The sequence below is a fragment of the Atractosteus spatula genome, chromosome 11, assembly GCF_055471065.1.
Source record: "Atractosteus spatula isolate fAtrSpa1 chromosome 11, fAtrSpa1.hap1, whole genome shotgun sequence".
In the NCBI taxonomy this organism is placed as follows: domain Eukaryota; kingdom Metazoa; phylum Chordata; class Actinopteri; order Semionotiformes; family Lepisosteidae; genus Atractosteus; species Atractosteus spatula.
In genome coordinates this window covers 25,422,971-25,710,385 of record NC_142716.1, presented here as the reverse complement: position 1 = coordinate 25,710,385, position 287,415 = coordinate 25,422,971, and the positions used below count along the sequence as shown (strand labels likewise).

Sequence of the window (287,415 nt, the reverse complement as noted above, 5' to 3'; positions counted from 1 at the left end):
GTGTGTTTAGGATCATTGTCATGCTGGGAGGTCCACCAGAGACCAAATCATGCTGTAGCTTTTTGGCATAGGCAGCCAGATTTTTGCCCAGAATATCCTGATATTTAGTAGAGATCATGATACCTTTGTCCTTAACAAGGGCCCCAGTGGCATCACAACCACCCCACAACATCAATGTTCCACCCCCATATTTCACAGTGAATATACGTTTTTTCGTGTGAGTATGCATCCCTCTCCAACGCCAAACATACTGGTGGTGTGAGTGGCCACACACTTCAATTTTGGTCTCACCTGACCATAGCACCGGGTTCTAGTCAAAGTCCCAATGGCATTTAGCAAACTCCAGACACTTCAGTTTGTTTCTTGTTATCAATTCCTTCTGGCAACCCTTCCAAACAGCTTTTTGGCATGGATGTACCATCTAATTATTGATTTGGAGACTCAAGGACTCCAAGATGCAACCAGACTCTGCAGTTCTCCAGCTGTGACCCTTGGATTCTTTACCATTTGTGAAGATCAATACTAATTTGTCTCTTAATTTGTCACTTCTTTGCCTTTCCCCATGGTGGTGGATGGCCAAAGTTTTTATTATGAGTGTTTACCTCTTTTTATACCCTGGTGAAACAGCAAGTCCAGAAAATGTTCCTTTTGACTGAGTTATATTTAAAAAACCATAAATTCATTTCAGATTTTATTTTGTTCAGTTTTCTTAAAGAAAAGTGGGGGATCTAATAATTGTGACATTAATGTTTCTGGAAAAAACATGTATTACTCATTTTAAATATTTGTTTTGAAATAATTCCCATTGTCTGGGCATAAGATAGACTCATTATCTGTGCTGTGTATTTTATACAGCTTGTTTTGTTCAACTTTATCAAGGGTGCCAATAATTCTTGAGCCCACTATACCTGCTTAGATAAATAGAATCACTATTACACACAAAGAAAAACACTCAAAACACTAACTTCTGTTCTTGGAAGTATAGTGTTCAGTCCAATTTTAATGCATCACTGATATTTGAAGAAAGTGAAAACCGCTTTGCACTGTTTGGAGATGATTGCTAAGATCATCCAGGTGCAATATAAGTGTAAGCAATTAATTACTGAGCTTAATTTTGTGGGTCTGTATAAACAAAATTGCAAGTAGGATCAGATTTCAAATATTGGTCTGACAAAGTGTAAACCCAGAAAAAACTCCCCTTATGCAAAACTGGGTGAAGGGACTTATACCTTGATCACAACTGCTTCCTCAATGTGCGGTTTTAAACTTCCAATTTTGATAAAGTTCTAGCCCAGGAATGTTAAAAGGTTACAAGCGAGAGAAAGATATTCTGCCCATCTTTTCTGTTTGGTTGATAGTAACTATTGATAAAAGATTCTTTGTAGCAACGAGTCCACATTCTCAGTTCTTTTCAGGATTTTGAATACTCAAGTCTCCACATCTTCAATCCTCCAGCCAAAAGTGATAAAGTTGTTTTAACCTCTCAGTTTACAACACAATACTGTACCTTTCAATGTGGGAGTTATTCTGGTTTCTCTTCCTTAGACTGTTTCCAATGTCAATTATTGTAATGCTCTTTTAATATAAGGACTCCTACATTTTATCTTTAGCTTTCCAATATGCCCATTTCTAATATACAATGAAGTCATTGTTCTCTGTATTAAAAAACAATATGAATACAAGCTAATAAAGGAAGACTGAAATAGCGGTTTGAGACAAGCCAGCCTCTTCAGACCTCATTAGGCCCCAGCATATGGACAAGCCACAACAGAAAGGAAATACTGCAGAAAAAAGTTAAGTCACAAGCTGCCCCACCACCACCAACAACAACAAAATCCTCCCATAGAACTATTTATAAACTGTACCAAACCTAGGCTAATTGACACCATGTGAGAATGTGCCTCTCACCCTTAACTAATTTGCTAATTCACCCCCACGTGGGCCTATGTACACATGATTGAGGCCTGAACCCCCTCAGCTGAAACTAGTGCATCAACACTGCTGACCCACCACACTGTTGTATTTGAGAGCTTCCTTAAATAGAGGTGAAATGTGCTCTCACTGTCCTATTCAAATTCTTTGGTTCCTGAAATGAATAGTAGCACAGATGTAAAGAAAGTACAATTGGATACAGCAATCGCTCAGCAGGTCTTTTTAAGCCTATGTGAGTTGCACTGATCGGGCAAAATCACTGTCCATGCTCATATGTCCTCGTATGTTGGGAGTTAGGACACAGAATTTTTATTTTTATTGAATTAAAACCCTGTTGTGGTGAAAGAACATCAAGACTGTTATAAAATGAACACTCATTGATATGTTATTGCGTTTCACAAATGTAGCAATAGCACTTTGTGATGATATTATTTTAAACTGCTTTAATGATGTCAAAATAATCAAAGTACCTAACTGAGAAATTCTGCTCTAGGTCATAGTCTGATTTACAGTGTCCTTTCACGTATCTAATACTGGATATACCGGTAGTTCTGGACTTAAAAATTAGAAAATGACTATGGGATGGCTTTATTGGAAATCTCTCAAGAATTCACATACACTTTTACCTTTGTTTGTTGGGAATGAAAGCATAATAGAAAATGCTGAATGTCCATTTAATGACTGATCGCATAGCACTACATCCATATTGCACTACAATAAATGACACATTAATCCAAGAAAGAACTGCACTGTAACTTACAGACCATAAATAGACTTAAATAGACCATAAATGCTGTGAATGAAGTGAAGTGTGAACTGAAATGTCTTTCTTCACCAAATATTACTTTGTCTTGTGTGCCAGCCTTAAGCATGAGATACAATACAAGCTGGAAAGGTTTGACTCAACATGAATACATTTGTTACTACATGCAAATTTGTCTTGAAAGTTAAGCTTCTAGGTTTGAAAAAATGATGGGCACTTTATAATGAAGGAAAACAGTTTGGTACTGATTTATTATTGCATTTTTCTGTAAAATTCGATGGTTTGATTGTAGGCAATTGAGAAGGACAAACCAGATTTCTTGAGCCCTTGTTTCCATTAGGATGCCGTTTGGATGCTGCTGATCTGGCCGCTGATGATATTTGTACACAGTGGGCTCACTGCTGGTGCAGCCGTGTCCTGCAGGAACGAGCAGGGGGAGTCTGTGGACTGGTGAGTGGTTTTTCTGCCTTTACTAATTCCCCAGTATACATGCAACAGCAAAGAGGTGTAAATTGTAATAAACAGTAGATGGACACATTCTTTCATTGCGTGTATTAAACATTACAATTTAGAATAAATAAAAGCTGAAAAAAGAGAATCAGCTTAAAGCATGTGTGTCCAGCTATAGTTCTGGATGCCCTGATCCAGCAGATCTCGGGTTGCTTTGGCCGTGTCCCAATATGCAAGGGCTTAGGGTGTTTCATTTCTAAATTTGTCACAAGGGTGCTCACCAGCACCGCCAATGCAGACTTCTCTGAAGTCCGCATTGGAGTGGACTCCGCTGAAGGGAATTACCCCCAATTGCTCGCGGAATGGTAACGTTCCACATTCTAACATATCAAGGCGGAGAGAAGTTGCCATGGAGAATAAAATATTCACGTATTAGCAAAATGGAACTTTTTTTAAGTTTTAGAGCTCATAATATTGTAACGCATACGGCCACCATTGGTTGTGAGAGCCGGCTTACCAGCGCGGTGACGTCACCGCCCTTCCCTGTGAATAGCAGGGACCGCAGCCGCCGGGCTGATGGGAGATTTCCCTTTAGTTCAGCTGGCTGGGTCCCTGTTGAGTGACGCCGGAGGCCCGGGTTCGAGTCCCCGATGGAGGGGGTTCGACCTGAGGCGGCAGAGGAGAGGGCGCATACCCACGTGAACTCCGGAGCGCTACAATTTTTTTGAAAAAACAAACTTCATTAGGCTACTTTAGATTCAAACTGTATGTATTCTACGTACAAAGTTTTGACATAAAGCTTTTATTTCGTCACCCCCATTTCGACTGATGTATATTTATTCATTTACCTGCTTTGTATTTTGTACACAGAGTATTTATTTCGTATTTAATAGTACAAGCTTTGAGGTATAGCCAAGTTTACCTTATTTAGTTGAATGAAAGCGTTATGTTCCTCGTACTGTCATTTTTGTACTGGGACAGACGATATGAAATGTATTTAATGGTACACAGCTTGGAATAAGCAGCGATATTGCCAGTGATTCCTTAGTTTACTTCGCCTGTTATGAATCGAGGTTAAGTTTTCAACATGAATGAACACAGTGTCACTACATTTGTACAGGGATTGACGAGATAAAATTCAATTTAATCAAACTGCAAGCGGACAACGAAAAAATTAACAGCCGACTTGGATTTCGACCCTCCTGAGCCGTGTGACAAAACAGTGACATCACGCGAGGGTGCTTTTTACCTTTTTGTACTAGTGCGCCCTTTAATACTGGCGCACTTGAAGTCCACACTTGCGCTACATCACAGAAGTGTGGACTTGTAGAAATGGCTTAGGGCGCAGGTCGAGAACTGGGACATGGCTTTTATCTCTGAAGCACCCAGAGATTTGGGGAAGGACATTAAACCGTTGTGGCTAAGCAAATAATTAGATTATTGGGAGGTAAGAGCCGAGTTGGAATTGAAGATTCATTTAACTGGTGAATAATTAAATACTGGAGTCACACCTGAAGAAGGCTCCACGTTGTGTTCTCTTTCTTCTTTTTTTCAGCATGGAATAAACCTATTACTTGTTCCTTTGCAGCCTACGCATGCTGACGCAGCTACCCACCTGAACTATCAATGTAACATTACTTTTTCACAACAATTTTATTATCAGAGAACAGATTATTTGATCAGAAATAGTTCCAGTTTGCTGTTTGATTGTTGTACTGTCTTTTGATTGTTTGAATCTTAATTTATGCATTTGTACACTTACGTTTTAAGTTGCTTTAAAAATAATGAGGTAGTGAACACCCCACCTACCTTGACAGGTAACAAACTCTTTGTTTTGTTTTTCTCACATAAAAATGTAGGAGAAAAATGTTTGACACTTCCAATTTTTGTTTAACCTGTCATTAACATTGACACATTTAGCCAATTTCTGCCTGGAATTTCCTCCTCCTTAAACATTTGTTATATCTCTGCAGCAGAACACAGCAGGAGCCTGGTTCAGGTCTTAAATTGAAGGTAACCCCATTGGCTTTGAGTGTGAACAGTCAAATGTCTTATATTTCTTAATGTGTCCACTCAGCAGACAAACATATGAAAAAAAACCCCAAAAAACAGCAGGCCAAAATGTTTTTTTGGTCTTCAGAGGTCAGATTTTTCAACTATATGCATGTCAAGGGCCTGGGAATGATTTGGAAACCTTGTTCTAGGTGACTACTAGCTTGGATAAAAATCAGGGAAAAATTGATCAATTAGAAAAAATTCTACATCATGTTTTGTGAAGACTGAACCTGGAATGAAATTTCACGCCTATAATAAAAAATCATAAAAATATTGAAAATAAGAATAATAACCATTGAAATTGCTATAGAAACCATTAGACACTGCTAGAGAGCCTTTATCTGCTGTTATGCAATGGAAAAAAACCTCAGAGTTGCCTTCTGGTGTGAAAAAAAGGAGAACTGATAAGAAACTGATTGATTACCCCTTCTGAGTCAATGATTGACAGCTAAAAGGCAGGCGGAATGCAGCTCGAGGCTTCTAGAGGAAGTCTTACCCCCTAAGGGCTCTGAATGGCTGAAAATACAATGAATGACAGTGGTTTTTACCAATCAGATCGCCTTATTTCTAGCGGTCATTCTTCAAACATTTACTATGAAGTCAATAACGTTCAAGAGTCTATAGGTCTGGAGATAAACTAGTCTGGGTTATTTTGGATATATATCATGCTTCAGAATAAGGTAAAAACATGGGATATATATATATATATTTGCTGGTTTTTGCTTTTGCGGTTTTGTTGGTAAAAATGTATGATAATGACATGCTGTGCTGGCCGGGTATTTTAACTGGGATTCTGCTAGTTCATTAATTTATTGGTTTATTGCATAACAGTGTCATGTCTGTGGAAACAAACTTTATGGTTTTCTTGTGATGATATTGGAGAATACGTGGAGAATTGCACCAGCAGCCATATCACCCTGCAACTCACAACTGTGGGTCCTAATGCCCCAGTATAGCGACGGGGACACTATGCTGTAAACAGGCGCTGTCCTTCGGATGAGATGTAAAACCAAGGTCCTGACTCTCTGTGGTCACTAAAAATCCCAGGGCGTTTCTCGAAAAGACTAGGGGTGTAACCCCGGTGTCCTGGCCAAATTTCCCATTGGCCTTTACCAGTCATGGCCTCCTAATAATCCCATCTATGAATTGGCTTCATTACTCTGCTCTCCTCCCCACTGATAGCTGGTGTGTGGTGAGCGTTCTGGCGCACTATGGCTGCTGTCGCATCATCCAGGTGGGGCTGCACATTGGTGGTGGTGGAGGGGAGTCCCCATTACCTGTAAAGCGCTTTGAGTGGCGTGTCCAGAAAAGCGCTATATAAGTGTAAGCAATTATTATTATTATTAATTATTACGTGCATGTGAGAACATTTGTGGAGCGGTTTAAAAAAAACGTTCTTTATCTTGCGTTTATCTTAAAAATAAAAAGTGTCATCTGGGGGGACAGCCGTGGTCACCAGTGACCACGATCCGGGCAAACAGGTTTTTTCAATTTTTTTATTGATATCACATTACGTTATAAATTATAGAGCTTAACTTTCTGTATGCATCATATGAAAAAAAACGACAGAAAACCTCTATATGTTCATTGACATAACGATGTACTATTCAGTACTGGAATTTATTTTTTTGTTTAGATATTTTTTCTATTTATAGAACACTGCATTAAGAATTATTGAACTTAATTTTCTATGTGTGCTTCATATGAAAGAAACTGACCGAAATAACATCATATGTTCACTGACATATTGATGTACTGTACACATGTATGCATAGCCCGTGGGGTGTGATTAATGGGCATTTCGACTTATGTAAATTCCTAGTTACGTAAGGGTTTCTGGAACGGAACTATTATGTAACTCGAGGTTTGTCTGTACATTTTTGTCCTTATCCTTAAGCTCTAGAATGTTACTGTGAAATTAAGACATTAGGGTCTTCAATTCATAGACTGAAACAGACACCTGTTGCAAAAAAACTGACCTAGGACCTCAAGCACTTAACTACCACTATGTGCTCAAGTTGCCTTTTCTCACAAAAACTCTGAAATGGACAATGCGACTCAATTCTAATTGCGTCTTGTATCTAATGAGCTCTTTGAACCTCTTCAGTTGGAGTTTGGATACACAGTACAGAAACTACCATTGTTAAGTCAGTTAATGATTTTCCATATAGATACAACAGAACATTTCTGAAAGCAAACCATGACAAGACTGATATTAGCTCAACGGCTGAAAAATTAATGCTATAATATTGATATGTGCCATTATTTTTTTGTGTATTATGTTTACTACTGTAAGGAGCTTTGAGGGTTATTTAAAAACACTCATAAATTAACATTATACTATTATTATTGTCCTTCAATGCATAGTCATGAGAATTGTGAAGAGAAAATCTTGCAATACTGCACTCACCACTCTGGGCAAGATGTCAAATTTGCCAAGCATGAACTGCAACTAATAGCACCAATGGTCATAAGAGACGCTGACACATCGAGGCCACTCTGCGTGGCCTCTATGAACTGGGCTGTTAAATCTACACAAGAGCTAATGCTGAATTCAAACAATTCTAATTCCTTAATGCCATATCCTCTTCATTAAAGTCCAGGCACTACTGTTTTGTAAATCCTTTAGTCACCTCAAAATTGATACCCAAAATATAAACAAATAATTGTTCCACATAGACATGGAATACTTGTTTATTCTGAAATATAACTGTTCTATCTACATACACTTCACACTTTAAACTATAAATCCCACCATTTTCTAACTGCCTTTTCCAATACAGGGTTGCAGGGGAGCTGCAGCTTATCCTGGCATGCAGTGAGCACAAGGTGGTACAGTATACACGCTGGAGGGGACAGCAGTCTATCACAGGACACACACAGATAGACACACACAACCTCACACCAAGGCCAACTGTCCCAGAAGCCAATTAAACTACCAGCGTGTCTTTGGACTGTGGGGGGAAACCCACACAAACATGGGGAGAACATACAAACTCCACGCAGACAGCACCCCAGGTCTGGAATTGAACCCAGGGCCCCAGTGCTACATGGCAGAAGCGCTATCCACTCCACAGCCATGCTGGCCCTTTATATAGATTTTAATTTTCTTTTGATTGTGTTCCAGAGTACTTATTCTCAGTAGTCATAAAGGTAAGACAATGCATACTGAAAAATTATTTTATTTTCTTAAATGTAGCACAAAAGGGACAACAGTGAACACTAAATCCCTGATCCACCCCTCTTCATATTATACTCACTGGATATATATGGCATACAGTATATATGGGGAAACAGCCAAGTCCTGTCAGCTGCAAATGGGCAGGGATGTTTTTGGTAACATTTGGTAGAAAACAGACCTTTTGCTCTTTGAGTAAGCAAAACATGCTGCTATCTGGAACCCGATTCTGTGATTTTTTTAAGGAGCATATTTGTGATTTTTAAAGTGGGCCTTAGTTTCTGATCATTAATATTCATGTTTTGTTTAGGTAAGATGACTGTCACTATCGTTGTTGCTGTGTTGAGAGAGGTTAATGTTACAAATTACTGTCAGAATTACTTCAGTATACAAACTACCAAGAACAGAAAAATGCAAGAGAGGTTACAGACACAAGTGGGCTGCTCAAGTGACCATATTCATTAGGTTGCTAGTAGCTAGTAGTTTACTGATGAATCATGTGAAACTGTCTCTTGTACTGTAGGAATCCCAGGAACAGGTTTATCTCTAGAACAAATCTGACAGCTTGTCCCAGAGACAGTTCACCCTCTCAATGCATGACGTCATCCTGGCGCCCAAAAGCTGACACCAAACAAATAGCAGGTTTAAGTGATATTGAGTCAGAAGTCCCTACCTTCTGGCCTCCTTCTGGGTCCAGCGAATGCTCCTGCATGGCCTGTTCTTTGCTCATGTCCCCGAGCTGCTTCCAGGCCTGCCTGCAACATCACACCACAATGTGTAACCCATCAGCAGCCTTACAGAGCCCAGCTGGTAGAAACCACACTCTTAACTGCTTTTCAGTAGGGCAAATGTTTTGTTTTCTGTTTTTAATACAGTTTGGCAAGGAGACTGTCAATGCTAGAACTCAGCTTCTCAGGTATGTAATCTAGTCACAGTCTATCCCATAAATTGACTGACAGATGTTACTTGCCTAGGATGTTATTTAGCCTTTAACAACTGAAATCCTACTTACAGTCCCTGGTCTGTTGGGTTTCTTACAATCACTGTAAAAGTTCGCACATTTACCTTTCTTTTTTTCTGGACAACACTGAAACTTATATTTAGTGTGGGTTTTGTGGACTCGCACAGATTTGTCTCTTGCCTCGTGTAACTGAAAATGAGTTTGTGCACAATACTTTAGCTATCGCTTACTAAAAGCAATACATATTCAACAACTGAAAAGGTATCAATGAGAAGAAGCAAACTTTAAGAATATGATTAGCTAGTCATCATGTGAACACAGGATAACAATGGCTGTTTCAAACAGCAAATCCACTGGAATTTAACTGTATTCCTATTTTAAATTCACAGTGGCAATATGCTCACTGTGTGGAAAATGATTCAATTTATTTTTTTAAATTGCTCGATATGAAATAGATCATTTTATTACCCTCTTCATTGATGCCAACTGCTTATTTCTAAATTTTGTATATACATAATGTATGTAACTCAGTATACGTGGCCAGTAGGTTTGTCAGTAATACAAAATGTTTGGGGACTACCAGGAGAAATAATGTCACAGGTGCAATGTAGTACTACAAGGAGGTACTGTAGATGGATCATGCTTATAATCACAATGTAGTTCTACAAACAATTATCTAAGAAGACAGTTTCCAATTAAACCAGTTTAACTGTAGTTCATTCTAACTTACCATTTCCTTTGTCCTTCAAAGTCAAAGAAGCCTGGTTTTGCTGTGTTACATGTTCCAACTTTGACCTGAAAAGTCAAACCAGACAGAATTTGAAATCTGAAAAAAAGTTTTATCACATACAATTAAGTTACAGTTTCTATTGCTAGAAAGCATCATCATAAAGTGCTTAACATATTTTAGTCCAAGCGGCAAACATTGTACTGTATCAAGATTATGAAAACAATGTTTGAGGTCATTCTGCAGGAAATACAGGACTGAATTTAAAAATGGCAGTAAGAAGGTGAAAACTTTTTTTTAAAAACTTATTTTAAGCACTTTCTACAAATTTCAGGAATTAAGAGAAAGAAAAAATAAGCACTGAAGTGAACAAATATAACAATAATTATTCAAGACAAAACTGGTTAAAGAATTTATTAAGCGATGTCGATCTCATGAAGCAGAGCAAGTCCTGAACTTCTATTCTCCTGTACGTCACAAGAGCTTGCTGCCATCAGCAGCACGGAAATAGAACATTTTGAGATTATGCTCAAAATGAGAATGTGTCCTTGGAAACACAGTGTGTGGTGTCATTGCCTTTATCGTTGCTCATTTTATTCAATTTAAATAGGTCAGCATGTCTCAGATAGGCGTATTTGGCTCAAATAAGGATTAACGTTCAAATATGAATTTGCATTCACAGACTGGATTCACATCTTGTTACTGCTACTTCCAAATTCTCCAGACCAGAGCTGCTTTCCCATCTGATTCATACACATTTAGTAGCTTACAATCATAGTACTTATCCCTGTGTCGCATGTTTTTATCATGCCAGTGAAAACTCTATTATTGGTGTCCACCCAAATATCTTTTAAAATGGCTGTGTAAAGTATTTATTTCTGCACTTTTCTATATCTGATGTCACGCGAGAGTTTGTTTTCATTAACGATTTTTAAAGCACTTTCATATTCCTCACATTAAAATTGCGAATTTAAACAGGAATCATCCGAGTCTTCTGCCGATCAGATCTTGGTCCTAATAAGTCTTTGACTGACGACTTCAAGATGTCATGAGGAAACTGCTTCTTGCCAGTTGTTGTCTTGAAGATGTAAAGTGGGAACTTTCCCCCGTCACAGACTTCAAGAAAAGCAACAACAAGCCAACCCGTTGTTGCGCACAAATCGCGACTTCAGAAAAGTCGTTTTGTACACTTCTATTCAACGTTCGTCAGTTAAATCGATCCCTTGGGAAACTAGAAAATATCGCTAGTGGTTTCTACATCCAAACGTACTCAGTACTTTATAAACACGAAGGTTATCCCTCATTGTCACCAACTACATGACAGAAACTGATTATGCACATGCTGAGTGCACATTTGTAAGGTTTTAAACTAATTGATCCTGAGCCCGAAAACACATCAAACACGCCTTTGCTGCAGTTTATTAAAGAGTTGCCAAAGGTTTGGGGTTACTTTACCTGTTTATACCTGGCGTACAGGTAAAGCAGCTGTTCTCTGCTCGCTGTCTGCACCAGTCCACGGAGCCGCTCATCTGCCGCTTCAAACTCGGCTTCGAGCTCTGTCTCTTCCAGGCGATACCCCAGGTCACCAGCACCGCAACCTTCCTCCCCGAGACCCGTCTGAGTCCGAATCTGAACCACCGAGCGGCTCTCCTGTGTCCGGCCGAGCCGGGTCGGTACCTGAACCCGTAGCAGAGTCGGGGGAAAACGATGGAGAGCGAGACGCCATATTTGGAGTATGTGCTATAAATATAAATGTTATGATCGTAGTTTGTATTTCTCGAATGATCTAAATCGATCTCCAGGAACACAAATTATATTAAAATTACTCTCTCATGCAGACAGTACCAAGATGCTGGCTAATCGTTTCAGGACTTGTTGCTCACCGCGGGGAGGTCGGCAAGATGGCGACCAGTTCGCACGTGTTTTGTTAAGCGCTGAAAAATTTGGGGTCTTTTTCCCTTAAACTGTTGGTGAAAGGAGAAAATTTGCTTTGATTTGGATGTCTATGATTTTTGACTAACTTTATGTCAATTTTTGGAGAGTTTTAATTTTATTTCTAACCCAAAAAGTTAAAACTTGGATACGATTTTTTTTTCTTTCCTCTGAATTGCACTACTGGAAAAAAACCCCGTTATTTTAGGATGGATTCGATCTCTGAAAAAAGCACTGGTGGAAAAAAGCGAAAAGAGAAGGACGTTTCGAAAATGCCGCGGCCTTCAGGAGGGCAGGTGCACCCTGCAGCAGGGGCGAGCGGCGGAGCCGGGGCGCCCCCGAGGCCGAGCACTCGTCCGCCCTCGACAGCGAGAGGAGCTCCGGAGAGCCGCAGCTGGAACAGCTGCTCGACTCCGACAGAGACATTGAGCCCGACACTCCGGAAAAGCCCCTCATGAAGAGGATGAAAGACGAGCCGTCTCTGCTGGAAATGCAGAATAACATCGTGGTGCTTCTCTCCAGGAAGATTAATGAGAGAACAGATCATCTGGAGGCATTGATTCGAAACAACACGATGACAGTTGCTGCCTTACAAAAGTCAGTGGACTTCGCGTTGGAGGAGGTGAGAGACTTAAGATCAGATATGAAAGCAGTGAAGGAAGTGGTTAAAACAAATGCACACATACTGTTGTCAATCTTAGAACTAAAGAAATGTAAGAATGTGTTGCAAAGTTGTGATGAGGCAGGTAATGTGGTGGGGCAGTTTGGCTTGAGCAGTGTGTTGATGGTGGAGAAAAGATGTCTGGGATTGTTTTGGTGATTTTCAATGATGTGAGAGAAGTAGGTGGATCTAGCAGACTCTATAGTAACCTTATATTCAGATAAGTAACCTCTCCAAACCTGATAATGTACATGTAGGCCGGAAAGACGCCACCTACGCTCAAGTTTGCGAGAGGCTGCCTTCATGGATCGCAGATGGTCATTGTACCAGGGGGCAGGGCGTCAGGGGTTTTCGTGATTTGACAAAACGAAAGGCTATTTTTTTTTGTACTGCAAGAGGTTTAATGCAGATTTTTATTTTTTACAAGAGACGCACGCTTGTTCTTCGGAGTTGAATTTTTGGAAGAGTCAATGGGGGAGTGATGTCTGGTTATCATTTGGTAGTAATCATTCTGCGGGGGTTGCAATATTAAAGGGTAAATTTAAAGGTAAAATTATTAGTAGTAGAGTTCATCATTTGGGCAGATGGATAATTCTTGTAGTGGCTCTTAATGGGAAAATGTTTTTGCTGGGGAATATATATGCTTTTAATAATAAACAATATAGCAGAGACGTGTTTCTTGAAGTTGAAGAAGAAGTGAATAAGGTGAAGGACAAGTTCCAGGATATTGAAATTAATTTAGGGGGTGATTTTAACACAGTCTTTGATGTTTACTCGGATAGATATCCTGTACATGCTAGATCTCCCCCTCCTGATATGGAGTTGCACAGGTTATGTCAAGGCTTAGGAATTAGTGATATATGGAGATGTAAACATCCAGGACTAAAGGAGTTCACGTGCTGTAACAAGGACAGATCTAAACAATCAAGAATAGATTTTTGGTTAAGTTCAAATGCATTAGAAGGACAGATTAACAAGGTTTCTATTGAACCATCAGTACTATCTGACCATAAAGCAATTTATCTTTCTGTTAACTTGAGTAACAATGAGGATTCTAAAGTCCCTAAGACTTATTGGAAACTCAATAATAGGATTTTGGAAAATGACAGCTTTAAAATGGAAATGAAGGAAATTATACAAACATATTGGAGGCGAGCTCAATTAACAAATTCATATAGCCAAAACTGGGAATTTATGAAGTATAAGATAAGATAAATTGCTATAAAAAGAAGTAAAGAAGCTGCACGCTCTAATAAAATAAAGAAAGAGGAAGTTATTAAGGCAATTTGTGATCTTACTGATGACAGCAATACTAATCAAACAGATGTTTGTAAATTAATTGGATTGCAAGCTGAACTGGATGAACTATACATAGAAAAAGCAAAAGGAGCTTTTGTTAGATCCAGGAGACGATGGTTGGAGGAAGGCGAAAAAACTCAAAATACTTCTATAATTTGGGAAAAAAAGAATGGAGATTATACATCTCTCAGTAAACTTAACATAGATGGCTGTGAAACTCAAAATCCTGTAGAAATTTCAAGATATGTATCAGATTTTTATGGTAAGTTATACAGTATACTAGTAAGGCATGTTCTACAGATAAAATGTGTGATTTTCTGAACTCATTAAAAGAAGACTTTAAAACTATAGACGAAGGGTTTAAAGCCGTCTGTGATAAAGAGATATCCATCTTTGAAATTAAGAAAGTGATTAATAAGCTCAAGGTTAACGAATCTCCTGGTGATGATGGCCTTACCACTGGATTTTATAAGACCTTTCAAGATGATTTGGCTGAATTTCTTCTTCTGGTGTTTAAGGAGTCAATTGACAAGGGAGTCTTACCAACCTCGATGACTCAGGGCTTGATAACCATAACTCCAAAACCAGATAAAGATCATTTGTTGATAGATAATTGGCGGCCTATCACTTTGATTAATAATGATGGAAAGATTCTTGCTTCTGTTTTTGCAGAGAGACTGAAAACAGGCCTTGACTCAATTATTGATGAGTCACAGTCAGGTTTCGTGAAAGGAAGACATATATGTAATAATATTCGTTTGGTGTTGGACCTTGTAGACTATGGTGAACTTATTAGTCAGGATAGCTTTATTCTATTTGTGGACTTTTATAAGGCTTTTGACACAATTGAACATTCTTTTATTTTTGAAACTCAATTTTTTGGGCTTTGGTGAGTATTTTCAAAAGGTAATTAGAACTTTGTACAATCAAGGTAACAGCTCTGTTAAATTGGCTCATGGAACTTCTCATAGATTTAGAATTGGTAGGGGAATTCAACAAGGATGTCCCATAAGCCCATTCTTATTCCTGCTGGTCACACAAGTTATGGCTATTCATATAAAACAAGATGTGTTTCAGGGTATTCAAATACAGGATAGAGAGATTAAGTGTTCCCAATTAGCTGATGACACAACGCTATTTTTAAGAAACCATGCAGAGATTGAGAAGGCAATTAAGTGTATAAATGTTTTTTCCTCTGTTTCTGGTCTTTCTCTTAATTTAAAAAAATGTGAACTGATGGCTCTTGGGAACTGTGATGTTTCATCTATATGTAATATTCCTGTAAAAGATGTAGTTAAATATCTAGGTATTAAGATTTCCAAAAATCCAAAAATTAGAAATGATCTAAACTTTTCTCCAATTATGCATTCATTTGAAAAAAAACGTGACTTATGGTTGTTAAGAGACCTTTCTTTAAATGGTCGAATACTTTTGTCTAAATCTGAGGGTTTATCTAGATTAGTTTATGCTTCACTGGTTCTGGATGTACCACCTGCAACTATTAGGAAAATTGACTCCAAACTTTTCAAATTTATCTGGAGGAATAAACCCCATTATCTTAAAAGAAATTATTTGTCGTCCACAGGCAGAAGGGGGCTTAAATGCTTTAGACTTTAGGACATCTAATGCTATTTTTAAGATTAAATGGATACAAAACTATTTAAAAAATAAGCAAAGTATATGGCATATAATCCCCAATCTGATATTTCAAGAAGTAGGGGGTCTAGAGTTTTTACTAAAGTGTAACTTTGACATTGGAAAAATCCCCTTGAAACTTGCCAGTTTTCATAAAGTACTTCTGACGTGGTCACTTATGTATAAACATAACTTTTCCCCACATAGATTTACTATCTGGAAAAACAAATATATAAAAATGAGAAATAAAACCTTATTTTTTGAAAACTGGGTCAAGAATGATATAATTTGGATTAAACAATTAATCAAGGCTGATGGTAAAATATATAGTTACACCGAGTTTGTTAATAGATACAATATTTCTATTACTTTGGATCAGTATTTTACTGTAATTAATGCGATTTCTGGGGAAATATGAACTCTTTTAAGGAGTTGTAATAGTAGTCCTTTAGAAACATTGGAAGAATTTACAGCTCATATTAGACTACAAGGAAAGGATATTGTGAGTTGTGGATGTAATAACCAATTTGTGACAATAGCCCTGAAACTATTCAGCATTTGTTTTGGTTATGTCCCAGGGTAAAAATGTTCTGGACTAAGTTGCAGAATCATATTAAAAAAGAGACCAATATTGATATTTGTTTTGTTGAAAAAGATATTATGTTAAGTTTCAGCCCCAGTGAAAACAATATAAAAATTTTGTTTGTAATAAATTTAATTATTATACTGGCACGTTATCACATACATAAAATGAAGTGGTCTGGGAGGTACCCTGTGTTTGAGTATTTTAAAATGGAAGTAAAGGGGTATTTGCAGACTATTTCGAAATGCAAAAATATGAAAGCGGTGCGGACATTATTTTTATTTAATTTGTTTAATCTTTTTTCATAACTTGAATTGATGTAGTAGTATGTACCCCTGACGATATTTTTGTTTTGAATTGTTATATGTACTCTTGTTTGTATTGTAATGTTTGTTCTTTTGTTAAGCATAAATAAAATTTTTTTTTTTTTAAAAAAAGCAAAAAAAAAAACTTGTTGCTCACCGCGGTCCGTTTACCGTTTGCTCCCCTAAGCGGTCCAAAGGGAAACCAAAAACACAGAGTACATAAGTTCCTAGTTCTACAGTATATATACAGTATAGATGGAAAAATGAAATGCAACATTTTCTGGAATGAGAATACTATAGTTATAGCTTATGTACTTTCACAAAAAGTTGTCAAGTTGTTTTAAGCCCTCTGACCAGCAATACAGCTTGTGCAGTGAGGCATTGCAACTTGCCAATCACACAAAAGTTCATTAGGTGCACTTGTTGTTGCACAGTAGAACGTTGATAGTTCATCTGGCTTGCTTGGTTTTTCAGTAGCTAATTCAGTGGCTAAGTCATTCACGTAACTCGTCTAACCCTTTCTTCAAGGACATCAGGATATCGGCGTCCACATCATAGTTGGGTAGTTTGTTCCAGACCCCAAACCCTTTGAATAAAAATATGCATTTCCCTGTTTGGTAGATTATTTAAACCTCTTATATTTAAAAAAAATTCAAATAGTTTCCCCTAGTTCGTGTTTCACTACTCAATCTTATGAAGTGCACTACTGTAGGTCAGTAGCTTTGAGGATTTTGAATAGTTTGAATAGTTACTTGCTATAACTATGAATAGAATTATGAAGGCTAAGACTGTTTTATTTTTTTAATGGTGTAGTACACCAATAAGATATTTACAGACAACATTAAAACTAACAAACCATTTTGTGATTTAGTTGAAAAGTGTCTGGTCATGGATGTGGTAGTGTGCTCACCTATTTGAATAACACAACATTATACAAAAACATGAATGCAATTATTTTTATTTCAGAAACAGTAGATCAGCTAGGCAAATGAGGTTCCCATCATTAGAACTCCTTTTTTGATTCTTACAGGAAGGCTCTGGATAAAGCGGTCGACATCTTCGACAGCAAAGATGGTTTTTTTGGCATCTTCCTGGAGTTTGGAATTACAGGGATCCCTGGAAACACAGAGTGGTTTGACATGTCACTGTTCGAGTTTCTTTATTCCATGGCAGCGGGTCAGATAGACTTTGGATACAGTTCTTCCCAGCGGCATCTTAATGTCAGGTTTATTCAATAAGAAGCTATTTGATTAAAGGTGTGTGGTAATTTGGCTATTAGATTATTTCAGTCATTTCAATCACATTCATAACTATAATTCCTCTCATCTTCTATTGGACTATTCACCCCTGATCTGTACTATTACCTGTCCCTTAACCAGTTCAATACATGAATTTCCCTAAATGCCTATTGCCTTTAATTTAAGAAGAACATTATCAAAAGCATCTTTAAAATCTAATCATATCATTTTGTACGTTCTGTGTGTTTACTGCTGTGACTTGTTTGAAGAATTTTATTAAGTTGGTAAAGGAAGAATGACCTTTTCTAAAACCATACTGACTACTGCTAGGGTCTTATTTTCATATGAGCGATCCTGTTGTTTAGTTCTAAAGTGGTTTTCATAACTTTACTTGTAAAAGAAGTAAGATATATTAGCTTATATCTTGTCATAATAGTCACATTTAGTCATATTTACTATACCGAGAGATACTGTAGAAGGGAATGAGGGAGGGCACTGAAAATGGAGAAAACAGAGTACTGTTGAAGAGGACTGCCAAAGATTGATGCACTGGACAATGGACTATTTAGAAGAAGAGAGATCAGGTAAGAGTAGAGCTGCACAGTTAACCAATTGATCAGAGTGGAGTTTAGAGTTCTGCCTCACCATTCCCATGGAGGTAGCAGTGTCAATAAAAAGTGACGTTTGCAGAAGACTAAGGCCAATTTGTGTAAAAATCAGTTTGTTTTTTAAAGGATTCTAAATTTAGGATGAATTCCCCCATTCTACATAAATTCCATCCAATGTCTAATTCTGAACCACACTGGTCACTAATGTGCTACACAAAATAAAATCACAGTCACAAACTAAATACTCACCATCTGGAGTGTTCTGAGGCTTGTTCCTACTGAATCTGTCCAAACTAAAAACTTCTTTTTTGAAGAACTATGAGCACACAAAGAAAACAATTAAGGAATATTTCTTCCACAGGTATTATAATTGAACTGTTACGTACTGTATTGATCTTGATAAATTTGTAGTCATTATTCATACAGAATATTCAGCATTGGCCACCATAGCAGTTGCTATTCTTGTCGATTGCAATTAATAGAAATGTCTTCTAGAATATTATTTGATGTACAAATGAGCATTCTATTCCAATAATTTCTGTAGTGCTAATATTAAAAATACAATAATGCCCAAGTTAATTAATAATTAAAGTTTGGGTAACTAATCCATACCTTGTGTTTTTGAGGCTTGTTGTACTCATCAGGCACTTTAAAAGGTCCAAAGCTTTCACAGCTCCCGCGTCCACTGGATGTTCCCTGGGCTCTTAAGTTTTCCAAAGATGGATTTGTTTCATTCTGAATTCTGAAGTCTTTTGATCTATTACCCATGATCTTATGCTTTATCATGGAGCCAAACTTTTTCAAAGGATGTTTCTTGACTTTCTGGCTCACATTCACATCTTCATCCGGCGTATTAACTGCAAAGGGGATGTTGCTGTGCGAGAGAAGCCCTTCGCTCTCAGACGTTTTGGTCAGTTGCATTGGTGTCATGTAATGTTTTGCTATGTCAATGTGCAGACCACTCTTGCTTTGGGCTGGACTGAGATTTTTGTCCTTATTAAGGCTGGGATTGTACACATACCAAGATGAGTGTCCAGGCAACTCCTGTCACAAAAAAACAAAAAGTTACAGTTCAGTGATTGTTGTTTCATTTTTAGAAGTAAATCAAAACAAGTAACACTTCTCTTACAGAAAAGAAGATAAGGATTATGGGGTGTGTATATGATTTTAGCACTGACGTTAACACTAGAATAAAGGCAGACAATGAAATATAAAATAATAAATCAATGTGAATGTGAATGTTTACAATTGCATGTATAAAAAATAATGCATCTCAATTTTTTTTATGATGCAGACATCAGTTTGGAAATGTAGACAATACTGTGAGCAAGTCTCTCTATAGTAGCATTAACTCACCTGATTGCTTTTGTGCTAATTTAATAAGAAAGTGATAAAGCTGAAATCCACAGACAGGTGAGTTTAGTATTGTACGTACGCTATAAACTGACAATAGGGATATTTCTGAGATGTTATACAATATTAGGGAAAACAAATCTGGATTTGTAGTTTTATTGCATTGTAAAGGAAAATGCACAACATAACTATAATCATATTTACAAAATGAGTTCCATCTTCCAGTACTTTCTACACAAATGTCTGTTAATTAGGTACAGAACAGGTCCATCCTACTTTGATAAGAGAACTTTTTACAGGTTTGGAACTGTTGGTCATACCTCATCAACCACATCATGCGAAGAGGACTCCAGAAGTCGTGTTTTCATACTGTCTGGCCTCGAGGAGCTCTTCCTAGTCTTCTTAACTTTGTTCCCTGAAGCCTTACACTGCTGTACTACTTCTTGATCCTGGACTCTTTGAGCCAAATAATCTCCAGGCTTCTCTGGGGTCTCAGAAGCAGAGCAACCTTTTTTCTTATTAGAACAAGGTGTCACACCAACAGCTTCTCCTAGGGAACGCGATGAGCAGGGCTTATCCATAGTGTCTTCTGGCTGGAAACTGTTTTCAAAAACACTTTGGACTGTTGGAGAAAAGCCCTTTGGAGACTTTTTCATAGAAGACTGTAGTTTTTTACTTCTGACTGTAGTTACATTTGTGTCCACAATTTTGTCCTGTGTGGACTCACTGGTTTTCTGAGAAATGAGAGATTGTGAAGATGGAATTGAACACCCGCTTCGTAAACCATGAATTGCAATAGTTTCTTTAGCCACACAACAGGCCATTTCCTTGATCATTTCTGGATTCTGTGAGGCAATTCCTACTTGTAATACTTTCTTGCTGCCAATGGATTCCATCAGTTTGCTGTAAACAGAGCTAACAGTTTTCTTGATGGCTTGCTGTAATGGAAGATGTTCTTCAGCCTTTGGTTCACTGATGGTTAGAGTGGAAACCTTTGACAATTCCTTCAGCGCATCTTTGGTGAGTTTCAGTGCCAGGTCCCTGACCTGAGACTCGGACAGCTCTTCCACTTCCCCTGAATAATTTTCTGGGTTGGGGAAACCAGGGCGAATTTTCAAAAGCAGTTTTGCCATGATATCTTTCACTGCATCTGTTCGACACATAACAGGTGAAGGTTCTAACTGGTTCGTTTTGGTGCACATGAGCTGCTCAGTGCTCTGGGTTTCCATACCAATGGCAGCTTGAGGAGCATCTGAAGACTTGATATCTGAATGTTGGAACTTCATAATTTTTCTCACAAGAGAATTAACTATCTTTTTGGCCAGTGCCTCACTCTTGGCTGCTACTGCTTGCTGTAAGTTGTCTTTGGAACCAGCACTCTGCAGCAGTTCTCTGTAAATACAGCTGGCCACTTGTTTGACAGAAACCAGCTCACATTGGATATTGCTTCCCATTGTTGGATTACATTCTGAGGTATCTGGGGCTGTAAATAGTTTCGTCAGCACATTGTCAATAATGCCCACAGCAAATTCACTGAGCTCCCAACAAGATAAACTTTCCATAATCTGTTCTTGTTTCTCCTCCCGCTTTGGAGAAATAGGATGAATTCTTAAGAGCAGCTTAGTTACAATTTTTTTCACAATATCTGAATATGGTGGTGGAATATCAGAAGGTGGGTGAATATCAGAAGGGGGCTCTGAAGCTGACATTCCCTTTTTTTGGCAACCAAGGTTCAAGGTGTCATTTTCACTGCTGTTCACATCATTAGTGGCTTCATTTGTAATGGAGGAAGGAGAAGGACCTGAGGCTGAAGACTCAGCTGTTGAAAAGTACAGCTTTGAGAGCTCTTTAACCAAAGATACAATAATGGCATTGGACACTTCCTGATTTTTGGACATTACTGCTTTGTATAATGCAATAAGGGAGCCACTTTCTTGCAGCAAGTCATTGTACACTTTTTCAATCATTTGGTCTGCATCCGAAGGCTGAAGAAAGATGCATCTGTCATGCTCAGCTGTGCCTATAATAATTCCTGGAACAGCTGATAACTGCATGATCACAGATTCAGTAATACTTATAACCATTTCACTCAAGGTTTGCAGAGGTCTCTTCAGATCTTCAGTACTGGACTCGGGGCTGGAACAGTTTAGCTGAATTTTCTTTAGCAGATTATCTGTGACTCCATGTACTATTTCAGAAGAAACAAGAGAAATTGCAGAAGACTGAGCACTGGGTGTTGCCTCTTTGTTGTGCTCACTAGTGATTCTAATATCACTCATCAGCTCATCAACCTTCACATCATGCAAAAAGGACTCCAGAGGTTGTGTTTTCATACAGTGTGGCCTCGAGGAGCTCTTCTTAGTCTTCTTAACTGTCTTCCCTGAAGCCTTACACTGCTGTACTCCTTCTACATCCTGGACTCTTTGAACCAAATAATCTCCAGGCTTCTCTGGGGTCTCAGAAGCTAAGCAATCTTTTTTCTTATTAGAACAAGGTGTCACACCAACAGCTTCTCCTAGGGAACTTGATGAGCAGGGCTTATCCATAGTGTCTTCTGGCTGGAAACTGTTTTCAAAACCACTTGAGACTATTGGAGAAAAGCCTTTTGGAGACTTTGTCATAGAGGACTGTAGTTTTTTACTTCTGACTGTAGTTACGTTTGTATCAACAATTTTGTCCTGTGTGGACTCACTGGTTTTCTGAGAAATGAGAGTTTGTGAAGATGGAATTGAACGCCCACTTCTTAAACCTTGAATTGCAATTGTTTCTTTAGCCACACGACAGGCCATTTCCTTGATCATTTCTGGATTCTCTGAGGCAATTCCTACTTGTAACACTTTCTTGTTGCCATTGGATTCCATCAGTTTGCTGTAAACAGAGCTAACAGTTTTCTTGATGGCTTGCTGTGATGGAATATGTCCTTCAGCCTTTGGTTCACTGATGGTTAGAGTGGAAACCTTTGACAATTCCTTCAGCGCATCTTTGGTGAGTTTCAGTGCCAGGTCCCTGACCTGAGACTCAGACAGCTCTTCCAATTCCCCAGAATAATCTTCTGGTTTGGGGAATCCAGGGCGAATTTTCAAAAGCAGTTTTGCAATGATATCTTTCACTACATCTATTCGACCAATAACAGGTGAAGGTTCTAACTGGTCCGTTTTGGTGCACATGAGCTGCTCAGTGCTCCAGGTTTCCATATCAATGGCAGCTTGAGGAGTACTGGACTCAGGGCTGGAACAGTTTAGCTGAATTTCCGTTAGCAGATTATCTGTGACTCCATGTACTATTTCAGAAGAAACAAGAGAAACTTCAGAAGACTGAGCACTGGGTGTTGCCTCTTTGTTGTACTCACTAGTGATTCTAATATCACTCATCAGCTCATCAACCTTCACATCATGCGAAGAGGTCTCCAGAGGTTGTGTTTTTATACAGTCTGGCCTCGAGGAGCTCTTCTTAGTCTTCTTAACTGTCTTCCCTGATGCCTTACACTGCTGTACTCCTTCTAGATCCTGGACTCTTTGAACCAGATAATCTCCAGGCTTCTCTGGGGTCTCAGAAGCTAAGCAATCTTTTTTCTTATTAGAACAAGGTGTCACACCAACAGCTTCTCCTAGGGAACGTGATGAGCAGGGCTTATCCATAGTGTCTTCTGGCTGGAAACTGTTTTCAAAACCACTTCGTACTGTTGGAGAAAAGCCTTTTGGAGACTTTGTCATAGAAGACTGCAGTTTTTTACTTCTGACTGTTCGACCAATAACAGGTGAAGGTTCTAACTGGTCCGTTTTGGTGCACATGAGCTGCTCAGTGCTCCGGGTTTCCATATCAATGGCAGCTTGAGGAGTACTCGACTCAGGGCTGGAACAGTTTAGCTGAATTTCCTTTAGCAGATTATCTGTGACTCCATGTACTATTTCAGAAGAAACAAGAGAAACTTCAGAAGACTGAGCACTGGGTGTTGCCTCTTTGTTGTGCTCACTAGTGATTCTAATATCACCCATCACCTCATCAACGATCTCACTTGCTTCTCTGCTAATACTGGTCTCTGGTGAAAGGGATGAACATCGGGAAGCTGAATGTGTCAGCTTGGAAATGTTGGTCACCATAGAGCTGATTATGGTTTTGACCACTGTCTCATTTCTGGAGGCTACAGCTTTCTGTAGAACTTGTTGGGATCCAGTTTGACACAGCAATTCATTGTGAACAGAGCTGGCAACCTGCTGAATCTTGTGTGGTTCATGAAACACATCATTACCCTGTTTCACAACTGTTATCTCCTGGTTTTCGGACAAGTCCTGCAACACACTGTCAAAGAGGTCCACAGCTAGCTGACTCAGCAAAGACACAGACATCTTCCCTGGGATTTCTGTAGAAGTTTCCTCTTTTATCAAAGTAGGGTATATCTGCAATAGCAGCTGTGTTATGATGTTTTCCACAGTCTCAGTACACACTAAAGTCATATTAAGTGATTCTGTTGATTTAGCCATAGAAATTTCCTGGAGCCCAACTGAGGAAACCGGTTCAATATTCAACGGTTCTACAGGGACACTGAGTGGTTTGATTTCAGAACTGTTTTCAAGGTGGGAGTCTCTTTTCAGTTCCTCAGAAGAACTCTTCTCAATTTCTGATGTCACCCTGGCTGCTGGTATATTACCTATGGTAACAAAGAGCTTTTCATTTAATGATAGTAAAACAAAATATCAGAAAGTATGTACAATTGAAACAAAAACTAAATTATATTGAGAAGTAACGAATGACAGGCATCACAAAATATTTGAGTATAAAGCTTCATGTTCCTGTAAAACTATTACATCTTGGAGCTCAGGTAACTACATACAAAGAAGCAGCCACATTCACAGATACTGTATATATGACTATATTTACTCATTCTCTCATTCATAGTCATGACCTACACTATCTTAGTCTAAATACATCAAAAACTTTTAAAAGATACAACAGATAGAAAATCAAGGTACTGAATATTTACAATACAACACAAGAATTACCCCCAACTTATATTGTGTTAACATCTTACAATATACTGTAGCAATCAATACATTTGTATTTTTTTCTATCGTTCATAGTTTCAGTTCTGTTTTCACATCTTTCTATGAGAAATTGCTCAATATTACACATATCTTTGAAATAACACATATAAAATATTGGGAGCTATATTTTAATAATCTTATGTGTATAAACACAATTTTTAAGTGTCCATTTCTGTAATTGTTCCAATTTACAGTATAGAAATGCAGTATATTCAAGAAACAAGTTAAAGTGCAGTCACTACATTTTTTAACTTGTACTTCATAGCAACTAAAAGGTTAATACACTACTAAATGATTTGATTTGATTTCCTTCTTACCTTGATTTTCACTGTCTTCAGGCTCCATTGATAAATCACACACAGCAGACAAAACATCCATGACAGACTTTACAAGCAAGCTGGAAAGCTGATTAATTGCATCATGGTACATCTGTGAACTGGGCACTGATGGTTCAGTACTTTTCTGTGGTCTGTGATCCTTGGCAGTCAGAGACACTTTCTCTGAAATCCTTTGGGAAGACTTAAATTCCGGATTTGTATCACAATCTTGAAAAAGTGAAACATCTTTCTCATTTTCGTCAGAAGTTGGAGAATCGGGAAAACTGAGGCACTGCTTCAACAGCTTTTTCACCGATTTCTCAGTAAATGAATACAACAACTGCATAGAAAGCTCTGAGGACTTTGGATGGGATAAATTCTGAACAACTAGACGGCTCTTTAAAGTTGGATCTGAATTAGATTTGTGAGCTGTGCCCAATTGTACTGCAATTCCCGATTTCAAAATTAAATGGAAAACATTTTTGACAAGTTCTTCTGAAAATACACGCAGAGATCCACTCGAGACAAGTTGTTCCACTTTCCTTTCAATAGGACTCATTGTAGAACTCTCTGTGGAGGTCCTGACTTGGTCCTTAGGCTCTTCTGAAACCCTTGTCTGCAGTGGGGGGAGATTGTGCTTTGCTGTGGCTCCTGGTACTTGAGATGCACAGGATGCCTCTTCAGCTGAAAGCTTTTCAATGTTCAAGTTAACATTATTGGAGTGGGTTTGAAATGCTATATTCTCAGTGACGAGACCAGCAGCACACTCTGATTTCTTTTGGCTTGCTCTAGACTTGCTTTTTGTATCTGAGGCCTCCGTTACACCAAGTTCGCCCATAATAATGTCAACAATACTCATGGCAACAATTTCAATGTCAGACACTGCAGGCTCTGCACGGGCTATGTGTTCTGCTGAGAAGTCAAGCTTTGGTGAAATGAGAGGGCTTGGCTGGTCTCCTTCTTCAACATTGTCAAGTGTTGTTTTCTCTGAGCCTCTCTTTTGTTCTGCGGCATTTAAGCTGTTTTGATCTGTAAATGAATCTTCTATCACATTGCTTCTGCAAGGAAGTTCCATGAACTCTTGTTCACCCAGTCCCATGTCATTTGAAGTAGAGGGTTTCTTCCAAACCCGGGACCGGGGAACTCGATTGCTTTTACATGTCAATTCATTTTCTTGTTCTGCTGTAGGTGTAGGTTGATGCTGAAGCTTTGATGAAGCATCAGTCAGGGCTCTATAGGGACTGTCCCGACTCATGACTTCTGTGTCATCTGTATAAGAATCAATCACCATCCCAGGCACATTTACAGGTGGGAAACGTTGAGCAGAATATTCTCTACGGTTACTTTTAGTGTACTCTTTATGGACAGTGTCTTCTGCACTAGACATCCTGTCTTTCCCATATTGTTCACCAGAGAGGTGCATTGTTTCATAATCGGGCTTTAAGACCACATCTGAAACTTTAAGATTTTCAAATGTAGATAAAACAGAATCCACCAGTTCACTTGCTTGAAGGGTTTCTTCTGAGGGTTTTGCTCTTGCTCCTGAGCAACATCCTTTGTCATCACCCCTATTTATTTCCCTCCTGATTGTTTGCAATATCTGACTGCCAACATCCTTGGCACAGATGATTAAATTTGCCTGATTTTCCTGATTAGTCCTGCTTTGCCTTGAGAAATCAACGTTCATTAACACACCTAAAGGTTCTGAATCTTCACTAAGATGCTTACGGGGTGCCGAGTTTGGTACTGACATGCTTTTCTTAGTCAAGTGTGGTTCACTAAAGCTCAGGTGTGAAACTTGGACTGAAGGAGGAAACATCTCAAGTGAATCTGCTGATCTCTGCTCTTTAGCAGATAAAACTTTCCTTGCTTTGAACAAAGACAGGCTCTTCTGATTCCAAAAGTGTTTCAGTTTGTTCTTTACAGTTTTGAAGAGTTCCTCAGTCATTGTCCTAAGGTGCTCAGCTGTTCTAGTATCAGTTTTAATTTCTGATGTTCCTGGTAACAGGGCTGTATCACAACTTTCGAATTTATCTTTGTAGTCTGTTGAGAAAGAAATCTTCTCAAAGCATGTAGCGTAATGTAGTTTTTCTAAAACATCAACAACAATATCCGAAGCCAGTTCAGTGGTTTGCACATGAGAAGAAGAGGCTGAGGACATTGCTTCTTGAGCATGTTTTGTTGCATCCGGTGTTTTACATACATCATCAGCTGTACTGTTTGGTTGCTCTGGGAGATGGGCAAGTCCAGAAGATATACATTTTGCAGCTGCTTTTTCAATAATTTCACTTATTATCCTTGTTGCTGTACTATGGAATACAGAGCTGGAGGTCCTCGGCATCTTCTCTGATCCTTCACTTTCTGCATCTGATATGATGCTCTCTCCAGAAGAGGAAACACTTAAATTGTCCTCAACCAAGTTCATATCCATTTGCCCAATTTGCTGTTTTGAAGAAATGTTCTCAGATGACACCACCTTTGGAGGATATCTACAAATCTCCATTGTAATTTGATTAGGGACTTGTCCTGTTGCCTTATCAATATCAGATAATATGATTTCTTCAACAGGAGATATCTGGGATTTTGATTGATCTGGATTACTCTCCTCTCTTATAAATGTAGAAGCATCTCTCTCCCAGTCTTTAGGATATGGTGAAGGGCTTTTAATGGTGTCTAAAATATATTGCTCTTCAAGGTACTCCAAAACTGAAGTAACAACCTCTCTAGCCAGAAGGCTTTCATCTGAAGCCTTCTTTGCCATTGTTGTGCAATAAATCTCCTGGTCTAACTCCTTTTTCATTGCTTCACAAATGGCTCCAGCAGTTTCTACTGTATAGGTGCACAAATCTGAAATATCTGACACAGAATCAGAAAACACTGAATTTTTTGGTGAAGAGCTGACACTTGAGCTCTTTGCATTGCTTTGAGCAGGAGAACTGGAACTAGATACATCTTCTTCAGTCTGGGTGAGTAAAGATTTGAGCTTTCCAAATATAGTCCTTACAATGCCTTTTGCAACTGAACTAATGTCAAAAGTATCATCAATGGATCCTGTTTCTGTGCTGCCTCTAGAAGTTTGAAGAGCAGCAGCAACATTTTTATTGGATTCTTGCAGATATTTATTTGTTTCAATACAATTCAGTGCAAACGAAACATTTTCAAAAACAGAATTTACAATGTCCTTGGCAATAACAGTGACCCTATTGTTGGGAATCTGAGATTTTGGACTTATTTTTTCCAAAATGGAGATTTCTGCAGCTTCTGGGAGCAATAATGACTCTTTTGAGTTACTCTCATGTAAATTGTTACCCACAGGGGTGAAATCCTGCTTTGTTTTTTCAATGATCTGAGATACTATCTGATCAGCAATTTCAATGATTTTGGCTTTAGAGATCCCAAAAGCAATATCACTGTTTGCTCTTTTCATTCCCACACTTGATTCCGAGGCGTGAGACTTTAATTTGACAGATGGGGGCCTACTGCCATTTGTTCTTTTCTTAGTCACTTTTGCCTCATCTCTCTCATTCTGCTGGGCATCAGGACTCTGAAGAAGGTAGTTCTTCTCCACAGATAAGCTGGAGGAGGGTGAAATTGTTTCTAAATTTTTCAGAATTGCTGACACAAAGTCACTCATTGACTGGTTATCGCCTGAATATGTTTCCTTCACGTCACTCATCTCATTTTCAGTATTTGCTTTGCAGAATTCACTCTTGACTTCTTGTAAGACAGTACTGATTATTTCTGTTGCCGTAACCGCTAACTCCGCCTCATCATATTCTTCTGAGTGGAGTCTCTGGGATTGTCCTAAGGCATGTAGGTCACCACCATGGCCACCCAGGAGTCTACAGGTTGACCCTGACTCAACAGCGCTTGTGAAAAAAGGCTGGAGTCTTCCAGAGACAACTTGTATAATCTCACTGGCAACCTCTGAGGCTACAGATTTTGTCTGGGCTTCTAGATTAACATGCACAGTCTTTGGGGTGGGAATTCTTTGCTTATTTTCTGACAAGGCAGACTTAACACGTCCAATAACACCATCCACAAGTTCAGTGGCAAGGTTATTGGATCTGTAGTGGGTAATCAAGACACCTAACGCACAACACTGGGGTTCCATCAGCTGAGCAGGAAGCTGTGCTTCAATGAAGGCTCTGCTAAGGACATCCTGTACTATACGTTCTGCTTTTGTAATTATACTAGACTTAGTGATTCCAAAAAGGTCCTTCAAAGGTTCCGAGAGGGGCTTTCCAGCATCTTCTCCTCCATCAGCAACCACAATCTCCTTCGAGGGTGTTCTGGATTTTAATCTGCAGGGTGTATTTTTCTCCGTTTCTTCTCCTGAACTACCCGAGGACGAGAGGGGTGAAGGGAAGGGAGTGGAGATCCTGCATCTCGTTGACATGAAGCTACTGCTCCTACTCTGGGACTGCCATGTGGACCCCGACTCAGTACCAAGCAGAGAATGAGAACTCAGGGTGGCCTGTAGTGTCTCCTCACTACTGCTGAAGTAAACCGGGGACTCAAAGGAGCAGTGAGACACGCTCCTGCTCCTCTCTTCGTTGTAAAGGGAGATGGCGGGGAGCAGCACTCTGATAATGGATGCTGCCACCCACACCACTATATTCTCCGCCATGCCATTAAGTTCTTCTGTTGTTATCTGTTTTAAAGCAATAGTACAAAAGTAAGCACAGAGCACTAAAATGTTCAATATACAGTACACCTATCAATATAAGACCTACTTTTACTTACTTGTCAGGGTTCATTGTTTCCCATGTTAACATTTAGAAATTTGCAACCAAATTTTGAATGCCAGCACAGATGCAACTAATACAAATATACTGTTGTCTATACAGTATAGTAAAAATCTATTATAGATATACTGTTGTATGTATAGAAAAATATATACAGTACAGTATTTCTAATATATAAATGAAAAAAGAACAACAGAATACCAGTCTAACCAAAGAAATAGAATGGTCAGTATTGCATATTTTAAGTGGATCCCTTAATTTATAAATAATTCAATGTGCAGACCCCTGTTTCATTCCAGAGGAGGCAGTGTCAAAGGGTTCTTTTGGCATCGAGTCTATGGTAGAAAGTGAAGTCACCCCCTTGGAACCTGGACAGCTTAATATTCTCTGGCAAAGAGGCGCAGACCTTTGGCATAGTGGAATATCTCTGCTCTGAGGAGTGGCTATGTGGCTCTGATGCCAGGGCAGCCACAATCAAAACCTAGTGGGAGCTGAGCTGAACATGTCAGGGAAGGAACCACTAAGCAACAGCTAGGTGGACTAAATTTCAGGATTTACTGTACTGAAGGAACACATTAACATATTTCTTTACATTTCTTCTTTAGTTATGACACTGTGCATTTTAACCTCAAGGAGCTATCTGGAAAAATAAAATGCATCCATTACATTCAGACAAGCAGTGTACCTTACCTGTCCATATAAACTGTTCTCAATCACCTTTCTTTCACTAAAAAACATTATCATAAAAATTAATTAGTGTGACATTGCTACTACATGGACAAAATACTAACTATATTTTGCAATCTTAAAAAATGGTGACTAATTAACAATATATAGGCATCTTTTCTAGTGGCAGAACAATTAATCTATTTTAAAGCACATTTCTGTGTAAAAAAGATGGCCTCCTAACCATGATTATGTTCGTACTTTTTCAATTTACCTACTGGATGTCTAAAACTTGCTTAGGTTTTTCACTTTAATATAAGAGGCTTATAAAATAAAAATCACCACAACAAAATAGCACATTGGAAATGATAAATCTTAAACTTCAAACTGCAACTGTTCCATAACACTTTAGCAAGTATGGTACAATTGTGTTCCTATGTGAAGCAAGATCACTGGTAATTTACATCATTGTGTTTTCAACAACAACTACTTGGTCAGGCGCAATGTATCTAACCAGTTTCATACTGGGTACTTCATAATTGACACATGACAAATACAGTTAAATTCAGAAAATAAATAGTAATTCTGCATTGAAATGTGCAGAAATATGTCATGTTTATGTTTGTACCCTGCAGACATTGTGTTAACTTCGTAGAGATTAGACCTTAGAGAACTTAGAGATTCTGTGAAACATGCAGTTTGACCAGAGGTGCCCAAACTTTTGCATACAACTGTATGTTGCTGCTGCATCATTCAGGACAAAGCCCAAAATGCGTTTTCAACACATTTCATGACTTAGTGTTACTTAGTTGTTACTGCCCTCTGGTGGTTGTTGATTGAAACATAACATCCATTCAAACACGACCAGACATTTCTCCCACTGTCAATACTTCAGCAAAACTTCACATTTTATACCGGTGCCACAACATATTGTCAGTTATTATGATAGAAATTTGTTTTAATATGACTAATATATTATTGTTGTAATGCAGTATGATCAGAGTTATACATAAGTACAATACAACAGTTTATTTTTGCGAAGGTTCAGTTAGTGTATTTTGACTGCTGCTCTAGTCATCGTCAATATCAATATTCAATGTCAATGTTCTAGTCATTACTACAAAGCCAGTTTATGGTAAACTATATCTAGGATTTGGAAAAAATGCACATGAGCTAACACAAAGATGTGCACATGTACTGTACTGTTAACAGACTGATTCACGCATTCGCAAAGAGAGAAAAAGCAATTTCACAAACTCAGCTGGAGAAGTGAGCTCAAAATAGAAAACAGTTGCTCTTTAAACATTTACATATCACCATACTAAAATGATTAAAATAATAACTTTATGTACGCACTGATGCTTAACATACCACAACTGCAGAATGTAGGACTTACCCATCAGACAGCTGACTGATCAGAGAGACTTCATGAAACCATTTGGAATCAGTAGTCACCTCTTCAGTGGAGTCAGGTGAAATATGAACTGACCCAGGGGAAAAGAATTATTGTCGCATTAGAATTCTCATGACATGCATAAAAAAGTGATCAATCCAATTAACATCCAAAATGGGCAGAAAACATGTATTTATTCATAGAAGAAAATAGGATGCTGATTAGGATTTATTTCTCTGTTTACCCATATAATTTAAATCATTTTCACACCTTAGCTCACAACAATTTTACTGCACCAGACTGTGGCACAATGGCTGCCCAGAGATCCCCAGACTTAATTGGAACCTTCTTCAACCTTAACAGTAGATGTTACCAAGCTTTCAAAACCCAACACTTGTGCATTAATCATTTAATATTGATTAAATGACACAAAACAATTGACATGTTTTTATCTGAATAAGCTATACAAATAAAACTGAATTGAATTAAACGGATTTTTGGGATTATATGTTCCATTGTCTTTCACAATATCTTTCAGTATATCAGCACCCACTGAATTTCTCTGCAGCTGCATTGGAAAATTTGTCAAAACATAACTTTTTTCAAAACCTTTATTTTTTCTAGAAACAAATTAAAATACTGACCTTTGGTGATTTTAGAACTCTTCTCATTAGCAATGGTAACATCTCTATTCTCCTTGCTAATGATCTCAGTTGAAGCTGTGCCACAAAGAAAACATCATTTTAGTTGAACAGTCCTTTCAGATAGTTTAGATCAATAGATACTGTAAATGTTTTTATCACAAAATACAAAATATGGATTACAGAAATGTTGAATATAATGTATTTACATGTTGTGGCTGGAAATTAAACAATCTGAAGATAATGAAGGATTCCTTCTTAATGTATTATTTTATGATGCCTGCAACTTATTGCGCGTTTCCCTTTAAAACGTTTTGATCTCAGTACATACATATTATTCTTTTCAAACAGCCATATGATTGAAAAGCTTTGGAATTTTGTAATTGTAGGTGTTTATTAAACAAATTCTACAGTTCTGTAATCAGTAGTAAACCTGAAGATGTTGTCAACCTGCATCATTCCTTCTGGCCAACAAACTAAAACACATTAAATTGTGAACTAAATCACAGTTGTACCACTGCAAATTATTGGATCTAGAAGCTTACCCTGTTTTCCAGACTGAAGTATTTCATTAAAATATTGCCTTTTAATACTGTCTTGCATTTCTCTCTCAAAATCCTTCCTTTCCTGTAAACTCTCATTTAGCTTTTGCTGCTGGAGAGCAACCTTCCTTTCATAGAGTTCAAATGCCTGGGAATGACAGAAAACCTTTCACAAGTGGCTATTCTTTAAAGAAAAAGGAAAGCCTCTCAACAAAAGATGAAAAGGTCCATCTCATTGTTGAACATCTTGTATTAAAAAGCACATGTTTTTCCATTACTCTAGTATTTAATGACAAATGAACTAGCTTGCAACCCAACATGTTGCTAGTAGAAAACTTCCCGTCCATAAGGTCACATTTTAATTTAGTATCAGACAGAAGCTGTTGGGCACCACTGAAATTCCAGCTCAAGTAAAAACTACAGGAGACTCCAATCTCATCTCAATCTACAGCACCCTGAAGCTGGGAAGCTGGGTCTGGTCAGAGCTCAGAAGAAGAAAGGCTGGGTCCGACATTACTTGAATGAAAGACTCTGTGTGTAGTTCAGAACCTTGCAGGCTGGGTATAAGAGACTGAAGCAGCAACATCTCTCCTCTAATGCTTAGGTAATGAAGAGGAGAGATCATCAACCACCCTCTTGGATCCTCTTGGGGAGATACCCCTGAGGGATACGTTAGAACAGCCAATTATGCAAAGCAGCATGTCTCTGGGATGGTACTTGGAATTAAAACCCACTACACACAGAATAAATGCCACACAGGCAGGTGCCCAAGGCTGGAGATAAACCATGGGCTTTGGAGATGCAGTGCTATAACCATGAATTGGAGGCACCAAACACTACCAGAATATGGTGCTTTGGCACCTCTGTAGCATATCTTGGCATGACCACCCTAGAGAAGATGCACAATATAAGAGGTGCCAACATACCACGCTCATTGTGGACACTGAGGATCCAAAAAGTATTAGTTTAGGTTATTAATTTCAACCTATAGGTGGTCATCTTGGAAATACAACAAAATATAGCTGCAAGGTCAGTGTCAAGTCTGGAATTTGCAAGAAGAAAAGTAAACCTTAAGAGGATGAATCCAAACATCCATTACTCCAGTACCTTTTTGTGCCTTCTAGCTCTGATCTCTTTCTTCTGCTGGGCCTGTCGCACCTCCCTCCGGGCATCTTCCTCTATCCTCATCTGAAAAGCTCTCTCTCTGATTTTCCACATCTGTAGAGCCGTCAGTGAAAAGGCAAAGCCGATGAGAAACAGCAGAAAGCTAGATTGTGTTAAGCACAAAACAGCTACGCTACTAGACTTTTATATTTATATATGTCACCTGCTTATAGGTGGTACATTAAATATTGAGGATTCTGTTAGATCATGTGGAGCTGAATCTCTCCCCTTTTTACAATCTAGCAAATGAGGCCTTTGGGTATTTGTCAGCATATTAGGAGCATTCAGCAGCTGAACGTGGTCTGGGAAGCCCAAAGACAAAATAACTGGGAAAATAACATACCATACAGTAATGTACAGTGAGAATGTGAAAAAAAAACAAGAAACATGATTAAGCTGATGTAGAAAACCGATGAGGCTAAATACTGTATATAGATAATGCTGGTGATTTGAAAGCTGATAAATCAATGAAAGGGGTGAATAAACTATGTGTTTTAAAAGTGAGTTAAGCTACAGTGTGAAATGTAAGATTCATAAAAGCATATGAAAAGTGTCTGAAGTCTAAGTGTGACAATAAAGTAACATGATTTACTAAGGGTATCTACTCTGCAGAAATCTGTTCGGCTGGAAGAGGCATATACAGAATAAGGTGAGAGAATTTTTTTAATTAGCATTTTGCAACATTAATGCTTAATTACTTGTCAGAAAGACAACATCTTTTAAAATAGTTATGCTAGAGATCCTGTTTTCTTTTGCTTGCTCCCCAATCAAGCTGTATTTACAGAGGTGTCACAAGGTCACTTGCCAGAGTAGATATAAATGTCTCTAATCAGTTTAAGATGCAGAAGGAAACCAGCTATTAAAGATCTCCCATCCAGGTGATGACCAGGAGCAGCCCTTGGTCAAAATAAATCAAACTGTATTCTCATACCTCATCCTGTCCGGTGTACTGCAGATCTTTCATACGCTGTATTTCACCACTGCATATCTCCTCGGTTTTCGGAGCTCCTGCCTGGTGCCTTCATAAACAACAACAGCAAAGAAAGCTTAATCCACAAGGCAAGGTCAAAATGTCAGACAGCAGCAGAGGAATTTGTGAATGTGGTATTTCCGTAGAGCAAATGTTCATCTTTTGGAAAACTTTGACTCAGTCAAGACTTCCACTTGCTTGCACAATTAATTCACTTAAGGCAAACCTTTACTTACAGTTGTATTCTTGACATCCAATGTTTCCACATAACAGTAATATTTACAGCGAAACAAAAAAAAAGTGATACAAATATAACAAATCAGGGAATCTAAAAGGCAGGAACTTGCTGTTAAAGAGTGAGGAGCTTCCGTATGTTATTACCTGTCTCTGTTAGCCATAATCTGGTCTGAAATATTCTTGGATCCTTCCTCCAGGAGCCATTCCCTCACATCGGTGAAGCTGATATCCCTGGGAATCTTGTTCTGCTCCTGGAGCTCCAAGAACTTCTTCACTATTGTTTTCTGAAAGCCAGCACAGCCTTTTACTAGAGCGCCACACTCCCTTCATTGCAAAGTTCTCCTAAGCACTATTATAGCCGAGTGTGCACTTCAAAACCAACACTGACTTTTTCCATTAGATTTTTCATTTGAACTCACACCGATAGAATGTGTTTGTATATGTATAAGAGTGAAGGCTGAGCTACTGTAGTTTGTTGATCTAAACATTTCGATTTAAGATGTACATCTTGGATACAGTGGTTAACCTTGTTATCTCGCAACACTGGGGCCAGGGGCTCTATTCTGGGCCTGAGGTGTTATCTGTGTGGAGTTTGTATGGTCTCCCCATATTCACATGGGTTTTTCACAGTTTGCTCTGGTTTGCTCCCACAGTCCAAAGCCATACTATACTGGTAGAAAAAAAGGTTTCTAGGAAAATTGGTTCTAGTGTGAATTTGTGTCTGTGTGTGCCGTGCAATGGACTAAATTCTGCTCAAGGGTGTATATCGCCTTAAGCCCGTTGCTTTCTGGGATAGGCCCTGGCTCCCTGCAGCCCTTAGATGAGGCGGTTAGATTAGATGACGTGGATGGAAAGGGATGGATGGAAGTTCAAGTCGTTTTTCAGCCTTGTCTGGCAAAGAAGACTTATAAATTCTGTTTTGGACTACACACAAAAGCTGCCTGTATTAACATGTGTTTGGAAAAATACGTTTGTTTGCACTGAAAATGGATTAAACTCTACAGAGCAGTACAGATAAGCAGTGAATGCTCCGATTGGGGTGGTACAATTAGTGGTTTACCACAAAGAAAGACATCCAGATATATTGCCCAGCCTCAATGAATAAAAAAAACTCTCTTTTTTTTAACTCTGTTATCTTGAACAGAGAAGACTACAAGGAAACCTGTTTCAAATATTCAAAATCCTCACAGACAAGTCTGCTTGTTGAACGCTTACTTCTTTCAAGAAACAGCTGGATGAGACTCACAGACCAATTAGCAAGTAATTACCAAACAGGCTAAAGAGCTTCCTCTCATTCGTAACTATTCTTATGATATGAAACCCATACCCTGCATGCAGAAAGGACTATATGGGCTATAAACAACACAAAGTAGCATGAAAAGATGTACAGTATGGTTGAACTAACAAGAAGAAGCTAAAATAGGCTAGAGCAGTGACAAACATAAGCAACAACATCATCAGCGTCAAAACACTAAAACAGAAATGAGCTTTATAGCAATTAGAGAAGAAACTGAAAGAAAAAACTGAAATTGATCCTTAGAATACAAACACAGTCAAGGTAGAGACTTCCTTGAAGAAGACATGATGACAGCAGTATATTCAAAGGTGCATAATGGAGAGATCTTATGGAAGCCTTCATCCAGAAACGTTACTGATTGAGGGCTGGATAAAGGCAGAAGACTATGATGAAGAGTCAGAATCAGATGGACGGTTGTTTAAAAACATCACACTTACCTGTTTAGTCGCATAATTTTTGTCATACTGCAACTTCACATTGCTTAGGTAGTTATGATATTGATTGTATTCTTTCAAAGAGCAGAGGACCTGAAAACAGACAAAACATGTTTCAAGTACTGTCTAGGAGGTTAAAGAAAATGTTTTTATTTTTATTTTACAAATCTAGAGCACAGTCAAGTACTCTGTGTTTGAATATTTACTGAGCATAAGGACTTTAGCACAAACCATAGGCCTGCTTTGATTACATCTACTATTACATGCTTTGATTACAACCATAGGCCTGCACACCGAATACATCTATGCTGTAGTGCAGACATGAGTTAAATCACACTACTGGAAACTATTACAGCTAAATGAGCTAGAACCTGGTCTATGTTTTTTTTTTGACAACACCTCACTCCTTCACCATACCAAAAAAGCCTCATTCTTTGCACAAACTCCAAACAGCCTTACTTTCTTCTGCTCATTGATTAAGCCTCTGTTCTGCAGAGACTCCTGCATGCCCTTGCGATGGTAATAGGTGCGCAGGTGGGGGTCATGGAGGCTGTTGTACTTCGAATCCAAAAGGAAACCGTGGGGATCAGTCAGAGTGAAGTCAGGAGATGGCTGGTGCAGCTGAAATAGAAGGTAAGTATTTTATTAAAACATGATATGTATAGGTAAACACAGATATGTATCCCCCTATGTTTCTGAACATAAAAATGAGAATGTTTTTTTTCTCCCCCCTCCGAAGGCTGTCGCCAGTTTCTTGGAAGACTACTCCAGAATCACTGTTACCATTTTTCCTACGTTCTTGAACATCAAATTCCAATTTCTCAGTCATTGTAGCCAACTAAAAATGACTAAATTGCAAAAAGACAGTAAGCACAATAAGCTTTAAGGCATACAGTACAGCTGAATTTCAATAATGTGATCAATATACTGTGTCTAGAAAAATATATAACCTTACTCCTGATGTTATATGCACAAAGATGCCAAGGGAGGACAGTCTGCTTACAGTTTAATCATTGCAGCAACCACATTATACTAACACACACAGAAATGTGTTAATGTGTCCCAGGTATCATTTCATATTATAACATTTTACATGTTGGTTTACCCCTAAAAAGAAAGAAAACCATGAATAAACATGTCATTTTTTACAATTTAAATGTTTAGAATTAAATGAGAATAAATGTATTCATGCTTTTCATTTTAGGTTACACTTACTTTCTCCGAAAGAGCAGTCCTGCAAAATTGAGGTTTAGACCCTGGGATTAACGGCAGTTTAGTGCCGACGGGTCTCTCCAACAGCTGCTGCTCTCCCCGCAGTGCATACAGCATGGTGTAGCAGCCCTGAAACACAGAACATAGCTATCGTACCTCACAGAACCACAGCCAAAACGCCAGAAAAAACAAGCAGAGCTGATGGCAGAAATTATTTCATCTGTCACAGAGTGAAATAAAATGGCTGTGGGGGCAACAGCAGGTATCAAGGACAATGTTGACTTGAAGTTTGCATAGAATGACCAGTGACTTTGATGAGGGTGGTAATATGTGTCTTTCTTTGTTCTGGGGCTTCCTACTGATCAAAGATGCTTGTTAATTACCACACAGTTCAGAGAAGACACACGGAATGTCAAAACTGGCCTAGCTGAGCCTCAGACTGAGGAGGTGGGTCTAGAACATAACAATTCTAGAAAATCTAGAATGTTCTAGAGCAATGTTACACCTGGCCATCTGTATTTAGCCATTTGATCAATGAGCCCCAAGAAGTTAGCTCTGCTTACACCCAAAACTGTCAACCCCCACCTCCCCCAAGAAAGGTAGGGGGGCTTTAATAACCCCAGTGACAGAGCACACAGAAACAGAAGAAACAGGAGGGGGGGGGGGGCATATTAAAAACCAGACTCAGCCAGGACTGAGGAGGATCCCTAAGACTACACAGAGTGTCTTTGCTATGACAGAAGCAGGCACACCAGGTCTCCAACTGGGACTGGGTTTGGGAGAATATTTGCAGCTGGACTTTTCCTTTGGAACTCTGGTTTTGGTAACTGGGCTCAAATGGGGCTCTTGAGCTGGTCTGCAATGTGTTCTGTGAGTAAGTAAGTACCTCTACTGGATAAGTTGTCATATGTGTTCTGTGGATTAGGCTATAATAGATACTGGAATTGCAAAGTACTGTAATAAAAATGGAAATTATGTAGGATGACTGTCTTGTCTGGTCTGTGGATGCACTGGTGGTTCTGGAAGATAAAAAGAACTTGTTGCTGGGGGAAAAGGTCTTTAGAATTGCTAGGTGGCATAATCAGCTACAAAACTAACTTTTAAAAGCAGTCCCTGCATTTAAGGGTCACGGTTCCTGACATATCTTTTTATAGATAGGTAAGAAGAGTTACCCTAGGGTGTTTAGAGGGCTAAATCAGTTCATAACATTCTTTTTTTTCTTCTGCACAAACGAGTTGATTCTCTGCATCTGGGCTAAGGATCTAAGTCTGTTTAGAGGTTTAGATTGGGAAGGCATATTCTCACGCAAGACATTTTAAGACAACAAAAGAAAAGTACAGTACGTATATTCCCATAAAATACAGAAAGGGTTAACAATAAATTATTAACCCACGATTTCAGAAATAGAACACATAGCTGGAATTTTAAAATCACGTTCCATTTATTTTACCTTCTAGAGCTTTTAAAACAGTATTAGAAATATTACTACGTTTTTACTGTTTTACTAAACCTTACATTTTAAAGCTAAACTAATGCTGATTTTTTTTTACAATTTACCTAAAAGTTCAAATATATAAACGTATGGATAGTACACTCACAGCTCCAGATCCCGGTTTCTTTCTCTCCATTTTTATCCCTGATCTCGTTCCATTAATCCATTAATCAATTAATCTATTTTGAGAAAACAATTCCGTCGTGTTCGTGAGCGTTTAAATTTTATTTTGTATAATACGGACTTGAGCATCAACCACTGTATAACCAAAATGTTGTCTATTATTACGTCAGATCTGCAAAGCAGTTGCCTTATCTGACGTTTCCAGCTAAGTTAAGTTAAGTAAAGACGTCATTAAAAGCTGCAGCAGGGAAGCTACAGTATTCGTCCCTGTACGGACTTGTTTTTTTATATATATATATTTATAATTAGGTTTTCATTAGAAAATCCAGACAAAAGGGTGATGTCCGATTTAATGTTTAATTTGAATGTCGCCATTCTAACTCAAAGCCTTCACGGTATCAAACCTGTGTGGTCGCACGTCCCAAACAGTCTGGCTCTGCCAGTGGAGCCTGGAGACCCCAAAAATATGACACACGGTTTGCCTTTTAATAATTTACACCTCTAATAATAATAATAATAATAATAATAATAATAATAAACACCTTGTTTGAAAAGCGCGGACTGATTAGTAATTTGTACAGAGCAACATAACAAGACAGTGGCCACAGTACATACGGAAATCTCCAACTATACTATATTTAAAAACTGTATCTTTTTTCTGTATATCAAGACCTAGTTTTCAGTGACTACCGCGATGCGCCCTTCAATTCCTTACTTTGTTATAGAAAGCAAGTGGCGCTGCTGAAGAAAATATCCTAAAAATAACTACTTTTTGTAGTGTCCGTAATGTGACGAGGGGTCCGGTTCACCTTCAGACTTAATTTCTTATATTAGTATATTGTATATACAGTAGGTTTTACAGTCTGATAAAACCCTTTTTTTCAAAGCGTTTTATAACGCTACTCTTGCACTCTGCTGTCTCCTCGTTCCTTTCAGTCGGGCTTCAGCGGTGAAATAAGGATGAAAACATCCTCTCTCTGCCCAGTCTTGCTTTTTGGCGGTTGATGTGTCTTTTCTAGATATGTCTAAAACGGCACCTAATCTGCAGGAAGAAGCTGTTAAATTGGTAAACTGGTATCTGTAGCTGGGTAGCTGCAGAAAGGGATTGAAAACGCACCGACAGAAACTTTTTAAAAACAAATCTGGGCGCGACGGTAGGATGACGTCACAACGGAACGGCCATTTCACGAGGTTCCTAACTCCTCAGCCTCGAGATGTGTTCTGGTTGTTTTCGGTTCGGCTGAAGGTATTTGTACCGTAGCAATGCCGTGCTTTAAATTTCATACTTGGTTATTTAAGATCCCTGTTTATAAGAACAGGTGTGTTAACCCCTCTGTATTCTGGCTAGATTTCACTCTGGAATTCTTAATCTGGCCTTCCTAAAGTTTTTCCTTAAAACAATTGGTGAAGAAATTTCTCACTTTTCAACCACTTTTCATCTGTAGCTCTGTAGATCTGGGATGGAAAAGAAGTGTAGAAATGCAATTTTAATTATGGTCAATTATGGCATTGCAGCCATTTATAGTTATACAGGTCTTGTCCTCAATATTCTCAGTCACAGCAGCATGACACATGGAATATTATCCATCCATTGTCTAATCACTTGATCCAATTCAATGCTGTGGAGAAGGGCTCTGCAATTACCAGAGGTCAGTTTCTTCATTTCTGTTGCAGTGTGAGAGCAAAGAAAATTACAGTCATCAACAGTTATACTGCTTATCTGTTTAGTTGCAAGAGGATTATCCTTTCTTTTGGACAGAATCTGCAATCGGATTTGTGACCAAGATTACATAATAAAAATGCCAAAGCTTGGAACGTCTGAAAAAGACTCAGTGGATAACAGAGGGATCAAATTAGCTAACTGAATGTGTGTTCACTGATTGATCTGCAGAGTCGCGCCATCAGGCTGGGTGCAATAAGATGTGGATACAGTCCTTCAAATTCACATCCCTAGTAAAAAAAAAAGAGCATACAATCCATTTTATCCAGCAGCCATATCACTCTACAACTCACAACTGGCAACCCACTGAAGCTAAGCAGGGACACTATATTGTAAACAGGCGCCATCCTTCGGATGAAACGTAAAACTGAGGTCCTGACTGTCTGTGGTCATTAAAAATCCCAGGGCATTTCTCGAAAAGAGTAGGGGTGTAACCCCGGTGTCCTGGCCAAATTTCCCATTGGCCCTTACCAATCATGGCCTCCTAATAACCCCCATCTATGAATTGGCTAAATTGCTCTCCTCCCCACTAATAGCTGATGTGTGGTGAGCGTTCTGGCGCACTATGGCTGCTGTCGCATCATCCAGGTGGGGCTGCACATTGGTGGTGGTGGAGGGGAGCCCCCATTACCTGTAAAGCGCTTTGAGTGGAGTGTCCAGAAGAGCGCTATATAAGTGTAAGCAATTATTCTAATTATTATTATTATTATTATTTTAATATCCTGAATGTATGAAATGAGCACATGCTTGTTTTTAGCCTAGTCTTGCTGACAATCACATTGCTGGTCTGATCACCTGCAGGATACGAGAACTTTCTATAATATTTTGTCTTTGAAGAACTGGCATCTGATTCATTTCCAGTAGTCTCTCTCATTACTTGACTGTCTGTTGGGAACTGTTAGTCCTGCTTGTGTTTATTCTGCAGTCTGGTGAACAACAGGTCGTAAAATTAAGATCTATTTGATTAATTGTCTTTTATCCACCCTTTATCAGAAGGCTACTTATTCCTGTTTAAGGGTTTGCTGACCAGGAGTCTATCCCAGAATCCCAGAGGTGTAACTCGGCATTAGTAGTATACTTGTCCCCTTGTAGGGTACATACACAAACACACAGGGCGATGTAGACATTCCAGTGAACCGAACAAGCATGTGTTGAAGATGGAAGATGGAGGGAATCATCCAAAGGAAGATTATGTGAAAGCAGGGAGAAGACACAAACCCCCTACATAAGGTGCACACGTCTGGAATCAAATTCAATGACCCCCAAACACGTTCACTGATTTTATTTCTAAAAAGATAACTTTCTGCATTATGATAAATGATGAATGCACCCTCGTGTTTATTAAAATATAATTCTAAATGATTTTAAAAAATTGTGTTATTTTTATGTAAGAACTATTTCAATCAAACGCACTAGAAAAAGAAAAAGAATATTTTAGGAAATTCAAGATGGTTGAAAAGTCTGGAATGCAAGTGTAATCCTCACTTAAGGGGAGCCGGGTTTTAGAACTGGCTATAGTTGCTCACGGACATCGCGTTGGCTTTATGAACTACAACTCCCATAATGCAATACTCAAGTTTACGTCACAGTCCCTATTCTGCCTGGCTGTGGTGACCTCTAGCGGGGCCCTCTCAGTTCTGGCAGCTTTACCGTTGATCGTGTGCACTCACCGGCGCGCGCAAGAGGAACTCACACACGGCTCCCTTTTTTAAAGTTTATTTTCTACAAAAATAGAAAAAAACATGGGAGGGTTTCCAGAGATATGTACAAGTCAGGTTTACAGCAGGCTGGTACCGAGAGTCTGACTCCTACCCTCGTACATGTTGTTTTCCCCTGTTTAAGACGTTTACTATAACACCATTTAAACGCGACACAACATAACAACTCAACTCACTAAGAACTTAACTCACAACACACAGACAGTTTTCATCTAGCGACTTCACACAGTTAGCTAACGAAGTTCAATTTCGTCTCTGATAACCCGCAGAGCCCGAATACACTTTTTATACTCTTAAAACAAATATAAACGCGTAAACCTTAAATCGAAACTATGACATCAGTAAACATAAATTTACAGACCTTTTAAAAAAGCCTTATTACTTCAGATCTTACCTAAAAAATTAGTAAAAACGTTTCCAGAGATACGTACAAGTCAGGCGTACAGCAGGCTGGTAGCGAGGGTCTACCAGCCTGCACGAGGCGCTGTTCCCGATTCCCGGGCCCAGCTGCTCATCACCTGGTTGCACAAGCTTTGACTTTTCATTTTCATTACTATATTTTCAGGTTGTGTTTTTCATACCACTACCGAAAAAAAACACATTTTAGAGGAAGATGTCAGCTTGATTAAACAAATATTGCTCCTTAAGCCTAGTTCCTTACTGTGCTTATCCTGCCACCTTCTGGACAAGGTAATAAATACAACAAGGAGAAAATGATCATAGAACATAATGTTTCTATTAGTAACAATCACATTACAGGCCAGCCAAGTAAAGGGATATCTGAAGGACTGAAAAGAAGTGCACTGATTGTCACATTACCTAAGGTTGTCTTTTAAAATGTACTTGTATTCCATTAACAGCACCTATTGCATTGCCCGAGAAAATCAGACATTACTGTTTGTAATTTGTTCGAATTAGGTTCCTATGAAAAAGAGTTGTAAAGAAACCCAGCTGGGACTCAAAACCCTTGGTATCTTGTCAGAAGAAGAGAATGCAATGTGCCCCAAGCAGTATGATTTTCAAAACACAGATTTAGTACCAGAAACAAATAATTTGTAGCTATTTTATAAGAACCTTTCATCTTGTGTTTTAATTGTAATACAGTGTAGTAAAATGCACAATGGTTTCGTTTTGGGAGAGAGAAGGAATAGGAGGGAGAGGTAAGAAGGGAAACCAACTGAAAGAAAAGTCCAGAACAGGCTGTAGGCTGTAGAAAAAATGAGAATAGGATATGACATATTCCAGGAGAAGGAGAAGTAAAAAAAAAATAAGACCTTAAAAAGAAATCAGCCTATCACTGTTTGCTGGGAGAATGGATGAATCCTGTCTAATGCTCAGCTGACACCCTGTTAAAAGCAATAAAAGACAATGTTAGTCCTCTGTGGTTAACCTACATTTATGCTGTTGCTTTAAAACAGATAACAATGGAAGAACTAAATGACATGGCGGAGAATATAGTGGCGTGGGTGGCAGTGTCCATTATCAGAGTGCTGCTCCCAGCCATCTCCCTGTACAATGAAAAGAGGAGCCGGAGAAGAGTCTCTTAATCACCTGCTGCAGATCTAATAACCTTGCCTCTGAATTGTGGATGGTGTTCTTGAATGTGTCAACTCTCCCTTGTCAGCAAATAAGCCAATAAGAAAGAATTCCCACCCCAAAGACTGTGCGTCTTAATCAATCTGCAGACTCGGAGACTGACAGTGAGATTTTACAGGTTGTCTCTAAAAGCTTGAACCACTTTCACTGTATGTATTGAGTCAGTGTCAGTCTACGGTCTCCATATTAAATGAGATGTAAAGTCTCAAATTGCACTTAATGAGTATGTTTTCTTTCGTGTTTTAATGAAACTTTCTGGTAGAAGAATGTATGTTGTGTTTTTTGCAATGGAATGCACAGCAGCACTGTTTCAGAAGGATATACAAAAGGTAAAATGTAATATTGTGGTAAAATAGTTGATAGCTATATGGATATAATTTAAAATTACAGTGGTTTCCAGTAGTAAAATTAGTGGTAAAGGAAATAATTCTATAAAGGTTATGAAGGTTTTAATCCATCCATTTTGTAACTGCATTATCCAATACAGGGTTGCAGGGGAGCCAGAGGCAGGATTCACTCACACCAGGGACAATTTTCACAAAAGCCAATTACCTGAAGACAACCCAAGCAAACACATGTAGAACATACAAACCCCAGGTCTGAGGATGAACTCATGGCCCCAGTGCTCTGAGACAGCACCACTGCCCCACTTTTTTATGCTACTATATTCCAGTTAAATACCAGAGTTTACTGTTGCTTATTTTAGCCTGGAAGAGATACATTATGATCATTTGATACTGGCAAATATTCACAAACATTATATTTCCACTAGAGGGAACAGTAGGTTTTTGGACTAAACTGTCCTGCTTTGGCAACACTGTATATTTATGGTATATAAATTAGTTATTTCTGGATAATCACTTCAGGAACTCACTTTATCCCCTGAACAGTAGTCACTGTACTGTAAATATAATTTGTCTTTTATTTCCCAAAACAATTCAATATTTCCCACTGTACTGCATACAGTATTTAGCCTCTAGAATTTAATTTGCTCAATGGTAGTCTTGAAGCATGTAGTTAGTACTGTATAGGTACTATCATTTAACAGCATTCATGAGATACATTCAAACAGAATATTAATTCCATATATTCAATTGAATCTTTCAAAGAGAACAACCATTTCCCTGTGAAATTAGGCTTTTCTGTCACTTCTCAGGTGGCTCTGACAATCAGCTGCCGTTAAATTGTGGCTGTGGGCATCTGTTTCAATGGAGTTTCTACTCCCTCTTTAAGTGTGATATTAGAAATACATCTTTTTTTGCTCAAAAACTGCTTTTTACAAATTAAAGATACGGCTATAAACTAATATGATGTTTCGACTGTGAAGCCTTCTTAAGGTGTGTGGAGACACACCTGAAGAAGGCTTCACAGCCGAAACGTTGTGTTTTCTCTCTTCTCTTTTCAGCATGGAATAAACCTATTGTTCCTTTACAGACTATGCATGCTGACGCAGCTACCCACCTGCACTACTATAAACGAATATAGCATACAATGGCATCTAATTATAACAACTTATACTTGGGATGTTTTTAAGAATCTTTTTTTAATCCACAGCATAATATTACATTATGAAAGACAGTTTTGCGTGGAAAAAAAAGCACCTTTACATTTTCCTTTATTTATTTGAAAACTAAGAGCTTTTTTTTTTAAATGGTAAGAATGGTAAATTGTGCCATGTGAAGTTCATTTTTCAGTTTCCCCTGTCTACATTCCCAGGTACGGCTTATATGTGGGTTAATATTTACCTATCGGATTAGCAAAGGTTAAAATAACACAATTGAAACAGGATGAGGAAATGTGCACACACTCCTCTGACATACTCATGAGAGAGAGTCTTTCCCCGCTTGACATGCTTTGAGCTTATAAAAGAGAGATCACCCACTGGAGAAGAACACGACTGTGAGTGACATCACTGTGAGGTCATAGGCATTGAGGAGGTCAGAAAATCAAGACTGCAAGGGGAGACTCAATCCTACCCAACATTAGAGACATGCCTGCTTTTGCAAGTGCCAGCTTGATAATGGTTTAAGTTCCTCAGATATTTTTTAACTTCAGCTAGGCGTATGGCCTTTGACTTAAAGATCAGTAAATCATTAAGGAATGCTGGAAGGTTTAATAGACTTAAGATATTCATTTGGTAAGAAAACACCAGCACAGCACCGTAACCTTATTCTTTATAAAAATGTGAACATAAACTCTCTCTTTTAAAGTGTACAGGCCTATTACAAAGCCAGTTGAAGTGGACAGCTCAACAGAGTAAACAGTCATATAATCCAATGCTTCAAGTTGATCAATAATGTAGTAACTGTACTGTATATGAAGATGTGGTGATTGTTTTTATTTAACCTTATCCACCTGTTCTGAAAAGCATAGGTTGTCTTGTGTTTTGCAATACGTAGTCTGTGGTGTTATTGATTTAGCTAGTAAAAAAATATATATATATATTATTCATCCATTGTGTGGTTTCTGTGCAAAGTGTTGTCAGCATTACACTATTAATGTATTACAAAACTGCTGTGAAAACAAACTTAATGATTATGTTTAAAAGACACTGGAGATCACTTGCATTTGCAATATTTTGAGAAAAGTGTAGCGTTGAAAGCTAATACACACGTGTAGTTGGATATACCTATCCATGGGTGTATACTGTTAACTCCAAGGAGTCGGATTTGAGTCATAAAATCGAAATACAACATAACCATTACATTATTAAACTGCACGATGTCAGTACTCCAAACCCTTTAGCCGCATCCACAGAAACAAAAGTCACAGATATGTGCCGAACAAGAATACTACTATCAATAGAACGTCGGTGTTAGTTTTCATGCTTGATATGAACTGCCTAATGGTGCCACAGGAATAATTGAAGGCAGGTCAGATCCAGCACTTTTATTACAAACAAGCCTTTAAAGAAACAAAAACAGAATGTAATTTTACGATTTGAAATATTTGTATATCGCCTCAGCAAAAATAATTTGACTTTTTTCCCCCCTCCACTTTAGGCTTTGACTGTATAGGTTCAAAGTTGTTTCCTGACTTTTGGATCTTAGGCAACACTGAGGGTCATATATTCAGTACTTCATTCAAAAAATGTTTTTTTAGATGCATGACTTCCTCATAGGCGCTCATAGTACCGCTGGGCGAGGGCTTTACAATACATATCCTTTCCAAATACATTTTACTTTTGCTATTAAGGTCAGTACTGAATAGTTTAGGAACATGTAAAGGTTTATTCCATGCTGAAAAAAGAAGAAAAGAAACAGGAACTGACACCCGAAGAAGACTCCACAGCTGAAACATTGTGTTTCTTTTCTTCATGGAATAAACCTTTACTTGTTCCTTTGCAGCCTACGCATGTTGACGCAGCTACCTACTTGAGCTGCTGAAAAGTTGACTCACATATTACTTACCACCATTTGCTTTGACTTGGAAAAACTATGCAGTATCTTTTGAAAAGCAGCCCTTTCTTGTTCGTCTATTTCTGCCAGCCACGTGTTACTGGCAGTCCTCAAATGTGTCAACTACTGTGAGGAAGGCCTTCCACACTCCAGGCCTGCTCATGCACACAGCCCCGCCTCCTCTTCTCGTTTGACTGATCTCTCGGTTCGTGTCCGCGATGCAGGTCCAGTGCGGACCCCCGCCCTTCGTCACACACCACTTGGAGTGGTCCACCATGATGCCGAAAGGCCTGGCCTCTGGAAGCTGCATCGTCTTCACGTTGTACACCTTGTGCGCCACGGAGCAATTCGACGGCAGAGGCCGATGAAGCTTCCCCCAGCTTTTGGCAAAGAAGTCATCTCCTAAATAGTTAACCAGCAAACCCGAGTAGAGATCTGAAACGGAACAGAGTCACAGGTTCCATGTTGGAATCTGTCCCAGGCACACTTTCTACCCAACCAAAAACAGGAAGTGCACTTGCTACCAAAGCGTCAAACTGGAACCGAGAACAAGTGAATGTGTATTTCTCCCCCCCCTCTCTGAATGCTGTACTGTACTGGTTGCTACCCAGAATGTTCTTTTTTAAAATCAACACCACCAATATACAGTATATCAAGTGTGAAGTGTGACATATTGCTTTTGAAGGCCTATTTTTGAAACATTCTTACTGGATTGTTCCTTTTCTATATAACCTTTTTTTTAAATGTATTTAAGTAAAAAATGACAACCGTTTCCAATAACCTTTAAAGTAACAGCAGGATGAGATCCTTGGATCAATTAATCAATTTCTTTTCAAAACGAGTTGAGATTAATGGAACAAACTGCACATGTTATTGAAGTCCTGGTTCCTTTCAAGAAACAGCAGGATAAAATCCTTGAATTAGCTACTAAGAAATTAGCTACAGTAAATGGGCCAAATGTAACCTCTCGTGTTTTTAAGTATTAAATAGTATCTAAGGAAGCTACACAAGTTATATTTTTATCCTGTCTTCTGTTTCTATTAATCAATTTGCTCAAGAATCGGGCTTTACAGAATGTTAATAAAGCACCTACAAACTACCTCAGACACAAATCCTAGACCTAAATTACTACTGAATATAAATGAATGCTTTACTAACATCCCATAAAATCTCTGTTGAAAGAAAGCGATGCTATGAAACCTTAAATCTAAAGTGTAAACGCAGAAACATGTAGGAAAGTTCAGTTTCCAAGTGGCAGTTTGAGAAAGTTTCACCAAAACAAAGTCTTTTTTATATAAATAAATCTTCTTCAATTGGGAAAGGCTTTGACTAAAAATAAACTGGATATTGTTCCAACAAAATCTTTGTGAAAAAGTGGGTATTGCTGGCTAGAAACGGCCAACATACAATAGAGTTAGACTTTGTAAAAATTAAATAAATTCAGATTCTGAGAGGCTCAATAAGTGCTTGTTCAGAGTAAATCAGACATTGTTGTCCGGGTTTCAGCAGTGATACATCTCAATTCACTGAATACCAACACCAACAGGGTTGGGCACTTTGGGATATTCAAGCGATCTCAAACGCGTCCGATAACTGCAACCTCTATGACCAGCTGGGCACCAGTGCTCTTGTAGTGTTGTCAGTGAAAGAAACATCATTGGTACAACTTATGTCAACTCTGACACTTGGCATCACTGTGGGGCTGTTGATGTGAATACAAGTTAATGGCTCTGACAGCACATATTTTGAAGGAATAAGTACATTTTCCTCATCTCTTCCAAGCTGGTACTGGTCTGGAACTGTGATAATTAATTTGTGATTTTAAAATGTAGAGGCTTGCAAAAAATTAACTATTGATTCCAAATACCTTAAATGATAAAAAATAGCTGATGTGACATTTTCACTTCTCCTGGAACAAACTGCAATAATGAAGCACAGAGATTGTTTATGGATCATGGCAACTGTGTTGTTCACTACTGTTTCTGTATTTTGAATTGGAGAATATTTTCTAAAGAAGCGATCAGTTGGGAAAAAGCAGTGATCCATAGACTTGGATCCATTTTTTTTGCAGACTCTAGGTCTACCTTGGCTTTCTTTTTCTGAACACTGACAGTTTTTGTGCCTTCGCAATGTTGTTTCCCCCCATCTCACACATTGTATGAGCAGCTTTTGAAAGGAAATGCGAATGAAGGGGGATGTCTGAAGTAAGTTGTGGAACAGAAAAATAAGTTTTGTTTCATCTTAAAAACAATATCTGGCATTGGTATGGGTGATAGTGCCATTTGCATAAGGGAAATTTCAGATCGACTTGCATTTATCAGAAACTTCATGAAAAGGAATTGAGATTCGAGTGGGAAGAAGTGGTGCTCACCGTCGTTAAATCTAGAGTATTTTGCAAAGCTGGTGAAAGTTTCCCCTGCTAAAGATGTCAGGGGCAGCTGCTTAAACCAAGGCTCTTTCCTGGGATAGCATGTTCTCTGAGCCACACACTGAAGGTCTCTGTGGAAGGTTTGGGGGATGTGATAGTCAAAAGAGTATACATGGATATACTGGAGTTGCACAGCTGTAGAGACAAGAATGAAAAATAACCAACAGTAAGCATGGCATTTTCATACATCCAGGTCAAATGCCCCCTTTCTTTTTCCATTAGTTTGGAGAGTTTCCTTTATTTATTTTCATTTGTTAAACTATCCTCCAAGTTCTAAAATGTTGACATACGTTTTCAGCAGCCCCCATACACATCATTTAGATTTAATTAGAAAGTCTAAGGCTATTTCGGTATTTATTTTCATCCGTATACACAATGAGGTGTAAGTCTATTAGTGTCCACCTATTCTCAGGGTTATATTAAGCGTGCATATGAAATTGAACCACCAACAGAAAATAACAGAATAGACTGGTTTTTGCCCCACAGGTAAATTTAGAATAGGAAAAGAAAAGGTGCACCAAACCAGAACAAAAACTGCCAATACTTGAATCTTAAAATCTGGAAAAATTGTACCAAAGGCTTTCAGAAAGTGATAGACAGCTGCAATGTCAATGCCATGGACATACTAAAGCTCAGCAATCAAAGTTGTTCAAGAAAAGGTTCACACAGCTGTATGTACATGTGAACGCCTACCTATGTCCTTGAAGGTGCTGTATGTGTAAGTCCCGCAGAAGAAGGTCTGTGCATTTTCATGCCCACTGGAGGGCCAGAATGATGTAGAATGATTTTTCACATCTGGAAGCTCCGGGGTGCTGTGAACCAGCCACACTCCTGTCTGTCTGTCTAACATCACAATCCCTGAAAAAGGTCACACAAGATACATTCAAATCTCAAAATTTGATCGTTTTTGATCCGTCTGGTTTTTCAGTTTCAATGTTTTTAAAGGACAAGTCTTATCTTTTTGAACAGAGTCCATTATCAAGCCTGCTTCCAGCTGACGAGGTCAATTAATCAATTCAGTTCAAGAATCAAACAAGAACTGTATAATTGATCAAACTAAACAAAAAAACTTCTATTTTGGGCTAGTTTTCAATTCTCTTAATCTGACTTTTGGCTTTTTTGTATAACCAAATTTAACTGAACATACTTCATGGCCAAAAGTCAGATTAAGAGAATTGAAAACCATAGTCCAAAATAGGACTATTCTTAATCCTATTAATTATTTTCAGTTCTCTTGAACTGACAATTGGCCATGAAGTATGTAGATTTATTTCTTAATCTCAACAATTTAATTTACTGTATTCATTTAGAAATGGGCTACTGTAAATTCAATTCAATAGAAACCTAGAGCCCAAAACAAGCATCTTTAGTTTTGTTTTACCCAGCAGATGAATCTTTTATTATAAACATCAGTATTATATTGACTTACAGAAGTACAGAAAAAAAATCATGAACAAAAACAAGATGGAAATATATACTTTAAAGCTTTATGATTCAAGTTTTAAAACCAGAAAACACAGAAAGCTGGTGTTGGTATTCTTCAGACACAGTATATACTTCGGACGTGCCATCATGTCTTGACCATACACAGTAATCATAAAATAGAGGTTTTCTACTGACTCAATGATTTGGACAAAATCTGCAGAATCACACATATAAATGTTAAAATATTTTATTTTAGATATATATAAAATGAACAATTCACATCCTGCATATGTAGCAAACATTGCACTTGGCTTTAATCATAGGAATAAGCAAGCAAACCCAGCAAGTATTACGGATACAATTATATTGTTTGTTGTGCTGTCTATGATGTTTCTCCCACCCATTTTCTGTGTCCTTCTGTCTTGTACATTATAAAATGTTACTTACCTTTGCTGTGTCCAAAAGATGAAGGAGCAGGTTTAAATGACTTGGGAGGTTGATCGTTGTATAGAAGATACCCAAAGTCCACAGTCTTTTAGGAAGGAATATAAAAAATATCAATACAAAGTCTGTATTTGTATTGCACAAAAGGCTTTTGAATTATAAGAGAAACCTGTGAAAATAAACACATCGAAAAGACAATGTATATCCTGACCTCACTTTCTGGGAGATGACACAGATTATAAATAAAGGTTTCTTACCTTTTTATGAATGTAGGACAAAAAAGGCTGCAAAGTCTGCCCCACTGCACTCTTGGAGTCATTTACCAATTTCTTCCCATATACCCAGCCATTGGTATGGTCATCCATGTAGAGGTATCGCAGACCTCTTCCTTCATCGTGGTCTGGCAGCTTATACAGAATAAACCTGTATGATTCCAAAAACACATAAAAGAATATTGTGAGCACCCTTGTGACAAATTTAGAAATGAAACACCCTAAGCCCTTGCATATTGGGACACGGCCAAAGCAACCTGAGATCTGCTGGATCATGGCATCCAGAACTATAGTTGGACACACATGCTTTAAGATGGTTCTCTTTTTTCAGCTTTTATTTATTCTAAATTGTAATGTTTAATACACACAATGAAAGAATGTGTCCATCTACAGTTTATTACAATTTACACCTCTTTGCTGTTGCATGTATACTGGGGAATTAGTAAAGGCAGAAAAACCACTCGCCAGTCCACAGACTCCCCCTGCTCGTTCCTGCAGGACACGGTTGCACCAGCAGTGAGCCCACTGTGTACAAATATCATCAGCGGCCAGATCAGCAGCATCCAAACGGCATCCTAATGGAAACAAGGGCTCAAGAAATCTGGTTTGTCCTTCTCAATTGTCTACAATCAAACCATCGTATTTTACAGAAAAACGCAATAATAAATCAGTACCAAACTGTTTTCCTTCATTATAAAATGCCTATCATTTTTTCAAACCTAGAAGCTTAACTTTCAAGACAAATTTGCATGTAGTAACAAATGTATTCATGTTGAGTCAAACCTTTCCAGCTTGTACTGTATCTCATGCTTAAGGCTGGCACACAAGACAAAGTAATATTTGGTGAAGAAAGACATTTCAGTTCACACTTCACTTCATACACAGCATTTATGGTCTATTTAAGTCTATTTATGGTCTGTAAGTTACAGTGCAGTTCTTTCTTGGATTAATGTGTAATTTATTGTAGTGCAATATGGATGTAGTGCTATGCGATCAGTCATTAAATGGACATTCAGCATTTTCTATTATGCTTTCATTCCCAACAAACAAAGGTAAAAGTGTATGTGAATTCTTGAGAGATTTCCAATAAAGCCATCCCATAGTCATTTTCTAGTTTTTAAGTCCAGAACTACCACAATGGTAGAAAATGAAATGTAGGCTTGATGTTAATAGCTGCAAAAATAACAATGCAATAATGATGGAGTAATAAGGGACTCAAAGGCTACATAACTAAAGGCTAAAGTTAGGAGCCCAGATGCCAACTTAAGCAAGACAATCCCCAACTCGTACTGCTGAGGGCAAGTGAACACGGCTTGTGAACGATACTTCTTGCGTGACTAAATTCAATCACGGAACATTCTAATTCAATTTTCAAAACTAATGAAAGAAAAACTGACACTTACCATGAGTGTGGCCTTGAAGCAGCTTTTAGTCTTTCAAGACTAAGGAGAGACAATACAGGCAGCTACTTCAGTTTTCTCACTTCTCCAATTCAGGCCACGAAACCCGAAAGTGTTGCTAAACCGAAACTTACCTAAAAGAATGCACAGAATGCCAAAAAAGGCATTTTGCAATTGACCTTGAAAGACAAGGAACTATTTGCAGTTCTGATTTTCCGGTATATCCAGTATTAGATATGTGAAAGGACACAGACTATGATCTAGAGCAGAATTTCTCAATTAGGTACTTTGATTATTTTGACATTGTTAAAGCAGTTTAAAGCGTCATCAAAAACTGCTATTGCTACATTTGTGAAACAAAATAGAATATCAATGAGTCTTGATTTTATAACAGTCTTGAGGTTCTTTCACCACAACAGGGTTTTAATTCAATAAAAAAAAAAATCTGTGTCCTAACTCCCAACATACGAGGACATATGAGCATGGACAGTGATTTTGCCCGATCAGTGCAACTCACATAGGCTTAAAAAGACCTGCTGAGCGATTGCTATATCCAATTGTACTTTACATCTGTGCTACTATTCATTTCAGGAACCAAAGAATTTTAATAGGACAGTGAGAGCACATTTCACCTCTATTTAAGGAAGCTCTCAAATACAACAGTGTGGTGGGTCAGCAGTGTTGATGCACTAGTTTCAGCTGAGGGGGTTCAGGCCTCAATCATGTGTACATAGACCCACGTGGGGGTGAATTAGCAAATTAGCTAAGGGTGAGAGGCACATTCTCACATGGTGTCAATTAGCCTAGGTTTGGTACAGTTTATAAATAGTTCTATGGGAGGATTTTGTTGGTGTTGGTGGGGGCAGCTTGTGACTTAAATTTTTTCTGCAGTATTTCCTTTCTGTTGTGGCTTGTCCATATGCTGGGGCCTAATGAGGTCTGAAGAGGCTGGCTTGTCTCAAACCGCTATTTCAGTCTTCCTTTTATTAGCTTGTATTCATATTGTTCTTTAATACAGGGAACAATGATTTCATTGTATATTAGAAATGGGCATATTGGAAAGCTAAAGATAAAATGTAGGAGTCCTTATATTAAAAGAGCATTACAATAATTGACATTGGGAACAGTCTAAGGAAGAGAAACCAGAATAACTCCCACATTGAAAGGTACAGTATTGTGTTGTAAACTGAGAGGTTAAAACAACTTTATCACTTTTGGCTGGAGGATTGAAGATGTGGAGACTTGAGTATTCAAAATCCTGAAAAGAACTGAGAATTTGGACTCGGGCAGCTACAGTACTTCACATTCAACATGGGGGGAGAGAATGAAATTGAAGTCTGTGATGGAAAAGACATGCTGTGCAATCCAAATCGCAGGAGTGTTACAGAGAATCTTTTATCAATAGTTACTATCAACCAAACAGAAAAGATGGGCAGAATATCTTTCTCTCGCTTGTAACCTTTTAACATTCCTGGGCTAGAACTTTATCAAAATTGAAAGTTTAAAACCGCACATTGAGGAAGCAGCTGTGATCAAGGTATAAGTCCCTTCACCCAGTTTTGCATAAGGGGAGTTTTTTCTGGGTTTACACGTTGTCAGACCAATATTTGAAATCTGATCCTACTTGGAATTTTGTTTAGACAGACCCACAAAATTAAGCTCAATAATTAATTGCTTACACTTATATTGCACTTTACAGGTAATGGGGACTCCCCTCCGCCACCACCAATGTGCAGCATCCACCTGGATGATCTTAGCAATCATCTCCAAACAGTGCAAAGCGGTTTTCACTTTCTTCAAATATCAGTGATGCATTAAAATTGGACTGAACACTATACTTCCAAGAACAGAAGTTAGTGTTTTGAGTGTTTTTCTTGGCGTGTAATAGTGATTCTATTTATCTAAGCAAGTACAGTGGGCTCAAGAATTATTGGCACCCTTGATAAAGTTGAACAAAACAAGCTGTATAAAATACACAGCACAGATAATGAGTCTATCTTATGCCCAGACAATGGGAATTATTTCAAAACAAATGTTGAAAATGAGTAATACATGTTTTTTTCCAGAAACATTAATGTCAAAATTATTAGATCCCCCACTTTTTAAGAAAACCGAACAAGATAAAATCTGAAATGAAGTTCTGCTTTTTTAAATATAACTCAGTCAAAAGGAACATTTTCTGGACTTGCTGTTTCACCAGGGTATAAAAAGAGGTAAACGCGCATAATAAAAACTTTGGCCATCCACCACTATGGGGAAAGGCAAAGAGGTGACAAATTAAGAGACAAATTAGTATTGATCTTCACAAATGGTAAAGAATCCAAGGGTCACAGCTGGAGAACTGCAGAGTCTGGTTGCATCTTGGAGTCCTTGAGTCTCCAAATCAATAATTAGATGGTACATCCATGCCAAAAAGCTATTTGGAAGGGTTGCCAGAAGGAATTGATAACAAGAAACAAACTGAAACAAACTGGAGTTTGCCAAATGCCATTGGGACTTTGACTAGAACCCGTTGCTATGGTCAGGTGAGACCAAAATTGAAGTGTGTGGCCACTCACACCACCAGTACATTTGGCGTTAGAGAGGGATGCATACTCACAAAAAAAAAAACGTATATTCACTGTGAAATATGGGGGTGGAACATTGATGTTGTGGGGTGGTTGTGATGCCACTGGGGCCCTTGTTAAGGACAAAGGTATCATGATCTCTACTAAATATCAGGATATTCTGGGCAAAAATCTGGCTGCCTATGCCAGAAAGCTACAGCATGATTTGGTCGCTGGTGGCCGTCCAGTGTAACAATGATCCTAAACACACCTCAAAATCAACTAAGAAATGTTTGAGAGAAAAAAAGTTTTTCACTAGTTTACCCAGTTTACCCAGTTTTGGGTATATAAAACATAACTCATTAGCTGTGCTGTTTATTTTATATAGGGTTTTTTTGTTCTTCATAATGGTGACAATAATTTGTGAGTGCACTGTAAGGTGGTCAAGGAAAAATAAGACGATTGAGGAACACAGCACAAGATGCTAGTAGAAACGTTTTTTCAGAAGAAACCATGTCGTGCACATTTTTTCCCCAGGCAAATATGACCCAGCTCCACCAACAATGAAAGTCAGGAATATCTACGTACCTCAGCAAATAATATGCTGTTATCTTAACTTATTGATTATAGATTAGATGCACACAACAAAAGAGTGCTGGTAGACCAGGAATTCCACTAATCTTAATATATTCAGAGCTGCGAGCACCATCATTTATTGGCTGTAGATGGGATTCACACAACAGAAGACAAAAGCACAAAATGAGGAAAGATTTCACAGAACTGCTGGTGGTAACCCAACCAAACCTATAAAGAAAAAACATTTGCGCAACGTAATTCTGATTGACATTTACAACCAGTGTCCTCTTATTTAAATGAAGAGCTTTGCCACTACACTTCACAGGAAAAAAAGCTACTTTCTGATAATAGATGAATGGATTGATAATTGCAGTCGTTGGGTGTTTATTCTTTTGTGTTAGCCATCAACCCATGTTTAAACCTATACATTTTAGTTGTTCTGGAAAGAAGCACATTTGCATTTGAGCAACTTTTTTTCTTGCTTTTCAGCAAACATTAGCTTCAAAATATCAAGCGGCATTTGCTAAACCTGAGCGCAATTAACACTGCTCTGCATCTGCAACAGATAGATACAGAAAGAGTCAGCGTAACTGAATTGCAACAACAGGGTCAAACATTCCCCCTCTTACAGTTTAAACATGTCTCTGCACCTAACAAACCAGGACACAGCCCCCCTGAAAGCGTGGTAGATAACAGGGTTTTGTGAGCAAATAAGTCCTCCACTTTTCCACTGCTGGCAGTCCTCTCTGTTTAGATCTCCAATGCAGATCCACTGGTCTCCATACTCCTGGGATACACACCACTTGGCATGATCAAAGTGAGACCAGAACTCCACAGGTCCCGGCAGTTTAATTCTTTTGATATTTAAAACGTGTTCAGGAAGGGAGCAGTTCGAAGGCAGTTCATGCTCTTTTCGTTGCCAGGTTTCCGTCAACAGAGTAGTCTTTAAAACTTGAGCAGCCCAGCCAGTGTAGATGTCTGTAAAAGACAACCCTCAAGTATGTCAACAAAGTAGAAATATAAGGCATTTAACAGCATCTACAATGGCTCTCCAGACAGGGCTCTTTCTTGGTTTAAAGAGAAAGGAAACACTCTGTGAAAAGTTAAAAAAAAGCTCTTACCGGTCTGGAATTTAATTTTACTGCCATTTTCACATTGTATAATGAAACATTTCCCCTTACTAAATGGTTTTCAGTGCTTTGTTTTCCAGTTAAGTTTTTTCAGAACTTTTTATGTTTTAATAACAATCACAACAGAACAACATAAAAGAGCTACTGGTAGTGATTGGAAAGCCCTTGTAGCAAGACAGTTTTAGAAGCGCAACATGTGTTTCTGCCCTACAGATGTGAACTACAATGTGCAGTTTGTATGTTCTCCCCGTGTTTGCAGGGGTTTCCTCTGGGTGCTCCAGTTTTTGGTCCCACAGTCCAAAAACAACAGACTAGTTGGGTTAATTGGCTTTTGGGAAAATGGACTCTTGGGTAAGTGCTGTGTGTTTTTGTCTCTGTATGCACTGTGATGTCCTGGCATCCTGTCCAGTGTGTATCCTGCCTTTTCCCCTTTGCTTGCTGGGATAGGCTCTGGCTCCCCAGTGACTTTATAGTGGATAAAGTGGTTAGAAGACTGATGGATGATTCACTGTAGGTGGAGTGGGTTTTTCATCTCAAAACTATGCGAACTCTGTTAAATGATTATTTTGGACCTAGGTCTTGTTTTCTTGGGATGTTTTATTACACACTTTGCAGTTTATTGCTGGTGATATACTATCGAATATGATGTTTTATGTTATTGCAAGATTATGAAAACAGACACACATACTGTATGGTTTAAATATTTTTCCATTCTGATATTATTATTGCATCTAATCTGAAATTGATTTTTAACTAAGCTTAGTTAAAAATGATCAAACTAAGATTGTTTTTTGCCAAATCTGAAAAGTTTGTTTCAGTTTATGTATTATATTGGTGGCTAATATACCATTATATAAACTCATTGTACTGTGTAATGGATAGCTTTGAATAAAGTCAAGACCAAATTGTTTTCCCTTTTCGCTGTCTGCATTTTATTTTTAATGTTTGTCTGGGTTGAAAAAATGTAATTTGTCTCGTTCTTCTTTTGTCATTTTCATGTTTGGCTCTTAACAAAGTGTGGCCTTTTGCAAACCTGTACATGCAACCACTGGCCTAAATATAAGCAAAGCCTGTCATCATGCTGTAAAGAGTAAAAACTATGACCAGGAAGTTGCATGTACAGTATCTCACTGGTTCTGAAATATCTGTAGCATCTTGCAGTCGCATTGCTTTACAGGATTTGCAATCTTTACAATAACAATTGCAGCAGAGGTTGTGATGACAGTAAGGTGTGCAGGACTGAGCTATGTTTTTAATAGGACCAAAATCTGGGCAATTTTCTGGCCTGTGAAAGGTGATGTAAGTCTCTGTCATGCTTCTCAAGACAGCCAAGCCACACTTTTAATGTGAGAGCACAGGAATTCAAAGGGAATTTAGCTAGCTTGTTTTTAGGACTTAAAAGTGCATTTACTTGGGTTGCCTCCACACTTCCATAAAGAAGAGAATACGTGCTAAAAATGAATATGCATTTGGCAGTGGCCTGGCAACAGACGACTGCAAGGACAGAAGACTGTAATACATCGCTAAGACAACGCATTAAATTTGAATAAGTTCAAAGGGGCCACTTATCCACACTGGTGAATTGCAAATCACTGGAACGTAAGCAAAACTACCATGGAATATTTCAACATCTTTAAATGTGAATGTATTTCTGGACGTTTAGAGAGTCGGAGTTGACTGTTTTTATCCGACTCTTCTCCTCAGTGCAGAATGAAAATCAGTGCTGTCCAGGAAGGTTTCTGAACTTTAACCAGCTCCAGAATCAATGGGAAACCTACGTGACCAAACAAATGCTCAATTCCAGGAAAAAGATTCCAAATGCATATCCTGGTACAGAACCTTTGATAAGGACAGCTGATATGTCAGATTGTAGTGGGTGTTTCATCACAGATCTTTTTGTACAGTCTTGGTGGTTTTAAAAGAAAACCACTCTCACCATCCACAAAGAAGCGAGACTTGGCAAGGCTGAGGAAGGTTTCTCCCTGAGCTGACAGCAGTTTCCCCATCCTCCTTCCCTGCACCCAGGGCTTTACAGAGCCCTCGCAAATGCAGCTCATTCTGGGCAGTTCGTGGCGAAAGACTTCAGGCAAGGAGCAGTTGTACACGCGGGGGTTATAATACAACAGCTGCTCGGCTGAGGAAAAAGAAAGGAAAACAACTTTATTGTTGGCTAAATCGCATCCTCTCACTTGCAATGCAAACACCTTATGTTGTTACAACAGTAACCATTATACCCGGGCCGGAACACCCACAGCCCACAGAGGTGCTGGAGGGCTTCGGTTTTATTTTTTCATACCTTCATGTCATTGAACTGTGAGGAAAAATAAACTGTTCATAAACACTGTACATTTTTGTCTGATTAAAATCAATAAATACAAAACTGAGGAAGGTAACAATAAAAAACGTCTTCTGTGGAATAAGGAGGCAAAGAAGCTAGAAGGGGAAATTGTGTTCTCCATTGAGAAGAGAGACATTAAGTTTTCTGATGCAGAAGCAAGTTAATTTGGATTTCCCCAGCTTCTTAACACTGCCTGCTATATCTGAAGACCCGCCACACTCAATAATTCCATTGCAGTGCTGGGCTACAGCACAAGTCTGCAGTCCTATGAAGCAAGGACTACACATTCAATTTACCCCACACATTTCATTCTATGGCTCGGCTCACGGTTAAAAAGAAAAAAAAATCGAAGCAGGCCCAACAGGTATTGAATCTGGTAAATGGCCTCGCAGATAAAACGTCATTGTCATCTCTTTCAATTTGAACTGAGCAATACAAATAAAAATAAAATGATATTTTGCTTTTAGCTTCCCTATGTTGCGCACCTATCTGAGGGAATTGTGTAGATTTGTAAGTGATACAGAGCGCGGTCTGGCCGTTCAGTTTCCCCGAGGACGGCCAGCTGTACCCCCTTTCTGGGAATGGAGGGAAGTGGGGGACACTGTGACTGAGCCAGAAACCCTGAGTCTGGTCAAAGTGTAGGACTCCTGTGTGGACACACAAAGAGATATTACAACACACCGAGATAACAGATCACATTCTATTCATTCATACTTACAATGAACAGCAGTTATCTATTTATGAAGAGTCAGTAGATAATGGATTGCAAGTTATTACCCTTAACACAGTACTTTGAAAAGGTCAATAATAATAATAATAATAATAATAATTCCTTACACTTTTATAGCGCTTTTCTGGACACTCCACTCAAAGCTCTTTCCAGGTAATGGGGACTCCCCTCCACCACCACCAATGTAAAGCCAAAGTGTACACAGACAGCTCACCACACACCAGCTATTTAGTGGGGAGGAGTAATGAAGCCAATTCATAGATGGGGATTATTAGGAGGCCATGACTGGTAAGGGCCAATGGGAAATTTGGCCAGGATGCTGGGGTAACACCTATACTCTTTTCGAGAAACGCCCTGGGATTTTCAATGACCACAGAGAGTCAGGACCTCAGTTTTATGTCTCATCCGAAGGACAGTGCCTTTTTAAAGTATAGTGTCCCCGTCACTATACTAGGACATTAGGACTCACATAGACTGCAGGGTGAGCACCCCCTGCTGGCCCCACTTACATCTCTTCCAGCAGCAACCTTAGCTTTCCCAGGAGGTCTCCCATCCAGGTACTGACCAGGCTCAGAACTGCTGAGCTTTAGTGGGCTGCCCGGTGTGAGTTGCAGGGTGACATGGCTGCTTGCTAAATGTATAACAGGTTGATTTATACACTGTGTTTAATTTAGCAGTGGCAATGATAAAGATGATACTGATGTTTGTATCCCTGCAAGCAATGGGCACAAGGAAGGTGACACCCTGGACAAGAAGCCAATCAATCGCAGGGCAGATGCAGACACTGAAACGCACACTAGAGATGATCTTTTCTCAGAAGCCAATCAGCCAATTTTTGGACTGGGGGAGGAAACCGGAGCACCCAGAGGAAACCCACACAGACTCTGGTAGAAAATACAAATTCTTCACAGATGGTATCCTGAGTCCAAAATCAAACCCAGGGCCCCAGTGCTGTAAGGTAGCAATGCTAACCACTGTACTACTGTGCTGCCTGGTTAGTAATAGTAGTAGTAGTAGTAGCAGCAGCAGCAGCAGCAGTAATAATAATTTTATACCCACCCAAATTAGAATTGGCGATTTTATCTGTACATTTCAGCTCACAGTCATGACCTTTGACCCCAGGTTTGTCCAACCTCACTTACACAGTCATACACCTATTGACCCTACACAGTGATGTACAGGACTTTTCCAGCCCATCAAAGAACGTATATTCCCAGTGCTGAGCCACTTATACTCCACTACTTTCGAAATTCTAATTGCCATAACATGGTCTTTTATAATTAATAATTATAAGTCTTTAGCAGACATTAAATCTAATAAACAATAAACCAGTGTTAATTTTATACTGATTTTATTATAGATATATAATTGATTATGTTTTTGAAAGAATATTCGTAATATAGTGATACAAATGCATCAATTTTTATGCTATGCTGTTCTGTTCTATGAAATGCTAAGATACATTTCCAAACAAAAATAACTAGTATCTAAGTATCATGGTCCTTACTAGTGTTATCTCTCTAACTTGCTAAAATATCCTGTAGAATTCTGTAAAACATCTTTCTCACAATGATTTCATTATCCTAAAAAAAAACCCAATACCTCTTTATCAAAAGAGGGGCAAGAAGAAAGTGATCAGGCAACTTTTTTAAGTTATTTAAAAGTGAGATGATTTGATGAGTTTTACCAAAAATACTTCACAAAAAGTTCTTCTGATTGCTTTCTTACTACATAAATAGAAGCATATTACCAGGAATATATAGATACAGGCTTGCATACACTTATATGTGCAAGTAGTTCAGGTGGGTAGCTGCGTCAGCATGTGTAGTCTTCAAAGGAACAAGTAATAGGTTTATTCCATGCTGAAAAGAGAAGAGAGAAACACGTTTCGGCTGTGAAGCCTTCTTCAGGTGTGCTAAAGAAGAAGGCACACCTGCACACCTGAAGAAGGCTTCACAGCTGAAACGTTGTGTTTTCTCTCTTCTCTTTTCATCATGGAATAAACCTATTACTTGTCACTTATATGTGCATGTGTGTTTATTTGCTTGGACCTCATGATACTTCTGTAATGAAAGGACAGTGTTAACCTTAGAAACAAAGGCACAATCCTTATAAAAGAACTCTGAAAGCAATCAAATCCAGTTAAAAGATGTTATTTTTATTCTGCTATCATACAATGTATTGTAATTATGTGTTTCAAGAAAATTAGTTTGAAGGCTTACCAAACCACACGACAAGGTTATGATTTAGTGTTGCTTACTTGTAGTAAACTATGATAAGAACAGTAGACTAACTAGGGAAGCTTCTGGGAACTTATTTTAACTTGATTTATCATGTTAAATGCAGGATTGGGGCACAAAATATTCTCATGGATTTTCCTTCACAAAAGTCAAACTATTCAATACCAGTAAGGATTCCATTGTACCAGTACATGTACATGCAATAAGGTTCAAGTTCTATGTCAATCTGCAAGAACAGATAAACTATTTCAAGGAAACAAGGCTTGATTAATACAGTAAAGATAATTTCTAAAGATAGTGTTAAACAGATCGTTACAGAAATTTAGTGCTTTGTAATCTGGAGATCTGAACTCAAATAAATAATACAATTCCTGTTGTTTCATAATTAAAATAAATAGAAACTATTGCATAAAACAGCCTCTTCCTATACAATAGAAGTAAATAAAGTTTATTTGGTAGAGTTTATAACACTACGCACAACATTTACAGGCACATTTGCTTTTTACAGCATAAACTGGAACCTGTTTAACTTAATCCATTTTGTCAACATTGGTAATCTGGTGTGAGGTCCTTGTCCTCCTCCTCCCCCTAAGAATTTAACAGCATTGGCTCTTGACATGCATCATCAGAGCAGAGGGGTGGAATGTAAATTGTTTTACAAACGCTGCATGAAGCCGAAAGTGGACCCAAATGTGACGTACTGTAACAATCGAACAATCCTGTTTAGGTAGCATGAGGCTTATTCATGTCAAATTATTTCAAATTCAATACGGAGAAAGGTAAATAAACTGGCTAGAAATTTAAATTCAGTTTATATCAATGTAACATTACTTTTTCACAACAATTATTCTGTCAGAGAACAGATTATTTGATCAGAAATAGTTCCAGTTTGCTGTTTGATTGTTGTACTGTCTTTTGATTGTGTGAATCTTAACGTATGCATTTGTACACTTAAGTTTTAAGTTGCTTTAAAACTAATGAGGCATTGAACACCCCACCTACCCTGACAGGTAACAAACTCTTTGTTTTGTTTTTCTCACATAAAAATGTAGGAGAAAAAATGTTTGACACTTCCAATTTTTTTTAAGAACATGCCTCTTAATCTATGTGATTTTAATCTCATATGTTTATGAATCTTGGAATAATCCTTAAAAAGCCATCCAGACAACCCGCTTGTGAGTACATGCAGCATGTTAAGAGGTGATTCAACATGTTCATCTGCCTAGATTAATATGACAGTATAATAATTAGGAGTTCGAAAAAGTACCTTTTGTGTGTCCATAGTGCACTATATAATCCAGAGAAGGAGGGGCATCATTATACAGCATATATGCAGAGTTGTTTGACTATTGAAGGAGAACAAAAAAAATTAGATGGCTTTATTTCGTGTTTTAAACATCAAAGATTCACAAGACAATAAACTGAATGTACTCTCAGACTCGCCTTACAAGTAGTCTATAGTCTGTATTAAAAATTGATTTAAATTTGGAAAGATCTCAGTTGTTGTTTTTCTGGTGAAAAAATCAATGATTTTAGGGTGGGTTCACTATTGTGAAGAATTCAGTTCGACTTAGTTCCTTTTTATTAAGAATGCTGGCAGTACATCCATTGTGTGACTCTGGCAGTAATTATTTGACAGCTGAACCTTTGTAATGTTTGCAATGTCCAAAGATATTTTTTTTTGTAACACAACAATTATGGTAACAAAGGATGCTGTCTAGGCTACAAAAAAGAACCTAGAATTGCCTGAATTTAGGAGCTGAGAGAATGAAAGAAGTCTGGTGTCTCTCTGCTCAGCTTTCTGGAGGGCATTTGTAATAATTGTTTTCAATACCACGTTGAACTGCTCTGTCACTTTTAGCATTTCTGCAGTTAATAACATGGTAAATGAAAAACACAGCCATTTGTTATTGTGAATTGCCTGAAATTAATATTTAATTGAATTTTAAGATTACACTGCCTGGTTTTACAGGTATATAAAAGAACAAATATTGGTCCTGTGTGATCTTTGACCTCCAATAATTGTCTTTGCCCCACATTGTGATGTCTTAAACGATGTATTGAGTATTTCAATATTAAATTAAGTAAAGCTACCACATTTTATTGATTGGATTTGCAAACTTTAATTTTTGGTCTAGTCACATCCTTAACTATTTAAAAACAGAGTTTCAGGTAATTTATATGAAACACCTCATGAATTTCAAAATTTACTATGTTGCTAACAACGTACCCACCCTTGAAGGATTTAAGGGGACCTAGACTACCCCACAGAAACAATGATATCTAGCGTGGCTTGAAGTCTACCACTGGTTTAGACCTTAAATAAACAGCTGTAGATGTTATTCTCCCGAGCAGTGCTTTGTTTATCGTGCTAATGCACTAAACATCTGGAATTCAAGTTTCAAAATTTCAACCACTAACCCCTCATGCCCAGAGCCTAGCCTGGGCACCAAACCTCCATAGATGGCAGACACAGCACCACTCATTACTATTCCTAGATGGAGGAGAAAGATCGGAAAGAGATGTAGGGAATATTTCCTAGGGCTTTGCGTGAACGCCAATTTCCACTACTTTGGACAGAATAGGGGTGCTCCTTCACTGAACTGTTCCTTTACTATAATATTTTGGTAGGGTAGTATTGCTGTCAGTGTCTAACCTTACAGCACACAGACAATAATACAGTAATAATAGTGGTGTTTTGTTTTGTTAGCCATGTATGCACTGTACTCTGTGCTGTGTCTCACCTTGTGTCTGTGCTCCTGGTACAGCTGTTCCAGTGTTCTGCCAACAGCCGACTGACTTGTGTTCACCAAGAACTTACTCAGTTGCCATTCTTTAACCGTAGGGTCCAAGTACATGTACTCAAGCCCACTTCCAACACTTCCAATTTTGTACTTGGGCAACTTGTAAATGATGAACCTGGAGGCAAACACAGTCAAAGTAAACATCATCAGCTGATAAGACTGAGCACACAGCTGAAATAAAACGACAGATCATGTAGATGTACAGGTAGGTCAGGAACAGCAGGTAATGCGATACCTGCAGTTCCCAGAGACACACAAAGCTCACAGGTGCTGAAGACAAGCTCAAAAGAGAAAAAGTGTAAAACCCCCTTTTCTCTGTTTAGCTGAAAAAAGTATGCCTTTGCCACGAAGCTATTAACTAATAATTATATAATTGCATTTATATAACACTTTTCAATTAAAGGGATCCCAAAATGTTTTACACACAACTGGATACCTACTTCATCCACTACTGCACTTCTGAGGTATAAAAGTGAAAAACTGGAGCATAAACTGAATTAATGAGACATTTCAGGAAGCCAGAGTATAGGCTCATGTGGCATTTACCAAGGATATACAGGTGAACCTTTAATCTTAAGAACAACTATACTTCTAACTATATTTACAATAAAACAGGCTGAATTTTCCCATTTCGTTCCAGAGTTATTTACTGCAAATATTTGTGAAATAGTAGGCAAAACGTGTAAAATAGCATGTAGCGTATGAAAAAAGAAAATGATTGTTTTAATCAGTTTTTGAAAACTAGCTGGGTAGTGCAGAAAAAAAGTGGAGCAAATCTTGTGCTGAGGGAATTAAGTGTCTCACTGATACTGTACACATTGTGATTTACATTGGAGCAACAACTAGTTGGTGAACATGATCTTCAGTACAATCAATTTAAAACAAAGTGCACATATAATGAAGTCTCCATAAGGAAACCTGGAATGACAGAAATACAGTAGTGGTGTGATGAGTTTTTTTTACTGTGAGAAAAGAAAGGCTTGTTCATATAGCTGGCTTTGTTTAAGAACAGATCCTACCCTCTGGATACCAATGTAATTTATTTTTTGATTATTTCAGTCTATTTTTGGCTCTCCCTCTAAAGGGTACTTTTTCTGCGTTGTCACGGCAACAACATGTGAAGTTTCCAAAAGAAGCCAGTTACCATGCTTTGTTCTCCTCAGGGAAAAGCCATCATTTCTATAAAGCCTATCTGGGTCACTCAGCATTAAAGGATTCCCACATTCAAAAATACATGCAATACTGAGGTTTTTTTTTTGCTGTATTACCGTATATGTTTATCTACCAAGCAGGTTCAATAAGAATAAAAACCTAAATAATAAGAAGCCTGAAAGTCTAATGAGTGATAAGAATTTTTAACTCATAGTTACTTAATTAATAAACAAATGTGTGTTTTCAACTATGTTTTATCCTGGAATGGAAAGGTTTTATGATATATTTTTTTAAGAATATTTTGTATTATTGTAAAACTATTGAGACCAAAAACATTTACATACATATATGACATCACAAACATAACTTATTACATCATACCTCCTACCCTTACACAAACATTCAGATTCCATCTGAGGCTTGCATTACATCTCCACATATTCTTTAAAATTGTATAGTCCAATGTCTTTCCACTGCCCAACTTTTTCACTTCCTAAAAGTACAATAAATGTGCATTCTTGCAAACTTGGTACTACAGTTGATTTCCCATATTGCAACAGGAGTTTCTAATTATAGCAGAATAAATAAGAACTCAAACTAATGGGTATCTCAAAGAATATACTGTATCTTGTAATAAGCATAGTGATAAGGTTAAAACAATATTACATTTGAGAGTGAGGGATAGCCCACTCTCTAATTGTACCTACTATTTACAAACTTTCCAGCATTCCCAAATGGAATGAATCAGTAAATCACTTTTTATTTCACATTTAATACATAAATCCAATGTTTTAACATCAAATTTATTCACTTTAGCTCATTCAAATACTGTGTTGATATTTGTGTTCCAACTAAAAGAATTAAGTCATACCCCAATCAAAAACCATGGTTCAACAATAACATCAAAACCAAGCTGAAGGAGCAGTCTGTGGCCTTCAACTCTGGAGACCCTGGGCTGTACAGGAATGCCAGGTATGACCTGGAGAGGGCCATCAGACATGCAAAAAGCGACTACAGAGACAGGCTTGAATCACAATGTGGGGGCATTAACACAATCTCCGGAATGGCCTGAGGGCTATCACTAATGACAAAGGACAAATGGCTGTTATAACAACAGCTGATGATTCACTGCCTGACCACCTAAACAACTTCTATGCGAGGTTTGATGCTCACAATACGGACCCTTCACATGAAACGCCCAGTGAGCCTGGGGAATTTGTGCTGCAGTTGTCTGAACAGGAGGTACGGAGAGCTTTTGGAAAGGTGAAGCCACGCAAGGCTGCCGGCCCTGCTGGTATCCCCTCCTGTGTTCTAAAGGCATGCGGAGCACAGCTAGCCCCTGTCTTTACTGTAATATTTAACATGTCACTATCCCTGTCTATTGTCCCACTGTGCTTCAAGAGGACTACTATCGTGCCACTGCCTAAAGCAACCAAGCTGTCATGTCTGAATGAGTACCGCCCGGTGGCACTCACCTCAGTAGTCATGAAGTGCATGGAGAAACTGGTGATGGGACACATCAACAGTATTGTCCTGGACTCCCTGGCCCTTCACACCACTCTTGAGCACCTGGACAAGAGGAACACCTATGCCAGGATATGCCACACCTGAAGAAAGCTCCACGGCCGAAACGTTGTGTTCTCTTTCTTCTTTTTTTCAGCATGGAATAAACCTATTACTTGTTCCTTTGCAGCCTACGCATGCTGACGCAGCTACCCACCTGAACTACTACCACCTATGCCAGGATGTTATTTATTGACTTCAGCTCAGCCTTTAACACAATTGTACCAGGCAGGCTGGTGGTCAAGGTCAGGGGTCTGGGCCTCAGCAACTCCATCTGCAACTGGGCCCTGGACTTCCTGACAGGCAGACCCCAAGTGGTGAGGACTGGAAACAAAACCTCTTCCCCTCCGATCCTCAATACAGGGGCCCCCCCAGGACTGCTGCCTGAGCCCCCGGCTGTATTCTCTATTTACACATGACTGTGTGGCTACAGTAGATTTAACAGCAACTGCATCAAGTTTGCTGATGACACCACAGTAATCGGTCTTATCAGCAACAATGATGAAACCGCCTACAGGAGCGAGGTAGCAGAGCTGGTGGAGTGGTGCCACAACGACAACCTCACACTTAACATTGGCAAAACAAAAGAGATTATTGTGGACTTCAGGAGGCACGGAGGACGTCACACACCCATCATCATTCAAGGGGCTCCAGTCGAAACTGTCAGCACCTTCAGGTTCCTCAGCCTCCAGATCACTGAGAGGCTGAGCTGGTCAGAGAACACTGCTGCCATCCTCACTAAAGCCCACCAATGCCCTCACTTCCTGAAACAATTCCAATTTTCACCGTAATACCATTGAGAGTGTCCTGACCGGTGGTATTACGGTGTGGTATGGTGGACACAGTACAGGACAGAAAAGCCATACAGAGGGTTGTGAGGTCCGCACAGAAAATCATTGAGCTACCCTCCATCAACTGGATATATCTCGACCGCTGCCACAACTGGGCTCGAGCTATATTTCGGGACCTGATTCACCCTGGCCATGATCTGTTTTCACCCCTGGGTTCTAATAGGAGGTATCGCAGTATCAGAACACTAATAGATTCAAAAACAGTTTCTTCACCCAAGCAGTCTGCATCATAAACAGCTCAAATTAGCACCTGCACAAATTAGCACCTGCACTTTAAGGTACTGCACTGTTTGCACTATGTCCTGTCTTGGCTGTATTATAACCTCTATTGTCTAAATTTAATGTCCATGTCTGTTTGTCATTTGTGCCTATTTGTTTTCTTTTACTGGGTACGGCTGAATGAGTAAGCATTTCAATACACCTGTTGTATATGGCAAATAAAAAATCTTGAATCTTGAATGTCATTATTTCATAGTGCATTGACTGTAAATCTATGAACTCATTAATAGTAATATCTACAGTAGTCATATCCAAACACTTAATAGCATGATTCTGCTATCATTACGCCTATCCAAATCTTCATTCCATTTAATCCATCTTTTCCAGACAAGAACTTTTTGAATACAATTTTTGTAATCTGCCTGTAATTTTAGATGCAGTCTGAGAGTCAAAATGTATGTTATTTATTTGGCTAAACTTGTCAAAATAATTTAAATCAAAGTTATGATATAGAACAATTCTAATTTGAAGTGATTTAAAAGTATCTGTATTAGTTAAATTAAGTTTATTTTTCAATTCTGGGAAAAAGGTGCTGTTCTTCAATAAGGTCCTGTATGAATTGTATATCACCAAGTTCCCATTTTGGCCATGAAGTTTTTTCTGTCTGTATGGTCATCTATGGATTATTCTATAACACAGTGTTATCCAGAACTGTAATGGGCTCTTTTCATTTTAAACTATGTTTTAATACAATCTTACAAGGAAAGAAAATGTGATGAACACTTTTAAAATTCCAAAAATTCTAAACCAATCAACCCCTGACCAGCAGCATCTAGTTACTCAATCTGGTTTATCTTAAGCATTGTAAAATATCAGGGCATGACTCGAACTCTACATGCAGCTCAGAGCAAAATAACAACACAACCTACCAGTCCACAGGTTTGCCAGCTTCATTCCTGCAGGAAATCTCTCCATAAGAAAAAGGGAAACTCCAGAGGACTGCAGGAAGTAGAAACAGCCACATTTTCCCAGAGCACATTCCAAAACAGACTGGGGTTGATCAGTAGGATCGAATATACCCCAAACTGCTTTTTATTAAAATAGGGAAGTACTGCTTTTGATACAGTATCTGCTTCCTTTTTCTGGAAAAAAAGCTGACATGTGCTTTAAGTAGGTAGAGCCTGTTAGCAGTTGTCATAAAATACTTTCAGATATGTAACAGAGGAGAAGATGGGAGTTTCAAGATTGTCTTTGTTCTTTTTATTGTGTAGCACAGTAACTTTGACATTAACAGGCCACTGAAAAACTTGGATATTATCTTAAGTCTTAATGCTTGCTACAGAAATAAAACAAAAACACTGAGAAATGTTACTTTAAGCCAAGATAAAGACCTCTCTGGGAATAAAATTTCCAGCAATCAAATGCATATTCTCAATTCTTTAAGAATTCAGTCATGTAAGGCTGTCTACAAAGCTGTGTTTCTCTCAGTGCCCATGATTCCACTCAAACAGTGTTAACACACATTAATGAACAAATCAGGAGTATACATGATTTGTTTCCACTATGCGACACCTCCAAACGTTGAATCATTTAGAAACCCTTCTGTCCTGTTCCTAAAAAACCACAACCCAAACATTTAAATCCCATTGTGTAAAAGGAAGCATTAAAGAAGCATTAAACGTTTCCCTGTCTTTGTCATGGTGAGCCCTGTGTCTATGGGTTTTCATTCCTGCTGTACTCCCAGCTGCTTAATAGAAAACTTAATTGAACCAATCTAGCATTAAATAGAAATTTATCATTGTGTCTGGACACTAAAATATTGCAGAATTACTTTAAAAATGTGATCATTAACTTGACATTTCTAAAAGTTTAAGAACTAGAAATACTTAAGTTCAAATTAATCAAAATATAAATTAGATTAAATGATGAATTAAGTACCTGAAAGCTCAGCCGCAACGAAGCAACAATGAAACCCAGCGAAAACGGGGGTTCCAGGACCAAGACTGGGCAGCCCTACACACAAGGCTGAATTATATCATTGGTCAGTTTTAAATATACCATATCATATAATCTCATATAATTACATATCCTATAATATCTTTGTATCCATTATTGCTATTGCTGGTTAAAGACTAACCAATGAAAAAGGTTAATCTTATCTCACCAAACAAGTTATGGGTTTCCATGTATGCCCTGGTTCAAATCAAAGCTGACCATGAAAAAAAACAGAACACCAGTTTGTTCTGCATGGCGCAATGAGGGGTGGAGCTGCTCTTGGACCCTGGACTGGGTTCAGTTCCTCACTGGGACTCTCTCCGTGCTCATTGGAGTTTTCTCTGCATGCTGTGGTTTCTTCCACCGTTCTAAAACATGCTAGCTACATTAATCAAGGTCTGTTGATTGTCCCTGTACGTATGTATGTCTTGGCCATGGACTGTCATCCTGTCCAGGGCTTTTGTTGAGCTGTTGAGCATTAGTTTCCAGGCCTTCTTATAATGGATGTTTGGATGAATGGAAGTATCAGATTTTATCACAGCCCTCAAACCTGGATATTCTGACAAATAAGCCACCAAGTACCTTTCCCACAAAGCAGCCCTAGCATGTATTCCAAACGTAATCCTTTGACGTCATAATATATTACACTTCACTTCGAAGATCACTGAGGACTAAGGCTGTCACCCGTATAACAATACATTGAAAAGTAAAAGCCAGTAATGGCTGATGTTAAACTAAAGAACATATAGAATGGTGTGGAATGGCAGTTATGTAAGGAAACCTGTTTCTCTAGCATACATATGTAAAAACACCCAGAAGCACAAAAAAATTAAATCTGCACCTCCCATCCAGCTTAAAACCTAACTCAAGGCCATGTCACAGTTTCAGTCAAGACGGGACACGAGAGAGTCATTCTGAACTGGAGCAGATCTAGGACACACAATGGCACACAACCTCTCAAGTACTGAATACAATAAGGTAGTATTAAGGAAATTATTTTTATTTTTTATCCTTATTACTGAATGTAGACATTTATTTCCATGTTTTCACATTGTTTGTTACAAAAGCAGTATTGGCCAAACAATCTTAAAAAGTAAACGTAAAAGTAAAATGTAATGTCACTATGTAGGGTCTACATAATTAATAATGAAGACTACAGTTTATATTTTCTAAGCTATCATTATTCTAATCATTATTATCTCAGTTATCTCCACTGTGTAGCTACAAATTTATTTTGTAGACAAAGAAATAAAATACTTACATACTTTATCATGATCAGCTTAAAAATCATTTTGTGTGGTGAGACACAAAAAATTCATATCCTGCTCAGAAAGCATTCACAATTATTTTCGTATTTCAAAATTTTTAAACTGCTGTGACTTGTTGTTGCGTATCAAAGGGATAGTTTCCAAAACTAAAGGAATTAACTTTTAAGTCCAAACTTTCTGAAGAAGGATTTATACAGGACCACGACCAGCAGTGAGATATTTAAAAATCAAATGATTTTTTAATCAATCAATACCTAATCTTTTCATAGTAAGTGCAATCACAAAGTATTTTAAACAACTCACAATATAGGACATCTGGTTAACAGTGCACAGTAAATTAAATAATTATGTACTAATCAATGGCAAAAAGAAAAACACATATAAAGGTAGCAAAAACAAAATCAACTTTCACATTTAAAGATATTGAAGAAAGATCTCAGTATATTTCTGAATTCTTTGATTTCCATTTCACAAGCCACAAACCTGTGTTCCCTAAAACTGTTTGGGAAAGCTAAGAAACATTAAACTCTATACAACGAATGTGTTTCTATAATACTATATATTGCAGCATATGTGTAAAAAGTACCTTTTATCTTTCACACCATGATCCAGGTATCATATGTATTCCAAGAACACTCACTTCTAACTGGAAAAAGTATTCTCAGGGAAACAAATGTTATTAACTTACTTATTCCCTTTTTTATCCCAGATGGAATATTTGGTTTGCAAGCAGGTAAAAGAACAATACACAATACAAGTAATAGGTTTATTCCATGCTGAAAAAAAAGAAGAAAGAAAACACCCACCTGAACTAAAAAAAAACCCACCTGAACTAATACACAATACATTTAACATGATATGAACCGATTAACAAAAAGAAACATACAGTATATGCACAAGATGACAAAAACAACTTAACAGCTTAAGTAATCTTCACAATCTCAAAATAAAATTAAATTAAAATATTGGGTCAGTGAGTGAAATAGCTACATAAGATACCTTATGAAAAAAAATGTAATTTAAATAATTCAAAATTTCCACAGTGCAAAGTTAGCTCTCAATGTAAATTACAGGGCCTGATGATAAAATGTGAAAATAAACCGTCACACAAAATGTAGCTGCCCCAAAGCAGGCACTTTGAGGTTAACCATGAAGGTTCCTGTTTTAAATTAACTGTACGAGATCTTGCCAAAATTATAAAATCACATTTTATTAAATAAATGCAGTTAAAATGAATTTGAAAATTAAATTCAAAGAGCTTGGCTTCAGAAGAACAAACAAGCTCTCAGGGCTACAATATATAGCACCAGCTGTAAAATTGGAATAAACGTGTCTTTTCACCTTCCCCCTTCTCTCAACGACAGACTTGTATTCTTCTAGTTCTCTCTGTTCATTTGTGGGTTTCGTTTCACTCCTCTCCTCACCTCTCTCGACCTTGCACCACTTGATTGGCCACTCTGCCTCTCCCCTGCTCCTCTCTCCTGGCTTTTGCTTTCCCATGCTAAATCATTTTTGCTGCCTGCCCCATCTTTCTTACACGTGAAGAAGGCTCCACAGCTGAAACATTGTGTTTTCTTTCTTCTCTTTTCAACAAGGAATAAACCTTTACTTGTTCCTTTACTCTAATTAAGTATCCCTGGGGAACTGGTTTGAAAACTCTTGTCCATGAAGGAATGTGTCGCCTAGCGATTCACTACTGCAACTCACAGTATACAGTATATTTTACCATATGGGGGGTATATTACAGTAAACCAAAAAACATATACTGTACCTTTTATACTGACACTTCGATCGAGGTCTTCAATGCTGAGGTGCTTTATTCAGGTATTGGCCATTTATCCCTGACTAAGTTAATGCGGTTTTTAGCCATTTCCAAAATAGTAAAAAAACTGCACTGCATATCTTTAATGAAAACATCAGAGAAGTCTTATGCTCCATTTGATTCAGCATGCTACTGCACATGCTTACAGCACAACTGTAATATTATTCATTTTACCATTATTCCACCTTGGAGAAATATTGGTAAAAGCAGCAATTTACTGCACTTCATTTTGTCTCCTGCACTGTAGTCACAAACTAGCCCAGTTGGCACCCTTTGTTTGAACACATGGAAGCAGCAGCTCATTTAGGATAATTTAAACATATAACATAACATGCTATATTATCTTTGCTGATTGCCCTATCTTTCTTACACCCGAAGAAGGCTCCACAGCTGAAACGTTGCGTTTTCTTTCTTCCCATTTCAGCATGGAATAAACCTATTACTTGTTCCTTTGCAGCCTACACATGCTGACGCAGCTACCCACCTGAACACTTTTTTATGTTTGTTAATTTTTATAGAACCAGAATGAAAGCAAGAAAATGAAATTACCTCAGTACACGTTTAATATGATCCTTAAACTGAGCTGATTTTTAGCCTTACTCTCCCTTTCAGTGTAAGCTGAACTTTGGAGTAATGATCAGGTCAGGTCGAAGTACTTTGTCAGACTAACAGGAATGACTGACTTTTCTATTCAATAAGCATAGTGGCTTAGACAACGCCTAATGCTGTAAAGTCACCTCAAGACATAAGTAAGGCTACATGAGAGGAAGACATTCAGCACTCGTTTTGTTGCTAGCAGCAAATGAATTCCAAAACCTCATCCAGACATTTTTGGAAGGAACCTGGCATGTCAGTTTTAATAACTTGGCTCAGCAAGTTCACAAACGTGGTCTGTTTTTATTCACAAAAGAAGGAAGTCAGCTTCTGTTTTCAAAAACACATCCATAAAGCCTGCTTAAGATGCTGCTAGTATATTTGAGAAAGCGGTCCAAATATGCTTTCAGCGGATAGCACCTGCGTTCCTTTCAGTAGCTTGCTTCCTTTTAAGACCAGTATGCCTAATAAAGCTCATAGCTTCGTTTCAAGTAGTCCCAGAAATAGCGTGTTTTTTTCATAGCTCTCAATATTGCATTCTTAATATGCTGTAAAGCTGGTGAGTCATATTCCTCTCATTGCTTTATGGTATGGATTTTAAAACTTTCATTCATTTAGCAGGCAAAAATACCTCACAGAGACATCGAACAAATTGCAAGCTTGGTTCATAAAAATGAACGTGTATCGAACAAACAACAGTGGTGCAGGGGTGAAGGGGGTTCAGTGCTTTTTGCAGCAGAGTAAATTTGTTCCCTGTTTCTCAGATTAGATTATGACAGTGTGCGAATCAAATCAGCATGAAAAACAGATGTTTTTCTGCATTGGGACAAATTTATCAAGAGCTATCGATAGAGCAAAAAAAGTTGTGGAAACTGTTCTGATATTTCAGTGGGACACAGAATTCACAAACAGAGGTCCTAACAACTGCAAAGTTACAAAATCCCATTATCCAAGACCTCCTGGTCCCAGGAGCCACTAGTTCCAATTTTATTGCTCATGAAATAAATAATAATAGTCACACGGTGTAGAATGAGACTGTTCCTGTGATGTCAACACCTCAGGTCTCTCAAGTGTATAAACGACTCTCTGCTGCAAGGTCTAGTCTGATCACATTCACTATGATCCTGAGGAGACTGGATCGCTGTCTGAAGCTAGAAACCTGTTGCAGGATGTGGAGTTTGTGCGCACTGGCTATGGGAAGAATACAGTGAAGGTGATGCATGTCAGACGAGGAGGGAGGCAACACTACATTACAGAGATCAAGGCAGACGTGGAGCTGACTTTAAGGACACGCAAGGACTACCTGGCTGGGGACAACTCTGACATCATTCCCACTGACACCATGAAGAACACTGTCCACGCACTGGCAAAACTGAAAGGGGTAAGTTTCACAGAATGGCCTTCACCAATAAGGGAAAGTGGGACCACGTTTCTTGTTATATTTTCGGTGGACACACAATGGTGCAAGAAGAAAGTGGATTGAAAGAGCCAATAGATGGGTGGCATGGTGGCACAGTGGTTAGTGTTAGTGGGATCAATTCCATGCTATCTGCATGGAGTTTGTATGTTCTCCCTGTGTTCATGTGGGTTTCCTCCCACAGTCTAGAGACAAACTGTTTGGTTAATTGACTTCTGGGGAAACTGGCCCTGTTGTGAATGTGTGCATGTTTGTACCTGTGTGTGCCCTGTGATGAACTAGTATCCCATCCAGGGTGTATCGTACCTTGTGCCCGTTGCATGCTGGGAGGGGCTCCGGCTCCCCTGCGACCCAGTATTGCCTCAAGTGGTTAGAAAACAGATGGATGTTTACACTACACACCTGTAAGAGCTACACTAGAAGCCTGAGGCACAGTGCGCAGCTTGGTGGTGTGCATCAGGGTAACCCTCGTTCGCCATGTGCAGGGACAAGGGCTGCGTCAGTGAGCCAAGTCAATCATCATTTGGTGATTTCAAATTTTTAAAAAAAGCATTGTTTGGTGAGAGGTTCCAGCAAGGACAAAGGGTAAGGCAAGAGAAAGAGGTATCATCACAAATTAAGTCAGGGCCTTAGTTTATTCAGTCAAAAATAATGACCTGAAAAGCACATTCACCTAGAAATAACATGAGTTGGCATTTCCTAAATCTTCCGAAGAATGCAATGATTTCAAAGAATGATAAAATCATCATTGTCAATAGAAAATTAGTATACTCAGCCTGCTCCTATGCTCTCTTCAGAACCCACAATGAAGGGATACAGTATATGGAAGTTACATTCTCAACATTTTAAAAAGCGAAGCAGTGAACACACCCCAGCAAAACAGAATGTTATGAGGGATAATGAAACAAGAAAGCCGAAAACTAGTAAGGAGATGTGTGATTAAAGATGATCAGTGCATCAGAAGACACGCAAAACCTCTGATGTTCCTTGTTCCATATTAAATAGGTCCCTTTCCTTTCAGGCTCAGTGCATTTCTGTGTTCTATTTTGGCAGATCCGGACCATTGAAATATTTGCCATGGATATATGTGACCACTTCTTAGCAAACTTCAAGCATGTTACACGAGCCAAGGTTTACATTGAGGAGGCTCCATGGAAACGCCTGGAGAGGGTAAGGATGTGAGTGATGTCTGCTAGCTGGAGCCCTGAATGTTGTTTTCACTTGTGTTAAAATGTTTTCTCTAATAGGGCTTTAAATCAGTACACAGGAAATAAAGAGGAGAAAGAATTCTCTTTGGTCAAAAAAGAGATCATACCTCTGCCAAATCAGGTCTCCCTTGCGCAGTCACTGACAGAAAATTATCCTGTCTCACCTTCTTCCAACAATATGATAAACAAGGGCTGGTTGCTAGGTTCTTTCAGCACAAACTCATTTTTTTTATTAATCACACCTCTCCTGTTTTTACATAACGCAGCCTGCAGCATTCTGCATGGCGGTAATTTTTAATTTACATTCGATGTACTGTTCTTCCTCAAAGGCACCTAATAAAGATATTTACATGCTGGTTTAAGAGTCTGTTTTGATGTAACAGCATAAAAGAGATGTAACCAAAGCACTGTTTACTCCACAGAACGGCACTGAGCATGTCCATGCCTTCATTTACAACCAGGAATCCATTCGCTTCTGTGAAGTTGAACAGAAACAAAATGGTGAGCTTCTGTTAGCAAGTTACTGTTTCTGCAAATATCTTTGGTCCTAAAAACTACAAAATTACCACAACACGTTTATTACATTTGTGACTGCTGAATGAAATCGATTTTTCTAGAAAGTTTGAGAAATTGGTACTGTAGCTTGCATGTTACTCATCAGTACTTGTTATTATATACGCAGGCATGCTTAGCATCTTTTAAGGTTTTTAACAAAAATGCATTGCAGTAATTATTTTATATGTAGTGTATAATTAAAATTGTAAAACATTTTTTGTTTGATGCCAAGAAGGTTCGATTTAATTTAAATATCACTTTCATTTTAAAGAATGACATAAGCTGGTTTAAATTATTTCAAGGCAAGGTACCTGTAGTGTTACTAGAAGTTCTGGTGGGTAGCTGCGTCAGCATGCGTAGGCTGCAAAGGAACAAGTAAAGGTTAATTCCATGCTGAAAAGAAAAGAAAGAAAACACAGCGTTTCGGCCGTGGAGCCTTCTTCAGAAGCTACCTGCTCACACCCGAAGAAGGCTCCATGGCCAAAACGTTGTGTTTTCTTTCCTTTCTTTTCAGCATGGAATAAACCTATTACTTGTTCCTTTGTAGTGTTACTAGTTAGGGTAGGCAAATACTTTATAAAGGAGAAATAAGACTGCATTCTTCACCAGGATGACTACCTTTGCCAAGATGAATAAGCATCCCTGAATATGTCATATAACCATACTGGATTTCATAAGGAGCAGCCTTCTATATTCATGTACTTCATCACCAGGCTCTAATGGACATTATTCTTTTTTGATTATACTTCTTAATTAGGTAACTAAACCGTTTACTTATTTGGATTAATCAATGTCTCTTCCCAGACAGATAATAGCAGATAATGATTTAGACAGGCCTGTAAAGCTACCCTTTGGGTCCTGAGGCCTAGTGTGCCTTACACTTCAGTAATCCTGTGCTGCTCTTTGTTCTACAGAGAGCCCAGTGGTCCATGCAGGTCTGAAAGACATGAAAATCCTGAAGACCACCAAGTCGGGCTTTGCAGGTTTTTTGAAGGACAGGTTCACAACACTGCCTGAAACCCAGGACAGGTTCTTCTGCACGGCTGTCTATGCAAAGTGGCGCTACAACAAGTTCAGGAACTTCTCCTTCGACACAGCATGGTGATTTGCATTGATAAAAATGTCCTATACATATGGTGTCGTTGCACCCATGAAATTCAAACGGCAATTTTGAGAACAACATTTCGAGATTCAGAGATAATGTAGATCAACCTTATGATTTACTCTATACCATAAACAAAAAACACAAGACAAATACGACACCTTCACCAAGGCTACACAAATATGAAGAGATAATGTATGTCATTCATTAAAAAGGGGCCAGGGCTGGAGTCTTGTGAGAAGTAGATTTTACAGCACAACTGGTTTAATTTAGTATCAATTCGATATGTGAGTGCATGTCCTCTCGTTGTTTGTGTTAATGTGGTAAACAAAGAAGTCTTTTATGCGCTGGCATGTATTTAAAATAAATCAGGTGTAAGTTTTAAAAAAGAACTTATATTCAGTGAATAAATGTAATCATTTAGTTTGTTTTTTCAGGAAAACTGTGAAGGAGACCATTATTGAAAGGTTTGCAGGCCCCTATGACAAGGGCGAATTCTCACCTTCAGTTCAGAAGACTCTCTATGAAGCCCAGGTTCTCATCCTGCAGAGAGTACCAGAGGTCAGTTGCATACTGAAAGATCACATTGAAACATTACGTCTATGTTCTGGTCAGACCATTCATAAGAAAGGAAAGGTTATAAACAAGAGGATCACTTGAAGGCACACCTGGTACAAGCAGATGCTAGTTTTGAACATTTTTTCAGTCATTTTTATCAATGAGATTCATGGGAATCACACACTGACCTTGAAAGGGTTTTCCTGGTGATGAATGGACAGCAATTGTCCACTGTGGACAGTGAATCATGGATAGTGATATATCAATAGCTCACCCTACCCTCCCATCACAAATTTCAAACATGTTGATGAAGGAAAACGTTCTGTCAGACACTTCTTCATGTGTGCCCAATTAAAAGAAATGAAACCTAACAATTGGTAGGTGGGCCAAGTCTTTGATCGAATCTTGGATGAGAACAAATTGGCAAGACATTAAAAAATGCCAAGCTCATATACTTCTACGCACAAAATATAAATTAAATTGAAAATTTAAACAATAAATGTCAACCCACTTGAAATGTATGAGATTGCACTTTTTCAAATATGTAAAAGCCTCTAATCCTCTTATCCTGTAATATGTGAATTTAACTGCATAACATATAACACATATACATATACTGTATGTGACAGCATGGCAGACTTTGGTGCCAGATGAAGTTTTAGTTTGTAACAGTGTGTCCACTATCTCTAGAAACTGAATTGGTTGAAAACTGTAAATGATTATGATGACATGAGGCAAACTGTTAAAATATAGCAAGTTCCTTTTAGCCCTCTTACTAATTTTAGATATCTTTGAAAAAACAGTAATTTTTCGCTTTTCCAGGTTGAGGAGATTGAGATTGTTATGCCAAACCAACATTATTTCACCATAGACATGACAAAAATGGGACTTGAAAACAAAGATGAAGTGAGTATTGTTTTTCATTAACCAAGTGAAGGAAAAAATGACCCACCATACTCAAGGAGCATTGTTAACTGAATTTGTAGTTTCCAGCAATCTTGTGTCACCCACATATTACCAGAAGGGACTTTGTGAATGAAATCAGTGGTATTACCTAGAACACAAACTGCACTGGTGGCCATACTAAGACAAGTCATTTTCATTTGCTGTCCATTAAAGCATTGTAATAAGTAAACGATAAGGAAACTTGCTAGAAGTTTTCTTCTCAAATTTTAAAATGTGTTGAGCTCCTGACTATTATGAAGTATCAGACTTATATGAATTAACATAACCAATCTTGAATTCCAATGAAAACAAAATGACTTAAAAAGATGTGATGTTCCAGTATTGTGCCTCAGGCATTCATTGTTCATTATACCACTCTGGTCTTTATTTTTAGCAAAACAGTATGATGAGCAATCTTTTAACTGGCACAGGGGGTGACACAGAGCAACAGTGACTAATCATATCACTGGCAGGAATGGTGAAGCAAACAGACATCTCTGTTAATCAAAACACTCCCAAGACCTCGACTACCACAGGATAACCTTTCTATTAATGATTACCTATGTCTTAATACCAAAATAAAAAAATTGTGTTAAGTTCTTAAAGCAAAGCAGACATGAAGGATGGACTGAAACATCATTTTAACAAATTCAGCCTTGATATAAAAAATCTTACCAGTTTTCGAAACTTGCAAAGAAAAACAATTCAACTGATTATGAACCAATGTCTGACTAGATCTAATGTAATTCACTTCAATTTCAGAGACGAATAAGGTACTGCCCAGGTCCCCTGTGGATGCAACACTAATGATGACAGTCTCTGACTGACTTTTTATGTTCTATCCACAAGGTGGAGCTGATGTACAGGCATTTTAATACAAGGGAGTGCAAAGAGCAAAAAACATGACTTGTGACATTCATTCAGGGGCCCTTTCAAAGCAAACGGCAGGTTCACTAAGGAATAAAGCAGAGTTTAGTCGGAGAAACGCATGAAGGACTGTAGCCTTGAGCCCCGATTCATCTGTAAATGGGTATTGCCAAAGTCATTAACAAGATTTTGTTCTAAATTAACTCACCTAGGTAAATAAGGGGTTATTATTATCATGAAAGAAGGTCATTTGACCCCTATAGCTTGTTGGTTGTGAACAGCTAATTGATCTGATGAAAGAAACCAGGGAATCAGTTTTAACATGCCTCATGTTCCAGACTCTCCCAACCCTTTGTGTAATATACAGTAAGGGCCCTCATTACTCAGTTGTAAATGCACTTTGCCATAGTTAACACTTGTTTCCTCTTCTGCATGTTTCACTTTTGATTCTGACATATTTGTAAATACTTCTGAGAATTTCAAATCAGGCCTGGACGTAAGTCTTCCGTCTTTGAGGCAAAAAAGATTATCTTCCATGTAACAGGAATAAAGCCACTTGGTTTGTATTTATTTGGTTCAGTTTTTTTCACCGTTTTAAAGGAAAACAGCAATTGTACAGACAATGAGTAGTACCCCTATCTTCTTCAAGAGCTCTGCTGGAAAGGTTTTAAGTCTAATTTTTCCTGAAGCACAACTGGTAGAAGACCATCAGGCCCTGGAGACATTAGTATTTCTTTTACCTTTAACACTTTTGCTTCTTCTATGCTGATGCTATTTAATTTAGAACATTGTCTTTTCTGAGGTACAGAGGTGTCGGTTTTTTCCTTGGTAAACAACTGAGTGAAATATTCATTAAGTACAGTACATTAGCCATTTCCTTTTCAATTCACATTTCCCATTATCTCAGACACCTTACTTGATGTTTGACTGTTTGTATTGTAAAAATTAAGCTTGTTTACTTAAGCCTGCATTTCAATATGACCTTTTCTCTCTCTTGACCTAATAATCTTTATCAGTTAAGGTAAAAAAAAAGTTCTGTCTTAACTGAACAAGATTTGCACAATAAGAAAACTAAAAGAGGGATGCAGAAATAGCCATATAATCCACAGCAACAGTGCAATCACCCCGTTTCATTTGTGATTCAATTTATAATGGAGAGTGTCAGTCTTAAGTAGACTTTGTTTATTGAACAATCTAAAACAGCACACAACCAAAACAAATAAAAAGAAATCTAATAAAATGACATTCCGCACATTTTCATACCTGCTCCTTTGTTTCCAGAATGAAAAGGAGTGCTTTTCTAAAGCTTATCTGCACAGTTCTTCTAAGTGATACATTTCTATATGGGGCTCTCTGAACAGAGGATAAGTTGACCGGTGGTTGAGGTTTTGGCACTTGTTAAAGTACCACTAAGTTTACAGCTCAAGCCCTGGCTCCTCTGCTGACTCACTGTGCAAAACACTAAGTCACTAAACCACCTTGTTCTTAGGTGGTCAGTTACTTAGTTTGTGCTCATAATTCCAATTTCCCAGTGGTGGACAGCTAACGCGGTTGCTGGAGCTTTACAAACAAGAAGGTGCTTTGTTTTAACCACACAAACAGCATGAGCTGTCAACATTAACTGTGTTTACTGTCTCTTCAGGTACTGCTGCCACTTGACAACCCATCAGGGAATATTACGGGCACAGTGCGGAGAAAACAGTGGTCTCGACTTTGAAGAGCAAAAGAGGAGACTTTATACAGCGGGGGGAAAAGGAGGCACCTACAAACCTTTTTGGACACTTACCACATGACGGCATCTTAACCAGAAAAGGCATGTTTGGTTTTAATTCATCCCACGTGAAAAACATAACAATAGCAACAGGCTTGTTTACGGCTTGGAATAAAATGTTTATTGTTGGTTAACGCACTGTGTGCTTTACCGGTTACAGCTGATTAACTGTGCTGCCAATAAAGCTGAATTAATTACGTTTTGTGGACACGGTTCACTGTGCTAATTTATTACAGGATTATCATAGCAGCCACATAGAGCCTTCACCTGCCCCAAACCAAAATTTGGGGGCCATCAGGTGAAAAGGGTTGTCTTTGGTTCCCTGGACCAGTATATTTTTAAAAAGTCTACAAATCTAGGCTCTAATTTTTTTTTTTCAGAAAAATGTGCAGAATTGATCGTGCCACCAATGACAAAGGACATCGCTTTTTACATAGTTTTTAAGCCATGTAACAAATGCAAAGTCAACCACACAATACAAACAAGAACAACTTTTCACTGTTACAATATACAAACTTAAGAAACACAATGGTATTTGGATTTATTTACAAAGAAAAAAAAATCTCAATCGGTTTTGAAAATAAGTTTAGAATAGTTTAACAAACTAGTTTTTATTCCTTGTACAGGTTAAATTTTAAAAAACGAAACATGAATAACAAGTCTTGATTACCAGACCAATACAAATAAATAAGTCAAGAAATTGCTGAAAAGAACGTCTCAGTTTAAGTGCTGAAGAGAAGCAGCCAAGGGCCTTTGTACTGGCTCTTTGTCACAGAGAGTTCATACATTTTAGTATCAAGCTTTTAAAATTATGCTAGTATCACACTATTTTTCACACAATATAAAGGTCTTACTTTTAGAAGTCAAATTCAGTGCAAAACAGAACATACTGAATATTTCACTAATAGTACAAACGGTTAGATTAGCTGGCTTCAGCTCACTGCAGTGTTGGTAACTTTTTACTTGACTAGAATTTCTGTGGAGCCACCTGAACAATGTCAAGTTGCATATGCAGTACTAGATTTTTCATTTTATACCCACCGTAGTTGGCATTACCAAATGTTCATCAACATGGCTTCCAGCTACATCACACAAGGGGAATGAGGACCTGTGAACATCATCTCCAACGCAACCACCTGTCCAAACCTTTCTGCCGTTCGACACACTGCAACCACCACCGGCTCCTCGTAGGAGATGTGTCTTGTCTGGAAGTGGGGAGCGTCTCTCACTGATGTCAGTGTGAACTCACAGGTGGCCACCCCAGGTGCTAGTTTTTGTTGTGCAGAAACTCTGGCTGTCTCCAGACCCCACCCAATACCAACAGTGTGCTGCCACCTGGGCAATCCCTGTTAAGCTGACTAAAAGACACAGCCAAAACACGATCCAGCAAAGGCTGGGCTTCAGGGCTCAACCGCGGCTACAAGTCAGTGCCTTCACTACATGAGTCAGTTGGTAGCTTGATCACATTGCTTAGCTACAACTTCTGTGGGGAACATTGGGGCCATATCAAAATCCCACATACAAAGCACAGCATCTCAAAGGTTTAGCTCAGAGGATACAGGCCTGTATGCACTACAAAAAAACTTATCCTTTAACAGGGAAAAAATGCCGATTTGTACAAAAAGAAAAAATATAATAGCATTTTCTGAAGCAGTCATGTGGAGAAATCCACAGAAATTTAAGATGAAATCATTGCACACACAGGTTATGCCATAGATACAAACTCCCTTTGAAGAGTTTGGTTTAAAATAGCAGCACAATACAGTATAGGAGTAGGTTCTTGAGTCCAAGCATCCAATATTAATCTTTTGCTGTTTGCACAACAATTGTTAATATACAAATTTGAGTATTTTACAAGTTTTAGTCACCAGAAAAGTGCAAAAAAAATCAATTTACTTCTAATTCTGTTTAAAACTAGCCCAGGACAATATGGTTCTTAAAGAAAGGTTTGCAGATTCACAATGTAATGAAACAATCAAGGTTTGCAATACAACTGAAACAATCTCACATGTTGCATATAGAACAGGTGTCTTTCTCTCTCAGACAGAATGCATCTGCTCATTTAATTTTACTGACCAGATGTAAAACTAAACAACTTTCCTTTCACTCTATGACTAAGAAACCATGTTCAGGAACAGTGAATAGAAAGATCATATCTGTACTTGTCCTATAAGCTTCCAGTGCCTTCAGAAAATGGCAGTGAAAAAGATCGCTGTACCTGCTACCTGGACCATGAAAGGTTCTGTAAATGCTTTTTAAGCAACTGTTTTAGTTTGTTTTCTTTATAGTGACAGTAGTCTGAAGGTTTAATGTCGGGACAGTTAGGTTGCAAAATACATTATGTTGTGCACTGCCAAGCACATGGTAAGGGGTGCATCTGTAGGGTCAAAGTACTGCATTAAGAGGCAGTCCACATTGTACGTAGTTTCCAATATGATTTTTAGAACAGTTTATTTTTATTAGGCTGTTCTGCATGACATCAGTGGTCTATCCTATGGACAGTCGGAGATTAACATATGGACTTTATAGAGGAGAACTGCCATGAAACAAAACAAAAAACTTGTAAAAATGTCACCTGGGGCAACATGTTGCTATGACATCCGAAGATATTTAAATCCAAGTTTCTACACAAGATGTGGGATCAGATATTTTCATCCTTCCAATATTAATCTAATGTTGTCCATGATTAGTTCCGTTGAAGTTGAAAATGACTTAATGCAGGTTTTGACTGGCTAATGCAAAGCCAGCAGACAGTGGAAGTGGGCAAAAGGTAGCCCCACTTTCAATACAGAGGGTACACCTCTGTGGCTGAAGGTTGCTAGTGGCACAATGCTGCACTAGTTTGCAACGCAGCAACGCAGAAAAGCAATGTGGACATTTCTCGTGGGAAAGTACAAGCCAGTGCTGTGCAAAACCGCACTACAGCGTCGGTCCAGACCTTAACACTACAAAAGTCTGAGCGCTGGGATAAGCAAAGCAGTACAAGCTAGAGGGCACCTTGGCTGCTAATTCAGTTTCTGTACTGAACAAAGAAAATAAGCAACTGACTCACACATCTATCAAAACACTTTTTAAAAAAAAAATCCCTCTATCTGTGCTTGAAGAACACAGTTTCAAGATTCTTTAGTCTTTGAAGCCACGCTTAGGCCTAATAATAGAGCAATGCCTGATGTTTGTCAGAATAAGCACCATTTAAATACCTGCAGATTTCAACCAGGGAGAGCTCAGCCTTGTTTTTTTCCTGTGTTCAAAGACAAAGTCCCTACAGCCTGAGGTACATTATAGTCATTCATGTGAGGAGCAATCCTGTAGCTCAGGCAAAATACAGAATACCCCTTTAGGCCATTAAAGCACCACTAGTAATAAAAAGTAGCAGAAATGTTTACAATTTTAGCTAAAAGCCAGAATTCATGCTTTTTAACTCTGAAAGTTTTATAAGCACTACTTTCTTCTCAATGGTTAAAAACCATAACATTTGTAAAAATAAAACTCCAGATATGACAAATTCTTCCAGCAAATATTAGGTATAATGCTGCCCATGTTATATACAGTTATAACTTGCAAAGGAAGTAGGTGCACAAGTATGTTTTTGTTTGCTTTGTATTTTTAATTTGATAAATTTTGATTTTTCCATATTTTTTTCTTTTCTAAAATATAAAAAGTCCTCAGATGTCAAGTAAAAAGGTTTTGTATTCAGCATTCTCCTTTATACACTTGACTATACAGTGGCTTGCACTCCATTTCATCTCCTGAAACAGTATTAGATGGTATGTACAATGGTAGTGTGACAAACAGTCCCCAAATTAACAATCGTAATTTAATGTATTTTCTCAAGCAGGACAGCCCTTCAAACTGGAGCGTTACTCCAACGCCATTCAGAACATTCCTTGATAAAGAACATTCAGTTTTATATAGTCCATTGCTTCAGGCTGTTGAACAACTGCTTGAAATTGAGTGTTTATTAATATGTTTGCCTTAGAATATAAATGATTTGACAGATCAGAACTGATTATTTTTCTATGAATGTGACCCCCCCCCCCAACACACACACAAATGAAATTAATACACTGTTGTATTTCAATGAAATCACATGGTATTTTAGAAATCACATTTGTATGTAACAGATTCACATTAATACCTTTTAAAGAAAACAGACCCCCCCACCACCACCAACCGGACATCTTTCCAGAAGAAGTTAAGAGGCAAGCTAAACACAGGATTTTGATCCACTTTGGTCAAAACAAAAACAAATTTCACAAGGACTGTCCCCTTTCACGCTAGTCCCAAAATTCAGAGCCAACCGGTGTAGAGAAAGAACAGCTGCAAGGCAGATTCTCCAGCAGAAGCTTTCCTCTACAGTCCTTTGAATAAAATCTGGAAACCGCAGCAGGTCAGAGCCACTGACCTGCAAAATCCACCACCCGCAAGTCTTGTGAATGGCTAGAAAGCACACAAAATGCTTTTCTTTGAACTTCAAGTAAAATTGCATAAGACACACATCCACCAACAGATGAGCCTTGCTTCTTTCTTCCTCATTTGGGATTCGGGATTACCTTGTCAGCTCCTTCAATGATTGTCTTCCTCACCGGTGACCTGTGTTGCGACAGACAGCGCCGTGCCCCAGGCCCTGCGTTGCCATGCTACGACGTGCTGTTCTTCATGTGCTGCGTTTGAAGGGGCTTTACATGATACTCATAAATTTTAAGCGCGGGCCCCAGCTTTATCGAAAGCCCGGTCAAGACATCGTTCCGAGTCATTAGCAGCAGGGATTTGCCATCAATTTCCTGGAAGAAAAAAAAAACACAACAGATCTCTCTCTAAAAAATGATGTTGATGAAAAGGTTGAAGCAGCAGTGCGGGAAAAGCTCAGAGTGCATCGAACATCATTTGATAATGACGGCGTCCATGACATTGTGGTGACAGAAGGGAATGGGTGTACAAGGTAAACTACAGTATGTTGAAAAAATCAGACTTTCCCCTTCATCGGTGAAGATCTTTGGATAATTCCGTATATACTTCACCTGTTGGCTTTTGGCTCATAATAACTCCAACCCAGGAAGTTTATTTGTTCATTTAAATAGGACTAATCAACAGAGGCTACCATGTCACTTAATTGGTCAAGATCAAAGCTTCCTAAGCTAAATTACGAAATAACCAACAAGGCCTGGGTCTTCAACTTCGTTGATGTAAATTAAAAGTAACAGGGCAAAAGTACAATAAATGGGTGAAAAACATCAGTGGTTGTTTGGATTAACAAGTCATGGTGATCTGGAAAAAGGTGCACAACTGCACAAAGAGGCATCTAGTTCGGCTTGTGGTCTCAGCCCTTTTCAAGTCTTTCCCTCTGCCACACTGAAATGTGATCACATTTTTGATTTTTGATTTTATGGGTGGATAGCCTACTACAGCGAAAAGCAGAGATTTCTTTCACCTTCTTAATCATAACCCACATTTCCCTATGACGTGTTTTCCACATTCTCATTATTTTTATTATTCCCATTTGTACTCGCAGCAAAAGTAATTTGCATTAAGGTACACTACTGGACAATAACACTGGTAATGGTAACAGATTTCATTAAGTCAACAAAGAATTAGTGGTAAGCCAAGCATGGTTTGGTGGGCAGAAAATAAAATAAAAAGAATATCAAGCAGAATGCAAATATGAATGATTGAGTACTCTGCTGCTGAAAATGTAACACTCAGTACTCAAAGTCTCCGCTTCCCCATCTCCTATACACTTTTACAGTAAGAGTGAAGGGAACAAGATCTACAACATAAAAATTGTCCATATGCATCTCAAAAACTCTATAATTTGAATGAATGATATAATAAATGACCATGGACATGCACATTTTTAATTGCTTTTCAAAGTATGTTACATATTTTGTTACAGATATGTTTTATTATGTTACAGATCTACAGTATATTTAAAGCAATTTACGCTTTGAACTGGATGCATTTTAACCTACAAGGCCCCACTTCACTATTAGCTTGGCTTTTAAGTTCCTTTCAAACCTTTTGTTATTTTTTCTTTTTGTTTTCTGTACCAACTAAATAATTCAGGTACAAAAAATCTAATCTTGGCATGTACAGTAAATACATGAGCCCAAGTAAAGTACATGAATATATTTCTGCGTCTTTAGACGTGTAATCAGTTTCAATCTTCACAGTACAATGAATGTAATTTTTAGTAAACAAAGTAGCATAAATGCCTTTAGTAATGTCTATTTTTTCACATGTGCTATTTTTTCCATTAACGTCTGGAAATGCAGAAACTCTGACCTGCAGATGTATGTTGGCAATGAGTGACTGTTTTTATTTATGGTTTATGCCTCTGCTACCTGCGTGCAACACTCTAGTCTTCATTAAATATCAGCTGCTAGGCATTTGTTTAGCCTTGAATTTTCCTGCTCTATCTTGAAATAGCTGATGGTTCTCTGTACCGAAACACTTGTGAATGTCGCTAACCTCCTGTATATATGGAGAAGATATTCCAGCAGCTGAAATGACAAGAGTTTGACTTCAGAAGACAAAAAAGAGAACTTGAACTTGTATTCAAGGGGTTGCGTACACTGGGCATGATTCCAGAGAGCGCCCAGTGAGCCTATATTTCAGCACTCTCATCTCAGCAGCAACCCAAGCACAGAATCACGTTGTGGGTTTGTGGTAAGCCAGACTGCGGGCATAAAATACGAGCTGCATTAACTAAAAGGTCATTCATCTTCAGCCCTCACTCCGTCACTGCAATGTCATATGACATACAAATGGATCATTTTGGGAGGTCTCTCGGCACGTGCAGGTAGAAGAAAGCATGTTATTAAATCCCCTGTACTGTTCCCATACAAAAAGCAGTCATTCAGGACACAGCGAGGACGCGACGCAACCCCCGTTTCTAGGGAAGGCAAGTTTGTCATGGTTTTTCTCTTTACCAGTTTCATCACTTCCAATAATAGGGGAATAAATAAAAGTAAATGCTTCTCAACACTGAGCCAGGAGCATATTTTTGACTGCCCCCCTTTTTTCCTTTGTGGAAAACTCAATTACAATAGGTGTCTCAACATCTGCAAATTTAACATTTGTGAATTTGCATATACGGTTCGGTCTGGTGAGCGAGGTCTTGGATGGAAGAGGAGCAGAGTGGGATGAAACCAAGCCCAAGGCCTGTTAAGCACAACTTTCAAATGAGCAGCACAGCAGATTAGGATTGTAAAACACATCAATGTTATCAATGTTATTTTAAGTCTGCCAAATCAGTAGTACTTAATTATCATATAAGGGAGGGTTATTTATGTCTTTAACCATACATATACTGTAGTACATTATGCAATGGTATAGGGAATTTAGTTATGCCAATGAACCTTGCTAATGTAGAGACCCAGAATATGCGCATGATTTACATCTTCTTACTGGAGCCACCTTAAAGGAGGCTTGTAAGAAGGGGACTGGAGGACAATGAAACATACTGTAAATATTTTATAGTTTTGACAGTGCAGAGTAAAAGTTTGTGAACCCCCAATATTGTTATGGGAATTTCACTTTTTTCCATGATACACTATCTCTTCTTCAGTTGGTAATAATTAATAATGATTATTAATTGCTTACACTTATATAGCGCTTTTCTGAGCACTCCACTCAAAGTGCTTTACAGGTAATGGGGACTCTCCTCCACCACCACCAATGTGCAGCATCCACCTGGATGATGCGACGGCAGCCATAGTGCACCGGAATGCTCACCACACATGAGCTATCAGTGGGGAGGAGAACAGAGTGAGGAAGCCAATTCATAGATGGGGATTATTAGGCCATGAGTGGTAAAGGCCAATGGGAAATTTGGTCAGGATGCCAGGGTTACACCCCTACTCTTTTCGAGAAGATTCTGGGATTCTTAATGACCACAGAGAGTCAGGACCTTGGTTTCATTTGAAAGACAGCGCCTTTTTACAGTATAGTGTCACTATCCTGGGGCATTAGGACCCACATAGACCTCAGGGTGATAACCCCCTGCTGGCCCCACTAACACCTCTTCCAGCAGCAACCTTAGCTTTCCCAGGAGGTCTCCCATCCAGGTACTGACCAGGCTCACAGCTGCTGAGCTTCAGTGAGCTGCCAGAGTTGCAGGGTGACATGGCTGCTTGCTATAAGTCTTAAATAAACTCAAAAATGTTTAGATTTACCAATTCAATGTTTTTCTGCGAGGTAAGTGAACACGTAGTTTACTTAGCAAAATCACATGTGAAATTTGAACCAGGTGGTAAATAATAGGGGCAACAGGGAAAAAAGGAGTATGGGCAGCCCTGTCCTAAATAATGGTTAGAAACTTAATGAGCGTGGTGTTCACCATATCAGTAAGTGGAAACACATCATGCCACAATCAAAGGAAATTTACATTACAAAATTATTTTTAAACATTTGGGGCTTCATCCATTCACTGTCTACAAATGGAAAATATTCTAGACAATGCTGACTAAAGATTGGTCATCCTGTTAAGACTTCATCAAGAACAACCCTGAAAATTATCTAAGAAGTCAAAAGAAAGCCAGACGAACAGCTAAAGATCCGCAGTCCTCTCTCACTGCAGCTAAGGACATTGTGTTTGACTTCAGGAAAAAAAAACTGTATGGGAATGGTTTTCAGGCAAGGACAGCCAGGAAAAACCATGGCTCTCTAAATTGAGCACTGCATCCTGTCTGAGGTTTGCCAAAGAGCACCTGAATGATCCACAAGAACACTGAAAGAATGCTCTCTGGACAGACAAATCAAAAGTAGAACTTACTGGTCACAAAGAAAAACATTTTGTGGGCAAAAACTAAACCAAAAACTGAAGAACCTTATGTAGACCGTCAAGTACAGTATGATGGTGGGAGGATAATGACTTGAGGCTGCTTTGCTACCTCAGAACCCAGGCGGTTTGCCATCACTGACAGAAACAGAATTTGCATTGTATCAGCAGATTCTTCAGAAGAATATCAGGCCATCTATTTGTTAGCTGAAGCCGAGCTGAAACTGGGTCATGTGACAAGACAAATATACAAGCGGATATGTAACAGTGTTCCACAGAGGGGCTGAAGAGATTTTGCCTTTTGAATCGGCCAAGTTAAAGACCGGACCTAATCCCATTTGAAAGACATTTCCTGTAACTGTCCTTGCTGCTCCAAGAGGTGTTAGTGACTGAATCTAAGAGTTCAAATTCTTATTCCTTAGTGAATAGTTACTGTTGGATCATTTTGCTAATTAAGGAATTCAAATAAATCTTATGCCTTTGTGTTACATATTTATATATTTTGTGTTTCAGGGTTTATATTTATCTTTTATAAAGACTTTCTTGAAGCTCTAATTAGATTTTAGGTCTTAAAATATAAAAAATAATACATATTAGCCAAGGGGGTTAAAAAATGTTTGTTTGGCACTGAAAAGAAGCTTGTAAGTTGAACATGCAAGGCGCTAACTTGGTTACAAAGTATTTCCTTATGCTGCTGTTCCTAAATCTACCCTATTCAGAAGTGAAAATACATAGAAGTATCTATGCTGGGTAAAATGTTGCTGGCTACAATCATCTGCTCATGATAAACTAAAGCTTGACAAGGATAGAACTTAGTTGGCATGAACAGACACTGTGGTGTGGCAGTTGGCGCTTTTGCCTCAAGGGACTTGAGTCCTGGGTTTGATTCTGACCTGAGGAACAGTTTGGAGCTTGCATGTTTTCCTGCAAAGTTTTTTTCCAGGTGCTCCAGTTTCCTCTCAACTCTCAGACACCCTGGCTAAGTTAATGTGCCTCTAAACTGTTTTCTGCAATAACAGACCGATCTCCTGTCCAAGGCATAATCCCACTTGTAGTTCAGGTGGGTAACTGCATCAGCATGCGTAGGCTGCAAAGGAACAATAGGTTTATTCCATGCTGAAAAAAAGAAGAAAGAGAACACAACGTTTCGGCCGTGGAGCCTTCTTCAGGTGTGTAATCCCACTTGGTGCCATATGCTTTAAGGATGGACTCTGAGATGCTGCAACACACGCAGCTTTCCGATACTGAACGGTTATATAAGGAACACTTAAAAAGTGTCACAATTCAATCATGCTTCAGAAGTCTTGATATACTGAATAGAGGTTTTTTTATGTCTGTGTTGGAATAATTTGTCATTGAAAAGGATGTTTTTCTAATAATTTCGCCTTACATTAGTGACCGTTTAACATATTCCATGAGAAAAGATGCTGACAAAAGTACTTTCCAAATGCAGTCCTATAGGAATGACAATTTGAACAATTCCTTTTGGGAGCCTGACCCTGACGTCTGCAGCAGAATCAGCAGGGAAGAACTTCAAGTTCAGAACAAAAAGAAACCTTCTAGGAAAGCCTCAACAGACTGTTGGACCTCTTAGGAACAATTAAAAACGTTGTGCAAAAAACATTTTGTTGAATTCAAACTAAAACAGAAAGAACTGTCATTGAAGTAATGAAACCCTTTATATTGTTTTCTTACATATTTGTCTTTTAATGTGTGATGATAACATCACCTCTTTACTGTATGCAAGATGAAAGTCATGCAGCTTGGGAACAGGTGAATACCTGCAATTCTCACATTCAAAGCAGACTTTCTCTGAGCAGAACAAAAAGAACCCCTTTAAAGCTTAACCAGGAGAAACAGAAGTGACAGCAAAAGAACTTCCTGTGATAATCTAAAGTATATGGAGCTTCTAAAAGGTCAGGTCTTATTGTTTTCAAATCTTAACCACTACATATTTGACAAATATGTTTAGTATTATACATCTATTCTCCACAAAGAAAACACAAGAACAGAAAAACCTTAATTCTAATATTTAAACAGCTCTATATACCCTAATAATAGAATGACTTTGAAATGCATGGACACAACTAGAAAAACATCAAGTACTGTAGTCTACACAGCACAAATACTATAAAAACCCGTATTTAAATCTGCATAACTTTCATCACAAAGGATCTCAAAGTGCTTCATGTAACTCAGTTAAGAACTGAAGTGCAATATCCTCTTATGTGTTTCCAGCAGCTTTTATTCATCAGCATTCCCATTACATGACAGGAGGCGTGAGAAATTACTTCAGCACCTGAATTAAGAGGGGCATTTAGAGTGACCAAATCATGCAAGCTGTAAGTGGAATTTAGTCAGGAGCATGGGGTTAACACCCTTACTCCTTCAAACAGTCCCTAGGGTTCTATAATGACCAAGTAATCACGCTCTTGGTTTAATGTCTCATCTAAAGAATGTACCTACTCTAATAAAGCAGCTCAGGTGGGTAGCTGCGTCAGCATGTGTAGGCTGCAAAGGAACATCTGTAGGTTTCGTTTCACTCCTCTCCTCACCTCTCTCGACCTCGCACCACTTGATTGGCCACTCTGCCTCTCCCCTGCTCCTCTCTCCTGGCTTTTGTTTTCCCATGCTAAATCATCTTTGCTGCCTGCCCCATCTTTCTTACACATGAAGAAGGCTCCCCAGCTGAAACGCTGTGTTTTCTTTCTTCTCTTTTCAGCATGGAATAAAACTATTACTTGTTCCTTTACTCTAATAAAGTATCCATAGGGAACTGGTTTGAAAACTCTTGTCCATGAAGAAATGTGTCACCTAGTGATTTACTACCGCAACTCACAGTATACAGTACATTTTACCATATGGGGGGTATATTACAGTAAACCAAAAAACATATACTGTACCTTTTATACTGACACTTCGATCGAGGTCTTCAAAGCTGAGGTGCTTAATTCAGGTATTGGCCATTTATCCCTGACTAAGTTAATGTGGTTTTCAGCCATTTCCAAAATAGTAAAAAACTGCACTGCATATCTTTAATGAAAACATCAGAGAAGTCTTATGCTCCATTTGATTCAGCATGCTATTGCACATGCTTACAGCACAACTGTAATATTATTCATTCATTTTACCATTATTCCGCCTTGGAGAAATATTGGTAAAAGCAGCAATTTACTGCACTTCATTTTGTCTCCTGCACTGTAGTCACAAAGTAGCCCAGTTGGCACCCTTTGTTTGAACACGTGGAAGCAGCAGCTCATTTAGGATCATTTAAACAGAAATGAGTCCTGCCCAGCAATGAAAGCCATTTTATCCACTGATGTAACAATGAACTTTCACTGCACAGCTATCTGTCAGTTTCTGTCTATGCTGTGGCTATAAAGCACTACTGAGAAGGAAGGGAGACAGAAAGAGATAGGATGTTTCCCAACCTGGTCCTGGAAAGCAATGGCTTGCTCCTCAAATCCTGCGGCTTTAAAATAATCGACGACATCCGATACAGCCCACTCCTGAGGGTCAGGGAGCTGCCCATTCTCCACAGGGCTGCAAGACAAGAGAAAGGTTTGTTTTAGGAAGGAACAGCAGTGGACACAACAAATCTTCAGGCGGGTAGATGACAGAAGATGACGGTTCTTTCGGGTGTCTGCGCTGCAATGTATAAAAAGCCGTAACGCAAACAAAGCAGAGCTATTCATCATTTCTTTCTCCATCGCCATTTCCTGCAGATGTGCCTACGTACCAGCTGCTTGCTGAAGGTCTCCACACATCTATGGCTGTACTGATAAAACAGGATTTATGTGTAAACCGAGTGATAAAAGTAAAACTCAAAACAGCCAGTCACAATCGGCTTAGTATGAAAAGTGACCTTTGCGAGAGCATACACTAAATTTAGAAAGTCAAGGAAACTAGTGGGAATCTAACTGGTGTGAAAACTGCAAATAGGCTTTGGCTTAACTGCACGTGAAAACTGAGGTTCCCTTCTGTCTGCACCCTTCTCCAGTTCGTCCTCCACCAAGCAATTCCTTTCTTTCTGAAAAAGCCGTAGAGGTGAAACTGATAATAAGATCATGACAACAATTACCAATGAGGAGGACATTTAGCCCATCTAACCCCTTTGGTGGTTAACAGTTATTTGACCCAAGGATCTCATGCAGACGTCTCTTGAAAGAATCCAGGGTATCAGCTCAAACAACAGCATTGGGTAGTTTGTGCTATACTGCACAGCCCTTTTAAAACAATTTTGTCCTTTACATTTGGCCTAATTGATTTCTCAAACAATCTGGGATATTGTTTTTTTTTTTGCTTTTGAGTCAATTCAAACTCCTGCCAACTGTCAGAAGGAACCTTCAGTTTCCTCAGAGAGCTTGTTCAGTCATGTCAGTGGTAAAGACACAGCCCACTGAGTTCTACAACAGCATAAAATTAAAAGAAAGCAGTGTAGGGCACTGTTTTTCCCAGCCTAGATGCACCCAAAATCTATTGCTATGCTTAAATGTAGAGCAGAACACAAATAACTAAATGCTTAAGTTTTGGTATTACATGATAATAAATATCTCAGTGCTATTTTACAACAATTCCTCTGCAATTCTCTATATCTCAAGGCAAAAGTGTCTTGGAACGTAATTAATGTACCACAGCAAGGTGACTGGAAGAACACAGAACAAGAGGAAAAAGAGTACAATCCAACATATAAAAAAATAATTAAAAGACTTAATTCTTACATCAGCCTCTAAATAAAGACACATCAGCCCAGTAGCAACAAATGAGAACTAACCCAAGATTTCTCCCTATAAAATCCGGGCTATAAGGCTCAGTTCTAATCACGCAATAAATGATCAGAAAATGCTTCATTTGAGAGCTATTATACTGTAGTGAAGCATATTTAATGGACAAAATCAAATTGCTATGGAAGTGCCACTGAAAATTAGCTCAGTTATATATAGCCTCTGAAAACCCACCATGTGCACATATACCCTGTGGGCTGGATATATGATCTGGTTCATGTCATATTGCTAATCCAGGATGTTAGAACAACTTGGGAAGTTTAATGCCAAGTTTGACAGAAAGGACAAGCTGCTTCATCTGAATGGTTTTGAAGGGTTTAAATCTTTTATAAGACAGATTTAGATCTTTTATAAGAGAGATTTGTCTCACCTGTGCCTTCCAGTTAATTCATATCTTACAGATGTACTCAATGAAAACCCTTAATTAACTACTGGGCTTGTAACTTCCAATCCAGAAAAGTTTTGATTTAATCTAGGTCTTAGTCTATGTACAGCAACAATGTCTAAAACAATGTCTTTTGAGGTCTTTTCCGGGGTTGCTAGAAGAAATGCGGTTTCATGTAATTTAATGACCTTTAATTTCCATTTGCAAAATGACAAACTATGTAATATATGAATTCCTTAGAACCAAGCACACTGGAATTTGGGACTGCATAAGAAATGCTAACAAATGTACTAACAAAAAAAAAAAGCTATGGGATAAATATGTGAGCAATTATTTGGAAATCTGCCTAGTAGCATACATAGTTTACGTTTATGATTGAGTTTTGTAACTTATTTAAGATGAAAACATTCAGGCCAAAGTTATGTGCTTCAAAACAACACATTACCTATTTTAACCATGTTTCTAGATTGGTGTGCTTTAATATTAATGAATGCAGGAATGAAAAAAATGAATTAAGATTTTTTGTATGATATTTTCAAACTGAAAGAAGAATGTGTTAGATTTGTCTTCTACAACTTACTGTTCTCTACGACACTTGTAATTTTCCTCACTTAAATGCAGAACTGCACACATGAATAACTTCTGTATATTCATCTGGAGGCTCATTAAACATCTGTGTCGGTTTTGTTCAAATCAAAAAACGTGATACACAATACAAACAGTGCCACACTGTGAAGAGAAGACTCATTTTACCTGCAGCTGTTAGTTTTGTTATAAATATCAAATGTGCTTCAACATTTTTTGACAACATTCCAATAATTCTAAAACCGATCGTTCTTTCCAATATTTTCAACATTTTCCTTCCTGGAAACCTGTAGGGTAAAACAAACTTATGAATACTTGCTTTCGATCCAGGGCCTAACTTGTTCTGTAGCAGAAGAACAAAACAAAATCAATGTTTTAGTAGAAAAAAAAGCATTTTGATCCTTCAACATTTTTTGCCAGATCCTGACAGCAAGGATTTGCTAAAGGCTACAGCAGACAGACTGATCCAGCAGGCAAAACATCTGTCACAACCCTTGCAATGCTCACACTAATTTACCTCAAAAGGCATACCTACAATACACTGCCATTCATGCTGGTACTTTTCATATGTTCAGCTGATATCCTCACAAATGTTAGGTAGGTATTTTGTTAAAGTAAATAAATGCTATACCGATTTTATACAAAAATGAAGGTTTTGAAATCTACACAGTTCCCCAGCATTAGCTGGTATGAATATAAACATGTTATGGTCTATCCAAAGTTGTATTTCACACCTGTCCTCTTCTCGTTTGGCCTTTTCTAGAGGTGTTCCGAGTACTGTTTCTGAAAGGGGCCTGCACCTCCCTCCAGCCTCACTGGATAATAATAATTGCTTACACTTACTGTATATAGCGCTTTTCTGGACACTCCCCTCAAAGCGCTTTACAGGTAATGGGGACTCCCCTCCACCACTAGCCAATTCATAGAGGGGGATTATTAGGAGACCATGATTGGTAAGGGCCAATGGGAAATATGGCCAGGATGCCAGGGTTACACCCCTACTCTTTTCAAGAAACGCCCTGGGATGTTTAATGACCACAGAGAGTCAGGACCTCTGTTTTACATCTCATCCAAAGGTCGACACCTTTTTACAGTATAGTGTCCCCATCACTATACTGGTGCATTAGGACTCACATAGACTGCAGGGTGAGCGCCCCCTTCTGGCCCCACTTACTCCTCTTCCAGCAGCAACCTTAGCTTTTCCAGGAGGTCTCCCATCCAGATACTGACCAGGCTCACAGCTGCTGAGCTTCAGTGGGTTGCCAGTTGTGAGTTGCAGGGTGACATGGTTGTGATTTCAACTAAATAAAGAGTGCCTGTCTATAGTAATGAGCCAGTATATACTGTATAATAATATAGTCTAATGACTCATTACAGCCCTCCAGTCAGGCTGGACTGGGTCATCAGACCAATGACAGGACAAGAGCCCAGCCAGGTGGCATAGACACATTTGTGCAACTGTGTATGTCAAAAGAATTTAACAGTAACCAGAACATTTCCTTCAAAATGGTGCTGAAATTGTAGAACTCAATTTTATCCACACCAGCTTTTGCTTTCAAAGGTATGCACTTTCAGAGTTTGCCTTCCTTCTCCAAACTCAGCTGCCTCCTTTTGAAAACATGACATATTATGAGAAGTAACTTTTCACCCTGTTATTGTGCTGAAGGGGCATTTTTAAGCAAAAAAAAAAAACCTTTGACCAAGAGGAAAAGAGAGATCCTGCTTTGTTTAATATCTACATGATATTATAAAAAAACATGACATATTCTTCTGCCTCATGGAATCAACTAAGATTCATTTCTGTTCAGGACTTTCCACAGTACACAATAAAATAATGTCGAAATTAAAACCGCTTACTTTTTGATGTCCACTGAGCCATTTGCCTTGTTCTCCATGCCACCTGGAACAAAACAAAAACCCAAGACAGTTATTGTGAGTGATCATTCACGTGCCTCACAAAACATGTAAACCTCTCAGGAACATTATGAGGAAAATATTGTTTGCTCTAACATTTGTGTATTACTCTGCAATGTAAATTCAAATGCTCTAAATTTAAGGTTTTAAAGGAATAGCAATTCTGCTGCTTTTCAAAAAAGAATAAGCCAAGAAAAAAATGATTATTTTGATCCCGAAAACTGTTTATCAAATCCATTTTTTGCCCAAAAATAATTTAGTGGCACTCAGAACATCTTGCAAGGTTCAGGTGGGATGGGGAATTGTGAAGTTAGGCATGATGCATCACAGGAGGAAGCAGTCCAGGGAGTGCAGTCATTCTCTTATCTCAATTAGTTACACTGCTCACTTCCTCATTTCATCATCGACTGAAGAGAAAGTTTTGGGATTAAAAGGCTATTCTTCCTATACAAACCCTCACAATCTTTTTTTATGAAAATGTGGTGATATATTTAAAAGCCTGCTCTGGTATTACAGAGACAGAAAGAGGGAGGGAGAGAGAGGGAACATGCATAATTTGACTGGAGCGTCGTCTCATTTGTGAGCCAATCTTCTGTGCAATTTGAAAGAAAAACAAAACAAAACCCACCTATACAGATTTAATCAAGAAAATGATGTTCTCTTCATGAGAACACAAATAACTTTCTAGGTATCCCTTCAATAAGGAGGCAGATTTTTTATAGTGAGTAAAAAAACAGCTTGGATTTCTGCCATATTGACATCACAAACCACACATTGCCTGCGCCAACTGCCTTATGTCTCTATGGCTGATTTTTTAAAGAGACAGCTCATCTAGTCAAAAGATTTAAAAAAAAAACCTTACTCCCTCTGCAGAAGCAAGGCTATTGTTTCTTACAATATCTACTGATGACTGTGGATGAGCAAGTATGGTTCTGTACAGCAAAAGAACTTTGTCTCCATCTTGACTTTAGAACAGAAATATCTTCAAAAAACAAACCATATGGCTCTTCATGGCTGTGCTCAGTGCTTAGGTTGTTAAAAATCCAGTGAATGGAGATTGGAGATGGAGATTGTAAAACAGGGGTGTCGACCTGCTTAAAAAACCTTTTAAAACAAGGAATAGTGGAGCAAGATGTGTTTAATTTTTAATCTCAGCAGCTTCCAAATGAATTCTAGAACCCCTTTTCAAAACTACACTAAATTTGTTTTATTCACTTTTTCAGAAAATTAGTCATTTTCTATATTTCCACACTTTACTCTTTTAAATACACACATAAGACATACAAGCACAGTACATTAGGTGAGATCTTATGGTATAAATAATCAAACTGAAAAATTAATACACACAATAAATAGGACACAGAGGAGAAAGCAGACAGCTGTATATTGACCTTATCAGCAATAACTGTCATCAGCAATAATAATTAATACAGAGCCATTCATAAATATTACTGACCAAGCAGCACTGAAAAAAATAAACATATTCATGAGTCACAAGATACTAAGAAAGAGCAAAACACTATCCCCTGTTCTTCCTAACCAGCTGTGCTGAAATCCAAGCAGGATTCACAAACTGTGATTAAACATTCCGTGAATATATATATATATCTATAAATAACTCTACACAGTCATGAAAACATAAACCCACAAAATGTAGGATTCTTTTAGATTTACGCATTGTCTTGAAACCCTGCTGTCAGCTACCCAACAAACAAGATCTCTGGTTATGACGAACTGATGAACAGGAAACCACTCTGGCAAGAAGCACACATTGACCTCCACAGAAAATGATTTAACTCATAAAGAATCCTACTTCCTTCATCCTGTCGTCTCTGGTCCATTTTTCTTCATTGTGCAGGTTTTACAGATCTACTGAAAGGACTGTGCCCTGTGGATTGCAGGGCATGCCCCTTGTCTCATGGAATAAAACACTACCAAGCTGCTGAACCATTGCATTACAGACCAAATGAAAGGTACAAATATTGCTACTGTTGTATGGTGTTGCCCCATAAAGTAAAATAGCATTGAGGTTTAATCACCACATTCTACCCCCTGCGCAACTATGAGGTGTTCAAGCTAGGAGGTGACTAAAAATTTTATTTTAATCTGCAGGTTTGATGTAACTCAGGGTGCATTTTTGCAGGAAATGGCTTAATCTTACAGCAGGAAGCACACATCTACGCTGGGCCAATTCTACGGGCCCCTGAGAGTTTCTCCTCATCCCCATAATGGAGACCCATCTCATTCTTGGGGAGAATTCTGTGCCATGGCAGAACCAGATATCAGATGAGGGACAGTAACCACTGAATCACATGCCAATAGAAATCCAATTGATCAGAAAACACCAAAATACAGTTAAGCCAAAAATGTGAGTGGGAGGAAAGGGTATGGAGGTGTCCAAAATGAATTTGTTCTCTCTTTTGTTTTGCCTTGTTATAAAGATACTATTAGGCCACTGATGTGCCATGTGCATTTTTAGTCAATCTAATCAGCAAAAGCAAGGTGGCAGGAAAGGCAGGCAGTAAGTGCACATCAATAGGAGACTACGGATTTCGGAGAGCAGCATACCCTTGAAGCTTGAATGCTGCACTAGACATATTAAAAAAGCACATTTCATCTGCAAGACTTTAGACGCGCTTCAAAATCAAAAGGGTTTTTAACTCTTCGATTGCAGGGCCTAGAAAAAGCCCCGTTTAATATACCATACATATCCCTAGGAAAATTCTAAACGGAGAAGCCTTCTCTAAAGCTTCTAAAATTCCACAGACTGAAAATGGCTTTTTAAATTGTATTTTGATGCCTGCTTTTGATTATTGTTTAGAAAAGTAATAAAAACATTATAAAATCCCCTTGTTTTTTTTCATCACTATGTGAGATGGTTTTTCATTACAGTAAGCCTGAAAAAACTGCTAGAGAAATGTAAGAGAAATTTATGCGGGTGGCTATTTCTTTCCGTTTTATCTTGTTCTGAAATTCAAGAATTACCTTGAATAACAATCAGAAACAGCATCTTAGCATATCAAAAATAATAGCGATGGAAACACTAAATATACTTCTCTCAAAACATGAGCTGCATTCACTGTATTTTTATCTTATTCTGGAGAAGACTGTAAACTGCTTACAGGCTCCTTCTCCCTTGATCAACTCCAAACAGAAGGAATTTCCACATCTTCTTTTTCCATTGGGACTCATTTAGGAAATGCAGACTGAAAGCTTTTTCACTGTTTGTATTTGCTTGCAAGGATGTGTGTGACAGAATGTGTGCAATTGCGTGTTTTTTGCACATTTCTACAATAACACTCAAGCTTGTTGCTTAGCAACCTGGAAGAGAAGCACTTGTTGACGTACAACAGGTAATAAGAAACAATGAATATATAGTCTGCAATTGCAAAAGAACTCCCAGTGTAATTGGTGATCAATTGCTGTACCCAAAAACAGAAACAGAGCCACCAAGCAGAAGACAATGTCATGCTTCCTTGAATGGGAAATTGAACATTTCCTGGAATGAGGATGTCAGCAACTGTTTTTTAGGAGAATAATGCTGACAATTAAGCACTGCAAACACTCTAGGGTTTGCTTTTTTTCCATCACAATATATCTGCTAATTTAAGATGGTATTACACTGAGATTAACACAGTCAAGTTAGCAGCAGGCACATTAATGAAAAAACATATTAGATGCTTACAAAGAAGCAGCAATAGTAAAGATGGTAACTTTATCAATTGTGTTTTAGCCTGAAAAGAAAAAAACGTTTGGCTAGTGAAACCACTGATAATTTATGAACAGCCCTGGTTGCAGGGATCACTTTAAAAAGTGAACCTTCTCACGGAAAAAGAAATACAGACAAAAATAGACAAAAAGGTTGATGTTTTAGTGAAGGTTTATCATTAGAACAACAGATTAGACTATCTACAGCCTATATGCATGTTGACATCATGATACGTTTTAGACTAGAATATTTTGAAATACAAGTATGACGTAAACTCACTTTTCACTGAAAGTGCACGAGTTTATGAAATTCTGGATCAGAAACTGCTTGACTAACACAGGCCATTCTGGCAATACAGCTTGACTTATACAATATTACAGTACATTAGTTCAAGACACGCAAATGCGTGCTTTTGCTAATTGTGGTCTACAGTAAATCCACAAAGTAATTTACAACAATGCAGTGAATGATTTTGCATACTGTAACTGTAATGCTAAAAGAAACTGCTTTTCAGAACTTTTATAGCATAATGTAAAACACTAAGAGGTCAACATATTGGAATTTTGTTAACTCTTTCTACAAAACACATACCTAAGTCTTTAAAGTAAAAACATCATGGTTAAAAATAAATACATAATTTGTTTTAAATATCTTCCACAAAACACATTACTGACATTTAACAACAAAATTAATTTGAACAAAATGTGCAGCCAATGATAGCATATAGCAGTCAGTCAAGCACTGGTATCAAAGGACAGCATCTCTCTTATGTGCACAGACATCTTTCAAAGGGAGGGTACTTCAAGCAGTTATTTTCATGATTTAATGCCGCTTTTTAAATAAGATTCCAAACTGAAAAGCATGGAAAAGAAGAATGGCTAACATCACTGTGACCCAGCAGAGCTGCAATGTTCTTAAAAATGCACACAGACTGTTAACGATTAACAGCGCAGCCCTAGATATAGATTCCAAGAGTGGCCTTTCACGCGCACTTCTCTGCATACGCCCTGCTCTCGTTACTCAGTTCAGCTCTCCCCCCTTTAAACCTTCGACATCCACTACTATGAGTTATATAACACTAGAAACCGATTACATAAAAGAGGCCAGCAACGCTTGGAGGCATAAAATGTTATCACACTGGTGCAAAAAGCAATACAGCACTCAAGCAGACAGAAAGGTACATTTGCAGTGGAACCCCTGTCAAATTTTAAAATGGTGGCTTACACATGGCCAGGCTGACACATCAACGAGCTGCTATTATTTAGTCTCCTTCATTGTCACCTCCTTTTCCCATCCATTTCTTCTACCAGAAACAAACAGCCCGCATTCAACCCAAAACCTCACGAGCAACATTACTTTCTTAAAGCTGCTCTTCCTGACCTGCAGTTTCCAGCCCCCCATAGTTGGAAATGAAGCCACATTCCCATTGTAATATGACGGGGGCTCACAATAGGTGTGAGAATTTCACAATATTCAGATTTTCAAAGGTTCACAATAATTTTCCTTATTCTGAGCCTTATTGTTCACAATAAGGAAAATAAAACTGACATTTCATCAAAAAAGGGGAAAAAAACAGGCAAGTCTCACAAAACATTCTGTACAATATATTCTCAGTTCTGAACGATATAGACAGTCTAATAATATATATGATACATAACCAAGGTAGCAAAATCCTAACTCAGCTTTTGTGTATAAAATAAAATACAGGAGGAATGCAATAGACAACAGTATGATCCAAATGGGAAAGGAAGGCTGGAGCTTGCATAGCAATTGGGGAATAGGAAGAAATTTTTAAATCTGCATAAAACTACTAGTTCACCTTTACAGTCATGTGAAAAAGAAAGTACACTCTCTTTCAATTCTATGGTTTTATATACAGTGTAAGAGCATAACAAAAAATCATCTGGTCCTTACCAGGTCCAAAAATTAGGTAAATCTAACCTCAGGTGACAAAGAACACACAACAGATTCCACTATGTCATTATTTAACAAAAAATAAGTCAACATGCAGAAGCCATGTGTGAAAAACTAAGTACACCCCATGATTTAGTAGTTTATAGAACCACCTTTAGCAGCAATAACTTGAAGTAATCATTTCCTGTATGAGTTTATCAGTCTCTCGCATCGTTTGAGGAATTTTGGCTCACTCTTCTTTACAACATTGCTTCAGTTCATCGATGCTTGAGGGCATTCGTCCATGCACAGCTCCCTTAAGGTCCTGCCACAGCATCTCAATGGGGTTGGGGTCTAGACTTTGACTTGGCCATTCCAACACCTTGATTCTTTTCTTTTTCAGCCATTCAGTTGTAGATTTGCCGGTGTGCTTGGGTTCACTGTCCTGTTGCATGACCCAATTTCAACCAAGCTTTAGCTGTCAGACAGATGGCCTCACATTTGTCTCTAGAATACTTTGGTATAAAGAGGAGTTCATGGTCGATTCGATGACTGCAAGGTGCCCAGGTCCTGTGGCTGCAAAACATGCCCAAATCATCACCCCTCCCCCACCGTGCTTGACGGCTGGTATGAGGCGTTTGTGGCGATACGCTGCGTTTGGTTTTCACCAAACATGGCGTCGTGCATAATGACCAGACATCTCCCCTTTGGTCTCATTTGTCCAAAGGACATTGTTCCAGAAATCTTGTGGTTTGCTTAGATGCAACTTTGAAAAACTAAGCCGTGCTGTCGTGCCATGCTGCCGTGCTGTTCTTTTTAGAGAGAAAGGGCTTTCTCCTGGCTACCCTTCCATGAAAGCCATACTTGTTCCATCTTTTTCTGATCATACCATCATGAACTTTAACATTTAACATGTTAACCGAGGCCTGTAGATCCCTAGATGTAGCTCTTGGGTTCTTTGCGATTTCTCTGAGCATTATACGGTCTGACCTTGGGGTGAATTTACTGGAACGCCCACTCCTGGGAAGATTGGCAACTGTCTTGAATGTTCTCCATTTATAAATAATCCTTCGCACTGTAGAAGGATGGATTTCAAATTGTTTGGAAATGGCCTTATAACCCTCACCAGATTGATGAGCAGCAGCAATTGCTTCTCTGAGTTCATTGCTGATGTCTTTTCTCCTTGGCATGGTGTTAACACACACCTGAATGCTCCAGACCACCAAACTGCCAAAAGTTCTGCCTTTATAGAGGTGGTCACACTTCCTGATGATCAACTAAACAAGTACATTTGATTAGTAGCACCTGGCTGCTAATTACCTTCTTAATTCCTATGAAAGCAGTAAGCGTGTAGTTAATTTTCCCCCCATGGTCTCTGCATTTTGGCTTACTTTTTGTTGAATAAATAATGACATAGTGAAATCTGTTATGTGTTGTGTATTAGCTGAGGCTAGATTTGTCTAATTATGGAAGTTGGTGAGGACCAGACAAATGTCAGTTATGCCCTGTTATGTAAAACCATTAAATTGAAGGAGGGTGTACTTTCTTTTTCACATGACTGTATGTGGAGAATATGTATAGAAGTTTGTTATTTTATAACTCACCCCACACAGTTACAAACCAAATATTATAAATGTGAGACTACAAACTGTTGGAGCAATTCTAGGCAACACTTGGCAAATCATACATATTGTTAGATCAGGCAAAGTTATGTAAACACATCGGGAATAGAATCTTGAGAATATATCAAAAATGTTCTTTGTTAGATTGAAACTGCACCCTAGAATTTTGCTTCTGGGACAAACACCAGATGAACTGCCATCAGAGGCAAAGAAAGACTTGTTTAGAAAGTGCTCCAAACCAGACAGGCCTTGTGTTCAAATATGTAAGGTCTCTATGAATGAACTATATCTCATGAAGAAAGTACCCACAGAACTAGAAATCAAAAACATATATTTATAAAACATATATTTATAAAAAGTTGGCCAAAATGGGAAAGATATGGCTCTCTCTTGGTAATGTAATAGCAAAAAAATGCAGCAGAAAATTAGAACTTCTATAAAAAAAGTATTTTAACTTATTTTCATTTTCGAGTGTATACTGTATGCTCTGCCTTTTTGTACTTATTTTTAATGCTATTTGTACTACATAATAGCATATAAATATTTTATCTGATTTTTTCTTATAGACTAAATCTCGATACCACAATCGACCTGCACTACCTTGTGAAGCAGCCTTTCCATTTAGCAATTTGATCTTAACAGATCCCTGAAGCTAAGAAAACCAGGGCAGAGAGAGACCTGCAGTGAAAATCACATCTCTACTCAAGTGCTGTAGGATGTGCTGTCCTGCAGATGAGACATTCAACCGAGGTCCTGACCCTTGGTCATTAAAAGCCCCATGAAACTCTGGGAAGAGTAGAGGGCATGAAAACCAATGCTCTGGTTACATTCCACTGGGCCTGCACGATCTGATCTTTCTCATTTTCACCTTTAATGCAACTGCTGAAGTATTTCCTTCTCCATCTGATCAGCTGTGCCTGGGGCAGCTGCACATAAACTGAAGTTAACAGGTTTTAAAACGGGTCTCTTACTATATGTCTTTTGGGATGAAGAGCACTATACAAATGCAAGTTATTATTTAACCATGATGGGCTGCAGTGTAACAGCTACGGGATTTCTTACAGCCTCTGTTTTCAAAGGACCTATTTGCATACAAATTGAAATCCCAGTCTATACTACTATTCCCCTCAAGTGTGCACTACTGATGTCATACTCCAGCATGGTTTCATTTTGAGGTTTCAAAAAGAAGTAGCCTTTTATTATGTTCAACTAAGCTTTTATTTAAAGCAGTATTACTGCAATATTGTTTCAGTGTTTTTACATTGTGATTATGGGAATTCTTTAATAAATGGTCTGAAAAGGAGTTCTGGATTATTAAGCAACCAAATGAGCAAATATGTAACCTTTGAGCTGAATACAAACAGAAACTGCAGAGTAACAGAAACAACAAACTTTAGGCTGGTAAGATGATGCAATATTTTTAGACCCCCAAATGTAGCTGAGGGTGAAAAGATACAGTAATACATAATTTTTACTTTTTGGTTTTCTACTGGGTGGAAAACTGGACCTAATACCTGTAACAAACTTTTGATCCATGAAAGCTTTCTCTCAGAGCACTGGCTGAGGCCCACTGCCCTACTGTGGGTGCTCTGAGCCTGCACCTTCGGGATGGGTATTAACGGTTTCTGGTGCAACAGGTACACTTGAGACCTGCTGTCTAGTAGAGACCAGAGACCTGGCACCTAGTGATGATTAATATCTTCCAGTTCAAAGTGTTTCCAAACCGAGCAGAGACCAGTTTATTATAGCAGGACCTGCGCAGAGTGTTAAGAGAGGTTGAAATTATATACGTTAGATTACCAGAAGATGTTAAGCGGTAACCAGTTTAAACCTCTTCATGACACTACACTTTATATTGGAACTTCCGCTAGAAAGGAGAGATAAAACTCAGCATTTAACTTTGTCCTCCAGTTCTGCAAATGATTTCTAAAACTGTTTGACGATTCTACCATTTCCTCCTCAATTCAAATGATTACGGGCCATTAACATACCTTCTATTGTCCTCCAAAGCAAAAATTTCATCACAGTGCAAGCTTTTGAATAAATGTTAGACATACATTCATCATTAAATCATTAGAGCTTTTCTTTTAGTGCAATCAGCACAAATGGATACAAAGTTTAGCACACACACGAGCATTTTACTTTCAAAAAGTAAAATCCTAAGAATGTTAATGCTGCTGGATGCCTGTAAGGTCGCAGTGACACCAGCAAGAGATGCACTGCTCCTCCAACCAGCTCTCCCGCAATGCTTAATGGTGGGAGCCAGAGGCTGCTATACTTCAACTATGGCTGTAAAGCAGTTTTAGGCATCCTTCTTTCCCAAGGCCGAGACGGCTCAAGGCTGTGCAAAAGCACCACCAAATTAAAACCTGGAGTAACGCCATACTGGTTTTAGCAAACCCTGTTTCAATGAAGAAAGCTGGAATAAATTCCAGAAAGCACTCTTGTGCATCCAGATCAAGGTTACCCACCTCTGCTGTAAAGCCTAGCAGACAAACAATGATAAAAGTAAAAATGTTCTTGGTCTGGCAAACTTCTCAACCTTCCTTGTTACAGTAATGACTATGTCTGCTTGAAAGATATTACTTGACGGATAAAGACCAGTGGTTGGGTAGCGGTGGTCCCTTACCGGTCTCCTTGTTGCTCGAAGTCGATTTTTCATTTGATGTCCTCAGCCTCAACACTTCGTCGCAGGAGGCTCTTTCCACCAGAAGCATCGTTCCTTTAGTATTTCTGCCTCAGGTCCTGCATGTCACCTTGCTCCTGGTGCCATCAATCATCTTGAAACAAAGCCACTGTTAACTTCCTGTCAGATGGTTGATAAAAAACAAGAACTGTTTTAAATCACCCCACACAATAAATATATTGCAGTTGTCTCACTAGCTTCAAAAATGCCATTATGGCTTAGACACATTCCTGAAGAGACTTTAACACCAACAAGACATTTCACAACAAAAATTCAGTGCTATTCTAATAATGGCGTGTAAGATTCCTGGACTGCGGATGAAAATGGCAATGTTACAGTTATTGTAAGGCCTAATTTATAGTGCTGTACATTAGGAGTCTTTGCACTGTTCCTTGATTATACTGGATGTGAACAGCATTGGAAGGTGTCTGTTAAAATAATATTAAAAGACACTTGTTGTCTCTCCTTCCATCTGAGTAAGGATGAACTGTACGCAATTTGAAACCCAAGGCACTGGAAGATTTTGCCTAAGGTATAAATGACAGAATTACAGTCAAACCTGCTTGAACCACACCCTATAAAGGCCATCTTAAGGGTTCCTTTAATATTGTGCAATCCAGTCACACCTTACAATGGTTAACAAAAAACGATAAAGCTTTTTGTCCAATTAGCAAAGAAAAGCTGTTTACAACTAGTAGGAAACCCATTTGAAATAGCTTGACACAGAGATTCCTCTCACTCACTGATAGCTCACACGCAGGAATCTCTTCAAGGTACAGAGAATTTGCGGCAGAAAAGCATCTTAAAAAATGTACATCATCTTGGCGCACAAAAGGACAGTGTAAAGTCTACTAGGAAACTTTAAAAAAAGAACCTCACAGTGCATACAAGGAGTCCTTCACTCAGTTTTAATTATGTAGCCATAAAGAATGAAAGGGGAAAAAACAAAGCCAGAACAGACCAGAGATAAAGCCTGTGACAGGTGAAATATCGAAAGAGGAAAACGGCATAGAGATTAAATCAAAAACCGTTAACATCCTCACTTAATCCTACAACAATTTTTTTTCCCTAAGGAAAGCATAAATTAAATGGTTCAACCCAGACAGCCTGCTCGTTTAGTTTGGCATTTATGTCATTCTCAGGCCATGTGATTGAAATGTTGAAGGGCCCAGAATCTGCAACTCATTTCTTGGCTGAAAGAACGATTTCTGGAATCATTTTTGGTATAACAATCGAAAGCAAGGATTATCTTTCAAAAACGTTTAATGTAATGTACTGTATGGTTCAACCCACGCTGCATTTGCACAGCTCTGATCCTCAGGTAAGAAACATGATTAAATTAAAACTGATCAAATTAAATGAACACAATAAAGTACTCAACTTTACTTGTTGAAAAGAAATATTCTGGCGTGGGACCATACAGCAAGTACCATGGAATGCGCTATATAAAATAAAAACATATTATCAGTAATACCTAATTATTAGAGATCGACCCCTTGCCTGACACAGGCAGCACTGTCCACTGCATTGATCAATAAATCTGCAAGCCAATCCAAGCAATTTGATATGGTGATCATGACTCATCCTCATACTTTTTTTAGGGGTTTCCATGCCAGATCACCTTTAAAATGCAGCAGCACAGAGTAGTGGTTAGGGCTCTGGGCTCCAGGCTGCAAGGCTACGGGTGTGAATCCCAGTTAGGATGTCGATGTTGAGACTTTTAGAAAAGTACTCACACCACCATAGTAACTATATACTGCTGTATAAAAGGGTCTTCAGATAATTACAATAAATGAAAATGTATTCTCAATTGTCTTCCTTGTAAAATAGGACTACACAATAAAAACAGGTCCCAGAAATATTTAAGACCTAATTGATAAGTCATGCTTACATTATTAAATCGGTCTGGAAGGCCAAATCAAACGCAATCTGGTCACGTGTTTCACAGTTTTCAAGGCTAGTCTCTGCTACTCAGAACATAAACAGATGGTTCTGCGCAACAACATCTGTCTGCTCTTAAACCAAGGTATCCTGTAGGAAGAAATACAAACTTCAGAAACCTGCCAGTCGGTGCAAAATAAACTGCATAGACACAGATGCTGTCAGTTGAAAACTAGTCACAAAATCAAACTTGCATTTCAATGGCATTTTAATGAAAATGAAAACATGAGTACAAGTATTTTGAATTTCCCAGTACTTTGTACAATGTGTTCATTGCACAAAGGATCCAAGTACTGTACTTAATTATACATTAATTTATATTTCACATGAGATTTTTTTTTTTACATGCATTTTGTTCTGCTAAAAGGTTTGTGGACACAGCCGACAACTAAAAGTTATTTTCCCTCACAGAGCAACACTTTTGAGTCCCTGGCATGAACCATCACCTACTCTTCTTGCCATTTCTTCATCATCGAACTAAATAAAGGACCCTGAATCCTTTCTATAAAGAGCTTACCCTCTTTACAATACTGATATATTTCTGTCCATATTTTACAACAGGCCATGTTACTGGTACATACAACTAGTGCTATTTGATAAGAACATCTCAAAGCTCAGGGATTTTCAGCTTATACAGGAAAAAACTAAAATATTTGCATACTAGTACTTGTTTGCTGTGCTGAGCTTAATGGACTGGCAGATCACTACATTCTTTCCATCAGGCTGCTAACAGTGGTAAACGATGATACTCACAGCCTGCTTTTTTCGCCATGGCAACCAGTGTTCTTGACACAAAAACCAAATGGGCAACAATAGTTACTATATGCAGAAATAGCCCAGTATTAAGGTAGACACAGGTATTTTACTGCTGTCTACATACTCTATATCAGTTTTCAAATAAGAAACCCAGTGGAAATTTCAGTACTAAAGGTCCCATTGGTATCTAGTGGTGATTAATATCTTCCAGTATAGTGTTTCAAAATCCAGCAGAGACCAGTTTATCACAGCAGGACCTTCACCAAATGATGAGAGGTTGAAATTCTATATATTACCAGAAGATGCTAATTGGTAAACAGTTTAAAGCTCTTCATGACAATAAATGACAATTCAGATCATAAGAAACCAGACAAAACTAAGCTTATGCCCTTTTCCCCCAGTTCTGCAGATGTTGTCTTACACTGTTTGATGTTTCTACCATTTCCTCCTTAATTCAAATGATTACGGACCATTAACATATCTTCTCTACTCGTCCAAAGCATTAATGTCAGCATAGCGCAAGCTTTTGCATAAGTGTTAGGTGTACATTCATTATTAAATCATTTTAAGAGCTTTTATTACAAATCAGTTAAAACCGATACAAAGCTTAGCACATATTGGGTTATTTTACTGTCAAAAAGTAAAATCTTAATAATTATAAAGCTAGCAAGAACAAAATAGACTAATTTAGGTTTCCCATGGGAACACATTTTTCAGCGTCGTTCTTGCTACATATGATTCAGAAAGTTATAGTATCAAATCATCAAATACCGGCGGCTAGCCCTGACTGCCCTGTCAATGTTCTTATGTGACAAACTGTAAGGAGCATTTAGAAAGAACAAAGTGTGACCCAAATTCCTTAGAGATCGGTCCAGAACCTGAGGCTTTATTCTGCCAGAGCTGACATTACGCAATCTGTTGTAGCTTCATGTGCAAAATAATACAAAGGACAGGCTAAAATTTTGCCCTTCGTTGAAAATGTAGAACCAAACTCCTTTTAAAATATCGCAGTGCTCAAAGGTTCAAATGTGGCAATAAATACGCCATAAAAGTTGCTTTGTGCTCTGCCTTACTAGTTGATATTTACATATTGCTCGAACTTGCACCCATTATTACTATTCATTATTATTTTTATTTGCTTAGTAGGCGTCTCACCAAAGGGCATCTGTTATTAAAATGGTGAACAGTGCTTACCGAACTTAACAAAAAAAGTAACCGAGTGTAACTCACTGTGAGGGTAGAGTACGGTGTTGTTTAATGTATTTTAGGTTTTTTAGCAGTGAGGCGCCTGCGGAAAACAGCAGATATCTAAAAAAAAACTTACAAAGTATCTGTAGAAGCACTGTATAATTTGCGCTAAACTCATTTTCTATTTCAAATTATTCTCTATAATGTTTTAAACCCGAAGATTTCTCAAATAAAATGTGTTGTCTTTAATGATGTAACTATATTAAAAAAGACGTTTAAGCCACAATTTAAAAAAACTTGAAACGTTATCTTAGTAAAAAGGTAAGCCCTTAAGTAATTATATTAGTGTGCTGCAAAATGGATGTTTTCAAACAGACATGGTATGTGAGAAATATCAATCTTTTACAAAAGAACAAAATATGATACCTTATAATGACATTTATTGTATTGCAAATGTTTTATCTAGAGTGAATATCACCTGAACACAAATGCACTGCATATGCATGAAGCCTTATATAAAGAGCACAACATGGAAAAAGTCTAAATATGTTCATTTTAAATACTGCCATCGTCTTATTTCATTGCTAGCAGGAGCAGCATGGGTTATACCACAGCATGTGATACTAAACTGCTTTCAAATTAATGTATAAACATATATAAATATGAATAAAAAATACAATAGACTTTTGAATTCATGACTACATACGCAGCAATAATTATTTAAAACAGATCTAGTTTCCTTTCATCGGAAAAGAAATGCACTTACCTTTTTCTGATTAGTGTAGATTCTGAGAATAGCTTCCTCCCAGAACTACACTCACATGCAGCGTTCCCAACAAGATCGCCCGCTGTAGCCAATGACAATGGACCTGTGGCATACAAAGGATTCTGGATATTGAAGTTCTTCCCAAGGTTAGGGCTAGTACGCAGACTAAAATGAGAAATATGAATTATGGAGCAAACAACTGTGCAGGGCATACGAATGTATTTAGTAATTCAATCGGGTCCTTTGCTATGAGACATTATGAAAAGGGCGTTACAAATGAACACATCGTATTTTTGTGCTTTATCTACTAATTGTTGTTTGGGAAAACACTTTACATGAAGGGAACCGATACAATCAAAACCTGTTTCCGTTTCGTTTGAATATAAAGAAGACAATGCAATGATACTATAGAGTTATTTTAACTCATTGTTTAATGTGTGAAGTCAACGTGCAACTTCAGTATGAAAATTTACGAATTCTGATGAGCAGTGTAATATTCATGGGGATAATAAAGTTTCAAATGAATATTTGAACTGATACGGTGCAAATTGCACCCTCTTCCATTAAATCAGTTAATCGTGTGACAACGGGGAGAAAACCAATATGCAGGCAAACAAATGAATCTTTCTGGTTCCGTACATGCCTAAATATGCATATACTTAACACAAAACTTCACACAGAAGTAAAAATGACACCAAATTTTTAGCATGTCCGAACCTGGACAGGAATTAAAACAGTCGTTAAGTGACACCTGTATATTTCCACTCGAAGCCTTTTAGCCATCCAAATAACCGATCCAAATAATGTGCAGTGGAGACATCTGTAGGTCGCGAAAATAAAAGAGGTTATATTTTTCTCAGTCAAATCATTTAAAATCCATCAGTCAACAATAGTAGATGAATTAAAAAACATAGCCGTATGAGGTTTTATTCATTCATCAATGAAAAGCTTTCATAAAATTAATATACAGTCAAGACTTCAAAAAAGGAGAAGAAAAAAAGTTTTTTTAAAAAAAGTCCTCTTTTGTAACACTGCATAGTGACCACAAGAGGACACTCAAATCTTTTTATCTTTCTGACGTTAACAACAATTAGAGGCCTTTTACCTTCGATAAATCTTGAACCAGCCCTGATACTGTCATTAAAGGCAGATACATTCAATCTTTGCGTTCTCTTTGTCCATAATTTTTAAAAATAAACTACTGTAATTGAAAAACAAAAACAATCACCAATCTGTATTTTGAGAATTTCCTTTTTTCATGCGTTTCTTTCTGCTAAAAAGGTCACGGCCACAGTCGACAACTAAAACTTATTTTTCCTCATCATTTGAGTCCCTGGCAGCCTAAACAACTCGCACCATCCCACATCCCCACATTCCACTGAATAAATGGGCATCATGGATCTTCATCCTTATACTGCACATGATGGAATGTGGGCCAAAATAAAATATAAACTAAATTAAAGAAACAACATTAGGAGCATTATAAACAAAATGAGAATGTCCAGCCCACTGTTTACTTGTAACATATGTAGCCAAGGACCTGATCCAGTGGTTTTTGAAGCATCCAATCTGATCCAGACACCCACAAGTCTTGGTGTGGAGAAAGTCACCTATTGGTGGTCCTGAATTCATACCCACTTAATTTTCTTGGCTGTTTTTCTCACTAGAGATCCCAATGTAGTCTGCCAGATGACTCTGTCAATACTTTTGAACATTTTCTATACGCTATGTATTTCAGGTCCCCCTATAATAATAATTATGATTCTTTTAAGGGCCACACTTGATCTCATACTTCTTTAAGTGGATTTCAGTGAGGCGATTCTTTGCAATATGTCATGTCATTTTCCAAACCGCTTTTATACCATACAGTGTCGTGGGAAGCCGGAGCCTACCTGGCAAACAACGAGCGCAAGCCAGGGTACACCCTGGACGGGGCGCCAGTCCATCGCAGGGCAAGTGCAAGCCAGTCATACATGGGGACAATTTGAAGGCCACGGTAAAGGCTGAGGGGGGAAATTTGACCCAGACACTGGGATAACTCCCTACACTTATCGAGAAATGCCTGGGGATCTTTAATAACCACTGATAGTCAGGACCTCGGTTTAACATCTCATCAGAAAGACGGCTTTGCAATACGGTAACAGCAAAATGTCCCCTTCCCTCTAATTCAATGCACTTGGCCTACTTTCCCTTCCAATCATCCGCACAAGCAATATACTATACAACAACTGAGGCCTTTTCTCTAGCAAGACCTTGCCTCATTGGATGTCTTTGAGCTTTTAACACTTAGAATCGTTGTACCAAGGACATTTCTAAACCAAAAGAAGTCTTTGGGGACAAAGTCTGTGTTCCAGAGTGGGCGATTCACCTGCTTGAAGTTGAGAAACAGCAAGATTCCTCCCATCAACATCACCACTCCCTACGCCCTTCAGTTTTATATACTGACATCAAAAGATATTTACCACTTAACTGCAGCCAGTTCACAAAGCCATCAAGAACATGAGAATCATTTTTGGGCATAAGTAGTTCAGGCGGGTAGCTGTGTCAGCATGCGTAGGCTGCAAAGGAACAAGTAAAGGTTTATTCCATGCTGAAAAGAGAAGAAAGGAAACGCAACGTTTCAGCTGTGGAGCCTTCATTGGGCATAGGTACAATTACAAGCTACTAAACAGATCCATCCATCCTCTAACCAATGTATCCAATATAGGGTTGAGGGGAAACCGGAGCCTATCCTAGCAAGCAATGGGTGCAAGTGTACACAGGACACCAGTCCATCACAGAGCTTGCACAGATATGCACACACTCACACCAGGGCCAAGTTTCCCAGAAGCCCCATTCATCTACCAATATGTCTTTGGGCTATGGTAGGAAACCAGAGCACCCAGAGGAAACACAGGTAGTGCCTCAGGAATTGAACCCAGTGCCCCAGTGCTGCAAGGCAGCAATGTTAACCACTGTGCCACCCCACAAATATGATATCCAATTTCACTATAATAAATAACATTTGTCATCAGCAGGGATAATCGACACCATTACAGATAATGGCATCCACGGCCAACATTGGAAGCAGTCCAAGTTGTACACCGATGGTATATGTTCTTCACACAAGATTCCTGATGCTGTTCCATTCCTTTAAGAGAGCCAGGGGAAGCAAGTGCCTCTTCACTCGTCTCTGAGCCCAAGATGGCACACCCCAAGTTCATCTCACTCAAATGCTGATTGGAGCTCACATCTGTCAAGTAGGGATTCGACAGCATAACGGTTGGAGGTACGCAGGCAGGTGTGCTTTGCCCTGCTGGGTGAACCTGCAGGAAGGGAAGCAAGTGATGACCCAGTACTTGACCAATCTTACTGACTGCATTAAGTTGTCATGACTTATAGTGTTACAGATCATGGCCTGATATTGACAGATTGTGTTAGGCTGTAACATCTTGCCTGATTAAAAAATGCTGGCTAGAGTGCTTAGACTTAGTCCCATTTCTAACGTACCAGTGACACAAAGGCACTGTACTCTTTGCAAGGGGAGTGTATTATTTTCTTCCTGTGCTTTTTCTTCTTGATTTTCACCTGGCTTATCATTTAATAGGTTAAATCAGCACAAAACAACTCTCAGCCATGAATGATCAATTAACCAAAACAAAATTACATTTACTCAGTATCCAAAATAAGTATACTTTATTTATCTAAAAACATACATGCATAAAGAGTGACAGGTTTGGTTAGATATACAGTATACCTTGTCTATGTTTTTAATCAAAATTCATATATTGCTCCCTAATAAATGGCCCTATGTGGCCTTTATAGGCAGATTATTTTTAAATCCCAGAAAACTGTTGTCTTGATAAGTTTACTGATAGTGGAACTTCTTGAGTGATGTAGACTCCAGATGCTTCCGAATGCTGGGTTCGATCTAAGTCCCAATAGTAAATGTGTATCAACACGTTTAAAGAGACAGTCCCAATGGTTGACTGAATCATCAGTTAAGATTTCTTAAAGCTATCTCCCGATTCCTTCCATTAGCACCAATCTTGTGTGCTGAGGTGTCAGGGTATCCATTTTGTAGCGGCTTTCGGCAAGCTTAAATGTGAAGGTGATGTCTAAAATACTTCCAACAGAAATCCCAATCTCTTATCTGTCACAATGTGATGCCATTATTAAGGTTACTGGCAATCGTATTTTCTGCAATGATACCAGCAGGGTATTTGAACCCACACTCACACCTGAGTACACATTAGTAGGTCCAATCATACCCAATACTCCAACCAAAAAGAGGATATTAAAAAATATCATTATCATGTACTGTATTTACAGTACAAGACAAATATTCCAATGGCAGCTTATGTAACAGCAATTAGAATTCACTACACTGTGAACAGTACTGACATCACTTATCACCTATCCAGTTTTGAGGGTCACAAAAAAGTTGCAGCTCATGTTTTGTTTTTTTATCCAATAGATCAAAGGAGATGTACTGTAGCTGTGCAGTAAATCATGTTTTCAAATACAAGTACCTATTTCTTTAAAACGCACTAACTGAATCCAGGGCACTTTAAAACCCTGATGAAAAGATTGATACATGGAGCAGAAGATGTATTGTTTCTGATTTTCGAACTTCTCTGCATCCCTTTTCATAACACAGAGCTGGCTTCTTAATTTCTGTGACTACATACTAGAAAGAAGAACCATCTTGTTTTCCCATCTTGAAACCTTGTTCTTCATTACACTACAGGTTTTGGTTCCTGTCTTGCTCAAGCATTAGTGTAAAACTGCAGAATCTGCAAAAGAGAAGTCAGAGGTTGTCTGATTTCCGTAAAACATATCTTTACAGTCAAGGGTGAAATTAACCAAAAGTAGCAAGGCTCATCATTCCGTGTTATGGAAACTCAAACAAAAAAGCAAACATTAATGCCCTATGGCTTTGTTGTTCTGTAAACGTTTACTGTGCCCTAGTGCAACATGGGTCATTGCAGTGTGCTTTGCGACAGCACCTACCCTAGGAAACCACTCCAAAACACAGCAACCTATTGGCTGACTTCCTCTAACTGGCATGTCTGACATCGAGCACAGAGTGAAAGGAAATCAGAGCAGTACTGATGTCAGTGAGAAATTAATGAGTACTGAATCACAAGAAATAACAGCTCTTAAAGCTAATGGAGGTTCCCATTTAAAACAACTCAGTTTTGGCTTGTATTGGCTTACCTCTGAAAAATGCTGAGGATTGGTGTGGTGATAGTTTATCTCAGTAACTCAGTGAGGAATTTTGGGTTCTGACAGACAGTCCCAGGGAAAACCAGTCTTGCCAACGTGCAACCATTAGGTTGAACAAATGACAGGAAAATTCAGGTTAATGACGAACCCGGTTGGCTGTTCACCTACGCATCCAGTGGCTGTCACTGTGGGATGCAACTTGATTTCATTTTCAGGGAAAAAAGATTTTTTGCCCCAGGTGAAAAACCTTTGTTTCCAGGCCACTATTCAACAAAGGCCATCTAGCTAATTATCAAGATGTGTAAAATGAAAACATTTCAGATTTTCATCATCAAAAAATGGGTAAGCTCACAAAAAATTATCTGCTGCTTGCTATAAAACATCTAGTCGTAGCGGCAATTTCATACAATTATCTGTACATCTCAAACATTCTTGGTCGTTTTCCATATGAAGATAACTTTGCCTCAAATTAATAGTTTTTGTAATCGTCCGTTTTGTTCGTAAGAAATTCTGTGCTACAATTTGTTAGAAAATAGCTAACTTGCATAACCATGTTGAAGATCTTAATAATGAAATATATAAGGTTAAAAAAAAGTCTTGTAACAGGGATAAGTTGAAAGACACCCAGATGTAGTTTGTTTTTAGGGTGTTTCATACATTAAGTGATCAAATTTTTTTCAGCTGTAGCAACAGCTATAAAAAGTCCATTTCAATCACGTGGTTGGGTTTCGCTTTTGCAGTGCACTCCGATTGAGGTGTCTGCGAGGACACATGCAAGCGAGGCCAGCCCTGAGAACTCATCAACCTTGACCACTGACCTGAAATGAGTTTGCTTGCAAAAGAAAACCCACATAGTCTCTTTGCACACCAAGTGTTACTTCTTCTGTTCTTGGGCAAGATATTCCATTAACACTGTTTTGGAAACAAATTATTTTTAGCTCTTATAGAATAAAGCCCACAATGGTGCAAGTGTTTTGCAAATATTATATTATTTCTTAAAGGTGAGGTCTGTGGATATGAACTTGAGTGCATGTTAACGCTTGCATGAAAGAGTCTGTTCAGCAGCCCTGTAGCATCCTAATATAGAAGCAGCATCTCACTGCACTGAAAGGAAATACCAAGTTTAGGCTGTGGCTGATCACATACAGTAGATGAGGCAAATGATTTTGTTGCAGTGCATTCACCTTAAGAGAAAAAATGTTATAAAAAGAACAAGTGTACAGTACATACTAAATTTGCCATTAACTCTCTCAGCTCCTCTCCACTGACACTCTGCGTGGTTAAATCCTATTCACATTCCAAAAGGCCTCTTACAAATGTATTTCTACAGTCTGACATATGACGGGCTGAAGCCTGTTACCAAGAGCATGAATTCAGTAAGATGCAAACATAGTGACAATCTTTGGTGATCTCACTAATGCACAACAAAGATTAAACTAGGATCTTACAAAACCAAAACTAACAGAAGAAGGAAACAGGCTTTTCAGATAGTAATAATGGACAGACTCCAAAGACAGAAACATCTTCAGAGCAAACGGAAAAGGAAACTAGTGTTCATAAAGATAAGCTTTGAGAGTGCTCGTTTTAAGTATTTCAAGTTTAAAAAAAGGAAATGTTAACTATTTTTTTAGCAGCAAAAGAGAACCTGGTCTTGAAACACAGGCGTTGTACTAAAATAAAACGGAGTACATTATTTTAATCTTTTCCTGAATTAGAAAGCGGCAGAGTGGTGAAGGGGATTCCCATTAGCCACGAATATGTTACCTTCCACCTTCAGGAAGATGACACTTGAGAATAATCTTTATTCTGTATGTATGCTTACGGTGGGAACAATTCAGCAAGAGCGAAATAAATTACTTCAGTCAACCAACAACAGAAAATAAGAAGTACAGCCATTACGAAGAAATTGCCTTTTTGCTTACAGTTGGTTTCTATTTGAGCTCTTTTCCATGAAAGAGAAAAGGTCAGAATGACTTTCCTTTCACTTCTGGATTCATTTTTTTTTGTTGTTGTTGTGGCCCTTAACACATTTTAATTATGTTGGTCACAATATCTCCATTAAGGACTAATGTGCTAAACTTGTAATTACTCCTAAATCAAGAATAGATTTAGGAATAGATAAAATCAAGAACTGTGGTCTCCTTAAACTTATAATTCTATCAAGTTAGGTCAACAGTTTCCAGGGGAGACAAACACAAAAAATCCTGAACATCTAAAACCCTAAGTACTGTTTTATCACATCTTCATCATTTTGTAGTCTTACAGTCAACTGTCTTGCTGGGCATCAGACATCATATTCATAAACCATTAACAACCTCCTCCAACAGGTGCTGACAGAGTAATAATACCTTGTAACTATAAACTAGCTAATGTAGCACCCATCTATGGAAAAAAGTGAAAATGTTAACCAAATAGTCTGATTTTTTATACTGCATCTATTGTGTCTGAGGTTATAGAAGTGATAGCTCTGAACTTGAGAACAAGCTGTAAGGCATTGATATTCAAGGGTACAGTCAATGTTAAATTCAAAAATACTTAACGACTAAGATGTCTTTGAACATGCAAGAGCAGTAATACAGACCATGTGACAAGATATAACTTGATTTTCCAAAGACTTTTGACAAAGTTCTACATTAAAGATCAATTCTCAGATGGTAGGCATTCAAGGTAATGTATGTTTTTGTCTAAAAAAAGAGCACTGAAATGGGATCTCCAGTTGTAGAGATTAAGTGAAGAGTCACACAAATCTGTATTAGTACCACTGCTCTTCCTAATTTTAAACATCTAGATTTTGGTAAACTAAAGTTTGCAGATGATACAAAATGGGGAGGAGCATAAAAAATAAGACAATGGACAAAACTGCTAAATGGTATTTAACGCAGACAATGCTAAACGCAGGTAGCACAAATTATGACTAGATACAAGACAGAAAAACTGAGCTTGAAGAAGCTACATGTAAAATAGATTGTGCTGATGCAGATTTATCGCCTATCAGTTCTAGACAATGTGGGAGAATCCATAAAAAATGAGAACAGAATGTTAAGACATGTAGCTTAAAGTGCAGGATTTAACAACAGCAACATCACTTTATTAGCCATATACAATTTCTTGCATTAGGAATTCATCTTTTCACATACCCCGGCTTGCTCTCCATGAGACACAGACAGGGAGAGAGAAGCTTGGGGTTAGAGCGCAGGGTCAGCCATTGTACAGCGCCCCTGGAGCAGTTGGGGTTAAGGGCCTCGCTCAGGGGCCCAATGGAGTAGGACGACTTTGCCAGCTGCGGGATTTGAACCGGCAACCTTCCAGCCACAGGTGCAGATCCTTAGCCACAGAGCCACAGATCCACCCATATCAAGGGATGTTATGTTAAAATTGTTCAATGTACTAATGAGACTTCATTAAGAGTATTTTGTTGAAATTTGGCCACCACACACAAACATATTACTGCTCTGTAATCAATAGAGAGAAGATTGACCAGATACATTTCAGCACTCAAAGAAATGTCATACAATAGACTAAAAGACTGAGATAAGATGAAAGATATCTACCGGACATGTTCAGAATAGTGAAACATGTTTCAGGGTCATGAGAGTGAAGTGTATTTAAAAAGGAGGCATTTTCTTAGACAAAGAAATTGTTGGAGTGGGGAACAAAGAGCCCATCTATGTTATGCAGTAGATGTTGATACCCTGACAAGAGATGGCTGCATTAGACCCTTGGATTCACATATTAGCAACCGGACAAGATAGATGGGCCAAAAGCTTTTCTCTCATTTGCATCCCTTCATATGTTCTTAGATCTATTATCTGAATAGCGCATATGCAGGACATCCACCTGTTGAGTACTGGAGATAGCCATGCACCAGGTGACCTTTGTAAGTTGAGGATACAAGAACAGACTTTAACAGACATCCACCTTATCAAAGGACATAATTACTGAGGAAAGGATGAGAATGTGGCTATGGATTTTGCTGAATGGACATTCAGATACTTACCTGGCCAGTTTCAGGACGTTTCATCTCACAAAAGTGTAAAATCCCTCCAGAAGCAGTCTTGGTCCTAATCTACTCAACAGTATTATGATGTTGATGTCATGTTTTAACATATGCAGTTTGTAAGGAAGGCATGATAACAGAACCAGTTCAAATCATAAAGGTATTTTAAACTTAATCTTACATACATGATGCTGTAATTACGACAAGAATTCTGCAGCATTCATTTTGCCAGATGAGAGACATTTTAGTCACTGCATTCTTCTTTCACTACTGGTAGGAACATTACTTCATTACCTTCAGGGATGTAAAGCAGTGCACTTTAACCAGTATTTCTTTCTCAGTTTTCACTAATGCAATCTTACAATTCCATTTCTAAACCAAAAAAAATAATAACGACTTACTTTACTCGTCAAAGAAAATCTAAAATTCTAAAAACAGATAGGAAATGTGATCTCCAGCGTTTATTAAAATCTTTATGTCCATAAACGACAACAAAGTTACTGTAGAATTTATCGCATACAGCTAGCATACAACAGCATGTCCTCAGTCTAAATGAAATACAAAAGATTTTAACATTTTCATACAAAGGATTTTTTTAAAATTTATTAATGTGACGTATATATCTTTTGTTACATAAAATCTGCTACAGCAAAGTATCTTATACTTCCCTTGCACATACAAGTAAATATGGGTGGACAAAAACTGCTGTCAGTGTCAGCCTTCTAATGACATTGTTGTGCAAAATATCCAAGAAACTAAATACATAGAGAATTGATAGTAGAGCCCATACTGGTAATGTAAGATGACTACAAAGGAGATTTTTTTCCAGGAGTGTCACATAGCTTAGGAGGAAGTGCTATCAGTGATGTAACACTCACTGACACACCAACGAGTATGATGGCTAGATACTGACGTGTGTCTGTTTCATGTTTAAACCATATTATTTCACACTTACAGTATTAAAATGGATCTTCCAAAGACAGCAAGAACTATGCCATTTTTAACCGTTCAAAATTAAATTTATTAGACAGCATCTTTCTCTAATACGTGTATAAATAAAAACAAATATATATGAAAACGCAAATGTGTCTGATGAAATGAGTTTTGACAGACTGAATTAAACGTGATAGAAAGGTGCTGAAGCTTGCACACATCAGCTTTTGAAATTGTTTTAGTTGGTGTGTGAATATAACTTAAAATCAAGCAAAAATAATATACATAGCTACTAGTTGCAATTCTACATTCTGTCATAAGAATGAAATAAACCAAGACAGAAATGCAAGAGTAAAAATGGAAAACGTAGAAATATGGCAGTTTTACAGATCTCTTTTGAGAACTTTGCAAAACAACGTAAGCATTAAAAACTCATAATGGAGTGAAAACTGTTAATGCACATGCCCAGTCCAGTTTTACCAACACTGTGCCACAGGCAAAACTTGGCAGATAACCTTTTCGTACACTTTATACCAAACAATGGACCATTCACTTTAGCAATTCACTCCAAATAGAGGTTTTTTGCAAATATTATTCCTTTTAATTTGAACATACCTAATAGTGGAGCTATACAGTGATGCAGAAGAATATCAATTTCTCTTAAGGGGTCTTAATTCTTTTGCTTCCCTCAAATTTTCTCGTTTTCTTGTGTCTCATTTTCTAGCTTTAATTGCCAAAATAATTTTAATACATGGAAAACAGGAGTTTAAAGACAACTATCTAAGAGTTGACAGACTGGTAAAAACATTGCTAGAAATGATACAAAGACCTATCTAGTTTTGAGGGTCTTCTGCTTTTGTAATTAGGTTTGCCACTCTCAGCAGTACGCAGCTGTACAATGGCATGAACACCGCTTCGGAGAAGAAAGAAAAAGTGGTGGGTTTAGTGGTATTGAATTCAGGAGAAAAGGACAAAGGGCAGAGGGCAAAGGGCATTGTCCACCTGGTTCTGCCACTCATTGAATTCTAATTTTGGTCATGCTTTGAACACGCAAGGTGTTCGAAACCTTATTTGATTGATGTACAGATACACACGAAGAACAAGTACTACTTCCGAAAGATGCCGAAAAAAAGTTGTCTAGATTCTAGTCTGAGCAAAAAGATTTTTCAGCTTGCAACTCTTCTTTAAAAGTCTCAGACGTGTAACAGACAAAAACTGTTAGATGGCACACACTAGAAGCAACACCTATCTTTCAAGTTGACCTGAATCACACACCAATTCCAACATCTCCTGGTACAACTGATCACTTAATCATTACACGTCAAAATCAAAGGGTGTGTGTTACCGATTTTGTCTTTTGACTTTTTCTGTAAAATACCACTTTGTAAAAAAAGGGGGGGATACAACATTCAAGACAAAGACGACTGCTTTGAAACTCAAAAAAGAGAAAAGAAAGGATAAGAAAGTGGTCTAGTTGTGTGGCAGCACAAGGAGTGACTGCTTAAATGTGCCTGTGTATGAGAGTTAGTGCTAACTGCACACAAGGATCATGGCAATAAGGACCTCATTCAGCCTTGTGGAATGAAGGAACTAGGTATTGTTTGAACAAATATGATGGTCTCAGCTCCACCCCATCTCTTAGCAGAGTGCAAAGATCCCATATACGAGCCCTGATGCAACCTCACTCTCACACTCTAAAATTCTGAAAACTCTTTTGCACATTTTTCTGTAACAGAGACACGGATGTCCTCCTCTTCATAGTCGTCAAAGTTGCTTGTATCACCAGGGCCTCTGCATTTTGGTATGAAAGGAGCTTCCACCTGTAAGCAAAAATGTGTTTTAGACTGAAGCTATAACAGAGAGGCTACTGCTGCTATTTCTGAACTTAATACTACTAGAACCGATCTGATGAACACTGTCATCAGTGTACTACCAGATTCAGAGAGGAACCATGAAACAGAAATAAAATGCCAAAATATTTCTAATGGAATATAATTTCAATAATTAGAAATATTAAAATAGCTGAATCATCAGATTTGGAAATCAGGTGTCAGTAAAATATGGTAGTTTATGCTACCGTTAAATGTGAACCTAAACGTCTAAGCAAAATAAGTATCACGTTCTTCTTAAAGGTCATATGGAAAAAAAATCAATATGAAAAAAAAAGACATACACATGAGTTTCTTTGTGTGTTTATATCCTGTGTTATGTTAGCAAACTACTGAACTTTATGTCAACATTTATAAATATGCAGCTCTGTATCTCAGAGAGTTCCAGTCCACAGGTTTTGCATGCACTTTGGTCTTATTGACAATGAATGCCAGTGAATAGGTATTGCAAACACTGAACTATGATTGTGGCTGTAGTGATGCATCTAACCATAGGGAAGCACTTGAGAATGACGTTTACAAATTTATAAATCTTTGAAAACTGTAAATCGTAGCACTATTATGCAAATGACAAATTGGTTAAAAAAACATATGGAATACAAAATGCTACAGTTATAGCAGCTATTTAAATATGCATATACTTAACATGCGTAAAAATATAAAAGGGAACCATCTATGCTTGTTTGTTTCTAGGGAATGAACATATCACCATCCTGTTATCTACTTGACAAGTGACAGGATACTTAGCCAACTATGGAAAGAGTGGTCATCTCAATTATTCAAAAGGTGCACAATCTTAGTACAGATAAGACTTAAAGGCATTTTAATACTCCCACAAAATAATGGACTTTTTAAAAATAAACACTGTGCCACAGACTTTAACAGCTATAAGTAGACAAATTTCTGCCCAGCCAACACAAAGTTATGGGTAACTTCCATAATTAAACTTTGAATTTAGCACAACTTGATTTACTCCACTGAAGTTATACTTCATAGCTTCTACAAATTTGACAAATACTAAGCTTACCTTTCTCTCATAGATGGCAATCCAATCCGTTGTGGCAAACCACTTGTGGTTTTTAATGTCATTTACACCATTCTTCAGATTGCCATACCGTTTGGTCAGGTCTACCTGAAGCAAATTCCTCAGAAGGTCTTTCAAGTCTGAGCTGAAGTGAGACGGGAATCGTACCTAAAAGTCGAAATGTAAGTGTGCTTAATACAAAACAGAAATTGCTTTCTGACTTTAATGCTAAAAACGTGGTCATGGAACTCAATCTAGAGATAAAGGTCTACTACTGTAACTTAATGTTTTTTTTCCTTGGTGTTTTACAACCATTCAAAATGTCAACATAACTTTTCTCTCTTCAAGGGGGTAACTAATTCCACGTAATGCGTATTATGATCAGCAAATAGGCACAGGGGGATTTATTTCAAATCTGAGTGGGAGCTTCTTGGTTTTTGACAGTATTGTATAGAATGATCGGACGAGCACAGCATTTTTGTTGTACATGAGGCAACAGTACTGGCCAAAGTAAATAATGAAGAGAATCACCAAAACAGTATAGGGCCTCCTGAACAAAGGAACAATACTGGTAACAAGTCTGCACTACATATATTTTATAACTAACAAGACCTTCTTATTCTATTTTTAAGATAAAAATTTAGCATTTAAACTAAACATTTAACGAAAAAGGCTTATAATCAGTTGGAAATAACAGGACATTCAAGGCATGCAGCCGTACCTTGCCAGAGACAATTTTTTCGTATATCTGAATAGGCTGATCTGCGAAGAATGGAGGATAGCCAGCTGCCATTTCATAGATTAGAACCCCTAATGCCCACCAGTCCACAGCTTTGTTGTAGCCCTAAAACAAAATTACACTTCAGTCATACACAGCTACAAAAAGCGAATAAAAACCAACTGAAGCCCACACCACCCACCCACATGGTTTCAATAAATGATAGTACTACTAGCTAATGTATGAGGCGTAAATCAATATAAAATGTTCACAATGGCACTTAGATGACAGCCTACAGCATATTAAATAACATAATATTAAATAAGCATGATAAGAGAAGTGTTTACTACCAAGATGGTTTGAAGAAGACTAGTTTGCTTGGACAACTTTAGAGCAGTCTTTTTTAGTTTTGCATTAATAGTAGCCAAATGATTTTTTGGCTAAATGAAATACAAAACTAATACAGGTAACCGTTTTAATTACATCCATAAGCAGCAAAACATAGCACCAACCACATCTTATACATGCCAGCAATGAGTATAACCCATTAAAACCATTAAGAATGAATTTACTACTTATTATGATTTAGCCGGATACAATGTTGAAAAGTATTAACACCCACCTTGCTGAGGATAATCTCTGGTGCCAGATATTCTGGAGTTCCACACAATGTCCAAGTCCTGCCCTTTACTCTTTTGGCAAAGCCAAAATCTGTGACCTACATTAAAGAAGACTACCTGTTATTCAACATAATGGGATCGCCAACAAACAGAAAAAACTCAGAAACTGAGATTTAATGAACAATAATTCATTAGAGTCATTATTTTCCTCAAATGCATTACAGTTCTATAACTGTTATAGAAGTATAACAATCCTCAAATCGTGAGTATTTCCAATATCAACACTGGTGGTATTGGCGGTTACTTACCTGGATGTACCCATGTTGATCGATTAAAAGGTTTTCAGGTTTCAGATCTCTGTAGATGAGGTCTAGTGAATGGAGGTACTCAAATGTCAGTACTATCTGAGCTGCATAAAATCGTGCATGAGGTTCACTAAGGGAAGACAGTCACAGAAACAGTTAAGCCTCAGGGGATAATGCAATGCGTTCATCACATTTAAAATGTGCATTGACGTTTTAGTTTGTGCAGGCTGCATTTCAGGTTCAACCATCAGATTTTTAACTTTTCCCCAATTAACATATGTTAAATTATGAATAATTTTAATTTTATTTTGGATAAATATAGATAAGAAAATCTTTTTCAAATTCGATTTAAATGATTAAAAAAAGATTTTCCCGAGGGTAAAGAGGACTGGTTATTACTGGTTTATTCTTGCTTGCTATATTTGTACTTATACCACTGTTTCTATAATTAACTGCAATGTAGAGCATGCTATTCTCATTGTGTATACTTAGAAATACTGTTTTGGGGAACTACAATATAATGTTCTCTACTCTCAAGTAAACCTTTTCTTCAGGCATGATGTTAAGGAGATAGAAACGGAAGTTATGTAATGACAAATGTAGATCGTATCCTACACTGACTTATTTAACAAGTTATAAAAAAGACTTCCTACCTAAAATGAGCAAAAATGATAAAAATATATGGATTTGCTGCTATAGCTAACAAGTTTATATTTCTTGTCTCATTGCCATAATTATACCAAGAGTGGTGGGTTTTATTACCATTCCTGTACTGAAATAAACTTGAAACACCATCTTCTTATATGCTGTTTATAAATTCACAACAAGTATTTTTCTACATTTCCACCTCAAAGTTAGGATGGCATTTCAAAATTCTCTATATTAGAGTATGCAAGCAAGCAGAACTCATTCATTTCCACCCAGCTAATGTATAATACTGAGTATTTCACTTACCTAAACCTTCCAATTCTTCTAAGATGTGAAAACATTTCTCCTCCTGGAACATACTCCATCACCATATACAAATTAGAGTTATCCTACAATCAAGGAAAAAAGGGGATTTGAGTAAGACAAGCAGTTTGCACTGCATTGTCCTTTAAACTTTTATTTGATGTCTAACTCAGTCCTATAAAGAAGGCCCAGCAGCTATGAACATAGAGGTCACCTTGTTCTTTCTAACTATAATAAAGGATCTTATTAGAAGCATATTATTAGAGCATATTGTGTGAAGTAATATAACCATTACATTAATTTACAGATAAGCATATCAGGGTCTTGAAATTTTTTTTGCATATTCACATATTGTGTGAAACACTTGAGTGCTTTGAACTAACTTTGACTTCTTGCAGCACTACAGTCAAATGCATTTGCTGCTTCACAAATGATGTGACAAAAGATGAGACTGGGCTTCATCAACAGTGGATTTTTAAACTACAGAGAACTTTGGCGTGGTGCACCAGTGTCGTTATCGTAACAGAAATATACTAAAGAATAGGTATACTTGTTTGTAATTTTTATGACCAAAAACCCCTGAATTCCCCTGAATACTGAATAATTCAAAGCATTCAAACAGGAGTTAAATTTCAATGGGTCACCCACTCAGAAGATGATTTTAACAATAAGTGCTTTTTATGTGATAAGACCTGTTTTTTCAGTATACGTTGCCTCAAATGCAGAAAAACTGACTTCTACAGTTTCGTCTATAGACTTCTGTAGGTAAATAGATGAACTTTTGGTCTTCTTCAATTAAAAAATATAATTATAACTCATGACTGAACTAAAGAATCAATTAGCCTAAAATAATATAAGACCCCTTGAAAAAGCTGGAGGAGAGTATACTGTACTTGTGGTTATATTGCATATTTTCATGTGTTATTGGTTAATGCTAGTCTTCTAAACATCCATTAATATACATTTACCTTAAAGGCATACTCCAACCTTACAAGAAATGGAAAGGACACAGCCTGCAATATTCTCTTTTCATTTAATGTGTGTTCTATCTGCTTCAGCTTTACAACCTAAAAAACAAGGACACAAAAAGGTGAATACATGCAGCACCAATTAATAAGAATAAATTCCAACAAGTTAAGATTTCTATGATATGTAAATGTGTAACACGGTAATATTGCAGCAAACATAGAACATTTGGCAAAATTTGCTGAAGCTCCTCTGTGCATTATTTTCTACCTTGATATGAGACTTGCTGAATTTTATATTTAACCTCTACAAATTCTTAATGCATTCATATGTGATAGATATTATATGTACATATAAGAGAGTTAAGCACTCTCCTACAATTATTTTTAATCAATGTACATGAGGCAGACCTCACAGTTGACTATAACTGGCTGCATTTTTTTTAAGTTAACAGTTCACGACTTCTGTTTATTTAGATGGAAGAAATTGCTTTGGAATATAAGAGCAAAGATGTATTAAAAAGATTCTTTAAAGGGTATTTGTAAAAAATACAGTGTAACTTTTTAAAATGAAAGTAAATCAGATTATATATGGAAATTGCTGAAACATTAAGAGATTATTGAAAAGGTACAAGTTTTTAACATTTAAAATTTGATTCTTAAGTTTTACTTGAGAAAAAAATTAAAAACTATTACAAGTTTTAATTTATACAAAAAATGGGTTGATAACCACTGACACCTCTTTTTCCACCATTCAATACTAAGCTACATAACTTTCATTAAAAAAAATCAAAATTTTGTATTTTTAGCTCTTGTCCATTAAAGACTGAAAGAACTGGGAAGTTTTATTAATTGTGAAGCACACATCTCCTGGCCCTGATGAAATTTTGAATAGAAAAGGAACAGACAGACGTTCACCTGCACAGTCTGGGGGTATGTTACAATCTTAACATGACTAAGCTTTACGTGTAAACTGAATAAAAGTTATATGGGAATGCAGTGTGATACAGAAGGAAGAGTATACAGTACATTTTCAAGACTGCTTTTTTGTGATTAATCATTTCACCTGCTTGACTAAATGACCAATCACATTGTTCTGAGCTATGCAGGGATTCAAAAGCCACTTGAAAAGATGTCAGATATGTTTGAAGTTCTCTGGGTGTTTGACATTTTCCAGTATGACCTTTCAAAGGTTTTTGCAGAGACAACCAGCCAAAAGGTCACAAGAGGGAGAATACACCCATTAATATTACAGAAACGCTTGAGAAACAGGGATGTTAACCTATGTTATTCAATCTTTTTCTAATATGCTTCAATACAAAAATCACAATTGATGTAATTTATTAAAAATGCCCAGCAGACAGCTGCTTTATCATAATAACTAAAATACAGTACCAAAGCCAAAGGCTCAGCAAGGTTAAAAATAATAATAATGGGTACTGTCGATATAAAAAAAGCTCAGATATAAATAGCATGGGAAGAGTAAGGTGTTTGAAATTGTACATTTCCATTTTAGAATGTAAATATTTTGCAGTATTTTGTATTTTTAAGATATATTTTAAAACATTTCCCTGTAATGCTTTATAGGGAATTCTTGTTAGTTTAAAACAAGCAATGTTATTTTCAAGGATCTGTATGGTAGAATGATCAGCCGTCATTTTTTAAATAAATGATCAAACAAAAGTGATGATTCTGCCTATTACATTAATACTTAATTCAGATTAAGAGAATACTCATCTTGAACGAAAAACTGATGGAATGATTTAAGTACTTGTCATATAACTTAGCACTTTAAGTAAGGTTAAACTATATTTTCATTTTATCTTATTTGATTATGGGGGAATTATCATATTACTAGTGTTACTGTATTAATCTTGTAAGAGCAAAATGAACCCACCGTTGAGATAATACCCTACAAGTAGCCAGCCCTAATAACCCACACTCTGTTCTTAGTTTTTATCTAAGCCCTTGCAGCCCTAACTTCTACTGGGCTTGATTAGATAAAAGAAATTCAGTTTATCATTTCATAACCAAAACAACTTTAGAAATGACAGCATCATGGGTCTATATGGATCAACCAAATTCACTTAATTTTGAATCATTATGTTTCAAAATGGCTCACTTTCAGTTAATGATATTTAAATCTTAAATCTCATGTTGTGCAATAAAACGTGTTTTTTTTCATTTGTTTCAATTGTCATTAACATGCAAAAAGTCAGTTTACAACCAGACAAGAATGATTGCAGATCATACCAGAATGTATGACTGACTCTGCATGGAGAATTTGGATGTTATTTTTTCCACATGGTTTATTACAATAATCACTACACACTTCGTAGCAGTTTAGATCTCTACATCACAGGAGTAAAAATACCACAAGATGCTACCAATCACTGAGTATCATAGAGAATAGGGTTCAATGTTGACATTTGTTACAGTCAAATGTAAAAAGAAATGTAGTTCTGCAATTTTGACAATGAGGTGTCTTCAAATTTAAACTAATACTCATATAGAATGAGGACAAGATTTCATGGTGAAGCTGAAATGTCATGGTCTGTCCTCTTTTTAACAGCCATAAAATAGGTAGGGTCTTCTCTACAACCAATGAATCTTTAGAATAGGTTAGTAATCAAGTTTCACATTAGTAATAAAATGTATTAGTATATAGTGTTTGCCATTAACATTGTGGCATAGAACATACAAAATGGCAAACCTGTCTTTAGATTCACTACCTGTTTCAACTAAGTAGAGAGAGAGACAGAGAGAGATAGCAATGTTAAGACTTTTAGATGCCAAAATATGTAATTTTAGAAATAAGATTTCCTTTCTGATTTCATGGTACAAACAGATTCAGATAAATTATAATGGAGTGTTTTCTTTAAAATGCCACCACCTTTGCATTTATGAGATATCATGAAACTACAGAGTCAAAAGCAATCAATAGGTTACACAATGGCGTGTGAATAGGAATGCTCCGATTTTGATACAAAGAGTGCTGTAGTACAAGCAGCATCTAGATATGGATGCTTATTCTTCTTAAAGCAGAACAAAGTCTTAAATTCTTCTGTGCTTCAATCTCACTCGAGAGCTAATCAAGCCTTTTCCACAAGACACTGTTTTAGGTTCTCCTGTATTTACGAAGGATCTCCTCTGACCACAAAACAGTTTTTGGTTTCATGTTTTAAGAATCTTCAAAATCGAATGCAAGGTTCCAAAAAATATACTAAATTAGTTTTATGACTATGTTTAGCTTTAACTTGGCACAGCATTAAAAACATATGATTTAAATCTTCTGCAGTTAAATTATCACTTCAATCTCAGTGTGTAACTGAAGGCCGTAAATTCCATTTATGGTAGCTTTTCCTTCTCTTTTCTATACAGATATTGTAGTGAAAGTTTGTTAACTTCCTTATTTTTCTATGTCTGCCAGAAAGCAGTTACTTATTTGTACAGACAACACCCTAAGTTTGGAGCCAAAATAGAAATGTGCTTAATATTATTATAGGGGTCATTTCCCATTTCTTCGGTGTACTGGTTTAATTTTGAAGGTATCTGTTAATTGTTTCCCACAGGATTTCTGTATCGAGCACATTAATCACACTTGCGCAACAATTCTTTGTAATGTTTTTTTGGATAGTAAAAAAACCTTAGCCAAGTGACAACACTCCACAACTGCCCATTTAAATTTAAATAATAAGGTGGAAGAAATAAATCCGTTTCACTGTCTTAAGTTAATTATTGCATTTCTAAATGTAAGAGCACCTCAAAAACCAACATTACACTTACTTGACACTTGACTTAGAAAAATATGAATATATAATGTTCAAGTTATTACTGTGGAATAAATAATTTTGTCATCAAATACAAACACATAGCAAATTAGGACACTTAAAAATAGTTAATTGGTCTAAACTCAATTTAAAGATTGATAAGAAATTGAATTCCATTCAGGAACTACAAATCAGTGTCGTGTAAGCATCAAATTGTCAATATCAGCAATATGAAAAAAAATATTATCAATAAAGATTGAATTAAAGTTGACATCTCTCTAACATGCACTATCATTATGATGTTTCACTAGTATTCTGATATTCTAAGAAAATATATGACCCAGTAACTGATAAGATTAGCCACAGAACATATGCGATGCAAGTAAATTATGCAACACTTTAATCTAGATCTATTGATTATTGATCTAGGAGAAACTAAGTGAGAAAAAAAATAACTTGACAAATTAGAAAAAAATACAAATCATTCAACTGTTATGTGGAAGATGCATTCCTGAAAAATGTTGTGTAATAAAAAAAAGTGATTAAAAGTGCATGTCCATTAATAATGCATGCAAATAGGAGAGATGGTGCATTATGGGTCCATTCTAAAACTAGAGATGAAAACTCTAGTCAATTAGACTTTATTTGGGTAAGATGTCTATATAGTTCTACAAAAGTTATTTTTAAACAGAGTGGTTGTTAATGTTTGTCAATGTAATGTAAAATGTGAAGGGAAGACCGTTATAGGTGGATGGTGAATAGTGCGCACATCTGGACTAAGCTCTCTAGTCCTTTTACTCTAAGCGAGCCTTTAAAATGCCATTTAACTTAAATTCTCTAATGTCATATTACAAACATTTTTTTCCTTATTAATGAGGAAATTTCTGATTATTAATTAATAATTATAGGCTGGTTGTTTTTAAAGATTTTAAATTATTCACAGCAATATATTTTCTTAGGGTTTAGCAATTTTGCAAATATAAACATGAGGTACATCCTATTACAAAGGCATGTTACAGTTTTTTTGAGTAGGTGTGACACAATGGGCAATGGACAGTGGCTGAAAGAACACTGAAACTGCCCAGCTACCTGTCACCCAAGTGATTCTATTCATCCTGACGGGCAACTGGGTATAAGCAGCATATACTGCCTTCAACACTCCGTCAAGCTGTCTGCTGCGGACTGTGGCTGAGAGTATTAAAGTGACAACTGATTTTTCCTGAATTAAAAAATAGTATACTGTATATTTGGAGTCACATTTAAACACAAACTTGATATTAAGAGAGAGTAAATTGAGAATGTGTTTCTTACTATTTCCATTTAATTTCTGAGGGAACGTTGCACGTTTCTGCATTCTACAAATGCGTTCCTCAGGTTTACCTTTATGTTTAGGTTTAAATTGCACAGTTTCGCAAATGTGCTAGAAAAGGTTTAACAAATATCAAAATAACAGCAGCTGCTGTGCTTTTTTGTAGTAGTTTTTGAGTACAAATCAGGGTGCAGTATGGTAATAACACTGCATATTGTACTAAGTGCTATAAATGATTGTAAAACAAACATCATCTCCTCTTATCCAAAGGTTATGTCATTTCTGCATGTCCCTATAAAGCATGATGAATGTGATTATAACATTTTGTGGAGCAATTATGAAGGTATTATGAGGCCATGATTCAACAACATTCAGGTAATGTTACCGTAATTTCTAACAAGCAAGTTCGTATTTGTTATACTTCATTAAAGGGCAAAGCAAAACTCATCCCAAACACATTCGGCTTAAGCTGATTTGCATGCCATTTCAGATACAGTCATCCAGCCTAGGGATGTGTGATGACAGCTTTGCTGCGTTAGATCTATGCAATAAAAACAAATCATAATATCAGGTTTACTGGAAATCAGGATGGTCACATTACTGCATTACACATAGGCCTGATACTTCATTAAATACTGTCAAAAAGTGATGGACTGCCCATAAAAGAAAGGATAGCATCATCAATATAAGGAACTCTGACCCATAACCCAGTTATGTGCACATCAGATGAATAGATAACAGTGTCTTATACAACTAAAGCTTCTAAATTGGATGAGCACAAAATTAAACATTTTTAAAATGTTAAATGTGCAGACTTAATGTAATGCAAACCAATGTGTCAGAATGAGTAAAGTGAACAAGTTTATTTTTAAACACCATTTTTTAACACTTATCTTGAACCAAACAGGAAAGACATTTTCTTTTCGACCAACCTTTTGCTTGTCCAGTATCTTCATGGCATAGTACTGCTCTGCTCCTTTATGTTTTACCAACATAACTCTTCCGAAAGAGCCTGTGCCGAGGGTTTTTTGCCTCTCAAAGTCATCTAAACCAGCCGTGCTCTGGAAAAAAATACATGGCCCATCAGTTTGGCAATTAGGGTGCGGCATTAGGAAACAAGTCATGTGAAATCTGTTTGATCCTCCTGGGTGATTAGCAGGAACACATTTTCATTCACAATTCAAGGCTGGAAGTGAGTGATCACTACATGGGGTGGGAAGCGGCACAAGAGCCACTTGAATAGCTGAAGCTGTAAAAGTGCTGAGTCGGGTGGTGGCAAAGCCCCATGACTGCAGGTTCGAGTCCGAGTCTTATCACTAGCAGACTGTGACTAGGATCCCCTTTACGCGGCAGGGCTCAACTGGCTGAGTGTGTCAAGGACAGGGTGGGATTCGTCGGCCATGATCTCTCATCTCCCAGTGACCCCTGCAGCCTCCTGGGTGCTTGTAAGCATGTGATGTTGTGAGGTAATGGACACACTTTCTTCCAGTCGGCACTTTTGTTCTGATACGGGGCTGTGTCATGACGCATTTAAAGACAAATAGCTCTAGGCTTGGACCAGAGGAGTAAATCTACACTTCATTTTCACTTGTGTGTGGTTACAGGGATCATAGCTGTCAGATGAGATTTGAAAAACAGGCTAAAAAAAAGTAATAAAAAGCTGTGCAAATATGAAACCTCTGTCGTGTGATCTATGTTCACTTTAACACATCAGATAAGTTAACAGTTTTTTGTGTAATCCACTTTACTTGTCTAGGTGGTATAAGTAGGCACTGGAAAACCCAGAATACCACACATTTTATATACACTGAGTAAAAATATTTAGAGGCAATGTATGAAATTTTGCCCCATGGAACTTTTTTGTGATAAATATGTTTTGTACAAAGGACTGTCAGCTACTGAAATATCAGCAATTGTTTTTCAAAATGCAGAGATTATTAAATGATACCCCCATTAACAATAGCCACTATATATCCCAAACTAGTATCTGAAGAGGTTTCAAAGCAATCCTTTGAAGACAATGGCACAAAGATCAGTGGTGTGACATATGTGCAGCACTACATCTCAGTGAATGCTTAATGGATGTGTTAGAATACACAGCAATAAACATCAACATGTAAAAAAACGATATTTCAGAAAATATTTTACCATTACCAATTTAAACGTTTTTACTTGGGTCAAATTGTATAAAACATTACCTTTTCAAACATTTGTCAATGTCCTCAATGACAAGAAATCCTTTTTATTTTGCAATAATGGTGTAAAGGCATTGCTACTTGATTTTCATTATGATGTTTACCTGTGGTGGACATTCCCATTTTCGTAAGAAATCTTCTTTGGCTTTGGCTAAGAACTCTTTCACTGTAAGAAGGAGAAACGGGTGTGCAATTAGTACATGTAGTTCCAGGTTCTTCCAGAACCTATACAAATCCATGTACATAAGGTTTGGTGGGCAACAGAGAAAACATAATGTTAGTGGGAGTTTATCCACAGGCAAGACATGACGATTTTTAAGAACATTAAATAAAAGGGTTTGGAAAACATCAATTTTTAAGCTCCCATCTACATTATGTTTTTACAAAATGTAGTCCCACCATGATCAAAAACACTATTATAATAAGATTAAGAAGAAACCCACAGAAACACCCAGGCAAGCAATCTCAAGAGTGATGCCAAGAGCTCAGACGTCTTTCCAGATGGACCAAACTGCTTGGAAAGGAGTAACATCCAAGTCAGGAACTGCACTGTTTTAGACACAGAACTGTTGGGCATCACTTTTAAAGTAATACTGTCAAAAAATAAAGCTGAGGTCTGAAAAGCACAGTATTACTACAAGCAAAGACACTAGAGCTACATGGAAAAACACAGCAGACTCGAGCTACCCATAGTCACAGAGATCAAGTGGCGATTTGCACTTTCAGGGATCATGTCAATCTAAAAATTGATCTGGTGGGGGAAAAAATCTGGCACCACTGTCATAGCAGGCTCTGAAAAGAGCCGAGTGGGTGTTTAAACTTCAAATTACAGTTTTAGACTCATATCACAGAATTTGTAGGTTATTGGATTGAGAATGAATCACAATTAAGTATCTTTTGAATAAGTCATTCAAACATGCAAGATTAGTTTTTTTTTCCTTTTCTGTGACTTTGTGCATCTTATGAAAGAATGAGCATACCAAAAGTCTCTATAGTTCACCAAGGGTTTGCAGGAACATTCACCCACATGGATGGGATGATTAGAAGGAGAGAGAAAGAGAGAGAGAAGGTTTATGTTTTTAACAACAAGCACATAAGATAAAAAAGTGGATTACATACACAGAGAATACAAGTATTTAAGTACAACAGACAGAAAGAGAAATACATAACAAATAAGGTTTCCTTTGTTCATTTGACTTTTTTAAAAATATATTTGAATCTCTTTAGCTATTACTGAGGTGTTTCTCCCCAGATAGATTACAAAGAGCATCAGGATTTTTGACAGAATCAAAAGAATCGATTTTATCTTCTTTCACAATACTAGATCTATCTATTATTGCTTATCAGAATAAAGAATGTCACCTACAGATGTGAAACAAAGGAGTGGTAGCTTTTAATTTAACGACAGCAATTTATTATTTACATCGTATCTATAATATTTGCTATACAGTTCAAATATAGAATTTTCAAATCAATGTAAAGGCCCAGATTTCCTCCAAGAAAGTGGCAGTGCTGCACTGTGCCACTGCATGTTTTTAGACTGCAGCTCTGCATCATACAGCATGCAGAGGTCAGCTGTAAGTGAGCAGAGCACCAGTGCATTCTCCAGCTGCCTTTAGTGAATCCTGGTGGCTCTTGGTCACTTCAACCACACTTGTGGTGACACACTCACAACTGATGAGCAGTGTAACTGGATGAACAGCATCTCAGTACTCCAGGGTAAGATTTGAGAGAGAGAGAGGTCACTTTATTGGAACAGTTGGGGTTAAGGGCCTTGCTCAGGGGCCCAACAGAGTAGGATTCCTCTGCCGGCCGCAGGATTTGAACCGGCAACCTTCCAGCCACAGGCACAGTTCCTTAGCCACAGAGCCACCGCTCCGCCAGAACTTTTAGCTAATCTTTTATGTAATTTTAAGATAAAGACAGTTCTAAAATTGGCCTCAGGTATTCATTTAGTATTTTAATCCTAAAGCTCTCTTTGAATCAACTGGAATAACACACCACTGAAGAAACCTCTCAAGGGTTAACAGATTTTAGCATTATTAAGGAAATCACGTGTTATTTGGTAATCTTAAAAATACTGCAGAAGCAGACGGCTTCTCACTAGCATTAATGAAAATTGCGATTCCTGTAATAAACATCACAGCAGAAATGTAAGACAACACAAAGAGGACTTAAGACAGTTAAGGATACTGAATCCGACAGATGTGAAAGAGGAAAAAAGAGGGGGGGAAACTCATTCAAAAACCATGATACACTTACTAATCTCAGCTTCTAAATACTCATGTGAACTCATATTTTCAATTACAATTTGTTTTTATCACAGGCCTTTGTTACATCAAGAAATGTGAATCCATCATTGGTTTTATCCATTGTTTTTCACAGTTCAATATATTTTTCTGCATGTAAAACATGAGAATGTGTTGAAAGTTTGTTCATGTTAGACCAAGCAATTTCTGAGATGAAATAGAATACCAAAACCATGCAGTAATAAGATTTCCAAATTTTAAAAATATCCTTACTCTGTAGAAGTAGAACTCTGTAGAACTCCTGGAATTTTTCAGAATCCACTGAGTGTGTTACATGATACCAAATAAGCCCCAACATGTTGCACACTTTACATTAACATTTTAATATCTTACCAAAATACTTCACATTAACACTATACTGTACACTGAGGAAGAAAACATCCATGCACATTTGCCTACAACTAAAGATGTTAAATAGTATTTCTCAAATTAGTATTCGAAATATTATTTCTCAAAAAAAGTAAAGCTTGGATTATTTAAGCCCTTATTAAAAGGATATTTTTAAAGTCAGCATTCGATTGCAACAATATGACTGGTTCAAGGCAAGCACGCAATGTCTCTGTCTTTTTACAGTGTCCAGTGTAGTAAGGCATTTCTGAAGGAGGAGCTAAAAAATATTACTGTTCCATGTACCCAGCTTCAGTTAACCACAATGTTTATGGTTTTATACCCTTGACTGGAGAGGTGGTTTGGTTTACATTCATAGCAGCAAAGCTAGCAAAAACAAATAAAAGCACTGAAACCATGATTGCTTTTTTCAATAGGAACTTAAGCAATATTAGTTGTAGTTACATTTTGATATACGCACCAAGTCCAAGTCTATTTCTAAGTCTAAGTCTTTTATAGTCTTTGTAAATAGTTATTGCAACCAACACTAGTCTTACCACTTTTAAAAACCAAGACACAGCACATCTCAGATGTATTCAATTACAGTGTAAGAGCAGGTTCTAATTACACATTAACATGCCATTGCAAAAGAAAAACTCGTGAACATATAAGATCTTTAAAACATTTTCAAAAAAATCTAAGTGTACACTAATGCGGATCTTGTCTACATGGACCACCTTTAAATACAGCAGCAAAAGGCAGATGGGGAGTGGAGTAAACCCTGCTCTCTCCTACCCCAGCCCTTATACAGATCTTCTGAAAAGGAATATTGAAAATCTTCTTCAATACGAACTCAAACCCTGTGAACGGCCAAGCATAAAACCTAAAATAACTCTAAACTGTATGGACCTGGGGAAATGGGTGTAAGGGGGATAATGGAATTGCTCTCCTTTAATATTGCTTTAACATGTTATTGATGTTTCATTTTCGTTTCTAAATCACTAAGACCCTAAGGCTTTTTACTTCTAAGCTGTTGTCAAATATGCACTCAGCAGAGAAAGAATACAGACAATGGCACTGGACATAAATGTGTTTTCTGCAATATGCATATTAAACACTATTCACCATATGCATTTACAGGTAATTACATATATATAAAATACACATTGCTTATTTTTCATAAACTAATGACAAATTCCCATTTTTGTAAATTAGGAGATAGCATGGACTCTCTAGGCTATTCTCTCTCTCTCTCTCTAGGCTTCCAGGTTATGATTTTGTTCCAGAACTACACACCCCCACACCCCACTATCAAGGGACTTCTTTTGCCTTTCAAGCTCAAAACTCCCCCCTATCATGAATTCCTGTGTCCACCCTTAGGAACAAAATTATCGGAAGGATACAGGAAATACTGTTTTGACACTTTAAAGTTCTTTTACTGTCTGTGGTCATCATAAAATTTGTTATGTAACGGAACATCCCAGCACTGAACCAGAGTTAGCAGACAAATATTGCTGTATTAGATCTACAAATAGAATATTCTAAATGGCTGCTGCTTCATGACAAAATGTGTCTTTGCTTCTAAATCGTTTTCTTACGATTTCGCAGCACAATGTCCTGCTTGCCACTCAAATCCCTTTTACTTTCCACCCACAGCCATCACACACTCACACAAAATCACTGCAGGATTTAACACTACCTACCATAATCTCAGTACTATCGTTTTACTTTTACTCTTTTTAAGAAACCGACTTGTGACAAAATAAAAAAGATGAAAAATTCTAGGCAAAAACCATTCACTTTATCAATTACTGATAATTGTTATTACTTAATTCTCAGATAAACAAAATGACCATACAAGCATCTTTCTTGTCTTTCAAGGACAGGCTTAGATAAAAAATGTACTCACCATTCATTTTGGATCTGAATCCCCAGAAACATTCTTTGCTAAGAAATTATCCAAGTGTCTCTGCACAAATGGCAAATAAAGCACTAATTCCATACAGTAACCACAAAACAGCTTTAACAGAACTATCATGCAGAATGTGCCAGGTACACATTTTCCTTCTGCATAGATTTAGAGATCTGACATTTTTCAAGTGCTAGCATCTAAGTGGAAGTTTAGATGACAGATCCAAAAGACAAAAATAAAACAACAATATATCCAGATTGTTAAAAGACTGTAGCTTGTTCTAAATGGAAGTTGAAACAGCTCTGAGGATGCTAGCACACCATGATGCAAAAAGATGTTTGCAATTAGATCAAGCATAGGGCATTGCTATGGTAACACGATCTGTACAGAATTAACACTTGACTTCAAGCTGTAGCAGTGCCTATTCAAAGGGTGGGTTTTAACCCATTAAGAGCTGCCGCTTTGCTGGTCTTTATAAATGAGTGAGAGATAATCCCTGAGACACACAACACAGTAGCAGCAACTGGGTTGGAAAGTTAAGGAACACAAAGAAAAACATTTCTATTCAGAAAAGAAAAGATACAAAATGATTCAGGTTCTACATAACGTAAACAAGACATGCGAGACTGGAAAGAAAAAAAAACAATATAACAGTTAATGTGTTATAGTAATGTTATTTTTCTATTCCAGTATTAAAACAGGAAAATACAGCTTGGCCACAAAGGGAACCATCCAGATGCTATAAGATTCCAACAGAGCTGAAGACAGACAAGACAGCCATGCCTGCTTTGTCCAAACTCAGCACAGTGATGCTTAGTATGAGCGCCTCACGAATGTTACCAGACGTCACATAAGAGACAGTGGAAACAGGTTTTTTTTAATCAGCAACCTGAAGTCATTGGGTCACGATTACACTGTTGATTGAGACAATTATAAAATGATTCTAAAAAAATCTTAAAATTAAAGGGGTTGTGGTCTGAAAGGACGTTGGCCAACTTTAACAAATGAATCTGTTGCAAGAAAGTTAGTTACTTCTAGCTTGCTAATCATTTCATATTAAACGCGTGGTAAAACTATAATGTGCTAAGGTATGAATTCTAGCTTTGAAGAAGAATGCGTCAAGATTTTTTGCAGGTGAAAATACACACTAGCTAAATTACAAACTGGGCCTGCAAGCCTACAAACCGATATATAACCACAGAACGGTTGCCTCTCACTTCATTTGTATGTTGCTTGCGTTCATACAGTAAGGCCACATTTCCTGTGATGTCACCTTTTAGACTATTCATATGGGAACAAAATCTGTATAGACTAACACAAACAACAATAATTATTGTTCTTTTCAAGGATCTGTTGAATTAAAATTGCAATTATCCACAACTTCCTGCCAGATTTTTCTGTTGTGTACACTTTCACCAAACTGGAATATTTTGTAGATGTCATCTCATATAGTCCTTAGTCTAAATTTCACTCTTTAGTATGGACTCCTAAAACCTTGTTTATCAGAGTTAGGTTAAAAGGCTGGCACAATGCAATGCTTTAGCAATACCACTGAAACTGTTGCAACATTTCTAAACCACTTTACAAGATACAAGTGAATAAATTGGAAAAAAAACATTATAAAAGTGGCACTTTCACACTTGTATTATGCTGCATTAATTATTAGTGAATATGAAACTCAAAATGTACCACATTCTGGCTCTGCTGTAGAAGTATAAGATTATTCAAAATACTCGGCATTATTTTTTAGTCATTTGTTTCTGGCATGTACAGCAATCATTACACCTACACTTTTGGTATTTTTACATTCTGCTAATAGTCATGCAACTGAAAAATCAACCTTTTCCTCCGTGCCATATTGGGAAATGCTTCCTTAATAGAAGACTCCTATCTGAGAAAATACATATTTTTAATAAATATGATTATAAACATTTCTCATTTACATGGTAATGATTAGGATCAAAGCATGTACAAGACAAGGAAAAACTGCTTACATGCTGAATTTTAATTTGTTTTAGCTATTTTAAGCATTACTAACATATTCTATTTTATATTCTAGTTTATCATCTAATTCAATTACTGATTCTCTATACCATATAACTATCTGTTTTAGTTTACTGATTTTAGCAAATCGGCAAAAATCCATCTCTAAGAATGATCTGATGATCCATCAGTTTACAGTATCACTTCATCATGATCAAAACTGCGTTGATTTGTTTTGCTGAAGCTGTAAGACTGTGAAGTTTGTCAGAGCAAAAGACCTGTCACCTTCCACCATTTTGCATACAACGGAAAATAAAGCTGTTCTTATATATACAAAATGGTGCAATTCAGTTATGTATTAACAACACTACAATGTAATGTCCAGTTCCACACGTATTACTGTGCTATTAGCACATGCCTTTTTATAACATTATATACATAAACGTTTTAGGAAAATAGTATTCTGGAAGCAGAAAATTAGGCATCATGCAAGTCTTCCTCTTAAATACTTGTGACATCTAGTAGAGCCATAACACTACTGCGTCTGTACTGACTACTTGATAATTGAAAATCCTCTGACAGTTCGTAAGAGTATTTAGCTAGGACACTAGGGTGAACTCCAATTTGAGGTTTCTCCCTTAAATCAACTGGTTAAATATTTTTTGACTGTTTACTAAGCTCCAGTAGGGCTGCTGGCACATAATGACTGCCACATGTCACTCTGGAAGGTGTTGTACTTAATCGGAGGATGAAATGAATCCCTTTTTATATGTAATGTGCTTCAGGGTCTTATGGGTGTTAAAAGCCATATAGAAAAACAAGCATTTATTATCATTAAGCCGATTATTCCTAATATGTTCTGTTTTGGTGTCCTGTTGTATGATATTTGTTTTTTGATCCAGGTATCATTTATTCAACTTACAGCCATGGGCAGTTAGCAAAAACTGAAGTATATAACAAGCAGAAGTGAACACTATTTTCTCTGAATACTTCACACTAAAATGAATTGTATGCCATAGGTTAAGTGTAGAATGCAACTAAAACAGCATTTTATTTTTCAAGAAGTGGCTTTTCCTTTGCAACCAATCAATTGGTATTGTCATAGTTACAATTCTGTTAAAATAAATACTTGCTCCTTCTCAGTTTTTCAGAATTGTTGAATATTTTCAGTAGTAGCTGTGAATATTATCAGAGCATCACGTGATATATAAACGGGAATCTAAGTGAACAAATAACACCATAATTTGGTGCTTGTTTCACTTATTTCGTCAACAGTAATCTAACATCCTAAGTCCCTGTGTGAAAAAGTTAGCTTCAGTAACTGGTTGCATCATCTTTAGCTGCAATAACGGTAACCAAACCCTTCCTGTAATTGATGATCGGTCTCTCACATCGCTGTGCAGGATTTCTGGCCCATTCCTCCTTGAACTCAGTAATATGAGGGTTTTCTAGCATGAACTGCTCATTCGACGCAACATTTCAATGCTGTTTACGTCTGGACTTTGTCTTGGTCATTCCAAAACACTGAATTTGTTCTTCTTCATCCATCCTCTTGTAGACTTGTTTGTATGTTTGGTATCATTGTCTTGTTGCATGACCCGACTGCTCTTCAAATGGCAAGATAGCCTGATATGCTCCAATACAAAGAACATGTATTCATGATGGCAAGTCACCCAGGTTCTGAAGTAGTGAAGCATCCCCAAACCATGACACAACTACCACCATGCTTGGCAACTGGTATAAGGTTCTTACTGTGGAATGCAGTGTTTACTTTTCACCAGATATAACAGCACCCATGTTGCCTAAAAGGCTCTTCCTTTGACTAATCTATCCATTGAACATTCCTCCAGAAGCCTGGGTGGTCATCCAGGTGCTTTAGCGGGCAAGCATCAATGTTCTTCTTAATGAGCAATGGTTTCCACCTTGCTGCTCTTCAGTGAAATTCCATTTTTACCCAGTGCTTTTCTGATGGTAGAGTCAGGAACATTGACTTTAGTCAAAGTGAGAGAGGCCTGCAGATGCTTGGATGTTGTTCTGGGAATTTTTGGCGACTTCCTTGATGATTTTATGCTGCGCTTGGGAATATTTATCATCCCAAATCGTCTCCTTTTCAACTGTGGATCAGTGGAGTCCCATAGCTTTTGAAATGGTTTTGTTACCTTTTCCAGACTGACAAGCGTCAAAAGAACTTCACTGTAATGATAAAAGCCAAGGTTTGTGAGTTTTAGATAGAAACAGGGCTGGCCCAAATCAGCCCTGATTGTTTAATAAGGTATTCACACAGCTAGCCCTAGCTAACCCTTTCATTGACTTGACTGAACTAGGGAGGCATAACCATTTTCACATGGGGGCATTGGATGTTGGATGACTGTTTATAGAATAAATAAAACAAGCACCCAATTTTGGAGTTATCTGTTCACTCAGGTTTGCTTTATAAATAACTAGGACCCATAAAGGCTCATATAACACTCAAATAGTGCAAAAATTCAGAAAATCTGAAAGCAGGCAAATACTTTTTGACAGAACTGTAATGATCAGTCAGTATAGATACTTCATTGATCCTGTGAGGGAAATTGCAGTGCAACAGCAGCTTAACACAGTCAACACTATCAAGGATAGTGCTGCAAGTAAGTCTGAAATACTGATAAGACGCATACTTCCACATTTATAAATAAAAAAAAACTAGCTTTGGGATGTAAAAAGGTGTTATTTCTCCTTTACATTAAAAGGACACAACTAACATTAGCGAAGAGCTTTTGGAGGACATGTCTATAAATTAACGTAGGAATGATTATTCTAAAAAAGCGATAAAAGGACTTCTAATCTTTCTGGCAAACTGATCTGCAAACGCCTTATAAGTTATTCTATCACAAACTATAAGTTATAAACTTAAACGTTTCTAACAGTCCAATCACAAGAAACAGTTTGTGAGTTTGAACAAATTACACAAACAAATAAGTTAAAAGACGGTTGTCTTCTTTAAGTAGATGAAATAGATAAAATTAAAAACCTACTGTCCTGAAAGGCAAGATTAGGAACACTCTGTCTTAATGTATACTTCGTGGGAACATCTTTACTCAAAATAACTTCTAACAGAATTCATGATACCACTTCAAGGAAAAAAAAAAGGACCAGACATTTCTTTTTAACATGTTTCAGAGATCAAATATTTTTAGCTCCGTTTTACTGAAGTCTATTCCAATGGAACAGTCTGCTGACAAAAGAAGTTCAGAATTATTTGCTACATGCGAGCTGCAACTTGTCTGATCAATTCTGAGATTCTGGCACTTACTCCATCTGTCCCAACATATGGTGAACTCTGAGACATGCGGCCCCTCGTTTTCTGAAGCCTTCTGCTCCTGGGTCGGCTTGCGGTGTCGGTGAAAAATACGGCTGGCCAAATCTTCCAGTTTGTGACGACCCGAACTGGTGCCTGTACACTGGTTGCACTGCAGCTCCTTCGCTAAAGCCATTCCACAGCTCTGACAGTGTTTAGCAACACTGAGCAACTGCAGTGCAAAGGTAACTCAAACTTTCTGTTCTGACTAACAGGAGTGCGATACAAGCTTCCTGTTTGCAAGCACTGAGCTGCTACTTGGCTAACCGCATGCTTAATTGGTTTTGCTTCCTGTCAGAGATAATATGCTTAATTTCTTTTCAAAAAGGTTCTAGACAAGTAATAAATACAGCAGTATGTAACGTTCACTTGATACGCAAGTGAAGTCTCCTGTATTTGTTCAGTGTTATAATCTGATTTGTTGCTAGTAACATTCCAAAAATAGTCCACTTTCATATACAAGTTTTTTTTTTCCATACTGGGTAGTCCTCTCAAGTATGTTATTCCACTGTGACTATGCCATCCAGTGAAAAGTACAAGAATGCCACCGGTTTTCAGCTACAAAACTGGAATTTTCATGACACATTCCTCAGGTTTTTGTAAGGTACTATGGCTTGGAAGCACGCAGTAAATTGGAACCAGGAAAAGAAGAAAACAAAATAGGAAGTGTGTAGGAGGCACCAAAACAAAGCAAGCCGTTTAAAATGGCTATCAAAATCTGTCCCAGCAGAAAAATCAAAATGTCTTGACAGAATTAAAATGTCTACATTTTACATGCAGGCAGATACTAATGACATCCAGAACACTGAAAAGCACTCCGCTATTATACAATAGACTCCACACATTTTACAGATACCCTGTCAGTTTCTGACTTTTGATTCCAATATAGCTAGCCAAATACTAAGGCATATTTTACATATTGTTTATTAGGTACAACAGGAAGATTGTTTTAGTACTATTTGCTGCTTTTCTGTTATTTTTGCTATGCATTTACAAAGTCACCCACTGGATCCTTTGCATGCTGACATTATGATTGTGCAATGACAAGATTATGCAACGGTGTTTTTCAATATCAGATGTAGGCCTGCTTAATAACAAACAGCATGTTATGCTTCCATACCAGGGACTGACACAGGGAGAAATCTCATTGCTCTTCTTGATAATTGTGAAGTGAAAAAAATAATTATTCATTTAGTCTGTATTAAACAAAACACGTACTGTATCTCTTAATCCAACAACTTGAACTTCAGTGAAGTCAAGAGCTACAAAACAAGATTAACTTGTTCAATTAGTGGGGAGCGGGAGAGATTTTCTTAGGATTGCTTCAATATTTATAACACGAACCTTCAAGTATATAACATGAAATATTCTCATCAGTCAAAGGCAGGTCTTGCATGATTCGTTCACTTTAAAACCAAATCTCTGTGCCGTCATCAATAACCTTGGCAATCTCAAGTCTGAAAGGTCTATCTTACTATGTCTGCTGAAAATGAGCTGCAAGCAGCACACAGTAAGCAGTCAGTCTAATCTTAATAATCCACACTTCCTCCTTGTGTGGTTTTCATCAGAAACTCCCTTCAGCAAATGTTTTCTTGCATTACAAAACAAAGCCAATAATCTTTAAAATACTGAGGAAAAAAATAGCTCTTTAAAAACTAATTAAAAACATCTGATCTGGAAAATTTTATTAGATCTCTGATATTTAGGTCTAATACATCTAATGCCTTTCAATGAGGATTTGATGTAAACTCCTTCCTTTCTGTAGTTCTACAGCCCTACCCTCCTGCAAGATGCCTTACATTAAGGAAGTTGTGCACACTGCAGTGTACACTCTAACTCCACAGATTAACATGGTACATATTCAGATGAATATGTTCCTTTGCAGCCTAGACATGCTGACGCAGCTACCTACTTGAACTACATCTTCAAATGACCAAGCACATGTGGGAATCACCATTTCACCTAGGAGAATCTGCCTGTTTCTTAGTACTGACCTGAACTTTCTTGGTGACTTGTATGACCCCTCCCCCCCACTCACCCAAACAAAGCACAGGGTCAAGAAAAAGAACTTTCAGACCAAACGGCAGCAATACGCAAAACTCAGCCGTGAGCTGTAGACTCATGGCCTTTCCTGTCCAAAACTCACATTTATTGTGCTTAACTAAATGAAACGCACGGCCAATTACTTCTACTGTGGAAGTGGACCTTATCAAAGTCATTTATGGCGCAACTATACAGAAAATGATGGGTATTGCAAGTACTTTGCCTCCAAAGTCTATTTTATAAAAGAAAACCTACAGCCAGTATAATTCTATACGGTACTCGTATCCATTACTGTATAACATTAACATCAGAGCCCCTCAAAAATGAAGAGAAGGACGCACTGACAGCATTTCAAACTTATCAACAGTAATGATGGGAAGGACAACAGTACAGGAGTTAGCTTGTGCATTAGAATTCACAAATATTGCCTTCAGTTCTTGTACTTTAATCCCTAAAAATAAAGATCTTAAAATTACATATCAGAATAATGATTCTCCTGTATTCAGTCTTTTTAAGGTGGTATATCATGTCTTATTCATATCACTGATTTATGCTTTCATTTTAAAAAAAAGTAGAGACACAAAAACACACATCTACTGAAGTTACAGAATACACATGCAATCCTGTGAAGAGACAGCTAAAAGGGAATTCATTTAATGTTTCCTCAAGAAATAATGGACTTGTTTTTATGTCATCTTTGAGCTCTGACTCAAGGCTTTGAGGGTTGTGTAATGGGAAAACCAAACATTACTGAACTTCTCCTATGACAGTGAAACTTAGCTAAGCAATACAACAGCACAGTCTCCTTACAATTACACGTACTCTAGTGCCATCTAGTGGCTTCATATGACAAGGATTAAAAAGATTAAAATAGAATTTGAATAATCAACCCTTGCAGCCAAAAATCTCTGATCTCTAATTTCATTTAATCCCCAGCAAACAGTAAAGCTTTATGCTTTCACATTGCTTAAGAAGAACAATGAATTGCAAAAATTGTTTTAAAAGTGATGTACAACGTAAGAAATATGAAGATTTTTGGTTTGAAATTTGACAGTTCTGTAACAATTCCCTGAAATTAACTGAATTTCTCAAGTTCTCAAAAACACTGTTCAACATACAATTTCCTGCAAACTAATCTCTTCTTTAATTGTGAGACAACTATTTAATTAACTTCCTGAACAGTGTGCCAAAGTTCAACAAAGATGCACAATCAGATAACAAGTTGGGCCTGACAGTCCAGAGATTAATAAAACAATAACAAATGAATGTAATTTTTTTTAAAATACACGGTATGATGTGTGGTGAGCGGACTGGTGCACTATGGCTGCCACTGCATCATCCAGGTGGGGCTGCACATTGGTGGTGGTACAGAAGAGTCCTCATGACCTGTAAAGCGCTTTAAGTGGAGTGTCCAGAAAAGCACTAATAAGTGTAAGGATTATTACAATATGCTCCAATATGCAATATGCACAATATGCAATATGTTATAATGGAGGCTTCCTACATAACAGCACTCTCTATTGGTGTTTCTGGGTATTAAAGTTTTGATTAATACAGAAGAAATTAAAACAAACACTCATGTAACAAGAACATAAGAAGATTACAATATTGGCTTGGAAGCAGAAAAAATACAGCAATCTCATTAGAGGAGTACATTAAGCAGGTGCCACAAAAAATTAAAAACTGAATGGCTAAGCAAAATTAATACCATTTTCACTTTTATCATTTTTCCCCAACCTATATTCTGCACTGGTGAGATTCTAAGACACAAGGACTGGTTACGTGATTTTTAACTTTACCATTTCTACATCTTGCTTTTTATCTTTCTCACATTTCCAAATCAGTTAAAACAAATTTGACAAAAAAGGGAAAAAGCCGAGTAGTGAACTGTAACTGTTTACTGCATTTAGTATAAATCTATCCATGAACACAGGATATGACACTAAATCACATTGATAGCTTTTATACTATAGAAAATAACTTCTAACGAGCATACACGCTGCTCTGCTACGAGCCCCTCCCTTAAGCTTTCAGAGAACTCCTGGTGAAAGGGGTGGGCTGACAACCCACCTGTTACTCCAGTCGGTACGGGTGTCTGCTCACATATCAGAAGAAGGTGCAGACAGAGCTCACAGATCTGGAGTTAACGATGGTCTCTCTTTCTATAGCATGGGTATCCCTCCCATTTTCCAAAGTTTGGTTTCATAAAGGAAACAATAAACACCCATCTTTGTGTTTCAAAATAGCAGAGTTGTAGATCAACTGGAAAATGCTGAAATGTGTTTCCTCCCTGGGACAATACACTTCAGAAACAAAATCACTCTTATTCTATTTGTGACTGAACCGAGCATGTTCAGTTTCCTAACAGCAGTGCTACCTTAGTGACAAATGCCAGAATACATTTAGATTGGAAGGCTTTTGGTAACTTATCTGGCTGACCTTTTACCAGAAGATCACTTTATTGGCCATATACAATTTCTTGCATTAGGAATTTGTCTTTTCGCATACCCCAACTTGCTCTCCATGAGACAGACAGGGAGAGAAGCAACTTACATTTTACACATATTCACACATTTTACTGTTGCAATCAGTAGCAGTGAAATACCTTGCTCAAGGGTATAGTCGCAGCACCTTGCAAATATGTGTCCCCCACCCTACTACTCCATACAGCTGCCCTGTTCCTTATAAAAGATCCACTCTCAAACTGACAGCAGTGCACATCAATGAAAGGCAAGCATTTGGACTGAAAACTAATGAATGAAACACATTGCAGATAACAGGTAAATGCTCAAAGTGCATTTCCCACCCCTTATTTACACCAGAATCCAGATTACAAAATAATTACAGATTTTAAACAATTATCACATTCACCGTTCTCAAAAAATGAGTGTCAGCAACTACTATAGAAGGTGCAAAGATATAATTTGAGACTGAATAAACATTTTATTGAACTGAGGTCTGTCTGCCCCTTTGCATATTTTGCTGCATCTTAAGCCATTCTGTTTCTCCGTGCTATTTTTTAAATTCCTGTCTTTGTTTATGCTTTACCTGCAAAGCACGTTGAGGAACTGCTGTATAAAAAACGTTATTATTTGGTAGAACACAGAAGATAATGTAGATGTAATGTGATATGTATTGATTTTCACATTGCCTAAGATGGGAAATAGCTTTAAGAAGCTGCTTATCAAAAAGGCTTAGACATCTATGTTAAAACAAAATTTTCATCATCTAGACAATGTGGGGAAGCAATAAATACTATGAAACACAGCTACAAGAGTTCAATTTCAGTCAGGTCATGTTAAAATTTTACAACACTAATAAGACTCTTGTGTGCAATTTTGGTCATCATGTTGGATGAAAGAACAATCTTTCTAGCGCTGAAGAGAGAAGACTACGAAACTAAACTGAGAAAAAAAGAGATACTTTTTTACATAAAATTAAGTAGGAATTTGAAACAAACTACCCAGTCGTGTTGTCCAAATCAGAAACCTGCATTCCTTCAGAAACTGGCTGGATTATATCCTCAGGTAACTTGGCTACTGACAACCAAATCAGCTCAATGAACTGAATAGCCTCTCCTCGTCTGGAACATCTCTTATGTGCTGGTAATTCTTCAAACAGGACACAGAAATTGGCAATATTAACGTAGCCCCAAAAGAGAAGCATATTATAGTAATAGTAATTTACGAACTTCACATACTCTTGTACTAGACTCAGTAGACTTAGAAACTCACAGATCTGTCAAAACACTTCACCTTGATGAACTGCAACTGAATGTCAGGGTGACACATGCAGTACAGAGCTGCTACGAGCTCTAAACTCATCTAAAACAAAGGCACCTAAGTTTTAACTGTCATCCAGTTCAAAGCAAGAATAAAAATGCAAAACCAATCCCTTTATCTAGTTGAACCTGGACCGTGGCTTTGTGCTAGGCTGGGCCCTCCTCAGCCCTGAACATGGTACTGTCAGTACTGCTGGGCGATAATTCGATAACGATAATTATCGCGATATAATTTTCCTCAATATAATTTTAACAAAAGTTTGATAAATGTTCGATATATATGTTTATGCTTTGCGCATGATATGCACATGCGCACAAAATACTGTGCGAGTGCGCGTGCGTGTTGCAGACTGGGCAGCTAACGTGGTGTTGTTTACCCACACGGTGGTGGCTGAAAGGATTGTAGTTAGAGTGGAGAAATGAGCGACACTGAAGCAAATGTAGTGCTGCCAACGACCAGCTCGAAGGACGATGACGTCGTCGACAGAAAAGGTCATTCAACTTCGGTAATTTGGAGATATTTTGGCTTTTTACGATCAGACATAAAACAGAGCACTTTAAACTTTGCAGTCTGTCTGAGCCATCTTCTATGTGTGTTTTATCACACTGCAGTATTTAATTTTTCTATTAAGATATTTATTTAGTAAATTTTACTCATGCATATTTTGACATAAAAAAAGACTTGAATACTCTCTACCTCAGATTTGTTTAATGTTTCTGCTGTTCGGCAAGTGTTTGTTGTGTTCTTAAAATAAAGAGTTGTTTAATTTACCAATTAACTGTCTGGTTTCTTCAACTTTCACTCAGGAGAAAAAATCTGCCTTTAAACTTGAAAGAAATAATGATTTGACATTTATCGTGATAATTATCGATATCGACTGATTTTTAAAATTTTAAAATTTTTATCGTGATAATGTTTTTGGCCATATCGCCCAGCCCTAACTCTCAGTGTTCCATGCCAGAGAGCAGCAGGCCGTGCCTGGGTAAGGCAGCTCCTGTGAAGTCTGCCATGGACAACTGCCAACTGAAAAGGAGGTCAGGTTATCCATTATTGCAGTAAGGCTTAGTAATTTTGTTAAGCCAGAACACACCTTTAGATCCAGGTGAGAGAACAAATTATGAAACTTACAAAAGCATCATCAAAAAAAAAATGGCCTGTGGCTTTGGCAATGGAAAGCAATCAGAATTTTAAAAAACCTAGTTCTTTTCTCAAGTTTCCCAAATATATATGCAATAATCAATTATATACACGACATATATAACTATATTAAAAGGCAAATTTCCCTAATGACACTTACATTTCACTCTTTTAATTTAGGCAATTGCATATACAGTACTCCTGTCCCCCCCCTCCCAAACCCTAGATAAATATTTAAGGAACACAGATCCAAGTTACTGCCCAATTTTCAATGCAATGTAGTTCAACAGTTTATAGTTATGGTTTTATTTATTAGTCTTTAAAAAAACATTTAGCACTTGGAGATTACAGAAGAAGAGAACCAGTCCTCCTTAAAAAAAATACACTTGTGGCATTCAGACAATCTTTACTGGCACTTCTCCTGAGTTGCTATGAGACGCAAATGTAACACTTTAAAACTCTGTCTTATCGCTCTTGACTGCTTCTCTTTAACTTCAATGATTTGTTACACAGGCAAATGTGGAACAAATACTACAGTAACTGCCCGTCACAGTAGAGCAGAAGGCTATTTGCTTTTTGACGAAACAGGGGCAGCCCCCTCTCTGCATGTGTTGCTCCGCCTTGTCTGCTTTTTTCTTGGAAGGCCCTGTTTATACTGGGGCTAGCAGAGTGAAACGGGAGCAGAGGCCCTTTTAGGACACAAAATGAGTGAGAGAGGCCATATATGCAACACAAAACGCAGGAACGAGAGAGCTATACATAGAGCTACCATGTCATAGAGCGCGCTCTTGCCTACATACATACAGTAAATCTCCAGATTCTGTGCAAGCCTTCAGTTCCTGGAAACTCCTCTTGGGAATATTCCACAGGAATATTCTCTTCAGACTATAAACCAAATACATCACGAGATGGTGCTTATATTATTACGACAAGACATGCCGAGCGCTAAGTCCGCAAAATGATATCCAAAATGAACTGAAACAATAGTCTGTGCTAAACAGCTTAAACTCCATTCAGCTTTTGTAAAAGACTTGTACCACTGAAGCTTGGCCACTGGTTCCTGGTTTAAAACTGCCAGGAGTATATTAAAGTTAGGCCTGCAGGATGAAAGCAGCCATGAATGGTCTTTATCTTCACTAAAGCGATGAATTTCAAACTGGATAACAACTGCAAAATGAGACAAAATAGATATGCCAGAGGAGGATTTTCTTAATGGAAATACTCATAACAAAACTTGAATAAGTTACAAGAGTAATTGAAAACATCTGGCCTTTACTGTTGATCCCTGAAGAGCTTAAGACAAACAAGGCATCCAAACAGCAAAAGTTTTTTTTTCCCCCCAACAGATTTCAACAAAGGAATGCAGCTGTGACTTTGTTTCAGTACATATAACACTGCATCCAAACTGGAGGCTGAAGAAAAATTAGTGCATTCTGAATCAGCTTCCAGATTTCAACATAGCAATTTTATAAAAGCATGTCAACTGTTCAAATTTTCTCTGGGCTAGTGCTCAATGACAGGAAATGTGAAGTGCTGAAGAAGTGTATTGAGGGACTTTGAAATTTAAAAAAAAAATGCAGTTTGGTCCTGGCAATTGGAAAACCCTGAAGACGTTTTCCCACACTGAGAGCTCTTAAAACCACAACAGGTGTAACTATCCACAATCATTTGGTGTATTTCTCACACCTCTCAGAATATACTATCTGTTTAAGACTTGAAATGAAATAGCTTTTAAAGGGAAGAATAAGTACTGAAGTAACCAGGGTCCCTGTTCCTTTCCAGCCAGTTGTATGCCTCACAGGGAACCAACTACTAAGTACTTCATCAGTCTAGTCACAGGGTAATACAGAGATCATGACTGTGGGAAAGTTTGCTGGTGGCAGCACACTGCTTTTGTCTGACACAGTGCAGTCCCCAAAAGGCTAAACCATGGGAAGCTTGCAACCAGGGAATGTTTTAATACAGTAATACAGTGTTATGTTATATGTGCATTTTGAAATCATTCCAAATACAAATTGTCAAGCCCCCATAATCATTCTCTGGCATTTGCATTTCTTTGAGAATACCACCTTTGGAAAAAAAAATCAGGCTTTAACAAAAAAATCTGAAACTACACCTTCCCAAGGTTACGAGGAACAGCTATGAACACGTACAGTTTTAGCCAGAGCACCACAGCTATGAGAGTGGAATGAAGCAGCAGTTCACTTCAGAAGAAGAGACAAGGGTTTATTTCTTAAAGTTCATACAAAGGAATTTTAAAGCTAGGACTTGCGTATACATGGGGATGCCTTTATAAATAAAACACTGCAAATCTGACAATAACCAGAAACAACGTTCTTGATCTGCATTTAACCGATCTGTTAGACTGTGTGTCTCTGTTTAGCTCACTCAGGATAAAAGGATGCACTGATAAAATACTTTTAGTAAAGCACTGAATTCATGTCTTAATTAAAGGTTTTTAGCTACAGCCTCAGTGTTACTATGCTAAAGACAGAAGTCAAAGAATGTATCTACAGAGTACCTACAAAGACAATGTACCGACAGCTTTGAATTTCATATATTAACTTTTTTACATACCTTTACCAAAGATTCAGAAAGAATATTTGATAAATAATTTAATATGATAGTTTAAGTTCCAGCTTCTGCATCACTTAAAAGCAATAATCATTTAATACCACATATTAAAATAGGATCTTAATCTGAAATAAAGCTGTCAAACCACTATCCACATATGTAAAAGCACTGTGAAATGTACTTAACTACTGTTTCTATAATTAATTCGTAGCTGAAGTGAATGTTGAAGGCAGATCAACTTGGAAGAATAGGTTCTATAATTATGTTAATGTGAACAATGATGGCTATACAGGTCTTAACATGGCAAAAAAATATTCTATAATTTAAAAAAAATTTAAATCATTGCTACACAAGTGTGTAAAAATTTGAGGGACACAGAAAATACTGACAATAATAAATGTTCTTATTATAAATGGAAGTCAAAACAAATTGCTTCTGCTCTATACAGTATGTCTGGTTATAGCCTGACTCAAGAGCTGTGGTACATCTAACAATGAATTAACATGTTATATTCTTAATTTATGTACTATTGTCCCATATATATCTCACCCTACTATATACAGGTTCGAAAGTCTTAATCGGGAATTATAATAAAGCAAAATATTCTCAAGACCCTTTTCTTTTTTGGAACCAAAACAATTAGGTTGCCCTTAATTAAAATGAAACCAACTGTTGTTGAGTCTGGAACTGCCTTCATTCTGCTGTCAGAACTGCAAAATACGTGGGTTCCCAGGCAAACCTGTTGCAAGATTTCAAAAGTCAAAAAACATTTTATAAATGCTTCGGTTCGTCTCGCTGAAGGTGTATCTGTAGGCTGTGTTATGACAATTCACTCTATATTTTCTTATTTCTCTCTTTCCATAAAACATACATTTGTGTCATAAGACTATATCTAAACCCACTCAAGGCTGAAAACTGTTCTCTCGGAATAAATACGGTATTGCATTTGTCTTTGTATTTTGCAATTTATACATAAAGTGTAGCCTAATAATACCGTGGATGTGTACATAATTTGATTTGGTTCCTTACACAATAAAGATAGAAATGATCATAACCAAAACAACAGCAACGATTTAAAAATTGCTGCAAATTCAATTATTGGTGAAGCGTTTTGACAATCCTCTGCTTTAAGCCGATGTAGTTAATAGCCAGTAAGACGAGTACAACGTGATGATATTGTGACCATCTGGAACGAGCTGCAGTGCTAGGTTAAAGACTGCCCCAGTAATGCACTTGACAAATCTGCCCAGTGCACTGTGTCAGCTTAGAGGGGTTTAAACACAACAGAGCTTAGGACTGTAATGTTGCGGTCCAGAGAGGGCCTTGTCAAACGTATACATGCTTACGTGGATAGAGGTGTTAAACGTGGAGTTTAAGAAGATGATACTAACTTTATTTAAATACTATTTAACAAAGTATGTACCATACATCTTTTCCTCCTCTAACTACTGTGTCACAACAACAGTCCTGTCCTATTTACATATAAATTCAACATCAGAATTTTTGAGGTCCTTCCACAAAAAAAACTACTATCACTTTCTTGAAGGAATCGGGAGCCAATATTGATATTTGTTTTGATGAAAAAGATGTTAAGTTTCAGCCCCATCGAAAACAATATTAAAATATCGTTTGTAATAAATTTAATTATTACAATGGCACGTTATTATATACATAAAATGAAGTGGTCTGGGAAGAACCCTTTGTCTGAGCGTTTTAAAATGGACGGAAGGGAGTATCTGCAGACTATTTCAAAGCGCAAAAACATGAAAACGGTGCAGACGTTATTTTTATTAAATTTGTTTAATCTTTTTTCATAACTTGAATTTATGTTCTAATATGTACCCCTGACGATCTTTTTGTTTTGAAATGTTATATGTACTCTTGTTTGTATTGTAATTTGTGTTATTTTGTTATGCATAAATAAAAAAAAAACTCTTGAAGGAATTTACCAGGCTCATTTTAAAAGTATAATCCCATTCAAAACAAACTCCTACAGAAAGCACTTTCATTTTAATTCTTCAACTGACTTTTTTCTTTAATTTTTCCTTTGAATTACGATTCTTTAATGCATAATACAAATCATTACAAAAATATTTCTTTCTAATCATGCCGTAATGTGAAAAGTTATAAATCACCAGAAGAATACATTTTGCCCCAGTCAGAAGTACAAAAGAAAAAAAATACTATCAAAATGAAAGGGCATTAAATGTTCATATACAGGCTCATTAACATGGAACACTACAGTAAAATGGTGCTGATGATCAATGACAGCAAAATTTAGTTTGGTAACTTCAGCGCAAAAGTCTTCTTACCAACGCCGAGCAGACAAACTCAACCACATCACAGACGGATGGTGATCTACCCATAATTGTTACGCAAACAGCCAGCGGAAAAATGTTCAGACAGAATGTGTTTTCATTACGAATGCTTGCCTACTAAACACTCATAGTTTACCAATCCACAGAGAACTCAAGTTTGAAACGGGCTCCCGCAAGCTTCTGTGGCTGTTTGGAGAAAATGAATGGATCGTGCCGTGCTATAAATCAGCTATCAGCATATGTGAAAGTACATAGTGCCAATTAATAGAGACCCAGGGCTGACTGCGTCAAGCCTTTCAAAGCTTGTAATTACATTTAGCCTCTGACGAAGGTTCGATGACAAGCTGTTCCAGTCAATGACAAACGGGGGACCTGTCAGGCCTTCACTGCATACAAGATAAACAAAGGTTGGTATCTTTAGCCTGAGCAAATAGTAGTGGAATAAATCACTAAAGGTTGTGATTTCACTGCTTTTATGAATGAGCCACACTAAAGATCTTTCACCTTCTTAGACCACAATACTGTAACAACGCCATGTAACCCGGTGCATACAAGCTCATGATAATGGTTGCCATGTATTGAATACTGATCATACACTTCCACATCTTTAGGAAAACAAAAACAGTGAAAAAGAAACTTAACAGAACTTTGGCACTGTTCGTCAATCAGAATGGATTTAACTCTGAGAGCTGCTATGTCAAGTACACAGAACACACTGGAATTTAGTCTGTAAAAAACATGAAATGATCAGAGAGTTCTCCCCAAAGTATTAGAATTAGAAATGCTTAAAAACACAGAGGAAATACAAAACTAATATAACCTGAACATGCATGCTCATTTTGGTTAATATAAACTCTGAACAAGGAATAAAACTTCTGTGGTACACGATTCTCCGGGTTTGGTATCGCACTCACACAGCTGCAAGCTGCGATACACCAGGGAAAACACAAGAGAAAAACACAAGAGAATATCAACCTGAGCGTACGCAAGAGTAAGCATAGCAAAGACGCTTCTGAAACTGCAAGCTGTAATACTCGCCTGTGAACTTACACTAAAAACCATTCAAAGCAAGTACCGAAAAACACTACAGAATTCACAGCGGAAGAATCGGAACTAGGCGAGTCGATTCAATGGGTTCAGCTGCCCAATAGTGCAACTCGCATTATGTGTAAAACAAGGAAACTTCATAATTTGTTTAAAAATATGCATCTGAAGGGGCGGCATGGTAACATTGGCTCCTTGAAGTGCTAGGGTCTTGGACCTGGGGTGCTATCTGTGTGGAGTTTGCATGTTTTCGCTGCGTTTCTGTGGGTTTTCTCCATGTGCTCTGGTTACCTCCCAATTTGTACAAATTGGCCCTGGAATGAGTGTTTACATGTTTGTGTCTGTGCGTGCCCTGTGGTGGACTGGCGTCCCGTCAAGGGTGTATCTTGCCCTGCACCCAATGCTTCCTGGGATAGGCTCTAGGCCACAGTGACACTGTAGTGCAGAAGTGGTTATCAAAAGTGATGTGTGATGTGTGATGATGAATATGCAACCTATCAGATTCTAGTTACAACGAAGAGAGCAAAGGGAAAATACAAAGGAAATGAGTTTTTGTTTTTTAAAAACATAAAAAGATATCCAGAGAAGTTGGGCTGGGATGATGATGATTAAACAGCTTGCAAAACAAAACAACTTCTAAGAACCAGAAGGGAAACGGCTTTTCCGATAAGACTTGCTTACACTCGTGCAGCAGCAGAGCAGCAAACAAAACTTGGAAAACTGGTCAGTGTCCCAGCCCTACAAAGATGATCGGATAAATGTGCACCCGAGCTCAGGTTGGAAGATGCATCAAGAAGAGAGAAATGAGTTCATTTTGACACTTTAAAAGAGAACAGTGTCTATTAACCTACGCATTCGACACAAACGAACCATCCGCTAAAGGAAAAACCTCTCTGTGCAACTGCAGTGAGCAACATTGAAATCTTTACCTTCTTAATCCCATGGAACCCCATTCTAAAGAATTACACCATCAACAAATGAATGTGTAAAATTATCAACTTTTCATGCATGTAAGAATCATTATGTAAACAGTCTAGGCCATTCTTTTTTAACAGTAGCCCACATTTGAACAAACGAGGCTCCAATCTGACCCCTTATTTTTACTCATGCATTTCATACTAAAACATTATTGCACATAAAACTTATGGACGGAAATTAGTCACAAAATTCCACAATAACACTCATATCCTTCCAGGACAGCATACATTTCAGTACTTTTTAGTGAAAAGCATGCCAATATTTCAACTATTCAATCATTTTTTCTCCCATAATGCAATATATAGACCTTTAATGCATTCAAGTAATGTTTTCATACTGTGTGTTCAGGTATTAGTACAACACATTCTTTAGGCATCACATAAAACCGAGACTAGATAGGATTTAACCAACGTAAAGACCAAACACATAAAGAAAAAACAATTCTTACAGAACTTGAAATGCAGATTAAAAGTACAGCAGATAATTTAGTATATTATTTTTCATTTTAACTGAACAAATTAATACAAAATGCTGAAAGTTGTAGTAAATTTTGAACTATTTCCACATCAAGTCTCAACAGGACAAAACTTCATGGATAACTCATCATCTATCAACAACACAATACAATCTCATTAAACCAAATTCAGAATTTGTGTTTTCCCTGACTTGTAATTAAGAAAAGTCTTCACTGGTTCAACAAAATGTAGTGTGTATATGCAACTCTATCTGTATTTCATTTTTCTATTTACATTCACTAAAAGCTTAACGCTCAAGGGCTGTAATATAAAGCTCTGTCACTGCTGTTTAAGTCTTAGTTTTCTTAGTGTTAGTGCATAACTGAATTATGTCTAAATTAACAAACTGTAATCATGAGCAATCTGTCCCAAAACTCCCTTTCCTAAACAACTACACCTTTGATATCCCCCAAGTAATTCATCAGATAAAACTTTGTGGTCAGTTTCAAACTGAAATCAGGACAATTCAAACTTAAAATCAGTAAACAGGTCCACACCTACGTTTTAAAACCAGGTCCCTGTAAATTTAACTTATCCCACTGTTTACCAAGAAAAAGCAGCAGCTCATTCCTCTGAGTGGTTTATTGGGACAGGCGCTCACCTGAGAGCAGGCTGAGCTCTGTGAACACACGTTCAAGCCTGGGTCACGGCACAAGCCGACTGCAACTGGGATTCCCCAAGTGGCAGCACAAAATTGGCGAAAGACAGGGTAGGACATCTTGGCCACAGCTCTGTTGGTTCTCAGTCACACAGGCACTTACACGCATGTGGTGCCAACAGTGAGGATCAATTTAGTTTCAATTATATTGAAATGCTGGTTGGGGGCATAGATAACAAGAGCAGAGGGCTGTTGCGTGAAACTAAAAAAAATCTACTCTAAGCCATGGCCATGTTACTCTCTGCCAGGAAAAAAACTAAATCCATTAAGAACCGGAATCTCCCAAATCATTCATTTATTTATTTATTTTTTTAAAAAGCCCATGTCCTGTTCCATTACTTCAAACTTATACTTCAGGAGACATGGAAAAGAATAACACATATTATCCTATATATTAACCTATATATCACTTTATAATGTACCGCGATGGACTGGCGCCCCGTCCAGGGTGAACCCTATCTTGCGCTCATTGCTTGCCGGGCAGGCTCCGGCTTCCCGCGAAACCGTATGGTATAAAGTGGTTTGGTAAATGACACGACTGTATGATGCATTTCATTTTTTCATCAGACCATGCTAATTTAGTGTCCGAATGGCCCATTTGCCCCCCAAAAATGATAGGATGCTTGTTGGGACACTGCCAAATTACCACAATTTCCCCCGTGTCGTCATTTGAAGCCTTGTGAATGAAGCAGATAACCTGTTGAAGGGCAATTTAAACGATGGCATCACACCATGTCTCTGATCCGAGCTGAAAGAATCATTTTAAAGACGAATGACTGAAAAATGGATTTTATTTTCTGTAATTAATTTATTGTTGAAGTGGAGTACAGAGAGCTCTATGCCCCCAAAAAGTCCTTCATTAAATGACATCACAAAAAAATCTTAAAGTCCATTTCGTCAGCCCCAAATTCACAAAGCAAGTAGTGTATTTTGTAATCCACATGACAATACTATTACAGAACTAAACCAAATTTCATTAATTTTATACAGCTATTGAACATGGTGTTTGGTTATACAGTTGGAAGTATCCATGCTTTACTGTGATATTATTGACAGCAAAAGAAATAGTGGAAGATGTGTAGGAGCTCATGTTATGTGCACAACAGGCTGCAGAAAATGATATACTGCGGAGAGGAAAATAGTTTAGATTACCAGCAGTGCAAAAAACACTACGAGAGCAACACTACATGCTGGCAGCGTAGATTCGGCTTAATTCTGCCTCCCCAGCCCTTCTTAGGCCTCACCATTGTGGCATAGCTAACGTGGACATACATTTGAATGTTTATCTGAACCATTAAAAATGATTTTTGCATCTCAGTTTACCAAAGTATTGTGTTTTTTTAATCATTTCAATTCAGATGCATTAAAATTCAAGTTTCAATTTGCTGGATTGAATAGCTGCCCTTAAAGCAAGTATGCATGATTTTATTGAAATCACAGCACAAACTGCTTTGTGATTCATTATCATTACTATATACCTGTGAAAATGCCCCTGTAAATCACTTGATTTATTAAGATATAAATGGAAAAGTGGGGGGGGGGGGGGAATCTGAATATACAAACATCACAGCACCTGGTGACTTTAGAGTCTAAGTCTAAAATAAGAAATTGCAAGAGTGGATATCCTCATCAGCAACTGCATCGTGCAGACACAGAGCACCCTAGTTATTTGTCATCCAGGATGAAACATGTAGCCTATATACAATTCGAAACATTCTTCACCTATACACAAGATCTCAGGCTTCAGGTTTTGCACAATGCAGAACAGTGCCATATCTGCCAGTTAAGTCCACCAATGTACTCTGGAACCACAGACAAAACTGCGAAAAGGTGTTCAATAACTTTTTCAACGCTGCCCTTTGCTTTGCAACACAGCCATGTACTTACAGAGTGTGAACAAGGGCAGTCAGAAGTATCGGTCTAGCAAGCAAAACAAGGTCTTGATAATCTTTCCTTGTTTGTGGCAGGTCGGCATGAGCCAGAGGAACATCTTGAATAGAAACACAGCTCCCCTTGGATCAGGGGCCTGAATCAATCCGAGCAGGCCAATGCAAGCCTACCATAGCCTTGTCTGTCATGAACTCCACCGAGCAGGGGTGGGCTTTCCTCAAGCCCAACCTTGAGAAAGCATCCCCGCAAACAGACACCACAGGATTCCTTTATTCACCATCACTGCCAGGAATGGGCTGTAAATCACAGATGAGACATGCTAATCTTGTCCTCATACAGAGTAAACATGTTGGGTCTCAATTCAAGAAAAAGGCCAAACCAAACAGTACTAACCATGCTCAAAGTTCACTAGACCTACTTCCAGTAAAGAGCAAACTGGTGATTTTTCTATATCTAAGGCTTCTATTTAATATTCAAAGTTCCATATATGAGGCCAAGACATGCCATGACAATTTAACACCTGATCACAAACAGCAGGTACTTTCAGAAAACACACCGTACAGAGTGATGTGAATAATCAACTAATGTGTTTTTAAATCATATCTGAAAATAGTTATACAATAATAACTGCAATATCACAGGGCTTCATTTTCAAGTGAATCGTAAAGTGCAAGTTACTGATTTACTGTAATAAGGACTTTGCTTATATGCTATTTCTAGTTTAAATGAACTTCGCTCATTAAGCGTTCAACTTCCTTTTGTTTTCATATGTAGTTGCACAATACCCATAGCTTGCTTTTTCATAAAAAACAGTACCTACTAAGAACAAAACTGTACAGACGCTTCAAACGAGCTGAAGAGGAAAAGCAGGAAATGTTTGCTTCCTAGGTGAGTAACGCTTCAATTGCACTGCTGCACAGATTTCTAATGCATAAACTTAACTTCCCCACTGCATGCAAGCTGCAGGTTTCCAACACTGATGTAGATTTGATCAGTTCTCATAAACAAATCAAGGCTGAGCACATCACCATTGCCTCCAACGAAAAATTACATTCTGCTAGAATAAAACGTGGAGCCCCTCTCTCTTTAGGCCAAATCTAAATGCCCTTGCATGAGGTTAGGAGACACTGCTGCAGGAGAATCTGACCTGATGATTAGATATAAACCATGAAACGTCATTATTTATCAATAGTTTATAGGTCACACCAGTGAATTTATAGCTACAATATTTTATTTCAGTAATTCAATAACATTTTGGGAAGTCTCAAAGTATTTGCAATCAAAGTCCATCACAAATCCCAATTTCAAACATATAAACATGAAAAAAGTTGAAAATGAGGAAAAAAGAGGTCTGAAAGACTTGAATGTGGAAAACCTTAAAATCTTTATCATCATTTAATGAACAACAGTGAAAAAACGAGGGAGCCTAACTATTTGGGTGCGTTTAATCTTAAAATCAAAGTAAAAGTATGAAATTTCATTTCACCTTTAAAAATATTCTTTTGATAACTGAGTGTTCATCTTAACATCACAGACTACAACTTTCATCCCTCTTGGATAAAACCTGTTTAGCTACTTTACCTTATTTAAAATGAATGAGAAAGACCTACAAGAATCTCAAATTATTCTCCAAGTGATACTTTGCAGTTGGTTGCTCTCTTAACACATTCTCAAAAACACACTTAAGATTTAAAACTGCAACTACTTCATTGAACCGATTATTATTGTACATTATCTAGACAGATGAATAAATATTCCAACAATATACTCAGTTCTATTTTATTGGTATTTTGCTGTTATAATCAAAAACTGATTGTTTTCATTATCTTCAGAAATGAGTAGCCTGTGCCATGTCTAATCAGTTTTGTCCACTAAATTTTTATTTAGCTTTAAGTCAGGCAGTGCCAAACAATATTGAGCCCTGTACTCGTTAATGTGGAAGCAGACTGGTTATAACAAATGAGCTTTGCATGGATTTTAATATAGTCACAACATTACAGTACACAATATTTTTACAATACAACACCTGACCCTTTAAAAAGAGTCTAAATAGATCCAACACCTTGACTTTACAGTTGGGAAAATAAATTACTACAAAATTCCAGCACTATCACTTCAATCATTTGATGTTCAAGAAATGGATTCAGAAACAGGTTTTATTTTAATATCAGATCATGATTTCACATTATGAGGTTCATACCATTTCTCATGATAACAATATACACGACAGTAATAAGTTTATCATGGTCAGAGACAACATGAAAAACTGAAGGAAATAAATATATCCTGGTTTATTTGGATGCGTTTCCCAGTTATTTCTGAAAAGTATACTAAAATTCAGTGGCCACTGCCTCAGTCTGTCTTGACCTTGGCATCTCTGGTGCCATGTGTTTACAGACTTATCAAGACATCTTAAGAGCACTGAATTACAAACACAGAAGAAATCTCTAGCTCAAGAAGACAAAAACTAAGCTAAAAGCAGGTCTCTAGAACATACAGATTAAGAGGAAGCATGACATTTTCATCAAGTAACAAAATTAAGAATTTCAATTAAGAATTTCAGATAGCGAGTCCAACTGTCTGCCTTTGTGTAACAAACTTACAGAATGTTATGTCCAAAGAACACAGCACAAGTAACTTATTCCTTTATTTTACACTGTAAATCAGTTAAGAACAAAATCTCATTTGCAATGAAGACCCAGAGACCCACTTATACTGCAGGGATTTTATAGGAGTATGTTGAGTGAACTACTTCATTCAAGGGTCCAACAGCTGTCTCCCACCTGGGATTTGAATCCACAACCCTTCAGCACAAACCCCTAACCACTACTTCATGGGCTGCCTACAGTAATACAGTAAATTTACGGCTTATCAGACTAATAGGAATTTAGGGGTATCTGTTATTGCTGAATTCCCCATAAGCCATGAATAAAGTTTTAACCCCAAAACACACTATTATATGAGATATATATGTATATTATTTTTGGATATACTGACTTACTTTTTTAATCAACATTACTCAAAAGTGCTCACTTGCCATTTTATCATACTGTACATATACAAGCTCTTAATTTCACGTTGTAAACATACTGCAAAACTAGTGGTAAAAATATGAATCACACACATCATAAGTAATTGACCACTATATACCTGAATTTTAAACATATGTATAATTTTATTTAAGCACATTTTTTGTGCTTTTTAAAGAGCTTTTTTTTAGCATTATAGTATTTTTTAAATTAATATTTTTTAAATCACTAAAGCACACAAAACCCACTGGAAGTAATTCACCTAACCTATACCAATTGCTCTATACTTTGTTATTGCAAGGAAAGCTTGGTATTTACTATTTTACAAAATTCCCCTTTAGCAGATTTTATCCATTAAAGTGAAGTCCATTAAACTGAGGGTTCACTGTAATACTTTATTTACAACAATTTAGGATACAGCCAGAAAAACACTTGAATTTGTCAGGAAACTCTCTCAAATGCGCGCACTATACAAAAATAAAAACCTCACCGTCTCCATCTTTGTTCCCATGTAAATGCCAATGTTTGAGCTATACCTTTTGCTGATGTACTAGCTTACACTGAAAACATGCTTCTTATATGCACTTTAATGCAAACATGCTGATCCTTTAACTGCATTTGTGTATATCATAATATTTCTCAGTAACCAGTAGAAACAGAGAAGCTTTGGTAGCAGGGAGGGGAAGAGAACTGTCCAACTCTGCCTTATCGTTAGAAGATAATCTGCATTGATAAAGGACATAAACTGACATAATGAACTAGGAACCATCGATACTTGATTAACAGTCCCTAAATGAAATTATTCTCACAATGTATAACTTTAATGACAATTCCAGTATCTCACACGCGAGAAAAAAAACAAGATTTCTGTAGAAGTTAAACGCTTATTTCTTTCCCCACAATCCATTGAGTTTAACAGAGGACACCCACAGTGGAAACCTAGTTTCAGCTAAGGACAAACAAATGCAAAGTTATCTGCTTTTTCACCCCAAAAGAGCCTGCAGAATTGGGATCAATTGTTATAACTTTAATATTCGTCTTTACCGGTATATTTAACCGCTGCATACTTGATCAGAGCATTGTTATCTTAAGAAACAAGAGGGTTTCTAGACAAAAGTCCCATAGACAGATTTTGGTGAAGTGAATGTGTAGTAGTGGTGGTCACTGTGGTGAAGCAGAAGTTGGGTATTGCTGCCACTAATAGCTGACATTTCTGAATGAACAGAAAAAAAAGAGAGAGACAGGCAAGCACACTTAACCTTTTCAGATGCAGAAGCTACGTTCTGTTTAATAAGGACAACCCAGCTGCTGGACATTTCAGTCTAAATTTCCACATACAGTCACATGTAGTCTAGACTACATTAAATGTTTTGATTTTGTAGCTTTAATAGCATCTAGCTGCAAGACCTGAAAGGGATCAAACTGATAGGCAATGATACCCCATTCTTTTTTTTTTCCTGAAAAGTTTATGTTCACCTAAAAAACATATTCTACCAGTTTTACAGGAATAATAGTGCAGTCTCTGCATTTTCTAAAGATGTGAAACTAAATCTTCAAAGGGCCTATAAAAAGAAATAAGAGATAATACCCTGAAGGTCCCAAACAAAATACATCTTGGCAGTCCCGACAAGTAATGCTCTGAACTCTTTTCAGGGGTAGAAGAAGGCAATGTTAATAAGAAACAAGACAAATGAAGCTGGCCTGAAAATGTGCAGTTAAATCATAAAATAACCTAAATCTTCAAACTGTTATGCCAAAACTAATTCCAAATGACAATACAGCTCAAACTTCCAATGGTCTATGTTGAGTTTTCCATTCTCAGGGCCTCTATGAGAGCTGGTTCATAGTACACCACTTCAGCAAATGTAGACATTGAAGGTTTCCTCTTACATGGCTAACAACTCAAATGAATAACGATGGCCATCTGCCAAAATACAGTAAAAACAAATGTTTTGAATCTAAATCTCTAGACATAAAATGGTTTTTGAGAGGTTAGAGAGAGGAGCTGCATTAGTTTGTAAACTGCCAAGGAACAGGTAGAGGTTAACTCCTCTCGTAAAAGTAAAAATGAATAAGCAATGTTTCGATTATGGGAGTGAGGTTCGGTAACTAATATGTTTCATCTTCTTTTTACTTTTCACCATGGAGTTAAACTTCTTAAGATTTTTTTCATTTTTTTTAATGAGTGTAACGTTTTTTTTAATAAGAGGAACAGAAAAATGTAATAAAAAACACACCCATCAAAACATGCTTTACAACCACCTGTGAATCCCCCATCAGTTCATAAGTAACAAAAACTATTAATGAGAATATTCCAGTCATATCTGATACCAATTCAGTGGTAACCATACTGAAGTTTGTGGTTTTACTTTAAATCAAATATGTTCTTATCAAATCACAAACAAGTCATATAAACCATAAGGTTCTACAGTATTCATATCTTAGCCTTTAAGATTTTTCAGTCAAGAGGTGATCAACTCAATGCATAAATGAATCTCTAACAATCCCTCTTCACCCTATTAGAAACCTGAAACCTTTTTTATCAAGAACAATGTTCTATACGCTATTTCTGCTTTTTCTGATACTCTGTTATCTATTTAAAAGCTGAAATCCTAACCACAAATCTGAGCAAAAAGAGGAACCGTGAAACTGAGATAAAGGATGCACACAGCTCAGCCAACAAAATTAGAGCTTTTGAAAACCTGGAAAAAAACTTCATACCTGAAAGTGAGAGCTGTGACTTTTCACATTGATAAACACGTGAACTACACTTAAAAGTATTCTTAAATGTCCGTTAAGAATGTAAAATTAGATCTATCAAAGTCAAACTCTGCTCTCATAAACGTGGATCTAAAATCTGTAATGAGAAAATCTAAAACTAAACGGAACTCAATGAATTTTGTCAGAATACAGAGATCCTACTTAAACTTCTGCCATGTGCACTGCACAGAGTGGACTTAGTTTATACTCGAAGAAACCGACCTGAGTGTGTCGTTACATTAAACCAAATCCGTAATATATGGTAGTAGCATACAATCATGGGATTGGGTTTGCGAATTTTGGTTTTACCCGCAAAAGGTCGGAAGGTTAAGACAAGTCGAAAAGCTTGTTCGTAGTTCAAAGATCGTGACGAAGAGTTTGGATCATCATTTAAAGTTCGTGCTCTTAAAAGTACCACAAACTTTTCGGGGCCCTCGAAGTAGTTTTTTGCATGAGATATAGTATTTAAAGGGATCTCAAAAGGCCTTCAACCTCGGCAGCAGATCTGAAATAAACTTCCCCGAACTGGCCTTAACTACAGAAAGCAGTAACCAAGTACACACCACGCCGCAGCACTTAGAGACGCGTAAAATCGGGGTTATTTTCTTCCTTCTGTTGCATTTACGATTGAAATTCATTCACAGCGGTGTGAATTACCGCACAATATACAGTCACTGGTGGACTGTACTGTCTGGAGTCAAAACAACAGGCCTCTCGTCAGAATTGCCCAAGTATATGCGCTACCGCCGAATAATAAGGTCAAGCGTCTTTCAAGCAGTAACAGTAACATGACCACCGCCACCAACTGTGGTGTCGTTGTGCAATATGAGGGGATCGGACACCGATACGATATTTGAAGAAAAGTACGGAGATTAAATAAGTGACTAAACCAGAGGCTGGCAGGCCTATGCTCAGGTCCCTTGCATTAATCCTCATCCCAGCTTTTTGTACTGGAGCTCGGTGTAGCTGTGCAACGCTGAAACACAGCACAGCTCGTCGGATCTACGGGAAAAGGCGACATTAGGACCGCCTAAATGAAATGATCTGGTTTATACTCAAATGTCACTTGGCCAGCCGGCTAGGGGCAGACCACTCCTGCCTGCGTTTTAATCTTCACCCCGTCTTCTTTCTGTTCCGAGCCCTCTTTCTTTTTCTCTTTCGGACACATAAACACACCCCCCTCCTCCATCCCTACCGTGCCCTCCCTACATTGTGTGCGTTAGGTGTGTGTGTGTGTGGTGGTGTGTGTGTGGGGGGGGGGGGTGTTATGTGTAAAGATGTTTACTCCGGCTGGAATGAATGAGCCTATGCCCTCCCAACGCTTCTCCCGCGACCCCCTCCTCCTCCTCCTCTCTCCCCTCGACTCGTCTGCTCCTGCCCCCCGGTCTCTCCGCTCTCACTCACCGCTCTCCAGCTCGTTGCCTTTCTTGGCGGTAGCAGCGTTTCCCATCGTAAGGAAGACACAGCAGTGGCTTGGAGTGCAGGAGATGGCGATACTGCTTGCTGGAAGGGGTTCCTCGTCGTATTCCTCGTCTTCGCTCTTGTATTTGTTATATGTCTATATATATATATGTATATATCAGAGGGGGGAATTCAGATCCTGGTTTGCCAGCCCCTTTCTTCCACTTGATCTTTTTTTATTTCTTGCAGTCGGGGAACCTCTCGTCTTTACCTCGCTAGCATATAGTCACACTCTTTTTTTTTCCCCCTCAGCCTCCACTGTTGATTCTCATCCACCACAAAAAAAAACACACACACTCAGAGCACACACCGGAAGTGACGGTAGGTCAAGGAGAGGAACTACAGCGACACCTGGCGACCAAGTCCCGTACAGTAGGGAGACAGCGGCGCGCTGGACGTGACACAGACCGGGGTGCACAATAGCCAAATCACTACCAATTGATTGACTCTTACCGCTGTGACGCAATTGTGAACCAAGCCAACAGAAGAGCTTCCACAGTACAAAACTAAACCAAACCAAATAGACACCGCGGCAGGGCTTTTTACCGAGAGGTGAAAATGCAGGGATTCCCCCCAAAAGAAAACGAGAAACATTTTAATCCCTGATCCTCTGTAGTGTGTAAAAATAAGACCTCTTCTGACAGCGTGAACTGGGTCTCTGTTAATGTTTTAAAAACTCACGTCATCATTAACAGTAGAGGTTTAAGATTGCTTTTATGATTACATTTTAACTTATAATCTAACAATTGTTTTATATCTTTCTCTTCATTAGAACGTACTTCTTCAAAAAGTAACATGAAAGCCCTCCGCTTTAAAGAGGGAAATTGAGAAATCTGGTGGTTCAAAACTTCTGTGGAATTGAAAATCACTGCCTGAGCCACTGAGGTGGGACGATTTTGCATACCAAACTCTTTAAACTCGGGAGACAACATCATACTCGTGGCAAAACAATACAAAACGACCAGGAGGGAGAATCTAAACGTATCAAATCGATTACACCCAATTTGAACTTTCAGTTGTTGCGGCTTCAAAAAAAAAAACCTGATACATGTAATTTGAGGGGCTTTATGCCGAACATTAAAAACACAATTAGCTAACTATCATTTTACAAATCAGAAGTCAGTCTAATACACCCGTTCTTACGGCCTACCTTGATTCATTTTGAGACGGACTAGGGTTTCATCCCTCGGCATCAGACCCAGCGAGTACCCGCGGGGGCGCGAGAGGGCGGCGCGACCGCTCCATTGCCGTTAAACCGGAGCCGCCGGTCACCTGGCAGTGCGGCGCTAACTGACATAACAACAGCTAATTACAGCCGCCTACTGGGGTTTAGCAAGGTGTGTGCTTTCCTCTTGGTCTTGGGGTTTGGAGTTAAGGCTCAGTTTTGTTAAGATTTCCTTTTGCACGTTTTTATTTTTATTTGCAAAAGTGAAACATATAGACGGGTATGATTCAAGATCACCGTTGTCAATCCCGCTGAATAATCAGATGTAATATTCATTTAATGGTTTGTTAAAAAAAAAAACACGATAGGCGATTACAGCATAGTAAAGGCACAAATTTAAAAAAAACTGTACCCCACCACCACCACCACTCTACAAGTAGTTGAAAAATATGTAAAAATCTGAAAGTCATCTCCCACCTACTGTATCACTTACCACCCACTACTGCCAATGAAGTTTAAGTCTCCACCCGCGTACACAGGTAGTCAATAAACACATAACAATATCACATATCACAAAACAAGTAATTTCAATTGTGAAATTAGCCACCTACCTCTACGATTGGCAAACACATGATACATAAGTCTAAGACAAGCCTGTTTTCACAGTTTTTAATTACAGCAAAAAACTAAAACTGATAAGACATTAGCAAACCTTTATCAACAAATGTAAAAGTCAACGTCTTGTGTGAACTATACAAAATAAGCAATATCTCTTGGAACAGTTTTATAAATTTCAAAATCACATTTTTTTGTGAAGTTAACTATCTGTAAAAGAACGAAATGGAATTGGTCAAGAGGGCTGTTAGAACGGTAGAAAACAAATAGAATTGCAACAGATTACACAGTCATATGATAACTGAAGGCCAGACTGAGGTTGTTCTCATTGGACATAGGAATATATGTCCAAATGAAACACATAAAACTAATCCCATTATTTGATATACTAAGAGATACTATATAATTTAATATTTCTCATTCTTGAATTCATATTTTCTTAATTTAAAGTAGCTATGACTGCTGCTAAAAACTGTATAATAGAATAGAATAGACCAGAATCTTCATTGCCACACGACCGAAGCCGGTGGAAAGTGTTGTTGTTACAGCTTTGCTACAGACATTTGACATGTGACAATAACATGCAGAATATAAATACAGGACCAGAATGCACAATATACAAGACAGATTATTAAAATACAGGATGACGAGAGACAGTACACAATACAGAACATAAAAAGTCACTCTATAATCGAATATGCAAAAAATGCCCAGTTGATGCCCTGCAATGTAAACATAGACAAGTGTAAACACAGACAAATCAGTGCAATTTAAATGTGATACAGATTATAAAGCACAATACAGAGTTTTTGATGGTTGGGGGCCCATTACTTGTTGAGCAGCCTAACAGCAGTCGGGAAGAAGCTCTTGAAACGTGAAGTTTTGCATGTCAGTGATCTGAAACGTCTACCTGAGGGGAGCAGCTGAAATAAGTCGTGCGCGGGGTGAGATGGATCCGCAATAACCTTTTTAGTGCGTATGGTGGTATGTTGGGTGTACAAGGATTCAACTGAGGAGAGAGCAGTGCCAGTGATCTTAGAGGCCTTCGTAACAATGCGTTGAAGTCTTTTCCTTGTTAGGATGTCCGTGCTTCCGTACCACGCAGAGATAGAAGATGTCAGAATGCTCTCTAAAATGGCTGTGTAGAATCAGACAAGGAGGTGTTGACTGACTCCAAACTTCCTTAATTGTCTGAGGAAGCACAATCTCTGATGCACCTTCATGATGAGATGATCTGTGTTGATGTGCCATTTTAGAGAGCTACAGATATAGGTGCCCAGGAGTTTAAATGAGTCAGTTATGGCTCTATCTTGTTGACCATTGATAGAGATGGGGGATTTGAGATCCTGTGAGTGCCTGAAGTCCACAATGACCTCAGAAGTTTTGGATGTGTTAAGTTGTAGGTATTTGTAAGCATACCAAGTGACAGCTCTAACTACTTCCAGCTGATATCATGCTTCATTGTTTCCAGTAATGAGGCCGATGATGGTGGTGTCATCTGGGTATTTAAGGATTTTGACAGTACTGTGCTGTGATGTGAAGCTGTTTGTGAACAAGGAGAAGAGAAGTGGGGAGAGTACACAGGCTTGTGGCGCGCCTGTGTTGATGGTCTGAGGATGGGAGGTAAACTCATTCACCTTGACTGATTGACATCTACGTTGCAGGAAATCCGATGCCCATATCTATTAGTTTATTGAAAAGGGTTCATAGTGTAACATTTAAATATACCATTTAAATGGAATCAGGATGGGATCAGATCCACCTGTTTTATCTCAATGGATTAATTAATTAAATTACCTTATGCACTTTAAAAGATTATTTATAATCTAAGAAGGCTCTCCATATCTGTTTTTTAAAACATGGACCCCGATGTATTTATACTCATGATGATATTAAGCATACAGACCTGGTGGGTTAAATATTATCATTGTATATTATTTAATGGGTGGCTCCTTCCCCCTAGCTAATTGTTTAATAGGAACATAGACAATAGAATATTTTGTTGCATGTTTGTCATATGTCTGGAATACTTTTTTTTTAAAAATCCCAAAATACTGGCACAAAATAGATTGTTTCAAAGTGTAGGACCAACCATTATTTGGAGACATAAATTTTAAAATCAACAAAGTAGCAAAGTGACTAGTAGTCACTAGTTCAGGTGGGTAGCTGCGTCAGCATGCGTAGGCTGCAAAGGAACAAGTAATAGGTTTATTCCATGCTGAAAAGAGAAGAAAGAAAACACAACGTTTCGGCCGTGGAGCCTTCTTCAGGTGTGAGCAGGTGAGGTGAGAAGGTGAGCAGGTGAGAAGCTCACACCTGAAGAAGGCTCCGAAACTTTGTGTTTTCTTTCTTCTCTTTTCAGCATGGAATAAACCTTTACTTGTTCCTTAGTAGTCACTAGTACTACTGGTGACTGAAATTACAGGCAGTGGGTGATCAAACTTGGCTTTGGTCAGCAATGACCGCGGTTTCGAGCAGATAGGTAAGACAGCTGAATTCCTGAAATAGAAATGGAGGAGGGATAAACACTTTGTTGTCTGATCAGAATTCTAATCAAATGTTCTGAGTAGATTTGCAGGAAGCCTTGAAGGCAAGGAAACCCACCAATATCCATCAATCCATTTCCTTTATCCAATATGTGGTTGTGGGGAAGCTGAAGTCCGTCACAGAGCGCACACAGACACAAACACAGACACACACTCACACCCCGTGACAGACCCACCAATATCAATGTGCTCAAAATTCAAGAAAAAGGAAAATAATCTTTTGTAAACAGTTGATCTTCTCCTACATGGAATCAAACTCATATGTACAGTAGTTTAAAATATATACAACTCATTCTTTTAATGTAACAGTTTCCTTAAATAATATAAAATGTTATGTCTTTTTATATAATATACACCTTATTTTGCTTTTAGTTTCATATATACAATTGAAACTTCAGCTGCAATAACTTTAACAGTAAGACTGCCTTCATCATTCTCTAATAACATTAACCAACTTCAATATTGCAACAGGCTAAGCAAGGTTTATTAGCAAGGTGGATAGAATTATTACAATCTAATAAAAAATTACATTTTTGAAAATGAGGAAATAACATATTTCAATATGCAAGGTAGATGTTTGACTCTTTGGTTAGTTCTAAAAGTAAAAACAAATAATTTAAAATTATTGAAAATTTCCTGAAACTAATAGAGTTTGAAGTAAAAGGTTTGTTCTCTCTTTAATATGCAAAATGTATCTAAACTAGAAAAATGTTCCAAATTGAAACACATTCCACAATTTTATGATTTCAGAGGAATTATGTCTATTAATTGGAACTGTAACTTTTCTTCTCAGGAACAATAATCAGACCAAGTTAACTGTACTAATTTATCTTTGTTTCCTTGTACATATTTAAATATTTTCATAAACAAGATGATCTTCAGGTACTGTTCATTGCTGATTCTCAAATAAAAGCAATAAGCACCATAAAAACAATGGATTTCCTTCAAATGGATCTCAGTGATGTTTGCTGTCATGACCTGCGTTATCTATTTCAGACCTTTACATATACTGACATGTCTGTTAGTGACCTACAAGATGTCATGCAATCTGCCTGATTAAGAAAACATTCACTCTCTAAAACTATTCATCTGGTGATTGTATTAGCAGTACTCTCTATATACATATATTCCTGAGAAACCCTCAAAAGTCTTCAAATTCAGAAAGTCTTTTTTTTTTAAATCTCCGCAGGGTCACTAGTACAGAGGAGAAACACTCTCAGCAAACTGCAGTAACACTAAAGCAGATCATTTTCCACAAAATACTCAGGTTTTTCTCTTGTCTGGCATACTCTAGCATTGTTAGGATCTCTTACTAAGGTGCTCTATTTGCATTTTTTTGGGCGCAACTCTCTTTTATTCCAGCAGACATAGCAAACACAAACCAGAAAAAAATCAAACTACACTGTAACTTGGAGCCATCTTGTTCAATGAGCATGAGGGGGGCATTGTAACCATGAAAAGTATAGCAACCATTTTCAAATGGAATGAAGCTGAAGTTTTTATTATCTGCATTTTGCTTTTGCATCTTTTCGCTGCTGTGGACTACATCACGTATAGTATTATATCTGTCTTGTGATTCTGTATTAGAATCACTCGGCTAGCTGAATATTCCAGCAAAAATACTTTCTGGAAGGATATAGCAAATGAAGACATTTACCAATAGTAGGTGTTGCAACTGAATAGTTCAGTGATATGTGAAAACACATGGCCTGACTTTTCTTCCCCTTTAATCTTTTTGGGGATGGGCTTTTGAAAGTCTTTTGAAAGATGATTTTTTCTGGAGCACTCAGTTGGTGGGACGGATTACATTTTGCACAGCCGAACATCCCAAAAGAGGAGTAAAATAATCCATAACTAAGAAACTTAATTACACAGAAATTCTAAGGATAAAAGTCTTGGTGCATTTAGAGCAAATTCAGATTTCTCAGATTTCTGTCCTTCTCAGGTTCACTGGCTTGGAGGCACTGATGGGTTGTTCACAGGAAACATTTACCACTACACTAAATTCATACATTTGTGTGTTAATAAGCAGAAATAAATCAGTGAAACTGTAAAATAGTTAATCATTGTTTCAGGGCCCCCAGGTAAGAAATGCATTAGGCTGATAAGTAAAACTGTAAAGCTGAAGAACTAAATTATGGCCCAGATACTTTCCATACTTTGTTTTATTTGATAGGGTATCTGTTTCCGTGCAACACTGTTAATTCAAACCACATTACTCTGAAGTGTTTTTTCAACCTAGATTTGTGTGTACAGATTTCCTTTTCCTAAGATCCTCATCTTAGATAGAATGCAAGAGCTGAAGACAAAAACAAAAGGTCCCATCACGTCCTATGACAAAGGAGCAATATTTCAGTTCGTTAAAAATAAATACTATACATTATGAGCAGTTACTAAACCTACCCACATTAACTCCATTGCCAAGTGCTCTATAATGTGTGTCTCTTGATGGGAAGTAATCAACTCTCATTCATGTGAAGAGTAATTACACAGTCAAATCTGTTGAGTACCATTCGTACTTCTGTTTCTGTCACATGGTTTCATTCAGCTGTAGCATGAGAATGCACTGAGACGAGTCAGCTGTTTTTCATCGAGTGGCAAAATCTAATCGGCACACATCTCTGTATGAAAGGTAATTATAGGTACTTGGTGAGGTCTGAAAAAATATCCAATGAGTCACTTGAGCTGTTTCATTAAAATTAGAAGAAAACTTTGAAGATAAACTAGTGACCTTGATGAATTCAACCCCAGGCCTCTAGTCAATGTTGTTTTTTTGTGTCAGTGCTTCTAAAAGTCCCAGTGCCACTATTTTTGGAAGGTCCATTACCTGTGCAGTTCGACATGCTTTGGCTGAATCATCAATACTGTGCCTGCTGTGTGATCCTTCACTACCAGACAGCGTGTCAAGAATTCCTAAACATGGAATTTTGGCTCGAGAGTTTTCTTTAAGAAACTTACTGACCCAGGGCCGAATCCACGAGGTAGTGCGGTTTAGGAACTGTGAAAGAATGAGCAAATTACTTGGAAAAAACAAGTTTGAATTTTAAGCATCTAGGCATGGAGACGAGACGTATTTTTCTCAGATTAAAATACTGCCTATAACAAGTTAAGCAGTCTTTGCATGAAGCAGTCTTTCCATCACGTTTAGTAAACGGATCTTTGTTAGAATGAGGAACAAAAGGGGCACCGGGAAAATGAAAAGATGGTTTGAGTTTCTTTACTAAAGTGCTCATAAATTTGTATTATTATTTGTACTCCACTTTATGGGCCACACACAGAACCCTGCTGACAAGCTAAATTGTGTTTTCTGTACAGAGTAAACAAGCTTGTTTCAGTGATGGTGATAAAGTAAATACATAAAACAAATAAAATGTACGTTTACTTGCATAATTGGCTTTCCTTTTTTAAAAAAACCTAAATGTCTTGGTCTATATGTGCCTCCTGTTTTCTACCTTGAATTCTTAAATTATATTTGTGTTCCCAGAAAAACTGTAAATTTTGCTCTTTAAGTCTTGGGTAATTGCACTGTTTAAACATTTTAACTAAGGAGATTTAAAAAAACCCACACATACATAAAATTGCATGCACTTTGGCCCTCACAATTATGGTAGCATCTGGCATTATTAGTGAAATACAACATACTAAAGACAAAAACTGTAAATTTGTATAAACATATTAACCTCCAAAAAGTTTTTGTGGATATTTTAATACAATCATTTCTTAATGGGATTTTTATCATTTTCAATCACTACTGCTCTACTGCTGCATATACAGTAAACAAAGCATTCTTGTCTTTTCTTGCAATATTCTTGCAATACCTTTGTCTTTCCTGGTCTTTCCCACTTTTGTTACTCTGCTGTTAAAGTCGCTCTATACAGTGTTAGCATTAATTTTAAAACCTCAAAGTAATTTAGGTTGTCTTCTGAGTGCTCATTTTAATGCCAAACTCAAACTCTCTACTTATAAGTCACTCACCTTCTTGATGGTATTCCATGAGTCCAAAGAGTAGTGACTGTCCCTTTGAAAGTACACCTATTTTTAACATTTTAATTTTTAATGTGTAAAAATAAACATACAGGAAACTGAAAAATAACTAAAATGTGTGTTTTGTTTGGTTATAACTAGGAAACTTGAGGCATTCATAGCTTTCTTTCTGTATCCAACCTAATCATTGCCATCATAAATATTAGCCATGGTTAGAATTGCCATCATGCAGTGCTGGGGCCCTGGGTTCAATTATGGACCTGGGGTGTTATCTATGTGGAGTTTATATGTTCTCCCCGCATTTGCATGGGGTGTCCTCCCACAGTCCAAACACATACTGCTAGATGAATTGGCTTCTGGGTGTTCTGCGACGAACTGTTACTGTCCTGTGTGTAACCTTGCACCCATTGCTTGCCAGGATAGTCTCTGGTTTCTACACAACCCTGCATTGGATACAGCGGTTAGAAAATGGAGGGCCGGACATTAATCATTTGGATAAGCTATTGTTTTTTTTGTTGTTGTTTCTTTGCAGGTTTTCAGGAATAACTCTAGGTGTCATCGAGTTTCAGACCAACTCAGAACTGTGCCAGCAAGAGCAGAAACAGCAAAAAAAAAAACCCCAACATACTAATATACTATGAACCTATTAACTAAATAGAAAAGCTGGAAGTTCTGACTTTATATCACAAGATGTAAGGGTTTTTTATAACCTTTTTTTTGTAAATAAATAGTATCACTGCATTATTTTAGCCACCAGTTTTAGTTGTCTCAAGTACCAGGAACCTTCTAAATGAACCAAGTAATGCTGCACTGAGAATATATCTTCACCAATCTTTAAACAAGATAGTTGCATCATTTCATTACTTGTTTTTTAAAACCTTTATTAAACAAAAAAAACAAGAGCAGAAAAGGGACAGAGCATTTACAGAAATTGAAAGCTTTTCTCTCACTCACACACACACACACATCTTGGCGACTGCATCTTTCATAGATGGGCAGTCACATACAGTTCATAAGCGAGTCTGACATGAGATGTAGTGAGTTTCCTGTTACTGCCAGCCCCTTTGATGCTGAAGGTATGCTGTTGGAAGGAAGAATCGGCTGCATATTTGGATTTGTGTTCTCTGAATCATCCATTTTCTCACTGCTATCATCCCAGTTAATGTGGAACCTAGTGACACGGGGGTTTGAGGCCAGGATGTTTCTCTGGAGCTGTAAAATAGGAAATAAATGGATATTTCAGAAGAAAGGAAAGTCTATGACTGTTCTAGTTAATTTACAATCAAATAATAAGTACAATCAAATACTCTGGAAAAATGTCTGCAGGATATACCAGTTTTGTTTAATACAAATACTGCAGGTATAATATGAGTATAAAAAATAAACAACCCAGCTGTGATTACTCCCATTTCTACTGTATATTAAACTTAATGATGTTTGCCTTGAATCTCAGAGTAATAAAAAACAGTGGGATTTCAAGGCCAGCACAAATTCAATAGCACATTTTATTAAAATTTAACAGGACAATGCAGGTGAGGGCGATTCTTTACTATTGACTCAAATTTGGTATTCTTTTGAACTGCTCTCAGGTCACTGTGATCAGAAAGAACCATATACATCTAACTTTTTTGGATTAGTGGAATTCTGTCACTACGAAATATCTTGATAGCAGTTGGCTAATGATATTAATTATACCTATATTATATATACCTAAGTAATTATACTTGTCTTTTTCCAATATAATCCATTGGAAACATGGTAAATATTTTAGATCTACCTTAAATTAAAACACTTTACAAGTTCATTTGAGGTTTTTTAACAAATAGGACACTGAAGTTACTCAATAGTCTTGGGATATTCTATGTACTGTATCATGTTAGCAGCTGAAGTTTGATTTTTACAACTCTCTTTGAGGAATGAGAAACAGTCTGAGCCTTCCACCTTGGGAAATTGTTTTGGGGAATTGATTTTTAGTGCATCAATATGAACATGTTTATATTATGGAAAATGAAGGTTTTCTTATGAGTCTTCATTCTGCAGCAATAAAGGTTTGCAAGTTTTCTTCGGGGATTCTGTCCAGATAAGGGCACATACGTACTGCTATCACACCTCCTTCACTGCATTAGACTCCACTCCTTGTATCTTTCTGCTTACACCACAGATATGCCACTTACATAAAATACCTGTGCTTCCATGTCTATAATAAAAACATTATTTTATTATATAACCACTCAATTTGTAATCACCAGTTGTTTGAGACTCAGCTTTCCAGCAATGGTTCCTTCACCCTATGAAGAGAATGAGAGCTATAGCCCTTCTTCTTTTGACACACTGCCAGTGCCACAGAGCCTTAGAGGAGAGGGTTAGAGAAGCAGGACGTCTGTCTCTCAAGGATATCGCTGCAGGTGTCGCTGATCTGCACAACCCAGAGGTGACCCACTCTATCCCCAGTGCCCCAGTGCTACTCTGCCAGTGATGCTCCGCTTAATGGGGTATCAGTTGACTATCGATATTATCCAGGTTTGAACCAGCAATGTGTGAGTCATAGAGCTCAACCGGTGCTGAGTGGGACACTCAAGACTAGCTTTAACATACTGTACCACTGTCACTCGTACCAGGTTGACACTATTCCATTCCATATTAGATAGGATAGGCATGAGTGTAATAAAATCTGAACAAATGGATATTTAACTGCCCCCGAAAACCTTCAGACATTTTTGATGGAATATTTTCTTTCCAGTCCAGGTAATAACAACTTATCTGTCAAGCCACTGGTTTACCTAAAGTGTGTGCAGCTCCTCTCTGCACTGCTGCAAATGTTTAGGCACGTTTACCTTTGTGAAATCAGGCTTCACAGGCGGGTTTTCTCTCAGCTCTGGGTCTGTGTATTCATTATTCACATAGTACCCCACTCGAATGAACTCCTGAGCTCGGTATGTACAAGTTATTAACACTACAGTTACACCCACGGCATCTGCATCAGGAATCAGTCCTGGATTTGCTGCGTCAGCCTGAAATAAAACAAAAGAAAAACATCAGAGACTTTCTTAATCTAGAGCAGATAACTGATGAAATGTGCACAGATTTTTGACTAAGATGTCTCTCACAAGATATTAAGGATTCTAACATGAGAGTTTGACGACTTCTTTTTTCACCTTAAATGAAGTTCATGTGATCATCTTCCACAGTGCATTAAGTGATTAATTAGAAAAAAAAGCACCTAAAGGTTAACACAAGGATCAGAATTGCAGTGCTCAGCTCAGTTGTCCAGTTTTCAGATGGTAGTAAGCGCATAAACACCTGCAAAAACAGTCATGTGATGTTAGAGATGCTTTAAGCTTTTAAAAAGAAAAGGTTCTAGTAATTGCAGTGCATATTGCATATAGTACACACTAAGAAGCAATAAAGGCCAAGCTAGTGAATCTGAGCAGTGCAATGTGAAGCTCACAGAACTGCAGTGTGAATGATATTTTTCCATCTATCCCAGCAGTGCACAGCTTCGGGAATAATGGGGTAAGAAGAGTAACACAATCCTCATGAAGTTTAAACTGTGCTGTAAGTGGAGCATGCGGTTTCTATTTTAGGATTCCCAGCAAAGCTCATTTTACCTGGCATTGTTGGTCAGTTTCACTTGTTGGCAATTCTGGTCTTCTGAGAGAAGGGGTCTGCTCTTTTAACACAGGTTTGATTACCATATGGTCAAATCTGACCTTGAACCAACTAAGAATTCTTTCAGAAAATTTTAAACAGACTATTTTATAAAAATTGTCCAAACTATAATGAAGCTAGGACACAGTCAGACATTTCTTGAGCAGCTATTACTCATACTGTATGTTGTAGGCTCATAAATGACAAATGGCTATTACTACTATGTATTTTAAATGCAAATATTACAAATTCATATTTGTATATTTGTCTCTCACAGTTAAAAGTGTATTTTCAATCTGAGTTGTAACTCTGAGAACATTTTGCTAAATTAATATTTCAGGTACTGATAAACTAACAAATCTGGGCACTGCTTCAAACCCAATAGCAAACCGCAAAAGAAGGTTCCGGATAAACAGCAGTTTAATCCACCTCAGGTTGTAAAAAAAACACAGGATCTTGTATATAAGCCAAAACCAGACACAGAGTGTTCACTGGTTAGGGTTTTTTGAATAAATCTGCATAGCTGCAGATAGAATAAATAAGAAACTGGGATTCTTTATTTCTTAAAAAAGTAAAAATTGAAATTGTGAATTATCCTCTATCTTGTACCCACTGAATTTGGAACCTCCAGCTGTTCATGACTTGGCTTCATGGCTACACCCTCTGTATCGCACGGCAAGATCCATGGTGCCAGACAGAAGCAACGTTGTTCTCACTGATGTCCCAGGACTCCCAGAAGAAAAGTTCAACTGAACACCACCCAACGCCTGTGTGCCAGTAGCACACACCTGCTTGACAAAATCCAGTCTTGACAAACTCAGGTTACGCCTGGAACATTAGTGGATCATTATTTTTATTCCCAGACTTTCACTCCGTTAATAAATCACTAAAATGCTGTGCCACACAATTCAGTAGCCCAAGGAGTTCTTGAAATAAGCTCTGAAAACTTAGAATAAAGTGGAGTTAACCTGTGTTATGGACTTTTTCCAAATAAAATGGAAAAAAATCCTTATAATATCATAAAGTGTGTGTGTCTTTCTGTAATTAAGAGAACAAATTAAAAATGCACTCTGGAAATTAATAGTAATGAAGTGTTAGAAAACACACAACACTTTATCATGCTCAATATAGCAAAAATGTTATTAAGATTTATAAACGCTTACTAACTGTGAGGCAGCATGAAAATACAATTATTTTGCAAAATTAAAATATTTTTAAAAATCATTCATTTAAAAATATTGCAACATTGCTGGTGATTAATAATTAATTAGTAATTAATAATAGTGTAATACTGTATTATTCTAAATAGTACTAAATGTCCCAATCAAACAGCAATTAGCTGTTCACATTAGAGGTGAACAGATGATCAGTACTGTAAAGTAATATACAACAAAGATAAAAAAGTCAGACAGAATATCACATATTTTCAAATAATATATTTTGCTATCGTGCTGCCTTTTAAAGCCAAATACCAATTTTATTAAACATTTAACACTCTATTCACTTCTGTTTTTGGTTTTGCATAGCTTTAAATTGACATCTCTGTTTATTATTTAGGGTTACTAATCCTATTTCATTGTTTAATAGTACAAGTAATAATAACAGTAATACCACTACATATCACTTAGCTCTGTTGTTAAAAACAGTGATTCCAGAATCAAAAATTGCTTTTCTTTATTCCCTGTTCTGGTTTTCTTGGTAGCAGGTTCCAATCAATATAATGGATTATAGAAAATTAACTGCCACTCTTAAATTTTTGATAATTTTAACATTCTTAAGACTGGTACTTTCATTCACTTGACAAATGTTCTGCACAGCTCAAAAATACAAGCTTGCTCTGACAGCATGCAGCACATAGATATCAATGCTAACCAATAGGAGCTCAAAGAATTAGTATGTTGCTGGTAGAAGCAAGGAACAGCCAATAAACAGGCTTAAAATCGCATCTCTGTAGTGCAAACGTCTACCACAATAAAGCTGCTCTGTGTCATCATAAAAGGTGGAAGATGTGCACATTTAAATACAATATTTTAACACAAATTAAAAATATCTCAGTGCATGTGAGGGGGCGATAGGATCTTCTGTGGCCATAAAAATCCTTCTGGTAAAAAATGTTGCATGAAACCAACATGAGTCACACAAAAGGTATATAATGGTCAGCCAGAGACGGAAGTCATCCTGATGTTGATGTACACTCACCAAGTGCGCACTATTAGTTAGATGTGTGTGAATAATGACACCAATAGCAGTCAATGTGGCATGGTCAATAAACTGAATTTACAGCAGAAAATTACCTGAAAAACAAACATGTGTCTCCCAGCAGGCACAGGGCCTACCAGCACAGAATCCAAGACCTGGTCATACTCTTCACTCTCTGCAGATCCTACGTAAATTATTTTCCACTCCAGATCTGTAGAAACATAAAACAAAAGGCATGAGGATTTATAATAGCCATTCAGTCTGATAAAGAGGGAATATCTGGGTAGTTCTTTAGCAAACACTATAAGAATTGTGTTCCATGTGAGGTACTGATCTGAAAGACTCAAAATAAAGTAATAAAAGATCTTAGGTCTTCAGAGTGATTTCAAAGTTGGACGTTCATTATTTGAAAGTTCAGATTTTGACTGACGTGGCAGGAAAGTGGACCGCAAAGGTCGTGCAGACCTCAAATGCAACATTTGGAAATAACAATCACAAAAGAAAGGAAGAGTATTAAAATACAGGCTTGCAGCATGTTTTAAGAAATATACATGTTATTTACAGGTTTTAAAACATTTCAAATATCCTTCAACCCCCCACCATTCCTGCTCTACATCAAAGTGAATGAATACATCAGACTTAGTGTGAGCACTGTAACTTTGCTGTACTTTGTATTAATACCTATTTCATTTCATTGACACCAATTTGTCAATGAAAAACAGGCCACTTTTCGTCAATTGTTAAAATTTATAAATCAAGAACTTTGATAAAATTATTATTAAGGTATGCAATGCTTTGCATATTTACAGTATTCCTGATATGTTGAATGTGACCTATATACAGGTTGTGGTGTACTGATCATCTGTTTTGGCAGCCAAAATATGTGAGCACTCAGGGGCTCTTCTATCGATATCCGAGTGACCAAGCAGGAAAGCTAAATCCTGTTAAGAGACACAAGGCCCTCACAGAGACCACTCTGCACTTACAGGCACATGGTGAACCTGAAAACTCTTGACTGTACTGCAAGGTTTTATTAGATTAAAGCTGAACTGAAGGTCTGCATTCCAACAGTGCTTCCTGTACATCCTTCTTTCTGTACATCAAGAAACACCTACAGGGAACTGGAAATGAACAAGCTGTTAAGCAGCAGACTTCCATGGCAACGCCTGACAGAGAATTTGTGGTATCATTAGACAAACACACAACACCGGGCCATCTGACTCCTGCAACACAGTACTGCTACTCTGAAATCTCTAATCAATACAACAGCGGAATCCGTGATGGAACAAGACACAGAACTTTTCAGGGGACACATAAGAACTTGACGCACGATTTAGAAACATAACGAATGAAACAAGCAAATGGCTGACCCATAAAACACTTTCAAACATAGATGAATGAAGTGAAATGAACTTGGAAAATGTGGCCTACACAAACCACCTGTACAATCAGGCGGAAGGAAAGCTCTTGCAATTGAAGGACGCCTGCGCTTGGTCTACAAATTTCTTTTACTGTTGGGTACTACTGTGGCACTGGGTGTTGATTTTTCCAAATTCCATAACTGTATCCTCTGTAATTAAGGGGGAGGGTGGGAAGACACAGCCTTTTCTCTCTTTCTACATAAACGTGTAGGCTTTTTTGCAGTCCAGAAATACAGAAAAGATTCACCACTGATATGATTTATTTCCAAGACAGCAATCTAGTTCTTCTGCCTTTTCTAACACATGGCCACTGTGTCACATACATGTTACACACGCTACAATGAGCCTAAATTAACCCACTGTAGGGAGGAACATTTAGTTCAAATTCAGGGGAAATCTGACTTTTTTCTTTAGAGGTGAACCTCTGTTTTCTATATAACAATAGCTACCTAATGAAAGTATAGCCTCTGCACTTCTAATAAAAGACTGGATACCAAATAGCAAGGAATTCTATTCTATAATTCTATCAGAATTTCATAACTGAATAAGAGTTCATAATTTGCAGTGCTCTTTTTGATCCATAAGCTGTGCGCAGCTCCTAGCAGCTGCTCTCACAGTGTCCTGTGGCTGTGATTCGAAGAGTCCCTTTGCATCAAGGAGGTCACAATGTGATATTACAATGTGTTCCTACCTCCCACCACTCTCCTTCTGCTCTTCCTGCTAAATATCAAACAGTTTACCAAAGGCTACAGTTAAACTTCTTAAAATTCTAGCAGGCTTTCAGAGTAGGCAAAAGAATAGTAAGAGAAGGATCAGTTCTCTACAAAAAAGATGTTAAAAAGTTCTTTACATCACCAAAAGATGTAAAGTGAAAAAATATCTTGATAAAACAAAGTTGAACTTTGAAAGGTTGAAGTTGACATAGACTCTTTTCCCAGAATCCTCAGCAAATCCTATGGCCACCTTGTAAAATGTCTGCACTGAAATGACTTGAAACACTGCACAGATAATTTTACCTTCCACATATTACGTCACGCTTTGTAATATTTTGATTGCTTCACATTATCACATGTCACAGTTACACTGTGAACACTACATGTTTTAATCTTTATCGTCATTACAAATCATGAAAGGGTTAAAACTGGCTTATTTTTTTTTGGCTACACAAGATATAGCCTAGGACAGAAATTTGTGCATGCTAAAAAAAGCCCTCAAACTAAAACTGAAGCAGCTGTGCATACAGTTTTAACTCTTTTCTTTGCTATGTGCTTAGAATTAGCTATAACAGCAAGCAGCAATGACAGCACATTAATGCTTTTTCAGTTATTCAGTTAATCTGTGGGAGCTGGATGTTTGCAGACATAAATATTTTAAACTGTAGTAATGAATCTTAAAAATGTGATGAAGTGGGAACCAAAATCAAAATAGTTAATCTTCCAAGATGTAAGTTGCTTATGGTTTTCAAACATGTAGCCATATAAAAAGGATTAACATGTAAAAGAGCTGCTTATTACAAAGAGGAATTTGAACTGTCTCAGAGTTGTGCATGGCACTTATTTTCAAGAATTCAAATGTCCCAGTTTCTCACTCTGCAAATCTGGTAAACTGAAGCTTGTTTTGGAGGCAAAAAAAGTTCTGAAAATGGCAGTGCAGCTTATCCCATAAGGTCACGATAAAGCTCATGTCAACAATACTGTAAGACAAATTCATGATCAACCTCTTTCGTGGTTTGGGGCCCCATTATCATGCCTGACAGATGACTTGTGAACATGCACTGTCACGTCTGTGAATGGCATTGTGTGACAACACCCTCCCAGGAAATCACCAATGGGAAAAACTGATATTGTTCTCTCCATCTTTATCTACTTTTAAAGCAAAGAGCTTTTTTATGTTTCAAAGTGTTGCTATGTAGACAAAAAAGCTTTACAATACAGTTTAATGCCCATAATCTACTGTAGACAGACAACAGAACAAAGGACTACTCACCACACTAGAGGACAGCAAGTCATTTCTAGCAATGATTATCACTTTGAACCATCCATTATTTTCAACATCTATTTCTGAGGTCTGTAATTATGCAATATCTTGTTAAAAACTAATTGTTTTTTGAAAAAAGATACAAGATAAAGTGAGACCTAGGTACACTGGCCACCCGGATGCATTAAAGGTAAACAGATAAATGTATTTCTTTCTCTCTTTGACACCACCTTAGTTCTAATTTCCAAATTATGAAAAGCAGTTGGCTGCTTTCAGCACCTAAGGCACTGGAAAGCACCTATAAAATTTACTGCAAGTAAGCAAGCAAATAAACCTAAGAGATGTGAAAATAGTTTTAATACTTCTGGATTGTGGGATTGCCAACAAGCTATTGATAACCTCTTAAGGTATTCATCAGTCTCCTGATTGGAAAGCATAAGACTAAGCCTATGACCTTAAAGTATAAGGCTGGTTTTATCAAACACACACGCAAATACGGTACTTACAACATTTCTATCGTCTCAGAAAATCATAGTGGTTTGTTTCATTCTCCAATCATCTCGCATAACATGGAATTTTAACACGACCCTCTGGTAGATACACATTATTGTAACGTATTGCTACTGTATACTTTTGCTGAGAAAGGGTGCATTTTGGAGGTAACATAACAATGCCTGGTTCGAACACTTTTAGCATTAATTTAAATGAAGGGACTGTGAATGTGTCGCTGTTTACCATTACTAAGTACTAAGAAATATTATTAGACTATCCATAATGGGTGCTACACATTCCGTATTAGCCTAAAGTATAAGCAAAGTGACATTTAAAACACTCTCAATGCGACTGCCCACGCCAACGGTGAATAAATATAACAAGGTGGAAAAAATGTTCAAAGGAAATATTTTTCCCCACAGAAAACAATTGCTGCCCCGCTCGCGATTTGACACATACTGTAACCCGCCGCACTGACTTCACCCACGCCAATTACAGCGAAAAACGACGACAGAGAATAATATGACTTCAAAAACGTGGGGCGACTAACTTTTACTGTATTATTTTTTGTACTCTTACATACAAAAAAAAGTTTAAAACTGTGTTAATTGACATGGCGATTAAGGAAACCTATCTGACAAATTGAAAATTTCCACTTACTGTACACCAAAAGGGTGATAAAACTAAGCTTTCCATCGGACGCATAAAGATTATAGTAACTATAAATACCGAAAACGTGTGCTTAAACGCAGCCAATTTAGACAGAATACGGATTATTGGCTATAACTAGCATCAATCCTGGTAGTAGCCTAGTAAAGGATTGATGCTAGTTACAGCTACAGCCTACTTCCTTCCTGTGGCGAAACATGATTGAGCACTTCATACATTAAGCAAGATAGTTTTAACAGATTCATTTTTCGCAAGTTTATATTCAAACAATTTTATTTTAATGTTTTTAGTTACACGCTTTATTTGTAAAAACAAAAACTTCTATAATTAGAAGTGGTCATGCTCTCCATACACCTAGCTAACTAAAATTGTCAGTGGGTCTACTGTCACTTTGCTTTTATTATACAAAAGAAAAATACATATTTTTAAATGCACTCATACCATACTGTCCAACAGCTAGAATATTCCTGACAACATGGCTACCTTATCCGTGATACAGAGCCTAAATACATCGATTACCTGAGTCAATGATAACGCGACCCCTCGGTGATAGAACACATTCCATTACAGAATTTCTAGATATCCGCGTCAGAGTCATTTGAAAATAAAAATAAACACCACTTCCTAGTACTCTGTTATCCACAATTGTTAATTACAAAACTGTTACATATTTATCAGCAAATCCAGGCCTCGCAACCTCCAATCAATTGTTTTCTCTCTACCTTCTTAGCAATTTACAGTTTTGAAACAGAAGTACACTTACTTACCTTCGGGCAAATCTTCAATGCACTCGAAAGTAATCTCAAACTGAAAAGGATTGAAAAAGGGAGATGGGTTATCCAACACTACTACATTGTTCACCTGAACCTTTGCCATATTTTGCTACACGAAAACTATTAAGTGCGGAGTCAGCGCTACAAAACACGGCGCTTTCTAGTAAACACGCCACCCACGTCAAATACTAAGTGTCGCACAGGGCAGCCAACTAGTAATCCCGTTTTTTAAATAGAAGTATCGCTGTCAAATACCGAATCTCTCCGTTTTTCTGTGCCTACGGGTGACATTAAATTGTACATGACCGGCTGCACAGCTCAGAGCTGCGAGAGCAGCCTTCAGCCCAGCAGATGATCCTTGGGAAGGCGGAGGATTTGGATCTTTTTGCACACACAGTACAGTAAATTATTTGTAACTTTTGTTGGGGGCGCCACCTGCTGGTTAAATAAGTGATGCATGCACATTTTCCCGAAACATTGTTTTTCCTTTCCTCAGCTTGAACACAACCAACCCTATCTTTCACTTTAAGAACTACTTCTCTCACAATAATAGTTTTAAAATAGGCTGTTTTTTTAGCCCGTAAACTTCGCAGTTATTGCTGTATGCTATCTAATGGTTTTCCTTCCCTTCCCTCAAGGAACAGGCTAATGGAAGAATTGCTAATACAGACTTTAAAATCCCTTTACAGAAACAGTGATACCATAGCTGCGTAAGATGTGAACATCATAATTAGGCAATTAGGCACTTGTTAGACCTAAAAACAGCCAAAACTTTTTGCTGCTCTGCTGGTGCATGTAAATCCAAAATACCATCTAAATCGCATCGTTTGCAATGTTTCTGGTGCACAAAATTCACTAAAATGACTATTGTTCCCATTATTGGTCGATTATAAAATGCTATAAATTGTTGACCCAGAGCACACACCACAGGGCTCACCCATTTACAGACAAGATTCTAATAATTAGTTGGTCTTCTCTTAGCCAATATCTGTTGAACAACTATGAGAGAAAATGGCAAAAATGGGTGAATAGATATCCAAAGTCCATGATACAATGAGTAATTACATTTACTTTCATAGCAGGTAATGATGATACCCCTCATCAATGTATAGCTAGATCCTATGGCAGTGACAATAGCTGTCATATATTATAATTATTGTGGAAAAACTGTTTTTTTGCCTTAAAATGAAAGTATTAGTTATTGTGAAAGTATTAAAATGTGGATTTGAACCCTGAACTCTGAATACAACAGTGATAGAGAAGCTACTAGGCACCCCCCAAACCCATGGACAAATGTGTGCTTGGAATGACAAGACTCTATATTAAAAAGAATGAGTTAGAGCACAATGTGTCATCACTGTCAAAGTAAAGACACTAAAATGGTGATTAATTGGACCAAGGAATGATTGTACTAGAATTCAATCGAGTGATTAAAAATGATTGCAAGTTGCATATAGAAAGACAAAGTCAGATTCTTTGCAAAGTCAACAATAAGGTAAACCTGAATATTATTGGAACAGTACAATAATGTGTGTTAAATGTATTAATTATCATACGTTTGGCCTTCTTTAGTTTGGAATATAAATTATGATGATGATTTCCATACAATGATAAACTTCTCCTTTTTATCCCAAATCACAGATTTCACAACATTTAATATCATTGGCAATTAAAAAAATATATATAAATGGACTGACAAAATGTAGATGTTTGAAATAAAAAATACAGAGTATTGCATCAGATTTTCAGTAAATAAAAAAATAAATAAAATAAATCTATCATATCACTATTACCCATTTCCAAAAATGAAGTAGACTTTCACAACTTGTTATTTTTAAAAGTACTGTAGTATCTTAGGTTTTCAATAGTCAGAAATGTTATTCTCCAACCAACTGTGAATTACAAACACAGCACTTCATTGTGGGAGTCCATTTGATCAAAGGAAGGAAAAAAATACTTTGCCAAACAAGTACCGGGGTGTTATTTGTAACTGGCAGGTAGATTGAGGCTTTGAAAAATATTGCACCACATTTCTTTTGAAAAATCCAGGAGGAGCATACTTTTATCAAGTGTAATGTCATCCTCTTTTAGTCAAGGTTCTTGAATTCAATGAGTGCCTTATGTGCTTTGAAAATTCATTCAATGCCCTGATATTTGCAGTTGGCCTCACAATAAATGAACCTGTTCAAAGAACCTTTGCATAAATTTGTCTTTTTTCTGCAGATAAAGGTGGAATTGAAATAAACAACTGTCAATGTTTTTAAGCTCTTAGGCACTGACTTCTAAGCTCTTCTCTGACTTCTAAAGTCAGAGAATTAGATAATATTACTATAAATAACAAACGATATTAACAAAATATGTATCTTTGGTATTTAGTAAGGCTGGCATGGTCATGCAATGGTTAGCATTGCTGCCTTGTAGCACTGGGGCCCAGGGTTTTATACCGAACATGGGGAGTTATCTGCATTGAGCCTGTATGTTCTAACCAGGTTCGTGTGAGTTTCCATCCACAATCCAATGACATACTAGTAGTTAATTACTGTAGCTTCTGGGAAAACACGCCCTGGTGCAAGTAAGTGCAGGTCTGTGTTTGTGTCTGTGTGTGCCATGTGAGGGCTCGGTGTCCTGTCCAGGGTGTACCCTGCCTTGTGCCTGTTGCTTGCTGGTCTAGTCTCCTGCTCCCGTGGAACCATGAATTGGACACAGTATTTAGAACCTGGATGGATGGTATCAAATAAAACAGGAATCAATGATACATATTTAAACAAAGTTTCATACGTGTTTATGAATATTTGTGATTGCAGTGGTACAGTGGTATCAGGGGGTAATAGAGGTGCAATTATTAATGTTGTTGTAATAGTTCTAATGCACTTTGGGCACCTAAACAGTTCTTTGCAAAAGCTTAGATGTCTCTTACCAAGTTAAATATTTTGCATTTGTAACCAATATGTTTTTTAAATATTCCATGTTCATTTTACTATTGTAAAATTTGAAACTGTAGCAGTTCTTTTGTGTGTGCAGACGACCTGCATGTATTTTTATTGGAATATTAGTTTTTAAAGAGGGCACTGGGCAAAATAAAATCATTTGTTTTAAGGGGACTCAAACATGCTTCAAGAGAACTATTTTATTTATAATTTATATATTAGTGATTAGAGCTCCCGAGTCTTTTCCCCCGTGGCTTGAGCAAACCCATACACATGTACTGTACTAAGATGTGTATTTAAACAAAACAGATCATTGTATCATATGTAATTTGCATTGGAGAATAACTGTCAGCCAAATTAATACTATTGTTATTAACAACAATAACAACAACAGCTAATTAGGCTTGATACGGAATTAAATATATGAATGCCTCAAGTTTACTAGTTACGCCTAATCAAATACTAATTTTAGTATTGTTCAGTCATGATACTTAAATGTGAGCTCTTTTTATTAATACTGTATTGAAGACTAGTAGACTATTTATTTTCTTTGCATTCCCTTACACATTGGTCATAAAAGACGGGAAATGAATCTAGGAAAATAATTTTATGTTTCATTTGCCCCGAGATTTTATGTGCCGTTGTTGATTAACATGTCTTTTTAAAGTCTTCTGTTATTTTTTAAATGATTTTAAACATAGGAAATATAGAAGAAAAAAATGTCAAGCTGATTTATAATAGTGTAGTTCTGTTTAGGGTCGGTTTGATCCTATAATTACAGTAACATAATAAGAAAAGTTACTCTTGCCAATGAGAAAATAACTTCTGCAGCGCCTATTTATAACTTTGGATAATTCACTCGACAGCAGAAGAGAACCATGTAACAAAATATACATGAAAAGGACCCTGAAAAGGGTATTCTCCAGAATATCTAAATTAAGGACAATATTATTGAATAAAGCTTAATAACATGGAGCGTGTCATCACCACCATGTAGTGTGGTCAAGTGCCTACAACTCCAGCTAACCAGCCAGGGCAGGCTGGTAAACTAGTGTGTTGCTAAGTCTCTGTTTGCATTGGAAACAGCAACGATAGGTAGGAAAGGGGTGAAGCTCTTTTGTTCAGAAAATAAATATGTCTAACTGCTATTCAATACTATAGTGAGCATGCATTTTTCTATTACTAAGTAATATAAAAGCTATTTTAAGGCATTAATGGAAACCTGGCCTATTTAATTTCCACGAAGATTTGAGGCATAGAATTAAACTTCCCTACAAAACGAATGGTTCAAACCAGGGTGCTTTAACCCTCGATAGACATGGTGCGACTATAAAGAGCGAACAGGACTGTTCATTGGAGGAATTCCATATCATCACTTGCATTCAAAAATAAATTCGTTATCTCACAAAAAAAATTAAAAACGGTATTAAAAGCGCTTGGAATCAGATATTGAAATGCAGTAAAAGAAGATTTGTTTCGGCAAAGAAAAGGCGTAGGATAACAGGTACAGTGCTATATGTCTTATGATTTGTACAATAGCCATTTATTTTCTACCGTGTATCCACTTATATTAAAAACGACTGACTATACTGTACATTGGCATTGTATGTGCACGCCCTTTGTTATTGTTCCTTGGTATTCTCAGGAGGAAAAAAAGGCTGAACGTAGCGGATCATTTGTAATTGTGTTTAGTTTAAATTAATACTGATGAAAACGTCCTTAGTTCTGTAACACGTCATTACGTCAAGAAAGCCGTAATATTCAGACAATACAGCAACGCTCTTTGGTCTTGTGCTTATGCAGGTTCACGCAGTACCAGCGCAGGTAATGTTAAACAGCATTTATAAATGCCAGAGAAAAGCTAGGATTTGCTAGCGAGGGTTGCGGGTTGTGCTCATTTGCTCAGCATCACTTGTAAAGCAAATACAGTGTACTGTATTCTTCCGGGATGGGGTCTGGCATCCCTTGTATTTTACTACCAGCAATATTGCCATCTGAGTTTGGTTTGCTTAATTTGATTTGCACACTTTGTGTTTACATTTATATGATTCACTCGCCAAACACCTGGGTTTGATTTAACTTTAATAATTACTTAAGTAATATCAAATACTAAAGGCCACTGCATCATGTACTAAAAGGCTAATTCTAATCTATAGCCTAGTGTCGAGCGTTTTCTAAGGACACTGCAGTACCGATAGCTCGGGTCTCCGTTATCATGCATTACAGAGGCCTTATTTCTCAATGACTTGCCATTAGTTAGGCGACAGTGCCAGTTTACGTGAAATATGACTTCACAACTAAATCACAAAATAAATCAGTGCGCTCTGCTGGTAATGTAAAGAACGACCAACGGACGACTCCTGCGAAGGTGATGGAAGTACATAAATACTGCTTGATGTTATTTAGTGTCAGTTCACGTTGCTGGCCTTTCCGAATCATTTCTTAAAAAGGCCTAGCCGGTTGACACTGACCGGGGGACCAGTATTTGATAATCACTTTAAGCAAGATACTTCTATTAACATATTGACGTTATATACAGTATTGAGGTAAATTAAGATCTCAAAACGGGACGGTGATTATCATAACTGAACAGTTTGCAGTGTTTTGTTCTTGGTGATGGTGGAATAATCTCAGTAAAATTATAGTTTAAATGGGCTTTATAAGAGCAATGAAGTTGTTCCTGTGTGCAAAGGATGACAGTTTCTTTACTTTTAAAATTCTTAAATGGCATCCCAGATCCCATGCGAAATAAGATATAAAAACCAAGGCAGACAGACAAGATTTCATCATGCTGACATTCATAGTGTAATGGTAGAGAAATTTAGCCCCGAGACAATTCTTCCATACCTTCCAAGGTTAATACTGTTATAGTATTGTCGTATGTGATATTGTGAGGACAAATGAGGTTGTGACTGTCATTGCAGAATTATACAGATAACAAAAAAGAATGAATCCCCTGCTGTACAGGCCTGAAGAATTTCAGAGCATCAGCTCACCATATTTTCCCCTTATTAAACTAATATACTATATGTGGCACAGTAGATAAGAATAAAATATGAAGCACTACACTGTTTGCTTTGCTATAGCATGTCCAATTTAAAAATAACTAAGCAAGTTATTCAAATAATAGCGTATGTTTTACATTTAACAATTCTTTGTACAAACTAGTATAAGGACCAGATCCATTCTATTCTTTCCTGAATAGTGTATATAGGTGCACATCATAAAATGTAATCAGTACAATTCTAAAAACATTTTGTTTCATATTTTAAATGCGTAATAATTTGTATACAAAATGCCATTAAACGCACATTAATTCAACTTCCCAAATAACACTTTATTTTAGGGGTTATCTGTAAACCATGTATTATTCTTTATTAGTTAAACACAGCTTGTAAAGTGCTAGCAAAACATGCCATATTAGTGAAACATGAAGGGTATGTATAATTTATTAGTGACAAAAGGTAAGAATTACTGAGCACGTCTTTCAAAAGGAGTTGTCCGTCATCTGTTAAGTTCTTGTATGTCACTCATAAATAACTTAACAAATAACTCATAAATAACATGACTTACACTTTTGACTCTCAGATTAAAGTATTACCCATTTTTGGTATTTTGTGCAATAATCACAAACTAACTTGTCACTCCTATTTCAAATTCAAAACAAATCATAACCTCCTCCTTGAGGAAATGTTTAGTGAGAATGCAAACCTACATAAAAGTGCCTGAAAAATACAGGTCTTCAAGTCAAATTCAGAGAAATACTGAAGAAAATAGTCCACAGACATACTACTAACATTTGGGCAGTAATAAATATTCTCCTAAATTATAGTCAAAATAAAGCCTTGGCTTTGCTTTTGACATTGAGGCAGAGAGCTGTGTTTTATGAGATGAAATGAGAATTTTATGAGATTAAGGACTTCTAAATCCATACACATTTAAAAATGAACAAAGTGCAGAACTAAATTTAAATTATTGTTCAATATGCAATTCCAACCAGTATTAGGTTAAGATTTGGCTTGTTTCACAGTTGTAGCTTTTTTTTTATATGATGATAATTCTCATCACTGCCTCGTGCTTTGCAATACCATATACCTGGAACTTCTTACTAAAATGTTAGAGACTGAGCAGTTCTATCTCGTTTTTAAGACTGTGTTATACTAACAATTTATACTAATATGTACCTCCTATTGTATGTGTGTACCACCTATTTTGAACAATATATTTTTTCTTTTCCTTTAATTTTCAGTGGAAGGCATTATAATTAGCTTAAAAAACAAAACAAGACAATGTAAATTGTTGTAAAGCATTAGAAAATGCTGACTCACACACCTTCAGAGACAATGCAACATTTCTTTCTTTCAAAACATAGTTTGTGTGCAGAACATCCCATTAATTCTTTTTTAGTAATGTGAGAGTTTTAAGAGTGTGGAATTGTGCATGACATAATTCATTCAAGCATATAAAGCAAAAAACAAAATTTTGACATTCACTGTTGAACTTACAAGTATCTGATTAAGCCAATAAAAACATCTGTCAGAGTGGCTCATTTTAAACATCTGAGCTTGCAGGTTTTCATTGCCAGTGAACAAAGCAGACTAGAAGAAGGAAATGTTGTCTGGTTGTATTTAGAATGAAGACTCATTTGTTTGATGCAGTAACACTGTGAGTTCATATTTAATTTAAGGAATAGGCCATGAGCTGCAGTTCTACATTTCATCTCAGAATTCTGTTCTTAATGAGATATGTTTTAAACTTTTCATAAATATCCCCTTAAAAGTGTCACCTAAGACAATGTACACAAGGATCTTGTACAATTCAACTAAGAGACACCACAAAGTTAGTCTTAAATCCCACAAGACCCACATGCAGATCTGTTTGAGTGTATGATACAGATTCTTACATACAACAAAAGTTTAGGGGAAACAAATAATTTGTACATATATCTGTAAAAAGATGGCTATACATATTTTACAGTTCATCCTTAATATGTTGGTGGCATTAATAGTTGTAAATTAGCTGATAATTTTTATAGTGAATGCTGTTGAGGAATTTTGAAAGGATGTGAGTTCTACTTCTAATCTGAAGAAAAGTGTATGTATTTTACTCAAGGTAATGCAAAACAAGTTGAAAAACTAGGAACCTCAAGTTAATGAGTTGTTTGCCTTAACCACATGACCACTTAAATGCAAGGATTTTTTTACAGAGACAGAGATTTTTTAATATGCAGACTTTAACTTTTAGGGCGTTTACTTTAGAGTGTTCAACTGCTATATTCAACCATTTTAAACTCAAAAAGTGCCTTAGCAGGAAGATAAGGAGAAGTTTAACAGTTTTTTGCACTGGGCTATTGGTCCTTACAGATATTTCTTTTGTACAGAGAAGAGATAGGTTTTTGCACTTGTTCATGTAACTTGAAGAACTGTTGTTTGTCTTGTCTTTCCTGAAGTAGTAGAAAGACCACTCACATATTGGTAACAAACTGGATAAAACTATGTGCAGATTTCTTGAAGGTAGTTGTACCATGGTTTGCTGTAAGGCCTGACATTGACATATTACAGTGATCTGTACCTATAGGTGTCATACATATGGACAGTAACAGTCAACTGTGTTCTCCCTTTCAGAAAGCATAGCCATCTTTATTCAGCTTTAGACGTCAAAATGCTTAATTTCAAAAGAAATAATTATCATAGGAAGATGCTGGTTACCATGGTGGTGCAGTAGTAAGCGTTGTGGCCTCACAGTGCTGGGGTCTTGGGTTCAGTTTCGGGTTATATTACCCGATTATATTCGGGTTATATTATTTTTATTTAGAAAAATTACATTAGACATAAGCACATCTATTGTTGCCTTGCAGCGCTGGGTTCAATTCAGGACCTGGGGTGCTATCTGCATGGACTTAGTATGTTCTTCTTGTGTTCACATGGGTTTCCTCCAGGTGTTCCAGTTTCCTTCCACAGTTCAAAGACATACCAGTAAGGTTAATTGGCTTCTGTGAAAATTGGACGTGTTGTGAACGTGTGTGCGTGTGAATGTCTGTGTGTGCCCTGTGTCGTACTGTTGTCACACCAAGGGTGTACCCCGCCTTGCTCCTGTTGCTTGTCAGCATAGGCTCCGGCTCCCCTGCGACCCTGAATTGGATGAAGCAGTTAAAAAAATGGATGGATGGAAGATGCTAGTTAATAAGGTACATTAAAAAGGTTTTTGATATTGACAGAACAAGCAAACATGCAGCAGCTCAAAGAAGTTTCCGTAAACATGTGTTGCTCACAGTGTGCTACATAATGTTTTTCAATATGCGAACAGAGTATACATATATATTTTTTCCGAAAAATGACCTTGAACTACCTCTAAAATGCACGTTCTCTTGGACAGGTAGTAGCTATTTTTAAATTGGTCAGTCACGTTTGCTAGGCTAGAAAAAAAATCTGACAGGTGCTTGTTTCCAACAGTTTGGTTTCGCAGTATCCAATTATATGAGCCTATTACGTAGCCATACAGCAGTGTCATTAGTTTAATTTTAGATTTAGAGTAAACTTAAAGCCTTATGTCAGCCAAAGGAGAATAAATCAGTCGTAAACAAAACAACTCCAACTGTGCTTGTGGCTTTCTTCTGAAAGTGAAACATGACATGTATGAAATATGTCAGCATGTCAGTCATAGAAGCGAAGAGTGCTATAGTTCATAGAGAAGAACAATTTCTATCTTTCATGAATTTGTGATGTACTTGCATTGTAACTTTGGAAATGTTTATTATTTGTATTGTTTGGTTGACAAATGCCTTTCTGTAGGCGTCTTCCAGAAAAATTCAGAAAAATTACATTGGACATAAGCCCAGTTATTGCTGCCTTGCAGTGCTGGGTTCTGTTCTGGCCCTCGGATGTTATCTGTGTGGAGTTTGAATGTTCTTCCTTTGTTCACTTCGGGTTTCCTCCGGCTGCTCCAGAACAGTAAAAGACGTACTGGCAGGTAACTGGAAACTGTGAAAATTGTCCCTAGGTGTGAATGCGTGCGTGTCTATGTTTGTGTCTGTGCATTTGTGACTGGCATCCCACCCAGGATGTATCATGCCTGCACCCATTGCTTGCTGGGATAGGTTCTGGCTCCCCTGTTACCCTTAATTGAATGAAGCGATTAGAAAATAGATGGATGGAGACATACAATTACTTCATTATTGTGTCAATAACTGGAGGAGAAGGAAGATATTGAGACAAGATATTCTTTCACAGCATCTGAAACTATACGAAATAGTAATCTAATGACCTGCTTAACATTTCTTAAATAAGTCTTATTTTTAATGTTGTTTTATGCCATACATCCAAAAAACCATTTCAGTATAATAAACATACCTTTAGTTACTAAAAAGCTATGATGAAATTTATTAAGATGAATTTAAAAATCCATCTGACATAAAATATCACTTTCATGCATCTCCACCCACTTTGAATTTTATTTCTGCAAGCTGCACATTAAGAGTCAGGTTGATACCAAGCTGATGGGCTTTTCCACATTACCTCACCAGGTGTCTTAGCAAGGGTGGCTGTGGTGTAATGAGCTGAATAATCCCAGCGGTCTTTTTCTGTCAATCTGGCAAAATAGATGCTAGTTCCATGCTTCACTTCAGTCTTCGGTCTTTGGAAAATCATTGCCTTTCAAATTCATTTTTTTAACCATTTTTTAAATGAGTGAGCCGATTACACTAAAAAGGTGTGGGAAAAAGGGCTTAGGAAGTTATATTTTGTTCAGAGAAAATTATTGAAGCCTTTTTGTGTTTTCTTAATTTTCTGAATGAATCGGTTTCACATCATATGTCATTCTCTAGAGTTATTTGTGCCTTCTGAATACTGAATAAGGTTACTGTATGACTCTGTGTATACTGGGACAGGGGCTAAGACAGGACAGACCAAATTAAAAGACCAAATTTGTACATTCAACATATGCCTTTGCTCAATGTTTGTGCTTTAAATTACAGTAAATGCATTATACAGGTCAGCGAACAACTGATCAGAGTGACTGGTTTCTTTAAAATGGTGATTTCAGGTTCTTTTTTTATAGAAAACAGGTTTTATTGACCATGACTGTCATTGCTGAGTCAGGTGCAAAACCAGAGTTAATACAACTCGTGTCTGAAATGCTCTTGTGGGTGGTGATGGTTTAAGTGTTTATGGGAGAATGTGAGCCGTAATACTTTACAGCTGGACAGTTAGGGTTACAACATGAGTGAAGGTCTGGTGGATTAATTAAAAAAAAACTGACATCTCAGTGAGAGTCAGCTTCTATGCTTTGTGTCACTAATTATTTCACCAGCACTGTGATATAAAACACAATAAAAGTATGTGAATGATAATAACAATAATAATAATAATGCTTGCATAGGCAGTGTTTGACAGGCCATCTACAGAAAAGGTCATTGTAACATCTAGAGCACACAACAGTCCTAGCAATAATACCTTTAGGGGCATAACCTTGGTAAAAGGCAGTAAGCAGAGATCTCATTCACTTTGTCACTTCCTTCTAGAAAAGTTGTTGATCTCCAGTTTTGACAGGAATGTGGCAGTGGAGACTGTGGTGCTCAGGCCAAATCCAAATTGCTGTGATTGTAATTGAACAAAATCTCAGAGTAGGATAAATTTTTTTATTGAATATATGCTTAGTCATGCCAAAATCTGTGGGGGCTTGTGCCAATTCATTTCATTAACAGCAGTTAGAAATGCCTTGCGCCAAGTGCAGTAAAGACCTCTCCACAACCTTTCATAAGATGCAATTTAAATTGTACTAGTGCTGACAAACAAGAATAAACTATTCCCACAAGGAGACTGATATGTTTCATTGACTGAAAAGTGAAGTCACTCTGTTTGGGACAGAGTACTAACCATTATCGTGAGTAATTCCTAATATGTTATTTCCTCTACATAGATTTAATATATGTGATAATGCATGACAATGGGAGTGATCAAAAACATTTTTTGCTGTCTGTTGAACATTCAGTGATGTGAAAAAGTAAGTACACCCCATGCAAAGGTTTGCTTGTTTTACATTTGTGGACAAAAGGATATTTGATCGTCATTTCAGCAATACTGATAGTAAAGGTGATATAAATTTTAAAAATAACATTGAAAAATCACAGTTTGCACTCATTTGTAGTATTTAAATCAACAGAAATGCAATTTCCTTGTGCGGAAAAAGTTTATCATTGTATCAAATGCCTAAAATTAGAATCAGGTGCACCAAAACAGGTGCAAATGGTTTGGTCTTAGCAATTGAAGTGTGTGGCACATCCTGCCAAGATCAAAAGAGCTCTCTGAAGCTCTCAGAAGAAAGATTGTTGATGGTAAGGGTTTTAAAGCCATTTCCAAGCAATTTGTAGTCAATCACTCCAATGCCAGTGGTTTGAAATTTTCTCCATTTGTAGATGATCTTTTGGACAGTCTATCCAGGCCAGGTCGTCCCACCAAATTCAGCCCAAGAGCTGACCGAAAGATGCTGCAGGAAGTGTCCTAGAACCCCAGGATAACATCAAGGGATTTACAGGCAAGTCTTGCCTCAGTCAATGTCAAAGTGCATGAGTCAACCATCTGAAAGAGACTGCACAACTTTGCCCTAATTGCGAGGTCAGGAAGGAAGAAGCCTCTGCTGTCAAAAAAGAATATAGACGCACGACTGAAGTTTGCCAGACAACACCTAGGTTAAGATCAGGACTGTTGGAACAATGTGCTCTGGATGGATGAGACAAAGGTAGAGCTGTTTGGTCACAATGCCAGACGTCATGTTTGGTGAAAACCAAAAACTGCCTGTGACCAAAAGAACCTCATACCAAATATAAAGCACGGTGGTGCAAGCATTATGGTTTGGTGCTGCTTTTCTGCCTCAGGGCCTGGCCAGCTTGCCATCATAGAGTCAACCATGAATTCCACATAGTATCAGAGAGTACTTGAGGCAAATGTGAAGCCATCTGTCAAAAAGCTGAAGCTGAACTGTACAGTAAGTGGACTTTGCAACAAGACAATGACCCAAAGCACTCAAGCAAATCCACAAAAGAATGGCTCACAAAGAAGAAATGGAGGGTTATGGAATGGCCAAGTCAAAGCCCAGATCTTAACCCCATAGAATTGCTGTGGGGGGACTTGAAGCGGGCAGTACATGCAAGAAAGCCCTCAAACACCACACAGTTGAAGGAGTTCTGTAAGGAGGGGTGGCCAAAAATTTCTCCAAGTTGATGAAGGAGACAGATAGACAATTACAAGAAACGCCTACAAGAAGCGATTTCTGCCAATGGGGGCAACACCAGCTATTGAAGCTAGGGGGTGTACTTATTTTTTCCACAGCAGACAATTGCATTTCTGACTTTGTTTTGTTAAATAAATGATGGCAAAGAATAATTTTCATTGTTATTTGTTAAATTAGATCACCTTTATTAATTTTGTTGAAATAAAGATCAAATATCCATACATGCAAATATGCTGAAAGACACACACCTTTTCATGGGGAGTGCCTGCTTTTTCACAGCACTGTATACAGCTGTGCTAAACTGTAGAGCAGATAGATTAAGATAAGCCAGTTAAAAAAAGTGCTATAGGCTCCTGTTTGTAATATTTGGTTTGAAGAAATCCTGTCGTACAGTAGCAGTTTGCAGTGAGGACACATATTTAGAGTATCCTTTTAGCATGGTGCTGCAGTCTTTCAGATTGATTTTTCTAATGTTGAAATACAGAATGCAGGTTTATCCAAATACCTCCTACTGTACAGTAACGTGATCAGAGTCATTTCGAATTAATCCGGTCCAGATGGTCCCAGATGATGACAGCAAAGAGAGATCGTAAGAGATGATTTGAGGCTTCCTTGCAATGAATGCTTTTTTGTCATTTGAATGGTAAAATTAAAACTTTATTGAAGATAATAGAATCTATTGCATTTCTACCAGCTTGTTTGTGCACAGGTCAAAATGTAGTCAGGTAGCTCAGGATATTTCCATTCCAGAATATAAAATATAGCTCCAAACGTCATGAAGCTTCTGAAACTGGTAATTTATTTGATATGACAGGATGTGACTGTGGTACACTGTGATAAGGCACTGACTGTTGTGACTACGCAATCAATGAAAAGAGTCAAGTGCTTATCATTCTTTAAATGATATTTACTTACACTAAATCATGAGCATTATCTATGTTTTATCCCATTGCATATATGGAAAGGAAAGGAGTGATTACTTTTATAAACAAAATACATGGTAAAAAGGGTTTATTTAATTTCTCCTTTTTTGTCTTATGAGAATTGAGCTTCTGTTTTAACTTGCATTATAAAAACATTTATATAAAAATTTTGGTTCAGTGGCCATATGATTTTTCTACATTCACAGCATTCCAACACAAACAAGATGTTGTACTGTCAATCATTTAAGTCTGTATAACTGACTTTAAACTATACAATTTAGTTATTTTAGTTTTATTTTAAAAAATTGACCACCAGCACTAAATGGTAAAGATATTTGAACTATGATTTCTATATTGAAGGCTAATTAATGTTACGTTTCTTAATCTTAGTCATTATTTAAAAAATATTTAGGCCCTTCACATTGTGTAAGGTTGAATACCTGACTCATGACTCACAGAAAAGCAGAGGCATGGTGTAATAACTCAGAAAATGCGAAGTAAAGCAATTTACCTACTATACACATTTATCTTTTGCTGCAATGGACAGTCAGACTGAACTATGGCTATTCTCTGCAGAATAAGACTGAGTGATGGATGATGTGTGTTCTCTGTTATGTGTGGTCCTGAGTTTTTTATTAATTAAGACATGTTACTTTTGCATTTATATAAACTAAATGTTGGAACCAATGGCATTTGTTTCATTTTTAATGCTTCTAAGCATGTAATAAATAACATAGATAATAGACAGATAGTCTTTTTCCCTTCGAAACTCATTGCCAACTCCTGCAAAAATCTATTTTATGTCTAAATCTTCTAGACAACATATATTTCAGGTATGCACAGTTCAGCATTTATTGCTTACAAAAACCTGTACCTGTGTAGTGGTTAATTAGCTAGCCCATATTATTAACTTTTGTTTTATTGAATTGCCTTTTCTGTCTGGGAGTATTATTCTCTTATTTGTGAGCAATCAGAGAGATTACCTTGATATTTCTCATTGCTGAACACAACATATAGTAGTACTAGTGCTTGTAATAGAAAGAAGTTTCCCCAGATATCTGGCCACAAAATGCAGTAATAAAGAGGAACTGTCAATGCTTTTTAATTCTTAAAAATTACATTTCCTTTTGTCATTGTATTTTGTATGGTCAAGGCAATCGCTTGTGCTTCTCAATTTGATGAAATGTATCTAAGAGAAGATTTCGTTTAGGTGACACTACAATCTGAAGACCGTGGGTCCCTATAGCAGATATAGTTTGGATAGTGTAAGTTCCAAAATGTCCATGTAGAATAGGCAGTTGGACCCAAAATTAAAACTGCTGTCTCAGCCACACCAGGAAAAAGCTACAATGTTCAAATACCAAATCCAGTTCTCCAAAGGGCCAGTCTGTTTACAGAGACGATTTGTGCTTCGACGTCTCAGGGAAGTTTCAGGCTCATTATACTTTTCATTTCTATGCTAAGATACCCCAAATTATGTTCATCTGAAACCTGATGTTAAACAAGCAGTGCCTGCCTTGTCAAACTCTTTAGATGTTGTTAAAGTACAATGGACCGTACTGAGCTCCAAGGGATGTAATGGAACTTTTTACATAACTCTGACAAGACCAAAGTTATGCATATTGTCTCTCCTTGTCAGCTCTGCAAATGTGTCAGTCTTAGTTTGACTATGGATGGTCCTGGAATCAGTCCAAGTCGGGAATTGAATTCTTCAGATCAGGAACCTTGGTGTCATCTTTGATCCAAGCTGTGCATTTGAATCTTATGTTAGCAGTGTTGTGAAAGTCTTTATCACTACTACATTACTCACACCCGTTTACATCACTGCCAGTCTGATGCAGAAAGTACTGCAGCAGTACTTACTGGTGTTTCTACACCCTTTCTTAACACACCGATTCTGTTTGCTGGTGTTTCCAAACATGTTTTCAACTGTACTGTTTTTTTAATGCACAGTTCACTCCCTGTACTTCTACATGTCACTTGCACTCTTTGGTCTCTGGTCTTCTTTCAATTCCTAAAACAAGGCTACTGTATGAGTGTGTGTAATCATCTGCCAGGTCACCTCAGATCTTGCATGTAAGCCGGCACTTTCAAATCCAGCCTTAAAACTTACTTTTGTACTCTGCCTGTTTAATTTAGTGTATTAATGTATGTACACTTTTCACTTGTTGAGTGTTTTATTGTGAAGTGCCTTAAAGGGATACAGTATATCATGACAGGTGGTAAATATAACAAAGTTTGCTGTTATTTTCCATCTATTAGCTGTATCACAAGGCCTTATTAAAACATTAACAACAACATCTTATGTATGCAATGCATTACCAGCACAGAATGGAACTGACAGTACCTTGTCTGTATCAGGTAGCTTGGACTTGTAGAATATACAGAATCCATATATATTATCCTGGGAACAGGAAGCTTGGAAAAAAATAAAGAATCATCATATGGCTGAGGGGGAAGGTTTAAAATATAACTACTGTATGCAGACATTATGTATCATTATACAGAGTGCTACTGAAGTTAGTTGCCTGTTAAAACACCTGTGTCATGAAAACAGTGGTCTTGTCATTCCATATTTAGAAGGTGTTCCCATGAACACGAACAGTACCTACCACAAAATTCTTCATCGGCTCATTTCAACCATCATTTTCGTCCATGAAACCTGAATGTACTGTATGGAGGTAAAGAACTGCACAAAGCTGTTCAGGCTGTTATTAATCCATTGCTTTTTGCTTACAGGCAGCCTCCTGTGAGTCTCAAATAGAACCATTTTGTTAAACTAAGGCAGTTTAGCAATGTAAAGACCAATAGGCTTTGCAAATTTATGTCACTGAGTTAGAGATTTGCCAGTCTTTGCACTGGCAGTTTGGTCTTGGTGAAAGAAGAATATTATTCTCCAAAATGTATCATAGAACACAAAATATGTGAGACTGCAGCACTCTTAGCCCCTCTATATAAATTGATAGTGTGTTTGTGTATATGACTAGTGTCTTAGAACTTATGCCTTACTGTATACCTTTTAATTCTGCTTGAGAAAACCTCTGAATATCTACAAGCCATGATTTTTAAAAGGTGTAACCCACTAGAGAAGTTCACTAATGAATTTTAAAATGCGGCATCTCTAAAGAGAATGTCGAGCTCTGTGCTGTCTTTGCCACACACTGCTGCTCTTGGGATTTGGCAGTGAGAAAGTGAGAACTTGAAACTGGAGGCTTTTGGGTTTGAGCGCTGCACACAAAGAAGACATTCTTTACAGAGTAACAGGGGGCAGACTTTTGCACAGCAGCTGCAGGAACAGCACTTGTACAGCTGTACCAGCTTGTGAGTGCCAGTAGAGAAGTTTCCTCCAGAGTGAAGCACTACAATAGACAGACTTACAATGTGGTCACGGCCACATGCCCAAAACACCATTCTTTATTGCAGGATTACAGAACACATTACGTCACAAAATAACACTTGTTTTCTAATACCAGTGCTGCAATTAGAGATAAAGGCCATTTCTAAACATTTAGCCTTAACCCTTGATAAATATTTGAAGTAAATGTAGGGGATCACTGGATGTCTATTCATTTAGCAGTGATTTGCTACCAGACAGTGAGATTAAACAATGCTGCTTCAAAACTGTGCATTTCAGTCAGATACAGCTGCTGAAAGTTCAGCTGTGGTGTAAATGTCTTTTTTTATTGTTCATTTTTTGTCACAGAAATCCTGGCCCGTTCCTTATCTCGACACTCTCAAAAGATAATCTTGTCCTCTTAAAAATAGCGGACAAAGCTTGAATGAAAACATTATCTGCTGAAATATCCTCCACTTCCAGGAAGGGAGCTGTAAAGTGAATGGGCCTTTTGTGCTTGGTAAAGCCTCTTGTGCTAGCATACTAAATATCTGCTCATCAATTGTTTCCAAGCAGAGCACATAAATTGTTTCAATGATATGTCCAACAGAAAATAAATACAATAAGCACAATACAATATACAGTTGTTTGGTGTAACTGCTATTGTGTAATTGTGTAAATTGTAATTTGGATGTATTTATCTGTATAAAAAAAGCTTCTTTTGTTTTTTTCCTGTCCTTTTTAAGAAAAAAAAAAGTATCTTTTGCTTTATGAACAAGGTGATAATGCACACTGATATACAAACCATTACTTTTGAAGAAGAAGCCATTTCTTGTCTACATTTTTATTTCGGTCTCAGTGTGTTCTGTTTTGTATAGTGTTTTCTTTTCACTTTTCTCTCAGACTATACTGTTTTTTGCCATGATGAACATCTCAGCAAAATGAGCTAGAGCAGAGGTAAGAAACTTGAAAGTTAAACTACTTAAATCACACATGTCCTTTAAAACTGTATGTGTAAGAAGGCTCCTTGGGTGTGTGGAGCCCCGAGTCTAGAGCTTGAGTGGTATTCCTGGTCTGTTAGGTTGCATTACTGGTCTTTTGGCTCCTGAGTTTTGGTCATGGCCTGTTTGCAGTGTGACTTTGGGGTGTTAGGTGATCCCTAAGAGACAGCAGAATGAACCCTTGCCTTGAATGAAATGGACATGTGTCAAATTATTTGCTATGTTTTCTCTCTTTTTTCAGGCTTGAAAAAGCTTTTCTGAAGCTGTTTCCATTGGATTGCTAGTAGCCTATGTAACTCAAAGCTACAAGTTAAAAATTACAACAAAGTACACACTATGTAGAACTGAGGGAAACATTCAGAGAAACACGGTTAACTTTTTGTTTATTAATACTGATTAATAATGCCACTATATGTTTTTCTGTGTTATATATATAATGCTAGATTGTTGAATTTTGTTGTATTTTATATTTGGTATTTGTACTCATTTTGTTTGTTTTTCTATTATTTAAACATTCTCAGTGACAGTGAAGTGTTTGAAAACAGCGATTTAAGCATCTTAAGAAAGTAAAACATTGTTCACATCGAAGATTTCAAAATAATTAGTAAAATTAAAACAAAAAATAACAGGATGAGATGTCCTGAAACTGAAGGCTTTGGGACACTATTGTTTACATGAAGGATTTCAAAATGTTTAATAAAATAATGAAAACAAAAACTAACTACCAAATGTGCTGAAACTGAAGGGCTTAGCACAGTATGTAATGTAGAAACACTCCACAAAGGTGCTATTCTGGTGCAAGTCCTTCATCACTATCTGAAATCTTAATATAGCTCTTTACACTTGCCAAGTAGGAGTGTGTGAAGTCTTAACCCTACAGGGCATGGCTATAACAGTCACAGAATAATTAACAATGCTTCTCTACTAACAGATCCCTGCAAAACATAAAACAGGAGCTCAAGGTACAGCCATGCGAGGTGTTAAGCCCAGAATGTGTAGATGTGACAGAACTGTGATGAATGCCTACAAAGAGCAAACAGGTCTTTCAATTTGAAATTGTAGGAATGAAAGGAAAAAAAGAGCCAAATACAACAAAGGCTGATAGATATTCAAATAAGCTTGGATTTCTGTGTGAGATGTAAAAAAGACTTGTTTCCTGAATGCTGCTGGGGGTAAAGGCAGGGCTGTGATTGGAATGTTTATCACTGAGAGTTGCAAGCAGGAGAACATGAATGAAACCCAGTGTAGACACAAAAAGCTACTCTCACTCAGGGGTGTTAGTGTCATTGATGAAAGTAATTTCAGCATTTGAGTCAATTACTATGGGTAGTGTGTTATAACTATACAAAATTAGCGAGTCAAAGCATAGTTAAAAATCTGCATACTTTTGTGCTATGTGATATTTATGTATTTATGTTATGTATTATATATGTTTTTTTAAAAGAGAAACAGTATTTTACAAGAATTTAATTGAAAAGGGTTAAACTGGTTAGTGATGTTGTTTTCTATTTCTTTGATCCTAGGTTTGAGTCTGGCTTGGAGCAGATTTTCTGTGAAGTTTGCATGTTCGTGTTGTGGGTATTCTCCAAGTACTGTGTTATTCTCCCACAATCCAACAAAATGCAGTCTGGGTTAACTGACATCTATAAATAGTGCTCTGTTATGTACTGATGAAAGGACCTCATCTTTCTCCCTTTGTCAATTAAGTTAGGATCCAGCTCACCTGGACCAAAGATGAAAGTATCAATTTAGTTGCTGAGTGTAATTCAAAGATGTGACAGACTTTACAGTGAATGCCAGTCGTTACAGTACAGATTTGGAGTTGTTATTTCAGTTGTTTTATTTAAAATGTATTTTTTAAATAACTGTTAAGACAAAGGAAAAAAAGATGTATGGTCTGGTACAATACTTGAAAACTTGTTTTCAATTGCAAGTGACCTATGTTTGTGGTCTTAAGTCTTAGTGTTGAGTCAGTAAATACAATACTTAAAAAATGCTAAAATGATGGTAACTTAACAGTTTTCTAAGTCCTTTTTGAAACCGGTCTGAAGAAAAATCTGGAAGATATGCAAGAGGTAGCATATCCTAGTTTTCAATAACTTGCAAGTGTTACTATGCTATTTCTAATGCAGCAGCATTCCTGGTCATGTAGCAGACTGTATCAAAGACGCCCTCTTGTGGTGAAGTGTGGAGTTGTCATATCTCTTAAACCTTAAAGATTAACTGCCATTCTTTTATGTATTTAAAAATTCAAATCTCACTTAATAAACATTTTGCACTACTTCAGAAGGCTTCTAGTAAAGTATTTCAATCTTATTCCCACTGAACTAGTACTAAAGATTTAAGATTAAGATTAAAGTTGAAAAGATAAAAGATTAAGATTCCTTAGTTGTAGAACAATGGAAAGTTTTAAAAAGAGAAAGTTTTAATCCTGTTCAAAAATGTTATTCTGTGACATCCTAACTATAGTGAACAGAACTCTTCTTTAATATATTACTAGCCAACTATGCAGGGCTGTTCTGAATCATGAGATCTACTAAATTTCATATTCTGAGTCACAAGAAGTATTGGGGAGAGTTTAATGTAAAACAACGGGACAATTGCAGATTAAACAAAGTCACTCAAAAGAACTATATGGTTTTCAGAAGACAGATATTATGACATCTTATGACAGGATTTTAAGGCAGAACTGCAACTCTATTTTTATATTTGGAGGTTAGAAAGAATCAGCATTGATGAGTGCATTTCAAACCACAGTAAAAGTAAAATGTAGACAGTAACTTGTAAAACCTCACAAAAATAGGCAACATTTTCAGGTATGCATGGCACTATATTGTGTGATGCAGAACGAGACTTCCGGGGATGTGAAGAGGCCCTATTACGTTGTCTACAAGCAGGCTTGTGAATATATCTCTTTTAATCCAATAGAAATATTGCTTTTGACTTCAAGATGGTTTTGCTGATTGATCGAACTTGCTTGTTAACTCTGCATGCAGATCACTTTGGAAACTTTCTGAGGTGAAATATCTTCTTCACAACCTGTACTTATCCTCTCTTAAGACTTACAGTACTTTCATAGAGTTCACGATTTTGTGCTTAATTAGAAATTTGTATTTTTTTCTATGACTTTATTATGAATTATTTTATATGATTTTTTCAGTTAATGTGTTTTGTTGCTGAGCTTTAATAAACGGTCTGAGAAAAACTGTAGTTCCCTCCTAACACTGAAAATGTTGTCCTTGTATTTGCTTGTAGAATTTATTTACATTGAGGATGCTGTCCCTGTTTGTAGTCTTGTAGAAGATGTATTGCTTAACTTGGAATGCATGACCTGACATGTGTCCTCATTCAGAAACTGTGGAAAGTTTGCAGTTTTTCCATTATTTAACTATGTTTACTGTATATCTCATGTTACTTTCTCAATTTTTTCATACTTTACCATACCTTGCTATGCTTTTTCGAGGATAACATTGTGCTTTGCTACAGTTTGATTCACCATGGAATACCACAATACAGTTTTATAAGGGCTGTAACTATGCATGTTCATAATAACTATTCTGGTCTGTTGGTTTTTCTTTATCCCAATCTAGGACAGCTACAGGAATACCTGGAAAAATGTCATTTCCATTTCAGAAATTTCAGATCTGCAGTGTAATTTGTTACAAGTCCTCTGAGGATAAGGGTATAATATTCCTAGGGATTCTACAACCGCACTAGAACACTAGTTAGCACTGTACTAACTCCTAGAGCCGTGTAGAATTAATTGACCCTCGTGGACAGATCTTTAATGTGTGCCGCACTTCAAATGACTTTTAAAAGCCATTGCTGAACAGAAGATCACCCAGGGGAGCAATGACCCAGTCAGCTGCAGTCCTTTCAGCTCTTCCTGCTCTTTACCACACCACACAGCCTGCCCCATTTTTCTGTCGAATGTTATGACCTCAGTGAAATAATGGGTACAGATCGCACTGCAGAGTCAGCAACAAAGGCTGTGGTTTGCAAGTACAGGCCTCAATCCCACTGTGATGAACCTTACTATTTCATTTTGAGCTGCCATTATCATGAGACACTGGGCGGATGCACTAGCTTCCAAATGTATTCATGTCTGCAACTGAAAGAGAATTTAGCATAAAACTCTAGGAATGCAATAAGCAATTTTGGCGAGAAATGAATCAAATCCTAAAGACATGAATTTTAATTTTGCTTGTATAAGCAAAAGATCTCTCCGAAGCAGTTACGCATATTTATAAATGCGTAATGCTTAAATATATTCATACTCCAGCAATCAGTGTTTTGTAAACAGTTCATTGGCTTTGATAACCTTGAGGAAGCACTTTCTGCAGCTTTTTAATAGGTTATTAAAATACTCATGAGGGATGTTTGAGTTCTCCATTAACAACTACTCCAGCTGCTCCAGTTGGCACGATCTACACTTTTGATCTAATTTCCTCAGCTCATATTGTAAGTTTTTTTTACTATTCTGTGATATCCAGTCAAGAGCTGTGTATACCCTTTATCCTTTTGGTCATTGAGGGTGAGGTATGTTTTGTACTGTGACCTTATTGTCAGGTTTGAAATGTTGTTTGATCCTAGTGACAGGAGGCATCAATTTTTGGCAAACAAATCCTGGTTGATGTTGTAATCCTTCTTTTCCTCAGTATGACGAGAGGACCAGAAGATGCAAACCAACCCTAATCCAGAACAGATCCATATCTATTCTTCACAGAAGGGATGACATTATTTTTCAATATGTATTTCAGCACACTCTGCTACTCATAATCCTGGTGAGATCATCCAGACACTCAATCTGAGTTTCATCCAATCCTGTGGTCCCATTTAACTGGGGAGACAATTAGTTGTTGTTTGGTAAAAATCTCTCTTCTCTTTATGTTGCCATGTAACTCTGCCACAGACCCCAGATTCATGTGGTCTGACTTGACTTGTAGTCTTGGAAGCATTATATCCTCATGATGCCAGCATTTTCTGAAAGATTCCTAACTGTTGACCTTGTGAGCTATCCTCCCAAACTAGTTTTCTGACTGCACGTTTGAGGACCTCTCTCTTTTGTCCTATTCTAGCTAGTATAGCAAGCATTGTGGTATTTAAACCTGTTGATGAAGGCCACCACAGTAGACATTGGAATCTCGTGTGAATTTAGCAATTTTTCTAGCTGTCACCAGAGTTGATACTCATTTACTTTGGGTTGTTGAACAATTCTATCCTTCCTCCTTGATTCTCTGGTAGGCAATGTGACTGAAACAACATTATGAGATGAACTTTATTTTCAGCATTTTTACAGGGTATGAATACATTCATATAAACATATATATTTATTTTCTGACACTAATGTTACCTGAATTGTCATAAGAACAGGCCTCCTGAGACTAGTCTTCTAGCTCAGGAAGAAGGGCTTAATACAGGAGGAAATTTGAACCCAGGTGGGGTGAATTTCATGATAATGAAATCAACAAAAATGCATATACATCTAACTGTATATATGAAGCCTGACTAGGCTCTGTCAGGCCTCCCTCTACTCCGTCATGCAGTTAGTATACTTCTAATCTATAATATGAAACTTAAAGAAGTACTTTTCCTTCTATGTTTTATGTTTCCTTTTATGGTATGTTTCGAGTAACCACCCAGATAACTCTTGCTAGTCTTGGACTTGAGGCAGCTGTCTTTTTTCTCCTAGAAATTCATCTTCTACATACAAAATATGATAATTAATGGATTCTGAGTTCCATTACTATTTTTCCATATTTTGTTTGGCCTCTGCCCTTACTTTCCATACATTTGTGAATCACAATCCAAACCCCACACCATTTAACTCTTTTTTCATTTCTTCTTGTTATAAATACTACTGGAAAATGTATATTCCTATTATTGTGTATTTGTATATTCATACTGATATACCTAGTTTATTCATATAAGAAAAGAATACTAATAAAAATACAATATCATCCTCTTGCAAACAACCGCTCAAATGCAGACTACAGAGTGACTTCATGTATAAGAGTCATGTTTTAGGACACAAAGTGGTCACACTCTCTATTAGACAGTATGTTTTATTAATCCTGTATGTTTTCATGACATTTTTTGTATCAGTCATTCCATACTAATGCTGGATGCTGGTACATTCCAGTATTCATAATATTGATAAACTGTCACGCCCTCTGTAGCCAGAGGGCGCTCCTACTCTGTCCTGGTAATCTGGTAGTTAGCACTATGGCCTCACAACTCGCAGGTCTCAGGTTTGATCCTAGTTCAAGGTGACTGTCTCCCCATGTTCCCATGGAATTGTACTGGGTGCTCCTTTTTTCTTCTACATTCCATAAGTTTTTATTCAGCTGAGCTTTCAGCTACATGAATCAACCATTGATATAATTATATATGATTTGAAAGTGTTGAACCTTGAAAGGTTCTCTTAAGAAACTTATTAATTCAGTGATTTTACTAGGTAACTGAGATCTCAGCCGTATTGAAAACTACAGGAACTGGAAAAGCTCTGCTCGATTGTACCTTGCTGTGGAAATGCACTTTATAGAGTTGCCACTAGGGAGCAGTGTTGATCCCTCTAACACACGGTAGCTCTGCTCTAACAATACAATTTAAAAAATACTTAGAATTTGCAGTTGTGAATATACACCTGCTATAATTACATTTTGGTACATTTCTCTAAATATCTTAATATATTGCATATCTTGCTATTCAATTTCATTTTCTAAGAATGTCTTCAATTATTCCCAATGCAGTACTTTGACTTGGTATGCTTTGTTTCACCTTTCTCGAAACTTGAATTAACAGCAGGACACCGTTCTGCTTTTCTTCTCAAAGAAGAAATGCACTGCCTGTTTCTGCAAACTGAGAATAAAATAATGGTTCAGTAGCAGACTGTTAACTCACACCATTCCTTTTCTAACTACTTCTTCCAATTCAGGGGAACAAAGGAGCCAGAGTCTATCTTGGCAAGCAACTGGCATGCCAAACACACACTCATACCATTGCTATTTTTTCCAGAAGCCCATTTACCTACCGGTATGTTTTTGGGCTGCAAGAGGAAACCAGAGCACCCAGAGCAAAGTCCCACAAATGCAGGGGAAACATGCAAACTCCACACAGATAACATCCCAGGTCCAGAATTGAACCAAGGACCCCAGCACTGAAAGGCAGCAATGCTAACCATTGTACCACTGTGCCACCTGCCTGATAATGGTAAAAGATATATTAGCAGAATGTTAGGACATATTTAAAGTACTGTATAGAGTTCAATTCAAGAAATGTTATATTACATTTGTACAATTCGTCAATAAGATCTCAATATATTTTGTACAATTGTGTTCATTATTGTACAAAAAAAAACTGTGACTACGGAATCAGTCCAAAGCAGGGTAACTAAATATATTCCAAGCTTAGAAGAATATCCTTCACTGATAGGCAAGAATATCTGAATCGTTTTAGTGTTGAACAGAGAAGACTACCAGGGGACTTGATTCAAGTATTCAAAATCATCAAAGGCAATGGAAATGTTAGCCCAGTGGAATCCTAAAAAAACAACAGTGAAATGTGAGCTATAGGACACAAGTGGAAACTGTAGCAAAGTGCTTTCAAAACTGAGAACAGGAGGGCTGTGAGAGTCTGCAACAAACTACTGTATGTCAATGCCAGTATCATCTTCAGATCATATAGAAAAAAACCTAAAAACCAAAAGGACTGTCCTCATTCTTACCTTTGCCTATCTTTCTTTTTTTCTTGAACAAATGAGTCAATTATACTGTGCATATTATGAACTGGAAGGATTTCTCAAGTTACTTATTAATAGTAAGCAGGCTTGTCCAGGATTACATACAATGTAAGACACCTATCAAAGCACCAGGCTAGAAAGAAAAACACATGATCTAAGCAACATGTTTTTATTTGATCATTAATATTACTTTAAAATAATTTCTGCTGAAAGCTAGGTGTAATGATGGATCAAGACGTTAATAATAACATGTTTTACAAATTGTAATGTATACATTTTGCTATAGACCATGTTTTAAACTTTTAACCTTTTAATTTTCCTCCATCTTACCATACCTGCAAGTCTGTTCAAGTTCCCTTGTGCCTTTCTTTCAGTATACATCTTCCCCCACTCCCACATTCATCACGTCTCCTTCTACATGGGCCAAACAGAGGATACAGTCAAAGCCAATAAAGTTCAGTCACCCCAGGGCCAGTTCATCACTCGTAATCAGTTGGCAGAGATGATTGCTGTCCAAAGTGGAAAGTAAAGGGCTCCCACCTAATTTGTCAACTGAACCCCTTAGTGCAAACTGTAATTTTTCTAATCTTATGAAGAACATGTTATGTTTAATCCTAGGAGAAACTGAGGAATGTGAGGGAGATATTCCAAAGAGCTAATAGCTTCAGAAATGGGAGTACTTCAAATGCCATTTCACTCTCTCAAACAAACCACTGATGGGTCTGGGTTCACAGGTCTTATTTTTATTAAATGGAATATTTTGTAAGTGTCATTGTGTTCATAGATAAACACCGTGTTCTGTTTAATTTGGGGATTAGGGATTCATTTGGCTGGATGCTTAATTTGACAGGAACTGAATGCACATTGCAGGCTGGGAACAGACGGAGACCATCACTGTTCCAGAAATACACATAAATATTTTACCAAGGAACAAAAGCTGCAGTTGGGCAGTGCGTGTGCGTTATCGTGCAGGTGTGATTATCTGCATTTTTGAAAAAATCTACAATAGTTTCAGAGTTTGTAGCCCACAGCCAAATAGACTGCACACAAACAAAAACTCCTCTCTTAGAAACAGTGTTCATCATATTGATGGCGGAATCCACTGGGAGTGCGTCATTCTGTGAGCATATTGCGAGTAGCCTGAAGCAGCCTGAAGCAGCCTACAGCCAGGATTAGGGCCCAATAAGGAGCAGCTTTTCCTGGGCAGCCAGGAGGCTTTTCCTAGTCCTGCAATTTATTGCTTTTGCGTTTTGTATTATAGTGGTATTTTTCCCCCTTCCAGAGGTTGTAAAAGATCCACTGAATCCTCCTGCCACAATGGTGTTAAAACACAATTAAGATAGAGAAGAAAAAAGAAGATTCGAGGAAGACTGCCTGGATTCCTGAGAGCCTGGCAGAAAATTCAGACCCTGCTGTTCACTCTTCAGATCCTGCGATGCCCTCCTTCCCAAATGATGGAGGTGAGTAAGAAATTTGGAAAAAAATATTAACACAAGGCTGACATGCAGGTACTTTGTTTAATTGACTGTGAAGTTTGTTGTAAGGCCTGCAGATGTGTTAAATCAGAGGTTAGCAGCCATATCCTCTGTGAAATGTGTAAGAAGCTCAACCATAGCACAGTGGACAGGACAATGCAACTCTAGAGTGACCTTAAGCCTCAAGCAAAGAGGAAGGATTTAATGAGATTAACTTACATTATCTAAATTATACATTTTCTATGATAATAACCCCCTCCCTCCACTGATTACTGTTCTACTGTCAGGTTTGTATAGTTCAATGAAAAGCCACTTTTTGCATTTCCCCAGTAGAGGTACAGTACCTCAATTCCAGACACAGTACTCTTCCCTCCCCAACAATAATGCCCTATCAATCCCAGCTCAGCACTCCTGGAACTCTCCTCCTGGGACTCAGATGGACCCATATGCTCTGTGCTTACCAGCCTCTTCCAACACAATAGCTGTCGGTCTAAACTAAAATGAGACCCTAGCTCTTATGCACAAGGCTTTTTGCACTATTCCAAACGGGCTTTTGCATATTTAATTTTAGCTATTTTTTTCAGGAAAGGGGAATCTTCTGTTTTTGAGATAGAATTTAGTTTTAAATATTTTCTTATACCAAGAAATTATTCGGCCCACAGATGATAGTCATGGAAACAATCCCATATGTCAGGTACCCAGAATTAGAATACAAAGAAACTGCTAGTTTTAACTAAATTGCAGGAAATAAGTTGGATACTACTGTTTCGATACTGTAAACTGTATTCATAAATCCCAGAAAAGCTATGAACTTGTATTGGAGAGCAGCTCAAAGGGTTTTTGTTTTGTTTTCAGCAAGTGGAAAAAAAAGAACCTGGAATTTATAAATGTAAACAAAGTAGGCTTAGAGAAAGAGAAACTAAAAAAAAATTAGAACTACAATGGGGAAGATTACAAAGAAAATCTGCATGGGAGATATACAGAAAGTTTAGCCATAAAGAGAACCCTAGGGAAAAACAAAAATATCAAAGGAACAAGTAATTAAAAGCTCATATGCTCTGCTGGGAGTATTAGGACCAAAATTCAAGAAATAGAAGCTACTGCATTAGGAGGCCATTATAATGTAATTTGAGCCTCTAAGCTGTGGCCAACAGAGTGTGATGGTGATGGATACATTATTAGTGGAGCATTTTGAAGAGATGGGAAAGATGGAAGAGGTGTAGCACTATTCATCAAAAAGAGCATTCAGGCACAGGAAGTTTACTTTGTCTCAGAATCGACAGTACATCGGTCAGACTGATAAAAAACATTCAGAGGGCATAGTGTTAGGTGTATGTTACAGACCACCAAATTCTGATAAATTAGAATGCCATCTTATGTAATGAAATCAAAGATGCACTGTATGTGTAAGGTATCATGGAATATTTTAGTTTTCCTCACATAGGAAAAACAGCTGAAATGTCCAGCAGTTGGAACTAAAATGGTAGAAATAATGATTGCTTCCTTACTCAGTTTACACTTAAGAGAGAAAATGGTGCCCTTGATTAGTGCTTTCAACAGTCAAACAACAATGGAAAAAACAGGCGAGAGAACCATTAAAAACTGTGATCATAAATGATCATAATAGTCCACTATGAAGCTCTACAGGTAGAGACCAAACAAAGAGCTTAAGAGAATCATAATGAGGCAAAATATGTATACAGTATATATAATAATAAGAACTGGAAACCTTTAGATGATAAAATGGAAATGGCTGAAGCATTTATTGAATATTTAACTCTAGTGTTAACCACTGACTTATAATGTTTCTCATAAAATGATAGGGCGGTACTGTAGGTGTTAAAGGCAATGTATGCATTTGGTGTGAGAACTGGTTAATCGATAGAAACAAAGGACACATAAGGGTACTGAAGGGATACTTCAGCTGGGATGATTCGATTAATCTGACAGGAATCTGCATTATGATCACTGCTCTTCATAATTTGTATTGATTTTATCTGGGCACTGCCAATATACCCATAAGGTTTTCAATACCAAAAGAAGAGAGTTCACAAACACTGTTGAAGATGTGATAGATTTTTAAAAAATATTAGATTGGATTCAACATAATATTATGAATATTGATGATAATATTTAATGTAGACAGGTGCAATGATACATGCAAGCAGCAATTACAAGCTATAAATACAATATGGAAAACACAGAACATGAAGACGTTGCTTATAAAAAGACTTAGGTGTTTATATTGACACATCATTTACATCTTACATGCAGTTTGGGGAATAAAAAAACAGAATATTAGGATATACAGACCGAAGTGCACAAATTAAAATTGCACATTGCACTACTAGGAGGTCATTTAGTATATTTTGTACAGGTTTGGTCACCATAATGCAAAAAAAGATTGCTGCTTTGGAATCAGTCCAGAGAAGAGCAACCAGATACATTCTTCATCTTAAAAGAATGCCCTTATCTTAATCTGAATGAAAATTCTCAAAGGCATTGACAATGTTAACCTAATGGTTGTCTTTATAATCAACAGTGAAACACAACCCCAAGGACATAAATATAAACTATGGGAAGGGCATTTACAGCGGACAACAAGAGACATTTCTTTACAGGATTATGGGAATCTGGAAAAAGCTACCTAATCACATTGTGAAAACTGATACCCTGGCTTCTTCTAAAAAATGGCTGGATGTGAGCTTTGGATCAATTAACTGCTAATAACCAAATCAGTTAAATGCACCAAATGGCCTCCTCTCATTTGCAGGTTTTATTGTATTCTTATCTGACTCACCCAAAATTTACTTGTAATACATTCCTGATCTATTAACTATTGATGTTATTGCTTAATAGTGGTAAAGCACAGGCAAAATGCAATGTAATTAATGATGTCAGATGGCCCCCTCATTCCTGAACTTTAGAGAAATTAAGATTTTAAACCTGTTTCTCAATCACAGCAGTCGCAAAAAGCACTAAACATTGTGAAACAAACATTTTTTTTTTGCAGACAGACCTTTTTGACTTTTGTCAATGTTTTAGAATTTGTTCCATCAAGCAGAACACTGGAACATGTCTGCTCAACTCAGTTGTTTGAAGAAAATAACAATATTCATGATGTTTTTTATGCCCAGTTCCAAGATAGCAAAACAAGAGAATACCAACAGGTATGGAATCAGAAATAGCTGTGGATTTATATCTGCATATATACGTTATCAGTGACTTAAAATAGCCCTCTTAAATCCTCAAGTCTGGGTTTTACACTGTGATGTTTCTGAACTGTGGTTTCGGCAGAGGATCAAGGAACATCCCCCGTGAATGTGCCATCCGAAGTCCCGTATCAAAGCAATGGGAAGAGGAAAGTCAGAACAAAGAAGAAGAAAGGAATCATCACAGCCAACGTAGCCGGAACAAAGTATGAAATTGGTAAGCAAAAATAGCTTTAGACCAGAACTGTCAAACAACAGTCTTTGAGACATGAGACATGGTGCTGTGAGTTAGATTCTTCCTGTGCTCACAGTAATTGAACCTGTTTTGTTTTTTGCACAAGAGTGCAAATTCAACAATCCTTCCAGGCCCTTAGCATCTGGGAATATGAAGAAAAAATCTGTAAAACCTACATGCAGTTCAAAGCCTGGAGTTTGACACCTCTGCCTCTGACATTTCTTATGCTCAGCAGTTTTCATAGCTAATGCTACGTAATAATTCTGGAGTGTTTTTGTACTGTTGTTGATTGAATAAGTCGCAGGAGGAGGGCATTAGATGCTACTTTAACCTGTTTCTCTATTATTGCATAGAAAAGAATTACAAGTGTATTAAAATGTCTTTTGAAAAATACCACTCTTTTCCCTAACATCTCGGGGGTTTCATTCCAATGTGGATCATGTCAAGAATGTAGAGCAGTGCTCCCCTGACCTCTAGTGGGTATCCCTTTATCTGTATGGGATTTTGGTCTAACCACCAGCTGTACGTAACAACCTGTAAGTGTTGTAGTTATGGCATTTCTGTGTATTATTCCAGCACATCAACATGTTTTATTTTATTTTAAAATGTAAAAAATATGATTGTTAGATCTGTAGCGTACAGCACTTGATGGAAATAAATTGTGCATGATCATGTTCTCTTAGTGCTGCTGTATGGGGAGGCAGGACAGGTTTGGCAAACAGAAATACAGATATAAACACATACAACATACATGCTGACGTGCAATGATTTTGCACCTAATATTTTTTTGCTCTGTATATTCCATCCATCCATTTTCTAACTGCTTTATTAGTTGTAGTGAGAGCCTATCTCCGCAAGCCAAGGGCGCAAGGCGGGATGAATCCTATCCACGGTATCAGTCCGTCACAGGGGACACACCGTCACAAACACGCAAAAACACTCACAGCAGGGCCTGTTTCCCAGAATGGGAGGAAGCCAGAGCACCCAGCGGAAGCTCACGTGAACACAGGGAGAACATAGAAGCTCCACACTGAGAGCACTCCTTGTCCGGAACTGAACCTAGAGCCTCAGCACTGTGAAAAAACAATTCTTACCACTGTACCAGGCTGCCTGCTCTATATATTCAAGTAATAACTTTCAGACAAAAATGTTTTTAAGTCATTAAATACCTGTTATACTGTGTTCTTCAGATTTACCATTTTTAGTACTATATATTAGAAGACTGTGCATCAGATGCATAGTGTATTTAGCAAGTTAGAATATGGGAAACATTCACAATGAAAGCCTTTGGGTGGTTAATGCAAAAATTATGTACAGTAACTACAGAATGTATTACCCATGGTTATCATAAGAAACATAAATATTACACAAAGCAGATGCAAATTTGTAATAATTTATCCACTGTAAGATACATACTGTACAGTTACCTTGAAGAAGTGGCTTTTCATTAATTCCTTTATCTTCATTAAAGTCTACCCAGAACATCACACTACACTGAACACAGATGTTTCGGACAAATAGGTTTCTTATTGAAAAAAGGAGTCAATTTTTGCTACAAAGAGGTGTGGTTATGTGTTTTCAACTGCCAAACGATGTTCTGGATGGAGATAAGCTGTGGGTTCAATAACCTGCTCTTACTAGCTTGGCTTAAAGTATACTCCTTACTAACCTTCACTGCATTCACTTGGACAGTGTAAAGGAAAGATTGGTCTTATTTACAGATTTAGATTTTTTTTCATAAGGCCTTTGTTCATAAAGTCTAAGGTTTGTTAAACTAATCCTAAGGGACCACACTCTTGAAGCTTCATCACACATTCTGGCATTACAAGTGACTGTCCCTGCGGCTCCAGAACCATTGAACCATTGAAGCCACTCATTTGGAGTGCAGACCGAAACAGAATGTCCAAACACAAAGGGCTTGGACTGTATTTTAACTGACTGTGACCAGGATTCCATAAACAGGAGAGCACAGCTGCCTGAACACTTCCAGGGTTCAGTGGTGCTGAATGCCCTCACCGAGCTGTGTGCTGTGGGTGTGTGATTGACAACTGCATAACTCTTACACTTGAAGCCATCACAGATTCTTGGCTCACAAAAAACAACCAGTTGGGGAAGTATTCCGTTATGAATGTATTTATGCCTTTATCACTTTTTCCATAGTAATTTGCAGATTCAATATGCAAGTAGAACAGCTAGAGGTCAGTAATATAATTTTCTGTTCTGATTTTTATTAAAAAACATTACTGGATTACCAAAATGCAAGTAAATATCTGTGACAGGAAACATTCTCTGGGCATTAAATATTTAATGGGATAATTATCCTCTCCAATTGGGGAGACAGATAGGGAGAAATTCTATCTTAATGTGAGATTAACTGCAAAGAATCAGAATATAAGTTGTTCATGTGGTTAGGTAGTAACAGTTATCAAAACCAATTTAATGTGACCATATATTTCACGGGACATGGACCCCATCCAGAGAACTTTTTTTGTTGGGCCTAGCTGAGCTATTAAAAGGTTCTTTTACCTTTGTCTTTTCCAGCACGTTCACATTGCAATCTTCAACCTGGGGCAAAAAACTCTTGGCCAGGGGCTAAGTGCTGCATGCAAGATTGCAAAATTTTGTCTCTTCTATGTGCTTTTTTTAGCATTGTTGGTGATGCCATAACTGTCATTCTAATGTAACCTCAAAAAAATGGGCCATGCACTGTGTGTCTGTGCTGATAGCAAATGAGCTTTCTTTTGCAAAAACAACACAACTATGTACAGTATGCAGTTAAACATAAAGTGAAAGAATGATCACTCTTGATGTTGGATATCAGTACACTGACTTATTACTTTTGCTACTTGTGCCTTTGTAACTGTGCTCAACCTAGGATGAAAATAATAGCGTGAAATGACTCCCAGTCGGAGGATAAACTCTCTATGTTGTAGTGCAAGGCAAAATACGAGCAGGGGTCAAATCAAAGTAAAGACCATCCCAGGGAGATGTGACCTAAGATTAGAAAGACATGTGTAAAGAGAGAAGCTCAGGAGGGAGCAGCATAATCCCCTACAAAGTTAAAAAGGAAACTAAAATGAGATGTCCTCACAGAGCTATATCAGGGTAGCACCCTCCCAGTGCACCTACAAAATATCGATATGTTTTGAATTTCTCAGTGATGGAAACAATTTGGGATTTTAAGACAACAGTTTACTTTTTAAGTCCTTCTAGGATTTAAACACAGTGAAGTGGTATAGATATACTCTGTCCTTTGATAAATCTGTTTGTAAGATTTTTTTCAAAAACAAAGCTGTCTGAATCTGCCAAAAATAAATCAGTTTTAAGTTTTAATTTCATTTCAACCAATACATGCCAAACAGCTGTTTAAGCATGGTGACTAATCTCAAGGAAACATCTGGTGATGGAATTAAAATGGACCAAATTATTTTTTTAAATTGAACACAATACAAGACACAGTTTGTTAATGGTAGGATCACACTATCTTGAAAAAGCTAAGGACGACAAATAAGCCTTTAGCCCTTAGTTTTAACGATGCCGTGGGATACTGTTTCATTGAGTGATTGATACAATAACTTGGACAGTAAGAATTTAGCTAGAGTCCAAAACTCACATCATCCAGTTTACAACAAGTTCTGCTGAACTAGACCTTACACAGCCATTCCGATTGCAGAGTGAATAAAAAACTCTTCACAGTTCTCATCTAAAAAAGAGTACAAGCATGATATGAACGTTAGGACCAACAGTGAAGCAGACATTATTTACAAGACTGATATCACAACAACAACCTCCTTTAAAGAATTTCAGACAGAATCCTTAGAGTGTGCAGGGCCTTTTAGACTTGCATTGAAATAACTCAATTCTCAGACCACTGAAAGGTTCCATGAAATATTCTAATTCATGAGCTCCTAGTACAGTATATGAGCTGTTAAATAGATAATCAGTGATTTGTGCTGTACATCCATCAGCTTTTCTGTAAAGAAGGGCCACTGGGTCATCTGGGTCAGACACAGAGTTTCTGTTTTACGGTGAGCGAGATAAATACAGTGAAATGTGTAATTTTAAGTATCAGAAATTGATCAAGTGAGGTACTGGCACCAGTGTTAACAGACTGCAAGACTTCTAATAAAGCAATATTTGTCCTGTCTCTTCTATGGAAGAGCAGGCACAGCCGTGATACACGATTTATAGTTATTGGGGTAAGGGAAATGAGCTAAAGTTTATTACAAACGGAGTGGAGAGTTAACTGTTACGTCATCTAGGAATAAGGTGGGCGTCCAGGAAAGTATTGTAAGGAATCTCCATTCCTTTTTAAAAATGTAAGTATTTAGCAGCAGACAGAATTCTATCTGCTGGTCAACAAGGTATTTTAATAAGTTAATTAGTAGCTTGGTTCATTAGTGTGTACAGATTTTACATTAAAGTAATTTAATAATGAATGCCATTTTGATTAATGTTAAAATGAATGGTGTGCCTGTCTCTAATACCTTCAGTTTCCTTTTGGGATTTACAGTAAGTGCATTAGAGGCTATTACTTCATCTCCTAAGAAAACATTCTATGAAGTACATCTATGAAGGACTTACAAAGAGATTAAGACCCATAATGACTGAGACTTAGGCTAATTCAAGATTTCCTATTCAGTCCAGTAGGATTAGTGCTGTACAACTGCATTTCATTAAACTTTATCTAGAGTATCTTTTTTAAAACTTCTTAATGTCAGCTCTGGCTCAGAATTCTTAAGACTTCCTGAGAAATCCAAAAGAAAGATTGCTTCTGATTAAAAGGAGCAGTAAACAAACATGAGTTATTATAGTGATATAATTAAGTAAACTGTTTTTTTTACAGAATTTCTGTTCAGAAGAAACAGATAACAGAATACATGTATTGTAAAGAGCATAGTCATAGCAATAATGACTATTTTTACACACGTGTCTTTTTTTGTAGTTCGCATTGTTATCAGTGAGATGGTATTCATGAAAACCAGGGATGAAGATGAAACAGCCAATCTCATCTGGAACGACTCTGCTGTGCAGCATGAGAAGATTGCTGAGCTCAGGAACTACCAGGTATGTAACATCTGTTTACATCAATTAACTTCCTAGTATGATTGCAGTATATTTTATTCAGTCCCTTCTGTCCATGTGATACATAAGAGGAAGAAAACTGAGTATCTTTTAAGTAATGTAATTTTATAAGTAATAATGTTATAAATAATGTCTCTTTATACATTTTGTTTGGAAAATTTTATGAAAGAGAATGCAATGACTTAAGTATTCTGCATTTACTTTGGTATGAATATAGTTCATACCAAATTCATACCATACAGTTCATACCAAGTGTTTGAACTGAGGAGAACAGGTGTTCTTGTTAAAAAAAGTGTTCACCTTCTTACAAGAAATGATTCCCCACTTTTATGCTCCAGGTTAGCAGCCTGTGACACTGCTTTACTAAGCAGCTCTGATGATGTGATGATTTGTGTTCAATGTTTAAATATGTTCCTTCCCCTTTTTTACATTTGTGACTAAAACACTGTAATGTTCATTGTGTATCTCTACAAGAAGTGTATGTACTGTATGTGATCTGTTTTGTTCTGTAATTGCTTATAAGATAACTTTAGTGCCCATATGTAATTTTTTGTATTAGGAATTTGTCTTTTGGCATACCCCACCTTGCTCTCCACAAGACACACAGACAGGAAGCTTGGGGTCAGAGCACAGGGTTAGCCATTTATACGGCACCCCTGGAGCAGTTGGGGTTAAGGGCCTTGCTCAGGGGCCCAACAGAGTAGGATTTTTTTGCCAGCCACAGGATTCGAGCCAGCAACCTTCCAGCCACAGGCACAGATCCTAAGCCACAGAGCCACCTCTGTGGCTGCGTTCTCTCTGCTGTAGGGTGGGGTATAAATAAATACAAATTAATCACATAGTTAAAAAGTACTACAAAGATAGTTCCCCTTTAGCACAAATTCTCATAAGGACAGAATATTGTTCACAAAATACTGCTCTGAGCAACCCATGACTGCAAAACAATGATTTCTTTCTGGAAGAGCAGTATTGAATGGCCATTATGAGGGATTTAGTGCTGACATGTAACAATAGAAAAGAAGAATGTCAGTTTTTAGGGAACATTTTTGTAAGGCCTCTGTCAGGAAGTAGTATGTTGAGAAGGAGTGTGTAGTTGAGAAAGCTAGGCCAGGCATGATTGAAGACACACGATGTATACAGTACTTCAGTCTGCTGGGTGTTTAACCTTCAGTTGTTCCACAGACAAACTAGAGATTTAGAAATAGAAACAAAAAATGCTGAGTGTTGAAAACAAAATGAAGATGTAGCTATTTTTCAAAAGCTTCCCTTGTAACTCTGATGTCTTCCTGACAGCCTGAAGGTAGTGCCTGACAGCCTTGGAACCCAAGCAAAGTTTCACCATCTTTACCAGTGCCAAGATTTCTTATACAGTAGTTTCAGCACATCTTCACCACTAGAATTTTATGGTGTGGCCAGTTGAAAAAAATGAAAAAAGTCACTACATGAATTAAAATTATATAATAAAAAATGGAAAACATCTTAAACACCCCAGTGTTGATGAAAATCATTTTCAGAATAATCTATCCAAATTGCCTTTAAAGATGAAACATCAGTATGAGTATGATTCACATTTGGTGCTAGAAATGAATCCTTATAGGTTACATGGATGGCTTTTATGAACATGTAAAGTGTCCTGCATAACTCATTGAGACCTGTGGGGTTTCATTGGTTATTTTAGGTGCAGAATATATTCATGTGATTTCAGATCTGAGCTACAGTAGAAGAACCTGGATTCTAGGTTTAACTAGAGAAAGTGCTATTAGAATTTCTGTCTCCCCTGCCCCTGCCTGAGTTGCTTGCTGAATCTGCGTGCCTTATCAATTGGGAAGGTATTGTATTATGATTTGGCTAGACTTGGATTGTTCCCAATTTAATTTAGAATAGCAGTGTCAGCTGAGATAAAACATCCATAGCTCCTCCCAGCTGTCCATTTAAAGTCATTTCATCTGACAGATCTTTTGTCAACTATGCTGAGCAACGTGAAACTAAAAGACATTCACAGCAAGAGACATTTTAATTTACTGGGTATAACATGCATGTTTCATCTGTCTTTAAGCTATTTTTGCTGGTGTTATTAATAGGTGGCAGGTAGCTGAAATGACTTGACTGAACACAGTTGTGTGCCTCTCAAAGCTTCACAATATAAAATGCATTTAATAAAATATGGTCTGGTGGCCTTTCTGTCCAGCAGTTTCTGTTTCGGATTGTGATGCTTGTGTGGGACAGGTCTCTGAAATTAGAATTTTAATGTCCAAATTGGCCTAATTAATGTCCCGGATCCCACTTAATAGCTTTTTCGATGATTTGTCTTCTTGCCAATTATGAAATAAGGATGTTTTTTTCAGAAAGTTGTTTCTCATGTTTTGATACCATCTGCATTTTTATTTTATTTAATTAATTTCATTGAATATATCTGCTCCATGGTATTTGGGCATTTATCAGGCTAAATCTCTTTTCTTTGTTCTGATGCTCTTGACTGTCCTAAGAAAGCAAGGGGGGGGGGGGGGGGGGCAAACTATACCAAAGTCACAGATCTGCCAAGGGAAGAGAAGAGGGTCTCACAGTATGGTACAGTATCTCTTTTTTTCTTCTGGTTTAGCATCAGGGATAGAGGACGATAGTGGTACTCTATTAAGGAACAAGGTTAATGATGTCATTTCTATTGCTGGTTGTCTTTCTTTACATTCCTACTATGTGGTTGCTTTGTGCTTTAATCATTCAAGACAGTGGGCATTCCTCTTCGACACTTGATCGGGTCTCGGATACTTACAATGAATGTTCCTGTTTTGTCATGGACAAAACTGGGGATTAAACTCTCCTACCAAATGGGCTGAAAACATAACCATAATACAGAAAACTCATTAGATTCATGATGTTTAGAGATTTATTTATAGAGAATTACTGTATGGCAGCAAAGCCTCCTTATCTGCAGAGAGAAAAAACAAAGAGCCTTGATTGCATTCCTCAGTATGTTTTATAGTTTTAAATTGGCTGTTAAGGTTTGATGAACAAGGGATTTTTTTAAGGGATATTTTAAATGTGAGCATTTTTAAATATTAATATTTCATGTAAAGTGCTAGTTTATATCCCTGCAGTGTTTAAACCAGATTTTGTAACCTGTGGACTGAATCCCAACTGGAATTTGCTGGATTTCTTATTATTTTGGGAGCAGACAGAAGTCATGTGCGAGTCAGTGATGAGTGCTGTCATGAACTGTATACTTGACAAATCCTAGTTGAAGCAGATAAAAGACTGGTCTTTGCCATTTGCTGCATTGAGAAATTGTATGTCCAATGTGGGTGTGGTATTGTAATGTATGTGTTTAACCTCTAAAAAACCTCAGTTTAGCTTGATATAAATCATACTAAAGTAATGGCTGTGTTTTTTTCTGTGATATCCTTTGCTATTCTTTTACTGGATCCTAAGAAGACTTTTAAACAGCTTGAGTTCTAAGGTTGGTAAAATTTGTAGCCAGATTTGTAGTTGTAAATTTGTAGTTCTAGATTATTTGGGTTTGGGATCAAGTTTCATTAATAGTTAAAATTAATACAATAACCCTTAAATTAGTGGTTGTAACAGATGTTCTTCCCGGATTGTTGTCAACAGTGTCACTCTTCAGGGATGCTCATTCTCACCTCATTGTCTGCAAAACCAGTAGTTGAAGCTGTCCATTATTGCAGTATTTTATACTTCTTTTTCTGTTAACACTATTCAAAACAGCATGTAGAGGTCAGTTCTATGATGTTAATATATTATATGTAAATCAAGTCTTGCAGTCTCAGAAGCTATCTACTTTTGGGATTTTGGTATTTTATCAGGATATAAAATAAATTTGACCAAGTCACAGATTACTTGCATTAAATAGAGCAGTCAAGAATTGCAGTGGCCTACCTCTGATTGTGCCACTCATCAGACACTTCAGATATTTTGGTATTTGCTCTTTACTGCTGTCACAGTAAACAGCTTTAGAAATGTTGAGAAATTTTGTAAGCTGGTAGACACTGACAGCTGTACTCCTTTTCCCAGTTGGCTTCAAGCTCTCATTTCCTTTATAAAAATGAATGTGTTTTTCGCTAGATCTTTTTTTAGTTCTTAGATTCATTTTTCTTACTCTTTAGGCTATTGGAATAGATTGGCTACTAGAATTTTCCAAACTCATATTGAAAATAAATTGACCAGGTATTAAATTTGCCTTTCTACACCGTGAGAGATCTGAAGGGGACCTAGTTCTTTAAATTTTAAATTTAATTTCTACTCCTTTGTTTTGCAACCATTATCTGGCAGGTTTAATCCTGACACTTCTGTGTCTTGGTGTTAACATGAGGAAAGTCTAATCTCTTAATATAGATTTCAAGATTTAATTTATAATAGTCTTCCCCCAGACATTGTAGATTTAGGTCCCATAATTAAGCAATTAATTACAACATGATACCTGATAGAAAGATTTTCAGAAGAGAGAATATGCCATTCTTTTATTTCCATTCTAAAAATCATAAACACTTTAAAAGGTAATTCCCTGTTTTTGCTTTATGCTGGAGCCATTATTTTTAGTGAGGATGGTCTCTGCTCATTACAATTTCAGTATGAGCTGCCTAGCTGGTCTGTGAACTCCTTATTTTGGACAAAACTAGCAGCTGTCCCTATATGGAATAAGAACAGGAATATTACAGGTGGGGAAATTATTCTAATACAAATTTGGCTTCTAGAGATTTTAATAATTGAATAATGTACAGTACCTTCTATTGTCTTCACAGTGAATTCATGACACCTTGATGAAAATGTATATAAAACTGGTTTTTAGTCCTTAGTGTATACTTTATTGGTTGGGTTGCGGACCTTTCTAAATGGCTTGGGACTGTCCAGATGTGGTTAAGTTTTTGAAATGGGTTTCTTCTTTCTCTATAATTTAAAAAACGTTTTTTTCCGTCTTATAGGTTCTCACAGAGTACCCTTGTCTAATCCTGACCTCTCACAGCAATAAAAAGACAGATCTAGCTGGCTGCCCACAACTAAAAATATGTTGGTCCTGCAGTGATAGCTCATCGGATTTCATAATTTAAATTGAAAATTTTACTGCTTGGATGCATGATGCTGAGAAGTGGTGGGTGTCACGATTCTAATCCCTCCCCCTTAAGGGTGCTCCGGCTCTTTCACATTTTACCTGATCTCCTGCACCTGCCTCCTGTTCCAGTCTCCCCTTTAAAAGCCAGACGCTCCCACTAATCCAGGCTCAGGTTTGGAAGATGGATGCCACAAGGCTTGCCTATTTTCCAGGTTGTCCGAAGGCAAGCCTTTTCCCCGGCGTCCTGACCGCCTGGGTCCGGGGCTTGGAGCGCCTGGCCCCGTTACCCTTTTTTATTTCCCCGACCCTTTACCGGATCCCGCTCCGGCTTTTAACTTTGTCTCGTCTTTGTCATGGATGGACCACCCGGCTCAGGACATTTGCATCCCCTGGATTTCCTACGAACACCCCTTGGACTTGTTTGCCTTAGACCACGCCTCCCCGAGCACTGGCGCACCTTGGACATGCCCCCCTGTACTTCTTCCAGCCCCTATTCTAGTCCTTTTTTCCCCTGTGTTTCTCACTCCCCTCCAGATGATGCTGTCTGCATAGGGTCCTGAAAGATGCTTCGTAACAGTGGGTCTTGGAGTGTTGGAGCTGATACAGTCCAATTTCTATTAGGTGGTATTCATGTGATATCTCACTAATTTGTGTTTAGTAGTCCTTTGGCTGGAAGCCTATAAGGGAGTAACACTGACAGTGGTGGTGGAGGAGGTGTAACTCTGTTTTCCAATTGTTTAACTGTTGACCATTTCAGAACTGATTCAGAATTGATTCTAAAAAAATACTGTAGCAAAACTGGTGAAAAATATATGTTTGTGGTATTTTGGAAATCTGCCATTTTCAAGGTTTTGCAGACAAAAAATACAACTATTGTTAATCGATTTAACTGTCCGCTTTAGATTGAGTCTTCTTGAGCGTCCTGTTTGAATAAGATTTTGAATTTATTCTTTTGCTGAGGAGGCAGGCCGTAAATAACTGATTATTATAGCTGTGAAAGGGTGACAATGTCTGACACTTCTAATTCATTTATTCCAAATGATCCAAATAATAATTTGGACAGTAAGGACAAATTAAATAACGAAACAGCGATCCTGCAAGGAATGGATTTCTTGCTCCTACAGAGAAAACTGCTCTGAGCTTCTGTATATAAAATGTGTGATTTTATGTATATTGTATCATATTAGGGATCACTTAGCTGTATTGTACTAAAAAATCACTGTAGTGCTTGATTCACATTCTTATTTTTACTTTACTCTCATGGTATTTCTTACAGCATAAGAAAGCATTTCTCCAAAAAATTCAAAGGGTTGTTTAAGATCCCACAGTCCTAATTACAAAAGACTCATCCGGATAACAGAGATACCTTTCATACTGTGAAATGCGTGTCCTTGTTTTTTTTTCCAGTGATTTACTCTGAAAGTTTGCTGTCAGGCTGCAGTTCACATGAGCCTAATTACAAGCCCTGTTCAGCCTCATTTGGTCAAAGAACACAGAATCCCAGTTTTTTTTGCATTCAAAGCAATTCATTCATCTGTCATTGCCTACAATTGCAGGAGCTCTGATGCAGAACCAATTACGATGCCCTGAGGAGCAGAAATTGATCGTCTTTTTTCTTTTTTAATTAAAAAAGATGTGGTAAACTAAATTAGGGTTAAGAAAGGTCTTACAGTCACCTTTTGTTTTGAGCTCATAATTGGCCAAAAATGTCAGAACATTGTAATCTAAGTTATTTGAGACATATTTCATGTTTTGTTTTCTACACCATTTTAGTAAAAAGAAAAAAGAGAGCTTTAACAACAGGAATTTCTTTACTTTCAATACAGAGAATTAACCATTTCCCAGGAATGGGAGAGATCTGCCGGAAGGACTGCCTTGCAAGAAATATGGCCAAGTAAGATTAATGAAAAAAATGCCATAAATGTGAGATTGGATATGACTACATATGAATACAGAAGACTATGGATCATATACTTCAATCATTTGCCATTGTTTGAATAATTACATCTATTTGATTTCAAAGAAGCAAATGCCACTTTGAGTCTGTAATTTTTTCGCACTTCTTTTGCAGTGCTAATTTAAGAATGAACTAGACAATTGAACCTCTTGTTATTGATTTCAAACACCTGGAGTTTGTTTTCCCTTTTACAAAGCAGGTTTCTATTATGGGTAATAAACATACTGTAAGTATAGCTGAAATCTGCTTATCACTGCAATTAAATTTAGCTGTTCAATGCAGATTTTATCCTACTCTTTTAATAAAGAAAAATGCATTTGTTAACTTCAGCTATTGTGATTCTTAATGATAAAATGTTTTACATTAAAGGATTGAATTAAGACATTAGTCAATATTCTTACCCATTATTACTGTTTAGTAAGTTGGTAAAAAACATTGGTGACACATAAAATGGTAGGAATATGAAATCTATGGTCCCGTTTTGAAAATCTTTGTACTTTTCTTTATTTGTAGTTTCTTTACACTGAAAATATTTGTATCCAAAGATGAGGCTTTTCTGTTTTTGGTGGAATAGATGTTATTTTCCTGGTAAATGCTGAATGCTCATTCATTTCTGTGTTAAGAGGCTAACTGATACAAATTTGTGAAACACAACTAAACTGCTTGAATACTGCTCACACTCACTTTTTTATTTGAACAAAGGGATGTAAGACAATGATGAACCATCTTGGCAACAAATGTTTAACCTCATACAAACTCTTGAATAAGAAGGACTGGAAACTCATATTAATAATTTAGTTTATCTAAAGCTGAGCATAATTTCTCTGAGAGATATGCTGTATGACAATCTCCTGATCTCCTGATTGATCTCATCATGTTACTATCTTCCAGCCATTTGAAAATAGTCTGTTTCTGCTTCCTCCCCTGTGTCTTCAGAATGATAAAAAACCAGCCTCAGGAATACAGCTTTATTCCCAAAACCTGGATCTTTCCTGCCGAGTACACTCAGTTCCAGAACTATGTGAAAGAACTGCGCAAGAAACGCAAGCAGAAGACGTTCATTGTGAAGCCAGCCAATGGAGCCATGGGTCATGGGTAGGACACAAATGAAAGGGTCTGACTGTCCTGTACACACTCGATAGCTGTCCAGTGTTGGAAACCAAAGCTGTGTTTTACTGGGTCGTTATGCAAAAGACTAGAGTAATTATTGTAATAGACCTGATTTTCCTGCTGGAGTGGTTATTCTCTACCATCAAGGCAAGGATGGAGTCACAGGCAGACCATTCCCTGAAGGTCTCAGTTTGTAATTACCGTACCCCCTTATCAAAATCGGTGAAGAGTAAGATCAAGACTGGTTCAGGTTATAAATAGAGTGTGCAGTGCTATCCTGCTGTGACACTATTCTGTCATTGACTTAAGAGATTGTGAGCAAGATTGTGAGCAAGGAACTCTTTCTTGAAGTCATCTGTTAACACCTCAGATCTTAGCAAAGGTCTATGTTTCCTTAAATGGTTTAGTCTATCTGCAGTACATATGCGTACCATTCTTTTTTTTCGCAATTATCCAGTTAGTCCTTTCAGTTTTTACGTGACGCCTACATTTCTCTTGATCACCTCTTGTTTCTACATAGCTGGTTAGTTATCATACTTTCTGACAAGCAAAAAGAGGTTCAGAAAATGTTTCTGAAGAGCACAGGCTTCACACAAGGGAAGTAAAATAATGTTACTCCTTGTCTATTTATCTGTTGTTAAAACATCAGATTATAACAACTGAAATGTGGCTCCAGGTCATTTCCTACCTTTTAACTTTGAGAAGTCTTTCGGAAAATATTTGTGCTGGGTTATTTACATAGTATGAAAAATAACAGACACAGCAATAGAAGTCCGCAAAAAACATGCGCAACAAATGAAAGATGAAATCAACAGCTCCTTTAGCAGCTGTTTATGTACTTAATATCATATTGCAAAATGTCAGGTGAGTTATTGTGCAATGTTATACAGATGTCTTTTGAGAAGGAAATCACATAATTGTAACTGAAAAGCAGATACATTCATTGACATTAACATCTTGGCAAGCCTCTTGGCAATCTAACAAGAACAACCAAGAAACTGCGAGAATTGACAGGTGTAGTTACTGATGTCTGAAGGGGCAAGAGATCACAGTCAATCAAAGAATTGTGTGCAGCTCAGACTCAGACGCAGCTCAGATTTGCTATTTCCTGTATGTGTACCATTAATCTGTACAAATCAGGACAGTAATGTCAGAAGACAGTGAAACCTCCTCTATTGATTTAGAAGCAGCATTTCACACACGTCACAATACATAGTAGTGGCCAAAATGAGAGTAACACAGAGTCCAGACAATTATGACAAGTTTTTTTTAGCTTTACTGTCATTTAGATAGATTGCAAGTAAAGAGATTATTAACAGAGTCATGTTACTTGAGGCCATTATTTACGAAAGAAAAGGAACTGCAAAGACTGAATTATTCTAAGACTTTAAAGCAGTGTAGGTAATTGAAAATGAGTTTAGCACTGGCTTTTGGTGGGGGGGTACTGAAAGATATTAAATTGAAATTCCCTCTGCAGGACACAGAAAATTAAGTTATATCTCAGTAATTTATTCTCAGACAGAAAGCTAAATGAAGTTATTGTTTGCAGCTTCACTGAAGCTGGTTAAGAAGTGTCAGGTTTAAATACAAGATCTCGAACGGGGCCAAATTAAACATCAAGCGAAACTGTTTTGATTACCTGACATCGGTGCCTCATCAATCATGTCTTCTAATTTACTGCAAGAACAAGTGCCAGTTTAATCCTGTCCATTCTCCCACTCACTCAAAAGATTCCTATGCTTCTGAAGAGTTTATATTAAACCTTTCAATGTCGAGAGTCCCATTTTTTCCAGGTTCTGTATTTTAAGTTCCTGAAATTTTGTATTTTAAGGATCCTGAAAATAATTTCTAACAAGAAAATAATTAATAATAAATTAATAAATTGTTATTTTTAATAATATTTGTCTCTTAAATTCTAAAACAATACTATCAATATATCAAAATTAAAACAGTTTATTTTCTTCATGCTTTGCGTACTTAAGTCATTCTTTTACTTGTGTCCATTTATTTGCATAAGGATCTTTGTTTTACTGACACCAAATATGGAGGAAATAATATACTGTAGCCCAGTGTTTGAAGGCTTTTTATAGATTTATACCTTTAAAACATATAGTTTTTTTTCCAATTATCAGAAGTAGGAAAATATCTTTAAAATGAAAAATGCCACTTGAAATTACAAACATATATTTTTCTAACCAAGGAGTTTAAACATACAGCGATATCCTTTTGTTTATACACCAGTTTTCTCCAGTAAATATACAGTGAATAGTAGAATAACTGTCATTGCCTTATTTTTAATGTAAGTCAGTGTGGGAGATTCTTAATGTTTTGTTCATTGGTAAAATGGAAACCTGAAAGTCTTTTATAGTCTATTGTTTTAAAGCCTGTTCTTAAAAGAAAGTGTGTTCAACCTTCTTTGCATTAAGTGTGATCTGCATATTTTCTCAGCTGAATGCCATTGGCAAGGGGCTGAATGAAAGAAACCATTGCAGCAGTTGATTTTGACCTGTGTGCCACTATTGGTTAATCTGTAAACTATCAAAAAACCCAGTTAACAGCAATGAAACAGAAATCAGGGCTCTGTCTTGACCTGCTTAGTGTAAAGCAATCAGGTTAAAAGCTGGCCATACTGCCTGAAAAATATGACTTTTCCCTTTGGGAAATGTAGTTCCTGTCTTCTTATTCCATCATAGATTTGTATAGGAAGATATAATTCCTATATATTACTCGTAGGAACTCATTACTTTTTTCTCATTTAGGTAACAAATGTGTTCATTGTCATACAGGATCTCCTTAATAAGAAACTGTGAGAAGCTTCCAGCTCATGACCACTTCATTGTCCAGGAGTACCTTGACAAGCCCTTCCTCATGGAGGGGTACAAGTTTGACCTGAGAATTTACATCCTGGTCACTTCCTGTGACCCTTTGCGAATCTTCCTTTACAATGATGGACTCGTGAGGATGGGCACAGAAAAGTACCACGCGCCCAGTGAGTCCAACCTGGTAAGAAACCCGCCTGCCAGATGTGACTCATTAAAAATTGAGGGCTGTTTCCCCAAGGGGCTGTAGTACCTGGCACTTCTTGTTCTCACGTTCTCAAAGAGGATTCTTTTCTGCTGATACCTGAGAGTGAGAAGTGTCAAAGTGAGATTAATGAAGTGCACGTTTTACACTGTTTTAACAAGGAGGGTGGATGAGATAGGTGGGGAGGGTAATTAAATTGGAGCCAGGTGTCCATATAGGGCTGAAAATGAGTTTCTGGTAGAAAGGTTTGGGTGTCTATTTGTCTATGGTATGTATTGCAATAAATATGTCCTTGTCCCATTTTGTCAATGAGCTCCCGTCTATCAAAGTAGTAGAAAAAAAACCCCAAAGATCTTTAAATGTAACTTGCTGAAATGACTCATGGGTGCTATCTCTTTTATTTGCAGTTAAGCTGAGAAGATGTAGGTTTACTCCAAGGCTCCTGACATCTAGAATAAGCCCATGCCAGTTTGAGTCGAGAAAATGTATTATGCTGACTTTTATGATACTACTTTTGAGGATTAAAAAAACAGAATCTTTGGCTAAAATGTTACAATCTTGACACTTCTCAAAACCAATGTGATGTAATATGAAATTATTAAATGATACAGATTGATTTTTTTCAGCTAAGCATTTTATTGTTGAACATGTATATAAAGGTACTTAGTTTTGTAGGAGTTTAGGAATCTGTCTCAGTCAATCTAGCAACCATGTTAATTCTTTGCTTTCTAACTTTATGTTTACCCAGAGTCAGCTGTACATGCACCTGACAAACTATTCTGTGAACAAACACAATGAGAACTTTGAAAGGGACGAGACAGCTGACAAAGGCAGTAAGAGATCGATCCGCTGGTTCACAGAGTTCCTCCGCACCAATGACTACGACGTGGCCAAATTCTGGGGAGACGTTTCTGTAAGTGAGCCCCTCAGACGTAAAGTACAACTAACTAGTTAATACTGTACCAACACCCCAATTAATATTTTGTACTCCTAAATACTCATTTATAGGTTATCTTTTTTATTTTGAAATATAAATGACATTTTTAAATTTATATTCAAATTTTGAACTCAAATCAGTACCTTTCTTAAAATATATTAGAATCTAATATGTATATACAGTGTATAAAAATACAATATTATTAACATTTTACTGTAATTGTCTAAACAGTGCTACTTTTTATTTTCTTATGATTGCTGCCACGTTCCTTAATTGTACTTCATACATATTTTGAACACGTCCAAAATAAACAAAAACAAACTTTTAATATTTTTCATGAAAGGACAAGAAGATGTTTTGCTAAGCAGTGTTTGGATGGGTTGTTTAATACACGGATTGCCCTTTTCTACTGGAATAAAAATTATTGCAGCATTCAACATACAGTACATGATTTTGTATTCTGTTAATTTATGACCTGTGTTTTCACTTAGGATTAAAATAAATCAGTGCAACGCATGCACAGCCTAAAGGAATTAAATCTCATGTTTCTCTTTTTTTTAAATCCTGATGTTTTGCTGTAGCACATGGCAATTTAGCTGTGATATTTCACAATAAATGTGTTTTGCAAAATCATATCAAGTGTAGGAAAAGGATGTATTTAAACATTCCTGCCCAGATTTCGGAAATTGCTGCATGACGGTATTCCCTGTGTTTGTGTTGGCATGGCAACAGGAGCTGGTGGTGAAGACCCTGATTGTGGCCGAGCCCCATGTCCTCCATGCCTATCGGATGTGTCGTCCTGGTCAGCCTCCTGGAAGCGACAGTGTGTGCTTTGAAGTCCTGGGATTTGACATCATTTTAGACCGGAAGCTGAAGCCATGGCTTCTTGAGGTAGATATTATGACAAGTGTTCCTGTTACAACCTCATTTATCCATTATCTATGTTTGTTGTGGTTTTTGGTTAAATTGGTCTGTTATCAGAATATCCCACACTCTATGAAGGAAAGTGCCACTTTAGTTTGGGAGTACAACTTCCTGTCTTAAACCCAAACCTAAAAAAGTTCCTACCCCTTTTCGGTCCGAACAAAAGTTCTTGGTTCCCTTCCCAGTGCCTTATTGGATTTGTACCATAATTCAAACAGTGGAAGGGATTTCATGTGGTGACAGTTTCTCAGTTACCATAAATAATCATGCCTTCTGATCATTAGAAACTGATCCAGAACATTCTGGATCATTAACACTCTGGAGCCTGTTATATAAAGAAGGCTTTTTAAAAAGCTTTTCTCGATGTACACTAGCAAAAAAACAGTTATGAAAAATTGCAGTCTGATATGCATAGGAAAGATAGCCATCTTTTCTCCAGATTCATCTGTCACGTTTTAATCAAGAAGAAAAAGATTAATGCAACACTACTGTCAGTAATAAAATGTCTCCTTAAGTAGATCTCGCTGTGTACATTTATCAGCCTTACATCACAATTTACTGCCTCTTAAGCACTCTTTTGCATATATAGAGTCCTGCTTCTGTTGCACTTCACTATAAATAGCCCTTGTTTGTCACTTTCTGCCACTCTGTGGAAACACAGGCAGTCGGAGCACAGAGCCAGAAGCAAGTGCCAAGAATATAGGTCAGAAGCAGCAGGTTAACAATCTCTGCAGAGCCGTGTCCATGCCCATTTCTTCAGACTTAAGATGGTGTGTAGGCAGCGGTCCAGTAGAAATTTTCTAAACATTAATGCTGTTCTGGTTGTGGTCACTGAAAGTCTAACCGAGATCATTAAAACCCACAGTGACTAAAGGACATGAAATTCTTTCAATAACAACACTATTATAATATATATGTTATTAAAAAGATAAACTATGTGGGAAAGCTGGTGATTAAATGGGGTGTTTTTGTCACATTTAATTGAATCATTGCTGAATGTGTCTTGCATTAAATCTTTTTTTACAATTTTTTCTGGATGAACAACAAAGAGACATGAAAAGAGACATGCTCAATTATTGTCAATGTTATTTCCTGGGTGATTCTAGGCTCTGCATTAAAAAATACAAAAGCATTATGGTTACAGTTGTTATTCTACTGGATTTCTTAGCACAACTGCCTGCCCACACAACATTCCTCATTTAACATTAATATGAGATCCCTGAAAAAAACATCTTCTTGTTACGGTACACTTAAACTTAGTTTAACAATATTTTTTTAGCTCACACTCAGATGATTGATCACAAGATATTTTCAAGTGAACTGTCCTGTGTATTCATTCAATTGTACCAGATTAATGATACAGGCCATAGTTTATAGGGCAATCCTAATCATATTTCTTTCCCAGGGCCAGGAGACATTGTTACAGAAATATGTTATATAATCTCTTTTAGTAATCAGAAATGTGATCCTTCTTACTTACATGTGGTAAGCAAAGTTTTTGAACTTGGGCTTAAGCTAACCCCCTGCAGTGCCCAGTTCACAATACACAACTACAGATTTCTTCAATGTATTTTTCTGCATACCTCACAGTCAGATAGCTTGGTTTGGGTATGTGTTGTCCAAGATAAACAAACAAATCTCAGCTTTTTCCAAGCATTTCAAGTATTCAGACTATGTTTTATAAAGATACCATATTATACATTACTTTTTACAACCATACTTCATTGGATGTTTCAGACTGAATATCTCATGTTACTTTTCTTTTTTGTCTCAGCATTTATTTTTAAATGTTTTTTTAATTTAAATTTAATATAACAAGAAATGTCAAAATAACTTCTCCCTCCTTTTCGTTAGTTAATTTCTTTCTCAGTTGCTATCAGCATCATTCAAGAAAGCAACATGTTGCCAACAAGCCTGAAGAGGAAAATGAATTCCCTTTAGGGCACATAAATGACCAATGTACCTGTAATGTAGATTAAATCTTAACAAAATGTGAAAGCATTTCTTTTTTTTGCTTCTGTAAGTGCTTTATTTCGAGGAAACACTTCTGTTCACTCACAGAAAGTATCCTCCATTATGCACTGGTGGAAAGAAAACAGAGGGATAAAAAAAGCTGCATGCAGATTCCAAAATATATGGATGGACACTGATAAAGAATTGTTCATGCAATATCCCATTATTTAATTAATCTTTCATAAATGAATCAAAGAGCAAATATATTGTCTTAAAGACTTCCTTCTTTATAAATACTGAATGTAAAATAGAAGTAAAGTTTTGTGACCATTAGTAAAGTATTAGGGAGCAAAGGTGACGTTATTTCACCAGAAAAGTGTGTTGATTCACTTTTCTTTAAAAATATTTAATGAAGCTGTTTCTGGTAAAGCTGCTAGTTTCTATAGCTGAGACTATTTGATATGCCAACAAAAGCAAAATATGGAACACATGTAAATCTGAGAAATAGGACTTTGAAAACAAGCAGATACAAATTGTGCATTTAAATTATGCTGTGTTTTGGCTTGCTGCAATCTAGCTGCAAGATTATTTATTGTTTGATAAATCTGCTGTAATTTTCCAGTTGGCATAGCTGGTCTATAGTATACTTGTGGTGTTCAGCCTCATTAAAGTTGGGTTACTGCTTATTTGGGGTTTTACAAAAATACAGCTGGTTTTACAAATAAAATGGAGGGCAAAACAGAAAAGAACAAGTGTCTGGGGAAAGCAGGATAATTAGAGCCTTGCAAGGGCCCACAAGGTTTAACTCAAAGACAGTCTAGCTTGTTAGAAAGTGACTGCGGGCGAACCGGTGTGTGCTCATTGGGGTGCACAAACTGAAACGTGTACTCTTATTCAGATCTTAGCAGGACCGAATCTATCCTTTATTTTGCAAACAAGAGCTAATTTTTACCATGCTTGTTACAATGTAAAATACACATTTGTTTTTAGCTGAGAGAGGGGTTGGTTATGGGACCTGTAACCAATAAGTAATGCTAGTTAACTTTATAGTGAATCTAGTCATTAGTATCTATTGATGCTTTAAAAGGGGAAACTTTGCCCTAATTGCTTGCCCTCTGGGGTGTGTGTGTGTGGACTGATTGGCACCTAATGAGGGAGGTCAGATGTGCTCAGAGTGTTTCTTGGGACGATGACAGCTCAGACTGCACCCTGCAGTGGTCTAAGCACTTTCCCTTCTGAATTGTTTCAAGATGAGTTTGTTTGTCCTTTTCTTAAAGCCAACACAAACCAGACTTCCCCCTCAGAATGAATGGAAATGATCTGCACCGGGAAGCGTAAACAAACGGGGTCTTTTCATTGCTCGCACGGACACAGTTTGATCTTGATGGGGTTCTCTTCACCAATGTGACGGCAATTTCCCCTTTGAATGGAGGTGCACCGACAAACTAGATGGAACGCTAAACATGGCTGCAGAACTGTAATTTTAGAAGTTTCCTGCTGACCACTCCAATTCCAAAGTGTCTTTTCATTCCTTATCCTTCACTGTTGAACTTTTGCAGTAAGATCTAAATGGATCATAGTTGCACAGTGGCCCAGTACAAAAAAGTTTATTGTAATCACGCAGCTATTTCTAGATTTTATAATAATGTGACTCAAAAAAGATCAGTTCCAAATAAATGGTGTTAATGGCTGCCTTTCTATGAGCTGGTCATTTTGTCGATCACAGAATGACAGATACCTAAGGGAAGCATATGATGGATGTTAAATTACTTGTGTCATGAAAAGCACATATGAAAAAACTTTCAAATAAATGTTCAGAGATAGAGAAAACATACATGAAGCCATGCATGCATTGTTACAAACCTGAAGATTAAGTAATAACTATTATCATAATGGCGAATATAAACTTTAAAGCACCATACAGCCAGTAACTGTCACTGCTGTACTATACAGTAGTTAGGAACAAGTAATAGGTTTATTCCATGCTGAAAAAAAGAAGAAAGAGAACACAACGTTTCGGCCGTGGAGCCTTCTTCAGGTGAAGAAGGCTCCACGGCCGAAACGTTGTGTTCTCTTTCTTCTTTTTTTCAGCATGGAATAAACCTATTACTTGTTCCTTTGCAGCCTACGCATGCTGACGCAGCTACCCACCTGAACTACTACCACCTACAGCTGCTGCGACCCACTATGCCTTCCTCCAAATCTCTTTCTAGATCTCTTCGTCATACCTTCTCTTCCTCCCTGGGCCACTTGCCCTCTTCTCTCACTAAACCAGCATTCCGTCTCTTCACAGCTATCTGTTCCAAGACCAGGCTTTCTAACCACCTTCTATTCCTTTACAGATGTCGTCGACATAATATCATCCCTAAAGGATTTTGCCTTAAATTTAATACCTTTTCTTTTGACTCTGATACCACCCAGAGTAACACCCAGAGAGAAAGCACACCTGAAGAAGGCTCCACGGCCGAAACGTTGTGTTCTCTTTCTTCTTTTTTTCAGCATGGAATAAACCTATTACTTGTTCCTTTGCAGCCTACGCATGCTGACGCAGCTACCCACCTGAACTATACAGTAGTTAGTGTACCTTTGTTTTTTTAAGTGGTCGCAGTGCCTTGCAAAAGTATTCAGAACCTTCCTATGATTTCCCATTTTGTGAAATTACAAAACACTTTTTAAATTAATATTTGATTTAAAACATGAATGCTTTTACTGAAAACTTATCAGGTAAAAATTTTCAGCCCCGTGAACTCAATATTTGGTAGAAGCATTTTTGGCAGAAATTGCAGCCAGACTGCAGTGTTTTTGAATAGGCCTTTACCAACTTTGCATTTCAACTTGGTGCAATTCTTACTCATTCTTCTGAGTGAATTTGCTCAAGTTCTCTTAAGTTCCTTGGGGATCGTTTATGGACAGCGGTTTTCAAGTCTTTACACAGAGTCGTAACACAACTTTGATTGGGTAACTCAATGTATTCTGTATTCTGATCCATCCGTTTTTCTTTCAGTTGTAACAAGCTTTCCAGTACTTGCTGAGAAGATGTATCTCTACACCATGGTGATGTCACCACCATGCTGAACTGGGAGATATGCTGTGTCAGACTTACCACATGGAATTTAGACAACAAAGCTCCAATTTGGTCACATCTGACCACAAGCGATTTTGTGACTTTTTTGCAGGATCACAGAGCTGCTTTGTTGCAAACTCCATGCAGGATATGAGAATTTTCCACTTTGCCCTAAGGGAGAGTTTTGTGGAGTGACCTGAATACATTTCTGCCATTGCAGCCATCAAACTCTGTAGCTCATTCAAAGTTGTTGTTGGACTCACAGTGACATCCCTCACCAGTTTTCTCCTTGCTCAAATTCTCAGTTTGGAGGAATGGCCTGATCTAGGTATTGTCAGAGTGATACAATGCACCTTTCATTTCTTGTTGATTGAGTAGACTGTGCCCACAGGGTTATTAAGAGACTTTTGGTATGTTTTGTACCCTTCTCATGATCTGTGCTTTTCATTGACTTTTTCCTTGACTTGCTATGAAAACTCCTCAGTCTTCATGGTTGAGTCTTTGCTTACCTTATCAAGGAATCTCACAGAGACAGCCACTTAAATAATATTGTACCTTGTAAATGTGGGCTCCTTTATTAATTTGCACAGCAAAGCTTTTCAGTACTTATTCAATTATGATGTTTTGATTTTTCTTTCATATGAGTTGTTTACTTTTTTTTTTGCTTTAATGAGTGGAGTAGGTTGTGTATAACAGATATTAATTGGTATTTTAAAGTGTCATGGCTGCAAGGCTTAAAGCAACAAAATCTATAATATTGAGGTGAAAATGCAATTAAAAATGACCTGTCTTGTTTTGAGAACGTACTGATGTATGAGCAAAATTATTTTCTAGTTCTAGTAGCTTAGTATGGAACATCTTGTGTTGAGTCTCTAGATGGCAGTATTAACCTTATTATCTCCAAGAGCCCCTATTTTGGGGCAGCTAATAAAACACACAGAACTAGACAATACAGATATCAAATGCAAAACTTAGTTTTCATATTTAGCACATCTCCTCATATTAAGCAGCAATACAAAATTAATCAGGAAACAAAAACTGTGCTGCTTCACACTACAGAGCACTTTTAAAAAACGTAAGCCATACACACATTTGGACATGAAACACCATGAAGCAGAACTTATGTTTTTTCAGAATTTCTTTGAACTGGCCTTAGCCATATTTTTTTGTGAACACTGTTCCAGAAAGGAACTGTGATATTGATGCTTGTATGCCTGTATGGTAATTCACTGGACCATATATGTTAAGCAATGGGTATTGAGTTTCTGCACTGGAATTACCCACTAGGAATATAACAAAAGGAGAAACCAGTGATTGATAAGTAAGTGAAACCAGAGCTCATGCGTTCTAGGCTACTGGCCACATGGCTGCTTTTAGTGGATTTACTGAGAAGCAGTAGTCAAAAATATCATTCACAAATCTTTGTTCAGACTAACATCCAGATGTGCGCACTGAAAAAAAAGCCAGAATAGCAAGAGATGATGGAAGTGATGGAAAATTTTTACTTTGGTAAATTGTATCTTGGTTGACAACTGTTAAATATATGTGAAAAATATAAAGCAGTACTCAGTACTTACCAATATTCATTCCATTGGCCATAACAATATTGAATCTTGACTTCTTTAAGTGTTGGGACATACATTTTAAAATGTATATAAAATTCGACACAGCTAATATTCCATCAGAAGGTATTTTTTAAGTGAAGAAAGACAAAAAAATAAATTTAAGCTTGGATAAAATAACCAGATGCAGTGAGACAGTGACAGAATTGAGTAACCGTGCTTAAAGATAACCAGTCCATTCATGTTTAACTTTTTGTGGCCATATTGAATTACTGTGATATACAGAGCTGCAAGGTTAATAAATATACTCTGGTGTGGTTTTGCTTTTCTCTGGTACTGTACTTTGCTTAAATATTCAATGTATAATGTAAAATACACTGGTTGCGCAACCTTATGTTATTGCTTTAAGGGCAGTAATTGAGATCATTAGGCCACAAGTACATCAAAGTAAATTGAAACCAAATGGTTTGTACAGTTGCAGAGCAGCTTAAAGAAGTGGAGTCAAGGAGGCTGTATCCCACAGTAGTTATCGAAATGTTGACAGATTATTTACGCATCAAAGATGCAGAAAGCAAGGTGAAAAAAACTCTGGGTTCATTGATTTTTATCTGTAGTTTTGTAGTTCAAACACCTAATCACAAATTTGGAAATGAAGGGAGAATGCTACAAGAAGAACTATCAAATGCTTAGCACAGTGTTTTCTTTTTTTGTGTTGTTTTTAGTTACTGTATGTTTCGTGATTATGGATTAAGGTACGATTTAAAGCTAAACTTTCATCTTTTCATCTGACATTTTTATTGAATGGCTCTTTGTAAGCTGACTCTTTAAGCTCCTGCCAGAGACACTTAAGGAAATCACTACAGGGTTTTAAAGGCTACAGGGGTTCATTAGCCCCTAGACCGGCTTCACTTCCTCAATGAGAAGGGCCTGGTACATTGCCAGTTTAATTCCTTTCAGGATGACGAACTGACAGTGCAACAAATCACACTGAAAAATGAGACAGAAGCAGAAGTGTAACCACGATTACGAGGAACAGCAGAATTAGCTACAGTCTAATGAACACTTTTGTTAATTATATTTGAAGGGAATGTAAATGTAAATTCCGATTTTCTTTTTTTTTTGGCTGTGGGGAGGTGGATGGGGTGTAGCGGGGGCGGTGGATTAATTTTTGCTCTGACTGTTAGGCAGGACGTTTCAAATTCTTGTTGTTATTGCTGGATGCTATAAATCCTAGGGGCCTCTTTGTTGGACAACTTGATGAGCTTTCTTTGTGTTTTGTGAAACTGACCATCTGCGTGATAATGGCCTTCTACTGTTAATGTCGTATATATCAAAGCTGTTAGCACAGCATCTGATAGGGTTACGGTCAGTACAGTGTATTCACTGATTTAGCACAGTGCTCAAGGCTTCCCTGCTTTCAGCTTTCCAGTCAGTTGTGATGTAAATATTATCTTACAGTCCAAGTCTAAGCTTCATACACATCAGTAACCACCTTTGTGATGGGGATTAAAGTTTAGCTGGGATAAATTTACAGTAGCCAAAGAGAGGATTTCAGTTTCTCTCATTTTGTCTCTTTCCCTGCATGGAGAGTGGGGAAAGAAACAAGCTCCAAGGATTGTGGGGCGATTGTGGTCAATTAAAACCCTCCATCAATGTGATCTTTTCAAAATCGTTCTAGTCATCTCTTTTTTACAGGGAAAATGGTACCTTTGCACAACCGTGTGTAGTAAAATATGTCCAAATGAGGAACAAAAATATTTTGCATTCACGCTTATGAAAAATAATTTGGTTCCTTCAAAATAACATTTGTACAGTAAAATCTCATGCAAAAATTTAACTTTCAAATAATTCACTTTGCTCTGTTTTTGCTATAATAGTTTGTCTTGTCTTCACTGATACCCTGTTTGTCCAAGAGACATTGTTGTCCTTATGCATTGGGTATTGTGGGCATCATATAATGGGGTACTAAAAAGCTATTCTTTCAAGCGAAATAAAATGCATTTGTTGGATATTAACTTGTGGACATCTTATTACTTGCAACACTTCACATTATAGTAACAGTGTAAATACAATAAGGAAAAAATAAAGGTTGTTAACTGTAAAAAGAAAGGGTCATTTCATTGCTTAATGAGTGTAAATCAATATTCTCTTTATTACACTCTGAGGAACCTCAGGCAAACTGTCATTTGATCTCCTTTTAGCTGCAAAGCAATTGAATCTGCCTTATTCATGAAATCCAACCCTTTTGTCACATCCTGAACTTGTTTTATATATATATCCTGGTTTGCTTGTTTTTTTATATATACATGAGAAAATAACTTGTTCCATTAACATGTAAATATTTAAGGTTAAATAAAAAATCTATCTTAATTCCATGACTGGCTATACAGTAGTTGTGTAATAGAGTGACAGTAACATCGGCAGTAACCTCGAACAGCATTAACAGTGCTTTCTTGCGATGGGTGCAATAAAACTATTGATAGGAGAGCTGTTCCTTATGTGGAAGAAAGATGGCAGCAGCATGCTTCAGCTGAGACAGGTGGGATCAGTTGGCACTCTTGATGGTTGGAGACAGGTGAACTGACAACATGACAGCTTCTCTTCCCAAGGCAGGATGTGTTTTTGGACAGGTCAAAGGACAAAAGAAGTGCCTGCGGGTTATTCCCCAGAATCTGACAAAAGCTGCCTTTCAAACCCAATTCAGCATCATTTTCCCCTTCTTCATTTTGAAATGCCATACTTATTAGCTGAAAATCTTCAGAATTGGAAAAGAGTACATATTTCTATTTCTTTGCATTACAGATCAATCGTGCTCCAAGTTTTGGAACAGATCAGAAGATTGACTATGATGTGAAGAAGGGTGTCCTACTCAATGCACTCAAACTACTGAACATAAGGTACTAATTCTGTTTAACAAGCACTTTGTATTCATCATTGTAGCACTTTTTGCAGGGTCATTACTTCCTTGCTGTAGATGCTGGCACATACAGTATTTATAATATTATTGATACGTTTATCTCACTACAGAAACTTCATTTTTTAAGTATCTAATAATGAGACCTTCCACTTAATATATTCATGATAATGAAGTAACACTTATGGAAATACTAATTTCATTTGTACAAATTAATTATTGTAGCTTGGTATATACTGTTTGGTATATACTATACTGTTGAGGGGTATACCAGAAAGCTTTGCTAAAATAAAAAAAATAGGCTGAGGAAATATGGTTATCATTTCAGTAAAGAAGGTGAAAAGATTTTATATTCAACAAATTCCCTTAGTTTTCTTAAAAATATGTTTCAGTTCATTTCATTTTCCTACAATGTCATAAATGTGCAGGTTTGAAAAGATACAAACATCTGCCATAAATGTTTATTTTTAGGTTTTAAAAATAAAACTTAGAGAATACTGAAGCCAAAACATTTTTAATTTACAACATGAGGTAAATGTTTACGGTATTAAAGGTTAGTATGTTTCAGGTTTGTTTTCATTGTTAGTAGAAATAAATAAGAATATCATTAATATATATGAGGTTCAGTCTAATGTGCTTTATGACCATTCTGCTGCCCCTGACTTGTTAGTGTGAATATGACTGAGCATTGTCAATGTGGAAAATAAAAAAGAACAGACTCAGCTGATTGATTGTAGCAGCCCTGACCCATAGGTTTGATTATACTATGAGCACATGTCGGCTTCTATGCTAAATATAGATTGTGAACAATGGCTCTAAATTATTGCACAGTTGAAGTGGATTGATTGCAACGGGGTATATTGAGTTTTATGTTTAATAAATAGTGACACAATGAAATTGAACCACATTGTAAAATGATCAACTCATGGAGGCTAGAATGTATATTTAGGGTTGCTATTTCTCATGGTTACACAGAACACATTGCACTGCATACAAACATGGAAATTACTAGTGTAAGGTAAGTTAAATTCAAAAATCAAATGAAAAAAAACAGCTATATGAATAACACACAAATTCTGTTTTCCTTATTTATTAAATACAGCAGTGTTTCATTCAAGTGTATATCTTTAATTTTTAATAACATTTAAATAGCTGAATGGAAACATAAAAAAATATCTTTGATGAGCAGTAATAGTCATACTGTATAATATATAAGACTGATAATTTGCAAAGTAGTGAGAGTAATTTTCACATACTTTATACAACATAGCAATCCACTTTTTCCTGAAAGATTGTATCAGTGTAAAATGGAGCAGTTTGAATTGAAATTATTAGAGGGTTTGTCATTTTGTGTCTAAAATGGTACTTTGCATAGATATGTTAAGAGCTTACAGATTTCTTCAGTACTTCTTAGTTAAGTTTTAATGGCAAACAAAAATATTAACATATGAAAAAGTACAGTAACTGATTAAAGACGCAAAATTGGTCTGAATGCACACAAATTGTCAGTATAATTTATTTATGTACAATATATGAAGTATCTTCTCTTGGATGGAAGGCTGTTTTGAGTTCTAGTGATCCACCCCAAGCATCTGTTCTGTGTTGAACTCTACACTTCTTAACCTCTCTGGCATCTGCGGAGTGGGCATTTGCCAGGGCTAGGCATCATCCTGGGGTTAAAAGAGCAGCAACACCTCCTGGTTTGGTTGGATAAGAAGAACACTAATCATTGTTAAACCTCTCCATTCACATCTGTGTAATGGCAGTGAGGTGACAGCTGAAGTGGGCCCACAGAAATTGTGAAGAGATTGAAGACTATGTAATTATGTACTGTCTCCGATTTAGTGCCTGTGGAACCTAACATCTTTAAAATTTTTTGTATTACTTATCGTATACACATTTTGGAATTACCAATTTTTTTCTTTGCCTCTCAACTCACAGCAGCAGCTCTTGTATTGCACGGGGAGAATTAGGAGGCAAAAATAACTCCTCTGATTGACACACACACTGAGCCTTTCATGTTTTGACTTGTTGCAAGCCTTACAGTGTCTGGTGAGAGAGTTTGTGTCAAGTGGAGAAGCAGCGTTGTCTCTCACTGAAGTCATGGCAGTACTCCAGGCTCAGGGGTCGCTGTTTGCCTGCAAGCTGACTGACAGAACTCCACCCCAACCTTGACACCACAGCTCGGGCAATCCAGGTCACTGTCAGCTGTTGACATGACCCTGGCTTCAACTAACAACATCTGGGTCAAAGAGCTTCTTGTGGAAGACTCCCGATCTTTATTGCATACCTTACTAGTCCTTTCTGGCACAAAAAAGTCTCATTAAAAAGATGCAACTTTTCCAAGAAGAGAAATATGTTCTAGAAAAAAAAACAGACCAAAAAAAGACAACCTAATGTTATTGCACTCAGTACTGCAATCAATTCTATTAGGGTACCAAGATGAGGGTTCCTTTAAATATAACTAACATACTGTAGAATGATGAATTCCAGTTGCTACAGGAATAGCAATGTATAATAGTATAAACTAAAGACAGACTTCAAGCATCTGATTTACAGTTCTTTAGGGGCAGTTACCCCTCAGTCTAACAAGTACAATTTCTAACTTTTTACACAGAAAAAGATAAGAAATTAATTGAGCTGTTGGACAGATAAAGCTGTGCTTAACAGCTGTACAAATGGATTGCTGATTGTCATGTGAGCGCTGAGCAGGTCTCCCCAGGAAGATACTGATAGCAGAGAAGGCTCATTATGTTTTTGTAGAGAAGGTTCATTATGTTTTTACTGATCATAGAAAGCTAGAACCTGAATTAGCCGGGTTTTTGTTAATCACGTTTCTTTCACTCCTCATTTCGCTCTTCAGAGCCAGCGATAAAAAAAGGAACTTGGCCCAGCAGAAAGCGGAAGCACAGCGGCGGCTGTACGGTCAGGGTTCCATGAAGAGGCTGTCGGCAGGCTCCTCTGAGTGGGAGAAACAGCGTCATACACTGGAGAGGAGGAAAGAGGAGCTGGTGAGATTCCTGACCACTACCAGCACCCATGTACTCAGAATAGGCTGACAGAATGGGAGAGCCACACTCCTGTCCTCCAAAGCTGGAACATTTCCTGGTTTTCCAACCTATTCTGTCCTTTATTTGGCAGTCTTTTCAAGTCTTTTTATTGTTTATTGTTTGAAAAGGTGTACTTTGTCAAAGGAAGTTAAAACACTTGGCAGGTTCGAGAAGAGTGTTCCAAGTTTAGTCATGTTCAACCTGGTCCTGCAGAAAATTAAAAAAAATATGTTAAAAAAATAGACTGTAAACCATCATTATGATTTATCTGCAGTCTTACTGTGTTTTACAAAGACACCTGAGACAATTTTTAGTTTTTTTCAGTATATTAATGCTAAACCAGCATTGCAAGCTACAGTACCACCAGTTGTTTAAGAGAAATCATTAACATGTATCAAGGGTACCATACTGCAGTAACCCATGCACTTGGTACTTTGAATTTAACTTACCTAGACTAGAGTCTAAATGAAATTACATTTCTGACTCATCTGTAAATCATACATACCAGATCCCATATATGATGGCTGTTTTCTATATGTTAGATGTTAGATACCTCTGGCAAACAAAGGTTTGAGGTTTAAATTTGTGGTTGGTTTGGTTTTGGTTTTATCTAGGCTTAGGTATCTAGAAAGTTTGTATGGAAACTGGAAAACATTATGCTGAATTCAGCATCATCACATTATTGGCTGATTAGATTCGATTGGTGAAAGATGATTCCCAGTGACAGGCAGAGGTCACTACACTATATTGTAGGAGGGAGGGTGAAATTAAAGTGGGCATTTCAAACTTCAGGGTGGGTGCCAAAGGCAGAATGTACATTAGATTCCTTAAAATAGTACTCAAAATGGAGCATACAAAATAACCAAAATTACTTTTTACCGTTTGTTGGCTTTAATATATTAAGATCCAGAAGGAGGCTGATAATCCTCCTACTGAATATATAAATAATGAATTAGCTTTAGATATTTTCAGATGAGAAAAGAGCACAAAGAGCCTTTCATTGACTGTCAGAGAAACAAGCTTTCATAAAAGGTTTTGCTTTTATTGATCGGAGTCATGGCAGTCTTTGAGTCTCCCATTATTTACAACAGCCATGTTTGAGCTTTAAACTGCACAACATGAGGCTTTTCTTCTTTTTTCTCTCCAGAAAGAGAGGCTTGCTCAAGTACGCAAACAGATCTCACGAGAGGAGTATGAAAACAGGCATCTGGGAAATTACAGGTACGCTGATGTACACACACTGCTCGCTTCTTTAGGCTTGTAGATTCTGTATCACTGAATTCTTTTCAAAGATGTCTGAGCTCAGTGTCAGCTCTGTTGTTAATGTTGAAACCGCCAAATGTACAGCTGAGATCTTTTTTTTTCTAAAAATCACCAATTAATTTTTCAGATACCCATGCAATTTGGAATTGCCAATTGTTTCTTTGTGCTGCGGCTCACATAGCTGCTGTACGATGAGAATGAGGGGCAGGCAGGTTCCTGCAATCTGCTCACCAGTGGAACCATTCATCTTTTGGCATGCTACAAGCTCTGCAGCAACTTACAGGAGGGTTAGTGCCAGCTGAAAGAAGGATGTGTTCCTCACTGAGGGCACTACAAGCCTGCTGGCAACTCAGTCAGGGATGTGTCACTGATTTCGCTGGGGTCAGTCCCAACACTACCCCAGGTGATGCTCAGCCAAATGTGCACTGCCACCTGGTGAATCCCAGTCACAGCTAGCTAGTGACATGACTGAGGCTTGAACTTGAAATATGTGGGTCACAGAACTCAACCTGCACATCTTTCTGTTATAATATGACTCTTGTTGAATAACCCCGGGGATATATGCATAACTAATATTGAACTCTCTTAATTATATACAACATTTCAGATAATAAAGTCTATTTTTTAAAATTCACCAGTCAAAAGAAAAGACACCACTTCTGAGCATGAGTCACCCATTTCAAAATGGTTGTTGAGTTTGTGGCCCAAAATACATTGTCAATACAGCTGTTTTACATTCAGAAAAGCAGAATGCTCACTGTAGTAAGACCTTCGCAAGCCAACTGGTAATATACTGCTCTTTGGTTTTTATTTCAAAACAGCTTTGCCTGCGTTCTGGCAATAAATACCTGTGGTTCAAAGGGAACGGCTGGTATTGATCCAGACATTCTTTTTAGAAGAGTCTCTTAATGAACCTGTTTCCCCCTTGGGTCAAGTACTGTTTGGACATAGGAAATTGAGTTCAAAGAGAAACTCTGTATGTGGCCATTAAATAATCTACCACTTACCTAATGTTTTATGAGTAATTACTAAGATGAACATGCTGAAATAATGCTGCTACTTCAAAGTCATTGAGGACTAATGACATGCAATGCAGAGTATTCATTAAAACGGTCTTTGTCTGAAAATTGAATTTCACCAAACATAATTCACAATTGTCACTTTGGAATCTCCCTCAGATCTCCAATAATGAATTACATATTTACAATGTGTACATTGAATAGTATATCTTAAATTATACCATTTAAAGTTGCAACCTTTTACTACAGAAATAAGCAGTATTTCTGAAAATTTTTACTTGATAGAAAAATTTCAGTCAGACATTTAATAGAGGTATCTTTTGGAGTAACTTTCTTCACGGAAAATAAAATACTGGACTATTGTTTTCTTTCCAGAATTGAATAGCATGATAGATTGAAGAAGTTAACACTTTGTTCTGTGCTGATGGTTGATTACATCTGTTTCACAAGGATGACCAACAGTATATGTTAAAGTTTCGTGTATTTTACCACTTGTGGCAATATGCTCCTTTTCTCATGGTAACTTTGATTAATTGCATGTGGTAAATGAAGTCTAAAATTACAATGTCAACAATTTGCTTAATTTGAAAATTGTCCAATTTTTCTGGTTACAGTAGTTTGATTAAATACTTAGAATATATAAATCTGCAGAAGTAATGTGGTGCTACGATAGATTTGCATGCCATTCTGTAGATTGTGTTTAACTAGACACAAATTTCCTTTCAAAATGGGCTGAGTTTAATGAGTATAAATTGAGCTTACATAATATTTATGTAAAGAAATTGAGAATTGTAACTCCTGTACGTTCCTTTAGATACTATCATCAGCTCTTTAATAATTATAAATAATACATTTTTTTATGCCACCATTGTAGTATTTGTTAAAGACAGGTCTGCACAAACAGCCAATGTTAAAAGATGCCTTGTGATATATAGGTCAAGAACAGCTGCCATGCATACAATGCATACAGTGTTTTTCCTCAACAGGGATATGACCGTAGGGCAAGGAGTATGAATACACAGCCTTTTCCTCATCAGTGACTTATAGGTCCTCCTGGATTAGAAAACAATTACCACAAGATCTTAACATTACCATCTGTTAATCTTGCGATCACAATGTAAATGTGTGTATTTCAGGATTTGCTCATTGTAAAATGTCTGAAAGCCAGGCTGACACAGACCTGCGCAGAAAACTAATGTATAAGTGCTATGGGAATTTAACTAAAATATACAAAAACACTTATAGATCATAGCTAATGTAGCCATGCAATCATTGCTTATTTAGATTACTGTTACTGCTGTTATTACTAAAGAGCAATTCACAGATCGTGAGGTAATTGTGATCTTCCGATAACAAGAGCAGTACAGACATCCTGAGTCCCCTGTGCTCTGAAGATAAATATTCCCATTATTTATTTTGTCTCCAGTCTTAAAACAGGCTCTGGGGAGTTGTTGTTTTAAAGAGCACATTACTTAGCAGAGAGGGGAAGCAGACACAGTATCAACATCTTACAGTTATATAGTGCCTTTCTGCCATCGGATTTTTGTCAAAATAAAGAACTGTATTTGCCTCTTGATTTTTGAAAAACCTTATCCACTGGTCAGGAAAAAAACTGCATGAATATTAAATACAAACTTTTTTTATTCTTTTTTCCAACAGACGCATTTACCCTCCAGATGACAAGCTGCTCTTGGAAAAGTATGAAAGCCTTCTCTCTGCTGCTTTTCAGACCTTCCTAGCAGGGCGAGCGGCCTCACTTCAAAAGGAGATGAATAATCCTCTGAAGCGAATGAAGGCACGTATCTGGGTGCCGTCTTGGTTCAGTGTTAAACAGCTCTTAAGATTCTTCCCCTCTTGTTTGAAAAAGAAAAGCCAACAACCTATGTTAAACTATTGCCAGGTATTTGTCATCTTTGTCCTTGTGTATAGATTTAAAAACTGCCAATTTGCAGAGGACGTGAAGATAGAAGAATTTGGTTTTGAGAGAATAGGACCTTTTATCTCCCTTGCTCTCTGTCGTCCTGTCATCCCTAACTATCTTCTTCAATGATATTTTTAATGATTTGATGGGTCAACAAAGCAACTAATGCTGCAAATGCCAGTGATTTTTGTGGATTTCTTTTCTGCACTTCTCAAGGACTGCATTGAACCTTAATGTTAGAAATTAGGAGGTTTGCTTTTTGAAGAACTTAGGACGGCAAAACCTTATTATGTGGGTAAAGTGATGATTTGGTTGTAAAATTGTAGATTAGCTGGTCCTTAGGAAGCTGCATGCAATATGGAAGGTTTGATTCATGGAGTCTCAGATTTTGGCTGGAGACATGTGGAACACAGATTTGGCATTCTTAGTTTGAGTGCTTGGCTTAGAGAAATAAGGCTAGAGTAGATTTGCCACACTATACCTAGATGATTCCTACTGAGTTGACGGCTGGTTCAGATGAATAATTATCCGATTGATTAATAAGAGCCAGTATCACTGTTGGCTTTTGACTTTTCACTGGCAAAATAATTGGAACTGTAGTGGGCATGCTGAGCAAACAATGTGTCATTTTAACACCATTATATCAAAATCTCTTCTTTGCATGGTATATCCCCAAAACTAAGCTAAGAATACATACTTCAGCATGAAGAAGTTCAAGTAGGTAGCTGCGTGAGCATGCGTACAGTAGGCTGCGAAGGAGCAGGTAAAGGTTTATTCATCAATTTCCCTACGGGATTAATAAAGTATTATCTATCTATCTATTCCATGCTGAAAGGAAAAGAAAAGAGGCAATGTTTTTCTGTATAGCCTTCTTCTGAAGACGAAGGCTGAAGAAGCCTTCACAGCCGAAACATTGTGTTTCTTTTCTTTTCCTTTCAGCATGGAATAAACCTTCACCTGTTCCTATACTCCAGCATGTATAGGTACGACAGTTTCATGAGTTTAAAAACAACTTACAGTAAAAAAATGAGAAAATATTCCTCATATATTTTCAGTGACAGCAGTATTCCTATAGAAAAGTGTTTTTTTATACAATAATTTGTTTTATAGCACCCTTCACAAAAAATTTCCACAAATGCTTTATCAGTACATCACAAAAGGTGGAAGGGGTTTTGTTGCTGTTTCAGATTAATCCTGGTCACTTTTCTTCTCAGCATCACTTAGTATACATGTTCCACCTTTTAAGAAAAAATTTAATGGATAAAATTGCAGACTAACAGCAGAAAAAAACTCGTATTTTTGTGTTAAAAATATCTGATACGTATTTCTTTTCTTCTCTTTGTAGCATTGAAATGGAAAGAGATTTGCTGATCTTGTTGCTTTGTTATAAACTGAGTAGATAAACTGATATTATTTAAATCACAGGAAGAAGACATCTTAGACCTCCTGGAGCAGTGTGAGTTGGATGACGAGAAGCTCATGGGAAAAACATCCAGGCAGAGAGGGCCCAGGGTAAAAGGCAAAACTATCTGTCCCTTCAGTGCTGCAATTTTACAATCCATAAAAACACGCTTTACTTATCTCTGCACCTATAGTTACAATGAGAAGGCACTACTCTGAAAGTATTCAACGTCTGTATCTAGCAAACGCTCTAGAGCTGAGTAAAAAAAACATTAAGAGCTGTAATGGTGCCATCAAGGCAGTTTTCAACCATATTAAACCTCTTCAAGGGTAACTACTTGTTTGAACACAATTGCTTTTTACTCAAATTCATTTACACTTGTCACTTTCAATTGTATGAAGTGTAAGCCGATTTCTCTAGCCTTGCTGGGTGCTGAGATGTCATATTGCTCTCCCATGGGTGTATTATTCAAACACTGGGACACACAGGAAAAGTAAAAGATTTAAAGACTCTGAATTAACATGTTCACAAATGTGAAATTCAACAGTTTAAACTTAAAATACCAAAACCTATTCTTCAGGCCTAGCGATTGGATAGGCTTATGTTTCTAATCACATACTCCACATAAATTGTTTAAAAGTAGGCACAGCCAAATTAGCCGATGAATAACAGATGCGAATGCTTTATTAATGCTAACAATGTGTTCCTTCCTGGGCATGAAATAGAGATGCAGTTCAATTAACTTTCCAGCAGAGGAAATTATAAATTCATACAATAAACAGGAGCATGAAGAACAGTACCTATTTGAACTGAATTAATATGTCTCCATTGTTGTATTAATCAGAACAAGACAAACATTTTCCCATCATCTATTTGCCGGTCAGCAAATTTAATAATACTACCTCCCATAACCTTTACTTTTACAAAGTGACAAATGTTAATTGAAGAGTACTGGAAATGTGGGTGTTAATCCTGACATAATTTTTGAAATTCCACTGTTTTAGCCCCTGTCATCCATGCCTGAAAGCACCCAGACACCAAAGAAACAAAGGGACTACAGCAGCAATAGCAGCTGTAACAACAGTAGCTCCTCAGGTTCAGAAGAGGATGAAAAAGAAGACCTCTCAGAGAAGAAAGAGAAGAAAGTTTCATATGACCTGGGAGAAAACAAGAACAAATCACTGGAGCGCTCCAGTAAGAAACAAACAGTGGTCTTTTGCTGTGGGGTAAATTACAACTGTGAGCTATCCTTGAAAATAAGAGGAAACAAATCAACATTTCCTACTGTTTTTAGTTTGTTTTACAGACTCAGTTCCTAACATTTTCCAGATGATCATAAAAATGGTTTAATTGAAAAAGCTTCACAAACGTTTGCTATGAACATTAACAATTTTCTAAGCAGACAAATTAACAATGCAAAAAAAAAAGAGATAATACAGTATAGGAATATTTAGGGATGAAGTTGCAGAATTGCACATAAATGTCAGCAGGAATCTTACTAAAACATCTACAGTATATTCACCTTCTGTATATTACAAGAGTTAACTAACTGTTTAGTCTAATTTATTCAAACATAAGAGAATTAAGCATACATTGTAACCAGAATGTTGTGGCATAGGTTAAAGTATTCAATTACTCTAGAATCTCAGTTTAAATATTTAAAACAACTTATGTTGAAAAGCTTGCAAATTTACTTTGCTTTGTTTTTATATTAAAATTATAAAGTTACAAAAAATTACAAAGACACTGGGTAGTCTACACCAAAAGGCTGGTTCACACACAATATATATAGATCATGCTTTAAATTTAAATTTAAATTAAATTGGACAGCCTCACACTTCAGAAAAGAAAACCTGTAAACGAATTCTTCCATGAATCTCATGAAGTGAGCTAGTAATTTGTCTTTAATTGTCAAACAGACCCCTTTTTGGTTTTGGCATTAAATCCAAATGTTGACTCATCTGCAGATTAGTAATTCCAAACCCAGCTCTTAATTACAGATTTATATTACTTACGATGGAACAAACCTCGAGCAAATAAAAGTCACAGTCAAATGATGCATTTGGAGTCAGGTAGGTGCAGGTGCAGGTGCAGCAAACATCAAATATGATCCAAGCTACAGTTTTGAGCAGCTGGTAATTAAAAAAAATACCTGTAAATCTTAAAATAGTTCAATCTTTGTCAGCAATGGCACTATAAACTCATTACGAAAGCCAAAGGGACTGATGTGTCACTGCTCTGTTTTTCATTGATATGAAGACATCAAAATCTCATTAAAACAAGCTTTGTGCCACTTTGCATTAATTAAGATTGAAGAGTACATTCATCCTGAAGATGATGAACTGATTGGCTAAAGAAACTCTGCAGTTTTTTTTTCATTTTTAAAACTTGTATAAAGGTGTTTGTTACTTTTGCCTCACAACTTGTCTGAAAATCAGCAGTGACCACTGGATCCTCAGCAGTGTGTTCTTAATATAAAAAAACCAGAAAGTACAGATAGACTTGTGTTAACATCTGTTGTGGCTGTCTTGGACCTTTATTAGGGTTATCCCTGTTAATTTAAATTTACTGAAAGGTGAAGGCAAGTGACATCAAAAGCCATCTTTCTATGCCTTACATGGTCATCATTTTGTGGATTCCAAAGCCTTGGTAGCACATGAAAAACAAGCACAGTATAAAAGGGAAGTTTGTATCATGATGTAACACTGCATTTTTAGTCTCTGTAGTTGTTCCAAGAAACCCTGTTAGTGATATTGTATTATTCAGTTGACGTTTTCACTAGCACTTCTTCACCTATTACTTTAGTAGTTCATATTGCTATATTGGCATATATAGAAACAAAGGCCCTATGCTCATACTTTTAATACGTATTTTGATGTGTCACAATCCAATGAACTCACAGTGACTGTCTCATTCTCAGGCATAGTATATAGAATGCTGCAGTTTGGGGATTACAGTATTAAAAGCAAATAAAATCATATGGCTTGCCTTGAAAAGTCATTCTTGAGAAAATGCATTTAGGACTTTATACTAAGAGTCTTTTTTGGAAAGAAATCTTTTGAGTGAGGATTTTTGGTTCACCTTCAGGTTTTGAGAAATTTAAGTATTGTTGGACAATGGCTACAATATGTATTTGGACATCTGGTATGCATCTGGTAGAAAGCTGCTCTTTGTGTGTGTGTGCATACATTTTTTGTGGCAGAGTTCTCTCTTTGGACAAAAAATACTATTTCAAATGCTTCCTTATGAGCTTTTGTGACCTGGCTTGAGTTGTCTGACCAATCTGCTATGACCTTGACTCCCCCAGACTCAAGGAGACCAGCTGGGGGTAGACTAAGCTAAGCTTTATAATTCACTAGATTGGCAAGTGGTGGCCTTCAGGTTGACTAGTGGAAAATCTCTTAACTGGCCAGGGGTCAAACTGGAAAGTGTTCAATGCTGCCCTGCTGCGTAATGTGTGGGTAATGAAATGGCAATGAAAGCATATGAAAATACAGATTTGATACTATATTTGCTTTAAAAAAAATAATGAATTTCTTGACCACTCCGACCCTTCAATGCAACAAAAATACTTTGTCATTTTTAAAGGTAACCGCTACACTGGGATAAATGATGTTAATAGTAGTTATGCGTTTAAAGAGAATTTCTAGAAAACTACAGTTGTCATGTTCTTGTTGTCTGCTCTTGCAGGCAGGATTCATTGGAAACCTCCAGTCAAGGCAACAAAAGCCGGACCTTCTGCTTCCCCAACTTTATCCGCACCGATCAGGCGCTCAATTTCGTGCCCACGGTCGATATCCTCCATAACAGCGCAGTCGCCGACGAATGATCCAAGGGCTGCATCTGCGAAGCCGTCCACGCCCACGCTGCGGCCCAGTTCGGCCTCCCGCTCCCACTCCCTCAACCGCGGTGGCTCCGCGAGTAGAGTGCCTCACAGCAGCAGCCTGGGCACCATCCACTCCACAGTGGCAAGTCCATTTCAGCACCGTCTTCAAACAGCGAGCTAGACGTGTTCATTATTGTCACATGTATAAATAATTATAGTTAGAAATTTGTCATTTGTGAAATGGGCTGCTTTCCATAGAAATGAACTACAGCGCAAATCCAACAGGAAGGGAGGAGCAGTGGCTCTGTAGCTAAGGATCTGTGCCTGTGGCTGGAAGGTTGCCGGTTCGTGTCCTGCGGCCGGCAGAGGAATCCTACTCTGTTGGGCCCCTGAGCAAGGCCCTTAACCCCAGTTGCTCTAGGGGCACTGTATAAATGGCTGACCCTGTGCTCTGACCCCAAGCTTCTCTCCCTGTCTGAGTGTCTCATGGAGAGCAAGTTGGGGTATGTGAAGAGACACATTCCCAATACAAGAAATTGTATATGGCCAATAAAGTGATCTTATCTTAGAAATAAACTCAGATCAAATCAGATTAAAAAAGTCAGCTATACAGATGTCTGTGGAGGAAAGCAGGGAAGTGGTACCTTACACAGAAAGAAAGGCTATCAGCATTTATCATGGATACAATTCCATGGACCGGCAAAAATATTTCCAGGACAGCATTTCTGGGGTGCATTCACTTGCCTTTATTTAGTTTTCCTTTTGGTCTATTTCAGTTTGCTTGGAGACAAGCGCTTAATGAGTTTGTGTTCACATCCAGAAGGGGTGTGGGTGTTGAATATATCTTAGCAGCAGTAACGCAGGACTTTCACTGCATTATGATAGCAAATGACTATCAGAAAAGATACATGGATTGAGTAGGAATGAGGTGTATAATGACATTGATCAAATACACATTTCAGTCATCGGCTGATTCATATGGTGTTTTGCGTTTTAGGAAGTTTCATCTTGCATTTAAGGAAAGTTGTCTGTCCCTTTTGTTTCCTTTTGTTTTCACATCTTTAATTGCAATACAGACTGCAAAGACAGCGGAGCATTCGGAGGTATCTTACTCTCATTACTCTAAAAATCAGAGGCTACCATAACATTACAAATAAAGGAAACATCCAGACAATGGCAGTGGCTGTTCAAACATTTTTATCATGACTGAACCAGGCTTTAATGATAGCCGCTCTTTGAAATATCACTGGGGGATGTGCTAATTACCAAAGCTATTGTGTCTCAGTGCTTAACATCATAAAGAGTGTGTTGGAGGTTTTTGTGAACACTGCTGCTAAATGAAAAAAAATATGTGTAACATTTCATCCTAATTTATCTTGTTTTTTGTTTTGACTTGTCAGTTTTTTTCTTTATTCCAGGGAGAGCCTTTGCTGAACCTCAGAACAAAAGAACAAGAAGCAGAGCTGACAAGACAGACTTTGACTGCTCTGAATGAAATGCGGATCAGATTTCCAGGAAAAACTGAGGAAGAGGCAGAAATGATTCTTGATGATGTGAGTGCTTGACGCTGCCCCCTATATACTGGCATTACAGCAACGCCTACGCTACCATCTCCTTTATTGATGAGTTCTTCTTTCTCATACCTGTTAATCACACATCTTTTTTTCTTAGTGTGCAGTGTCATTGATCAAGGATTACCAAATATTTTAGCACCAGCTGGTGTCTCATTTTTTAAATACTTGTTATAATGAAGACTTGATACTGGAGTTCCATTGCAGTTTCGGTTATGATTTTTATATTGCGAGGTTCCTATGAGGTTTACAGTGCTTGTAAAGCTATAGCATTCACATATTTGTTAATTTCGTTTTCACTATGAAATTTCGATACAAATGCTACTTTACTAGCTAAAGCCATATTGTAATTTTAAAAATAATAATAACTATCTAGACCAATAAAATTAAAACTGTTGCTTAGTACACAACTTAAACAGATGGGCAATTTCCACCTATCTGTAGGCAATCTTTTTGCATTCCCAGTATTAAAATTACCTCTAACTCAATGTTACTGAAGTAATAACTGGAACTGGCAAATCTTATTTACATAATTCAAATACTTTTTAGCAAACACACTAGAAATGCCAGATCATTAGAGAAACCGCCTTACTAAGAGTTGTGTGAACCTAGAACAGTCTTAGAACACAGTAATATGGAAGAGAATGAGTGAAAAAATGTGGAAAAGTCTTGTTGATTGTCAGGTGAGATTAATATAAATTATTAAACAGTTTTAAAGTACCTAATATAATTTTATATTATAAACTAAAATCAGTGGGACTATGTCAATTGGCACTTTCAAATTTCAGTTCAGTGTGTGAAATCTGCATGTTCACGCTGAAACTTACCTTTGGCGTTTTGTTAAGACAGTGGGAGTGTTGGTTTTGTTTGTTGGGAGCATTTATATAGATCAGAAATGGCTGATGGTTAACTGTTACAGACAGAATCATTAGTACTACAAGGCAGTTCAAATTCCCAACATGAACTACAGTTTAGAATCTTATGCATATCACCTTTTATCTCCTTTTTCTGGGTAGATTTACAGCAGTTAGTCTTTTAGATGCTGCCTCTAAATATACTATGTTCACCAGCTGTCAGAGCCTTTATTGTATGACTTGTCTCTGCTTCAATTATATAAAGTAGCAAAATTTAAGAAAACACATTATGAACAATAAATATGTTGTACAGTAGGATCGACTCAGGGACAGATATAGAAGAGATTGGGGCAGGTGGATTGAAAAGTACTTGTATTTTTCTTTTGATTGTCTTACACAGACATATAATCAATATTGATGAAGGGCTATATAAACCAGGTTGTAAAGACTGAGAAAGATATGGAATCACTGCAAGATGTTCTGCTGCAGTGTGTGGCAGATTTGAATAGACTTGAGTGCTTCTGGGCCACTGATATTGGTTTTCATGTACTTCATCAGCAGATCATCACAAACTGTAGTGAAACCAGCACAATACTAGTTAATATCTGTAAGCAAAATATAATATACTGTGGATGTTGTAGTGCAGTTAGTTGTATTGACTAACTGCCATATTATGAAATAAAAAATAGCTCAGCCTAATGTGTATCTGTATCCTCTGTATCCTAAATATCATAGATGATTGACAATATACTGTAAAACCATAACATATTCTTAATAGCTTACACGGCTGAAATACAGATAGGCAGTGGCTCTGTAGTTTCTTTTCTTTTACTTGTAGTTCATACAGTTTACTGTGGTTGGGGGGTAGTGTACCTGCAGAAATGTAGGATTCTTCAAGGAAAATGTCCATGAAGGAAAGACATCTTGTTTTTTAAAATTAAGTACTTAATGAAAGCCTTTTTTATTTTTCAGATACTAGATAATTGGAAATATCATAAACCAAAAGTGGCCTCTTACTGGTTAGTGAAGTTAGATTCGACAAAACAAAGGAAGGTAGGTATGCAGGCATGTCACGTGTCTCATAACAAAGGTGTTTTGACTTTCCATGAATAGACTGATCATGTGGCTCCCACCAGGCACACTTGGAAACAGAAAGGGATCTTAATGTTGTTCTTAAACAAAAACACCTAATCTTTAGAAGCTGTGCTCATTTTGCTAGATTGAATATCGATGGTTAATTATGCAGTTGTCCTATTAATTGGGTTTGAACAGTCCTCTGCCCTGTCTCTAAGAGTCCCAGGGATTACAAGCCATGCGGTCACGATATTCATGAGTGTACAGGGGCTATTTCAGTTATGATGCACACAATTTTGGCTCAGTCTTGAATTGTTCACCGGTGTATGAATTACATTCTGCACTGTTACTTTTCTCTCACTAGCTCTGACTTCTTTAGTATCTAATGTCTAATCACTATTGAAATCTTGCATGCCCACAAACTATTTTTCCCTTCAAAAATTTAGAACGTGATGAAAGTATCTGCAGCTGTGTACAAAACCTTACACCAGCCTGTTACAAAATCTACTTATTATTTTAAATGTCCTCTGGTCATATCACTTCACAGGGTGAGTGTCTTTGGTTTTCAAACGTTGCATTTGACATCCACTTCGAGTGAAATGCTCATGTGAATGGTGAAAGCTGCCTACTCATTAAAACCCTCAACTACTTTTATTGACTGGCATCGATTAAAGCAGAATCTGAAGTGACACTGAAGTGTCCATTAAAGTTCTGGGGTACTGGTGGGAGCTGCCACTGCCTCTTAAACAGCAGATGCTAGTCAAATTAACTAGAGGCATGTGGCGGGTTAGTACCACTCTTCACACAACACTGGTTATTATGCGATGCTGGGCAAGCCTCTGTCTTAAAGGTTTTGCTATATGTCTCATGGAAAATAATTAAATCTGGCATCTCGGTTGAACAACTAATCACAGGTTTGTCTAATAAGAGGATTCAAAGGCCTAAGACATCACCCTGTTAAAAAAAACCTTCATGACCAAAAACTTTTGACACAGTTAGTTTGAGTCTGACATTTGCCGCCATTTATATATCCTTGCTACTGCACTGGTCTGGTACAGTATATACCTTCCATATCAGCTTGGGGTTTCCTACACTGCTGTATATAATTTCTCTTTTGTACTGAGCAGGCCTAATTACATTTTATTTGAAACCTAAGGGGTTTTCTAAAACAAAATAATTCCCATATTGCTTATTAATTCATCTGTTACCAGCTGTTTTAGTTTTTATTTTTAACTGCCTGCAGATACTAGTGAGTGTTTGCTTTTTTTTGTCTCCAATATACCTTTTCTAGGTTTTAGACATAGTTCGCACAAATGTCCGCTTGGTGATACAGAGAATTTGGAGGGAGCCTGACGTCGAGAGTTTCCATTTATACCGCCTTTTCAATCGTGTGTTTAATCGCCTGCTTTGGAGCCATGGTCAAGGTCTTTGGAATTGCTTTTCCAACTCTGGGTAGGTCTTTTTGTTACTGTAAATGTTTAATGCATAAACACGACTTCTTCTGCAAGTTATATCCCTATTCTATATACAATTCACCTCTTAAAATTACATCACATATGCTGTCCTGTTACTGTTTTTCGGTCTTTCTCCTGCTCCCTGCCTTAACTTTTTGTGTTTGGAAACTGAAATAAACATAGCTGCTCACATAAAGTAGTAATTAGCACTGCAATGATTTGCAATTGGGTAACCCAAAGTAAATGGTACAAATGTCTCTCTGGACAGCACACTACATGTCAGCCACAAATAGGTGATATATTAAGTCTAATTATTACATCGGTACTCCATTTAAAAACATAATAAAGAATTTAATATTATTAGACCTTATTTGGAAGTGGGTCTATAAATATGCCTAGGGTATACAAATAAGTTATTTCATAATTTATTCCATGACTTTATATTTCAGAAAAATTATTTCATATGGACTTTTTGTATCCACACAATACTGAATAATGCTCTCAACTATTCTTTCTTGATTCATTTTTATATCTATAATCCTCGATAAATCTACATGGAGGTTTTTTGGACTTTAAAATTATGTAATCACTTATTTTGCGGAGATTGCACAGAATCCAATTTTACTAAAATGTTTTTATCATAAAGAATGTGCTTTGTTTGACAGTTTGGAGGTGCCACACCTCCACTGATCAGGATGGGTTTCTTCCTAATTAATTTGTTAGTATTTAGATTTCCAGCAGGGGTTAAGCTTCCATTTTCTGCTAATGCCAACAACAATTAAACCAGGAGCCCCTCACTTGCTTTCAAACCTCTTTGTTCCCAAATTTTCCTTTCACAGCAAAGCCAATACCTCAATGATGCAGGTCTTCCTAATAAAAGACAAAAAGCTGTGCTTGCCACACCCTTTTATAGCTTTTTGAGGCAAATTAATCACTCACAGCTGAGCCTCATCACAGAGGAATGCAGCAAATCAGTACTCTAGTTTGCTTCCTGAAAATGTAGCTTTCACACTGGACAGGGTTGTAATGGGTTGTGACATCTCAAAATTCTTGATCCAAAATATATTCCCTCTATACCCCTGCTCCACATTCTGCCACAGCTTTTAGTTTACTTATCTAGAAGCCAGTCTCATTTTTATATGTAAAATTCATTTTTCCTGTATTAGATCCTGTATCATTGACTGCCTGTTCATTCATTTTGACCCATGAGTTGGCAATTACCTTTATTTTGAAGTGTTTGAAAAGTTTTGAGTTTATTCTAATGGAGATTCTTGATTTATAATTGTGATCCTGTTGAAATGTTGCATTTAGTACAGAATACTCATATTAGCATATTTTAATTGCAGTGTCTAAAAAGTGTAAGAATATCATTTCACTGTAATGTATTTTTATTTAGAACACCTTAGCCAAGCAACTTGAAAATTCTCCCATTCTTGTGTTTAGATTCATGCACCTGTACTACTTAGACATAAATATAATTAACCAACACCATCACGTGTACAGTGTTTCATCTGAGGTTTTATTTCACTTGATCCCAGTGCATGTGCCTGAGGATTAGCACTAGTATTGAAAGCCATATGTTGCTTATTTAAATCAGACCAAGCTCTGAAGGAGGTAAGCAGCTCATTACAGATAATCTTGTTTGGTGTGTATTGTTAAGAAATGACGCCCATCTTCTGCAGTTTGCTTCACCTCACCCATCTGCTGTTGCAGTTAACTTTGTAATGTACACTTAATAGCCCTGGCCTATATATTTCAGATGAATTATATTTCTTGAATCTAAGTTCAGTGTTACATACATACAGTGTTAAAATAAGAAAGGGATATTGTATGACTTTAATAAACAAAAGTACAGTATGTTTAGCAAACATGTTAATTTCTGTGCTCTTAAGATAAATCAGTTAAGATATATCCATTCCAGAGCTTCAACATTATCAAACAGGAGGTATTCATCTGTTCATTGTGTGCAAAGATATGTTTATGAGTAAGTAATTTAATCTTTGGAGATTTCCTAAATAAAAGCACATTGAAGCACACATGCAAATATTCTAAAGTTTTTTATTTTGTTTATGGATCTCAGGATGTTTAGGAAGCCAGAGGCATGAAAGAGAATCAAAATGCTTTACCAGATCCAAATTCCCATCTTCTCTTTAAACAAGATGTCCCAATAAGTAAAGATGTAAAATGGTTAGCTTGCTAGCTGGCTCTTCTACATTCCATTTTTGCATGAAGGGAGATAGTTTCCGTGTCATTTATTTTAAGTTTTAAAGAAAGTAAAAGAGTTCCTTGGACAGGGGGCACTGGCTATGGTTCAACCATGCGGGCTGTTTTCACAAACTGAGCAATGCCAGATGGGTCCATCAAATGCTCGCCAGAGACAACACTCCCAACAGACCTACAGTAGAACAAATTGCAAATTGAGAGTGATAAATATCAGCAAGAATGCAAATGACAAAACACAGAATGGAAGTGTCCAGATTCACCAAGTCTGAACTTTCAGCAGGAGAAGTCATGAATGTCAAAACTCAGTGAGGATTTTGGTTTTGAAGGCTCCACAGCCGAAACGTTGTGTTTCCTTTCTTCTCTTTTCAGCATGGAATAAACCTATTACTTGTTCCTATAAATGTATCACTACCATTGTTGATATAACTCAAATCTGAGTTGTATCTGCTGCAATAATACATAAACTCACAGTTTATGGATAGGGATAAATGCATGTGTGTGCACAAGGGCATTTTGTGTAATATCATAACAATTCTGCTATTATTACTTGAAGTTTATTATATCTTTATTAACACCTTTGTATTTGTGTTAAGATAAATGAAGAGAGATAGACTGTTAACCTTCTGTATCTTTTGACTGCAGGACTTCCTGGGAAACCATTTTCAGCAAAAGCACAGAGGTGGTGACCCCCCAGGAGCTGCAGTGCTGCCAGAGGCTGGTGCAGCTGTGCAGAGAATGCCTCTTAGTGGTATATAAGTTTGTTGCTGACTCCCGGGGCTCGTTGACTGGCCTCAGTCCAGAATGGGACGACACAAGGTAAGGACTACAGAGTGGCTTGTTTCCTTGGTACAAAGCTGTGGGCTGTGAATCCGCGTCTTTGTAAAATGCTATGCAAATGAATTAAGTATCCATTTATTGATTTTGTATTAATTAACTTTTTAAAGTACAACGGGGGGTATTGTTAACATGAGATAATGACCCATAGTGGAGTGCTTCTAGCTTCATATTGAAGATACAAGCTTTGGTTAGCGTGCCCCCTGGAGCTAGCTTAATTCTGTAATAAAATGAGGCGGAATGAATGACCTTATGATAACTAGCTCTTGCTTACATGAAGCTTGATCTTCATCATGAGTTTTGCTTTACATTACATTATTTAAATGCTATTAAAATAAGCTTTTGCCACAATGCTTTTTTAAACTAAGAGCACATAATGAGATTATTCAGATACCAAATTAAGTGTGGTATATACATAGCTTGTTATTAAAAACCCTTCTTAGAATTGATTGCTTTTTTGCATAGCTTTGTTGTATTTTTCCAAAGCCACAGTAAGCTTGTTTAATTTAATTGGTCTAAAACTAAGGTGAAGGAATAGCTTTAAATTATGAGTGTAATACCAATTCATAAGTACATTTCTGTAGACACAAATGAAAGTGTTTACAACTATTGCTGCATACCCCCTCTTATTTGGATTATAGACAATGGAGTTAGTGCATTATTTTATTTAAGGTTTGATCATTATAAGTGTATCCCTTAATTCAAGACACCTTTCATTTCCATTCAGTTTCTATTGCCTGCCTATTCATGTTTCCGTTCATTTTTACAATTGAATTTACTATGAAAGGGTTAAGTAAATACTGTATGCACAATAAAAGCAAAGCTACTTTTTTGATTATATGAATAGACATAGAATAGAAATAGTCACAATCAAACACCCTTGTGATTCCAGGTTTTAGATTTTTTTCAATCTGATGATGTACAGCTGAACTTGATAGACTTGTTCATTAAATACTTCCTTTCCTTCTCAGATAAATTCTATATTTTTTTCTTCCAGAAAATCAATAAGTGGTTACTGGAGAAGGTGTATGAAATGTTACATTTTCCAGCAGTAATGGGCCCTTCTTTCTAAGGACTAATCTTTCAATTACGAATTTCTTCATATAAAAGAATGTACTTCTTTCTTTCACTTGCTATGCCTATGTTGAAGATCACAATTGGTTCAAGAACCAGTTTCATCTCACATCTCAGCCGGGCAGCCTTCTGCCTCCTCTCTCCTGGAAGCAGGTTTTGAAAGCATCTTTATTCAGTGTTTAACCTGTTCTCTAAAGTCTCATAAAGCTGTATCCACACAGCACCCACCCACAGCACTGTATCTGTGCACTGACTTGCTGCAGTTTCCTGGAGTGAATGAGCCTGCTGGAGATGACTTATTCTCACCCTCCCCTTGTTAAATTGTGCCTGTGGCCTCCCTGTAAAAGAATGTGTCTCTCCATTCCTCTCTCCGCTTTGATATTAAGTGTACCTGACAATTGCTAGGTCATTCACTCAACAATACACCTCCATATTTTTTTTTCCACAAAGCACTCTGGGAATGCATCACCAAATATCCCCTCTTACAGAGAAATGAGCCTGAACTTTCTTATTTTTTCATTAACCGCATCTGCCTTTTCATTTTACAAAAATTGTAGCTGATTACCCTGCTGTTTTCCTGTTTTCCAAAGCCCTTTCCAGACCTCCCCCCCCCCCCGAATTTCATCTTGCATATTGGCATGTGCCTGAAATCTGAATTACTTCCACCTACTGTTCATTCACCTCAAAGATGTACACATTTGTGAGTGTCCCTATTACAGTTTGAAGAGGGACAAAGTATAATGCTACCTGGCCAGCTGCTCTCACAAAATGGCCTACTCAAATCTGAGCACCACTTATAAGCAAGTGATTTCTTTATAGACTATAAACTGTATGTCTAATTGCTTTTACTTCTAATGGGGTTTAATCACCAATGTTTACAGTAAAAGCTATTTTTCAAGTTTAAAAAAAGAACAAAACCTTTATAATTCCTTATGCTGAGAATAATTACTGTACATAACTAAGGCATTAAATCAAATTTAACATACTGATTGGAATATGCATGTTCTGGTTCAAATTTCACTTACTGTAAGTGGTAGATTATAGAAACATCTTGTTCATTTTTTGTCACCATAATTTGATCATAACCTAACGCCTTTGCAAAGGTTTAGCGCTCCTAGTATTTCAAAAAGACAGCAAACCATGTTGTTTTGAAAACACAGTTATATGAAAGGATGAGAATTATGGAACGACCCAGAAAAGATACTTGATTAAGGCAGTTCTTTCACCTTTGCTGAGTTATACATAGTGAGTTTGGTATTCAGTTCTCATATAGCAAGGTTTTACTCCAGTTAAAGAACTGCAGTATAGTGGGATTTCAGGTCCTGTTAAATGATAAGACGCTGAATACCTTTGAAAAATGCTACATTGGTCCAATTAAACAAATCCAGTATCCTCTATGGCCCGGAGCTATGTATCCTGTTACATGTTAACTATGCATATAAAATCTGCAGTACATCTTCAATGTGCAGATACAGGTACACACACAGGGACAATTTGAAAATAACATTGAATATATTATTACATATTATGGTGTTTAGCCTCAGGTAGGGTTCAATTTGCGTTTTTTGAAGAAATCTTGACGAGTGTTAAAGTTAAAGAAAAACAAAAAAAAATCTTGCCTGTATTAATATGGATTTTGTATATTTTTATATTTTTAATTTATATTACCTATTTCTTCATTAGAGGATTCATCTAAGGCTGTTGCTAAATTACCAGGTCTGTAATTCTTTCAGCTGCTATACAATATCTGGATATAAACACCACATTAGCCCATGCAGTTTCACTTCATGACATTTTGCCTGAACTGTCACTTCTAGGGAGATATTGTTGAGTGAAGAAAACAAAATACTTGACCTATTTAAAACAAATCCCCCAGTGTCTTGTAAAAAAGTGTTTATCAGTAAAATTCTTAAATTTATTTAACCTCTTAATTTCGAAATAATTTAAGCAGGATATTTTTTTTATTACACCATGAAATTCAAGCTTTCTGCTCAGAACATTAGGTCTGGACCTTCACACTTATGCGTATTACACATTCATAGTTTTGTCAGTCCAAATCTGTATTCCCACAATCTCACACCTTTCATCTCAGGTTCGCTAGCAACAAGCTATAGCAACAAGCAAGTGACATACATATTTTAACACAGACTGGGGGGAGGTGTATAAGAAGTCCTTTCACAGTACTGTATTTTAAACACCTGCTGTCACAGTTCAAGTGGGTTTTAATAGACAATGGCCAGGGGCTGTGAAGAATTACTTACTGAACATTCCCAAAATATTTATCTTGCATTGGAAAAGCAAGACTAGTGCTGTTTACCTGCCAGAGAGTATTTGAGATAACCAGCAATATTTCAGCTTCTTTCAGGTCTTATTATTAGAAAATATTGTACATTTTAAAGGGCCTTCATTAGCTTGACACAGTTGCATTCGGGACTCCATTGAGTCTGTATTGACAGTTTTATAAAGGCTGGAAACATCCAGCTTTATACAGGTAATAGAGTCGTTGCCTGACTAACTGCTAATTAATTGGACTGATGCTTTTATCTAAAGTGACTTATATTTGCTCCCATTTATACAGCTGGGTATTTTACTGGAACAGTTCAGGTGAAGTACAGTATATTGCTAAAGGGTAAAACCATACTTTGTACTTGAACCCACAACCTTCCAGTTACAAGCCCAGGAAAATAACTTCTCCAAACTGCTGCCTTGAGACCTGTGAGAACAACTCATGTGCCTACTTATAGTACTTCAGCCACAGCAACTAAGGTCATGGCAGTCCCTGAGTATCATATGCATGACTGTTTTTTAAGTATGGTAGCATAACCATATGCTATAAGAAAGAAACCCATGATTAATTTTAAGCTTCTGCAGTACCCGTTACTTGTTTCTTCATAGTTTTTCATGTTAAGGAGGTATATCTCCTTGGTGTGACCTTGGAACACTACTGTAGTTGCAGTGCCTTCACAATTGTGCACAACAGATATAAGCATTATAAAGAGCTAAATAATTAAAAAGAAAACCTTCAATAATCAGACCAAAGGAGACGAGGTTACAGAAGACAGGCCATGAAATCTGCCAGTCCAGACATCACTTTTAAGGCAGACATTGACAGACAGAATACCTGTGGGCGCATACACAAACAGTGTGTGGCACTGCACTAGCAGTGCGTGAAGACAGGATGGCTCAAGAACTCCACTTCTTACCCTTTCATTTTCCCCTCTCCCACTTGAATTGTGGAGATTAAGGCATTAGAACAACGTTCTAAAGAATTTATTTGACAATTGTGAGTGGCACACTTGAACAGTTTCAAGGACATTCTCCTCGCCTTGAATGAACTTCTTTTAAGTCTCTCTCAAACTCTCACAGGTAGGATATGGTTCCATGCCTACAGTACCATTCAAGTACATTTTTAGATACTTGAAAGAAGCAGCCAGAGGGATTAATCTATCTGAGGGACAAATTTTAACAATTAAAGAACTGTAATCAAGAAAAAATGTAACAAGAAAGGTAACTGCAGTGTGTTTTGGAGATCACACTGAACTAAACAGCAAAGATAGAGTGTCAGTTATTTTACCTAACTCTACTTAATTATACTTAAAAATTTTCAAAGTGGCACAAACAGCATTAATTCACAAGTCAAATTTTACAAGCCAAAGGTATTTTCAGCCTTTGATGTTTGAAGTGCCATCATACTTTAATTTAATTTTCTACTGAGAGGAGAGTTTTACTAAACATTTTCTACCCTCTTCAGATAGTTTTATTTATTTTGAATATATTTTAATACATTAATGCTACTGGCTTGTTTTAGGAATCCAGTTAAATGTTTATGATATCCTCTACTATGTATAGTCTAAATTTACAGCTGTGCATCACATATGGAGCAAGGTACACATCTGCATGGATCCTCAAGAAGGAGGGAGACTTCATTTTTGTTTTTTTGTGAGAAATCCTTAATAAATGTGAAGCTAAAATAAGTAGGGAGAAATTGGGACCTTTTATGATGTCTCCTCTTGCTTAGGTGGAACCTTAGGGTAAATACTGCAGCCCTTAGTTGGAAGTCTTTTACCTGATAAAGCATACGGTTGGGTTCAGCTGGCTTACCTGTCCACATTTCATATTTCTCTAGAGTTGGGATAGGCCTCTCAGGAGCTTAACAACTCTCTCTTAGTGTCTTTGCAAATGAAGTAGTTCATTGGTAAATTCTCTTGGACAATGACATTTCCTTGGCATAATGACATTAAACAGAATTCAAATCTAGCATATAAAAGTGAGTTTTAAGACTGGATTTGGAAGTACTGAACAGCTTGCAAGAACTGATAAAGATTCAGAGATTGTTCCACAGTTCTGGAGCAACACAACAGAAACCATGGCCTGTTGGGAACCTAATAGAAGCCAAAGTCTGAAAAGTGCCACTGATGTGGTATATCATTGTATGTAGGGTTAGCAGTTCACTGATGTTATCAGATGTTATCAGAAACCAAAGTATGCAGGACCTTAAAGATGAGTAACAGTATTTTGATTTTTATTCTGAAATCCACAAAAGCCAGTGCAAAGTACTGTACAGTATGTACTGTACTTTGCAGTACATACTTTGTACTGTAGTTTTGGTGTAAATACAAGTAGACAGTTTCTGAACTTGCTGCAACCTGTAGAGAACATGTTTGGAAACACCACCGAGTACTGCATTTTGGTGATCAAGCTGGGAGAAGACAAAAGCATGCATTCTCTTATCTGCATCAGACTGTAGGAGATGTGTACAGACACATGCAGTGTTACGAAGATGAAACCAGGTACCTTCACAGCACTGTGAACATGAGTTTCAAATCCAAATCCAGGGTCAAAAATGAACAAAAGTTCAAATAATATAAAATGTCAAGCAAGTTTGCTGCATATTACTTGTAGAAACTGTATCAGTACAGAAACAAAGTCTCAGATTCAAAAATGCATTGTTTTCGAAGTCTGCTAAATAAATGCTTCCTTTCTATGCCAAAACTTGACAGTTAAAACTAATTCAAAGCTTCACATGAAAACAAATCCTTGATGATGACAAAGCATAGAAACACTGAATTTTTGATGTTTTTATAAATGTTTTCTCAAAACAAAAAAGTAATGCCACAAAGACTAACCTCCCTTTAATCATGCACCCAAAGATAAATATCAGATTTAATATTATCCACTCTTGAATGCTGGCAACAATGATTAATGCATAAGAAGGTTGGAAACGTTAGGAGCAGGCAAATGATGACAAAAACGCCAATACAGAAAGCAGACTTCCACTCCCCGAACCTTGCACCCCTGATCAACCACAAAAAACGAAAAGCTGCACAGATTCAGTAGCTGGCTGGACCACTTAATGGAGAAATACCCATCTATTTGTGCCTGTCCAATTCCTAACTATTTTGTGCATTCTAATCATCCCTCTTTGCTGTCATAGGTATCTGCTGCCAGTGACCTCTCAGTTCATCATGAAATGGCCAGCCTCCAGTTTCAGCCGGGTCTCTTCGGCCGTGCCACACTCTCGGAACCTCTTTTCAACCCGGATGGGCCAGTTCTAAGATGAGCAATGGCCCTGGTCCAACTACCAGTATTACCAGTCCATTGCAGAACCGTTAACAACCTATGATATTCAATCAAATTGTATCTGGTGTATAAAATTTGCTCGCTGTACAGGAAAAAGTCACAGTACTGTAAAGAACAAAATTTATTTTAAAATGTAACATAATCCATGAACACAAGAAAAATTCAAAGATACATTGTTGGGATGAGAGTAAAATTAACACTTTCTTAAAGAAAGTGGTTAGAAAAAATGCAAAACGATTTTTGGTGCTGTCATTGAAGCATTTTGTTTGAAAAAGTTCACTTCTTTAGATGCTTTTCTGTCTTTTTCTGTTATAGAAATGAGGTTAAGGTTCACAAACAGGGAAATTCCAAGCTATACAGTGTAGTTCAAAATATTTAGAAATTGAAATAGTGTGTAGCTTACTCAAAATTACTTTTCTTCTTCAACATTCACCAAAACTAAAAAATGAATCTTGCCTCAATAATTTATTTTAAAAATAAAAGGTTTACTAATTTCCTCCTCAGTTTTATTAAACGTTTACAACTAAACAATATATCAGTTGTGGTTAAAATATGGTTGGAATCAAACACTGAATGTTAGAAATATTGAACTTTTCTCAAATTATATTTCAGAAAAAAACTTTTTTTTAAGTGTGAATCTACACTTTTAGGAGACAAAATTTATAGTGAATGTTATTTAAGAATGCGTACCACAGCGCTTAGAGCTGTTACTACTTCCATAATAGCATCTTCCTCTATTTTCTGCATGTTCAGTTTTAAAGACACTCTGATTGCTTCTTGTACACCTGCTGGCACTGAGAGTGAGCAAATTCATTTGGGAAATACTTGAACCTTTTTTTCTTGAAGTTGAGTTTTTAGATACGTGTATTTATTGTGTTATTTTACTTGTTTATATTACACATTTTAGAATACCCATGTTAAGGCATTTATGAAGGAAAGGAGCTATTTTAAAATACCACAGCTAAACTTAGTGGGGTAGTTTGTTCAGTTTTAACTGAAATGCTTTGTGTTCAATCAGAGTGGAGCAGATTCTACCGTGGAGCTTTAGCAGCTGTGTCCTGTATTTCGCCATTAAACTTAAGTGCCAGTGTAACCTTTGATAAGCCAATTATAAGCACAACCAGTTAAATAGTAATTGGTCAATTATTGAAACAGAAAATAAACTAAAGTAGAAAAATCTAATTATTATTTATAATTCCTGCAATATAACACTTTCTGTATGTTAGTATTATACAGTATGTATATAAAATGTTGTTTTATATATTATTTATTATAATTTGCAAGTTCAGACAATATCATTGCTTAAAGTAGCAAATTATAATAGAATTTTTATAACAGTCCACATTCAGATGGAGGTGATCATAAATGTTTTTGCTCTCAAAACCTTTTTCCTTCTTCAGTGTCATTCTACAATTATGCCAAATTCATTTTTCCTGTGTACGCGTAACTTTACAATAGTACCTTTCCTCAGTATGATTTTCAGTTTACATTTCAATAAAATGCTTTAAACATTTTTTTCTCTTTCATTTTATTTAATAACCCTTTATCAGAGTGTGTTCTTAGAGTTATATTTATTATTTTCTTAAGACTGACAGTACGGGGGTAATAGCAGATAAACTGATGCTACAGTACCTTCAAACACAAGTATGACTCCAATTGGAAAATCCCTGCAGAACTTCACTGTTTGTCTTCTGAACTGAAGTCTTTATACTGCATGATGGTTGCTTTTCCTCAAATAACATTACTGTCCAAGCTTGAATTAAATTAGTGCTTCCCAGTCAGCCCCTGTCAACCTGCAGTATGATGCTCTCACATTTACAGCCTTGTCTTACTGTCTCTTAAACTGAAGATCGAAAATAAAATTTTGACATTAACCATGAACTCGTAAGATGCAAATGGTAATGGGAAAGCTATATATCTCTCCTTGAATAGTATTTCACTGTGGCTGAAGTACTGCATTGTGCACTCTGGTTAATCAAAGCATTTGGTACACAGTCCTGCTGGTGTTCATCATTTACTACAGTATGTAACATGACCTTGAATTCCCATTTCCTTGGCTCCAGAAAGATATAAACATGAGTGTTGGCCAACTCTGAACTGTGCACTCTTCCAAAAATATCTTGACATACTTTCTGCTTCCTGTGTTACCTGTGCTCGACCAGCTAGAACAAATCTCTTGTTGGACGGTGAAGAAGCTTGTTAAGCAGAAGGTGGTTTCTGAAACTAGACTAGATTTTTATTTAAAAATGCATAAGCATATGATACAGTCTGTGGAGCAGTGTACATTGTAAACATCTGGAAACCTGAGATAAATGGTAAAAACGTTGTGCTGAAAGTACAGGTAACTGGTCTGTGACTGGAAAAATTTAAAAGCTTAGCTTAAGATCTTGTTTTTTTAAATCCAGTCTTTTTGATATAATTGTGCAAATGTATATACAGTGTGTAACACTATTTTATATGAAATCAATTCTATTTTTTTAGTTAACTTTTAGTTTTCATGGCCAATCATTGATCACTGATATTCCTTGCTCAATACAGTATATTAGCAAAACATTTAAAAATAGCTCAAAATAAAACACCGGCAAGATGCTCCACTTTTGTAAGTTTAAAAAAAGTTAATACACCTGAAACGCTGCGTTTTCCGTGAAAGCTAAATTGTGACACTAAAATTACATCCTTCACACACTGCTATCAGACCAAGCAGTTTAAAGAATCTGTTTCTCAGCTGGGACCTGCTCTGCTACATAAAGATAGCGGTCAGGCCGGAAAGGTACAAGTTTGTTCGGCTTCTGCAGTCCTTCATGCATGGCCTTATTTTATCATAATTTTCAAATATTACAGTACATCATATTGTCTTCTGTAATATCACAATGGTCAGTAATAGTAAGTCAAAGTAATTTCCAATTAACAACAAACGTACATTTTTCTTTTTGGGCACAGGTTTGTGCAGAGATTAACCGCATATCTTGATTAATGATCCTCATAGATTCTATACTAAGATTTTGTATACAGAAACCTTTGTGCACTCAAAGATGTTTTGGAGATAAAAGGCACAGCGCAAAAAAAGTGCTCATAAAAAAAAGAGATGTGGTTATGCAGAGACAAATGGAAAATTAGTTAGGACTGAGGACATTACAAGTAAGGAATATGGAAGATGAAAAGGAAGAATAACTATTTCATAGTGCATTTTCATGGTACCTGCAGTTAGCAAGCAAGAAGGAGAAGGTGGCATGTTGGATTAATGTTCTGCTTTGCTTGATTAGCCTTCACCCTGCAGACCCTATTATAAACCTGCACTGATGAAAGGGAAGAGAAACCTTTTTCATCTGCTGAGTCTCCATTTATAGCAAACTGCATGATTCAGATAGTTAGTTAACTGCAGTCCTAGTAGTAAAAGCAGAGCCAGAGAGACGCTTGAATGAGTTATCTTGTTGTGCCAGGCTTGGGCTGCTGTCTTGGATCATACCTATGCTGTTAATAAGCATAGACACTTGTGCTCTTTCCAGCTTTCCAACATGCAATCTCTGTCTCAGCCACAAGCAAGGAAAACAAAGCTGATGTCGTATTTCAGCATTTAAACTGCACTAACTCGTCTGATCTTCCCTAAATATTGCAATGCAAATGGCATCTAACCGAGCAATCCTCCCCAAGGCACGGAATGTGGTTACCGTTAGTTTACAGGGAGAGGATGAACCTATCCGACACAGACAGCAGTAAGACTGCAGAATAATTCAGCTTTCAAATCACTTTAAAAATGAGAAATAATTTTCCAATGCAGCTTTTTAAGAAAAAAAATGAAGATGTTAAATGTTCTTAACAGCACAATTCCTGTTTTTCTTTCTATCATACGTGCTGGACAGCAGAGGTTTTGTTAAGGTTCCAAGAACCTCACGACTGAAAGAAAACAGCTTCTGCTCTCCTGTAACCTTTCATATATTTTTATGCTCTTATTTGCTGCTTCTAGCCTTCTCTATAAAAAGTCCATTCCTTTAGTGTTGATAGTGTTATTAAAGTCAAAAGCAAGCAGAAAGTGGAGTAAAATGCTGCCTACGGATTATATAGTTTTTTAGTCCCAGCAAGAATTGAGTGATCTGAATTGATTTTATCAATATGTTTTTTCCAGCAAGGCTCAGAGACATATGACAGGTCTGTTCTGCCCATTAGGTGACTGCTGAGCTAAGGGACATGAAGACAACCGGCTGGTTGCTTGAGCACCAGTAGAGGTCTCTGGGACTCTTTGTACTCAAAGAATCGACACTAAAATACAGACATAAGCAGAAGGCTGCCAGGAGCACTTCCTCTGGTATGCTGCTATGATTTCTAATAACTAGGAAAAACACACTATCACTGATCAGAGCTGCTTTCAACTACAGAATACTGCATGATGTAAAATTGGTCTTCTTTCCCTCATTCTAGTAAGAAACCAGTGTCAATTCTCTTGGCTAATGTAAGGATGTTCCCTATATTTATCTTTAGAAGCAAAGAAGCTGACAACCAAGCTTCCTTTACTAAACACTCTAGCTGTCCTATTACTGCACTATCACGGTCTCAAAGCCACCTAGAAGAGAGGATGCTACCCCACTGTTTCTTTGATTCCTACGTACACTGAACGTACACTGAAACTACAGTAGCACCTCTTTCTTGCAGTGAATTTCTTATTCACCTGATTCTCTGGGCACAGACTCAGATTCTCAGAAATACGTATTTGTCACCCCCAATTGCAAAAGACCTCTTTTTGACCCTTGCATTCAAATGTCTGACCTCGTTCCAATCTCTTGGTACACCTCTATGTTCCATGGACAGGCTTCATATGCAGTTGTCTTTTCCCAGATTTAAGCAGAAAAACTGACATGTTTTTTGCATTTCTGAGTAACATGTCTGAGTATGTGAACCACCAACTATGGATGCCTGTCAAATGTTCCATAGCTTTACATTGGCATGCCTGGTACTGGTGTCACTTTTGGCAGTCTCTACCTGCTTTAAGAGTATACTCTGCTGCCTTTCAAAATAAGCAGAGACCGGCTTCTTTGCCCTATAGTTTCTATCAAACTCTAACTTCACGGCCCCTGTAACCATTTTGCACAACATATGTAACTAACTCCAAGCAAACTATTGGGAAAAAACGTGCTGTTTATTTTTTACCTGTCTTGTCGATTTAGATCAAATCCAATTTTTTGTGCGATTGCTATTGTTCTCATGCTTAATTATTTTCAATTTGTAAATGTAAAACGCTTGTGTGAGTGCACAGAAAAAAAGGTGATGCAATTCTGGTGTTAGCAAGGAAAGTATGCCTGGCTTAAACAAAAGCATCCTCACGTTCTTCTTACCAGCCCTCTCATTTCAGTGTAATTCATTTGAATTATTTTCACACCAACGAATCTCTGGGCAGTTTTTTAATGCTTTGCAAATTAGGTTCCACAAAAAGATAAAAAACACATCTGATTTAATGTACTGTATGTATGCCACAGAAAGCAGATGGTCAAATGATGTTGATTTAAAGGTACTGTATGTACATCAGCAAATGAAAATAAAGAACCCAATCATGCCCATGATATCCATTTGTCCAAAGTTTTTTTTAGTTAACTCTTTAGGGTTTATTTAAAAAGTACAAATATTTAAAGGATTAGTCTTTATACCTTCCATTAAATGTCTGGCCTTTTTTACATGAGAAAGTTTCTGATGGCACAAGCTCCTGGAGAGAAGACTCTGATTTCCTCTGAAAGTGCTTTCAAACCTTTTCTTTGCCGCTGTTCGTTCTGCCATTTTGGGGTATTTTAATAATACCCAGACCTCTGAAATCCTTCAAGTCTTGTTGCCTAAGTATTAACATTTGACATCTCATGTCAAAGAAACCAAGGTTCATCTTGATGCTGGACTTTTTAGTACTTATCTTTCCAAAAGGGGAAAAAAAAACCATGACATACCACGACTTCTGCTCTACAGCTCATTTAACCTATGCCTTTGCCTCACAGAATAGACACATCCTAATTCATGGCTTTGTCAAATCACTTACACTATGTTTTCAGGTTATTCTCAACACACGAATAGAGGTTTTAAAAAAAAGGTTAAACAAAAGCTCAGACAGATTTTTATGGGCAAAAAATAAAACTTGAAATAAGTAGTAAGGCCTGTCTGTTGAATTAGCCAATTTTAATTTCTTTGCTTTCCTAGGGATTAAATTAAACAAGGTCCACTTGGCCCTTTTGTGTTTTGTTTGACCCTCTTCTTCATATTTTTCAATGATTTATGTAGCTATTTCTTGCAAACACCCTTCCTTGTGTCATTAGAAACACAAGTCTTTGTCTTTCAGAATGTAGGATTCTTCCTTTATTTTTGTCTTATTGCCCAAGTTCTGCAGGGAGAGGTAGGCAGTAAGGGTTTGAGGTTTTTGCAGGGAGAGGTAGGTAGTAAGGCTTTGAGATGTCTGGGTATGATAAGCTTGAAATGCATACAAACCTGAGCCATTTTCCCAGCTGTTATTTAATAATAATTAATAATTGCTTACACTTATATAGCGCTTTTCTGGACACTCCACTCAAAGCGCTTTACAGGTAATGGAGACTCCCCTCCACCACCACCAATGTGCAGCATCCACCTGGATGATGCGACGGCAGCCATAGTGTGCCAGAACGCTCACCACACATCAGTGGGGAGGAGAGCAGAGTAATGAAGCCAATTCATAGATGGGGATTATTAGGAGGCCATGATTGGTAAGGGCCAATGGGAAATTTGGCCAGGACGCCGGGGTTACACCCCTACTCTTTTCGAGAAAAGCCCTGGGATTTTGAATGACCACAGAGAGTCAGGACCTCAGTTTTACGTCTCATCCGAAGGACGGATTTTACTGAATCTGCAGCATTTCCTAGTCACAGGCTACTCAACAGTGTCAATTTTGTTCTGTGATCGGTATTACATAATTCAGCATTGGCTCAAAAAATACCATTTTAACACGCTCACAAAAATACACCTAAGTCAATTATGTTCGGCACATATTACCAGGCTTTGCCATACATCATTTACTTTTTCAAATTCTCAGCTTCTATGCAAACCTGCCCGAGACCAGCTTAAATAATTGATAGACTGATGTTGGGTTTTCGAGTTGAGATAATTGGGCTCTTTACTTTCTACTTATGACTCAAGTATCTAAGCATTTCTCAGATCATGCTCTGCAGAATTACCCTTGAACTTCCACATAGCCGTTATAATTAAGAAAATGTACTATGCAAAAAATAAAATTTGTGACACCTGCAGAGACCTGCCGAAGCTAAATGCAATCACACACTCCATATTAATTTAACTTTTTTCAAACGTTACATTCCACACAAGAAATAGCACTTTAATGCTTTAAAATAGTGTAAAGCATTCTAAATATGTCCTATGCATTCAGAATCAACTTCGATAAATATTTGCACTGATCCTAATTATGAAGATTTAAAGTTTTACACTTCAGTGGAAGTAGCAGGGAATATAGAAGAAAATCCCCATGGAAAAGTGCTTTAAAAGCTGCTCGTATTCTGGTTACAGTATGTTTTAAATTTACTAGCCTGAAACTAACTAGGAGCATGAACCTGAAGGCAGCCAAGCTTGTCTCATGTTGGAAAAAATACAATTAACAACTTCAAGAAACAGATTGTCTTCCATTGGATCTGATCTAATTTGGATTTGGAGCCTAAATTAAAATTATTGATCATAATGAAAGTTACTGTGATTTATATGGTTTAACCTCTCTGTAAATATATTCATACAAAATACAAATCCTGTTATCTGTATTTTTAATAATCAAAAGATTATAATGTTCTGCTAATAATGTCAAGAACCTTACTTGATCCAAACTCAACAAATTAAATACAGCTGCTGGAGGTTTTATATCCTACGGGTGTCTGATTCTAGAATATAGAAGCATATAATTCTTAAGGTTGATTGCAACAAGAGTTATGTTAAATTTATGTTAAATTAACAGGTTTCCACCACCATCTTAGTGAAGTTGGTGACTCTAGTGTTGTTGTTAACAACCAAAATCCAATTTGAAATTGAAATCATAATAGTAATAGTAAGTGAATGTTACCTGTAACTCTGTGTTATGTTTTGAAACACTTTAGGAATGTCACAAGGGTAACTTTCTTCCACATGCATAACATTAATTGGGTAGGAGTCTTACTCTGCTGATCTGATCCTGAAATATGGGTATCCTTATTAATCAAGAATGAACTGATGTTCCTTACTGGGGTATCTACTACAGTTCTATTCAGTACTATTTGTCAATCATTTGTAGCAGGTCATTAAGAATTCTGTAGCTTGTGTGTTCCCTAAAAGTACTCTCTATCAGCACATAACTCCTAAGCTCTATGAAATATACTGTTGAGTTTGCTTTCAGACTCTCCTGCTCATTGTTAAATGGACTAAATGGTTTAGTTTCAGGTTATGTATCATACTTATCACAGGATGCTGATTCTAGCCTTCCTCTACTGAAGATCAGGCACCACACAATGGTCAATAGAGTTTATGCGCAGCACTGAGTCTGTGGAACTTATTGTCCAAATCCATTAGGACAAGGA

General features: G+C 37.3%; 8 protein-coding genes across 15 annotated transcripts; 2 read left to right on the top strand and 6 right to left on the bottom strand.

Moving 5' to 3' along the window:
- Window positions 1-17,505: 17,505 nt before the first annotated feature.
- On the bottom strand, window positions 17,506-20,261 carry LOC148823730 (uncharacterized). Its single transcript, XM_088928095.1, has 4 exons — window positions 20,001-20,261; window positions 18,940-19,371; window positions 18,577-18,643; window positions 17,506-17,597 (listed from the first exon to the last, which is right to left on the bottom strand). Exons 1-4 carry the CDS (start codon window positions 20,259-20,261, stop codon window positions 17,506-17,508), a joined length of 852 nt encoding a protein of 283 aa, XP_088784221.1.
- Window positions 20,262-47,871: 27,610 nt separating this feature from the next.
- Window positions 47,872-54,454, bottom strand: LOC148823729 (deoxyribonuclease-2-alpha-like). Its single transcript, XM_088927978.1, has 7 exons — window positions 54,363-54,454; window positions 53,425-53,534; window positions 52,945-53,110; window positions 52,691-52,775; window positions 51,512-51,676; window positions 50,762-50,953; window positions 47,872-48,825 (listed from the first exon to the last, which is right to left on the bottom strand). Exons 1-7 carry the CDS (start codon window positions 54,363-54,365, stop codon window positions 48,488-48,490), a joined length of 1,059 nt encoding a protein of 352 aa, XP_088784104.1. The 5' UTR covers window positions 54,366-54,454; the 3' UTR covers window positions 47,872-48,487.
- A 3,152-nt stretch (window positions 54,455-57,606) lies between these two features.
- On the bottom strand, window positions 57,607-71,633 carry dnase2b (deoxyribonuclease 2 beta). The gene is made up of 6 exons (XM_088927988.1): window positions 71,438-71,633; window positions 66,664-66,838; window positions 65,187-65,265; window positions 61,435-61,596; window positions 60,548-60,745; window positions 57,607-58,459 (listed from the first exon to the last, which is right to left on the bottom strand). The coding sequence occupies exons 1-6, from the start codon at window positions 71,545-71,547 to the stop codon at window positions 58,107-58,109; spliced, it is 1,077 nt and encodes a 358-aa protein (XP_088784114.1). The 5' UTR covers window positions 71,548-71,633; the 3' UTR covers window positions 57,607-58,106.
- Window positions 71,634-73,400: 1,767 nt separating this feature from the next.
- Window positions 73,401-84,818, top strand: uox (urate oxidase). Its single transcript, XM_088927984.1, has 8 exons — window positions 73,401-73,481; window positions 77,356-77,568; window positions 78,658-78,774; window positions 79,235-79,313; window positions 80,282-80,468; window positions 80,907-81,030; window positions 81,850-81,933; window positions 84,482-84,818. Exons 1-8 carry the CDS (start codon window positions 73,446-73,448, stop codon window positions 84,554-84,556), a joined length of 915 nt encoding a protein of 304 aa, XP_088784110.1. The 5' UTR covers window positions 73,401-73,445; the 3' UTR covers window positions 84,557-84,818.
- Window positions 84,819-89,163: 4,345 nt separating this feature from the next.
- Window positions 89,164-115,663, bottom strand: samd13 (sterile alpha motif domain containing 13). 3 transcript variants are annotated; one of them, XM_088927987.1, is made up of 7 exons: window positions 115,619-115,651; window positions 112,859-112,998; window positions 112,349-112,408; window positions 110,911-111,087; window positions 101,001-101,043; window positions 96,821-96,932; window positions 89,164-89,394 (listed from the first exon to the last, which is right to left on the bottom strand). In XM_088927987.1, the coding sequence occupies exons 4-7, from the start codon at window positions 110,996-110,998 to the stop codon at window positions 89,251-89,253; spliced, it is 387 nt and encodes a 128-aa protein (XP_088784113.1). In that variant the 5' UTR covers window positions 110,999-111,087; window positions 112,349-112,408; window positions 112,859-112,998; window positions 115,619-115,651; the 3' UTR covers window positions 89,164-89,250. The 3 variants fall into 3 exon arrangements, with proteins under 3 accessions (XP_088784113.1, XP_088784112.1, XP_088784111.1); XM_088927986.1 differs by lacking the exon at window positions 112,349-112,408; XM_088927985.1 differs by lacking the exons at window positions 112,349-112,408; window positions 112,859-112,998 and having other exon boundaries at window positions 115,619-115,663.
- A 9,606-nt stretch (window positions 115,664-125,269) lies between these two features.
- On the bottom strand, window positions 125,270-174,741 carry prkacba (protein kinase, cAMP-dependent, catalytic, beta a). 5 transcript variants are annotated; one of them, XM_088926612.1, is made up of 11 exons: window positions 147,425-148,226; window positions 141,765-141,901; window positions 139,607-139,668; window positions 138,240-138,368; window positions 132,232-132,330; window positions 131,267-131,349; window positions 130,316-130,442; window positions 130,010-130,105; window positions 129,391-129,513; window positions 128,673-128,837; window positions 125,270-127,576 (listed from the first exon to the last, which is right to left on the bottom strand). In XM_088926612.1, the coding sequence occupies exons 2-11, from the start codon at window positions 141,796-141,798 to the stop codon at window positions 127,451-127,453; spliced, it is 1,044 nt and encodes a 347-aa protein (XP_088782738.1). In that variant the 5' UTR covers window positions 141,799-141,901; window positions 147,425-148,226; the 3' UTR covers window positions 125,270-127,450. The 5 variants fall into 5 exon arrangements, with proteins under 5 accessions (XP_088782738.1, XP_088782739.1, XP_088782737.1 ...); XM_088926613.1 differs by lacking the exons at window positions 141,765-141,901; window positions 147,425-148,226 and adding an exon at window positions 174,710-174,741; XM_088926611.1 differs by lacking the exons at window positions 141,765-141,901; window positions 147,425-148,226 and adding an exon at window positions 173,503-173,859.
- A 7,992-nt stretch (window positions 174,742-182,733) lies between these two features.
- Window positions 182,734-193,436, bottom strand: LOC148823724 (histone chaperone ASF1). 2 transcript variants are annotated; one of them, XM_088927359.1, is made up of 5 exons: window positions 193,304-193,436; window positions 193,043-193,082; window positions 187,812-187,927; window positions 184,704-184,880; window positions 182,734-183,081 (listed from the first exon to the last, which is right to left on the bottom strand). In XM_088927359.1, the coding sequence occupies exons 1-5, from the start codon at window positions 193,349-193,351 to the stop codon at window positions 182,869-182,871; spliced, it is 594 nt and encodes a 197-aa protein (XP_088783485.1). In that variant the 5' UTR covers window positions 193,352-193,436; the 3' UTR covers window positions 182,734-182,868. The 2 variants fall into 2 exon arrangements, with proteins under 2 accessions (XP_088783485.1, XP_088783484.1); XM_088927358.1 differs by having other exon boundaries at window positions 193,043-193,406.
- A 3,888-nt stretch (window positions 193,437-197,324) lies between these two features.
- Window positions 197,325-280,371, top strand: ttll7 (tubulin tyrosine ligase-like family, member 7). Its single transcript, XM_088928085.1, has 22 exons — window positions 197,325-197,479; window positions 220,484-220,661; window positions 223,974-224,105; window positions 229,069-229,190; window positions 236,097-236,164; window positions 237,164-237,322; window positions 240,124-240,340; window positions 241,110-241,274; window positions 242,031-242,189; window positions 251,604-251,698; window positions 254,579-254,726; window positions 255,913-255,986; window positions 258,707-258,842; window positions 260,394-260,480; window positions 261,375-261,564; window positions 264,061-264,338; window positions 265,273-265,299; window positions 265,615-265,749; window positions 267,594-267,674; window positions 268,987-269,147; window positions 272,015-272,188; window positions 278,715-280,371. The coding sequence occupies exons 2-22, from the start codon at window positions 220,637-220,639 to the stop codon at window positions 278,833-278,835; spliced, it is 2,754 nt and encodes a 917-aa protein (XP_088784211.1). The 5' UTR covers window positions 197,325-197,479; window positions 220,484-220,636; the 3' UTR covers window positions 278,836-280,371.
- Window positions 280,372-287,415: the final 7,044 nt, after the last annotated feature.

Excerpts from the sequence above, each read along its gene's own strand:
- LOC148823730 (XM_088928095.1), bottom strand. The coding sequence starts at position 20,261 with ATGGATAAGCCCTGCTCATCGCGTTCCCTAGGAGAAGCTGTTGGTGTG. Across the intron at positions 19,372-20,000 it reads CGCATGATGTGGTTGATGAG|GAGTTGCCTGGACACTCATC; the intron begins GTATGACCAACA and ends TTTTTGTGACAG. Across the intron at positions 17,598-18,576 it reads GCCTCAGAACACTCCAGATG|GGATCCCTGTAATTCCAAAC; the intron begins GTGAGTATTTAG and ends CTGTGTTTCCAG.
- ttll7 (XM_088928085.1), top strand. The coding sequence starts at position 220,637 with ATGCCCTCCTTCCCAAATGATGGAG. Across the intron at positions 258,843-260,393 it reads ATCCTCTGAAGCGAATGAAG|GAAGAAGACATCTTAGACCT; the intron begins GCACGTATCTGG and ends TTTAAATCACAG. Across the intron at positions 265,300-265,614 it reads AGACAGCGGAGCATTCGGAG|GGAGAGCCTTTGCTGAACCT; the intron begins GTATCTTACTCT and ends TCTTTATTCCAG.
- LOC148823724 (XM_088927358.1), bottom strand. The coding sequence starts at position 193,151 with ATGGCAAAGGTTCAGGTGAACAATGTAGTAGTGTTGGATAACCCATCT. Across the intron at positions 184,881-187,811 it reads GACACATGTTTGTTTTTCAG|GCTGACGCAGCAAATCCAGG; the intron begins GTAATTTTCTGC and ends GTTTTATTTCAG. Across the intron at positions 183,082-184,703 it reads TGAAGCCTGATTTCACAAAG|CTCCAGAGAAACATCCTGGC; the intron begins GTAAACGTGCCT and ends CCTATTTTACAG.
- LOC148823729 (XM_088927978.1), bottom strand. Across the intron at positions 53,111-53,424 it reads CAGGGGGAGTCTGTGGACTG|GTTTATTCTGTATAAGCTGC; the intron begins GCGAGTGGTTTT and ends GGAATCATACAG. Across the intron at positions 50,954-51,511 it reads CAGCACCTTCAAGGACATAG|CTGTGCAACTCCAGTATATC; the intron begins GTAGGCGTTCAC and ends TTGTCTCTACAG.
- uox (XM_088927984.1), top strand. The coding sequence starts at position 73,446 with ATGGCACACAACCTCTCAAGTACTGAATACAATAAG. Across the intron at positions 77,569-78,657 it reads CACTGGCAAAACTGAAAGGG|ATCCGGACCATTGAAATATT; the intron begins GTAAGTTTCACA and ends CTATTTTGGCAG. Across the intron at positions 79,314-80,281 it reads AGTTGAACAGAAACAAAATG|AGAGCCCAGTGGTCCATGCA; the intron begins GTGAGCTTCTGT and ends TTTGTTCTACAG.
- samd13 (XM_088927985.1), bottom strand. The coding sequence starts at position 110,998 with ATGCTTCTGGTGGAAAGAGCCTCCTGCGACGAAGTGTTGAGGCTGAGG. Across the intron at positions 101,044-110,910 it reads TTCGAGCAACAAGGAGACCG|GTGGCATGGAGAACAAGGCA; the intron begins GTAAGGGACCAC and ends GTTTTGTTCCAG. Across the intron at positions 96,933-101,000 it reads GGCTCAGTGGACATCAAAAA|CCCTGTGGAGAATGGGCAGC; the intron begins GTAAGCGGTTTT and ends CTTGTCTTGCAG.
- prkacba (XM_088926609.1), bottom strand. The coding sequence starts at position 149,506 with ATGGCTTTAGCGAAGGAGCTGCAGTGCAACCAGTGTACAGGCACCAGT. Across the intron at positions 132,331-138,239 it reads AGATACTGGACAAGCAAAAG|GTTGTAAAGCTGAAGCAGAT; the intron begins GTTGGTCGAAAA and ends CTTGTTTTTTAG. Across the intron at positions 130,443-131,266 it reads AGAAGAATTGGAAGGTTTAG|TGAACCTCATGCACGATTTT; the intron begins GTAAGTGAAATA and ends GTCTTCCCTTAG.
- dnase2b (XM_088927988.1), bottom strand. The coding sequence starts at position 71,547 with ATGTGCTCTGGGAAAATGTGGCTGTTTCTACTTCCTGCAGTCCTCTGG. Across the intron at positions 66,839-71,437 it reads GCTGGCAAACCTGTGGACTG|GTTCATCATTTACAAGTTGC; the intron begins GTAGGTTGTGTT and ends GTTTGCCTCCAG. Across the intron at positions 60,746-61,434 it reads TACACAATTCCCTCAGATAG|CCGAGCAGCTGTTGTATTAT; the intron begins GTGCGCAACATA and ends CTTTTTCCTCAG.